Raw genomic sequence first — 288358 nt, 5'->3', positions numbered from 1 at the left:
ATTTCAAGACTTGCACGAATAACAGCCCATTGTATATGGTAGTCAAAAATTAATTACAGCCTTCTTTTCTGTGAAGTATCTGTACAGGCATATTATACAACATGTTTTATTGGCGTTTTCTTCAAAAGATGTCCCAACAAGCATTAAATTAAAGAATAAAAAAATAGATCAAAGTTAACAGTGAAAGGCTAACTGAATATTCTGATGCAACTGCATTGTCTTCCTACTAAAATCTGTCGATAATTTTGAAGGCAAGTAAGGGAAATATTTTCTCTATAATAAGGTAATTAAATAATAATAACAGCAAGAAAATAAAATACATTTTATTCTCCACATGCTACTCTTTATTCCAAGGATAAGACAGTGAGAGCATAACAAAACCATACCAGCAGCAGTGATCTCTCCTTTCTGCTGTAAATATTAGGTTCCTCAAAACAAATATGTGAATATATGAATTTATCAAATTGTATGTGCCATTCAAATTGTGTTCCCAGTGAACTCTATTCCCATCATAAGTATTACAAACATCAAGAAGGAAGTTTTTATAATTTAAAGAGTCAGTAATGTTTCTTAAAATTAATTATTCAATCTTGATTTCTGATATTAGTTTTCATTTACTAAAGCCTAATCCAATCATAATGCAGTAATGCAGGGCTTTCCATTGATATCAAAGGCTGTTGCTTCACAAGATGCTCTCAATGCTTCTATAAAAAATGCACTTAGCTCTTGATTTTAGCATGAATCCAGCCCAGAAATCGAAGTCTGAGTATGACTCAGCCTCAAAGGAGAAGTTAACTCTCTAGTAAAATCTATAGAAGAAATTATGGAAGAGTGCAAAGCATCTCCTGAAATTTAAAGACATGAGTACAACATGACCAGAGAAATCCCAGTAAACAGAGAAAAAAATTTATTTTTTCTCTAAGAAAATAGTCAATTGCAGTGGAGCAAAGACACAGCTGACCAAAAGGATTATCAGCTGGCAAAAAGGGAAATTCCAGTAGATTCTGGACAACCTCTCGCACAGACAGTGTTTTTAATCATAAGGAGGAATATCTAGCCATATCCAAATAAGTCACTATCTACAGGAATTAGACCTATGGCTGATGACCTGAGTCATCACAGCCTTATCTAAGATGTTTTAAACATTCCTAAATGTTTGGTACACTTTATTTTCCAAGAACACGTAATTTTTCAGATTTATGTTTTCTGTAACAGACAAATCTCAGGAGACACCTTTCTTCATAGACTTTTTATTTTGGTCATATTATATCAAAGTATATTTGATTTGAATTGTTCCTTCCTTCTCCTCTGCAGATCTATGACTGTCTTAAACACTGATCACAGGGTAAGGATATAATTGATTAACTTCCCAAAGTAATGTATATTTGACAGATATGACTAATGGGGAGCAGATGAGGGGAAATCTCAGAACCCTGCAAATTAATATAACAACAAGGCAGAAATCAAAAATTAAGCTATAAATTTTTGCATTCCTGCTTGAAACTTGAGTTCCAATTCCATCTGGATATGACGAAATTTGTCCAGGTCTGTGGAACTTTAGCTGACAGATTAATAAAGGAAGCAGATCTTTTCAGATGAAGTTGTTTATTTCATTTGATTATCACAACTTACACTTTATCACTTTATTATCACAAATTAGTAGCACTGTCATTATTTTAAAAAATTAATCCAGCAGAGATTGGCTTTGGGGTAAACACATATCTACTTTCTTAAGTCAGGACTATACTGATTAAATACTGCAGAAAATTCTGCTTAAAACCACTTCAGCACAAGCATAAGAAAAAAGAACACGTGGAAACAAATCTATCTCTGGCTAATATTGCTTAGACATTTACTGCTTTAAAATCAGACTTTCAAGATGGTTGCCATGGATAACATTGCATGTAGTTGAAGGTTGTGCACTTAGTTTTCATCATTCTCTTGGTGCTGAAAAACAGAGTAAAGAAAACAAGCTTTTGAAAAAAATTAAAAGGAGGAGACTGGACAAGATACACATATTAATTCTTATCTTTCTTAATCCCTGTTCCAGTTTACTACAACAGCTGGATGTTCAGAATCTGAGTGACCTCTTAATCTTAAAAATGGGGAAAAAAGAATAATCTTTATGAAGAAAGTGAGCATACAGAAGGATAATGCTCAGGCTCAGATAAGCATGGACTGTGTCGTGCTAACAACAAGAGGAAAGAGAAGTGAGGAGTTAAGGCACTGAGGTGATTTCTGTTCTATTCAATTGGCTTCCTTTCCTCTGTAATGATTTCAGAAAGGCAGCCAACAGCTAAGCTAGTCCTTCACAGAAGTACCATGTTCCATGAAGTGGGCAATAAGAATACAATTGCTCAAACAATACCCCCAGCAGAGAAATGCATCTTGCATTTTCATTCTGCTTCTCACCAACAGAAAAATATAAACGTCAAAGAATAGAAATGTCTCATTTTCTGAACTTTATTTATGTGCAATCTGGACAAAGCAAGGCAGTTTAGGAGAATGAGATGAGACAATAGAAAGCACTCAGAGCAAATCCTGGTATCAAATACTGCTTTACACAGTTTAAGAGACCGTATTAATATTTTGCCTTAATTACATTACACAATAAAATAGGAATAATTCTTACTGGTATATGCTACTGCTACTTACAGAATTAAATTGCCATAACAAGGCTTGGCCATAATTTCTAGAGTGAAGAGTCAGTCTGAGTTGCCTTCAGCTCAACTTACCATGTACCCAAGGAGCCTTTGTACTCTAGGAGTTTCCAGAAACTCCCTGTCCTAGACTCTCTGATCTCAGTTCAAGGTTTCTCTTGAGGTCAAGCCATGCAGGCTATGCTATTCTGAATGCTTTTGAATTTGCTGATCTCCATACAGGACTTCATCACAGGGTCCCAGAAAACCATACTACAGACATTCAAGCCACAGAACAAGAATGCTCCTGGGGTATTCAGCAGCAACTCACTGCCGTCCCAGCTTTAAAATTGAACTCAGTCCCTCAATTTTCTGTTGGACACTTGCACTGCACAATGAGCTCACCCTCAGCTAACAGCTTTTCTGAAGGTAGACTCAATGATTTCAAGCAGGAATTCCCAAGGGAAACCAGACGCTCTGCCTGGGGGAGCAAAAAGTCCAGTCCTAGATAAGTGGTATGCATGGTCCTCAGACTGGGATATTTGTCTTTGGGTGTTTAATGTCAGAGTGCACATCTGTGATTAATGACAAACATGTTATTTATTGTAAAGTGCCAACAATACTATTTGGGATACAGCAGATTTTGTAGGACATTATCTGAAACTGGTTCTAGGTTGCATGTGTTGCAGAAACTTTACATTCTTCTGAAACTATAATGAACTTCACATGTAAATATCTTCAGAATATAATTAAGACCACCTGGTAGAGGGAATTGATTTTGAAAACATTTTTGCTGGAAAGGAAACCAAATTCACTCTTGGGAGCAGGGTCTCTCATAGTGTTTCCTTTTCCTCTGAAATAATAGTATGAAGTAAAACCATTCTGGGAAGTGTCAACAAAAACTTAATTTGATGTCCAAGGGCTGAAAAGCCAAAGCTAGAAGAACCATGGGACAAAAATGTGTTTACACAGATGCTGGATTTTCTCCAAAACCTAAGAAAATAGTGCTAAATCCTCTCAGGGCTGAACAATGGGACTGAAATTAGGCATCAAAGAATAATTAATATATGTTAACTTGCTCCCACCCACTCTCACACTGGGTTTTTTTCCCCTATGATCACAAATAATCAACATAGTGCAAAAGTTTCTAATCCATTCATTGTGTCAGCATATACTTAGGCAGGGAAGAAATCACCAACAAAGGTCTGAGTGGAACTGTTCTGCATTACTGCATTTATTTTTGTTAAACCATTTTATGTAGAATATAAACAATAGGCAGTTCCTTCATAGAAATTAGTTTAAAGCATGAATTTTTGTGTGACATCTGAAGATATATGAGCTGGAGACTGATCCTCTGATAACCAGCTCAGGCACAGACTGACACCCCAGGCTGAGCTGAAATGGGGCTTCTGGGCAGAAACCCAGATCCCTCTTAGTACCCCAGAAATATTTACAGGGCACTTATTTTCAGTTATTTTGTAGAATTAGATAAGGTGGTTTATACAATACTAGATTTTGAAATCTTTACCTAAAAAAATGAGTGCCTATTCAATGATTAATTTGTTTTTCAGCTGTTTGAGTCTCAACGGCAGAGCAAAACTGTCTTCCTACACTTGATCTTCACACCTGAAGAAATAAGCACTCTTTTTTTCTGGACAGCTGACAGCTACCAGTGGAACCATATCCTCAGAAAACTGAGATGTTTCCTACCATTGACTGTTTTTTAAAAAACTTTGATCTGGAGGGCATGTGTCAGGTAGGAAGGGGAGAGGAAGAGGAAAAGCCAGTATTAATTGCAGAGATTGCAGGCAGCGTAGGATAACAATTTTGAAATAAATCATAAAACCAAACCATAACAGGAAAATCCTTAATAGTCTGAGCATTATACAGAGCCAGTACACCCTCCACAAAGCACAGTGCCATTTAATTAGCGTTCCTGGAAAGCTCAAACAAGAGACTTCCCTAATGTGGTGGAATATCAGATCTAAATTACTAAACAACTTCATTTTCTACTCCTTTATCCCACTTCACTACCAAAAAATCTCCACCTACCCACCCACTCACCAACAAACAAACACATGAACAGCAGCTTCTTCCTTGTAAACAGCATAACTGCACCAATTGGGACAGTGAGATTTAAAGATATAGATTGGACACTGCTTGTGACTTTGAATGAATGTGTTTTGGAAATGGAAACTGCTTCTCTTTGAGCAAGTTCTATTTGCAGCTTCATTTGCTAAACATGATTCTTCCATCCCTCCAAAATATTTCAAAAAACATGCACTAAAATGTCACAACAAACTGGTTTCCTTATTTATTTCTTTAGCATTGTAAAGCAGTCCTGGCTGGATAATGCACAACTTTTTTTTCAGTTCTACTTAAAAGTTTTATTTTCTGCTTTCTTATGTGATAGAGTGAACTACAGTTATTCAAATGTCAGGACAATTGGTTATTTTGCACTGATGAGAATATTGTGCATCTAAACTAATGAAAAGTGAAGCTTTTTTCTAGTATAATAAATAATAGGAGGAAATTAGAAACTAAATATATTTTCAAGTCTTGAGCATTATAAATCTTGGTTTGCAGAACTATAAAACAATTGTCATTTTAAGTGTATGGTCTAATCTAACACAAACAGGTTGTATATATGGTAGCTCTGGGTCACAATTACATTGAAGTTACTGGCAACTGAGGCTGGAGCTAACATCAAAATAAAGCAAATAAACACATGAAACTAAGTAGTTCTGGAGAATTAGCTCTAAAGAATTCCAGTTTCCTCTTGATCTGCCTCCTACCATTGGTCAGCTTCCGTGCTTAAGATAACTTCTTAGGTGTGCCAAGAGAGCTTGTTATGTTTTTCTTCCATTTAATGTCAAAGTGTCACTTCCATGTGCAGTCTTTCCATCATCAACGTACTTTAATGGTCCATCTCCTCATCAGGCCACCTCTTTTCATGACATTTGTGGAAGAATAGCTCTCTTTGGGACCTCTAGCCTCTACTTCACATATGGCTGAATTTGGAGAGCACAGATATGCAGACTTCATAAGCCTTGTTTCCAAAGGAAATCACTCTAAAAAAGATACTCTTCTGCCTTTTGTTTTACAAGAAGTGATCTCATTGTAATCAAAACGGATGTCCTAAAAAAGGTTTTGGACTGTTTTTCCATTCTAATGAAAGATAAACAATTAATGCTACCCAGGATCAGGAGTAAACAAGCAGGGGTAAGTGATAGACCAGTGACCCCACAGAAGGCTTAATGTCCAGTTGAAAGCTGTAACACTTGTCTCTTTAGGAAGGGAGGCAGGATTTTCATATCATGCCTGATGCTGTTCAGTGTATTTTTGATCTGAAACTTAGTGGGTCCCTTACCAGATCAGTGTGTTTTTCATATTACTTCTGTGGGTAGATTCCTTCTATTTCTAATGTCTGTATAAGAATACACCCTCTATCTCTAGGGTTCATATTAAAATGAGGAAAAGTACTACTAGAAAATAATGTGGAAAATGACAATTCAAAATGAAGCCATGGAAAGAAACTGCAAGAAATATTCTCCAGCAAGAAATGCTTTCAGATGAGAGAGGTAAAGGAGATGACATCATAAATAGTCATAAAATGATGAAAAAGAGAAATGGTCCAAAATTACAGAAAGAGTCACTTTCCATGGTTAGCAGAATGAACACAAAAAACCAGATTTTTGTGATACATGCACTGAGCACCTGAAATCTCAGAAGTCAAAATCAATTCTGCAATGACAGATGCAGCAAATAGGACCTGTGCAATTGCATGGTCCCCCAGGCCCCTGAATTCACAGAAACCTTCTTGTCACCAAATGGTTTCACTTTTAGGACATGCTTGTCTGGTATCACCAGAAATTCATCTAAACTTTTTTAATTTTTGTCTCATCTGACATCTCTAGTAGCATTATAGGCTGTTTCCCAACCAATATAAAATTAATACTCAAGACACTGATATTTCTTATTATTTATTATGGCACTTCAAAGCATATAAACTCCATTGCTAAGTGTTTCAAACAAGTTAAAAAAAAAAAAAAAAAAGGCTTTAGGTTTCAGGCAGTATTTCAGCAGATTTTGGTTAAGAATTTTTAGAATGTTACCAAATATGGAATAAGAGTTTTGCTAGGAAAAGTCTTCTTAAAATAATGCTTCCTTTCAAGAAAGTGTATATGTGCTTGCTTAGATTTATCATGTTCATTGTCTTATTGGTCTATATATAGAGAGAGAGATTAAGAAAATTGTGGGTTTGAAACAAAAAAAACACTGACCCTGAAAATCCATTCTCCTACTTAAGCACCAATTTAGCTTATCTCATCTTTATACCCACCCAATTATATTCACTTTGTAACATGGAGGTTAGAAAAAGCATTCGAAGTTTGGGCTGTGGGGTTGTTCCAATTTCAACCTTTACTATTATAGAAAGTAGGGATGTTTGCAATATATTGGCTTGTTTTGTGCTGAAGGCAGACTGTAGTTGAACCTAAAACCAAACCAGTTTTTTTTTTGAAACCTCACCTAAAATTCCACTATAGTAACAACATTTTACTTCATATATTCAATAATTTTATTTAATAGCCTAAGTTCAGAATAGTTACATAATAGTTACATCACGGCCTTTAAAAACAATTGCACTCAGCTACTCAGTCCATTGAAATACTAGAAAACAGGGAAAAGGAAAATATGGAGTGAAAAGGAGCTCTGTCCACTGAACTGAGTTGTTTGCAGCAAGTTCCTACTGAACCTGAAGACGTCCTCATGCTTTCTGGTAGACTCTAACACACTTGACACCATTCATGTCACATTCCTAGAAGATAAAGAGATGGGTTTGTTAATTTACCACTCAGTGCAGACCACCAGGGGAAAAAAAGACATGTGAAGAGTTATATTTCAGGCTACCAACCAGCAGCACTTGGGCATCAGAAAATGGGACTGAACTCACCACCACCAACTGTCCATCCACCAGTTTCCTTGTTATTGTGGTCTTCTTGCCATCCCATTCCTGCTCTTGAATCAATGACCCATCATCTTTTAAGCTGACAAGGGTCTGAAAGAAGAACCTGACAGTCAATATTTTCCCCATGACATTTGGGCAGTACTGAGGCTTTTCAGCACCTTATTCCAAATGAAAGACTCCCACCCCAGCTCACTCAACAATAATTTTAATCATTGACAACTACAAAGCTGGAAATTATCTTAAACATTTTATCAATCCTCTTCTTACAGTAACTAACTCACTGCTCTGACACATTTCTGCATCAGAGAGACCTTTGACAGCATCCACAATTCCAATTACCAGGAGCAGATGTTCTCTCTTCATCTTTGTTACATGGGCTTTGAGCTTTTGTGTAGAATTTATCTGACCTTGCAGTAGTAGATGAACTGAATGTGTGTGGCAGGAGGGAGTGGGGTGATAAACAGAGAGCACTCACACGAGAAAATGAGGTATATCTTTTGTGTTTTACCTCCTTTGGGATAAATATTCTCCCCACCAGGTGCAAGGAGAAACTCTGCATTCCTAAACTGGAGTTTAGTGACTGTAATTCACATGGTTGCCTTGCTGTCTGTGATCCCACCCCACACTGAACCAGGCTCTCTTGTTATGCAAATATGAGACAGAGCAGAAAGGTTAACCCTAGGGCGGAATTGCCTCTGATTAAACATCAATGGCATTTTTTCTCACAGGCTTGAAATGAAGTGGCATTTGGCTTTAACAGGGATTTAGAGGTCTGTTAGTTTTACTAAAAAAATGCTTCTGCTACAAAATGAAAACAGCAAAATACACAAGACTATTGATTTCAGCATTCTCCCTCTTCGGAATTTGCTTAATCCATGTTTAAAAAAATATTTCAATGAGACTTACAGAGACAACTGCTCATCAAATAAAGCATTGTTAGTGTGGATGCCAAAACTGATTTTAAAATAGAATCTCCCTCTTCAAAACACCCAAAGAATTGCCTTTTTTTCAACAAAAAGTCCAGTATACTGACCTGAGTTTTCCTGCCATCTAATGTATTTTCTTCAAATTTCTCACCAAGCTTGAAGCTGAACTGTGAAGTTTTGAAGGTGCTTTCTGTTTTTATGGTGATTGTGTCCCCATCCTTAATTATGTAAACGTCTGGTTTGGCCATGCTTCCCATTTTTCTCATAGCCATACCCACACCTGCAAGGAGAGAGGCACAGAGTGTCACAAAGTCAGTTAAACCCTGAGGCTTAGGGCCACACAAGAATTCAAATACCTAATTCCCATTTAATTAGGCACTTAAGTACACTTGAGAATCAAACCTCAAGAGCCACAAAGGAAGGGGATGTTTTAAATTTTCCACAGATGAGGAAGGAAAAAAAGCTTATTTGCAGAGTTACTCTTTTGTTTCCTCAGAGAGCTGAAGTTAAATTTATTTGGCCCTCTAGAGGATTTGTAGATATCTCAAAACTCAACACTGATTTATTTTTCAAACAGAAACAAATAGCAAACAGGAAAACAAATACAAAAGTTTAAGCTAAAATAAATTTATTCTCTTCAAACTCTGAACACTTTAAAAATTCTACAAATTATTTCTATTGACAGATTGATCCACTCTATTGAAACTTAATAAATGCTCTTCCAGTAATTTGTACACCATTGCAAATATGTCATTTTAAATTAAATTTCATATTTTGCATCCTGCGTTTAGGATTATCATATAAAATCATCGTGTTTAGGAAAATCATTATCATAAAAATATTGCTTCCACACGCATGCTAAAGACAAAGAAATGGAGAAATTAGCAAAATGAGGAATTTGCAAATGGCTGAAAATTCATGATGTGGAAACAGCAACCCTCAAAACTCTTCAGATTCACCCTGTTTCAGGCCCTGCATGAACTGTTTTGGGGGGGTTGCTTGAATCTTTTTGATCTGAAGAATGAAAATACAAATAAGAGGGCAGCAAGCAACAAACATGAATCCATCAAACTGATAAGTGCATATCTGAGCCATGAATTGATATGCAACCAAATGGGGCAGAAAGTACCACCAAGTCAGTGAGTGCCTGGGTTCTGCAACTGGTGTAGTTAAAAAATGTCAACTGTCAACACAGCATTCCCCTGGTATGTGGAGGTAAGGGTTGAGTCCTCGAGAGGGAAATAAAAACTTTCCAGACACTGCTTCTCCAGACTCAAATGAGATTCCAGGACTGAGCCTTAAGCTTGAGTTCACAGAGAAAAAAAACAGATATCCTCAGTCCAGCTTTTCTGATCAGAACTGGAAATTATTGCCACAGTGACCTCCACACACATTCTGTTGCTGTAGTCCAGGCCAGAGTAATCAGGGAATTATTTGATCAGCTACAGCTTGGAATCCAACTAAACAGAGATGAGCTGCATGTCTTCCATATGGCAAGAATTGAAATTCCAACTTCTTTGTCTTCAAATGTTCTTTTACACAGAATGAGCAGAATCTGTGTGGTCTCATCAATAGGATCAAAGGCAGAGAGCTTCACAAGTAGCCAGCAAGGGTGAAATCCAGTAAATGACTGGCTCCTGAAATGTGACTTGGTATAAATTTAATTGTCTAAATTGTAAGTGTAGAATGGAAAAGTGACTGGTTTATGATTTCAGTCTAAAACCAAATAACAGTCTGTTGCTGCCTACACATGGGAGGTGCTCTGCAGTTGCAGCACCTAATTTCTACTTTGAAATTGCAACTTGGCACACACCTAGGTCTGGCCATTGGACATAGGCACCAAGGCATCCTAATCCATGGCTCAACCAAGCTGAGCTTAAAATTCTTGAATATCCTCCAAAGTCTCCCAAAGACTTCAGTCCAAAAGACTCTCTCATATCATACCTATGACATACTGACAGGCCTCCCAAAATGTAATTACAACCAGCACTGTCTGCAGAGCCTAAATGCAGGGATGATTTTTGTGTTTTACATGAAGAACACAAGACCTAAATTCCTTCTTCTACTCCCTCTAAAGATAAGGCTACATCTTCCGCCTCTTGAGAAAATATCATTGCTTTCATCTGTGAATGAATTGAAGAAGGTAATAGCTCCTGGGCCACACAGACACTGCCCGGTATCTATCACCTGTCAGCCAGGATGCTCACAAGGAAAGTGGTAAATTGGAGCATGCAGATGAGGCTCCTAATCTGTTAGGTGTGTTCTTCATCCGGTAACTTCGTGTTATAAAATGTAGGGCAACCTGGATGCAGGGATAACAAGCCAGGACCATCCCCCTGAGATAAGGGTGCTACTACCCACAGAAGCAAACAGGCAAATAGCCTCCGGCAGGGCAGCCGGCTATCCACAGGCAGCTGATCCAGTTTGGGTTTGTCGGCAGGAGACACCCAAGGTGACTGCACAGGGAGGCAGCCCCGGCTCAGCAGGTCTGTGTGCAGCCGCCCCAGGCGGGATGAGCCAGCCCGGCCCCGGCACAGCGCATCCACCGCCCTGCGAGCCCCCGCCCGGACAGCCCCGGCTCCCCGCCCCGGGCATTACCGGTGCGGGAGGGACGAACCGGCCTAATCGCAGCCGGCACCGGCACCAGCCGGGGTAATCCCGGGCGCTGCGGAGGGAGGCGGCGGCGGGGAGGGAGCAGCGCTGTGCGGCGGGAAGGTGCTGGCTGGTGCCGGCACCTGCTTCTCAACAATTACGATGCAAAAAGGGTCGCTGACATCTTTAGGACGAGGAGCCAGGGCCGGCAGCTCTCCCGCGAAGAAAGGTCTGCTGCCGGCCAGCGCTCCCTTCCCGGAGCCCCCGGCGCTGCATCCCGGAGAATCCCGGCATTAGCCCCGCAGCCGCCGCCCACCCGTGGCTCACGGCCGGGCTGCAGCCCACCCTCGGGCCCGGCTCCGGGACCGCGTTCCCCGCAGACCTTGGACAGAGCCTCGCCGGCCGGCAGCCACAGCACATCCCCGGGGCGGCATCCCGGCATCCATCCCTCCCTCCCGGGGGCGGGGAGCCGCCGGCTTCTTACCCAGCTCCTTCATGTATTCCTCGAAGCCCTCGCTGGAGACGAGGCACCATTTACCCAAGAGCGCGTCGATGGCCATGGCGGCGGCACTGGAGCTGACAGCGTCCCTGTAGAAACGTGGAGGCAGAAGGACGGGCTGCAGAGAGGCCGGGCCGCCTTTATAGCCGGGCCGGCAACATGTGCTGCTGGGAAGAGCCAATGGGGCTCCCGCCGCGCCCCGGCCCCTTCCCCGCCGAGCCCCCGCCCGGCGAGTCCCGCCCGCGGCGGCGGCGGCGGCGGCGGCGGCGGCAAGAGCGGACACGCCACGGCACTGCCCGCCCTCCGCCCGCATACACGGTCACACACACTCACAGACACACTCACAGACACGCTCACAGACACACTCACAGACACACTCACACTCACAGACACACTCACAGACACACTCACACACGCTCACAGACAGACACATTCACACTCACAGACACACACACAGAGACACACAGACACTCACAGACACACTCACAGACACACACACACTCACAGACACACACGCTGACATGCACACATAGACACACACACACAGAAAACGCACACTCACTCGCACAAGCACACTCGTGCACACACACTCGCAAATCCTCTTTGCACCCCAGCACGGGAATGCCCAGGAACAGTGGGACACTGCCAGAGATGTCCCACCGAGGGATGTTGTGGCCTCAAGGCTCCTTCGAACACAAACTCCATCCGGCGTGGTGAAAGAGTCCAGCTTGCTGAGTATTGGTACCCACGCGCTCCTAGCTAGACTCTGAATGCTAAATTATACTGTTTATTACATGTCATGGTTTTTTTGAAGGCTAATTCAAAAAATCATCGTATGGCACAGAGACAGATCAATAAGGCATCAACATCCCAAAGCAGTTTATTAGGTTTGATTGCCAGGCTTCCCAACAACTCCCCAACTCCCACTGGTACATCACATACTATTGAACTACAGCAAATCCATAGTTACTGTGACCCGGGAACAGATCTTCTACATACACACGGTGGTCAGTGTAGCCAAAAAAATCAATCAAAATACAGAATTAATGTGGGTTCTTCCAGTACTCAGCAAAAATCAAAGCCTGAATGCAACCTCATGCCTTAGCATTGGAAAAATGGAGATATAATATCTTGGTTTTAGTCCATATTGAACTGCAATTCCTAATTCTTAAAGGAAAGTACTGCAGCTGCCACTGTTGTACACTGGCACAGAAGTGGTGTCATAAAAATATACTCTGTCAACAGGCTCTGTGAGGTTTTAACCAATTTTTTGTCAAATTCTGTCAGGTGAGTGGATAGATTTACTGTCATGTTCTGTGACGAAGCTGCTATTTTTAAGTTACAAAAAAAAATCTTGATCCCAACGTATCCCCAAAATTTGTTTCCAACACTAGGGCTATGCCAATCTCTGCCTCTTTCAGCCTTGTATCATATTGGATGAAACCCACTGCTTCTTTCTCCTGTCTGGAAAAAGAGAAACGTGAAGATACATCTGATATCTCGAGGTTTTTTTATGGAATAACAGTTACTACACTTCTCTGCTAGTACTTTCATTAAGGAGTTTGAGATGAAGGTATGAAAACTGGAGAAGACAGCAAGCCAGGTCCTGTGCTGTTCCAGCATTTCACAATATGAGAAGGTGCCATAAAGCCAAATGTTTTGGAACAAGGAGGACTTTTTCCTTTATGCTTTGCCATGATACAACGTCTCACAGCAGCTAGAAGTTTCAAGACTCTGTAGAAAGTCAGATTTTTTGTACACAAAATAAACAGAATGTTTGAACCGATTTTTTTTTAATTCCTCTAACTATCCTTCCCTACAGAGCCGTCCTTAATTACTTTCTGCTTCTCTGACTATATGCTTCCTTTTAATATGCAAATAACATTATAGCGTCTTCTCGTAAGACAGCAAGGCACATTGCTTTTTTTGTGTTATTAAGTAGGTACATTGAAACACAAGACTTTCAACATTCTTCCACTTTTTTTAATTTAATCTTGTGTGTGTGTGTCTTGTGGAAGAGATTTCAGAGTAAATGTTAAATTAGTGTGATGTTTACTGACTAATTCATAATAGTTGAATCAACATGCTGTCCACCTCTGGTTGCTTACAGAAAGGATAAATGAAAAGCCATTAGATTAGGGATCAAACAGAGTCATCCTTTAGGAATTAGGAAGCCTTCAGTCTTGTAAAGCGGGGACAATTTCTAGAAATAGAAATCTTGGCTTTACTCCACAAACACTGGCAAATAATCTTGGATCCACATTTCTGCAGTGTTGCCTGCAGATGGCTTACAATATGCAAATGGTAGTCAGGTATAAGTGTTGATAATGCAGCAGAAGATGTAAAATCCACTATTTCCATCTAGTGGTGAGACAATATTCCTGGATCTGAAGTACCTGAAGACCCACTTACCTACCTGTGCTCAACATCGCTACAATTTTGAATCCTCCCACAAGTCATTTGGTCTGATTTATTCTCCTTACAAAATTTTCTGGTCTAGGCATGTAAATTCATGCATGACATAAGAAGAAAAGAGACTCTTATCTCTTTTCTGAAATGCAGATTGTTAGTATACAGGGGAAAAATCTCACTCAATTCTTACAAAGTTCTAATGTTTTGCCAATTAATCAATCCAGTGATATGGACTACTGGCTGTGATATCATCAGTGTCACATCTCAAAACTTCTTTGAAGCAGAATAGTGCTGAAACTGTCTGTGTAGCAAATAAAGTAACCATAGGGGTTAGAAAGGTATCCTTCTGGGTAAGGTACAAGTGGCCTGGGCTACAAAATATACATTGTTTTTTATCTTGACAGTACAGTAGATATCTGCCAAAGAGGGCTCCAACTTTGTGAGGCAAACTAAAATGTTCAGATATCCAGAGGTGCTTGAGCCACAAGGATTCATTCCTGTAAATCTCAGCTCCTGCCTGGTTTGAGGCTGATATCACAATCAGACCTTTTGTGTTTGTGTAGTCTCCTCTTTAAATACACGAAAAGAGAAGCAGCAAATACATGCATACCTACGGATGGCATTGAATTACTATGCCACATATTACTGTTTCAGTGCAGACAGAGTAAATTCTCTGAAGTGTTGCTCATTTCCACATTGGACTATATATTGTCCAAGCAAAGGAGAAACAAATTTACAACGAGAAGTGTAAATTTTTCTGAGGAAATGAGCTGCACGGCAAGCACGTAGCCACATTTAGGAGCAACCACCACCTTGGCAGCTTGAGCCAAGCCAGGGAAAATGTTTTCCTGAGGTAGTCAAACCTTGCACCTTGTAGGAGGGGAGGATATTACAGTCCCGCATTACCAAGGGCAAGGCAAAAGAGTGCACAGAGACCTTCGTGCTACTCCTTCGGGCAGGTGTGCGTCGTGCAGTGATGCTTCATCTGACGTGGGAGCTGCCCAGCAGTGTTTGAGGTTTCTCTTCACGTAGCCACAGATCGACCTCCTGCATGCAAGCTAAGCCATATTTTGTCTTTTGGAGTCACAACACCTGCTGCTTGGGCAGGGCAGAGCACCGCCTCCTCGTCTGCAACATATCACTAATCAGGTTCCATAGGAGGTGTAACTCTTTCCCTAGACCTTTACTCATTAAACTGCCCATATGTTTAGCTTGGAGGAAACCCAATCTGATAGCACTATGCCCTACTGTGTAAGGGAGGATGTCACTTTCCTTCTAGTATACAGACATATTGTGTATATAGACCACCTTTTCTAAATGGTAGGCTTTTATATAGGATTAACTCTTGAGAAAGCCTTAAAAAATTGTCAGGAAAATTGGATATCACTGCCCAAATTTTACTCTTCAGCCTATCCCTAGCTGCATAAAAAAGCTAAAGCAGTCCATGAATAATAGTTACTCACCTCCAAGGCATGGATGGGAAAAATTGCATAGGTAGCACAGTTTTGTTTCTGTTTCCTTGTTGTACAAGTGTGGTTTTCCCTTCCCAGCCATGTCATCACTGGGCAGGCATGATGAAACACGTGCTAGAGTTGCCTAGCTGGCCTAAGGAAGCTTTGCCACTCAAGAGATGTTTGCTTGTGCAATACTAGACCAGGGATTATGAAGCAATAACGCATAAACCTGCACGTTTTCCTTTATATGTCAATATGCTCAAGATCTCCTGGTGTATCAGCATTTCATTACCTTTGAGCTAGAAGAGCTGGGCATAGTTTGTGTTTTATCAATGAGCTTTGTGCAATACATCTGTTTTTGAGTCAAAACAAAGCCATATTGCTCTCCAGCATGGAGCATGGTTCCAAAAATCCTTGCTGTGGATCTGGAGACTGCTGCATCAGCCCTGGGTAGCCAGCTGTCACAGAGTCAGGCTCACGTGTGCCGGCGCCCCAGTGCTCCTCATGGCACAGAGCATTACTATAATGCAATTAGTGAGCCTGAGCCCAGCTCCTGTACGTTGTCAGCAGCACGTTCAAAGCAAGGTTAAAGGGAAATGCTTCTAGGGTAAAGTTTACTGTGGCAATGGTGTCACCAATTGTAGATTGCCTCAGTGATGAGAAAGAAAGATCCAGAAGCCTGCAGTGACTTGAAAGAGAACTCCAGGCTTCATTTTCCTCAATCCAGACAAAAAATAATCTGAGGTCAGATCCAGCCCAGGTCACAGGGACTGATGTTATATGAGCTTGTGCCTAACTTTGGAAGCTTTGAAAAGCCATTTTTATTTAGCAGTAGTATCTACCCTGAATAGCAAACGTCCGCATATTCGAATAAAAAATTTTATTTATCTTCATAATTTTATAATCAGCATAGTCATTACAATGCTAAAAAAGAGATCGGGCTGATTACAAATCTTCCATACCTATAGTTTTAGCACTGAAAAAGCCTTTGATCCACATAAAACAAAAACACATCAGCAGGGAATACCTGCTCACAGAAGAGACTTTCAAAAAGCAAATACTCTGGCATGGCTTTTAGAAACATCAGATGTACAAAAAAATCATCCCAAATGATGTCTCTGTAAATAAACACAAATAAAACCTGAAGTTTATTCTTTCTGTGTAGTCTAGAACAAAAAAGACATAAGGGCAAGGACAAGGAATGTCAAAATTATTTGGAATAGATAATGATAAAACAAATGTTTCTACCCAAGATGAATAATTGGATTTTGAAATTTGGAATCAATAAAGTACAGAAGTGCCCACTACATTTTAAAAGGGTATATAAAGCTTTAGCTTTTTTCTTTCATTTCTTATAATAAGTAGGGTTCCATTACTAAGGATATTGATCAACTAACCACTGTGAAGGGAACCTCAGGAGAAAAATAAAGTTTCATTTATAGTTATAACCATACCTTTCATTCTCAGGATGTCACAAAGGAGAGCATCATAGTACAGAAATTTGAAGGGCAGAGCCTGACACTCATACTCTACAGAGGAAATGTCTTCTCACTGTGATGTGGATACCAACACCCTTCCCAGGAAAGCTGGAGAGGGGCTCCAACTGCTCCTCCTCCTGTTGGCCAAAATCATGTAGTAGGGTGCTAGGAATATGTGTAGGCTGTCTACCTGACCAGGGCTCCCAAAGGACTTCATCCTGGGGTGGCACGGGCTTAGGTATAAAACACCCGAGGCACTGCTGATGAGGGTTCCTTTTCACCAAACAGCACAAGCCTTCTCACATCTGCACACAGCAGGAAGAGAGAGGCTCTCCAGGCTGCTGCTCAATATACTAGCTTCCAGTTCTGACTCACCTTTCAAGACCTCATTTTTCATGAGGACTGTAAAAGAACGCTGGGGAAAAACCCTTTGGAAGCTAAGCTAGCTTTTACTATTATCCCATTCCCATTGACAACATGCTGTTTGCCAAGAGGGTTGACTACATGACGCGCATTCAAAAAGTCTTCTAAGAAAATTCTTCCCTCTGGCATCTCAAGCTACCATGCAAGACAAGCAGGTATTTTCCAGCTTGGTCTTCTAGACTTGAAGTCTCACAGTATTTGGGTTTACATCCCTGATTTCATCTCAAGATTTTATATTACATATCTAACAACCAGACCTGAAAAAATCTGTAAGGAAGTAGGAAATTACACTGCAGTTCTCTGATTTTTTTCCTATGCTTCTGCCAAAAGTTTTTGGTAATGACTCTGACGCCTTTTCTTTTACATGCAGTTTAACTTGATACTTGATACTTGATAGCTATTTGAAGAAGTAATCATCTGATTCTTAAATTTCTCATTCCCAGTAAATACTCTGAAATTCATTTGAGCAGTGGATTTTGAAGTCAAGTTCTATACATCTTCATCTATAAAAAGATACTTTAAAAACTCCATGAAAATATTTATAGTTTCTTTTATTAATGCAAGTGACTTGAACTACTCAGATTCTCCAACAGTGAAAAGACAAGTCCATGCATCCATGCAAGGACTTTGTTAGAGAGGCTGGCTTTGCATGCCAACCATGTTATTTTTACAGTAAGGTTAGTCTTTGACTCCTTGTTGAAAAAGGGTGGAAGGTTCAAAAGAAAGAGAGTAGTGCCTGAAGGAACCTGCTGCTTTGCCTCCTACCTGTCCTCTGAACTTCCTGCAGGGATTGTCAGTTTGAATTGTGAAAATCTGTCAACTAAGGATGTCTTCCCCAGGCTTTGCTCCTATTGACCAAGTATTCCCTTCACAAACATGTCTGCTGGTCCACTTTTCCAGCTATTTTGCCTTAAAAGAAATATTCATTCATACGGAAACAGGTCAAACTCACCTCTTCCAGTGAAGCACAATGCAAAGACCTCCTCTGATGTGCTATTAACCTCTGCTATTAACACTGCCAGTACGTTGTATGTAGGAGACTGCTTTAAATGAACCAAAATCTCTAGGCTTGCCTTAACTCTCCTTTTCCAGTACCACTTTGGAACTTCAGGAATCATGATTAAAACAGGTCAGCAGCTCCTTTGCCTTCACACCCCTAATATCTGTACATTAAACAATACCAGTAAGGAGAAAGAGTATTCGGCCAGGAGATGGAGAAGGCAGAGAAGTGCATCTGGAAGTCATCACTGATAGGCACATGTCAGTCTCAACGCGACACCAAGCCACTCGATGGAAAGGCAGGGCATGCATCCAGGGAAACTGTTTGCACATGGAGCTGGTGAGATGGTCAGTGAGCCAGCAATTCTTAAAACTGCAAGGAGTATATACGTGTAGGAGATACATTTAAAAGCAAGCATCTTGAGAACTGTTAAATACAGTCCCAGGATATTCAACTTTTGAGGTTTTTTCCTGGTTTCTTCATACCATATAAACTTCTTGGTCATTTAAAATTCAAACAAGCAGAGGTGAAGAACTTGAAATGTTCACTAACACTGCTGCTCCTAGTTGAAATCTTTAATAAAAATACCATTATCTTTTTCAAAAAACAATGCCGCAGATACTTCAAAAGGGAGTACCTCAGCCAGACTGTGTTATCTGAATGGCATATTCATCCATTTCAAGACTATTTTCCCTATGCACTGATAAGAATGTCTAAATAAATATGTATTTGTACAATGAAAAGATCTAAGATGATTCTAATAATTGCTAAATCTCCAGGCATTAGAGATTTAGCCATTTTAATGTCATCACCTGCTATCAGACATCCTATGTCGCCATTGTATTTGCATTTAGGCAATCCCAGTATTTTAGTATATGTTCCAGTTCCTTTTATAGTTGGGCAAGCACCCACATTTTTGGTTGGATATAATAATCAAGATTAGTGGGCTAAAGAATAACAACATGCAAAGTCAATGCTCACCCAGACATGCTTTGTTGTGCATGAGTGACCTTAATACCCTGTACATCCCCAGCGCTGGCCTGTGCATGTCAGGAGCTGTCAGAGCTTTGTTTCAGGCAATCAGCAGCAGGAGCTGGGAGTGCAGGAGCAGCTTGCAGCAAAGCTATCTAAATGCTCAGGGAAGAAAGTCATTACAGATTATCTTTAACGTACTTGAAAAATAAATTCGTACCTTTATCTCCATGGTACAGGGAGAGCAATTTTCTACATATTAGCATAATAATCATCAGAGGAGTGCTTTCTTGCCCATCTTGCTTGTTTATATCACTTCAGTATCTTGTTGTCTCGAGGATGCACATTTTTAGCTTGATTTTTCTGTCCTGTAGGTTTTGCTTTACAAGTTGCATATTAAAAAGTAATTTTTTAATTACTTACAGTCATTACTTCTTTTTCATGCACAAAACGTATCAGAGCTTTATCTCTGCAAACTGCAGCTCCCAGCACCCACAGCAACAGCAGGACCAGCCTACACCTCATACCCTGAATTGTTGGTGATCTCTCAATGGTGACATCGCAGGCCTTTGGCCTAACCTTAGCAGGAAGATTGGGCATGTGTGGATTAAAATGAAAGTATTTAGCAAAAGTGTGTCTTTACAGAGCAGGATGCCTACCCAGGCTAGTAAAGCAAAAAAAAAAATAAACTACCTTTCTTTGACAACAGAAGTGATATATTTTAGTGATAAAAAACTAGGTAGTATCTTTATTTTTCTCCCTTTTCTATACATAAATATAAGCCCCAATCTCAGGCCAAAATAAATACTATTGGAACTTAATTATTAATTACTTCTGTTTAACTCTTTAAACACTTATAGATGGCTAACTATTTAAGATTCATGTAGGCACTTCAAATTAAAACACAAGTTTTGTACACTGATGTACAGACTGTCAAAGAAAAAAAAAAACAAAAACACAAAAACCATTGATATGTTACAGTAAGAGGGCTTTTGAGCATATGAATACACGATTAACCAGGGGAACAATAACTGTGTGTAGGTCTTCCACTTGAACAATTCTCACTCTTCCTGCAAAGCTATTTCAGATGAAATCATCGTATATGATTTTCCTCTAAACTGTGGGGAAAACAAAATAAAATAAAACAAAACAATAAAACAACATGTCCTTTGAATGTTCTTTTCAATTTGGTCCTCTTCTATGGTACTCCTCTAGCTTGGCAGGATTTAAAATCCTCTCCATTTCAGGTGTTCTCATAACCCCTCTGTTATAAAGGAGCTCAGTAGCAGGTTTAGCAGCTCAGCACTCCAAAACCACTCTGAAGAGCTGGTGGCCTAATAAAAAAAAGGGTTCTAGTGCAGAGAAGGTATTTACTCCAGACAAAGTTATTCACATCTCTTGTTCCCACGTCCAAATCTCATTGAATTGTCTTATCTCACACTCTTCTGTTTGTTGCAAACACATGGCAAACACCCAACGTCTTTAACACAGCTCCCCCTCTCCAACATAAGACATCACCTTGACTTCAACATTCTAATGAAGAACTTGCAAAGAATTACCTTGACAGTGCTATTTAAAACCATCTTGCTTTCAGAACGGACAATGTCCATTTAGTAAGCTTGGCAAAAGTAAGGTAAAACTAGTTTCAGATTTGTGTCCTGAATCCACTGCCACTTTGGAAGTGTATGTACTAGTTTTAGAGAAATCAGGCATCTGATTATAAAAAGGTAGAAGCCTCTCAAGAGTTCCACACCTGCAATTTTCAAAACTGGAATTACATTTTTGTTATGAACAAAACTGATGCACATGAAACACATGTGCAGGTGATACCTTCACCTGCACAGCCTGAGGAGAGATCGACCCTTCCAAACCCACAGAGCTTTGCAATACAGATGAGACACCTAAGCAGTTACTGTAATAAATAATAGGGTTGGACATGGGACTATAAACACCAAATAAAGCTCTCCCTTTGATGTTTATAAAATAGTTAATGACATATTCCAAAAGCGAGTGACAAAACCACTACAGAACTGAACTTCAAAGATAGCCCTTTTCTCCAATTACCAAAAAACTAACTTGAGCCATACTTAGTTATTTTTATGCAGGATGAGTAACTCTACTCTGTGTTGACAGTCCCATAACCTTGTTACTTTAATAGCTGAGCTAAATTTACATTTAGCAAATTTCCCACTTCCTTCAAAAAAAAAGAGGAAGAAAGTGGTAGGGACTTAGCAACAGATGTATCATAAACATAGTAGTACAAAAAACACTCCACATTCGCAGCCTGCTGTCCTGCAGCTAAGTAAATGATGAATACTTTTAAAAGTTTTCTTCAGATTTTTAATGACTTCAATAGCTTTCAAATAATAATAATAATAAGCACTCTAAAAACGTTTTACCTTACTCTAATAGAACTTTAGCAGGAAATAATATCCAAAGAGATCTGGCTTCATTGCAGTATTAATTTAATAGCTAATGTGCATTATTCACATTGATATGCAAATACATGTGATATTAGTCCAACATGCAGCTGCTTAGAAAGATGCAATCATGCATCTTATGCCACTCTGACCCACTAATGTTAGAAGATCTGTTGATCTAGCATGCTCTCCTTCAAGGGAAGGCAGGGAACATCTAGTCTTTTGGCCATCTCTCAGATTGTGTTGCATAGGAAATAGCCTTCTGTGCAGCCTGCTGTTTCTAACACATGTAGATGCAAACACAGTTGTTCTTTCCATCCTTCAGGGATTCTTCTTGCTTTTCTGTTCTTCCTTAAGGTCTTTTGCATGACATCTGGACGACAATGCTGACAACATTTCCCCTGTCGTCAAGTGGGCTCCCTTCATTATCAGTCGATCTCCATCAGCTATAAATGAAGAAAACCTTAAAAAGTCACAAAGTGACAGCTACTCTGGTGTGCAGCTGTTTTGAACATATAAATCCAAATACACAATTCACCTTGTCTGACTAGAAAGTACTCCAGCTACCAAGGAACCTGACTATGCACCACCACCAAACAAACACATCAAACTGCACACAATATGCTCCTAATTTTCATTTCTGCATTGCATTATTGAAAAATTTGAAGCATTTGTTGAGGTATTCCTATAAAAAGAACACATTTTATAAGGATGGCTCATACTATGCCCCCAAAGTCATCTCACAAAAGGCAAAGAAGGCATTGGAAAGTACAATTTCCACACATGGCTAAGCATTTTAGTAGCCTGTTGTCTGTGGTTCATTTAATATACTTCTTCAGCCAAAACAATTAATTGGTTCACACAATCCTGTGGTTATAATGTCAAAAAAATAGGAAGCACTAGGATTTCTAGAATATTGAAAGAATTTATTTTAAAACAGGCAGGGAATAGTAAAAGTTGAATATTACCCAAGTTAATTATTTTGCAAGATTTGCAAATACAAAACCGATACCCAAACCCATACACTGAAATATGATGCCTAGCATCCATGTTCCAGCCTCATCTTTGCCAACTAGAAGGGCTACAAACACTTCACTGGAGAAAAATCAGCTCTTAAAAAATGAAGGGTTTAGAGGTGTCTTGGCATTAATGAGATAAACTGGTTTGGGTTTACATTGCAAAAAAACATAGAGCTTTACTGCCTTAGTCTTAATACATCACAAGGATGGGTAGGACAGAGGCATGGGGGAGAGAGAGAGAGAGAAGCAATGTTAACATTGAAATAGGTAAACTTTCCTAAGCAAAACATTCAACACTTTTGACATCTCCACCAATTCACTAAAAATATGGAAGTTTAAAGATAAGAGGGTAGCAGGAATCAATATTAATGAAAACTTTAATGGGCTGCGTGACACATTGGTCCATTACAATACAGCAGGAAAGAAGATGCAGCCAGAGAAAAGGACAAAAGCAGATTAGAGCCATCTGTTCATAGCCTAGAATCTGGGATGCTTCCAGAACTGATGAAATTTCCACCACCAATTCCCTGCCCACTCACTATACCCTCAAAGGAAACCAAGAAATTTGTTGTACGTGGTTGACCTCATTCTGCAGGTCCATCTGCACATGTATAGCCTCACCCACCTGAGCAGTTCCTTCAAAATAGGTTGCATAAGCAACTAAAGGTATTCAACCTTGTGTTCTCAAGACTGAGATGCCTCCACCGCAGGTAACATTAAAAAAATTACAGAAAGTAAACAGATTATTATATAAAAATGAGATCTACATTTTATTTCCTGGAATTGTACCTGAATGCAAGATCATATAAATATATCACTACAAAAGTACAGTCAGCTCCAGTGTTGTCAGCTGTTGGATCTAAGATCCCCTAGATCTAACAATAGTAGAGACATCTATACACATTTATTTAGACATCAGGCTGTTAGTGACACCCTCTTTCTTTTTTCCTCTCAGATGCACAACATCTAGTTATGAACCAGAGAAAAAAAAAAAAAAAAAAATCACAGTTAAAAAAAAAATAAAATACAGAATACAGTAACATTGTAGCAACATAAACCCAGGGGTTTTTTGTCTGTTTAAAAACAAGTTCCTTACCAAACATAACATCTACAACTGGCTCAGATCCATCATGTCTCACATCGGTAGTCACTTCACAGTTTGTATTAGTAGCTTGGACTTTTTTATGATAAATACACTGGAGAAATTTTCTGAAAAGATATTAAAAAATATATTAAATATGTTGTAGTCAGAAATTAAGGTAAGCATATTTCTAAAACTAATTTGCGTATCTCAATATTGCTGGGCCACAGAATATAAACAAAATAGGATTTATACTTAAGTTCAGACAGGTACTTCTTATGAGAGAATCACTCTTAAAAATCAAAATGGATATTTCTCATATAGTAACATGTAAAAAGCATATCAAAGAACTTTGTAAAACTTCAGTGTATACACTTTTTGTGTTTCTCTTAGCTAGACTGGTAACAATAATAAAAAAAATAAACAGCAAAGGCACTTTCATTTTTCTTTATACATCATTTGCTTGCCAATGTTTTCTTATTTGGATTTGAGACAGCATTTATTTATATGACATCTTTGGTCTCCTGTAGATTTCTGAAATGCATGACAGCTACTTTAAGCTGCTATTCTGGCAGTTTAAGGATATTCTAAATTAAGATAAATTAATTTTAAAAGTAGATGTGCCTGTGAAGTCCCTGCAAAACGGCATTTTGTAATTGTTCGGTGCAGAACCTACATCGCTGGAGAAGCACAATCCCTTAAATTTCTCCAACAAGCAATTACGGGGATAGAGGAGCCGCGGTTGCCCCGCTGCCCCGTTACCAGCACCTGGAGGGGTTATACACCCACACTACAGGATCGGCCACTGCGGGGCAACCCACGGAGTACTCGGGTAAAGCTCAGTGCACGCCCACAAAAAGGGTCTGGCTGGGCACAGACGCTCGGACCAGCAGCACGGAACGAGCCTGGGCGCCAAAGCCCGGCCCGAGCGCCCGCAGGGAGACGCGCGGAGCCCGCGCAGAACCACCCGCCGCCCTGGAGGCCACAGGAAAGGCGTACGGAGGGCGCTGGGGCGTCTACAGACAGGGAGCCCGGGCAGAGAGGCCCGGGGCCAGGGCCGCCCTCGCAGCCCCCTTACCTGGTGCTCTCCACGTTGGGCTCGAAGGGGCAGAACCGGACCACGATACTCTTCACCGGCCGCAGCACCAGGCTCACCTTGGCCGCCATCTTCTCCCCGCCCCCTACTACAGCTCCCAGCAGCCCCCGCGCAGGTGCGCTCGGCAGCGGCGGCCGCGCCGGCCCGCCCCGTGGGCACCTGGGAACTGTAGTCCGTGCCGCGGCCGCGGCGGTGGGAGGCCTGCGGGTGCGCTCCCTTGGCTGTGGCGGCTGCCGGCACCACGAGTCTCGTTTCATGACCCGAGGGGCTCGATGCCGGGCTCCTTCCTGGCTGTGGAAGAGAGGGGCCAGCTGACCTGCCTATGTCAGAGAATAATAGACTGGTTTGGGTTGGAAGGGGGTTCAAATTTCATGTCGTTCCAATCGCCCTTCCTGTGCAGGAGCACCTTTCACTAGACCTGTTGCTCAAAGCTCCATTCAGCCTGCACTTGAGCACTTCCAAGGAGGAAGCATCCGCAATTTCTCTGCGCAACCTGTTCCAGTGCTTCACCACCCTCATAGCAAAGAATTTCTTCCTAATAATCTAATCTAAACTGACTCTCTGGTAGTTTGAAGCAATTCCCCCTTGTCCTGTCACTACATGCTCTTGTAAAAAGTCCCTGTTCTGCTTTCTTGTAGTCTCCCTTTGGTACTGGAAGGAAAGAACAAGGTCTCCCCAGAGACTTACCTCCCCCAGCCTGAACAGCCATTACTCTCTCAGCCTTTCCTTGTAGGAGGGGTTCTCCATCCCTCTGATCATATTCGTGGTTCTCCTCTGGACCTGCTCCAACAGGTCGATGTCTTTCGTGTACTGAGGGCCCCAGAGCTGGATGAGCAGTCCAGGTGGGTTTTCACAAGAGTGGAGTAGAGGGGGAAGACAAAGATCAGTGAGGAGCTGCCAATACAGCTAAAGATAAATTAGAGGCAGTATTTTGCAATACATCAAGGAGGAGACAGATTTGCAAGAGGCACTGCTGTTGGACGTGAACACATTTGGTTTTTCTTTCATGACTGGTTATGTCCAGGAGATGCTTCCCAGATTTTGAATTAAGCCTGGGAAAGAGGAGGCTCTGAGACCTCCAACTCCCTGAAAAGAGAGTATAGCCAGGTGAGGATTGGCCTCTTCTCCCAGGCAACTACCGACAGGACAAGAGGACAGTCATAAGCTGCACCAGAGAAGGTTGAGGTTGGGCAATAGGAAGAAATTCTTCAAGAAATGGAATTGGAAAGGGCTGCCCAGAGAGGCGGTGGAGTTACCATCCTGTTCAAGGATAGACGGGACGTGGCACTTGGTGCCATGTTGTAGTTGGCAAGGTGGTGTTTGGCCTCAGGTTGGACTTTACGATCCCCAGGTGTTCTCCAGGCTGATGGGCTCTGCGGCTCTGCTGGGTGCCGGTGTGGCCGCGTGTCCCGGTGCCACTAGATGGCACACAGCGCCCTGCAGGTGGCTCCGAGCGCCCGCACCTCCCCTGGGCACGGCGGCCACGGCGCTCAAACACACCTTGAGAATTTCCGTACGGTATTCGATACAGAGCCGCCATCCCGAGCGACGGGAGCTGCATTAAATATCTGTCATCTCCTGGAATGGGTAGAATAGAAGCTCATCTTTGTTTATTCCAAGTCCTCTTCCTTAAAAAACTCACATAGTCGTTTGGTAAAACCATTGTCTTCAGTGAGATTTTGGACAAGAAATTAGCTAGCAAAACTAAGCACAATGGAGTCAATATGGTTGTAATGTTTAAAGTTTTTATTCTTTCTCTCAAGAGAATAAAAAATTATATTTACATATATTTAGATATGTTCTGTATAGTGGTCTGCCCTCTTGGAAAAGAAAATGAGAAAAATACATAGATATATTCTAAAAGAGTTCACCGTCACCAACAAATAGCTAGTTTAAATAGGGATTTTTCCTGTATAGGTCACTTAGACACAGGGCCAGGTAAATAGAATATTTTGCATTTGGAAGGCAACAGTAACTTATGAAATTTCAACATCTCTGGCTTCATTATAACACAAAGAGCTCAATGTACTCCATTCAAAATCTGTGGCGAAATTTCCCTTGGCTTCTATGGTAACACTGGAGGAATAACACCAGTTAAGGACAGGGGAAGAAAGAGTGATCACTGATATTTCTAAGGGCTCCATTCTTAACACTGTTGGTACTGTAGCACTCACTGACTTAAAAATATGCATGACCAAAACAATTTTGCATTTGCTGTTATTGCATTTTGATGGTAATTTAAGAAGAATGTTTAGCTTACATTTGCACAATTAAATGAAGAGAAAATTTTGTTTACTCCTTTCAACACTCAGATCAGTTAATTTTTTTACTTTTATTGTCAGCAGCAACATTTGTGTCTTTCCCCTTAAGCCATCTGTTCAGAGTAATTGAAAACTAACTCTGATATTTCAAAGCAATTTTTAATTTTTTGAAGTCTGGGAGATTCACAGTTACACCATACAACAGATATCTGTTAACTTTAAGGCTCTGTGTTCTATTTCTCCCTTCAAAGAATAGTTTGTATCTGTGACATGAAATTCCTACTCATCCCTACAAATAGGAATATCTCTTCCTGAAATGCTACCCCTGCTAGTGGACAACCAAGTCTTTCTCAACACTTACTCTAAATGCAATAGTTTTAGATGATGATAAATTCCAGTGAGAGTGTGAATTTTACAGCTACTAAATCAGATAAATAAGCAGCAAAGGGACACAGATATTATAAATAAATAAATAAATAAATAAATAAATAAATAAATAAATAAATAAAACAACCAAACCCAAGCATCTGCCTTTAAAACCAGGTGGTGGTTAAATGCAGTACATTGGACTACCCTCAGTTTATACCAGAGTAACTCCAACTGACCTCTGCCTTTTCAGGAAAACTGATAATTTATCCATGTAAGACCTTGAATCAGTCTCTCCAGCTCCAGCAGGTAATCTGGGAACTCTCAAGTGTCTGCATTTGAGACTGTTCTTCAAGGACATCCTTGGGAGTCTGAATGATACATGATTCTTATACTTAGTGATAATCATGCACATTCCTAAAGCATAATAACATGAAGAAGCATCAAAAGATACATTTTTATAATGGAAACAATTTTAGTATTCCTTTCACTAGGTGGATCTCTTTTATTATCAATACTGCCTCATCCTAAGTCTACAGACTTTCATATCATCAGTTTCACTGAAGCGTAGCCACGAGCCCGTAGATGATTTATATCTAAGTACCATATACAACAAGGAAGAAACTGCAGCCATGCTTTTTACACTGTAGTTATGCAGAAAAAAGTTATGCAGGTAAAGGCCTGTAGTATTAATTATACTAAGTAAATTTTCCTCTTTTCTCATTGATCATTCCAGATCCTTTAGATCCTGGGAAGATTCTTCTGCTTTTCTTTCTGTTTCTTACTTAGCTGCTTTCATTTTCTCTTCTACAGAAATGCCCACAGTTCAGAACTCTTGAATTCAAATCTAATTTCTCCATGGTTTGGACATGCCTGTTTTTAACACCATGGCTCTGGCTTTTGATTGCTCTTCAAATGCTGCATGAGAGAGTCTTCTCAATGCTGCATTTCAGGTTTGGTATAACACTTCTCTGTGTTTATTCAGTTCTGGACACTTGGATAGTTATCTCTGACTGTCCTCAGCTGATTGCCTTCTCTGCATCTTTATCCTTTTTCTGCTGAGTCTTTCTCTGAGCCTTGTCACAAATGTCAATAGGCCTGGAATTTAGCAATCAAAATGTCATGTCTGCACATCTAGTTAAAATGCTGTGTAGTCCAGGAATAGAATTTAATGCTGCCTTCAGGGCAGTAGGCAGTGCTGAGGAGAAGTGAACCAACACAAAGCCAGCAGCCTGCCTGTTCTGCACCAAGGTGATGCTTCCAGATGACCACCCAGAAGAGGCTCTTTGAGAAACACTGTGTGCTGGACCTGACAGGAGAAGCAAATTATTTCTGGAAACAGAAAAACACTCTGACAGGTGCAGTATCATGGAGCATAACTTCGAGCAATGGACAGAGACAGTCAAGATCACAAAGGACTTGCAGCAAGTCATTATAAAATACTAGTGCCACATTGAAGGACATGTTGGAATGAATTCCCTACCATACTGGAAGAACACTGTTATAGTCATAAAAATATAAACCAGTCTGTGTTTTCTGTCTGGCTTTGTTTCTTCCTTTGAACTGAATATTTTACACCATATGTCAGTTACTGAATTTTAAAAATATTTTCCCAAAGAGAAGAGCTGGTAAAGGTCCTTTATTCACTGAAAATTGTGGAAGTCAAGCATAGTTTTCTACTAATAGTACAACAAATTTTGCATTTTATTTATAAACCAAGTAATAATTGTATGCTGTTAATGTGGTTTTCAAAAATAAAAAATAAAATCAACCAGCAAAGGTGCCACTTACAATAAGCCTGCTTTATAATTAATGCTGAAATAATAACTCTGTGTATCAGTTCAGAAAAGCTCTTATGGGAATGAATAAACAGATTCCCTAGTTGCTCTTTACTCCTCTGCAAACATGTATTTCTATTGCCTGAGGTTAACAACTGCCAGCAGAAATGTTTGCTAAAATAATACACAGCATTTAACTGGCTGAGAACATACTGTGCCATTTCCTGACTTGTAACTTAATTTCTTGAGGATAATACAAAAAACTTTTATTTGGGGATAATACCAAAAGCTTTATTTCGTACATTTTCTTCCCTAATAAATACTACATTAAATATCTGCAGTTATCCTTTGGATTTTTATGTTGATTTAAAGTATGCACTTGCTTCCAGCAAAGAAAATTCGTTATCATTATAGCAAAAGGAATAAAGGTGAGCTGAAATGAATGGTAACAACTCAAGGTTAGCACCTAAATCCTTGAGATCTGGAATCTGTTCTTGAAGCTCCAGGTAGATTTAATGTGTGTATTTTTACTTTAAGTGTCCTTGCACTCAGTGGCTCACGGGTCACAGGCACAGTCCCATTTGACAGATCTGACTCAGAGTCATTATCATAGTTTGAGGGGGAAGAGATTTTTCACAAGTGCAGAACTTGATCTATATTTTCAAAGACTTCCTGAAGGTTTGTCTGTGCTTCAAATAACTTGTTAGAGGTTTTGAGGAGCTCAGCAGCATATTGACATTTGTACCACTTTGCTAAGGGCATGCTTCAGTGCTGTGAATACCATAAGCAAAGCAGTTTGTTTTCACTGTGTTCTGCTAAGAATAGCTGTGCCTATAGATTGATGGTTTAAGTTATTAGTATTGTCAGCAAGGCATAACAACACTGCTCAATTGAATGTGGTGACCAGTCAAGATAGTCTCTCTGCTTTCATTTTTAACATGTCAAAAACTTTTACTTTATATTCTACAAGCTTATTTTTGCACCAGTTTTAACTTCTATTTTATAGATTTCAAGAATGTATCTAGGCATGGCCTGCATGAAAGCCATAGAATACCTACTTAACACAGAAAAAAGTTGAAACATAAAGAATCTAGACATTTAGATATAAAGGAACTAGATATCAAATTAGGAGATTTTAATGCAACCATTTGCTGTAAAAAGTTTCATATAATTTAATCTATTTATTAACCTAAGTGAAAGGTATCTCCTCAAGAGAGTCATTGCAAAGAATTCTTTCATCTATAAGAGTAGAAGACCATATTTCTTTAAATTCAAACATGTGTCAATGTCATTGACATGCTACTAAATTTAGTATTGTAATTCCAATATAAAGGTAGTTTGAGTTACTGAGAGGCCATGATAAAAATATTCTTAGTTGTAAATTTAAATAAGCCACAACTTCCTTCATGTGAAGCTCATTCTACATTTGCAGTCCTATGCACAGTTATAAAAAAAACCCCACACCAAACCCCCTAGCAACTGGATCACAAATCTGTTGGTCTTACCTTGTACTAGAATAAAAGAGGTCAGTTTTGTTAAAAGCCTGCACAGGACAGGAAGAGTACGATTCAGGTGGTGTCCCACAAGAATTCCGGGTGCAGTGGGGTCAGTGATAGGCACTGACTTACTGAAGAAATAATAGAATGAAGATCTGAGCCATTTTGAGGTTTTTGTCAGATATCTCCTTATTACAATAGTAGTGTAATAATTACATTATTGTGCACTAATTGAAGCAACATGTCAAAAGATAGATGACAACAAATAAGACATTGCAAGAATTGTTTGTTATACATACAGAAGCTACATTATAGAAACAATAGGCAGCAGATGACAATTGAGGTAGATATTCCCATGAAATTTATGTTACACAGATGAAATTAGGAATATGAAATGCCATATAAATTGCAGAACTGGTGAGTTTTATTCAGGCGTATATTATCAGTTAATCCAGGAATGATCCAAGTATCATTTCTCAAAGCAATGATTTTCAGCTTATTGATGCTTATTTCTTCCATGGCCTATGGGTTCATGTAGGATTGTTAAAAAGAAAATTAAAAAATTTCTTACTCTTTGCAGAGTTCCAGTCAGGGTCAAGGACTCTCATTCTCCCCTCAAACACTGTGAGGATCCACAATGTTACTGATCTTTACAGATCAGTAAAGGTTGATCACCAAGGCGTAAGTGGTCGCTGTTCAGCCCTGATGATAAGAGATAGCAGAGTATTGGTTACTAGGCTGGTTCCAAATGGTCAGATTTTTCCGGACAGAGATTCCTAATGTTTTAAAAATATCCAAGATTCTTTGCTATATCACTCGAACCAGAAGAAATAATCACAGTTTTTGCCCAGTCCTGAATTACTGACAGTATATCTACATTTCATCCCTCTTGAACTACATTAATTAACTTAAACATTTCAGGACCCTTAGGATAACCAATTCAATTCTTACCTTTATCCAATTTCTTGTGTGACATATTAAACAGAGAATGTGCAAATCAGAGATTTCAAACACTTGTGTTTACTTTTGTGCATATAATGCTGTTGTTCACCTATTGAAAGTGCTGGATCAAATTTCCCTAAGGTCAGTCACATTCCTCTCTGTAGTACTGAATAGAATTATTTCCAATACATTTATATTTACTCTGTTTTCGTTTTTTCTTGATGAATGAGCAGTGTATAGAAATAAGAGATCAATTACTATAACATATATCAATATATAAGATATAAAGAATATTTAATATCTGAAATCTAGAAAAATATATAAAATATAATTTATGTTCCAAAAATAATTTCTAGCAGTAAGAAAATTTGTGTCTTATCAATGCCCCATTGAGAAACTTTGTGGAAATCAAACGTTTGTGACTGGTATGACCATATCAAGCTCTGTAGCTCTGTAGAGATACAAACAAATATTTAAGAGATAACCACTTCAAAAGGAAGGAAGAGAAGCTATGAATTTAGATATTTTATTAAATTTCCATCATGCCTGCAATGAGAGAGTACATTCATTTACTGTAGTCCCTCCCAGCAAATCCGTATCATCAAACAAAGCATAAAACGCCAGTTTCCGAGGCAGATTTTTCTGACAAAATACATCAACTCTGTACAGGTACAGTAACAATGTGAAGTTTGGGGAGCACAGGCTTTCCTTTTATATATGTCCCTTGTACAGCAGCAGCTGAATTTATTAGCAGCACTAAAATTCAGGTGATGTCTTTGCCCACTCCCATGCTACAGGCACAGAACTGATTTGTCTCCACAGATGCTCCACTGTCCAAAATGATAAGAGTGTTGATTTTGCCATGACTGCACAGAAAGGAGTGCACCATTTGAGAAAGGCAGCAGCACACAGCAAAGAGGCAACTGCCTGTGGCTTCTCACAGAACACATTTATGCCAGCAGACAGCTCCCATGGAACAGTGGTGATGAGCCAAAGTCTCTGCTGCTGCACCCTGCACTGCCTGCAGTAGCCAACAGCACTGCTCTGCCTTTTGTAGGGCTTCCACCTACATGGCTGTAATCAAGCAGATTTCTTCTCCCAGTCTTAGGCAAATATATACATAATCTATTTCAGTTATTGATTTTTTTATTTGGTAGTGACACATTTAAAGTTTAAATCCTCTGTGCTTCTCACTGTCTGAATAAGCTGCTCCTGTCTCCCCCTCTCTGCAGGCTTTCAGGACATAGTCAATACCTATAAACTCTAAAGATATGAAGGGAAGCTTCATCTCATTAAAGTGTTCCATGAGTGGAGATTTCTTTATTCTTTTTTGTGATTTGTGTCCACAATTTCTGACCTTTACTATTCGTGTTGTCTCACTTATACATTGTGTGCCCCTAGGGAATGTACTCAAGTATGTCACAGGATTTACTAGTGGATTTTTGCTTTATGTTATATACCTTCCTTCTCCCCTATCAGAGTATTCCCATCTGTTTATAGATCTGGCAATAGCTTAATGGGTAAAATCATTCTTCTAGAAGACCAGGGTCTGGGAAAATTACTTATATTGCTTTCAGATATTGCTTCTCTACCAGATTTTTCACTGCACTTATGTCAATAATGCAATTTTTTACTCCTTAATGCTACAATTCCTCAGTAAAAACCAATTATCTTTAGGAATATCATAGCTGTCAGGGGTTTTTTTCCACTATGCTTATCATACCTGAGGTTGTGACTGTGTCATGTTGCTAAGGTTTCTGGAAACTGGGTTATGACTCAATCTCTTTCTCCCTCTTACAGCACCTCCAAGAGGCTTAAAGCGAGTTACAAAATTAAAAAAATACAAATGAAGGAACAGCTCCTCAGCTTCCTATCCCTACAGAGAGTCCACATACTTCAAAATGTCCAGGGATTGTGGGTGTGTGATGACAGTGCTTTCCCAGGGCATCCCATTGCTCCTTTGCAAGCCGGCAGTGCTGGCTTCATTAGTCTCCCAAGGATCCCCTGCTTCTAAATGTTCGAGTTGGCCCCATGGTAGAACAGCCTCCCACTGCTCACGAACGCAGCCCCAGCATAACAAATTACACTTGAACAGCTTGAGAGCTGCAGGTGGCTAAAGAGTCCCCAAACCAGCACCAGCAGCCGGCAGTTTCCAAATTTGTTGTAAATGTTGCAGCTAGTAACTATAAACATTCATCTTTTTCTCCATCTAAAGAAATTAGGCTGCTGCCTTCTCATCTTAGAAATGTGGGGAGGGCAAGTCAGAGAAGGGGACTATGGTAAAAGGAACCTCACAAAGACAAATGGGGCCAGAAGGAAGCTGTACTCAAAGAAATCTAAGTCTAAACCATTGTCCCTTCTCTGTGTTGCTAAAATTTCATTTTACAGAGAGAAGTGTCTGATTAGGATTCTGATCCTCACCAGAAATTTGATGAAGCCACCAACAGCTTTACTAAAATACTAATCTTTGACCGACAGTGCATATTCTTGAATAAAAATGCTCTTTCAATTGACATCCAGTTTGAATATATGCATAACTGGCTCCACATGACTTGGGAATGATCAAGACCTTGGAGCAAAAATCAGGAAACACCATAAAGCAAAGTGCCATGGGAATGACAATGTTGTATGTATTTATGAAAATTTTCCTTCAGGAAAAGTAGTCAAATATGAAGCAGTCTTCATCAGCTTTTCCATAGAATTTGCACAGCACAAGAGTATGCATGAAGATAGATAACATCTAGATGAAATAGAGAAGGGAAATCAAACCCTTTGGTTGGTATCAATCCATAAAGGGGTTGCTCTGCCCCTTTAGGAACTTGGTATGGTCTGAGCAGCACTGGTCAGCCAGTGCTTGAAACCTTGGCTGAAAAGGCTCATGCTTTGGTTTTTTTTTGGCAACCATTCCAGGGAAACAATAGATGCAGCCAGTTGAAAAAGTTATCTTTCAGCTCATTCAATTCAATTCAGCTCACTCAGGTGACATTCAATAAAGAAATGTCTGTTAAATAAGTGCACTTTAAAGCATTTGTGTGTTATATCAATCAAAAAAATCAAAGAAGTTGCTTGAAAACTGCTGATTAATTGTAAAAGTTAATATTGGTGCAGAAAAGAGAAGGAAGGGATATACTAACCTAATTCTTAGCTTGTGATCTGGAAACTATTGAAGTCACATAACCGATAATGATAAAGTAGGGGGGAAAAAGCGGCCCCCAAATAATATTCATGCTATATCATTTTCATCTGTTTGATAAGGAAAGATAAGTAACCACAATATACTTGGAAATACAAGAGGCTGAGGGTGCTTTGGAAATGCATCAGATGGCTACAAGCACCTACCTGTATTTTGCAGCAGGGCTTGTGCAGAAGGATCTGATGCTTTGCACTGCTAATATTCATGGCAACAGAAACCCAGGCTTATGCAAGGATACATCCATTGAAAACACTGGTGTTCTGTGACAAAATGTAGTCCTGTTGGAAGAGGCTCATGGGGATGCTACTCCCTGGACGAGTCTCTGAATCCATAGGAGCAGACTTCATAGGGTCACCATTTTGTTCAGCAAGAGCAATTGGATCCATTCTCCTTCTGCTTTCCAGTGCTCAGAGAGTGACTTTTCTGTGCAAATAAGGGAGAAGGGATAAATCAAAATTCTTCCCCAAAATATTCCCTGCATATTAAACATTTAGGTGCATTAACCTGTCTCTATGCTTGTTTCTGGGGTGGTACTGACCAGCTAATACTGTACTCAGAATCAAAGGTTTGTTGCCATTAAATTTATTCAAGTGACATCGGTTCAAAATTCTTGTTGAAATTTCTGAATATGACTAAACAAACTATCTCTAATGCCAGAATAACCTTCTAACTAATATGAATTTAGTACGAATTCCTTTAAAAAAGATGAGTGACACAGAAATGGTGACTGTGTCTAATTGTGCCAACACTATTGAGCTCAATTGTATGTTACAGCCAGGCAAGTTATATCAGATTTGCTTTAATGGATTTTCCAGACAGCATTTTTTCAAACTGGTGCACAGCTTAACAACCAGAGCTTGTGTAATTCTTCTCTTGGATGTTTCACAATGTCATTTTTTGGTTTTCTAAATGTGAGACTCCAACTAAAGTAACAGAGCAAGTAATGTTGGCAATAGAAGCAGGTAATGTGAAATTCATACCTCACACCTGCTTTTCTATGCTACTTTGTCTGTGCCAAAATGCTACTCTCTTGTTGGAAGCTAAGTAAATATCAGATGCCTTTCATTTCCCAGACGTGTGTGCCACATGCCACAATGTGCTCCAAGTCTTATTTGCATTTGAAGAAGAAAGAATCAGTCTTTTGTGTGCTTTTATTGCAATCATTGCAGTTGTAAGGATATCTTTTTCCTGGCACATCTAGATTGCTTAATTGGTCCTGTCTGTCCAAGCATCTCTGCTTTTTTCTACATTATCATCCTGTTTGTAAGACTTGTGCTACCCTGATTTCTTTTCCTCCTCTCCTAAACATGTGTGACAATGATGAGAAAATGTAAGGTAAAAGGACCCCATATTCTGTTTCTTTGCAATATTTCTTGCTTCTTCTAGTGTGTTCTGGCTGCTTTGCTTTGGGGAACTCTGGCCTGCAGGACTCCAGAAAGTCTTCTATTACTTAAACTACAGCCAGTGTTGTGTGTTATAAAAATGTAGGACTTCCTTGCTTCCCCCTAATTCTCTCTTTCTTATAGACACAGGCAGCCTGGAATCACTCTTGACTAACTGCTGCCTTTGAATTCCTTTATTGAAAGATGAAGAATGATGGCAGGAGAAAATTCACTGATCACAGTGACATCTCTCTCTCTGCCTTCATTTTTATGAATGGATTCATTTCTCTCCTTCATGCTGAACTCATCCAGAGTTTCAAAAGGATTCAAGTAAAAAAAGAACTGATAGATTTCTGCACTCCTGAACAGGATTCAGCTGTCCTTCCATGTGTGCTTACTGTTATTTAAGGGAGTGGGTGCATCCTGCCTGTTCTCCAGCTGCCCACCTTGTGGGAAGGTCCAGCTTTTCTCCTAAGACCAATGGCATATCTGCCAGCCCATGCAAACGACTTAGATATCCTGAAGCAGCTCCAAAGGACATCTTGAGAAGTGCACTTACATCCCTAGATTCTGTGAGCATAGCAAATATTTTAATTTAATTCACTGGATGTGGGAATAAGTTTGGACTGATATCACAAAAATCATTGGCTCTCTTTAGTAAGGTTTTCAATATTCTGGTATTAGTAAACCAAACAGAATCCAGTCTCATTAAATATCTATCAAGATCTGCAAAAGAGGAAATGCAAGAATATTTTACTTTTTTTTGTGAATTTTTCAATTTTTCTTTGGAGTGTGTGGCTTTTTTTTTTTTTTTGTGAGTAGATATCAGCATACTCAATAATAAAGGGAGATAGAACATGTTTTAATGTCATTACTGTTGTGAAAATCAGAAAATAATTGATAGTTTGCTTTTAAAATCTTCTTTTGTATGGTGGAAAGAAAGATCAGCAATAAATAATTTTAAGTGAAGAATGCAACTAGATTTGGTGGGTTTTCTGGCAATATGGTTTCCTTTCTCCTGCTCCAACCTAAGGAGCAGAACGAAAGTAAACAAATGGCATCAGCCCATGAGTCAGCTTTTAGTCAAGTCAGTGGCTGACAAGTCATCCTAGCAGAATTTCTAGAATTTAACTGCTAGGTGATGTCAGAATGGCTGAACTTGCTGTCAAATTACCTCAGTTTACCACTTGCCTGCCATACCTCCCCAGTTAGACACGAAAGGTATTAATTCCTTCTTGCCTGCCTGGGTGAATTTCATACTCTGTTATGAAAATGTAAGATCTCTCCAGCTCCAACAGGACCCCATCCTTAACCTGTTTGGGTTTTTTTCTCCATGAGCTGGCCCAGTTGGCCATTGTGGCTATTGCTATGCACAAATAACTCACTAAGGTAAGAGTTGTGTGAAGCTCTGGAGCAGTGTGGGCTTCACTGCAAGGCAACTCCAAGCCAAAGGCTCTCTTGTGACATGCCCAGAGTTCCTACAGGGCTTTGCTGTGCCAGGTATGGGTTTGTTCTGCTGACTAAAGCTATGAATATTTCAATTCAAGCCAGTTTAAAAATTTTTCAGACGCAAATTTCAACTGCAAGATGTTTCACTATAATGTGGCATAAAAAACCCCATAGTTTGGAGGTACAAAGCAATTACATGGATGTTAGGAAAGAAGAAATCATGATACAGATTCAACCGGAAAAATAATGGAATTGAACTACTCCATCATGAGAAACACACTTCAGACTCCTTTTGCCTTTTCAGATCTAGCTACAAAACAAAACAAAAAGATTCAGTGCAATGGTAGTAGTGAACAGGCTTTAAGGGCACAGAGAGAAACACATCTTTCCTCATTGGTCTACTCCAAAAAGATCTCAGTGTTCTCTCACCATGAGAAATTATCTTGGGGCAAAGGTGCAGAAATGTCCTGATGTGCCTGGGAAGTGCTGCCCTGCCCTGGGATAGCAGTCCTTAACAGAGTGGAGCAGCTCCTGTCCTAAAATGTGTCCATATTTACAGCTTCACAGTTCACAACCTTCTTCATTCAGCTCTTATCCAGCATGTTTTTGTTATTGTTGTAACAAAGGGCTTTTGTACTCTTTGGATTTAGCTAAACAATCAGATAATTTGATGAAGCACTGTAGGTGGAAACAGTATGGGGTTTTTTTTCCACTGCACAACATTTATTACTATTATTATTATTATTATTATTATTATTATTATTATTATCACTATTATTATTATTATTTTCTGATAATTTTTCGTTCTTCCTTTAATTTGCTCAAATGAGTTTTCCTTAGATAATTAGACTCCCAGGCTACTTAAATGTGGATCACTCCAGTGGCTACTTTAGCCATTTGGAAGAAGCACACAGCAGCTTCACACAGAGAGGGAAATAATATCAGCTTTGCTATCCCCCAGGAAACAAACACAGATGTTCTCCACTTGAAACTAGAGCAATTTATCATTTTCTGCACACTACAAGACTGCTAGGTTCAACAAAAAGGTAAAGGTGGAACGCTGAAACAAATCTGGAAGACCTTAGACGATACAAAATAGAAATTTGTGCTGCAAGGGACATACAATACAGCACAGTAGTGTTTATTTGTTCCATGTCAGCATTTAAAACCAGAATGATGGTGGCAATGTACTGATACTGTCTGGAGGGGGAAGTTTCTGTAGACAAAGGTAAAAGCACATAGTTTAAATCTTTTCAGCTCCTGCAAGAAAAACTTAAACAGATTGATCCATATTTGGATAGGCCATATCTAAAGAAACCTGTGTGACTAGCTGAATGTAATTGGCTATTTTCTGTTCATGGATTGTTCACATTTCCTTAAATTTATGTGACAAGTTCTTTAGTGCTGGACTGTTGAAATTTGAGTGATAAGATTTTGTTATAATTGATCAGATTTTTACCAAGGTATTCTCCAGCTGGGTGACGTGGGTATGGATGCAATATTTCAACTACATAGATGCTTGTGAAATAACAGCCTTGAAATACACTCTCCAAATCTCACTGCAGGAAGGTAGAAATGTGTGGGGCTCTTAAGTTTCCCAGGAAGGAGCCATAAAAGTGAGCTCAAAATTATAAACTACTTAAAAATAGGATTAGGGAAAAATATGAAGAATAGTTTATCAGCTGCTGTTAAGTATGGGAGCTTTACTTCAGCTCTACTGCCTTAACCCTTGACACCTGGAATGAACAAGTGCCCAAGAAGGATCCCTCAATATTTGTGGCTTTCTTGTATTTCATAAAATCATAGAATACCATGTTGGACCTCAAGGATCATCTTATCTAGCCTTTCTTGGCAAAAGCATGCTCTAGACAAGATAGCCCAGCACCTTGTCCAGCTGGATCTTAAAAGTGCCTGGTGTTGGGGAATCCACAACTTCCCGTTGGAAATTATGCCAATGGCTGATTGCTCTCATTGTGAAAAAAAAACATTTTCAGTCAAAAGCTCTCTAGCAGTAACACCTACTCATCTTCCCTCATCTTTTGCATGTGATTAATTGTAAAAGAATGGAAACTCTATCTTTTTTGTATCCACCTTTTAATTACTGGATGATAGTGATAAGGTGTGCTGTATGTCATCTTTTCTCAAGGCTGAACAAACCAAATTCTGCTTTTCCTCATATGGAGACTTCCCAGTCCTTTGCCTGATGTGGCTGCCTGGTGGCAGCTGAATTTGGAACTTGCTGAAATCACAGCAGGGATGTACTGGGCAGAACTCACTTGGGATCTGGACAGTAACAAAGCATTAATTGTCAATATTAGTGAAGCAGTAATAAATTCAAGATTATTTTGTAACTCCTCTGTGCAGTCACCACCAGTCTGTTATGCAATTATCTGAAGAAAATGCCCACAACTAAATAAATCACCGTGTCAGGGCACCTGACGATCCCGAGCCTGTATCCTTCTAGTAGCACTACTGTAGATCTAGTTTAATCCCACTGTGCACAAAACACATTCCTCCTGATTTACAGTCATAAAGGTTACAGCAAAATCTGCATCTATTTTTTCCCTCTAGTTATCTATATGCATCTTGATATGAGGTTTTTAGCAAGAGGCTTAATGCTGGAGGAAAGCTCTACCCTTCTCCAAGATGGGACAGAATTGTTCTCAGCCTGAATTGTGAAAATCAGGTCTCACACTGACATTTGGAAGCCATGGGTTTAGAGATAGATTTTTTCCTGGTGTTTTACATCTGTCTGTCTTAGTCACTGCTAGGTGGGGCTGGTGGATCTTTGGTATTAAGCACAACTAAGCAAATAGTTCTTTGAGCAGCAGAGCTAATAGTATTAACTTCCTCATGTTTAAAAAGATATAAAAGTATCTATCCAAGTGTTTTCTGCACTTGAGGCAGACATAACATTTCTTTGTGTGGACTCCCTAAATTAGCAATACTGTTACACTCATGGTCAAGTCATTCCTGTAGTAAAGCTAAGAGCAGCTTGTACCTTCCATCCTGCTGCTCATCTTCGATAAATTCATATGGATTTAAATAATTATCTGTCCCATGTGCTTCCGACTGGGCACTGCATTCAGTGTAAAAAGATGGGGGATTACAGGCAGACAGGCCTCACATGAAGAACAACAGGAACACCAGAACCTCATTCCTCAAGGAAAGTGAGTTTAAAATGTCACATAAGAACTGTGTTTTGACTGTTCTATGTAAGCATCAGAACTGCCCCAAAAATCAGGATCTGACACCCTATTTTGATGTTAACATGAGATAGCACAAATCTCTGTGCCTGCAGAACATTTTCCTTCCTTATCTGCTTTAAACAACTGTGACTTTGTGTGTGGTAATTTATCTCTGAATGAAGATGAAAAGTTGAAGTCAACTCCTTTTAACTAGAAATTTTTAAAGTGTGCAGGAACTAGCACATTCTACATCTCTAATTGGTACTTGAGTTGCAATCGGGGAAATATTCTTTGAATGAAATTTGGATTCTTAAGTACTGGATGTCAACCAGGACTTGAAAATACAGCTCGATGAGCCATTACAGACCTGCTAATTAGGCTCTGGTTACCCCAGAGAACCCTAAAAAACTAATTGACAGCATAATAGGAGTAAAATAAGACTATTGCTAGGAAAGAAAAAAAAAAGGAAATGTGATTTATTTATACACGTAATCAAAACATATTTTGTACGATTTGAGCTTAAACTGATCATTTGCAATCTACATATGGAGTGAGATAAGTAATTTGCATAGTCATCTGTTGTATGGAGCACTGTGTGGCATAGGTCCACACATTAATAAAAAGACTACCACAGAGAGCCCAGGAGCTCCTCTACTTTTCCTTATATATCCTTACAGGGTCTGAATAGCCTCTCTTAACAGCAATTAAAAATATCCAGTGTCACAAACATTTTTTACATCAGCAGTAAAAAGAGACTTCATTTATTTGAAGGAATATATTTCACATTCACAAAGGTCAGATTCCATTTGAATCTCTGGGATGTATCCTGTATCACGGGATCCAGACCAATATTCTGCTGTACCAAGGCAAGTCACTCAACCCGTGTCCTCCCAAACACCCTGAGTAAATTATGCCTTGTACAACAAAAGCCCTCTCACAAGGAAAAGCCATTGGGATCACAAATAGGCCCTTCACAAGGACTCCTTCTGTAGTTTTCCAAAGTCAGGCATAACCCTGCTGTTACCATCTGCTGGGAGGAGTTTTTGGCAGGAGACACCTTACAAACACCAGTCAAGCCCCAGCCACTGACAAAACGGAGCAGCCTTGTTCCCTGGGGCTGAATCCCCTCTGGAGATGTGTGATTTCACTGGCCTGGGGACAGCTGCTAGTGCTGCTTGCTGCTCACCTGTCTCCAGGTGCCTGTCTGATGGTAGGGGGAGACTTTTATGGTCTGAATACATAAAAGTGAAATAGTAATTAGGAAAAGCCATGGATAATTAGGAACAGCTTTCTCAGATTTTAAACACGGATACTGTCATCATTGCAAAAGCAACACCTTTTTGGGACACTTAATTTCCTCTAAGCCACTTTAATAATCATTATGGTTTATTAAATTTCTAACCCTAGTGCTAATTGTTTGCATTGATTTAAAGAATAAATTACAGATTGAAACTTTTTCCATCATAACTTCGTCCCAGTCTCATTTAAATACTGGAAACTGTCAAGCTACCAGCATGAAAAATAGTTAATCTCAGTCTAAAATTAAGCAGTTTAATTTATTTGCATAAATATAAATCGACACCCTTAATCCCATAGAGAAAAATCTCTATTCCCAATACCAGATCCTGTCATTTAAGATTGCATTAGTGTTGAAGTATGGAGATCCTCTTAACATATGATTTATTTTTAATGCTTTCACTGAAATTATAAAACTATCACATTTCTCTTCAATGGATTTAAGATTTTTTTTCCAGCTGCACATAAATGCTACACAAAGACTCAAAAATTTTAATGCATCACACCTGGAGTATTCTTTGAAAGAATAAATGATTGCTCAACTGGCACTCCAGGAATTTGTCTTGGAAACACCCAGATAACCTAAAGTAAAATTCAAGGTAAGAAGAACAAATAGCTGTAAAAGTAAAACATGACATAGTCCAAAGTGAAAAGTTCACCGCATATTAAAATATAGATAGTTTATGCCCCCATAACTAAAATTGCTTTTGATTTGTTTGTTTTAAATTACAGAATTTAAGGTATATGTCAGGTATAATGTCAAGGTATAATGTCAGTTGTAAACTCTGTAACTGAAGTCTTGATTTAAATTGCTTGTCATTTATATATATGTACCCCCTCTTTGCATGACAAGTGTACACACTGCTTTAATAATTATATCTGTTCCAGCCCATTAAACCCAGCTGTTCTGTACCTTTACTCTCTTCCCCTCCTGGTTCAATGGTAGCAAAACCATTCTTTCCAGGCCATAAGTGAAAAGCAGAGAAGGCATTAGCTATAACCAGCCAGAAAAATACTACTATTACCACTTTTCTTGATTTTCAATGCTGAAGTGTAAATTGATCAGGGTAATAGACTCATTGCACAGAAGCAGAGCCAGTTTTACTGAGGAATGCTGAGCCATGCACAGAGCGATGCTGGCACACTTAACAGCATTGCAGTGATACATTCCAGTCAAATGGCAATGAAGAAGTTCTCCTAGACAAACTGAGAAATCCTGGTCATATGCCAGTTTATATCCATTACTGACTGTGCCACTGTACTGCCCATGCAGTGAAAGCCCTGATTGACAAGTCTGAATCTTAAGTTCTCACACGTACTAATGCAATTCTGGTTTTTCTCCCAAAGAACAGCTTCTTCCCTAGGTTTAGGTAGGAAGCAGAGAATCAGACTCATCTCATCCATATGAGCAGTCATGTTCCCCCTCTGCTTTAATGAAGACTCATAAACCCAAGTGGTGTTACTGTGGCATTCCAAGGCTGCCCTTGTCCTAGGGACAAAGTATGCCACATGGGCTATGATCAGATGGATTCTTATGTATCCTACAACAAGTTCCTATCAGTTCAAGTTCCTTAAAATTGTCACTGCTCCCCATGTCCCATTGAGAAAGAGGTCTTTTTTCCTGTGGTCAGTGATTTAATTATATTTGCATGTGACTAAGTCAACATCTTGTTCCCCCCTCCCAGTCATAGAAACAACCTGTTGGACAGGAAGCATTTGTGCACATACATGATGCAAGGAATTCTGAAAGTGTCTTTCACTCTCCACAAAAAAAAGCTTTCCTCAGAGCTCTTGCACCTGAATACACAGGTGTGGTAGGCCTAGAAACGTGGCAAAGCAAAGAGATGATGTGTGGGAAAATAAACCTAAAATCTTGTGAAAGCATTATGACTCAAGCTTCCCTGTCCACATTGGGTTATTTGTAGTGTTAGTACAGGCTTTTGTTTGGCTTTTACCCACACTGCACTATACCACCTGTCTATAAACAGAGACTTTGTTCCAGGTTTCTATTTCAGACTGCCTGCAAGCTAAGATGTCAGGGATAATTTCCCTAACACAAGGTTGCCAAAGGCATGGGCCCCACAGCCATATTTGATGGCTGTTGTAGCCTACCTGCACTTTTAACTGAGGATGACACTTGCAGAAGTCTTAAAGCTCAGACAGCAGAAGGAGAAGGATTGGATCCCAGTCTTCTGGGCCATTTGGGTAAAATTTAAGAAAAAAGCAGAGAAGGCAGGAACATTATCAGCACTGGAGTTGCAGCTGATTCCAAGTTGATGTTCCCCGGAGAAATACTCCATGTAATCCCATGACCAGTGATGGAAATTATTTTGGTAGCTTCTGTTTGCTATGGGATGGCTTTTGTCTCAGTCAGGGGAAGAAGTAATGTCTTCCTCTGCCATCACTAGCAAGAGCAACCCCAGATGGAGAGCTATTATCCAAGCCTGAAGCTAGGGATTTTTTCTACCGGTCTTTAATGAAATACTGCCTTTTCAGTATTTAAAATGGCACACAGCAGAAATGACTATATCTGTATTCTGTCTATACATAGCATTCACTGAGTTTAGGACACTATTACCAGCACCAATATGGGGTCCCGAGTGGTCTCTGTTAAAAACTCTGTTGACTGTGCTGACTGGAAAAGTCACTGGAGGGTTACCTGGTCCCTCCTTTTGTACCCTGAGCATGGGGGTTAAAACAGAAGACAGAACTTTTGTGAACAGGTTTCTGTCCCACTGTTCAGTATCCTGTTTATATTTGCTTTTTTTTTTGGTTCTTGGCTGATGAAGCCCAATGTCACTGCAATTTTTACTCCCTCTTGCAGTAACTTGCAGTCTTTCTTCATCCAGTGATTTGCTACTCCACCACCAAATGACAAAAGGCTTTTTAGCACAGAAACACTTTTATGTGAGAGCTGGAAAAATAGTGCCTTTTCACACTAGCACCTGCTAATAAAATAAAACCTGGATGCACTATGATATGAAGATCATAACTGCTAGAAGAGGTCATAATTGAATTTGCCCAGGCCTTCAGCCAACCTAAAAACTGTTTTCTTGATTTCTATAACTGTAATCTTAAACTATTGCTATTGTTTTTCCTATCAAATAAATTAGATGACAGACACTTCTGATAGACACACATTGAAAGAAGAAATAAAGGCTTAGTGAACTGTCACAGGTATCTAGCTGTGATCTTGCTGTAGGAAAGATTATGAAAAGGTATATTCTTTTATTACTTTTTCAGGACAAAGAAAATACTGTGATTCCTTTGCTGTAAAACAGGACTTGCACTTTTCCTAGACTACAACAGCCACTGAGGGCTTTGGGGAAGAGGACCTCAACCAGGGAAGAGGAGGAAAGCAAAGAAACTACAGGAATGTAGAGGCTGAATCTGAGCTCAACTACCTCCATGAACATGGAGCTAGAGGAGACAGGGCCAGGTTGCTGAAGGCCAGAGAGGGTAAGGGTATCAGAGCACCACATGTGGAACTGAAAGGAGAGGAAGCACGAGCAGCAGATCTCTCCAGCTCTACCACCATTTCTTTACTATTGCACTCCAACCTGAGAAACCCCCTGGAAAATGCTGTGGTGGGCAGGGGTCCATCAGGACACTGGCACTGGCAGGAGCCTCTTCCTATTCTACCCAGTGCAACAGTGAGGGAAAGAGCAGAAATACTGGTAACATGTAACCCCGTCACTGGAGACTGATGCAGGAGCTGGGATTCTCTCCACAGACAGCATCACAGGCACTTTGCTGACATTTCCAAACTTTGCTTGCTGTCTACTCAGTTCTTAACAAAGTTGTTTCATTCTTTTTAAACATCCTTTACTTGTTTTAATGAGGACCATAGTTCCACACTCTGCTGGCAGATAAGGAAACACAAGAAACAGGCAGGCTCACCCTAACTTTTAATAGATTTCAAAACTGCATAAAGCAGTTGCCAATTGGCATGGATTGACAAAGTAATGCAGCATCCCATTTCCTTACCCTATTTCACTGTGCACTTCTGCTTGCCACACAAAGCTCCAGACACACAAAGCCCTTGCAATGCCTACCTCTTCTGGACTGCTCCCAGTGATGACAGATGAGCTGTTTAGTTGCCTGTGCCAGGCCTGCAAACTCATGGTGCTCTAAGCCCATGCCAATGAAAGCTCTTTGCATTATCCTTGTAAATATTGTGCCATTTACCTCCCACTCCACTACTTTGAAGAGCACCAGGCTTCCTGGCACCCCAGCTGGGTTATAGGTAGTGTCCATTTTGCTTTCAGTTTGCCTGAAACTGGTTGTGCATCAATTAAGCAGCAGATCAGTGCACAGCTGAGCCATCTCCTGCCAGGTGCTCTCATAGCAGGGAATGGCCTCATCAGCCAGACTAGTAGAGGGTACACTGACACCTCCCTGGTGTAACAGCAGGTACTCATATTTTTAAAGGCAAAAAGATGCTTTCATGTTTAAATAGATCTGGGCCACATAGTACCCTGCACACTGCCAAGGTATCTCACAGTGGTATTCACAAAGTCTGTGCCTGTAATAATAAATTAGATGTGCCTAGGAATGCTCCCAGTGCTGGGGCCAACTGGCATTGAGTGGCTTACTAATAAATTGCCTCATCCTCCCAAGCAGGGTTGCTACAAGCAAACCACCCACACAGCTCTGACCATGCTCAGGCATTACTCAGAAGTTGCTCACTGCCATGGGCCCAGCACTGGCCAGGGATGGGTCTAAGGGTTTGCTAGGAAAGATACTGGGAGCTGTGTGCACGGTTGAAACTGCTCACACAGGAGCAGCTCATCTTGCCCACCTGGTCAAATAAACCATTCTCAGGGGTGTTACTCTTTCACACTGCTTTGTCCAGAGTCTGTGTAGCACAGCCATTGTCCATATAGGAAGGGAATATTTGTAAATGCCATCACCACCACCTTGGGACTGTCCTCTCCTCAAGCTGGGTCTCACTGCAGGGGTGATAGGAAAACCAAACATTCTGCAGCCACAACACTTTAGTAATCACCTTACAAGCTCACAGTTCACTGGATGCCATCAGAGCAACTTGTAAGATGCTGGCTTGTAATAAAGTCATTGCCTGCAGATCCCAACTGCAATCTGCCTGGGCTGGAGCTGCCTTCTTGCATGGTTCCATGAGACAGTGCTCTCTGTGCACCAGCTCTTCTGTCAGCTCTTGCCATCTAAGGTCTGTGGAGTAAATGGAGGCACTGCAAAACATTATATCAAGGAAAGGTTAGCAATGAGAAATTCCTCAGTCTTAAGAGGAAACTTTAACTTCTTTAATATTTCCATTAGTGATTTCAGCACAATAAATACGAGCAGTGTAGGTGACAATTGTTAAAGTCCTGAACGTGTGTGATAACATGAAAAGAGAGGAGGCTTGGATATCCTATTGGAGAGATAACTTCAGTACTACAGTAGTAGAGACAGGATGAATGTCAACAAAATGAAGGATTATATATTTGAGAATAACATAACCCATGTGACAGCAAGGCCCTTACTGTTGCTATCCAGAGAGGAAGGCATGTGATCACAGATTGAAGCATGAACCACCATGAGACACAATCACGTGAAAAGCAAATGTGGTTGCAGGACATGTCTGCAGCAACGGGGTGTTCCAAACAGTCCTGCCTACTGGCTGGTCCCTGGTTGGGAAAGCATGTTGTAGTAGCAGGAGGGGCAGGGGAAGGGGCAGCCTCTCCTGTGAGAGAAGGCTGGTTGCTGACTCTTAACTTGGCCATCCTAATAATCAGAGAGAGTAGAAGTGTTGCACACTTGTTGTCCATAATTGTACAATGGAGGTGAAGCAGGAACCACTTTGGAAAAGGGACAATCAGTACAAGCCAACGTTTGTGTGCTAGACACAAATACAGATAGCCTGGGAATTAAAAGATGTTCTTTTTCTCCAAACCAGTCTGCTCTGGAGTAGCTGTTCAAGTAAAGCAAGGATGGCATAAAGGATGAGATTTTTACACAGTGCTTCTTGAATTCAAAAGAGCAGCACAACATACCTGTGAGGGCAGAGAACAGGGCCTGGCAATCCACATTCCCACTGCAATCCTGTTGTCCTACAACAAAGCAGCAGCAGTCTGTGCTTAAGTGTGTCCTTGTTCCTGTGACCTGGGGAATGCAGAGGGTGCTGGAGAGGCTGCAGATGGCATCAGCAGTCTCCATGCATTCTCCTGAATGGCCTCTGTGTCATGGCATACCCCACCTTCTGCTGTCCTCTAAGAGTCTTTGCCAAGTTTCATATCCTTCATTTGCATCCATGTTTGCATAATTGAGAAGTTTTTCAGTTTACTGCCGTATATGATTAAATTCATTGGTGGAAAATGAGGAGAGCTCACAGCTGGAGTGCAATAGTTTGCTATGTCAGAAGGCTGAGAAGTAACAGTCAAACTGCACCGTGGGAGTAGGGACATCAGAATATGATCCCCAAAATCTGACATGCCTGCCCTGCATTACAGTAGCAGCAGTTTGGACCTGAGGGCTGGTTATGGTCAGGAATAGGGACTCCTGTAGGCTGTTTGGCTAATTTGGTTGCAGGGGCCAGGGAAGATCCTACATGATAGCTGAAAGGAGACTCTGCTGGCAGTCAGGCTCATACCAGCATCATATGGAATCACTACAAGAAAAGCAAGTGGGAAAATCGCCTGACCCAGTGGTCATATCTCCCCATCAGAAAAGACCAAGTGTGTCTGAAGGCATAATTAAAAACCATCAAGTAACCAGCAAAGCCCTGAGGCTTGTCAGTATGAAGTATCATTAATTGATACAAATTGTTTGTTAAGGAGTGACTCATTTGTCATGGCTTTCACAATGTCTTGGATGAAGAAAATCCTTAAAGACAGAATAAAACCATTTGCTGTAGTTGTGGAGGAGTCTCTGGAACAAGCTGCACATATGCTTTCTAGCTCTGGTTGATGCCTGCCAGAGTAAGGCTTTTATTATTTCTTTTCTGATACTAGAATGAATCTGAAGTGAGTAACCACCACAGTTTGTAACTGGTGCCAGTTCTGGCAGGGAGGGATGAACAGAGTCCTAACTGCAGAATCAGGGGAGCATTGACTGAAACCCTCTTTACTGACCCTGATAGCAAGAAGGTAGCATCCATAGTGGTTCTGCAAGGAAGGAGAGGGAATGGCACCGCCTGGAGCAGAGATACCCCAGCTGGCCAGGCAGTGTTGCACTGTTGGGACTCTGTTCCCCTATGCCCAGCAAGGACAGTGGCCAAGGCCAGTAATGGTGACAGGCTCAGGTGCAGCCCATGGGCCACCAGGTATGTCTGTACTGAGATGGCTGGGGCAAGGAAGGAAGTGACACCAGGCAGGGGGCTGAGCACAGGCTCACCTCAGCTCAGGAGTGAGACTTGCAAGTACATACTAGGTAAGGAAAAGTAACAGAGAGAAACTTCAGAAAATCATTCATTGCAATCCACCTGAAAACACGAAGGTTTTTAACCTGTGAATTGAGCAGGCAGCCAGCCTTAGTCATGGGTATCTGTTTCACAAGGGACAAAATACTGCCGAAGCACCTAATTAATCCTGAGCTTCACTCTGAGAGGAAAGTGTGGTACTGAGGACAGAAAATTTTTTTCATGCACTCCTGCTTCAACTTCCAGGACTGACAATCAGATATGCATCTTGGAGGACTCTACTAACCAGCAATCTTTCATCATTGCAGTAATACACCTGACATTTTTCGCAGGTGACTCTTTCAGATCTGTAACCCTGCTGCTTCACAAGTTTTTCTCTGAGAGGTGATGCCTGTCTCAGATGGTGGCTCTAGTCAGTCACTGCTTTCTGCAGAAAGCAGGCAATTTGACTTTGAAGACTGCTCCAAACACACAAAAAATGTTGAACTATTGTAAAACTGGAAGTTTTAAAATTTCTGTTGGTGGTACACTGGATGGAAGCAAGTAGTAATGTAAGTTTTGTTACTGATTAAGGCAGGTATTTGCATGAGAGTCTGATCTGTTATAACCGTGATGAGCTTGTACACATTTGTCATTAATCTGGAACATGCTGCTGTCCCTCTATAACTGCAAAGATAGTTTCCAGAACAGCTCTCTTGCTGCCTGTGAGGGATTGCTTTCTGTTTCCCAGTAGTGTCAGCTGGGCCTGAAGAAAGAGGATGGGGAAGAGCAGAATAACTGAGGATTTGGGCTCTCAGACTAATTTCTCTGTGGCAAGGTTGGGGTAAGTAGTTCCCTGTTCTCCCTCTCAATCTCAGCCCCACCATTCCCTCAGCAGTGTCACCACAGGTCCCAGTGGACCAGATGGACAGATGGGCCAGGGAAATGGTCAGCATTAAAATATAACCTTTTCCTAGTGAGACTATTTCTGCCACATCAGCCCACAGTGTCCTGCCAGATAGCACGACCAAGGCTGCCCTGCTGTCCCCCCCAGCTGTGCCATCCTCTTCCTGGCCCAGCCCTGCACCCTCACCCCTTCTCTCCCTTCTCTGAGCCCTGCTGCCAGCAATGGAAAGGAGCAGGCAAGGCCCATCCCCTACTTCCCATTCTTACAAAGAAGGATGGGAAGTCCTGCAAAGGTCATGAGTTGAATGAAGGTTATGCTGATGTTTGGTTTAGACCCCTCAAATCAGACAAATATTGCAGTTTTATGGCAATTTAAGGTGAAAGATGGAAGGGAAAAGATTTTATTTTCCCCTTGCTCACTGCCACTCCTGTGCTGTGGATACCCACACATCTGACATAGGAAAAAAATGGCTGTTTGGATGAGACAGGAATTATGCAGAATATGTGTGACTGTGCAATAAATCACAGATTTCTATCACAGATCAGTTCTGGATAACATGCACAGCACAGTGAAATGTTTCTCAGATTTCTACTTTGCTGATTGTAGGAAATCAGAGAAAACATATCAGGGCTCAATATATTCACTTGATCTTGTGTGGGTGAGGTCAAGCTACCATTGCTGGTCAGGAGCAATTACTGCTGCAAAGGGAAAACTCTTTTCCACCTACAGAGCTGCGTGTTGCTGAAAGTTAAGATCAAGGTTTGAACTTAAATTGAACGTACCAGTAAGAAATGTGTTAATATAAATCAGCCCTCATAAGCCAAATACAAATTATAAAAGCAACACAGAGTACAAAAATATTATAGCTATGAAACTGCATGTTGAAATTACTGGTGTTACCTCAGTGTTTTATATTCAAAGTTCTCTGCTCTGAATACTATTAATGAATATTGATTTGGAGAACAGAAAAAGAACTTCTCAATATTAAAAAAAGGTTTAGCTGTATTTAAACTGAGACAGTTTCTTTCTTTTTTTTTCCCTGCCTTGGCTGTATCTTTCAACCCCCATCTAACAGCAGCTGTGATTTATTTTTAGCTTCTTTTTTTGCATATTTAAAAGGGTGTTTCCGTATGGTGTGCAGCATAAGCTAGTGTAGCAATTAGCTGGCAAAGAGACTGAGCTTTACAATTGCAAGTAAGTCAGAAAATAATTTTTGCTGTGAATCAAAGACATCTACACAAAGTGAACAGTATACGCCTCTACTGTACACATACACTTTAGATCTCTTCCTTCTATGGGGCCAGTGGAGTACACAAACTGAATTCAAAGGAAGACATCTAGCAGCAAGTTTAAATGCCTAAAACACCAAAATATTGGCTGTGTTGTAGAGCTGTCTTTTTAATTCATAATATATAAATCAAATATTGCAGAAATCAGCAATATCCTTTTGGAAGCAGTACCCTGTGCATCTAATGGAGCTTGATCCAATGGCTACATTTGCATCTAAACACAATGATCCATGCAGAAAATATCAGGCTTTTATTTATAAATTGCAATGAACATTTCTTTTTTTACACAGAATGGCTCTCTTTAAAGAAAAAGAAGCTCCATCTTCCAAGAGATGATGAACAACAGATTTGGTATTGTTTGGATAAGGTACAGCGATCCTGTCAGTCAAGAGAAGTTACACATAAGGAGTTGTAAGACTGTGACTATATAAACGGCTTTGCCCTGCCATCTTCAGCTAGGGAAGCAGCTTCCAGAAAATAAATGATGTGGGTACAAAGCAAACTCTTTTTACACCGCATCTTAATTAAGAATTAATTAACAAGTTCTCATAAAGAAATTATTAATTTCTGGATCTTATTTGCTTTTCTGTTGTGTTATTCTAAACAAATGTCTGGAGTTTCAGCCCTGAAAAACACAAAAAGCCTTTACAACCAGAGAGCATCCTGATCTCTTATTGGTGCTTATTAGAATTTTAACAATATAAATCAGTGCTTGGAGGGTTTTTTCCATAGATATAAAACCCCTCAGACTTCTCTGTCTGGTAATTCTCTTTCAGGCAGTTAGTTTCTGACTTCAGTGGCCTCATCAGCAGGGATGGGGGGGAAGGGCTTTGTTTCCCTATTCTGTTTTGCTTGTTTATAGTGGTTTATTGGTTTAACCCGGCAGGCAGCCAAATACCTCCCAGCTGCTCCCTCACTCCCCACCAGTGGGATGAGGGAGAGAAAAGGAAATAAAGGTAAAAGTTGTGAGTTGAGATAAACAGTTTAATAGAACAGAAAAGGGAGGAAAAATAGTAATAATGATAAAAGAATATAGAAAAGAAATTATGCATAATGCAATTGCTCACCACTCACTGAAACAATGCCCAGTGAGTCCCCAAGCGGGGGGGACTCCAGCCAAATCCCTCCAGTTTTATCACTCAGCAATATGCTATGGAATGTCCTTCTGGCCAGTTGGGGTCACGTTTCCCAGCTTCTTGTGCCCCCAGTCTCCTTGCTGGTAGGGCAGAATGAGAAGCTGAAAAGTCCTTGGCTTTGGGTAAGCACTGCTCAGCAACAACCAAAACATCAGTGTCCTATCAATTTTATTCTCATCCAAAATCAAAACCACAGCCTTCTATCAGCTACTAAGAAGAAAATTAACTCTATCCCAGCCTAAACCAGGATAACCAGCACTTTAAAGTAGTTGAGCTTCTTCTCAAGGCAGAGCAAGATTACTCAACATCTCCTTCAATCCCTTCCAAATAGGACACTCCTTTACACAGCTAATTAATGAAACAGCAGTGGAGCCTGCAGAGACTCAGCCAGACACAGAAACCTGCCTTCCACTCCAGCTCCCTGAGTCCTCAGCTATCACTTCTGCTTGGCCCCTCTCCAGGCCAGATTAGATGCACCCAGCAGGGACACACTGCACCCTGCCAGAGCCCGTCTACTGCTGTGTGGCTCAGACAGGGACAAAAAACCAGCTGTCTTCAGTGTGTAAAAATGAGGAACATGTTGGGGAAACACCTCAGAAGATACTGGGTTTTAAGCAATAAATTGCCTAGCCTCATAGTAAATCTCTGGTATGTGAGACAGACTAACTCCTTCACTGTTTGCAGCCACTCCTCTTTTGCTGTTCTGTCTGCATTGCAGTCACTGTTCACAGAAACACTGCCAGACTGGGTTAAGCTCACTCAACCCCTGCTAACTGCTGCTGCAGTAGCAAAAACCTCTGTTACAAATTCTGCTTCAGCAGATTTCTGCTTGGCTTTGTGTGTTAAACTATCCACGGTGCAATTAGTCAGAACTTCTAAAAGTGGAGGTCTATAATCCACCAGCTGAGCTGAGAACTCAGGAATTCAGAGGATCAGTCCTTAGATGCAGGTATTTTATTTGGGCATCTAATTAAAAAAACCCAACCAAAACAACCACAAAAACTAAAACGGCACCAGTACAATTTTGTGAATTTCTGTCTCTGAAAAGAAGCAATTACCTTTGCTAATTTCATTCCCACAGTTCTGCTCATCTCTGCTGAAATGAATTTTTCTAAACAAAACAAAGCTCTTTTACATCTCATACTCAGTAGTTTCCAGTCTTGATCTTCAAGGCCAAAGGTAAATTTGTACACAGTGCTCTCCAAGTCTCTATCTCTGTCATTACAACTCTGTTTATCCCAGGCTCTTCAGGAACCTGTTTCCTATTTTACTCCCTGTAGTGCTTTTCTGACAGTGGCAGGAATGGGAGAAACTCAAGAGAAAGAATCGGGATTTTCTACCCCAAGTCTAGGACAAGGCGTGATTAAGTTTAGACAATCCAGGACCGAAGTTTCTGTCCTCAAGCTGCAACACTGGAGACCTCCCTTACTGCAGAGGGAGGACCCCTACACATTTGCCAAAATTCTGGAGAGGATCAGGTTTCTACATACTGCTTTACATCTGTAGCAGATTTACTGCAGGCTGAAATTCCTGCCCCACCACAACACTATGCTGCAGGTGTGCCACAGGACAGGCAGAACAACCTCCATCCACAGTGCACCGGTGTCCTGACTTGTCTGCATTAAACTTTAATGCATTTGCTGTCTTCCTGACATCAGTCCAGATACAAGGCACAAATGTGTTGATCCTGCAAGTATGAACCTTCAACATTCTAGAAGCAGAGACCTGCTCTGCATTTAGATTTCAGTTAGAATAGTTCACCCTGTCTTTCTCACTCTGCATAGTCTTGAGAGAAGTCTTTTTATGGAGCAGCCACTGCACTTAACAGTCAAAAAAGAACCACTGCTTTCTTCATCCTTTTGTGAACATGTGCAGCCTTCAGGGCCAGGTAAGGACACAGAGGAGGAGATTGCTACTACACTGCATGAGGCAGGGGCTGACAGGGGGCAAGTGAAGCCAAGTCAAGGGCACGTGCATCTTCAGACCAAGGCGGATGCTTGGTACATCTGCCTTGACACATCAGCTACTTCTGACATTCATGTCATCAAAGAACAACGGCCTGATGGATTAAAAACTTGTCTGTATGGCTGTCTGGTAGCAACTTGTGCTGCATGATGTAACTCACCACTTTTGCTCCTTGGTTCAGATGGCTGAGCAGAGGAACCTATAGTTGTTTTGAGAAAAAGGGGAGCCATATTCTTCTGATCCTCTCCCAACCAACATCTCCCGTGTGATATCTGTGGCACTGGCACTTACCTACTGTTGTTATGTACTGATGGGCTTGTTAAGGAAATGAAATCTCTGGACTGTTGAGAAAGTCTTCCTCATTCATTCCCAGGTGATTAATTGTTTACATGGTCATCAAATCGCCCTCTGTGTGTTTAACAGGAAAATAAGTCCTGATGATAAAGTAGGTTGTCAAAACTGTCCTCATGTGGTTTTAATTACTTTGGGTGTTACAGCAGACAATTATTCCACATATATTTTACTGTGAGTCAAGACGTACACATAAAATTAATTGATTCAAAATGGAATACACTGCTTTTGTTAGGGATAGTGCTTTTACCATTAAAGGAGGGAATAGAGCTGAGGTCATTTATGATTGACAGCTGGAATACAGTAGTGAATAGCAATGTGTGGAGCATGCTAGACTGGAAAAACATTTTGATCATCTCTTTGCATCTAGGTGGTGGCACTGTCAGGAGATATTCTTCCATCCTTGCATCCACAAACTCAATATGCAAAAACTGAATTAATGTCTTGTTATACAATTTCATCTGTGGGAGAGCCATGCCTATGCTAATATAACAAGAAAAGTATATACTTCATCATTTCTATCTATGACTTAGTCTGGGAAGGTAAAAATGGCACTAGTTCTCTGTGTACTATGCTACCCACAAAAAGGAATTCCTAGCACAGAGACGCCAAAAAAACCCCTACCCTTGTCAGAATAGACATATCATCTTACCAGCCACTACAGCACAGTTTCTCCTCAGTGAGATGTAGGCTGGACCCAAGCCACTTCTGTCTTTGTTGGGTTTTTCATCTTTCAGCCTCAAAAAGAAAATCTGAACGTCTCTCTAGACTCAAGACATAAACTTCTGGTGTCATTACATAATCATATCATAAACTGTGTAAAAATACAGCTTCTTCACATGTTACGGACACAGCATCTCCAGTGCCAGCTGCTTTGCTGTGCAAACCATTCTTACTGGTTGATATGACAGTCTGTAGCACATGAACAAGTCAGCAGCAAAACACTGAAATCTGCTGTGCTTGCATGACTGACAAGAGAAACAGGTATTTATAAGAAAGAGCTCTTATCTTCAGAGTGAGAAAAACCATTATCCACCCTCACCCCATCTGCTACCAAGCCTGCTGAAACTGCCAGCACAGGCTGCTTCTGCTCCCTCACTGGAGGGGTTTGCTGACGGTTATACCCACCTGTGTCTGCTGTGAGAACCACACCAAAAACATCAAAAAGAAGGAAGACAGAAGTGACACTGCTCGAGTAGGGATTCTAGAAACAGAGGCCAGAAAACGGTGCTACAATAAAATTTGACTGAATGTTTCTCAGGATGAGGTGACTAGCCCAGAAAACACAATGCTAAATGCATTTAGCTGTCAATCACTTACATTTACATGATGAAATTATTGGTATAGTCTTTCTAATTGACCTGTTTTTTTATTATTATCACTTTGAATTCTTTTGTACCTAAATTTATAAGAGCAAGTCAGAATATTAGGCCTTTCTTTTACAGTTAAGATATGATCTGCCTCAATTTTAAATCTTTGCAAAATTGCAGCCAACTTAACTGCATTTTGAATTACACAGCAGTGTAATTCAACTATACAACATGTTAGCAAAAAGCACCTTTAAAATAGTTGAGTAAATTTTAAAAGTGTGTGCATCTTCAAGCTTTTCCTATTCCTCTCAAAAGTCCAACACGCCAGAGCCTCAGGAGAAAGAATGCTTAATGGATTAAATAGAACCATTTTGATTTGTACTAGCTGGGTAGCCAGACTGGCAACTGCACCCAGACAACTACTTACTGAACAGGTTTCCTAAAGGTGTTGCAGGTGTTCCATCCCTGGAAGTGTTCAAGACCTGGTTGGATGAATCTCTGAGCAACCTGGTCTAGTGAAAGGTGTCCCTGTCCAAGTCAGGGGGGTTGCAACTAGATGATCTTAAATCCCTTCCAACCCAAACCATTTTATTAATCTACGTAGCCATCTGCTGCCAGAACACATCTGCTGCCATGTGGTGTTTGGTGTGGCAGTACAGCTTCTCTATACTGAATGCATGGTTGCAGCAGTTCCAGAGAGTAAATGCAGGGTAGATGAGGTTTAGCAAAGATGATTTACCAGTGATGCTGTGTAGGGGCTTTCACTTGCAGATAGTGATCTGATGAAACTATTTAAAAACAGGAAGATCCGGTGAGCAGGCAGCTGTTATGGTGTAAAAGACTTTTTAAAACATGCAGACAAGGCAAAGATCACTTAGATCCCCTTCCTGGCAACAAAGCTAAACTCTAGGTGTTTATGGTCACCCCAGAGTTTGTTAATTGGGAAGAATTGTGGAGGAAACCGCATATGTAAAATATGTTTTGCCTCTGAATTGCTGATCTTTGCAAACACACAGGGAACTGGAATTAGATGGACGAATAAAACAACAATGATAATACTTATACACATTTATCCACATGTTCAGGGCTTCATAAGACTCCTATATTCTAACTTAAAGCCACTGATGCTACATAACTGATTGGATGCTTCTCCCAGGTGCTGCATCCACCAGCTGATGTTGTGCCTATTCATGCAAAATCCGTCCCATAACACACAAAACCTCATTGTCTGATGCTACTCATTCTGGTAACCATTCTCAGTCAACCAGACAGGTGTCAATCAAACTAATGCCTCTCAACATAAAGCCAATCTGTCTAGGGTTGCAGGGTTTGAGCCAATTTAATTTAATTTATTAGAGTTGAAAGGAACCTTTGCCTCTGTGACAATGGGTGAGACAGTTTGCAATCATTCTTATTTAATTGATGAATGTAAACTTGGCACTTGACAATTAACCAGACATATTAAGACACTAGGGATGAAATCCCAAGAGGATTTCACAAGCATCTACATGTTTCTAAGGTTTACTTTTCTACAGCAAATTCATCTGCAGGCTTTCTCAGTTGGGAAAAGCTGGAGCCATTCAGCTGTGTCTCACAGAAACCAATATCCTCCACTCAAAGAAAAAGTCTTGCTGTGAAGGAGAAGGACCCAAGTCTCATCTCTGCTTTCAGTGGGTGACTGTGCTGGAAATATACAGCCTACTGGCAATTCTGTAACCCCACATAGGACTACACTCCATGGACTTTTTGCAATTCATGTACCTATGCACAAGTAAGGAACTTTTAAGTACGCATTAGCCACAAAAAGCCTACAGTAAATTAATTACCTTACCTAAGGCTGTTCTGAAGGAGAAATATTACTCTCTGGAAACACTTTCCCACCTATTTTCTAGTGCTGAAACTTAACTTGTTTTTATAGTTTGTCCTTTATGGTTGCCTGATTTACCAACCCACTTTGATTAGATTTTCAGTGTTAATTAATACACATTTTCAACCCTTCTAATCACATATTGCTCAAGGGTGGTTATTCTAAAGTCAAAGATTTTAAGTCCAGGGTGCATCATTGGAGGCTGCAGCACAACTCTCTAGGATTTTGCTCTTTGCCCTGGGTACGCAGTGCTGAACAACTCTCTGCTGACTGAATGTGAGAATTTTTTTAAGGAAGGAAATCTAATCCTGATTTAAAGATTTAATGCAAGAGAGAAGCTAGCCACATCCTGTCATAAGGTGTTTCACTGCTCAAGATCCACATTTTATTTTTAGCTCGAATTTACCCAGCTTCAGCTTCCACCCATAAAGGCTTTGTTAGAACTTTGTTTTCTGAACTGTGTTATTTATAGCCTGTGACAGATCACTTCAGCTATCTCCTCATTTACAAGCTAATTAGATTTTTTATAGATATTTCTAGCTCCCTCACCCAAAGAAAAGCCCTGGAGGGCAGCTGTGTTCCTCTGTCTCATGTCTCTACCTCTCAGTGGTGTCTTCTGCTCTGCACAGAAGCTGCTTGTCACCAGTGCAGTCCCCTCTTCATGGGGACCGAACCTTTCAGGGCCATCAGACTGTCACAGCCTGCTCTGCTGATCATCCCAGCAGCACCAGCAAAGCCTCCGTTGCCATTTTCCCATCACCCTCCTGACATGCAGCCTTTGAAGTCTGGGTGTTATTTGAGCAGTGGGTTGGTTACTGCTGTGTCTCTTCCTGTCATCTCCTGCTTCTTGCAGCCTGCTGTTAGTCTTCTGAAGCCACACATCCCACCAGGAGCTCATATTTATCCATCACCTAAGAGGCCACTGAAATCCTTTCTATGAATCCCTCTTCTCCCCATCAGTCTCCATCTGAGGCAACCTAGAGTTACTTGGATATTTTTATTTTTGAGTTATTGACACATAATTTGCCTTTTTGCATGACATTAGTCCAAGGGTTTATAGCTCAATGGGAACTGTTCTGGGTGGGATTTCCATGCAGTATGTGACTTTAGTGTCCTTACCCGTGCTCTGTTCTCTGGTGTCACTTCAGTCTAAAAAGGCTTTAACATTGTTTTAAAAGTGTTTACATGTTACATTATGCAATGTTTGCATTCATTCTGACGTACTTCAGATCTGCTCTCCCTCCTTCCCTCCTTTTCCCTACCCATTTCTCTGCCTGCAGCCTACGCTTTCTGTCTGCCAGCTATAAAGAGATTTCAGAATTTTAAAAATAGCTATTTAAAAGTAACAAACCAAGGCTGGAATGAAATACAGCAGGGAAGAACTGCTCTAGGGAAACTCACTAAGTCAGAACACACCAGGGCTTTCCTGCAGGGTTTTAATGGTGACTTTGCGTAGCTTCTTAGACCTAAATCTACACATTTAGCTAAACCATCACCAGGAGAGGTTTGTCCTTTATCTAAATATAACTAATTGCAGGTTTACTTTGGGAAGAGAAATTCCAAATATAAATTAATTTAAAGCATGTTTTATTATATATTCTTCTTCTTATCATGAAATTTTATTTTCCCCTCATGAGAGTTTATGGACTAAATATGGGCTAAATATGGGCTAAATTATGGGCTAAATCAAACAAGCTCAACAGATTTGGTCCCATGGTATTTAATGAAAAAGAAAATGTCATGAGGCCCTCCCCTTTGGAAATAACCAGTTGAGAAAAGATTAATGAAGATATATTTATGTCCACACTGTCCCCTGCAGTGAGGTTAGGAGATATATTCATCATATATATCAGGATTAACTCAGTTTCTGCTGTAGCATTGCAGTTCTCTTGAAATTGTATAGCTACTGACCTACTTTTCAGGTGGTTTGGTGAAAGCCACTACAAATCCTTCTGGCATTTCTGCACCAGAAGAGTGTAATGTTTTACAGGGATAGAGCATCTTTTGAAATGGCAAAAAATACAAAACTAAGTCACAAAACAGAATTTGAATCTTCAATGCTGGGAAAAACAAGGATAGTTTTCATAACAAGTACACACAAGGAATGAGTTGACATGGCAATGCCCTACAGGAATTTCTCTCAAAGGGCAGTCTCTGCAACTCCAGATATGTTATAATCTTTGATAACCTTCTGCTGCTCTTCCTCTTTTTGTAAAAAAAGTTACTGGAAGATCCTCCCTTTTTTTTTTTTCTTTCTTCACACAAAGTAGCAACTCTACTAAACCCAGGCTTATGTGTATAAGAAATTACACCAGCTAAATGCTGGACACCACAGTCTATCTCAGTTGAATATACTAAATCTGGAGGTTAAAATAACACCAGCTTTCTCCATAGCCCTTGCTCCCTGCTAAGGCAGCTTCTCAGCAAGGCGGTTTTGGAATATTTACCAGCCCAAGAGGAAGGTGGTAAAAGCCCAGGACAGACATGTTTGGCACCTTCCACCACCGTTTGCCCCTCCAGCTGTGCCCATGGTACATGGATGCTGTCAAACGAGGTGGTGCAGGGCACACAGGCTTCTCACTAAAACGAAGACAAAGCAATACCTGACTCTGATGCCAGCAGACAGAGACATGTGAGCTTATACAAAGCAAATCCTTAATCGCTCTCTTAAACACAAGAAAGATTCCTTATAAATTAAACCCAAACAGATTATCATCTTAAGCTCTTTAAGGATTTGCTTCTGATTTCATAAAATCGGCCTCAAGTGAAAAGTGGAACAACATTTTCTGTAGCTGCATTGGAAAGTCCTGAAGTATGTTATTTTCCAGCAGAATCTTGGGCAGGCATTGTAACTGCTGTAACACTACCACTATGATGGTAAAATGATCTCCTGCATTGCTTTAGTCCTTTGAGGACTTGGTGATTAGAGAGCACGTTTCTGCTTCCTTGCACTGGCTGTACAAGGGCTGCCCCAGAAAAGAGGGCATGAACATAACACCCAGGCAGTTCAAAGCCTGCATTGATTTGTCTTGCCCTGTAATTACATTAACATCTCTGTGCTATGGTTATACAGTGCAGCCAGTGGGAAAGGGGAGGAAAAGGATCTAGTGAAGAAGAAAAGACAGTCAGCAATTCAGGTGTTACACTGTAGTTTGATGGATACATAAAAAATTTGTTTCTTCATGCATGTTTCTTCATCAGCTCCTAAAATCTGGTCACCGCTTCTAGGAATTGAGTAAAATAATCCCATTTTAAAAAATTACGATTTGGGCTCATTGCTCTAAATGCTCTGGTAAGTCAAAAAGTGGTGGCACCACCACAGCACTGAATAAGGGACCAGAGTGTTTCAGCAGTGCTGTGGCTTGCTGCAACAAAAAGGAAATCCTCTGTCACTGTGTCCCTGTTGCTGTGGATAGATAGGACCACGGAGCATGTGGAAGAGGGGAGGTTTTCTCTCCCTCTGCCCCTCTTCCATTGTTTCCAGCTCTGTCCACACTATTGCTGCATGGGAATTCATCTGCTGGCATACAAGAGGTGTTAGGCGGATGAGATGGAAGGGAACAACCACGGTCCATGCCAACTAGATTACAGGGTTATGGGAGTTTCTCCATGTTTTTCTTCTGTTACCCTATCTTGCAGTTAGAGATGGGAAAATCAGATTTTGTTGTAGTTGAAATAACCACACAACACCCCCAAAAAAGTATCCCAGAGGGTGCCCCATGGAGCACGTAAGGTGGCAAAGGCAGGAGCAGGCTATGCAGCCTGTAAGCCCTGGAAGAAAACAGTGTCTGAAGGTGTCAGAGAAAAGGGGTTGCACACCAGGATCGTTCCAGCCAACACAGGACAACTGATTCCCCTCTAACAGGTCCCTTGGAAGATATTAACCAAGAAAATAACTTGGCTTTTTTTTTTTTTTTTTTTTTTTTTTTAATATATTTACCTTGTTACAAAAAGAAAAGAAAAAAAAAAAAAGAAGGTAGCAGACATTTTTGAGAGTGAATGTTGCATACTGATATAGGGTAATATCTGGCAGTAAAGACACTTCAGAAAATTGAGAATTAAACATTTTTCCTAACATTAACACCGTACTAAATTAAAAAAAAAGCTTTACTCCTCCTGAATGTGAAACAGCTTTAGCTATATTACTGACCAGATAAGTCTTTGAAGCAGAAAGACCCTTTTATCAAAAAGGAAATAGCTCTGGATTTTGCCTGAGGCATGTGTCCTTCCATGAGATTTAGAAACGTGGGAAAAGAAAGTAGAAAAATAATTCCTCTAACTTATTTCAAAATAACATATATATTACATTTTTGTATTTCAAATAATGACTTGTTTAAATTTTATTCTGTCTGTAATTTCTGTCTATGGAATGGATTTTGTTTGCTTGTCATGTTAAATACATCCCTGTCTTGAGGCACCTGAGTTATGCATTTAGCTCAAAATTAATTTCTGCAGTTTTAAATTAATTATAATTCCTGAATTTAAAATTAATGTCAAGGTTATTTTTTAAAATTCTTTTTTCTTATTTGTAGAACATCAGCAGAGACAGGAGATATAGATACCCATAAAAATCACTCTTGAGGTTCAAAAAACATTTTTTTTCCAGGTCTTCCAGGCATTACTTCTGATTGCTTGACAATTCAAAGCCATTTGAGAAATCCGAAAGAAAAAACTACTGCAGAATTCAAAGGTAAAAAGTCTGTATGGAGCTGGGCAGTATCGTAGCTGTGCACCACGACTGGCTCAGCTCACTGCCCTGGGGCTGCAGCAGCTTTTTGGGGAGCTGATGGCCCTGTGGCCATTCCCCCACCCGCAGCCCCTGTGGAGGGGCTTCCTCCCAGGCAGACAGCCATGAGACCCAGCCCACACGGGGTGTTTAGTGCCCTGGAACTCAGAACCTTTCGTTTGACCTCCAGCTTCCTGGAAAGGGAGGTGGGAAAGGTCAACTGCTTCAGGCTGTAATCCTTCAAACCTCTTTCTAAATGCAGTCAGCTGTGAAAAGAAGTCACGCTGGTGAAGCGTTTGTCATTCAAATGGAGTATTTGCCTGGACTCCTTTCACTAACCTCCTCTTCCCCTCCAGGACCTGAGCCCTTACTTGCCCAGACCTTGAACCACTTGGACAGACCCTGCCCTTTGCTATTTGGGGTGGGAATGGGTTGCAGGACCTTGTCCACTGATTTCTGGTCTCAGAGCAAGACAGTATTCACCTTAAGAGATGTATATCCCTTCATGCATCACACAGTTCTTGCTCTGGACTAAGACCTCAGCAATCCTTCCTGCTCTCCATATTTTTCTGGTGTTTTGTGAGTAATAATTAATCATTCATAGCCTAAAGACAAGGAATTTTTTCTAGTCTTTACAAGAACCAACCTTTACCTCAGTATGTGAGAGAGTAGCAATGACATTGATTTGTCTTTTAGCATTGTTTCAAGTTCGGTTTGGGGGTTTTTCTGACAAAGGGCATTTTTAGAGCATTAACGATCACAATATGTTCAGGTTTGTTACACTTAGCAGGTGGGCTATTAAGTGAAATGAGTATTAGTGAATTTGAAAAATCTTTTTTTCTACTCAGTTTTGATTTGCTTCCAAATACCTGCCCTGTGGTCAGCCCTGAGGTCAGACCACATATTTGTAACAGGCTCCTTTGTGGTAATGAATTTCTTGGCAGGTTTTTTGGTGTGTTTTTAAAGGTCACTTCAGCCTCTATATAGCAGCATCTCTGTTCATATTTAGCAATGGAAAATCAGTCCTTAATTTCCAAAGGCCAGCAGAATATCCTGAACTTTGCTGCTGCAAACTAAAAATTATAGGTACATATGGAAATACAAAGAGTGGGAACTCAGACAAACTGAATAACTTGCCGATTCAAGCATGATGCTTGTGACTGTCATTAGAAGCCAGTTTGTCATCCTAGTAATTACATTCAGATGGGTTTGGGTCAAACTTACTGTTTCTCCTAGAAAATGAGCTCTATGATCCTACATATTTTTGTCTAGTAGTTTAAAAGTGTTGCTCGAGGACTATATTACAGTAGCCTTAAAGATTTTATTTAAGGTAATTATAAAAAAAACTCCACCAAAACATTAATGAAAATAGTTTGTAACTGTGAATATAGATTGTCATTGTTTTTAACAGTAGCAACAATTTTCTGACTGAATAATTTTTATGCAGATTTCTAATACTTGTGGGAAAAAAAGCATAATTTTGATGGAACTTTCTGAACTAAAATATTTTCTCAGTCTGGTACAGCCATTAGTTTTAATTTCCTATTTTTCTTCTCTTTCCCAACCATCATTATAATCAATACTACAGATGAATCATTAGCACTACTTCTCCAGTTTCCTAGTGAAAGCCTGACAGATGAAAGTCCATTCAAGGGTGTTTCCCTTTGTCTCATCCAGGCCATTCCTGAAGCTAAGAAGAGGTAAAATATTAAGAATAACCATATTTTTCAGCAACAAATCAAGATACAAAGAACAACCAAGTACTCCTGAATAGCAATTCAGCAGCACTGTCAGCTAAAATGCTGCCATGGACACCTGCTCACTCCCTCTAAAAATACACTTCTGGATTGTGTCACCAGAATTAATGAGCCTAAAACATCGACGGTCTCATGACAATAGGATTCCTGGGTGGAAAGCTGTGTGTGGACAAGTGCCAGGCAGATGTAGTGCAGCCCTTGCTCTGCTGCCCTGTAGCTGTGCTGCTGAGGAATCACAGCCAAGGCAAGGCACTCCAAGGCTGGCAGGGTGAGTGGGAAGCCACAGCTGGGTCCCACACTGGGGACACCAGTTATTTGCCAAGGCTGGCCATGGGTCCAGGTGCTGCTCAGCACACACAGCAACTACTCTGGTCTTCTCTCCTTCCTCCTTGGTGGAAAGTATGGAAGTGAGCTACTCCCATGGGTGGAATCACAAGGAATTACTTTGTCCAATTGACACATTTCTCTCCTCTGGAGGAAGCCTCAGCCTCAGTCAGAAGATAGTTTACTTGCCCTCAAGGCCTCAGCATGAACCAGGCAGCAGCACTAATGTCTCACTCAGTCAAATCGGCCACGCCAGGAGCCATTGCTTTGACAGAACTGTTTTACATGCCTCAACCATAATGTGATTTGTCATTGCTTTCAGATATGTGGTGTGCAGCCATCCAGGCTTTCACAGTATTTTTTGGCCTGTAAGAAAGTTCTATTAGATTATTTATTCTCTCTCCTTGACTGTGGTAGCTTCTTACTGATTTGCTCCTTGAATGGAAGCAATGCTTTCCTACAAACCCCTGTGCTCTTCCTGTCTCTAATGCCTTGATTTCCAGAGGTGATGGTATCCTCAGGCCCTTTTGCTCTTTGAAGAGGCAAGACTGCCCAGGCCCACTTAAAAACCAGTCCAACAATATATAGAGGAGTAATTGCTATCTCTGTGGGTAGCTCCAGGCCATGCCATAATAGTCTCTGTTAAGTGAGGACAAAGTCCATGCTAGAGGGATGAGCAGTTAGGAGTGATGAAGGCCTGGCATGAAGAAAGAAACACATCAGTCTGTTCAAACTTTTTTCCAGTGTTCAGTAAGAGGCAGCTTAGCAAGGATGAACATTTTCCCTGTCTTAAGGCAGGCAGGACACACTTCATCCAAGGAGCTGGCAGGGCTGAGGGACACTGAAAAGGCTCATTTAAACCCATGATACTGCTCTGCAATAGGAAATTTACATGGGAAATTTACACGGGAAATTTACACTTGTGTAGTTTCAAGTTGCTTTCTCTTTATAATGAGTTTTGCTTATACTATATACAAATGATAATTAGGGGATGTACCTCAACACATCCTCAAAGGATACTTGTTTCCTCAAAGCACAGAAGCCTGCAGGCTAAGAACTGATTTTTTCACAATTATTTACTAAAACTTCTTTGATGAGTTCCTACATGAATAAGAGATGTGGAACTAGGTGTCATATAAAATAGGAGTGAATTTAGGGATTGCAGCAAACTGCAGCGCTGCCGGCTCCTGCAGAGTTTGTGTATTCCGGGTTTAACACATGCAAATTGACCTCTCAAGCTGCATCTGTGAGCATCTAAGCACATCCAGTGGCTTCATCTTGCCAAAAGGGGGAAATCTTGTTCCTTCTCCTCTTCCTTCTCCTCTAACCCAAACTTCTTCCCAGCCAGAGCCTACCTCCTCATTTGTGGTGGCTCTGGAGCTTATCTGACTTGCCTGTGAGCTGACACAACTCAATGATGCAGCAGAAAACCAAGCAGCTGTTTCTTTCAGGGTCACGTTTCTGCTTGATTAGTGACCAACACTGGTGACTGAAGGGCTTCATTCATTCACAGGTAGCAGGGCTGACAAAGGAGAAATGATGGAATTGCATGTCTGGGAACAGGGCCTCCTCACTCTGGTGGACATGAACTGCTGGCTTAGTGATTGCCATCCTAGGAAAATGAAACCTAAAGTGTCCAGCTTGAGTACCAAAATCCATTTTAGGTGTCTGAAGATGCAGTTTAGTAAAACAACCTGCTTTGCACAAGTGCAGCTGAGGCCAGTGCTGTGCCCCTGGAGCAGAACGTCTCCAGCAGCTTCTACAAGCCCTGCTGTCCCCCTGCCTGCCCCTGACGTTCTTCCCACACTGGCTGGCAGAATATTTGTATGCCTTCCCTAGGAGCTAGGCTGGGAACTGGCCCAGCTGAAAAGTAACTTCTGTACCCAGCTCACTTGCAAAGAGTTGTGACAGTATGATGCAAGAAGAACAAGGGACAGAGATGGGCTATTCTAGGCTGAGTCAGAGCAAAGCTTGAACGTGTCCAGCTGCTCCTTGCTGCTGCTTTCACAGAATGTTCCAAGTCAAAAGCTGTGACATCTAGCAGCACGTATGTGCTTCAGCTGTGCCTGTGTTATTCTTCTGCCCTAACTACCACCAACAACAGGCTCTTGGACAAGAGGTTAAATTGGGTGCGTGGGATTTCCTCATTCTTGAATGGGAAAAAAAAAAACAAACCAACCCAGTGGAAATGCCTGAGATGGAGGGTGTGTTGCTGCTATGTATGTACATTACTTGTATGTTATAACCGTGACATTACATAACATAAAATGCAATGTAGGCTTCCAAGGGTCCAGTTGTCCTTCCTCTCCTGGTCTCGTACAATATTTTGTTACACTCCTTTGTTGCATTTTGGGTCATGCTAAACCGTAGGGTCCTTGTGGCAGAGAGCACGTCACCAGCGTGAGGTACAATGCCTCAGATAATCGCACTCTAGTAGTAGTGGGGGCTTTGGGGAGTGCCTGCCACGGAAATGACAGGAGGGAATAGTTTTACTCTTGTGGAATGCAGAATTAGTCATGTCTGAGATTGCTTGACTTTGCGAGCCTTTTTGAAGGACTTCATCTTCGCCTATTGCCTATGCAGCTCCTATCCCTCCATCTCCACCAGCTACCCATCACTTTTACACCCCTTTTCTACTCCTCTGTTTGGATTCCATGTCTGATCCTTCCCTTTAGTCAAGGGATTGTCCCTCATTCTCTGCACCTCTCCCTTCAGACCTCCCTGACCTTCCCAGCCAGCCTGCTCTGCTGACCAGGGCTGCAAATAAAGGTTGGGTAATGAGAAAACTCCACTTCCCCAAATTTAAAAGAGAAACATCCAATCTCATCTTCTTCCTAAATGCAGAGGCAGATAAATTAAACCAAAAGGCATTTGGAGCTGGAGGGCAAAGGGGAGATAAGAGGTGGCAGAGAAGAAAGGAAGAGGCAAGCAAAAGCCACCCATCTCCTTTGGAACTGTCTTTGGCTTTGTTCCCATTTTAACAGGAGAACAGATTAAGGTGAGAGTCCAGATTGCCATGGTAATACCCTTTTATACTGTATGTAGTGACTCTTTTTCAAAAGCAAGTATATGGACTTGATTAGGCTTATGATTTTTGAAAGGTTTTTTCAACTAATTAAATCCAAATAAAATAACTATCTGGAGGAACCAGGAATGTCTACAGTAGGATTAAAGAGATGGAAAGTTCCTCTGGGTTTCAGTGTACTGGCATGCTTTGTACATCCCTTGTACAAGACTCAACGAAAACTGTATTTTGCTGATGACATCAAACTGTGCCAAAAGATACAGCTGAAGGGGAGTAGCTGCTGGAACATTTGTTTCCAGTCTTTTTGGACCTACAGACTACTGTTAGCCTCCAAAATTTCCTACAAATCACAATTTCACAATTCTTACTTTAAACTGAAAACACTACAGAGGCACCAAATGGCTATGACAGCCTACCATTCTTTATAGGACATCTACAAGGCTTGAGCAGAGCAGGAGAACCACTGGTCAAGGATGAAGGAATGAATGCAGAGGTGGGAAAAAAGTGCTGATTCAAAACTCCACATGTGCTAATCTTCACTGACTACAGCAACCAGAAACCAGTTGGAGGTGAAAGAGTTAAAGTAGTTGGGTTCAATGCAGCATCACAGTGTGGGATGTGGATACAGATGTTAAGGGTTTCACAAAGTCTTCTTGTTTCCAGTGGGGTGATTTGATGGGAACTTTCTGCAAGAACTGAGGGTGAAATAAACCAGAGAAATCAAAGCCTGAGAAAAACATCATTAGGTCAGCTACAGTGTGCCAGTATTATGGAATGTCAGAAACAGAGAAGAAAAGCAACACCAGACTGGTAAAATGGCAACCATCAGCTGGATATGACAAGAACTAGCAGGTTACATGCTAGAATATAGAATAATATGCATTTTGTTGCAGGAGCCATGTGGACAAACTGAGCTGGACTCGACTCTGCTAATCATGGACTATGTCACACTGTGCAGATGGAAGTTGTTGGATAAAGAGCTCAAAGAAGGTTAAAAAAAAAAAAAGTTAACAAATCAACAGAGGAACCCAACAGCTGGCAATAATGAAAGGTGGGATGAAGAAAAGATCGGCTCTGAGGATTCATTGGATGGATACACATGGAGATAATAAACTGAGCTATAATCTTGCCAAAGATTAGGTGAAAATGAAAATGCTGGTGGTACTGATGTATTTGGATTAAAAAAAAAAAAAAACCCAAGCAACCAATCATGCAGTAAACCAGCACTTTCCTGCACAGGCAAATCCTTGCTTGGAAAACACTAAATGCAGATCCAGGCTCAAACCTTGAGCCAGCCATGCGTCTGACAGCACTGTTGCTGCAGAATGGCATATGGGGTTTGAACTTATTCTCAGGAAGTAAGAGCTCACTGGGTGTTAAGTCAGTCCTTACATATGGGTGGAAACTTGTAGTAATTGTGCAATTTCCCTAAAAAAAATGCCCAGAGATCTCAGTTAGGCATTTTGCTTTTGCAGTCTTTCCTGCCTTTGCTCTTACAGTGCTTTTCACTTGCAGTCCTTACGCTTCCCTACACCATGAAAAAATAATTTTTTTTTTTTTTTTTGCTTAAAGACCTTGGTACAACATTAAAAAGCCACCAGTAACTATGCCGAGGTTCCTTTTGCCAAAATACCTGCCTTCTTTAGTCACGCTCACTTAACGAGGAGAAAAAAAATATAACAAGACCAGGATGCTTCAATTCCTCCTTTTTTCCTCCTTTTCAGGCCGGCCACCGGAGCATCCTCCAGCCGCGCATCCCCCTGTGCAGCAATCGGGGCGGCGGCCCCAGCATCCGCAGCGCAGCGCCGGCCCCAGCTGCTCCCCGCTGCTCGGGGGCGGCCAGGAGCCGCCGGGGCCGCGGCGGTGCCGCAAGGTGGGCAGCGGAGCGAGGCGCTGCGGCGGCGGGAGCCGTGCCCCGCAGTCCCCGCGGGGGCCGCGCTGCGCTCGCTGCCGGCCCGCGGCGCCGCCGCCGCATCCATCGCTCCGCCGGCGGCTCCGGCGGGCGCGGGGACATGCGCAGTGCCCGCGCCGAGCTCCGCGGCCGCGCTCCGGCCCCTCCGCCGCCCCCGACCCTCCCGCCGGGCGGAGGAGGGGGAGGGAGGCAGAGAGGGGGAGGAGGAGGAGGAGGCGGAGAGGGAGAGAAAAGGAGAGGAGAGGAGAGGAGGGAGGCGAGAGACGCGCCGCAACTTGCTGCCTCTCCTCGCTGCTGCCCCTGGCCGCGGCGCTGCCCGGCCCCTGCGGGCTGCGCTCCGCGGGAGGCGACATCCAGGGACGCTCCGCTGCGCGGGGCCGGCGCCTCCCGGTGAGTTGGGGGCGGTGCGCGAAGTTGCCGTGTCGGTGTTGTGGGGGGTGCTGGCGCAGGGGCGGCGGGGCTGCCCCTGGCTGGCCGCGGTCCGCGCTGCGGGCTCGGGCAGGCGCTGCTGCGGGCGGTGAGAGCGGCAGGAGCGGTCCCAGGTGCGGGGCCCGGCCCGGCCCGGCGGGGTCAGCTGCGCGCATCTCCGCGGCGCGGAGTTACCGCGCCTCCCCGCTGCCGCCAGCCAGCCCCGTAACCGCATTTCCATTGAAATCCGATTACGTAGTGACAGGCTCCAGTTTGTTTCGCTGTGGCATCTGCTCTTGGGCTTGCGAAGTCTTCAGGAGGAAGGGGTCGCGGGGGCGAGCGGGGGCTGCTCCTCGAGCAGAGCTGCGAGCGCGGATTGTCCCTCACCATCGTGTACCGGGCGTGCTGCGCGGAGCTTTCGGCTCTTAGCGCTCCGGGAGGGAAAGGAGAAACTGGCCCAGGGTCACACCAGAAAGTTGTGCAGCCTGAGATGCTGCGGACGCTAATGGGCCAATTAGCTAAATAAACAAACACAGTGATTTATAGGTGTCTGAACTAGAGTGCTTTGAACGATAGAGCTCTTTAACCTTTCTTTCTAATCTATCCTTCAGAGATTTGGTTTTAAGGAGAGTAGTGTATCTTCTATGATATATACACGAGTTGATTACATTTGTAAAAGGAATGGCCTTTGAAATAATACTAAGCCATTAAGCAATAAATGCAGAAAAAGAGTGAGAAAGAGGAAGAGCAAATATAAAATTTTGGTAGAAAATATTTTCCTCTCTTCTGGCAGCCTAGGAAGCCTAGCAGCTGTGCTTGATTAACATTTATCCAGAGTTCTTATTTTATTAAATTAAACTTCAAAAAAAACAAGCGTGCTGTGTAAAACCAGAGGCAAATCCTCCTTAGTCCTCTCAAAGTCTGTCTGTGTTGCAGATAAGTGATGATTGGAGCACCATCTCTTAAGAGAATTTGTAGAAGCAAACATTGCTAAAGATACCCAGTAGGTAAATGGAAGTACATTGTCATTGTATTTGTTTCTCTTAGGTGATACAGAACAAGACATTTCAAATTCCAGGGAGTTTTATTTTACATCTTTAAAAAATTTTCAGGTGCATAGCTTCATTATAGCGAAAGTGCCTCCCCTATTTGGAAAAGTGATTAATTCAGGTCTTGGCTTATTTAATAAAGGCCAAATTCTGCAGCCTGTGGGGCATCTCCTGGAAGGGGTGAGTGTTTTTTGCATTCCTTGAAAAAGGAAAAAGTACAGCATCTGTAACACCTTGCAGGCCTGAACTACTTGAGCAATTTTATATTTAACCAGCATTTCAACACCGATTTTTATTAACATAAAATCGATATTCAAATCAGCCATGAGGATCTGCAGCTTACAAATGAGAACCTGATCTGGAGGCAACACATTGCTTGTATAAATAAAGGTTATGGGATATGGCAGTCATCAAACTCACCTATCCTTTGTTTGAGATGACATTTAATGAGGAAAAGAAACGAGTAATCCATTGTGTTTTAAGACACAGTGCTGCTCATAAGCCTCATTGGCAGGCATTTGAAAGTGAATGTGGCTTTAGATCATGTATTATGTACAAATGACTACTACTAGATAAGTTCTGAATTTATTCTGCTATTAAAGTTATATTGATCAGAAAATGGCAACTGAATTCCAAGTCCTAAACAAGGAATTATAGATGATCTGAGAGTTAATTTATATTTTAGGGAGCACTGAGGAGTCCACAAGAAAAGTAATCAAGTGGTTTTTTGCTGGATGTGCAGTGGCATTTAGTTAAGGGACCCTCTTTCCCGCGTTCCTAGGCATTGGGAGCTTCATTGACACACAGAGGAGTTAAATGAGTTTATCAGCTCGTTGATGCCCACGGTAAAGTGCTATAGAGGTCAATGGCTGGAACAGGACGGTTATTTTATTTCCAGTACGGATGGGCATAGAGGGGCTTTTTCAAAGTAGTTCCAAAGCCATATAATTTGTAACTGTAAAATACAATGCAAGAATCAGATTAATAGACCAAGAAGACTCAAAACCGTGTGACAAATAAAACAATAAATCATTCAAATAGCATTACCCATGTCCCTACAGCAATGCCTCTGCTGCCAGGTCTTGAGAACGGGGCAAGTTTCAGGCACAGGATGGGAGGGCAGCTCAGCCCTGGAGCAGCAGTGGGGAGGGGCTGGTGTCCTGTAGTCTGGTGGTTGTGCTGTGCCTGGGAGGGAGCCCAGGCAGTGTGAAGGGGTGCAGAGTGCTGCCACTTACCCTTATCCCCAGGCTGCTGCCATGGAGAGTGGCCCCCTCCCATGCTCGAGGGTTTGCTGAATGTATGGCAACTGCTGGCCCAGGCCCTGCATGGAGCCAGCAGGGAGAGGTGCTGGATGAGGGTTGCACAACCTGTAGCTTGCAGGCAGGCTGCCCTGGCTGCTTGCTGCCCATCCTGGGATCCCAAGGATACCATCAGTAGCAGGCCTTATAGTATGTGCAATAATGCCAAAAAAGTTCTGGTGAGGGAAGAAGGTCAAATTTCTGTGGGAAAATGGTCCATCTGTAAATCTTCACGTGATAGGATACTGCTTGCATGGAGTGAAACGTGGGAAGGGCAAGCAGTGCACACTCATTTGTGCAATACTGCTGGAAGTAAACTAAGTTTTGAAATCGCTATGCAATCATGTTGGCTCATAGGGGACCTGTGAAAGCTGCAATACAGATGAGGAAGCTGAATCCTGATCTGGCTGCCAATTTACTGCAGGTAGTTGAGATGTCCTTGGTTGTTGTTCCCCCATCTCCATCCTGGTACCCCTCATGCTCTGAATTGCTGCACAGTGCCAGAGGTTCTCCATCAGTCACTCCTTCCCCCTGGTCCCTCACCTCCCAAAATCCCCATGTGCCATGCCGGCAGTGTGCCCTGCTTGTGAGCTGGGGTGAATGACAGCCTGCAGGTGTTCAGTGACTCACTCAAGGCCCCAAACTGAAAAACCCCTCTGCAGTTTCGTTCTGCGTCTCTTCTGTGGTGAGTCAGGTTTTGTTGGCAACTCTGTGCCCTCAGTTACCTGGGCCAGGGGTGGGCAAGCTGCAGGTGGTGAGACCTCCAAAGCCTGCTCCTGAGAAGGTGCACCAAGCACAGCTGTGGATGACGAGTGACAGGAGGTGTGCCTTTGCTTCATGGATGTGATATAACCCAGTTTTAATTAAAGCAGCCACAGCAGATTATTAGGGTAGATAAATACTGCCTTGTTACAGCCCTCTTGGGTCGTATGTAAGCAGTATTCGTTTTAGAAAGGATGAATGAATAGTCAGTGTGAAGGATAAAGATCAGCATTGTTAATCACTCTGGAACTCTTCCGTGGGAAAGTGTAAACTCATGAGGAAAGATAGAGACCATAAATGTCATTTAAATATTTAAATAACTTGAGGATAAAATTTTGATAATAAAGGCATGCAAGTACCAAGTTATGTTTGGGATCCTGTCAAAGATAACTAGGACTTGTACTGTTGGCTTTGATCATTGGTAGACTGTGCTTCTACTTCATACTTTGCTAGCAGTAAGGAAGAGCTCATCTTCAATACCACCTGTGGGGACAAAAAATCTAATTTTTCTTGTCAAAGTGCAGAGCAAAACTTCAGAAACTTGAGAGGCTAGGAGGCTATGTTTGTTAAAGATCTTGAGCTTCACACTTCCCTTCTGGTGTTTGTGGGTAAGCAGTGTGCCAGGTACCTTTATTGGGGTTTGAGTCGGGGACTCAGCATCCAGCTACAGTTTGTTGCTGTTGATGCATCTGCAGGGTGAGAAGAATGACTCCAGGTGGGAAGGAGTGGGTTTCCACCCCCATTAATGAGCAGAAATTATAGGAATTGTGCCTCTACTGTTCCTTGATTTTGTAATTCTCACTGAAGTTTCTTTTGCCCTTTTGTACCTCTCAGAATGCCTTACAACTGTTGAAAAAAAATAAATCGGTATGCTTTCATGTAAATGCAATGAGGATGAGCCTTTGAAAATATATCTAGCTGATGTTGATGAATAAACAAATTTGGCCAGGGTAAATCTTTTCATCTAACTTCAAGAACCATGCTGTAATGAAGTAAATATAGGTGTGCTTAATGGGCTTCTTTCATCCAAATATATAGCAAATCCTTTAAAGTAATGCAAACACATCTAAAATGGATTTCTAAGTGACTTTGTTTTGTTTCGTTTTGTTTTCTTAATATTGGAGCAGTTTAGTCTACCCAGGGTAGGCCAGGAATGGAGCTTGCTCTTGGAGCTGTGCAGATGCTGTGAGGTGAATGCTGGACTAAAGGGGAGAAAGCAGTGGGAATGTAAGAGACCCGGCTCTTCTCCTGGACTGTTGGGCAGTAAAGGCAGAAAATGCTCATTCCAAGTGTAGTTGAAAATGTATTATTTGATGAGCGTCTCCCCAGACATTTCCCTTTGGAAGACAGCTTGCAGACAAGGCTCCAAGAGGCAGGGGAGCTGCAGGATATGCTGTCTGTTCCCCCTGGGCTGCACTCAGTGCAGGCTGTACCAAGAGAGCCCCCCAAGCTCAGGATGACCGGCTGCCTTCCTCTGGGGCCACCTGTGCGTGGCATGGCACTGCTTGGCCAGGTGCACACCTGACTGCGGGGCTTGCTCTGCAGGACACATCCTGGAGTGCCCCAGGTGGGATCCTGGCTCTGACTACCTGAGCTGGGTGTTAAAGGTGGCCTCAGGGCCAGCGTGACAGCTGCCGTAGACACAGTCATTGAAGTGTGGCTGCAGCATCTTGGTGGTGACTTTGGCAGCATCTTGTCGGTTGGAAGCTGTGAGAAACTGGAGCTCAAAGCACAGTTCTGCAGATCTGGGCATTCACTGCGTGCCAGTGGATTGGGTTTCATTTCAAGTCTTGCAGGATGACTGTTTTCAATGATAGCATTTGTAAACAGATTAATGACTTTTTGTGCAAAGCCTGTCTTGCACGTACAACTGTTTGGTTTCACTGCCGTTGCTTGTAAAGAATGTGTAGTGTTTGTTTTTCCCATGTCATGGAAAGAGTTTTCAGATCTTCTCTTTAAAAAGCACAGTTGTAAAACAATTTTACTTTAAAAGCAAGTCTTAGTTTTAAAAAGGATAAGCCCTCTTCTGGAGGAAAAAAACTTTACTTGGTCTTTTCTTAATAGGAAAAGTTAAGATCTGTTTAATCCCATTGTGGAATAAAATCCCATTCACAGCTCGGCAATATTAGAATATGAGTATTAGACTATTCAGACAACTCTATCAGCATAATTACAGAAACTTTTCAGGATGAGATTTTTCTTTGCTGAGATCTTGATGAATGGGATATACTGTAAAGAACTATTTCTGTGAGCCTTAGAGGCCTTTTGTGGAAGAGATTTAAATCTAGATCATTGTACTCTGAAAAACATGATGGTGATTTACTAATGTCCAGACTGAACTCACTGTTTGACACCTGGAATAATCAGACCAGTCCAGTTTAGCTCGCATCTGGTTGTGTTGTGCTGTGTGTACAGAAGTGAAATATATTAAAAACTGCTCAGCTTCGGATGTGTTCATCTGGGGATTTGCTCATAAATAATTGATAACCCTCTGAAACAAAATCTCTTCATTACTCTGTGGATTGCTCACCTCTTCCCTCCCGCTCTCATTGTTCTCTAAGGCGGGGAAGAAGGAGGTGCTGCTTTAATGAAGGTGCACGTCAGCCTCTGCTGCGCCTTCCAAAGGTCATCCAGCTCAACAGTGCCACTGAAATGCTTGACAAGGATAAACATTTTATGGAGATACGTGGCATTCCAGTGTTTTAGAGGAGCCGCTAAGCTGCTGTATTTAAGACTTCTTTGCGTCCTAGCATAGAAGCAGTGCGCACCATGAATTACTAAAACAATTAAATGTTTGCATCTAGTGTGCTGCAGGACAGGATGTCAAATTAAGGAGTCGTTTGCTGTGCAGTACCAATTACAGCTGTAATATTTGAGCTTGATCTTTCATGATTTTACTGCTAAGGATTGATTAAGTATCCTTGCTCAGACTGCTGCCAATGGGACAAGTCTTGGTGAGCAGTGCTTTCTCATTGGACCAAGAGTTGAGTTTGGTTTTTCAGACATTGATGCATAGTGATGAATTTCCTTTTCTGCAAAAAAAGAACTGTTCTATGTCCACTGACCTAAAGTCTGAGTTGAGGTAACAAAATCTTATTTTAATGGAAAAAGTGTTGTAATGTAAGTTCAGTTCATCTTTTTGATGACTTGATTGCTTCAGAGTTATTAGCCAGATTCTGTAATAGCCTTTATCTTTAAAGGTGCTAATACTTGCTTGCATTTAATAGCCTTAACTACTGCTAATGTACAGGAAATTATCAGATCACATAATTGAGAGAGAACCCTAAGAAATCTTACAGCTATATTAATGTGAAGTTTCAGATGTTACTCTTTTAAATTGAAAGGTGAATGCTATCAAGGCTTTGTCAGACTGCTGTTTCTACATGACAGACAATTTCTGTGGACTAACTGCAAGTCCTAGAGTGCTGATCCCAGCTTTGAGCTTCAGGATTCATAGCTCAAACTCTTTCTTTTTTACTTGGCAGAAGTATGCATTTGTGGTGGTGTCTGGATTTGTGTCTTCCAAAGAAATATTGGATCAATCAAAGAAAATGAGAAAGATTTTCTGAAATGGTAATCACATTCTTGCTGATACTGGAAAGAACAGAGCCTTCTCTCCTTCTCTAAACCACAAGATTAAGCTTGCTTATAAAGGATTAACAGAGCTCTCTTCTATTAATTCGTAGTGGTGTAGTTGAAGTGCCTGATTCTACATCAGTGGAAAATCCATTATCAATCAATGGGAATTTTGCAGCTGAAGCCAAAGGGATTAGAAGCTCATCGTTCAGAAGAGACTGAAGGAGAGAAAGCCCTGGATATGCTTGTTGCCACAGAGCTGTGAGCCACCTCTGGGGTGTGCCCACAAAAAATGGCAAAGGAAAGCACTCAGTTGCCACAGGCAATTTCCAGGTACACAGGTACAGGGAAGGATAACCTGAAGCCTTCTTTTAGGGCTTATGCTGTGGTTGGGGGGAGAGTTAATGAGGAGGTCAGTGAGAGTAGGAGTTAAGAGCCATGGAAGAGGGGTTCAGGTTTGGGGATGAGGGGTGCAGAGGAGCACTGGTGCCTACACCGTTCTCTGACACCTGCCACTGCTCAGGCTGGCTTGGGAGACTGCAGTGGGAGGGAGAGGCAGGAAGATATTGCTGAAGAGGTTGCTGAAGAATTTGCTACTGATGGTGTTGTGGGTGATTTCCTAACAAGCTGCACTGTCTCCAGAAGTTTCTTCCTTCCATGAATAACAGCTACATTTCCTTCTAGAGGAGTGCACAGACCAACATTCAAACTGTTAGAGCCTGCAACCTAGAGTGCCTGTGGTTGCAGACTTACTTGAGTTTGGCATATTCACTGAGTGCATTCCAAAATACAGTTTTACTTTCTTTTGAAATGCTGTCAGAGAGCTTAGCTTAAATATAGCTCTGATCCTGAGCCTAGCTGTGGGGGAAAGCACAGTCTCTGTGGCCTCTACTGCAACATTTGGTAGTTACTTTTCCTCAAATGGAAGCTAATGTTTCAAAGAAAAGCTATTCGGAGTAAAAATTACCGTTTTTACAACAACTTGATAAATGTATGTGTATTGTTTTGATCTGTTGTAAAAGGCAAGGTTGTGTCATTTAATTTGACAATTACAGAGATTAAATTAGTTTTCCTTTACTCTTGTTAAATGCAAAATAATTGAACACACACCATGGAAGGTTGGGGCTCTTGTGTTTGTAGCTTCATCATTTATTAATCTAACACATTAAATGAGAGGCTTTATAGATTTGCTTGCCTAAGGAAAAAAGAAGAAAATACAGAAAGGCCAAACTAGATGTGTATGTATTGTGCCTCACACTTTGATATGCTGTCAAATATTGCCTTATTTTTAGTACACTTTGTAAGAAAGGACACTGCTTTGCCCCCAGAAGGGTAAATTGTGACCTCATGTTCAAATAGTGTGAGTAAGCTCATATTTGTGTAGGCAAAGTCACTTGTGCAGTACCCCTCACACTCTACATATAGGAATGTTGTAATCAGACTGGGAAAATATGCTACAAATGAGAACCCTGTGAAAAGATATTTTGGAAGTATTTTGGCCATCTTAATTGACTCCCCTAGTTATAGGAGGGGCTGTCCCTTCCCCTAGCTCAGCCTTTTCAGGAGATGGTGTTGGCAGTGGTGCAGTAACAGCTCTGTGGGGGCAGACATGCTCTTCTTTCTTACCTTCATATAGCTGGAGGGGATTTGAAAATTGGATATTTCTCTCTGTCTCTGTGGCTCCAAGTAGCCCTGACACTGCCAGCCATGGATTAGTGAAATAAATCCCTCATGTTTGTACTGAAGTGGAAAGCATAAAGAGCATTTCCTGCCTTTTTTCCCCCTTTTTAATGTTTCATTTGCTGGCTGGCACAGTGACCTCCATTTCGTGACTTGTGAAGTGACTTGTCACAGAGCTTTTCTCTGTGAGTTAATTAATCACTCAAGGGAGCAGCAGCATGTGACATTATGCATGTGGACCTGAGGTAAACAGTTACCTATGGACCACCTATACTAAATGTGTACTTCAAATATTATCTGTTGATGCACTTTGACTTGTCTAATATGATTTTCTTTCCCATCCATTTTCTTAACTATGTCCTTGGTAATCAAAAGAGATGCAAACATCTAGTCACCTTTTTGATGACTACAAATATAACTGAATTTTAAAGAAAATATTCCTGGCAATTTAGTACATAAAATTTGCCAGTTCATTGGGAAATGGTTTTATGCTAGTAATGTATAGGTACAACAGTTTGGTTTTCCAGGGTATCTTGGTGGACAATCTGTCAAGTGTTTTAAATTGTTCCAGTCAATTATATTGACTGAAGTGCAAGGAAGAATTAATTCCTTTTTTTTTTTTTTCAATTCTTGAAGATTCAATTTCATACTCTTGATTTACATTTTGGAATCAATTGTGTATTTTAATTTGTGTGAGTGTACCCTGAGGCTCTTACTCACTTGTGACTCCATCTTTAATTTTACTTGGCAAATCCATCTCATTCCTAGAAAGTTAATATACCAAGAATTGATTAGCATTAACAGTCAGGTAATGATAGGGGTGGAGTTGATATCTGGGTCTGGTGTGGGGCCTTACCAGTTATGCTGATTTAATGGATGCTGGTTTCCAGGTGATCCTGTTATTATTCTCCTCAACAGGTTTGGCTAAAACCACCCCTGGAGAAGAACTGGGGAAAGCAAACTAGAAGCAGAGGATTGGTTTCCCACCAAAACCAGAAGCCATTGTTATTATGAGGCATAATTAGCTGTGTTGTTTACTTGGCAAAGCAGGCAGGCAGCAAATAACTCAGCATTTCTAAGTTTCATGTTTACTCAGCACTCAGGCATAGGCTGCACAAGTAACGTGGTCTCAACAGGCACATCTGTAGCTGGTCTAGGAGGAGAAGCCCAGTCTGGAATGAGTGATGGAACCTCCAAATTCCTGTAGGGATGGCCCAAGGAGCTGAGACGTCAAAGCCTTGGAGATTTGGACCTCATGGTTGGCAATCTGGGAACCTGGAAACCCTTGGTTGATTTTTATCACTTTTTGCTACTCCCAGTTGTGGGAATTACTGAAATATCAGTTCTTGGACAGTGGTGAAATTAGCACAAATTGTTAGTTTTAATCAGCAGCAAATATTTTATTCAAGAAACACGTTAAACAAGAAAACTTGTTTTCCCTTGGTTTTCTGAGCTGGGCAGAAACTATATATACATTGCAGTGGTGTGATTCCCTAAGAAGCAGAATTTCAAAGTCTTGGCAGTTTCCATGTTCCAGCCAGTATGATACATGCCTTGCTCCACAGAGCAGCTGTATTTCCTATATTAAGTGTTAGCTTGTATAATTAATTACACTGCTGCTTTAAGAAGCAACCACTTTAAACAGCAAAGGCTTTCTTTTATCGGTTTCTAGAGAAATGAGAAAAAAACCCAACCAACTAAAAAAAAAGAAAATCCAAACCCCCAAAACCAACCAAAAATGTGCACCAGAAAACCCATGGAAATGTCTGGGCTTTAGCTGTCTGTCCAAGGGCAATAGGAAATTGATTTTCTGAGGTATAACTCTCATGTTTTAGTGTTCATCATTTAATAAAAATTATGCTCCCTGCAGCTCATCAGCAGCTGGCACTTAAAAAGACTGAATTCAGAAAAAATAAGTGTGAAGATTGCTGTGGGTAAATGATCAGGACAAGAGCTGTGAGACTGATGCCTTTTAAACACCTAGCTACCTGATTTTTATTAACACTACTGTGCCTGTTGTGTGTGTACCAGCCTGATTGTGTACAGACAGGAGCAAGCTCTTGCAAAAAAAATTAGTGCTGTTAAGTCAGTTATATGGTAAAGAGCAAGGTTTTGGTGTCAGGGAGGAGCACAGTGCTGCTTTCTCTTCCTTCCTGTATCTGATGTTTCAGTTTAGCACTAGAGGAGTTCTGGGGCTGAAACTTAAACTTGCGTTTTCTCACCCTCCTGCTTGATCCTCTCCAAAGGACTTTTGTCCCTCAGCCTCGGGAGTGATGGAGTTTGGTACAGGAAAGGGTTAACTTCCGAAAGCACAGCCTGGCAATTCGGCGCCTCTGGAGCTTTAAATGAGCAGATGCTGACCCAGTGCAGACTGCAAAGTGGGCTCTGCTGGGGCATATAGCCAGCATGGGATCTGGGATCACAGGGCAGTCATTGACATGCTGACCAGAGTCTGGCTTCTTGCTGTGCTGGCCCCAGCTGAGCAATGCTGCCTTCAGGGCATGGCAGCCCTGCTGTGCTGCAGAGAGCAGCTAGGAGTTATCCCACAGCCAGAGCTGAGCTTCTGAGTGCTACATACTGGGAGCAAGGGGAAGTGCCAAGTCCTTCCCATGGGGAGGAACAACCACAGACAACAATATGAGCAGGGGAATGACCATTCTGAAGGCAGAAAAGGTGCAGGAGTTCTGGTGGACATCAAGTTGAACATGAGCCAGCAAATGAGCCCTTGTGGCAAAAAAGATAAACTGTGTCCTGGACTGCATTAGACAAAATACTGACAGCAAGTGGAGGGAAGTGATCCTGCCCCTCCTCTAGGCACTCGTGACACGCCAGTTCTGAGGTCTCCAGTACTGAAGAGAAATGGACATACTGGAGGGAGTCCCACAATGAAGATGATAAAGTGACTGGAGCATCTCTCATATGAGGAGAGACTGTTCAGCCTGGAGAAGAGAAGGCTCAGGAGAGAATGTCATCATTTTATAGAAATACCTGAAGGGTGGGCACTAACAGGACAGAGCCAGGCTGTTTTTCAGTGGTGCCCAGTAAAAAGAAGAGGCAGTGGGCAAAACCAGAAATGCAGGAGGTTCCTTTTGAGCGCCCAGAAACCCTTTTTTTCACTGTGGGCGTGGCTGAGTACAGGCACAGGTTTTCCTGGGAGGCTGTGGGGTCTCCATCCTTGGAGGTATTCAAAACCCACCCGGATATGGTCCTGGGCACCCAGCTCTGGGAGACCCTAGTTGAGCAGGGATGTTGGATCAAGTGACCTCCAAAGGTCCCTTCCCACCTCGCTCTGATTCTGTGACAGCACCAACTGCACTCTTTAACAGCTGTGCTGGATGGGTGGTAGGGACTCCCTCTATACCTCCTTCTTTGCAGACACAGGTTTTTTGAGAGAGCCTGGTCTAAAATAACAGTTTTATAGTTTGTTTTTTAAAATTTTGAAAAAGGTTGTCCATTCTCACTGAAAAAAGGGTATCTCAGTTTGCTCCCATTTATTCACCTTTCGTTTTTAAAATATAAGATCTTTTACATGTTCCCTGATTTGTAAAGCAGAGGTGCAATATCTGCTGTCTCCTGTTCCTGCAGGATGTGTGCAAAATAGCTGTTACTCTATCACTGTTTTGAATATGCAGGTGAAAAATAAGGGAAAAGCTCATTCTTTGCAGAGACTTGAGCCTGTAAATGTTGAACAAATCATGCTTATTGTGTCTTGTTTTTTTTAAGTATATCTTTTCCTTTAAAGCTTGTAGTTTACTAAGTCTATTTTCAAGCAATTTGTAGCTGGCATGATGTCCCGTGTGCCTCCACTGCACAGCAGATGAGGCGCTGAGCTTAGCCTTTAACAGTATCATACCCAAGACTCAAGGCAAGGGACTTTGATCAACACAAGCCTAAAGGCAAGGCTTTTGTAAACCACAGTGGTTAGGTGTGCCACTGCATGTTCCCTCCTCCTAGTGAGTTAACATCCCTGGAAACAAACCCCACCAAATGTGCTGCTTTTGATGCACATGGGAGGAGTGGAGCTGTTATCAGTGACCTCAGCTGCCTCTCCTTGCCTTGCAAGCTGATTTTGTATTAATTACAGGCATGGCTTTAATCTTTGTCAACAGGATGGCAACAGTAGTGTTACCCTTTGACTGCTGTTGTTCAATTTGTCCTTATCTCCTGACTCTCTGTTTGAAAAATTAGGATTGAAGTATTTTGCATATAAATTTATTTTGTATTCATGGTTTTTAAAAGTCAGAGAGAGCCTGATCTTAGACATAACATACGGGTGCTGCCTTCTCAGTGTAAACATTATTGCTCTAGTGCAATCCTTGGAGACTGTGGTATGCTTTCCAGGTCAGGCATAGTTTTTTGAGGCAAAGAGGATCAGTCTTATGATAAATTGTGTGGTTCTCTCAAAGGAGAAGGAGCATTACTATTTTAGGATAGTATGAAATCCAAGCCTTTAGACAGGTCTTTCTCAATTAAAGGTATTCAAAAGAGCTTATGTACCGTTTAGGATTTGAATATACTTGCAATAGCAAAGACTTCAAAAGAGAAACAGCTGCATGTGTGGCAGAGTGACTGAGAACTCAGTGAGCTGCAAAATGAGTGACAACTTCTTTTTATATCTGACCTAGGAAGTGTACGTAGACTTAGGTAGGAACAAGTTTAGCCAAGAGAAACGTCCCTTCCTTCAGAACAGAGATTTTATTCTTTGGCTTTAGTATCTAAAGTGTGTCATATAGGAAGAAAAATGCTTGGAAGGATTGGAGTTCATATGGAATTTAGTGGATTTAAAAATACTTAGGAATGTTCAGAAACAGACTTTTTTGTTAACCACAAGGTTGCAATTGTTGACAGGCATAGGTGTACATGAGCAATAGCTACTGAGAAAATTTCCATGATAACTGAAAAATGTGGATTTCATGTCACCTTTTAATTTGCATTTTATGCCCTATGGTGGCTTTGGAGATATTATACATATGAACCCTGTAGCAGAGAGGTAACTGCCTGGATGAAGTGACACTTGGTGTCACTTTTTTACATTTGCTCTTTATTATACAAAGAGGTACATTTATTTTTAGCTTTGGTCATGTAAAAATGCTGCAATCCTAAAGCTTAGAAGAAATATTTTGGTGTTCTGTCTTTTTATTGCAACCAATTGATATAATTAAGACATGCTAATATCTGCAGCTAGTAAAAAAATTAATTGGGTTTTTTTTCTGTTTATTTTATTTGCTTTATGTGGCTGCACATGTGACACAAGCAGTGAACACTGCTATTGCCTTTGGGCAAACCTATAATACAAAGAAAATGCGCTCTAAGACTTTGAAGAGTTTCAGAAAAATTCTGACTTAGTGTGTAAAAATGTATCTTTTAACACCAAGGGCTTTTTATACACTGAAGTACTTGTCCCACACACAAATAAGAGCAGATCAGTTGAAAACAAGAGAAAGTCAGAAGAGAGAAAATTAGTATCTTCAGGCTCAGCATGGGAAGCTGCTTAAACACATTGTAAAAGTCACTTAAGGCATGTGTATATAAGCAAGCAGAGACAGTGGTCTGCTGAAAGCACAAATGTTAGGAGTTGTTCAGACTACAGAAATATTCTTGAGCAGATGAGTATCTGCCCCTAATGATTCCAACAAAAAAAAAAAACAGCCAGACTGTGTTGAATTGGATGCAAGCTGAGCATGAAGATCTGAAAAATACTTTGAAGAGTAAAGAGTCTGCAATGTAAAAGAAAATTATGTACTCTGTGTATATCTATGAAAAGGTTGATAACTGTAAGAGTACTGGGAAGGCATGCAGGGTCACCAGGCAGGGCATTGGAAAAAATAACTCAGTTGAATTGGTCATTGCAGGAGAATTTGGGCAGGTGTTGTGTTGGGTAACAAAGATGAGAAGGTCTCAAACTGCTGAGGTGTCACAACAGAAATGCTGAAGAAAGCTGGAGAATTGAAAATTGAATACAGAGGTGTGACCATGTGTTGTACAGAGCAAGGCCAATGCTTTGAAGACTCATCACTGCTGACAGAAAACACAGCACACATATGGATGTTGCAGCTGTGATTTGTGAATTGTGATTGTGATTTGTGAATATGAGGAATGGATTTCATATTAAAACCCCTGAAATACTTGATGGAAATTAGGTGGTGATTTTGAACAGGCAGGCAATGACAATCCTGGGAGGCTATGAGTAATAGGTAGACAGTTTCTTTCCTCAGTCTGCTCCAGCTCCCTCCGTTTGACTTCCAATGCTTCCCTTCCAGGTGGATGAGCACAGCAGCCCTGCTGCCTTCTGTTCTTGTTGTCCTGCCTGCAAGCCCCTAACTAACTCCACACTCAAAGTCCTAGCTTATTCTTGATAAGATATTCATCTTCAGTTTCACTGAGATTTGTGGAAGTGGAGAAAAAGAATGTGAAAAATTGGTGCTTGGCCTTCTGGATATTTCATGAGAAGGCTGTATTATTTGTAAATAATTTATGACTTTGAAGCCATGCACTTTCTCCCCAGGTTATATGTCTTGTGGAACTGAGCTGTATGATTTACCTTAAATTGCCTATCTGCTGTGCATCGTCAATCTCCATTCTGAGCTGTTTCTCCTCTCCTGTACAGCCTTCACCCGTGGATGAGAGATTTGCATAAAGTGATTTCTTCATGTAAATGTGATCAGGCTGCACCTCCAGCATCTTCCTGTAATGGATGTACCAATCCCTTTGAATGAGGCTAGTGCCTATCTTGGTAATTGAATCTATTTGTTTGTTGCTATAATTTTGGGAATTAGTGGGGAGTAAGGTGTGTGTACTGGCACATTTTTGCTGCAGCCTTCGTAGCCTTACCTGATCATGAGGCTTCTTTGCAAAAAACACAAGGCAGGCGCTGGGATGGGGGTTGGCCATGCTGCAGCCGTGGCAGGGGCTGGGACAAGAGCAGGGGGGCTCCCTGGGTGCACCCTGGTTATCTGTCCTGGTCCTGAGCCAGGAAGCTGCCCCCTCACCCTGCCCCGTGGGAACAACCCTTCCAGGACCTGGACAATCAGTGTAATTGGAATGGTGCATAAGGCAGAGAGATAAGGAGCTCTGCTGCTTGGGTTGGTGTCATTCAGGCCATGACTTGGGGCTTGATGCAGCCTCTGTCTGAAGCCTCTGCCTGAGAATATAACAACCAAAGCATAGCACAGATTTTTCCTGCACTCCTCTGCTCCCCATGCAGACTGTCCCCCATTTGTTTGGGGCTTTTTACCCCCAGTCACTGGTTTTGGCTGGCTCTCTTAATTCATGATCTCATGGTCTTGTTTCCCTTGCCTCACTTTGTTTGCTCTGATTTCTTTCTGTTCTTCCAGCTCCTTTTGTACCAATCTTGTACAGCTTCTGTACTCTTCCTGGCACCTCCTCTTTCCCCTCTACCTGAAGCATGAATAACTGAGATAATGAGATACAGGCCAATTTCCCCAATTACTTTATATACGTATGCATATGTATGGCCTCACCCTCTGCCTTGTCTCTCATCCTTCTGTCCTTTTCTGCAGCAGTCTCTGGAGGATGGGATTATCTTTGAGTGTGTATTTAGCATATTTTCGCTGCCACAGTGTGAATAGCACTGAGTAATGGTATACATATTTTGAAAACCTAGAGCTGTGTTGTAGTGTTCATTTGGGCTAGTGATGCCTGACAAATGACCAGGTAGGCTTGCTTGTCATCATCTTCAGTAAGATGTTTTCCTGCATTCAGGTTGTCATTGCATAGTTTTATATTTTTGAAGTTGGAAGGGAAGATAAATTAATAGTCTGTATGGCCTCTAATAATTATTTCATGTTTTTCATAGTGATGTTAATGTGTTCTGAATAATGGTTTATGGGAAGTATCTGTTAATTTAGGTAATGGGGGTAGTATTTTGATCAGGTGCGTAGTAAATGTAGAAGTTGGAGGGTATTTTTGAAGGCTTCTCCATCTTTCTATAATTACCAGATAGATAATAGGAACTTGCCAGATTCAACATGCTAATGATTGCCTTCCAGCTTTGAGAGAGACAGAAATTATATGCTAGCAGTGTCTGAACGAGATTCTGCTTTGGTACTGTAATAAAACATACAATACTGTGCTCTCTTGCCATTGCATAAACACCCATGAATATGTCCTCGGCCTTTCAATACAGAAAATAATGTAGATGAAGCTAAATTTACTTTGGGAGTACTCAAATGGCTATTGATGGCTTAGGAATGCTGGGTTATCAATAGCAGATGAACTGCTTTGTTGTTGTCTGTCACTTTGCAGGGCTGCCTCGTGAATCATGTTTAGATAAAAGGTAAATGCTCTTACTGTCCCATTTTGCTGTTTTAAATTGCTACCTTTTCAGCCTTGTCTGCAGATTTCCTGAAGCAAGCTCTCTGTGCCTGAGATGCAGGGTATTTTCTTAGTGGTGTCTTTTTTCAACTCTGGACTGTGCTGCCTGATTAAAGGCAAGTCTCCTAAGATCCCAGCATGTGACAATGATCTGCTGTGCTGTCTGTTCCACAGGCAGCTTAGCACTGCTCTGTGCTGGGCCTTTAGGAGGACAGTAAAGAAAACCGTGTATGGGCACAATTCTTAAATATATCACATACCCTTGATCCCTTGCAGTTGGGTCCAGACTAATGGGGAAGAGAGCACTTTGGATGTTGTGCCACTGGCTGCTCCATTAGTTGCCTCTTGCTGTATCTCACTTTTAAAGTAATAATTTGCAGCACATGAATCCCTCTGGGATGAAGAGAGTTTTGTCCAGTATTTTCTTCTAAAATTCAGTCAGTGTGGTGGATTATTACAGAAGAACATGGAGACCTTTAGTCTTTTCATATTTATTACCATTGCATTGGGGGTGTGCAAGCAAAGGAGCAGTCTGAGGTAGCAGATAACCTTTAGGCAAAGGAAAAAATAACAAAGTGGTATAAGCTACAGCAACAGTATTTCTAAATCTGCAGGAAATCATCTAATCCTCAGTTAATATGAAACATGCCTGAAATTACTGGATCTTTTGAAGGTGGTGTCTTTGTTTCAGAAGTAAGCTGAAGTGCAGCCCCAAGTGGTCTGAATTTACTGGGATATTGCTACAGAAAGGTTTCTGGAGATACAAGGCAGGAACCTTGCCTGTTTGGTTCAGGAGCTGTGAGCCAGATTACATGATGATGTGTGGAGCTGGTTTGTACTCTGCAGGAAAAGGGGGAAATTCTGGGAGAAAGCTTTTGATTTCTGCTGAAAAACACATCAGTTAGATACCACTGTTAGTGGTGTGTTATATTGGTCGGTGTTAGAAGTCAGGGGCTCTTTCAATAAAGAAATAAATGTCACCACCATTTTTTCCAGAGCTCTACACATCAGTTCTATGTATTAAAATGGACAAAGACCACAGCACAAGGAGGTGGTGTGTGCCTACCAGTTACTGTGGTAATAACTAAGGGCACACTTAGATCAGTGGGCTGATGAGTACCAGATCTGGGTATTCAGTGTGTATGACCCATCAGAATGAAACTGAGGCAGGTGTCCCAGCACTTCTTGTCTCTCCATCCATTGCATCGTGGTTTCTGCAGGAATAGTGCCTGGATGTGGTGTTCCAAGGGAGCCCCTACACCCCTGCTTTGCTTCTGGAAATCTGGGAAGAACTGTAGTGACAAGAGCACCTCAGTATTTCTGGCAAGTTTTGGGCATTTGTTTACTTCGATGGGTGTGTTTTCTCCTTCCATCACAAGCACTAAATAGATCTGGCCACCCATCTCATGCAGTTTGCCAGCTGTGTCTCTGTCTTTTCTAGAAGAAGCTAAGGGTCACTTTTTTTTCAACCCTGTGGTGGTACTTGCAAAGCACTAGCTATGCTGGAGGCACTTCAAGGATGGGAGGTATCAGTGCCCTACTGAGCTGTAGCTGGCACTTCACAGCCTCCTGCTGATACTAGGCATGAGAGATCACAGAGCAGGCCAGTCTGGTTTTCTAAGGATGGTCAGGGCCCTATGGCAGACTCTTGAGACATTGGCATATTTAAAGAAGTCAGTTTGAACAAAATCTATAGCTTATGTAGATTATCCTTAACAGGGACAGAGTGTTGCCATTTCACATTTTGAAAGAACTATCCTGTAATGTCTGTTCATTTATTGCTCTACTGCTTTGTGCTATTGGTGCCAGCAGAGATGAGAAATTAGGTAAAGCAAAAATTATGTTCTAGCCTGGTTGTCCCTAAAGTGCATGTGTTACTGTGGCTGTGTGGCTGCACTCAGTCATGGGCCTGGCTCTGGAGAGAAATATTCTTTTGTGATACAGATTCTTTGGTCTAATTCTACCAAAAGATGGTCTCTTCTGACCTCCTGCTTTTGACTTAGACCTGTTTCCTTTCTACTGTTGCATTGCTTGTCTTCTCCTAAGCCTTATTCTTGCATGTTTTCCTCAAAGTTACAGTATATTTCTCCCTGCAGCCACTGTTCCCATCTTAATCTGTTGTATATTTTTGCTTTTTTGTCCCAAAAGACTTGTTACTTTCCTGTCATTCACCTGACACCCCCTTTTGCTGGTCTCCATCCAGCCTTCTAGGTCTGTGCTGCTGCCTCCTTATCTCTGTGTCCTGTCTCTGCCCAGCCAGTGCCAGTCTCCCTTGTACCAGCTGCCTCTTGAATGGGTCTCAGCTCACCCTCTTCTCATCCAAGTAACTCCTGATTTCACTCTCCTTTTTCACCCATTTTTTTCTCCTTGGATTTTGCCTAGATTGACTGACTCTCACCTCTTTCCTCCTTTCTCCCTTGCCCTCTTCCATCCTGTTTTTCTCCCAGACTCCCCAGCCAAACTTCCTTGCCTATTCTTATCCATCATCTTGCCCACACATCTTTCAATTCCAGTTACCCCCTTTTTTCCTTACTTTTCTCTAACTTCCTTACTCTTGTTCCTGTTCTCACAGGAGTACACCTATCTCATTTCAGAAGGCAGTAAAAAGCATCTCTCTGACATAAAGCTTTTTCCTGGGTCTTGTCAAGTCCTTTCTTCAAAGACTAGAGATATTTGAGCTTCTCAAAGAAAAGACCTTTTAACTTGTGCAGTGAAAAGTGTTTTTCTTTGGCTTTATTTTTAGAAACATATGCATTGTTTTAGTGGAGATGCCCAAAATTGCATTTAGCATGAAGCTGCATTTTTTAACAATTGAAAATTGTCAGGAAAGGGGAAAGTGGCCAACAGCTGTAACAGGCAGCACCACTGCTAGCCTCACCTCCTATAGTTATCATCACAAAATGATGTGATTCCAGTTTGAGTTTGAGTGTCTTCAAAGTCCTTTTCCACAACATATTGGCAAATAATAGTCTTGGAAAGAGTTAATATGATGCTGCAGATTTTGCAAGGCTCCCAGCAGAGTGAGTTGCAAGGAGGAGGGAGCACATGAGCAGTGAGCTGCTGCCTGCCTTGCTGCTTTGTAAGAGTTAGTTGAGGAGTGAGAGCCCCTCTTAGGAATTGGGCATGGTTTGTGAGCCCCTTGATGCTAGAATTTTGTGTGTGTATGTGTATCTCCTAATCATCCTTCCTCTAAGACTAGTTCTAGATTTTCAAATCAAAACAAAAAAGACACCTCACAAATTACAGCAGCCTGTATCACCGTAATCTTACCATTTTATAGAAGGGCTAGACTGGGATGTTACTATCAGGAAGAGGATTAGTGATATGACAGAAAATACACAGCTGTTGAAATAGGTATTTGAATTTTTAATGGATAAACTTGTAGAGCAGCTCTACCAGCCTTATATTGTTCAAGGTCTGTCTCTGTCTATCATGTACTTTTTCACAGTAGAGTGAAGACATGATCCCCAGGGAGTTAATAATAATTCTTTCATCCCAGGGAAAAAAGTGAAAGGAAAAATGAGCTACATAAGATTTGCCTGTGACATTTAAAGTCCAAATTGGAGTTTGTCTGAGTAATTTATCTTTGGGTATTTGCAGGAGAGAGTGTAGGAGAATATGAATGAGGGCATCTTAGTTATGTCTGAGCTTTCTGGTAGCTGAAGAGAATTTCTGGGGGCTCTGTGTGGCTGGAAGGTCTATCTGTGTGATTTCTTCTCCAGCAGATGGAAGATAACATTAGGAGGAGTATTTTAATTATCAAAGCATGGGAATTACTCCAGTGCAGAATAACCCTGAGAAGCCACTTTCTTTCAGAGTGACAGGTGATGTTTCTGGGATGTTATAGAGAGCTCATTTCTCCCTGCTGCACTGAACATGTGTACACCACATTTTCTCTGGCAGTATTAAACCTTTCCACAATCTGTATCTGTTGCTGGTGAGGAAAGAAATGAAAATACAGCATATCCTTGTAGAGAACATAACAAGTACCAAAGCACTGAAGGAAGAGGGTGTGTTTTTCAATTTGATTCTTTGAATTCCTGTTAATTACTTTTTGAAACATGTAAAAGATTATTAGACAGACATAAATTGAAAACTTCCTGCATGGAGAGATTCTTTCTCAAAGCATGTAGCAATTTCTGTTTCCCACTGCTGTTAGATTTCTGCTTGTACAGGTGTTTGTGTAACTTCATGATTCCATCAAGACTTCTCTTTGCAACATGCTGTGTTGCATGTGAACCTCCCAACAGTCCTGCATCCAGACCTTCCTTTTAACTTCTGGGAATGATATTCAGCATAGTCTTGTGGGTATCAGCAGTTGACTAAGAGGCACAGACAGCCTTCTGTGAATTACAATTTGGGTGTGTTACTTCTGCGTGCCTCTCAGGAGGCAGCTCTGAGTGTCAGCCCCTGCTTGGAGGGACGATGAGGAAGGATTGTGCAGCCATGGGAGCTGTGGATTAGCAGGGTGTCCTGTGGTACCTGGGAAAATGGGGGCTGGGGAAGGCAGTGCCTGCCCTCTTCTGCACTGGAGCATGCTCTGGGTCATAGGAGGAGCATCCACCTGCTGCTTGGCACTTTTGGGAGATTGCTGTGTTTCCAGAAGGCAAAACTGGAGTACTATGTTTATTCTTCAGCCTCTGCTTGATTCTCAGCTGCTTTTCCCCACAGTTACATATCACAGAGTCACTTGAAATACAGCTTTTTTTTCACCAGCTGTTTGCTGGTGAAAAAGCTGGAAGGAATGTCCAATGAGGAGCAGCTAAGGACTTCGGGTTTGTCTAGATTGGGAGAAAATGAGGCTACCTCACTGCTCCCTACAACTTCCTGAGTGGGGGAAGTGAAAAAGGAGTTTTCTTCTACCTGGTATTCAGTTACAGGATGCATGGGAAATGGCTCAAAGCTATGTCAAGGGAGGAGCAGACTAGGCAATAGGAAGCATTTCTTTACCAAGAGGGTGGTCTTCCAAAGAGTGGAACAGGTTTCCTAGAGAGGTGTTTGATGCCCCAGGCCTGTCAGTGTCTGGGAGACAGACACTTGGACAATGCCCTTAACTTTTAGTCAGCCCTGAACTGATCATTCAGATGGACTTTGTGATTGTTGTATGTCCTTTCAGCTGAAATATTCAATTCTGTTCTAGTCTGGACACTGGCAGTGCAATTCACCTGTGCTAATGATATATGGCAGACCATGAGGTTAGCAAAAACCATGCCTGAGACCATACTTCCCTCAGTCCCCACTCCTTTTGCTCTGAAGGAGGTCATTTGAGCCCTTTCCTGCATGTAAAAAATGCATTTCCTAACCTATCCATGCTTGTCAATGCAGATCAGGGTGGACTGTGTCTGTCACACCTCCATCCAAATTCATAAAGATGTTTAGAGATCTTCTTGATAGGAAATACTCAGGTAGGTTGTCTCCCTGTCCATCCATGTGGATCACTGTGTGTGAACTTGCCCCTTTTCACACATAACCACTGTAGCCTCATTGGTGGCATTAATTTATGTTTGTACAAGCAGTCTGTTCTTTGTTCCTCAGAAGCCTGGGGCAGGTCAGGAACAGTCAGGTTTTGGGTTTCTGAAATGAGATGAAGAACTACTTTCTGTGGAGCCTTCCTGCATAATTAATAGGTACATGTTTATATCCACCCAGTTACAACCTGTATCACTACTACTTGCTTGATCCTGTTTTTTGGGATGAACTTCCTAATCTTAGCTCATGTCATATCTTCAGGAAATGCTGTTATAGTTATAGATGTCTATATATATGCATATATAAATGCTATTATTTATATATATATATGCCACTGCTGGCTTTTTCTGTCTTTTGGTGTTTACCACCAATAGAGGTGGGACACAGTAAACTGTTGAGATTCTGAATGTCAGACCTCAAGATCCTGTTACAAAGAAGTTAAGACAGCAGATGGGTTATTCTGCAAGATATGATTAAGATGAACATGTTTATTACTTCCAAAGTATTTTCTCTGCTTTATTTTTAATATTTATGAAGCTTTGCCTGAATTAAGTAACTTCTGTAAACTTACTTTTCTATTAATACCCAACTGTGGCTGTGTGTAGTTGGCATGTGACTAATACATTTAATGGAGTTTCAGTCTTGAATGTGACTCCTTTGACGTGCTTTCTGGCTTTTTTTCTGTTTGCTATTCATGTTGGCCACCTGAGACACTTGTTGGGGTTGTTGGTTTTTTGGTTTTTTTTGGCATAACATTAATTTTTGTTTCACAGTTGATAGCATTATTATTTTATCAAATAACCTGATAAATTGGTACAGCAAGACTGCAGCAGCAATCAAATCACTGATGCTTTCTAATGGTGCACTTTTCCTCTGCTCTATTATTGCTGCCCATTTCATTATTTGTGAGTTGATTACAGCTGCATTTCTCAGGGGTTATGAAATATTCAGCAGCCTGGGCTAGCCTAGGGAGAATTGCAGTCCTTACAGCTGAACACCTGCCCTCAAAGGCAAAGAAAAACCAAAAAGTTCTCATGTTTACAAGTGATAGGGAAAATCCTTCTTTTCTTTAGCTTTCCCACAACACTGACTCTAGGTACATCCTAATTAAAAATTTCCACTTTACTTATGCTTGTTATTGGATGGGGGGAAGAATAAGAATAAATATACAACTGCTGCATTTCTGCCATATTTGCCTGGCCACAGCAGAGAAGGAAAACAAATGTTGGTATAATTGGTTGCCTGTGTGTGTCAGTGTGAGGTAGTTGACGTTCAGGGTGGGGTTGGGGGAAAAATACCCCTCTCTGTTGAAGGGCAAAAATGAACACTACCAGTTATGTTCTCACACTGTCTCTCTGGGGGACTTGCCAGCAATGATTGACTGAAATGTGCAATATTTTACCAAGTAGGAAACAGATAAGATTTTTATAAACAGGATACTTCATCATTAAAGTAAAGAAACAATTGCTTTGACCTTGTCACTGAATGGGTAAGGCCAGCATTGTGATAATTGAGAATGTAGCTAAGCAACAGTTCTCCAGGAGCGTGCACTGCTTTATTTTTAGTTGAGTACACCAGTACAGTGGGGGGACGTGGGACACACGGGTATGAATGAGCAAAACAACTGGTTAATGATAACTAAAAAGAAAAAAATATGCACAAAGTGTGAGTTGTAATATGTGCTTATACCAATTTTAATTTGGATTTACATCAAAAGAAAGTAATTTAATCACTATATTCTTCTGTGGTCTGAACAAGCAGATAGCCTGACAGTATCTCTGATTTTTTTTAAGCTGCTTTAATAATTTGAGTCTCTTCTGCAAATTAATGGTGTAGAAAAAATGGCATATTCCTTCAGAAATAGTCTATTTTGTATCTGTTTCCCCTTATTTTGATGTTAATTATAGTTCCTAATCTTACAGGTTAGTATTACAGAGACTAATTTATTTATTGCTCTAATTTTGGTTTAAACCAGTCTTAAATGTCCTAGTGAGCTAGTCCCCTGCAAAGTTAACAGTGTAAGACCCTTTAAATCTGAAGTAAATGTCCAGGGAATGGAACATACTTTCTTCTAGCTAAGTCAATTTACAAACCAAGTTAGTTAATTCTTCATGTAAGCAATGGGGAACAAACAGAGTCCAGAGTTAATAATTTTTATTACGTAGGTATTGCAGGACAAATTGCCATCATATGGTCCCTCTGTTATCCCATAAACAAAAGTATGTGTTCCAAGGCAGGTGCCAAGGGAAAATTTGAAGCCTCTTTACCTCTCTCTGTTTCTGGTAAATCTCTCATCACTGACCTGGATGCTCTTTAGATATTAAACCAGTACAACTGCTAAGTAACCATGAGTTGCTACTTATCAAACCCAAGCAGTTACAGAAATCTCTCTGTCACTGTATAAATTACCCTAACTTTACATATAGGAGCCTTTAATTCTTATTTGGTGTGTGAAATTTGTATTATTGGCAACATTGCTTAGGTGAGACAATGAAAACGTCGTAATTCTGAGCCTAATTTTATCAGATCTTTAAAAGCCGAAAGATAGTTCACAGACGAAAATAATAAAAAGGAATTTAAAGACTATTAGTTACTCTTGGGTATTTTTAATATAGTAAGAAAACCTTTTCCTAAGGTGCTTTTCTCCGGATATTATTTTAAATTTGAACCAGAGAATGTAATGTATATTTTCATATTCTTAAAGTGTAGCATAATTGAATTTGGACTTGTGAATTTTATTTTTTTTTTCCTGCCTAGCAGGAATCATTTGTCAATACTGTATCTCACTTGAACATCAAGCCCTACAGAGACTACAAGGTAATTGTTTATACAACTGCTTTCTGTTTCCTGTGGTGGTCAGTTAACTCATTTTCTGAAGATCCCTCTAATTTATGAAGGTACCAGTGCTAAGCAACTAAACTGGTTAGCAGCAATGTTACAAGTAGCTTTTACAGAACTATTGCTTACAGCTTCACCGTCCATGGTGAGCTGTGTGACATTGCCCTGTGTGTGTATAAAACAAAGATGTGATACATTTTGAAAATGCACTTCTTGTGTTTGTGTATTAAGAAGCAGCGGTACCAGTCCCAGCTGAAAGGTAGAATCTGCTGCAATATGGGTTTGTGTGTGGTCATGCAGAAAATTGTTCCTTACCCCTCAGCATCCCAGTCTTTCAGCTGGTTTTCTTCCTGGAGCTGTTTGAGAGGCATCACATGTCCTGCAGCGCTGACACGGGCTTTGGTCAGTGCAAATGTTTTGGTCAAGCAAAGCCATGACCACCTCATTGGGAATCCCAGTCTTAGCTCACTTTGCCAAGTTGATAAAAGCTGTTTCTGCTGTTGCAGTTGTGGCAGGTGCTGCAGATCTATGCAGTGATTTGCTCTTCTCAGAGCCTTTTGGAAGCGTGGCTAGTGAGGTCACCATGGGCGTGGACAGCAAATGAACAAATAGACTGCTGGGGGTTCTTATTTCATGTTCAAGTCACAAAGCTCTCCCACTGTGCTGGGTGCAGAAAATAATATTTATATAGGAAGTTGGTGTGGGTGTGCAGTCTGCAGAGCAGAGCTGGTACCTCTGCTGGAGACCAGCAACATCCAGCTTCAGTAGGCAGGCTGGTGCTGCTCACATTAATTTACTGGAGGAATGAGGAGGTTTGAGCAATACCAAACTTATTCTGGGCTGCCTGTTAAATAATGTTTCCCAACACCTGGAAAAAGTAAATTTCAAGGACTGAAGTTAAGTGTCCCAGCCCTTGCTGGGTGGCTGTTACTGGTAAGTGATATGGTACCAGACTGGACTTGACTTGATTGTATGTAATGCTCACAGTTTGTGCCTGGATTGAGAAATACTGGCAAGATTTCAAGTTTCTTTCTTAATGCAGTAAGAGCCTTGAAACTTTACAAGGAATCAGTGCTTTGCTACTGCATGCCAAGCAGGTGGTCTTCACTTAATGCATAGTGGTAGTATTGAGAAAAAATCCTTCAGGGTAACCCCACAGTGCTAATCACCTGCTGCATGTTCCTAGGTTTTCCTTAAGGAAAGTCAGATTGTTCAGATTAGCTTAATTTTTTAAACCCTAGACGGGTTTCACTTTTCCTTTGCAAAATGGAGTGCACTTCTGCGATAATATACTTGGTTACCACAACTTCTCTGACCTAAGCTACAGTGACTGGTTGTATGAGTTTGTGTGAATACTTTGAGTCTCTCTCTTTTTGTTACCTCTGTATAGGACAGAGATGCTTCAGTTCCAGATTTTGAGCTCATGAGAAAGGCATAAATAAATACAACTTAGCAATGATTCTATGAACCATATTTTCTTGGGAATAGTTGTCTATAAAATGAACATAGAAATCCATGAGCTTGTACAGACACCTTAAAGATAAAATTGCTGTAAAATCAATTTATTACTGTTCATGCTTCTGGTGTCATACCTTGTGGAAGCTAGAGAGAGATCTGTGATAGTTGCCTTTAAATCTGTTGAAGATGAAGCATTTTACTTCAGAACTTTCATTTTCTGTGCAAGATACCCAGATCAGGAAATGAAACACATCTGAAAGCTGAGCGTTTTGTCTCTCTTCTCTGAGTAGCTCATCATTTTGCAAATTCTGTTTGCAATAAAAATGCGTTGATGACTGTGAAGCATGTCTGACGGACCTGCACAATCTGAACCCTTGCAGAGGAAATCACAACTTGTGAACAGATATTATCATGCCAGGTAATCCTCCATCAGCATTAGATAGCAACACAGTGCCATCTGAGGGCAACTGTAGGTCCAGAGCATTATCATTTCAGTTTAAAGCTGGGAACCTTTAGAGCTGGAAAAAAAAAAAAAAGTTTTATTTAGATTCTAGGGTCTTTCAGAAATCTGGGTGTACTTCACTGATTTATAGTACAGCCCAGAAACAGCTGTTTGGCTGTGGGTGAGGCTGGAAGGTGAGAACAGGATCCTTTTTCAACCAGCTGTGTTGGTGGTGAAGTAGTGTCAATCTTTAGTCTGGCAGATTTGGGGCTGTGTAAAAAAACAAATGACTCCTCCATGTGTCATTTGATGGGTATGGTTTGGAGTTCCTTCAAAGACAAGTGTGAAGGTGATAAAGGAAGTTTCTGAAGTGAGGACTTTGTTCAGCCAGTCAGTAACCACATCCCCAGGCACTGCATGCACAGACAGGTCTGGTGTTTCACAGAGGTTCCTCCCTGAGGTTCCCATGGCTTTCAAAAGCAACATCGAGAGGTTACAGCCAGTGTCAGCTTTAGGAAGCTCAGTTATTCATTTAAATAGCATTGAAAGGATAAAAATGAGTGAGTTGAGTGGTCATGAGTCAAGTGCCCAAGGTCAAGTGGTCCTGTCTCCTGGGGGCTGTCAGAAATACATGTTGTGCAGGCAGGAATGGCTTCTAACACAGACTGTGATAGGGGGTGAGGGACATGTGAGGGTTGAAGAGCAGGGTGGGGTCTCTTGGCTAGGTCTGCACAGCAGGACAGCAGAGGTATTGGCAGGTCATCCCCTGTAACTTACATCTTGCAAAGAGCATGCAGAACTGGTTTGTGCCCATTTATGGTGGACACGGCTGGCATCACACTGCTCTGCCCATGTTCCCAGTATCTCTGCTCTGGGCTCTCTGGCCTGGTGTTGGCATGGCAGAGGTGCAAGGCCAGTGACTGAAGGACAGTGTATGAGCCAGGTGCTGGCTGAAGAGGGCTTGCTGGCATGGGAGCACTGCCAGAGCCATGGCCCTTGCCAGAAAGGCAGCGAGAAGGGATGAAGGGGTGCTTCTCTCAGAGTGACTTTGCACAGGATACATGGCTTGGTGCTTACAGCTGAGAGCTTGCCTGTGTTAGAAATTACTGTTCTGCTTTCAGTTTCCTTTCTGGCTGTTTTGCACCAAGCACCCGGGGATTGGGGTTTGTAGCTATTCAGAATCAATAGAAATCCATACAAGCATCAGCTTCAGGCTTTTGCTTTTGCCTGTGTGGGTTTTTAGGAGTGGGTGTAGGGTGTTATTTGTTAATGGGCTTTTTTTAGGTTGAGTTTGTTGGGGCTTTTATTTGCTCCTTTTTTGTTTATTCTTAGAACAAGAACTCTTGCTCCTCTTCTTGTCTTTATCATTCTTTTGGGCTGGCAAAAGCATTTTCTATCAGTGTTGATGTTAATGGGCTCCACCGTGTTGGCTGGTGTGAGCCTCAAGGTACCTTGTACCTCTGCCACTCTCAGTAGTAGCTTCTGCACGTCTGCAGGTTTCTTTGCCTGAGATGTCAGGTTTTCCCTTTGCTTTCTTTAGATTGTCCTTCCAGATGGCCAGCTCTCCTGCAGGAGTAAGCACCCTCAGGCAAGGGCACTCAGCTGCAGCTCCTCAGCCTGAAAGGGTCATAAATGCATGAAGTTTGTGCTTTTCATTATCCTGAACATAACAGGAGGAGCTGTCTTGTCAGCAAGCTCCCACGGGGAGGATCTGCACTGAAAGGTTTGCATAGCAGCAGGGGGGTGAAAAAACCCCCTTTGAGAGCAATGTCCCTGAGCTGAATGTTGGTGACTTGCAGTCAGGGATCTCGTAGGTCATCCATGGGTCTGACTGTAGCTCGCTAGTCTGTCCTTACCTCTTTGTTTTTGCTGTTTGTCTGGCCGTGCTGCTGAACCTGTGGCTTTCATGAGGGCTCTTAGGAGCACTGGCAGCTTGCCCCCTGTCCCAGAATAACCTATCCATCTCCTCATGGTTTTCCAGCATGAGATCTATGTATTCAAGGAACATGGAGGGAAGGCCACATATTTGAGAGGTGAGGATGGGTGACACTTCAGCCCTGCTGGCCATCAGTGAACAGAGAGGGGGAGTGATGTACTGTCTTCAGGGGCTGAGTGCTGCTGCCTGGCACAGCCCAAGCTCTCCTGGGTTTGAAGGACACATGGAAGGGAGGAAGGAGTGTAGGAGTCAAACTTGTCCACCTTCAATAAGCTGTAGGAGAGCAAGTGAGCAGCGGTTCTTACAATGCTGCTTTTTCCAGTATGGTAATTAACATATGGTACAGTTAACATAACCAGCCCTTCTCGGGCATAATGCAAAGGAATTTAAGAACTGCCCCATGGCAGGAGTTAGGGCTGTTTATTTAGGTCCTGTAGAAGTGGGGTGATTTAAATATTCCTGTGTCGGGTTTGCATCTGGGCGTGTTGGGGGACTGAAGCAGGAACTGCGCTGACTGCGAAAATAGGCTTACATTGCAGGAACGACTAAGATGATTATAGAGCTGCATGAATGATTAATTTACTCTGCTTTTGTTTCACTTTTGATCCCGGGTCCTCTGGAAAAAAAAAAAAAAGGGGCGATTTTGGAAGATGGTTTTAAAATAACAAGCAAGTCAGTTGTAATAACAGCTTTACTACACAGATGTGCACCAGCACTACTCCAAGAGGAACAGAATAAAAAAATCACTTGCTACCATTATTTTTCTCTAGCGTGAATATTTGACATTTGTAGACAAATAATCACCAAATACTTTGCAATCAGATCATTTATTCACATTTTAGGAGACCAGTGTTATTAATCTTCAAATAGGATACAGAGTGATATAGTGGTAGTGCTTTCTTAATAACTCTCTTTTAAGCTCGGTGTAGAAAGAATTTGTTTTGTTATTAAAATTACTCCACATATTTGAGACAGACTTCAGCTGAACAACTGCCTAATATGTGCTAGACACATATTGATTTTTTTGTCTTAGCCCAACGTTTCCCCTGGGCATCATATTATTTATTCATAAAGCAGAAATGATGTCTGACAGGCAGTTAGAGGGGTGTAGAGCTGTAGTCCAGAAACAATGTGAAAAGCTTTGCAAGGACCCCAAGAAATCAATGTGCTGATGCTAAAGAGCAGCCTTTTAATTCAGAGCACACATTCTTGCAATCATTTAGTGTGGAACAGGAAATTTAAATAACAAATAGTTACTATTAAAACTGCAGGCCTAAATTTTCATTCATCTGTATTCCAATTATCCGAGCCAAGGTGGAAGTAAGCACTGAAGGCAGCTAGCCAAGCCCAGAGACCTCTTAGCCATAGCACAGGCTTGCTGCTCTAGCCCTGATTTGCACATTTGTATGTAAATTTCTGTTGGAAGTAAGATATTTCTAATCAATAAAGATTTAGAACCCAAACGTTGTTCAGAGAGCCAAGACATTCCTAAAATGTGCATGATTCATCACCACTTACTCTGATTGAGTGTTAGACTGATGTCTGTACAGCAGAGTAAAATAATAAATAGCTGGTATTTTTAGAATGCAATTTTAAATATTTTGATAAGTTAGTCATTGTGATAGACCTATTTGACAAAAACCATCAGGCCAAATGGGATTTGTTCTGGTTTTGTTCATTCAAAACTAGATCACAGCATACTATGGGGCAGTATTTGCTGGTGGAAGACATTTTATTTTCAATAACGTTTCTTCTATTGAAAAAAATATCAAACTATCAGGTAACTTAGGAAAATTTTCATCTGACCTTATACCTTCCTCAACAAGATAAATAACTGCTGAAGTATTATATTTGAAATGCAATGAACATCTAAACATCTGGTCCAATCAGGCCATTATGGAATTTGTTTCTTGTTCTTTAAAACACAGATAATGCAGTCAAAAAATAGCATGTCATCGTGTAATTAAATATTTCATCTTGATGTATGAGCACAAGGGAGCTGAACTAAATTTGTTCTGGCATTTCTTGACTTTCTAGGACTTGACTTTGAATCTTTTTCTTCTTTGATATATATTGAATTGGGAATTTCAACATTTGCTTTGCATTTTTTTGAGGGGGGAGGGGAAATTAAGAAAAGAATTAATTTCTACTCTATAGACATGAAAATTATTGTCTTTCTCGTGGTTAATAGGAAGGTTGTGTTACTTACAGTGAAACCAAGAAACACATTAACCTTGTGAAGCTAAGAAGTTCACATGTACTCCTTAAACTGGTCTGCAGAATACCTTATAGTTGTTTTACATGGGGAAGGCTTTGACCTCTTCAATCATGAAGAATCACAATAAATCCAATTTTAGATCACTCAACTGGGACAGCATAATCTGAGTCCATCCACAGCAAGTAACAGTGTTTGAAACATGCACACATTTGTATTTTTTTCCCTGGGAAATGGTATGGTTTTGAAAAGAAGGGGAAAGTAATATCTTCTAGGAAATCCAGTGTAGGAACTTTCACATGTAGTGTTTAGACATATGATGGCATTGGGAAAGCATTACAGTGTTTGACTATGCCTGCCTTTCATGGATTTGAAAACCTAATTTCAATCTGAAGAAGGTGTAGCAAACCCAGCATTTTTCTGGGCTATTGTACACATTGCAATGTGCATATTTTTAATGCTTGCTATTTGATGAGAACACGAAGTCATAAGAATACCTAATTTCCCCAAAATGGATGCGTTTTTATTTGCTCTTGCCAATACTTCTGAATGCTGCCAATAACTTGCAAGAGTTACTATGTATTTACAAATAGGTTTTAAATAACAAATTTACAGCATAGTATTACAGGTGACAGCGTTATGTAGTGACTTTTAAATGTCACTTTTCCAAACTATTAAACTACAGCTGTAATAATAATAATTTTAATCTATTTGGATAGCTGATAGCCAGTTAGTTAATGAGGTTTGTTCATCAAAAGCTCAACTGCATTTCTCTGCTTCTCTGAACTCATCTTGATTTAGTCCTGTCCTTACTGTTGTCAGGAACATAACTCTTGGCTTTTGACAGGAGAGGAGTACCCACCCCAGATAAAGCATTAAAACATGAATACATGCATTTTCTGCTTCACTGGCCTGGGGTGCTCTTCAGGACACTTAGGCAGAGGATGTGTGCACCAGAGCTGTTCACCCAAGGTCCTGCTCTAGTCACTGCAGGGAAGTGGCTGCTCTTAGGACATGGTTCATTTAATATGTTTTGCAGGCTTATTTTATTGTATGGTGAGTTGTGTCTTATAAAAACCATACAGGATGCTGTAGTCTGAGTTGTGGGGTGGAGTTCAGTTTAAGGCTGACACACACATGCTGAGTTCCTTTCTGAGCAGCTGTGTCTTCCTGTGAGCCCAGCATCTCCCTTGGAGTCAGTGGGAATGTCATCCCTGTGTGTGGCAGAGCCTGGAAAGCACTGCTGGTCTCGCTGAGCCAGGCTCTGCTGGGTAGAATCCCTCACAGTGGGTGAAAGACTGGGGCTGTATTCCTGTTACCAGGATGCTGGGACTCCAACTGGTCTGCTTTTCCAATCTGTAGTGATTTGTGACAGTGATACATAGCTAGCTAGTATGTCACTTCCTGGCTTTCTTTTGGGTGCTGATTACTAGATTTGAAAGGACACAGTGAAGAGCACTAAGCAAAATAATCAAAGATTGTCCACATTTTTAACAGGTATTTTGTTGTTAAGGTTTGCATGAATACAGTGCAGCACAGCAGAAAGGATTTTCTTAACTTTGTGATACTCTTGTGTTCCTAAAATTGCTTTCTTCTCACACTTTGCTGGAGTCTTTGATGAAAAGTGGTTCACTTGTAAACCACTGTTAAAAGGGCCTTTTATGGGGAGATGATGTCTGCTGTCGTTTTCTATTTTTTTACCTTCTTGCTTCAGTAATTTACCTAATGTGATAATGATTTACCTAATGTCAACATATCTTTGGTAAAACACCTAGCCTTACCAAACAAGCAGGTATTTTGAGAGGTGTACTAAGAGCATGGCCAACACCAGTCCATCTCATGGGTAAGTTGGATAAAAAGGCTGCACTGCTGTTGAGACTCCATCTGCTGAGAGGCAAATGTGCTTTAAACCAAAGTTTGCTACTGAGCTCAAATGGGCCCCTTAGCCACTGCTCTTTTAACTTGGTAAATGGCTGAGCTAAGGAGGTGACAGCAAAAATACTAGCTTAAATGTTTTCTAACTGAATTAAATAGCAAGTACATTTGTAAATCACTATAAAAGACCAAATTAGTTATGGAATGCAGAAGTTTCCAGCTGTTATGTACAGATATTTTAGGAGTCGTTAGTCCTTATCACAACCCACATAGTTAATGATGTCCTGATCTTAAAAAATGAACCATGAAAGTTGTTGAATAGGGTGTTCTTTTTCCTCCAGAGATGTCTGTGACTAAGACATGTTTAGGAGCCAGCCCTGGGGATGCCTGGGGCCAATGAAGCAATGCCATCCTTCAGTTCACTGTCAATCATGGTTTACATACAGCTTATGTAACTTCTACCTCGTTCAAACCTGCTGTTAAAAGAAATTTGTTTTCTTGTAAGTCTTTCTGCAATATTCATGTGTTTCTCTCATAATAATGGTAGAAAGAAGCAGTCTGATTTCATATCCAAAGCCCCTCTGGCCCATCCATCCACATAGCCCTCCAGTTCATTTGCAATATCAGCTTCTTTGTCACTGACCTGCTGTGTATTCAAAACAGCATCTGTAGGCTTTATTCATTGCTTCACTGAAGTTGAGGATGAGCTGTGGACAGACATCAACACACTTAACCTCATTTTCTCCTTTTAAATCCCTTCTTAGAGTCTCCTCTGTCATAATCCCTGGAAAAAAAAAAAAAAAAAAAGAGGTTGGTGTACAGCCACTGCCTCTTGTGTTGAATGATGTGGTCTCTATTTCCTCCTACTTCCTTGTCAACAATCCATATCCACTTACTGGACCGGTTTTTTTTAATGTTCAAATGTGGCTTTCTGGGTGAGAATATTTTTTTGTTCTCTCTGAGCACAGCCCCCAGTGTGCTTCTACCCTGCCTGGGACTGCTAGATGAGGTCCCCAGCACAAGGTCCACCAAGTTCATTAGGGAGATGAAGCACCTTTCCTAGGAGAAGAAGCTTCTCAGCTTCTTCTGAGAGAATTGAGATAATTCAGCCTATAAAAGAGAAGGCTTCAGGGTGACTTAATTGTGATCTTCCAGTACCTTAAGGGAGCTTGCAAAAAAGATGCAGAGGGATTTTTTACAAGAGCATGTAGTGGCAGGACAAGGGGGAATGGCTTCAAACTGGAAGAGGGTAGGTTTAGAATAGATATCAGGAAAAAAATTCTTTACTGTGGGGGTGAGACACTGAAATAGGCTGCCCAGAGAAGTTGTGGATGCCCCATCCCTGGAAGTGTCCGAGGCCATGCTGAATGGGGCTCTGAGCAACCTGGTGGAGTGAAAGGTGTTACTGCCCTTGGCAGGAGATTGGAGCTAGATAATCTCCAAGTTTCCTTCCAACCCAGGCCATTCTATCATTTTATGATTCCATGTTACCAAAACACAGTGAAGAGAATATAACTGTGATGATGGCTCAGTGCTTCACAACTGATACAGACTTTTTTACAGCACCATGTGAGGAAAATACATTATCATATGGTAAAGGTGAAAAATGGTGGCATATGTCCTTAATAATGAATGTTCTTAAAATTTTCTAATAATTATGAAATATCTGAAATAGAAATATCTTTTTTATGAAAAGAAGGGCTTGTGGCATTCCTTAGTGTTTCAGATCTCTTGGAGCTTCCATGTGCAGGTGTATGTTCAGCATGGCTGCACATCAGGAGCTTGGGAAGTGGAGGTTTGAGTATGGATGGGACATTTACAGTGGTGTTGAACTATAAATAGAAATACATAAATATATGATTTTTTTTACATAAAACATAATACAGATGTTACTACTCAGTAGTTTTCTTAAAATTTAGTTAAATTTTAGTGTCTTTTTTTATTTCAATAAGGGTTATGTTAACTGAAATAGTATATTTAGTCATCAAATATTTATTGAGGTATAATAGCCTTCCTGTAGGTTGTATACTCCGTAGTGTGCTGTTAAAAGCATTTACTTCCTTTCATTGAAATTTAAGGCCTACACACAATACATGCAATGTAGGGTGAGATATAGTTTTAGCTATTATTTGGGATAGGAATATTGTAATTGCCATCTAATCAATTTTTTTGGCATTGCTGTTAGCAAATCTGGGACTTGTACTCCTGTTATACAGGGCTCCCTTCCTGAAATCATGCTAAATCTCAATGGCTTTTTAATGTATATACAAGCATCATGATTTTAAATGTTACTGTCTGTGACACTTTTGAAACAAGTATACCCAGGAGAAACGAAAGTTCCTTTCCAGTGGTGTAAATCCTCTCAGTGATATCCCTGCATGATTCAGTAAAGCAGGTGCTGTTGGAAGCTTGTGTCTTTGGCATGGAGAGTTTCTCCATTTTGCATGACAGACAAGAGGAATGTATCCAAGGTGAGTTGACTCATTTGATGATGGTGGATTGAGGTTGCTGGCTTATGCTGCCAGGAAAGCTAGTGAATGGGAGGAGTGCATTAACATTATTTTCATGTCTTCTGTATTTATGGGGTGTTTGTCACTCTGTGCACATATACTGCATTTCTAATCGGCGCTTGAACAAGCATGGAAAGGGCTACACTATGAGACTTTGTACTGGTCTGAAAGAGGATGTAGAATGAAAAGTTAAAATACACTAAGCTCAGCCTTTAAAAATAGGTTAAATAATACATTTCTTGCTTATTGAGGAAGTCATATAGTTAGTCTGGAAATGGAAATAATTTAAACCCACAAAATGAGAAGTTTTCCCAAACTGAATTAAAATATATTTGAAAGGAAGATCTCTAAGATGCAACAAATTTCATTTATTTTTGTTTCTCTGGAGAGTCAGAATTGGGTATCCATGTTCAGGGTTGAAGAGGAGTTCAGTTCCTGTGGGCTCCAGCTGCAGGAACTCACTTCCCTGCAGACACTGTCAGCAAGGCTGCCCATCACGATGGCACTGTCTGTAGTGCTCACACTGGGTACTCCCTGCCCTGCTCAGAGCCTCTGCTCAGTTTAAGCAAACATCAAGTCACAGCAGCTTGGGTCAGCAGCGATTTGACCCCCCAGTTATGTTCAGTGCTGTGACTAAAGCCTACTGTATTCTCTTTGAGCTATTTTATACATGGCATAACTGCCACTTGGAATTTGGATTGACTTGTTTATCAGTTTAATCAGTGAAATATCCACATGGTATTTACCTAGTTCTTCTAAATAAAGTATTGAGCACTGTCTCTGCTTTGACATGACCAGGAAGGGGATGTGGGCTTCAGCTTTCAGTCTTACCTCTGCATGTTCTTATGTCTGTACATTAAGAGACTGTGTCTTGTCTGAAGGCATCAAAACTTTTGAACTTTCTCACCATCCATTGAACAGAGAAAGCTGCAAACATCCGTTAAATATAAACTTTCTTCAGAGCTAACAATGGACTTTTTTCAGAGCTACTGAACCTGTAGTCTGCAACTTGCTTTGAGGTAACAGAAAAAGAGAATAGTAAGAATCAGATCTATCAATATGCCATCACTGTATTTCTATTGAGAGGCTTTGTAAGTATGTCATTGCAAATAATTGCCTTAAAGCTTTTAATGTTCTTGCACTGCAAGAGACTAAGCAACATTTTCAGTGCTTATTCACAATATGTGCTCCTGGCATGTATTCCTGCAGTCCACAACAGGCAGAAATCCCCCTCGAATTAAATGGGCTTTTTGCCCAATACAGTCTCTCATTCTAAATGAATTAGCAGTAACAGACTTAACTGTAAATTATTTTTTACTCTGGGCACATTCTCTAATAATTACCCTCCCCTAGTAAATATTTCACAGTACCAGGGAGATGCAAAAGCTTTTAATTTTTTTAACTCATCAACTGTCTTTCATTTGAGGATTGGTTCTGTTGAAAGAGGAGTTAGGTTTATTTTAATGGTAAGAAAGATCACTTTAAAAACAAACCTGAGGATATAATTAGGACATTGCTTTATTAAATTACTACCTTATAATGTGTGTAATTTGAAGTTCTTCCCCATTGAACACCTTCTGCTTTAGAGATTGGGATGGCCAGGTCTAGAAAGACTAGGTTTGTGGTGGTTTTTTAGTGCTTTTCTTTTTTTCCCAGGCATTCTCAATATTAGTATTAAGAGGAGGCTGATTCATGCTAGACTTCATTTTCAGTATGGATTTAATTCCACCTGGAATCAGAGTAGTGAAACGTGCTGCATGACAGCTGGCACAACAACATTTTTAATCAAATAATAGATTCCAGCTGGTGGGGAGTAAACAATTCTGAAGCTGACATGACTTAATGCAGATCTTCCTTATTTCTGTAATAAAATGCATTATCTTTGCATATGGAATAAGTGGAGGAGGAGAAGTGAAGGGAAGCAGGTTTGTAGGTTTATTAGAAACAAAACTAGCCATTATAATCTTGTAAGTTGACTTAAACAAGGGATAGTATGGGGTTCTGAGGTCAGATGGCAAATTAACTTGGACTCTTCTCACATACCATGAAATGATTTCTGGTTTGCAGGTGAGCTTGTGATTGCAAGGGTCATTTTCCAGGCTCTGTCCTTGAATATTGCATTTTGTGCTCTTTAGCTACCTACTATTGTCACTGTCATGAGGAATCATTCTCGTGTTAGTTGTCAGCCTCTTCCCCCTACTTCCCTGGCTAGGTTACAGTGCAGTGGTGTGAACTGTTAACTCCAGCAGCTGAGTGGGGGTCTTGTTAGTGTCACTGAACTGAATATTGTTTCAGACAGACCTTTTTCTCTGCTCTCTCTCGAAGTGTAAAGATTTTGAAAGAATTCAGATAATGAGGATCTTATCGATAAGTAGAGCTGAAACTGTAATTGTGCTGCAAAGCCAAATATAATGGTACTGGAAAGGTCAGTGCATGCTGGAAAATGTCAACAGATGCTGCATTTTCAATGGTTTTTCTTGTTAGTTTCTATCCTACTATCTAAGCTCAGTGCTTAGCCAGGACAAGCAACTCATTCTTCACTTGATGCTTACTGGGTCTTAGTTCATGCTATTGAAAGAAATGTCAAATGCTGCAAAATCCCCATACATTGGCTAAGGCTTTTTCTGCTGGTTTTCTCCCTGTGTGCAAGCTGTGAGTGATCAATGCTGGCTGGCTGCTTGTCTGTTATTCCACTGTGGATGTTCTTCAGAGGACCGAGGGGAGGCAGAGCACCAGACCCAGCAGGTCTCAGGGGGAGCAGGTGCTGCTGACCTGCCCACAGCTGAGATGGGGGAGCCTTGGAGGAGCTGAGGGCTCCCATCCCATTACCTGGAGCTGCAGACATTGGAGACTTCGTGCAGTCCAGCCTGGAAGTAAATAGAGTACGAAGAAGCATGTCTGATGTGAGGAGACTGTTTCTAAGATGAGTGATCCCCATTCCCTCAGTCTCCCCGAGGTCACCTGTTTCAGTCAGGAGCTGCTGCACGATAGCAAGATGAAAGCCTTTGGAAGCAATCAGACGTTTTCATGACATTTACTGAAAATGTGCTACAAAGTAAGTTTTCCCTTTAAAAAAAAATAAAGTAAAAAATTTCTTTTTACTTTGTGTGGTCAGAATTTCATCCTCAGTAAAGGTCCTGTGGAAGAAGAATACTAAGAGGTATTTTTATATAGATGTCTGCAATTAACATAAATCTATGAATCCAGGCTAGCGAGAGAGAGAGAGAATATTGATTGCAGCGTTTTTACACTTCCTTCTGACAAGTTTGAATAGTGATGAGAGAAAAACAAGGCCAAATTGATCTCATAATTTCAGGAATTGTCTTGAAGATAAAAATAAATATTCACATAGCTTCAATTTATTGCCTCTATTATTTCCATGATGTTTCTGTAGTTACTGTCTGTTGATGACAACATTGCAGCATATTTTAGAGACCTTTTGTGTTACATTTTGTTTTTGTCCATCTCATTTCTCATGTAGCTTGTTGATGCCATAAAAAACCTTAAAACCATAAAAATGTTTCTGAATGTGGAATATGCACAGAAAAACTAAAATTAATCTAAGTGTGGCAGATACTAATCCGGGTTTGGAAGAGATATTTAGGTCAGTTTTTTTTATTAAATGCTATGAAAAGTTCATATTAAGTTTCTGTTGTGCAGATAGTTCAGGAGATGCACTGGAAATCTGGTTGTCTGTGACTGTGACCAGTCAAACCCCACACTTTATTTTGGTGCCAAGTGAAAGAGCTGAAACTTGCAGGGTTGTGGTTTTATTTCATACAGAAGCAAAACTGGACCTTTTGGAAACATTAACAAAACAATATGGGGAGAAACTCTTGCCAGAGCAGCCAAGTGTATTTTGGCCAGGCACTTTCCTGTGGCAACAGGACCCCAGGCTCAGGTCTCTTGTGTGACACATCCTGGGCAAAAGCTGTTTAATGCAGACTGTCAGTGGCTTTCGGTCAGGAGCCTGCATCTCCTGCTTTCTCCTCTCTCTGTTCATCTGGAAATCTTAACCCACATCTGGGAAATATTTCTAAGACCAGCTTTCTTAGAAAGTGACATAATAGTGCAAAACATTTCAGTCACCTCCAGTTTCAAACTGTGTTTGATAAATTTAGAACCAGCTTTTAAACGAAGCAGTGTGAGCAGTGGTTGTGTTCACATTTTCAGAAGGACCCTACAAGTTAACAGGCTTTACATTTTCTAAGGTGTATGCTGATGCACATCACACATTTGAGGTTGTGATGACTGAGATAGAAGTATAGTTTGCTCCCAGCCTTTTTGTCAGCAGTAGACTGGTTTTCATTTGGATGCATTGAGTTCCATGTGCAAAGATTTGTGTGACATTTGTTGGTTTTAATGAAGTTGGGTCAGATTCATAGGATTCATTTAAATGAAAACTGGTAAGTGAAGGTTAACAGATTACATATCAGCCTTGTAGTTTAAGAATGCAGCTATTTCAGAAGTAATTAGTCTATTTATGAAATTAATAATATTGAATTACTTGTTTGAGTCTTACAAATAGTGATTTGTGTTTGTAGATGCTAATTGCATGAGCAGACCTCTGTACTTTGCATGGGCAGAGTTATGTTTGTGTTGAAGTGTTTGTTGTATTCATGCCAAAAAAACAACTAAAAAAACCTCATTAAGTTCTGATCCTTAAAACGTGCCTGTGCTTAACTTGACTGCTCAAATCATGTTGCTTTGGCAGTGTTGATTTCAATACTTTGATCATGAAATACCTCATCTAAGGTAGTGGTGGGGGGGGAATTTATACAGCAGTAGTGTTGATCTGAATAAACAGTCATTAATGAGTACAAGTTGCACCCTTCCCTGGAGGCAGAAAACCATGTTTCTGCTGAGTTGATGAGTAAAATTAATTTGCTTACTAAAGATACTTTCTGTCTTGAGATCCAATTTGCTGCTGCTATCTTAAGTCAAACTCAGACTTCAGAGTGAGTGTTTCTGTACTTTGCTGGGCAGAGATTTCTTTGGGTGTTCATGCATTTACTCCTGGCGAGACTAGGGATAGCACAAAGACATTTATAAAGGTAAACAAGGCTATTGTTTGAGTGTCTTTACAAACAACAGAAGATAATTTGTTTGCCCAGTGGAAGGGGAATGTTTACTATTTAGCAAGGAAGGAAAAGTACTATCCCTTCAGGCTTTACAGAATAGAAAAAATTACTGCAGCTTAAAGCTGACTGGAGTCCCCCTGAACCTCTGATGTTAGATACCAGCAATTCCTCAGCTGAGATTCTGGGATACCAAAGAAGAACCCAGGGATCTAGCAGGGAATGGGCTAAGGTAAGACTAAGAGAGAAATATGGGAATAAAACTAAAAAAACACATTAAATGCATAAGTGAAGCATGGGGCAAGGAGATCAGCAAGGAGGTGGTAAAGGTAGATTTCTGTGGTTGCTGCTCTGAAGAGTGGCTGGCAAACATTCCACTTGACAGCCTTTCATTGCTCCAGATGACAGAAATTAAATTTCCTATTGAGAATTGGACAAGTACTTTGGTGGTGAAGAGACTCTTAACCCTTTTAACCTATGAAGTTATGGGGAGATATTTGATTTTATGTTTGATTTGCATTTTGCATGGCCAAAATTTCACTTATAACTAGGTATTTGAATTTCTTTACTACTCCTGTGTGAAGTTGTTCCTGCATTGTTTTTCATGTTTATTTTCTCAAAGGAGAAAAAATTTTGCAGACTCCCCAAATATTCTGAGAAGAAAAGCCAGCCATTTATTTAAGCTGGCTCTCAATACACAGAAAGTTGCCTCCAGAAGAAAATGCTAATATTTGGCTTTGGACTTTCCTGGGAACACAAATAAACTGTTGTTTATTTTTTGTCTTCGGGGGTTTTGTAGGTGTTTTTATTTCTTTCTTGTTCTTTTAAGTCTTTCTACTTATCTAGCATCTTGCATAACTTTGATATTTATCTTTGCAATACAGTAATTTACATGAAGATGTGCAGGATTTTGAGAATTTTTTTTTTACCGGTAGACAGAATAGGAAGTTAAAAATCATCTGTTTTCCATTCAGTATCTATTTTGCACTGCATGTTGAAAGAGACATATGCTGCTGCATGTCTGATGAGGCTAATTCTGTCTTTGCTGTGGTGGAGTTGTTCACACTGCACTTGCATTCTGATGAATTGAATGAGAAATTCGGTGTTTAGGTTCACAGTGGGCTCTCAGGAGGTTGCTTTGTTAGAGCCCTGACTTTGCTCAAAGCTCTGCAAAACTCACCCAGCCTCAGGTCCACCCCAACCTCCTGCTGTCACTTGTGTTCTCTTTCCTGAGGGTCATCCAAGGGAAGCTAGGGGTGGTTGAAGGCTTCAGGAGGCTCCAGCATGGCTTTGGGTATGGCCTTGCTGTGAAATTAAAGTTGAGTCATGGTAAAGTGACAAATTCTCTTGTAAGCCAGACTGTCACAGCACTCAGTAACTGTGCATCAGAGACTTGTGAAAGTAGAACACCTGTAAAGGTGTGAGTTTTTGAGTGGGAAGTTCTTCCTTGCCTCCAGAGCATTTGCAATTTGCATTTGCATTTATCAAAGTCAGAGATATTGCTGAGGGTGGGCTGTGGCCATGACCATATGGTCATTTGACTCCCTGCATCTGAGTCTTCAGTGAATGGCATTGAAGGATTTCCTTTTAATGGGCATGTTAAACATGGGACAAATTCAATTTTAGTATTGTCATTTAAAGTAATTTCTGATACAGATGATTTGCTGGCAAATGAGACGTTAGGTCTGCCATAATTTGGGGCTCATCCAAGTTTCTGTTCTTCTAAATGCAAGTTCAGCTGTGCTCAGTGCTCTTCAGAACTTTAATGCAGATGAGCCATTCTGACCGTGATGATGTGTGCAATAGCTAAAACTCCTAAACAGCAATTACAGAATATGAATGCCATCACCTCCTTAAAAAAACCCTTCAAATCCCAACGTGGTTGGCTGTTACTTTCATCCACTGCAAGTGGAAACTGCTTAAAACAGACATATCTCAAAATTTCCCTTGGGCATTTTTCATGTGGAATGTAACCTTAGTACTGAATATCTGAAAGTATCACCAAAAATTTATTTGAAAGAATAATGAAAAAAAATCTAAGTTGTTATCAAACAAAAGACACTAAGTCTTGAATAAACCCTGCTGTAATGAGACATATATAATATTTTATCCAGTAATCACAGTGTACATTGCAGTTCAGGTAGTTTGCCACACACTGATGTGTTAACAAAGATACTCATCCCAGCTTTACTGAAGTAGGGATAGTAAAGTTCTTGTAGAACCTAAATGTGTTGTGCATGTAGAGTAGAAATGTCCATCACGAGATTACACTGCACTTAGGCTCATGATGACCTGTCTTTTCTCTTTACTTTGATTTTTCCCCTGCCTTGTAGTTCCTGAAGTCCCCAAGGATTACAGGGGCAGAATGCCTAAAAGTGCTCTTTAACGCTTGACAGCGTGGCTGTGACAGTGTTAGACACACATTTTAAGCATGCTAACAATTGAAGGATAATGTTGTACATAGTGTAGAGGGTTTACAGAAGAGGCAAATAGGGATTTTGCAGCTTATGAGGAGAGTCTTTGATATAACAGTTTCAAATATTAGATTAGGGTGTATATAATTTAAAACTCATTTTCAGTTGTGCTGTAAATCTAATGGCAGGATTTGGTTGAAATGAGCTCTTGTGGTCTGCAAGAAAGAAAATCAATCAGGATACACCTTATCATTTTGCTGTATCGTTGGTAGGGATGCAATTAAATTCAGTCTGAAAGGTCACAGTGTGGGATATGCATTAACCTTACACTAACCTAGTGTATGATACTGCCACTGAGAACGAGTTAATAATGATATCAGTTGGAACTGCACATTTGTTCTCCTTTTTTTCAAACATATCTGTGTTCACACACACTTCTAATTACGTCTTTGTGCATAATATTAGCAGAGATCTGGAATATTTGCAGGGGTGTTAATTAGGTTAGAATAGCGTACAGTGGAATGTACAGCAGAGTTCCACAGTTGGTGGCCAAACCCACTTAAACTCACTTGTTAGTGTTCATGTTAATGCAGGAATATGTCAATGAGACAAGGCTTTGTTTCATTTCCAGACTGATGTGTTTAAAGCAGCAGCTGCAAAAAGTGGGTTTAGTTTCAAAGTACAGTATAGTTTCTGAATGCCATTTGCATTATACAGGTTTGCTCCAGATGACAAATTAAATTTCCTATTGAGAATTGGACGAGTACTTTGGTGGCGAAGAGACTCTTAACCCTTTTAACCTATGAAGTTATGGGGAGATATTTGATTTTATGTTTGATTTGGGAGGCTCCTTTAAAAGGAATCACGTTGCCCATATTAGCTGTTGAAGAAAACCAGTGTAGTGCAACATTAAAACAGAAGTGCAGTTTCAGGGACAAGGCAGAGAAATTATATCCATCACTTCTTTTCCAGCGGTTTACAGTGAGAGGTTGTCAGATTTTACTTCTAAAAAGCATTTTTGTTCCTCCCTGGAAAGCCTTTTTTTTTTTTTTTTTTTTTTTTCATGAGATTGCAGACTTTCTAAAGAATATATTGAACACTGGGGCATGAGAATGAGGAAAAAATGTCAACTTCAGATTTTGATATGGTGCCAGGGGAAGTGGATTTGGGAAAATAACAGCCTGTTAGGTCAACCTCTAGAATACATAGTATTTTAGAACAAATGTTGAACAACATAAAGTCAGCGAAGCTAATGGAAAATAGGATAAAATTAAAAATTATTGATAAATATTTTTGTGCCAAGGTTAGCGGTTTCATCTTCTTCAGTTCTGTTGCTAAATAAAAGCAATAGATGAGATTCATCTCAATCTTGATAAAGAATTTGAATGTGGTACCCACATAGAGATCTATCAATATAGCAAGAGAAAAAGAAGATTCACAGAAGAAATTTTAAATATTTAGAGAATTGAATAAAGAGGAGATGTCAGTATTATCTTAAAATGGGAGTGTTGGGCCAAAGAGAATCTGCTAATTAAATCCCTCAAAGGAGATGAAACACGTTTAATATTTTCCTATTATTGTCATAAATAAGCAGCAGTATGCTTATGTATTTGACAGGTGACAGAATTCTTATGAATTTATAGGTGACTCAAAGGTAAGAGTCACTGGCATTTCAGGAGAGGATCATAGCATCATACAAGGATGATGTTTTCTTCTGAGTTGGTGTGATAGATATGGCATGAAGTGTAATGGTGCAAAGTGCAAGGCCATGCTTGTTACTCTGGGTAAAGTGAGGCCAGGCAATAAAAAGCAGTCCCTAATTATCTCTGAGGTTCCTTAACACACTTTTCCAGGTGTAGCAGAGGTAAAAAATAAAGAGCAGCTTTATGATGGAGCATCATGGAATTCATAGAAGGGACTCATGGGTTTCCTTGCAGTCCTGTGCTCCTGTGTTTATTTGAGGTGTTTCTCTTGAGGAATGGGATGTGCATGTGCCTCTCTGTGTGTGGATGTTTTAATTAAATTGCTAGCTACTTCCATGTGTTTGAAGCAGTCCCCAGTGGTGTCAGTGTCTGTGCACTGTGAGCAGCAGGAAGGATGATGTGTTCTTGTGCATGCAGCTGCAGCACAGCAGGAAAGGGAGAGATTTAAGAGGGAGCAAACTCTGCAGCTCTGGGTGGGATGGTTGTCAGTCACACCCGCTTATCCCAGGCCCTTTGCTGCTGTGGGAATGTGCTGAGTTTCTGCTCCTCTTTGGATGATCAGCCAGCACTGCTCATAAGCACAGCCTAAATAATGGCCTGCCTGCAGAGAAATGGAAAAAATCCCTTTTTACAGCACGTGAATTTTGCTCTCGGAAGACGAGAGAGCCGTGTCCTGATGGTAAGTGCCACATCCCATGTTTTTGCAGTTCCCAAAGGCAGCTGGAGCTCTTAAATTGGTTGTTTGGTTGAATTGACTTTCCATGCCAGGCTTTCCATTTCCATACTTATGCTGTGGGTAAGTATGAGCTCTGCTGTGCCACCTTCCAGCAGCACATGGTGCCCAGGGCAGGCATACACAGATACCCTTAGGTACCATCACTGTGCTCTGGCCAAAGCATGGTTTCTCTGCTGCTTGGACACTGCCTTTGAGAGGGGACCTTGGTGCACTGGGGAGGGAGCTTGAGTGTCAGAGGATGTGGTAGGGATTTCTGGGCCCCAGGGTCAGCCTGCAGCTGAGCTTGTGGTGCTTGTGTTGGGTCAGAGCAGGTGCTGCTTCTTCCCTACTCTTGTGGGCTGCTCATCTTCCCTCCTTGCACGTGTTCCTTTGAGGTTTGTTGGGCTCTGTGGGTTTCAGGAGAAGGCATGTGTCACTATTTCTGTTCTCCCTAATCGTGAAAAAACAGAATTTAAGATTTCACAGAAAATCCAGCCATTCGTTTCATTTATTTATATGCTAATGTTCATTTTGCCTTAACTATCATGCAGTGGAGATGACAGTTTACTCCACTTAGAGTATATCACTTTTTAGATTAGCTATGACAATGGTTATTGGTAGTGGGATTGTATCCTGAAGCATCTGCTTCTTTTTTTTTTTTTTTTGTCTCCTCATACTATTCTCACCCAGTTTCCATGCTTGCATTGTTTACCCTTGACATGAATGATTATTTCTTCTAAATATATTAAACACATTAATCAAGTTTTCATGGCTGAAGAAGATTTAATATGCATTTTTAGGAAAGTATTGGACAGATTTCAGTGTTGTCATTCCAAGAATTTTACTTGCTGATTTGCTGTGCTTTGAGAGTAGGATTGTCTTTTGTGTCAGACATGCAGCATGGCAAGCCAACAAACATGAGAATGAAGAGTGACTTGATGCTACAGACAAGAATGTGTGATTTTTCTTTCTGTCATCTAGTTCTGTTTAATACCAACAGAAATGGCACATCTCCCACTTGCCTGTGAGTACAGCTTCTGCATTTCTGCAGTGAATCCAGAAAAGTTTGATCAAGGCTTTCCCCAAGGGGACAGAGGAAGCTGTGGCACGGCCCACTGTTTGTCTGAGAAGAAGCTGCTTCACAGTCCAAATGAGTGAAAGGATTTTATTTTTCATGGCATAAAGACCTATGAATGTGCTCAGGGACCATATGCTTCACTCTGTAATTTTCTATTTGATTATGCCCTAAAATTGCAGAGCAGTTGTATTAGTTTTATATAGCAGTATCATGAGGGTTCAAGAATACTTCTTAACTGGCATTGAACTTTAACCTGAACACGGAGACCTACGGGTTTATTCACTTAATGTCTTTTGATATTCACTGATAATCACTGCCTGCCTTATCACAGTCTCTTCTTGAAGAAGGCAGAAAAAAATACAAACCAGTTTGTTCAAACTCATGAGATGAAGTGATTAAGGTCCTTGTAACCTTATTACATAAAAGGAAGAAAACTGGACCAGAAGTTCACATCCTAATTATTGCTGCAGTTATAATATAGTGTGGGAACTATTCTGTTCTAGGCAATAAGGGAATACTTGCTCTTTCAGTCAGAGGTCTTATTATTTTTGCATTATTACTATCAGCATCACAATTCTGCCAAATGAAAATACATATCCAGACATTACATGATCCTCTTGCTTTTCACAGTTCATTTTTTCTGTCTGTTGATGTGTGCAAGTTCTTTCACTGTGATTTGAAACTTCTTAATGGTGTCGACAAACAATTGTACATTCCCACACTGTTAAACAAGAAATTTGTGGTTCTTCCTACCCTAGGGGTGAAGATTACATTACAGAAGATTGATTTCTGCTCTTCGTGTAAAAAGAAAATCTATTTCTAATCTGGTTTGAGATGAGACTTCATAGTGACCATCTGTGTGAAAATTTTACCCATAGCAATTTAATTTTAAAAAATTTGGCTCAAAATACCAGAGTTTTTTTGCTGGTTTTTGGGGTTTTTTTGTTTTTTTTTTCCTTCTCTCCCTGAGTAAGGTTTTCTAGTCTGGCATCTCAGGGAGGAGCATCTGCTTCAAAGATTTCTTTGGAGGTTCTGAGTTATTACTCCTTACCTTTTAAAACAAATTTTTCCATCATGCTGCCTCATACAGACATAGAGTAAAAAGCCTCCAGCTGTTATGGGCAAGGCCTTATAGTATAAACATTCATCTCACTTCATCAGAGGTACAACCATGCTTCACTCCTTAATATTAATGTCTAGTTAATCTTTTTCCTAAAAAAAAAAAAATTGACATTGTGATTTCCATTAATAATTCACAATTTTGACAGTCTCTTTTTCTAAAAATGATCATGCCTCACATTTCAGCCCATTAAAAACCAAAATTACACTGGATTTAGACAGAAGGCTTAGGAAGTCCAGTCTGCACATGCATTTTTCATTATGATTGACAACCTGTTTAGAAATTCTATGTTTGTAAGTTCCAGCCCAGATTTTCACTAGGTCTCAGTGAATATTTATTGGAATTCACAAATACTTCATAGTTAGGCTGCATTCTATCCCCACAGGAACATTTTTCCACTGGACATTCAAATAGTTACACTTTATTCACATAAATACTTCAACAAATATTCAACATCTAGATTGCATTAAACAGTGTACTTACATTCATGTAATATATTGACATTAATCTCAATACAAATGTAAAATGTTGATTGCTTGTGCCTGGATATTCTCACTGCAGCACTCTATTAGGTTAAGGATGCTACTGGGTATCAGAGGGGAGCACTGTTCCCAAAACCTTTTGACCTGGTTCACTGCAAGAAAGCAGTTTAAAGCCAACATGGATATGAAAATATCTTTCACAGCTGTGACAGCACAACATATGTTACTACTTTGTGTGAAAATGAGCAGAGACAATTTAAACTCTGCATTTGGCCAATTAGTCTTATGGTGTCTTCTCTTTGACAACAAAGATGCCGTTGGCAAAACCTATCCAGAAAGGACAGAGTGGGTATTCCTGCAGAGACTGCCTAGTAGATTGGGATGCTTCTGGCATACTGATAGTTGTAGCAGATGTTTCCAATTAACTGTAATAATTCTGAAAAATAAATGAACTTTCTTCAGGATCTACTTGATGAATATTGATGTGGTGGCAGTCTCCTCAGCCTGGAATTGCTCACAGTAGCAGTGCTTGGGGTGGAGAGGATAAAATGTTGAAAGGTGATGATTTGCCACAAAAGCTGAAGATTCAGATCCTTGCACAGGGTAGAATTAGGAAGGAACTTTAGTTCCTTCTCAGTTTCTCTGTGTGTTCTGGCATTTCCCCTCCCAGGCAGTCAGCCCCACGAGGCAGGTCTGACCATGAGCCACCACGGGTGTCACACCCCAGGGGACATCCACTGCTACAGGACAGAGTGGATGGTTTTGTTAAGGCCCTAGGTGAGCTGAGTGCCTAAAGGATTTGTTCCTTGGGTGCTGGGATTTGGGAGGAGCCCAATGCCGGTGGATACATGTGAGCTCTTCAAGGATCCCACGGCTCTCCACGCTGAGCTGCTTGGTTTGCATGGAAACACTTTCAGTGACATACAGAGAGCTGGACTTGGTGTAGCTGTGCCATGGGATAGCACAGTGAGCATGGAGGTTTCTGGTACAGATTTTTTCAGGGCTTCAGGACTCTTGTTGTGTGCTGTCCACAAACAGATGGTGAGCTCTTCTATTTAATTAAAAAAAAAAAAAGGCAAAGAATCTTCCACAACTTGCACAGAATTTATTTTAGCATAGCTATGTTTCTTGTTAAGTCCATTTTGCTTTATTTTCTTCCTTGTTGGTGTATTTCTTTTCATACCTGTAGCTAAGTAGTTTTAATTTGAACTTGATGATTTATGTAGTTTTTATTTTTTTTTTTAATGTACCAGTATTTTTGCCAGTTCTGTTTGTTACTGTCTTCATAGCTTTGTTGCAGGATGCATTTTTGCTCTGATTTCACTTAGCTCTTTCTGCACTTCTAAACTCTTGTATTTTTAATTTCTCAGCTTATATAGTAGATTCCACTTCTTGACAGTGATGGCTAGTGTCATTTCTTTGGTTTTATTTTTGTCCCTTTTAAAATCTAAAGCCACGAATGAGGTTATTTGAATGAGGCATGCTCTGTGTTTTCCACCTTAGCTCTCTGAAGCCTCCTCATCTGTAGCGTTCACAGAGTGTCCTGCTTGAGATGTCACCTAGTCAAGGTCTGGTTTGGAGTGGTGGCCAAGGTAGCCATTGGGATCCAAACTTCCTGGCTGCTGTTGCTGCCCCAGTAATATGCCTCTTAGTTATAAAACCCACTGGGAATTAATCTTCACTTTAATTCCTTTTTATTGCTCCTGCCCTTTTATAGGAGGGTATTAGTGTGGTTGCAATGCAGACCCATTGTGTGGGGATGCTGCTGCTGTCCTTTGACACAAGCCTTCAGTTACTCCACTGCTTCTTTTGACTTCTAGAAACTCAGCCTCACACACTGTAAAGGGTCTGTGTAGTGTTTCTTTAGAGAAAACCCAACTGACTGTGTATAATCCTAAGCCACTTGATTTTCCAGTACTTTACTTAACATTATCTTCTTTCAGTAGAGAATTGCACGTTTAAGTGACAAGAACTTTAACACTATCAAATAGTTCCTTGCAAGGCTTTTTTAAGGGGAATTGTTTTGCAAAGCAAACCTCCTTGCTCTTTGTCACCATTTGGATGGGGGTGTCTCTAAGTTTACTGCTGAGTCAGGGAAATGCAGGAGACGGGCTCTTAGCAGTGATAGGAATCCTTCCTCTCTCACATGTGCAGCTCTGTTTGATTTTCACACATTTATCCACCCTTCAGACACTATTAGTGAGAAAATAATATATGGAGGGATAGGGCTGTTTCTTTTGTCTTTTTTATGTGAAGGATAGGAGGATGGTGCTGAGTCAAAATTATCATCTCTGTAACTCTTTTAGGGCTAGTGCTAAAATAAGAATGAGATGTGACAAGAGGTTTTGAGCAAATGGAAATTGTAAAGCTGAAAACACAAATGTAAAAGACAAATCGTTCCTGTGAACTCCCATCTGTATTGAAAAAGACTATGTCAAGAGCAGGGTTTAAACTTTTTGGCTGCATGCTAGCGTGGGACAGAATGCATTTAAAACAATTCCTGTAAAAGCATCTTCCTAAGCAGACATGTCTGGAGAAATAAAGGGCTGATGCAGCACTGCAGGCTCACGCTGGGTGAGGTGTTGGTCCTGCACACAGGATCAGATTCTGGCCTTTCCCACCTGCAGAAAGCCAGAGCCTTCCTAATGATTTCAACAGAGCAACTCTACAAAGACTTATATAGGAGAAAATAGGATTGGAAGTGGCAAACATGATGGGAATACAGTCTTTCAGATTATTTGCTGTGCTTTTTTGCTTTTGTTTTAACCACTTCCTGGCTAGAGTGCTGCAAGAACAAAACCATGGTCTTCTAAAACAATTTTCTAGGCATTCAAAAGATGCTCTTGCAGCACAGGTGAAGCGTTAATGTAGCAGTGCTTTGGTGTGCCCGGGGGATTTATGTTGTGTTGATTCAGTGATGAATCAAGTAGGCAATATGCAGTGCTGTGACACACACTGCTAACACTGTGAGAGGAGAGGGGCTGGAGCAGGAGGCAGGGGAAGGACGGGGATGCAGCTGCAGCAAAGGGGTGGCTGAAGAACAGGAGCAAGGAGCAGAATTCAAAGAAGGTAGGTGGCAGGTAACAGCAGACCTTGACTGGTATTGTCTTTGTAGCCACGAACAGTAGTTTTGCACATAGTTTATAGTGGGTGGTAAATATGTTCTTTAGCTGGAAGCATGACTTCAGGCCCTTTTATGCCCTCCCCTCTGTTAAATATTGTTATAAAACCCCCAAATAGCATAGTAAGTGTTTTTTGTTGTGGTTTTTTTTTTTTTAAAGGATCTATTGGCAGTTATATCAGTAAGGAGCAACATAAAAGCCAAAGCATCTGATGCCTCTTGTGCTTGCTTGACAACATTAAATTACTGCAAAGAATGCCTCCTGTTTAAATGAGCAAATATCTAAATGACTGCTTAACTTACTCACATTTTTGCATTAAACTCTTTTTGTACTATATGAGCTTATGATCAAGCAAAATAAATTTTATTTTATTAGGGTTTGGAATTAATCAAAAGACTGAACTTAAAAAAAACCAACTAACCAAGCATAACAGCTGCTTGATGGAGAGAGGCAAGGAGATTTCTCTGTTTGTATAAGACCTGTAACTTTTGAAAGTGTATCTGCCAGCCTCAGCCAGTTATATCTCTGTTCTAATAGGTTCGCTTGGAGAATATCTGTATATGTTTGGTATTTCACGTTCTTAATGTCTGGGGTTTAGTTTTGAAGTGGCTGCATATGTGAAATACCAGACATGCACATGTGAAATACCCTTATTTGAGCGTACTTTCTTTGTGTTCTATAAAATTAGGAAAGCAAAACAGTGAGGAGATCCACTTTAGTTGGGATTATTGGCTGAGATGCTTCCCATGTTAGGAAATACTGATTTGTTTCCCAGGGCATGCTTTCCAAGCTGATGTTCCTAGGAGATTTGTCCAAGCAAAGATATCCAGGCTTTGACTCATGGTGAATTCTGGTATCTAATGCAGAGAGGATGCTAACGGCCCCCAAAAATTGGATTTTAAAAATGATGGAAAAAGAGAATCCATGTTTTGTGTTTTCTTTCCCAAGTTATTAAAAGCAAAGTTGGGGAGGGTACAATTACCGTTTGTTGAACATCATTCCTGAAACACTTCAGAGAGGGTGAGGCTTTCCTCAACATTCTACATGATGAATTTGTTTCTTCTGCCCCACTGAATTCAAATGAAGTGCTTCTCCTTCTTTCAGTGAGTAAGGCCCACTCATCTTGTCCCTGGCTGGAATGTGAGCTGCAATTTGCTGCCAGGATTCCCACGGCAGCAGCAAGGAATCTTGTCTGCAGTTAAGATGCTCTCCAATATCATGGGACTGTCACTGGTGTCTCAGAGGCAGCACTCAGGGTCCCAGTGGGGAGGGTCACAGCTGGCTGCAGCTGCTCCCATGCCTTCCTCGTGGAGGGAGGAATGCACATGAAAAAGGACAAAAACTGTAATGAAATCCATTAACAACTGTTAGGAAGGAAGCAAGCTCGTGCAGATGAATTTTAGTGGAACAAAAGCTATTTATACAAAGCCACAATAACTGATGGCTATGTGACAGTGTGACCCCTTTTCCCAGGGCCTTGCTGGATGGCAGGGCAGTGAAGGTGGGGATCCCCAGACTTTTTCCTCGGATACAGCACAGAGCACCCCAGGTGCCCTTCCTGGCTGTGGTGGAGGTGCTGGCAGGAGTACTGCCCACTGCTGCCCAGGCCACTGCTTTCTCCATGGCCAAAGGAAGGGATCTCTGTGAAAAGAAAACTCACGGTATGGGGGGTTGGGATGTATGGGCTGGACTTGGGAGAAGCACATGAGGGCTTCTTTTCTTGTTCATCTCCCCTCAGGCTTAGCAGAAAATATTTTTCTCACATCCCTGGCTGTCCATCTGGCTGCTTTGGTGTGGGAGAAAACACATGCTGAAGCCCATACAATTTGCATGGATTTAATGCAAATACCAAAGCAGAATTTCAGGAGTTGGTTAAGTGTGGGTTTTTTTCTAAAAGGCTAATGTAATCTTATGTGGTGTGTGATTACATTTTCTGGCAAAGCTTGCTTGATTAAGCAAATCCCATTTCTGGGATTTAGGGTTTTATGCTAGTATCTGTCCCAGTTCAATGAGTTGGCATAGGAAATTCTGTTTACTGTCTTCTCCAGTGCGTTTAGTCCAGCATGGAGTCTGGAGGTGGTGAATATGCACACTAACACTCTGGCTGTCTCAGCCACTCATGTAAATGAAGAAGTCACATTCAAAGATTTTTTGAAAAAATCTTATCCACGAGTTACTGCAGATTTCCTTTAAATATCATATTCTATTCTCGCTGTCAGAGTGATTTAAAAGGTCATTTTCAAAAGAGAGAGGCATACTAATGTTCTGGGGAGTCCTCCTTGTTGGGACCCTGGTCAGAGCAGTGGTGCTCTGCACTCTCCATCCATCAGTCCACTCCACACGTCACCTCCTGTGCACAGGAGGAGGGTGGTAGGTGGTGGCACCCAAAAGACAGCTGTCTGCAAAACTCACCCACTGAAATGGAGAGAAGGCTGGCCAGGGGTGCTCTGCCCCAGCACCTCCCATTTGGCAGCACCTGCTTTATTGAGCCACGCTCCTGTAGAGCTGTGATGTTACAGGGTCAAGTCTCCCTTGCAGGTGGCTTTCCTGTACCAAGGGCTGGTGGACCAGGAGCATGCCAAAAGCTGGGCCTCTGCTTGCTAGCTGGAATGTATTATTCATGCCTAGGATAGCTTTCATTATGTTGATGTTAGTTATTTTAAAAAAACCTAAGCCATTCAGCTTCTGTCACAGCCTTGCTGTGTGACCAGGGCAAAGCCTTTGCTAGCAGATACTTGAGAGCTTTTGTGGAGCTGCCCTGGTGGACAGACACTTCTGACTTATTGGACCACTTCACTCTCAGAAGTGATTGTTTAAAGTATACTTTAAAGTCAGGGCAGGGCCCAGCTTCTTAGCACCCTTGCATGAGACTCCCTTTATCAGACACTTGAAAGATTTGCTCTTTTAAATTCCTTTTTAATTAGTCTCTAAATTCTTTCAGTTCAGTCTTGTGAACCAAGCTTGAGTGAGGCTTTCAGATATGTGTCCATCCATCCATGACAGGTATCTCCAAGGGAGAACAAGCACTGAAGGACAATATTAGATAAAAAAGCCAGGTACTGTGGAGTCCAGGCAAAAAGCATAAAACCCCACAACAATAGCAGAAAGGAGGTGGAAACACCATCTCTTGCTGATCTGTTGTTCACCTGCTTTAAAAGCTGTTTCAATCTGAGGGGTCAGCAGATCCTTTAGGATTTTTTTTCTCTTATACCAGAAGCTTAGGTCAAACTCTGGGCATCACTGATATATTCAGTCTAGTGTCACATGAAGCAGGTGCAGGGGCAGCCAGCTCACTGTTCTGTCCTGTGGGTACTTAGGACAGCACAAAGAGCTTTAGCTGCATTAAGAAATGTTTGATGTAATTAACCAGCTTTTTGTTTGGGTTGAGTCTAAGGTTGTCCATCTTGTTTTTCCTGTTTTTTAAACCAGTTTTCACTCTGAAAGATACAGTGATAATCAAAGAGAGCAAGAACGGTTAGCTGACAGTCTACATCCCATCCTGTTTTTCCTGAAATTAAACGAGTATTAACACTATCTCTATTCACTGTGGTTAAATAAAGGCTCCTAAGAAGGGGGTGTTTTTTTGGTTTTTATGTTTCTTGTTTTATGAATAAATAAGTTCTGTGGACACTTTTATCACTCATGCAATACTTAAATGTGCTTCCACAGTTTCTATGTGGCAGTGGCTGTGGTAAGAGAACTTACATAGTTTGTGCAAATGCTTGTACAGAGAAAATCATATCTTAATAATTACTTTTCATATACTGCAATTTCCTAAGCACAAACAGTTTTATCTGGTGTGCTTTTGCTGAGTAGGATGCCACCAATCATGGCAGAAAAACTGGGATAATTCAGACAGGTCTGACAGGATCAGGACTCAGAAATGCAGGTCAGCCATTGGAGGCGAGATGCAGAGCAGTCCTGGATGGTGATGAAGTAGTGACAAAGCTTCTCTCTATCACAGCTTGTCAACAAATGACAGGAAGATGTCATTTTTTGTCTCTTGCACTTATAATCTCAAAATTAAACCTTCGTAAATAGATTTATGTCTTCTGGTGCCTGTTTTCCTGATTAGAGTGGTGTCACTTCCATTTCCAGAACCTCTGCCCACTAGTATCTTATAGTCTGATCAATTATTTTGAGCATACTATAATCATATTTGGCATTTTTTTAAATTATAATCCCTTCTGCATTAGAGTTTAGCAATTTGATTTAGATAATCAGATCTTGTCCATATATTCAAATAATTCAGGAGAGTTTCTCTTGGTTAGATATGACAGTACAGAATAATGGAGTTGCATAATTTTTAGCCAAATTTGAAAACATTTGGATATCTTGAGTCAGAAAGATCTTTGACCTGAAATTTAATTAAGGAGTGGAGAATAGGAAAAGTAGGTGGATGCAGGAGAGGATTAAACAACAACAAAAATTTCTGTTCCTTCAAGATTTTGGTCCTGTTAAATGGTGTAAAAAAACTCTTGTCATAAAATAGTTGGGCCTTATAAATGGCAGACATTTGAAAATTAGGAAGAGTGGAAAATGAAAACTTAGTAATTGATTCCTTTCTTCATTTTTAACAAAAATGAGCAAGCTGCAGGGAAGAATAAAAGACAGCACATTTGTAGCCATCTATGTCCTAATGAGTAACATTAGGAAGCCATATGTAAGTATTTAGTCTTGACTGTAACAGATTGAATACATTTGGTCTTGTCTGGAGGAAACAAGCCCAAATCTATCAAGTACATGGGTGAAAAACAGTTGGAAATTCTGGTTACTACAAAGGGAAACCAAAGAGCTATACTCAAATGCTTTCACTTCAGATGAGGTGAAAGTTTCAGTTCCACTATCAGTGCTCATCAGACAGGTGAGAAATAGATTTGTAAATTACATCAGTTATTCTTAAATACTTTGCTGGATGTGTAGTAGTTCATAAGTGGTGTAATGTTGCAAACCAGCTTCCATAAGAAAAATTATTTAAGAAAATTATTTTCATTCTTGTAGTTACAGAATATTAGACTTAGATTTTATTGGTAGACATCAGATCTTTGTAAGGCTTTGACTTGACTGCTCTGAGAAGGGGCTTTGGACACATGCAAGTTATGCCAAGCTAAAAATCCACATGACCTGAGTTAGTCAAGAGTTAAAGAGCTTTTAGCTGAGAACAAAGCTTAGACCCAAATGATCTGTGCCCAAGAAAAACACTTCAATTTGATCAATAACTCAAAATGAAATACAGACCTCTTAGCAGTGGAGGCAGTCTGGTGTGTATTTGCCTTCAGCATGTGTAGGAGATCTGCACTCCTCAGCTCTGACAGGCTCCCAGCCAGAGCCAGAGGTGATGCTTGAATAAGTGTAATTTTGTGTTTAGTCTCCCATAGAGGGAGAGGACCTGGTGTGATCCAGCATTTGTCTCAGGCAAGTAGAAAGACTTGATGAGGTGCATATACCAATGCCACATAACACTACAAATAAAAGTCACTGAAAGTAAAGGAATAGCAATGACAAGTTTGACAGGAAAAACTGTAATTGAGGGAAGTCTAGAATAAGCAGTGTTATCAAATTGTTTTTCATCAACAGCTAATCCAAATTTAACTAAGATCTCTTGGGTTCAGGCTTCATTATCACCTGGTGCAGGCTGAACACATCTATCCTGGACTCATTGGAGATTTGATATAACACCTATTTAGAGAAGTAATTTACAAGTGTAAGTCTTATCTCTATGGGCAGAGATGTTCATAATTTGTTTAAAGATGTTTGCTTTCTATTTGTAAAGATTGAATTTGCTATCAGGGTATTAAAGAGGCAGTGACTAAGTCTTGGCATGCATCTTTGGAGAAAGAATCTCTTGGCCTCATGTTTTCAGAAAACTGAATTTTGAGTCCCTCTTTCTCTTAGTTGTAGCTATAAAGTGGGAGTCTGAACACGTGTGTATTTTAAAATCCTGTAAGCAAACCAGATTTTTCAGAACAGCATCATACTAAGAAATCTAATATTTTTCTACACCTCCAGAGACACGTATGGCACTTTCCTGTCCCTGCCAGAGGATGTGTGCTGTCCTCCTTCCTCTTGCATGATTTTATGAAAACTTTTTAGGAAAACTCTGAAACTTTTATTGTGTGGTTCCTTAATCCATCCCTCCATAGAATGACAGAATTCTTCTGCCACCTAAGTTGCCCTGAGTAATATCCTTGTGGTTTTGATACACTTGGAGAGCTAAGGATGTACAAGGTAGAGGTGAGGGCTATCCCAGACTGATGGTGTACATCCAAAGATACTGCAAGTTAATGGAATTGCTGGGAAATTACACCAGTGAAAGGGAGGTTTTTTCTGTACTTCTGAAGTATTTGTTAGAATAGTCTGAAAGTATTCATTTTTCATGGGGCCCTGACAAATAATATCTGGATCTTTACTTGCCATAGATGGGGAGAAAAAAAAGACAGTAAGGTCTTTAAAAAATGAAAATCAGGTAGGATCACAAAGATTCAGAAAGAGAATTATCTCCAAAGAAAAAAAAATCAATAAACCATATAAAATAAACGACTTACATGTAAGTGATAAATTTCTCTACATCTGTTGACCAGTGTAAAGACTGAGTTTTGGCTTTCACATTTGAGTTTATGGACACTAAGTACATGATCCCTTACGTAAAATCTAAAGGTACAACTTGTTAGAGATGAAGTGAGATGGCACAAGCAGGCTCCTCCACTCCAGACTCAAGATTTCCAAGAGAAATAATCATCTTTAGGGTTCATAACTACCTCCAAGCCAAAATATACCATTTTTAGGCATCTGTTTATGTCATGTTGTGGTTTCTAAATGTTGTACAGTAAAAGACAAAAGTGATACAAGAAGAGTAACCCCAAGGACCACTGATTTATGTGGACTGGAAACGTAGGAGAAGGAATAAAGCTGGCCTGTTGGACATTGCTCTTGATTCTACTTGGCCTTTTTAGTTGAAGTAGTTCTGCTTGCTTCTGGCCACAAGCATTTCCTAATGTATTTTACCATTAGATGTTGCATCCTTTACTAGATCTTGAGTGGTGTGTGTAGGCTGACCCCTGCACTGTTCTCTTTTCAGGTATCCTTTTGACTCTGAATAACCACCTCAGCACCGGTTTTTAAAGTTTTGAGATTACTTATATAAGTCTGCAAAAAGAGGTTCACACTGTGAAAATGACTCTGGAAGCTACTCTATGTTCTGGATGTTTACAATGTTCAGTTAAAGAACATCTGATTTTATTTATTGCCATGAGTTGTGGCAACTGCCCTCAGAGTTGTGGGGCTCTGCTTATATAAAGCACTCTTGAACCTGCTTAAGTCCATTTAACAAGATGCTTAAGACAAATTTTATCTTATTAATAGATAAAAGGAAATCCTTAATTGTTATTGAGTAAAAAAATTAGATGATTGCTCATTTACAGCTGTCCTGTGTCAGCTTAATTTTGAGTACAAGATGCAGAGTTTTACCGGTCTCTTGCTATCCAGACAGTGAACTGAGCACTGCTTCTCAGTTCTCCTGAAAATTATTTTGAAGTTTAGCTTCAGTGAAATGCTTCCAAACAACATATTTTTTGAAAATGCTTATAAATTCCGTCTAGAAGTCACTCTCTTACTTTGTTGTCTCATGTGACAAACTCAAATATATTAATTTTGGAAGAGACATATCTTTGATTGTTTGTTACTCAAGATAACCCTTGCCAAAGTCCCCAAACATATAAGAGCAAGAAAGAGTCCTGAGAGGTGGGGCAGCAGGATGGCTGCCTAGCCCTGATGATCATCTCCAGGCTGATCTGGTAGGACTGGCTAAAAGGGTGAGATGGGACCCTCGGGAGATTGCCACCAATTAATACTAATTGCATGGGAAAATAGTATAAGGCTGTGGTGCTTCATCAGGGACTGGAATGTGTTCACAGCTGAGCTGCACCCAAGGGCTGTGTGTTCTTGGTATTTACTTCAAGAAGAAAACACAATGTTGCTTCTGCTCCATTCACTTGCAGTGTTTTAAGATCTGATCTATAATTAACGTGGAGGAACGTGAAACATCTCACATCTATCACAGAGCTTGGCTTGGGAATATTTGAGTTAAACTGTAATATTCTCCGGTTTCAGCAGGAATCATCACTGTGTCATCTTGAGCCAGACATTGCTTCTCATTTTCTCATAGGAAGGAAACAAAGTTTGAAGTTGAATGAAATATATGCACATGATAATCCTTTCAAAACAAGAGAACTATGGACATCTTATTTTAAAAGGGCTTTTGGCTTTGCCTCTCTGATTTCCAAGGAAAGCTTTGCAGTAAACTGACATTTAAGCCCCTCTGCCTAGTGACAGCTGGAAACATCTGCTGAGGATGTCGCTTACTGTTTCATCCCGTAGCTGCTCATGAAGATCATGAAGCATGTGCCTCGTTGAAAATTAAACTGGTTGTGCTGTGGGGCAGGGGCGAGCAGCCAGCGTGCTCAGAGGCTCCTGAGTGTGGTTAGCAGGGTTCGAGAGCTGTGTCTGTGCTGTGTCCCAGGGATCCCGGCCGGGCAGGGACAGGCGCTTTGCCGGGAAGTTGGAGAGGCAGGTGCAGCGGGCGGGGTGGGAAGGGCACGGTGCTCTCTTGGTGCGCTGCCATTTCGCCTCTTCGTCCTCCTCTCGAAAAGGCGGGCAAGGCTTCCAAATCCTAAACTGCATTTTGTCTAACTCCTCCCCTATTCCGGCTGCTTGCTCATGCAACCACCCACGGATCCGAAACAAAAATGTGTGAAGCGAGGCAGGGAGTGCTCTTGCCAGTGCAGATTCCATCTCCTCTCCAGGCGCCCGGGTGCCCGTCGTGCCCTGATGCTGCTGTCTCACTCCCGGACACAGCGCAGCTTCGGCTCGCCATAAACACATAAGCATTTCTCTCCCATTCGTTCTCACCACCCTGCCCTCCAAGAAGGAGAAGAGGAAGAAGAGCGAGGTCTGGGGCTGCGGATGAGCGTGTCTTTGTGGCACTGCTGGCTGTTGGGGCTGACAGAGGCGGCATTGTTCGCAGGCTGTGCCCGCTTGGCAGCCGGAATCCCGCTTGGCAGCGGGATCTGCGCCCTGCATACGGAATCGGTGCGAGCCCAGGGACGGGGCTCGGCAGCTCTGCATGAACGCCCGGAGGGAGCTGGAGAGCGCTGCTGAAACAGCTGCTCCTGGTGGCTTCTGCACAAGGCAAAGAGGGTCTAGCATGAGGAGTCCTTGTTAATCAAAGGTAATATTTTTATCTTTAGAGTAGCATGAGATAGTGGCCATTGCTGCTGTTTGGTTGTTTATTAAAATGAGAGTGATACAACAGGGAGGAAAGTTAAGAAGTCCTGTGTACTCTGCGGGAGAATAAAGCTTCATGGTGGCATCATGCTGAGGGTTATTGGAGTTTGTCTGTTCTCCTTTATGTGGGCTTAGTTTGCATTACCAGGAATAAGAAAATCTGTATGTGTTCCCATCAGAGGAAGAAAAGACTGTTTAGTTTCCTTCTCCATCTTACTTTTTAAGCCAAAATTTACTATATGCAATATTAAATTAATTCTCCTAGTAGAAATACATTGACATATAACCATTAGGCAAGGGAAATACTTCTTATTACCAGAAGCAGTTCCTCACCCTTCGAGGTACTCCTTGGAGTACAATGCATCCTGTACAGTGGTAAAAGAAATAACATTAGCAGAAAGTAAAATCATTGTTGCATTTATTTTTCCAGCCACTTTGCAATAACTGTGATTACACAGACTGTGCCAAACAGATTTTTCATTGTTGTGCCAGTATTTCTCATGTGCTCTTACTGCTTCAATTGTATTTTAGTGGTTTTAAATTACTGTATTTTTTTTAGTTTCTAGGTAAAGCTTTGTTTGGTCTGAGTGTTTGCTGTTCATATTGCTGTCTGTTCTTTGTGGTTGTTAAAGTCTGTTTTTGAGAGTGTGTACTGGTATTTGGTGATGATAACAAACACGATCTTAAAAGCACAAGCCTTGTGGCTGTTGTTCATTTTTTGTGCCCAGGCTGACATGCTTTTGGGATGAACAGGCTGAGCTGCGTTGAAGACCCCCCACAACTCTAAATCTGGAGCTATTAATACTGCAAGTGATGTTTGAAAGGTTTTTTTCTAAGAAGAGGTTAAAATGAGGAGAGTGCAGTTTGTGTACTGAGGAACTTTACTCAGTTCTGCCAGTGCAGCACGGTCTGTTCTGTGTAATTTGGGAGAACGCAGCTTGTACCTCCTGTTTGCCCAATGGCACGTAGCAGCCCCAGAGGACACACACTGCTTTTGTGCTTCTGTTCAGTTTTAATCTTTTGGGAGCAACTGTTTCAAGGAATAAACACATTGCCTTGTAGGAGAAACTCCAGAAAACATCCTGCTAGTGACAGCGGCAGCCGCTGCCCATCATCCTGGATGTTCCTCTGCCAAAACCGGCGGGGCTTTGTGAGCTGGCCAGCCAGAGGCTGGGAGCTGCAAACTCTGTATTCCCGAGGATGGCCAAAGGAAATCACGTTTCAAAGTGCTGAATTAAAACTGTGAGGCTGCTAGCTGCTGGCTCAAAATGCAGAATGTGTTTATCCTGTCCCCCTCAGCGTAGGGATTGCTGGCATCCCCTTTCTGCAGGAGTGTCTTGCCCACTAATCCCTACACACCCCTGGGCTGCCTGGCATTGGGGCTGGTTGGGCACCAGGAGGGCAGGTAGTGAGCCTGCTCACTCCCTTCACACAGGCTTTTAGGTTAAATCAAAACTGGTTGTTTTTATTTTGAATACACTCCCTTATGCTGTTGTAAAGCTTGTTACTTTTCTTCTACTGTTTGGTTTTAGCTGGTAAACAAAGTTGCATTTGCTGTTAGTTTAAAAAAGCGGAGTAAATACGTGTCCCACACAAAATAATGCTGCATAATATTTGTTTGCTAGATGTTGTGTGTCTCACTTATACAGAGACTTTTATAACCCATTTCCTTCAGAGTATATCACACTAAGTGGGCAGGGTCAGTTTAAAATAAATACCTTTGCTTACAAAGTCGACTTCAGTCTATTGTATATGTTTCTGTAAACAAAAAGATGCAGCAGAGTTTGGGATGGATATAAGCACAGGGAGGGGTTTTGAGATAACATCTTAACTGCTGCTTCATCGTTTTTCCAGCCTAGAAGCTTCTGCTTCCTCACTGGGAGAGCCTGTATGAAGACCTGTGTGGATTACGTTGTAAAGTAAGGAATACACCTTAAATATGTTCTTTAAGTTCTTAATTTTGCATTGCTACAGAGTTTCTGTGTGAGAAGTTGCTACGCTCTATCTAATTTCTTCTCAGAGAGACTTGCACGTGGTTCTCCATTGTTTGGTAGTAACAAATAAATGAGCCAAACTGAGGGTTTGCAGCGTAGATGATGGTACGTCTTAAATTATGTTGAATTTCAGTTTCTCTCCTACAAGCCTCAGACTGTCCCTTTGGGGAGAGGCCCATTCTGTGTGTCTGGAGGAACTCTTGGTGCAGCATCATTTGCAATGTTTCATTCAACTTGGTTATGTTACATTAAAACAGGAGTGTGCAGTGTGTTTTCTGATTCCCAGAAATACCATCACTTCGTGGCCTTCCCCTGCCAGCTTTACTGCCACCTTCCCTTCTACACTCTTCTCTCTCTGGGTAGCAGTCCCCATCATCTCTATTCCCCTGCAGACACAGGGCACAGAGGCTTTTATGATGATCAGGCAGGAAGACTGATGATCAATAAACATCACCATTCTCACTTCCTCTCCCAGGGCCTGTTTTATTCTACCTCATGCACTGAGTGACCAAATGATTTGTCAATAAATGAAGAATCTATTTGAAATAAATCGATGAGGAAATGTGGAACTCTTCTGATGTGGGGTACTAAAAGACAGGCTTTCATGCCAGGCTGTTCACACAGCCTGCATGCATATTAGAAAGTCTAGCAGTGTTAGTATAGTACAGCTGTGCTGCATGTTTCCTTAATCTGCTTGTTTAGAGACACCCAGAATGTTCATCTTAATCATTTCCGCTGCATATTAGGTACAGGAGGAAATACCAGGGAGAGCCCTGTCACTGGGAAAATGCATCATTTGAATGTGTAATGTAAATATTTTAACTAAGCAAATGTAAACACTGTTTTGCCTTTAGGATGGGAAAAGACTGTCACAGTCAGAAACGAGCTGACATAAGAGTGACCCTGTATAGATGAGATACAAAATTGTGTTCACACATTTTGGTAATCAAAACAGAGCCCTTAATGAATTGCCTAGTGTGAAAGGAATTACAAACACAAATGTGCCTGACACTAGGCATTTGGAAGTTGCTGCTGTATTAATGCTAGAATGAAGGACTTTTCAGGATTCATGGGGACCCAAGATCTATGGGGAGGATGATGGGACATGAGAAAGATAAGATGGTGAGAGATGTCCGATGGTGAGGGCTAAACAAAGGCTGGACACTCTCTGGAGGGAAACCTAAACTTGTAAGTATGTTCTGAATGTCCTCCATTCAGAAGTTTTCAAGGGTTAGAAGATGGTAGAAATAACAAATACACTTGATTCAGCAAGAAGCACCTTATTGCCTTCACAGCTGTGCTGTGGTTTTTCAGCCAGTGGGTTCAGAGGAAAGCAGAGTTCTTAGGGAGCTCAGAGTAGTTGCTTCATGAGTGTGTGAAGACTTATGTTCAAGTGGTGCTTGATAGGAACCAAACACATGTTTTAACTTTTGGTATTGAATGTGGTCCTGAAAAACAGCACAGGATCCAGAATCCTCCCAGGTTCCACTTGACTGCATTGTGCAGTAAATGGTCTTAGGGCATTCATCAGATTGCTAAGCAGAAGAAACATCTGGAGATGATTTCACTGGCTGTATGTTCTATCCCTTGAATTGTTAACATCAGAAGAGGAAGAAACGACACAGAGGATTTCTCTAGACTCCATGGATTGCAAGAAACTAGTTAGATCTTATTTCTGAAGGCACAGGTACATGTAAATGCCCAAACAAGTAAACTTTCATTCCTGGAATAGCTGGGGAATTTTTCAAGGTTGATTTTTGCTTGTATTACCAACAACAGATAATATATTAACATCTGCCTCACATTTGCTATTTCTTTGTTCTAACAGCTGGAAATTTACATTTGCACATAGGCCTCACAGCTAAAAATGTCATTCCTTAGGTTAAAAACCCATAATGATTTTTGTTGTTCTCCTTTATAGGAAAGGAGAACTGAAAACACGAGGAAAAGACAAACAGGAAGGGTAGCCCCCAGATAATAAATGCTCTCAGTTGGAGCAAAGATTAATCATGTATAGTGTAGCCTTAAAAGTGTCATTGTCTGCCACTGCTACAGCAATTTAGCTATAGCCAAATGAGCAAATCTGTCTATTAAATTATCTAAAGAAAGTAGAAGAAATCAAATATTAAACATCATCAGTGAAGAGAAAATACAATGGCTTTTTTCAGTACAGAGGAAATTAAGAGCCCCTCTTGTGTGGATGAGAAGTGTTCTGCAAAGATGGGAATGACTTTAACATTATCACAGAATCAAACTTGTGTTGCTAGAAAATCTAATCATTTTGTGCAATAACTTCTTTTAATTATTCTCTTGAATACAGATAATCCAAATCTCCTTTATCTCCCAGACAGATGTATTAATTTTCATGGGAAAGCATTAATACAGTCAAAAGTAAGAACTTAATTTTTTTCTTTATGACCAAGAAGTTCATATACTTTTGCTAAAGGGCTGTATTGTGCCTTTTTATATTAAAAAAAATAAAATTAGGTTCTGTGTTTTAACACAGGGAAAAAGGTAGGAACAGATTGCTCTGTAGTGCTGAATTCACAGCATCATTTTTTCTACAGTAAAGTCACATTATTTGAAAGCTGATGAGAGAGGGAATTTAAGAGAACGGAAGTACAGTTGAAAAATTTTTGGAAGGAGATTGTAAACTTCAGGGCAGAAGGGAGTTAGATAAAAGAATCTGTGAGAGTGGGAATAATAATGTGAAGAGGAACAGACTGTACTGGTGATATCTCTTGGCCAAGGTTTTGAAAAGAATTTAGAATATGATCTGCAATCTCTGTCTTGGAGGGGGGAATGGGAATTTTTCTATTTACGGTAAAGTCAAGTAAGAATGTAATTGCTCCAGCTGTTAAAATATTTTGAAATCTACTTCAAACTGATTATTTATTGCAGTGTTGAAGTATAGACTGCTGTGGACAGAAGAAAAAGAGAAATTGGAATCAATCCCAAAAAGTGGGCTGAAAGTATAATTAATTTATGTTTCCCTGAGCGGGAATGGGACTGCTAGTCCAGTTCAGCTCATTCCAACCCAGTTCTCTGAGAGACTGTTTTTTTTAAGAAGCCTCTCTGGATAGGTACAGCTGGAGGTGAACAAATCTCAAGGCTCAAATATGCAAGGAAGGGAAACTTGGAAGACTCCATCAAAGCCAGGGGTAAACAGGATGCATATTTTGAGGCTGAAAGTGCCATCTGAATGTGACTTTACAGAGCCCTTGAGGACCACGGCATCCCAGGCATCTCTGGCATACACTTGAGAACAGACTTGTGTAAGGCAGAGTTTCTGCAGAAGGTGGATGGGCTACATGGGCTGCTCCTGTGACTCCAGCTTTGTCAGGAGCTCCTTTTTCATCATGGTACAGAACAGTCCACAATCTGAACACATGCTGAACGCTATCTGCTGTAGAAATTATCTGTAATTTCTATGTAAGACAGTCTTCACGTTCGTATCTACATATAACCAGTTCCAGATGAATAGCAGTAACTTTTCAGCATTAGGTAAATATGTCTGTGAAATGAATTTATTCTTGTGCTGTTTGGGCTGTCAGTAGCCTTGGACAATCTGCTGTCATCAGACTGACTTGGCTTCTTAGTTTTGCTCTTGTGGCACAGTCAATTCCATTTCAGTGTATGTGAATTAAAGAGAATATGCGCTGATAATATTTTATATTTACACGGCACATCTCATCCCAGAGGACTTTATAAATCATGTATATTCAACACCTCTGACCTTTTGCAGTCCCTTCAGAGCTGGAGAACAAGCATTTTACAAAAGCAATAAAACCACAGGATTTTTTTTCTCTGTAATACTGGGGGAAACTCATTAATTACAGAATGAATCTTATGTTCCCTAAGCTACAGCTTCAGTTTGTAAAGACTTTTATTGAAAATGTTTTCAAGATAAGATGCATGATCCTATTTTTTATGTACACCACAAACAAAGAGCTAATCCATCCTTTTAAAACTGGACCCTTTGAAATATTTCACTCTTATATCTGAACAAACATAAAAGTGTGACTACCTCTATACCTTGGCTGTGATTTTATCAGTGAATTGTCACCTCTGCCTGAAGGATCTGCCCAAAATGGTATAGTCTGCATTCCCCTCAGCTGCTACACATCCTCCCATCACAGTGTGAGAAATACAGCAAAATAGATGCATCAGAAAACCCATTTACTTCCTTTTGAGGAATTCAAATGCAACTGATCCTCTGAGGTATCAAGCTGGAGAAATTCAGCGTGTCTGTGCATTTGGTCAGCCTATGCAGGGAAGGGATGAGCAAGACCAAAGGAACAAGACAGAGGAGGATGGCAATGAATTCATCTTCCTGGCATTCGCTGGCTCTTCCTGCAAACATTAGGAGGATGACCCAAAGCCTGTGGGTGTCAGTGTGTGTCCCTGCAGCACTGGGTCAGTGAGGGAGAGTGTGGGGACCTTTGTCGTCCCAGGGCATCCTTCTTGTGGTGCTCAGTTTATGTGCAGGACTGCCTCTAGCTTAGTGGGGTCAGATTTCCTATACTTTGAGAAAAAAACTCCAGAGAAGCTGCTTTCCTGAATTTTAAAGAAGAAAATAGACATGCAACCTGTACTAGTACAGTCTTTTCCAGGCCATTTTGTGGATTGATTTGGGCCTTATTTAGTCTGTTGTTTTAAACAGAAGGACAACAACATTTCTATTTTAGTTGTACAATTCAGTAAATGGATTACAAAACCACAGTTAAGTGTGAATGTCATGGATGGTAACTCAGTTAATAATAGATTAAAAGAATCTTTAAGTTTTCAGTGTATTGTTTTGCCATTTGTCTCTCTTTGTAGCTTGTCTGGATTTAATATAGTTTATTCCATTTAGGAGCATTACTGAGGCAAACCCCATTAAAGCAGGCATTATAGTCCTTGTTTTGATTAGCACTCAATGCCACTACATAATGATGTTTAAAAAAAAATCTCATATTTCTCTCATGGTCATTAGCACTGTGATCATTGCCAACCTTCATACAACAGCGTAAGTTGTATTTTTTTTCCTAAATCTCAGAGCCGATTGTGAATGTCTTTAATAGAGTCAGTGACATTTGAACTGTAACATTTATCTGAAAAATAACAGTTCTTGCTCTTTCAGCGCTCATACTTGCAAGAAATTAGATCTTCATATGTAAGACAGTTAAAAACTGTCATTAACTAGCTAATATTTTTCAAAGCTATTTTATTGGGATGATTTTTTGTTTTTTAGTTTCATGTTGTGGTGAGGCTTTCTAGAGATTCAGGTAGGTACATATTCTTCTCAAGCAACACCCTGACCAGAGAAAGACATTAGTACCACTCCTAACAATACCAGACCATTCCAGCCCCGGACTAATATGGGCAATTTAAATAATTTCCACACATCATGTTTAAACCAGTGACATGTAATTCTAGGACAAAGCCTCTCAGCACCTCTTTCCAATATTCATCTGCACTCAGAGGATAAGCAGCTGCTATTACATGCTAATGTCTTTTGAGGGTGAATGGCCATTTTAGGGCATGTTATTAACTCTGTGCAAATCAGTGCATTTTCCATCCTGGTGTACAGAGTTGACTTCACATGCTGTTCCCTTTGCAGGTTTTAGTTCTGTTAACCAAAAAGAAAAATGAGGAAAATTATGCATTTGATGAGTCTGGGTTGGCATCTTGAAGGATGGGGCATGTCCATCTGTAATTACATGCTCAGTCTGTGGGGACCAGACCTCTCACCTTACAGGCTTGTGAAGTTGCAGGTCTTTGAGGGTTAAAGGCCAGCCAGGACAATTAACATTTCTAATAACACAGCTGACTTATTTTACTTTATTGCTGTGGTTTTTCCTACTGCAGATATACACTGGAGTACCTGGAAAGAGGCACTCACTCTGGTGTTTTGTCTTTTCTTCTTACAGACCCAAGTCACCCTGTGTTCCCACTAACTTGCCAGGTCCAGGTGCAGGAGCCCAGCAGACTCCTGAGATCCTTTGAGCTGCTCACTGAATCCTCAGAGCAAGCGGAATGCTTCTTTGCATGAACACACTTCTTTATTGAGATAAAAATTCTTGCTTTCCCCCCACTTCTCTTCCTGCTGAAAAGGAAAAAAGGAGTGCACATACACACACACACACACAAAATGATACAGCACACAGAGCTTTAGCATAGACTTGCTTTGGCTTAAGACTGGCTTGTTACTGCTGAGAGTGTGTTTCTTGCTGTGGCCATGATCTCCCAGCTCCTGTTCCAGCATTTAGGGGACTCATGTGGGATGACTGGCTAGGAGTCCCAAATGTATAAAATATTAATTTTTGTTGAACTGTTTCACAATTCTCCAAACCGTCTGAGCACAGAAGACTTTTATCATATAGCAGCCCAAGCGACCTAATCTGTACTCTTCTAGTTTGGGCATTTTTAAATGAATTTTGCTCACTAAGGCATCCAGTTGTTTTCTGTTCCTAGTATCTGTTTTGTCTAGCCTTGCTCAGAGTTGATAATTAGTACAGTAGTTAAAATACCATCATCTTAATGCTCTTTACCATGGATGAAAACCTGCTTGTCTCAGAAGCTGTTATACATGAACCATGAAGAAGAATTTGCTTCAGAATAACCCTGCATTTATTATTCAACCAGTCACCACACTAACCTGGTTTTTCCTGTTATTGTTCTAAGCAGCTGCAGTTGAAAGACATCTTCCAATTTCTAAAACAGAGGAGAGAATCAGTTCTCTGGAAGATCTTTAAAAAAATCCATTTAAAAAATATGTAAATCCTCGCTTGTGAATTCCTGATAAATGCAGAATAAATTCCCACAGTTCATAATTTCTCGTTACTTATTTAATTTATACACTATTATAACTGTGAATGAGGCTTTACAAAACCACAGGGACACAATCTTTGCCCTAAAGAGATTGTAGCTGAAATTAGACACAACATATGACCAATTATTTTAATAGACAAAGCAGGATTACACCAAATAAAAATGGCTCTTGTTGCACATCTTGTGTATGTTGTAAGCTTGCAATAATACAGTTATTTGGAAAAGACCTGTTTGTGCCCCTGAATGTGGTGATTTGTAACAAAGCTCTAGAATAAAGCCATCATTAGTGTTTGCTGGTTTAAACCAGAAAATCTGAGACACTAATGACTAATCATTGCTTTCCTACAGGCAATTTAATTAAAGAGCTGGATTTAATGGAGGATGTATTCAGTATTCATTTCTAGCTGCTGTGACCTCCAAGGATCTTCAGTCCATTTTTAGAGCCATCTTGAAGATATTGTTTGTCTGGTGCATTTTATTGCATGGTGAAGGCAGAGCCTTCTAGAGGCTCTAACAGGATACCACACTTTCTTCAGCCTAATCTTGGGCACACAGTGAATAATAAGATTTCCCTGAATTTTAAGTAAAGAGGTGTCTTACTCCATACATATAGAGCTTTTTTCCTCTGTTTAGTTTTAAGTACCATTGGAATATTTTATTTCCAGGAATAAGCCATAATTGTGCAGTACATCATTGTTTAAATGTTCCTCACCAGAAGAGGCTACCATCCTCATATAAATACTGCATGTACTTGTGTCAAATCCTCAGGCTTTATTTTGACATTTGAATATCTAGACCTTTTGCTTGACAGGACTTTAGCTAAGGAACTGAGGTTTGTCCACTATTTTCAGAGCTCTGCTAGTATAGAGCTCATCTCTATACTATACATAGTATAGTATATACTCTCTATACATCTCCCTTTTCTAGATGAGAAAGAATTTCAGTGGTGGGGGAGCAGTGTGGGCTGGCTGAAGGGAATGGGGCTGGAAACCTCCCCACCTTCTCATCCCCTGCAGCAGGTGAGGGTTGGGGTTTTATTCCCCAGCAATTCACTCAGATAAAAAGAGGATTAGGGTACCTGCTTGCCTACCCCACAGGGTTCTGGTGTGGCTAATTAGTCAATATTTGCACAGCTCTGAGAAAACGCTTTAAAGTGCCAATTATGAATTATAATTATATTCTGAAGATGATTGGGAGTCCACGTTTGCATGTTGATTCAGGCCACGGGAGTGAGTCTTTCAAATAACAGCTCTTATTTAAATGCCTTGCTGATTCCTTATCTCATGTTGCGTGTTGTTTTTTTAAGGATGATGAGAAACACCAGTTTACCCTCAGGAAAGACCAGGTCTGACTGTTTTTAATAATGAGTTATGTACTTAGGCACAGTAGGTAAATTTACAAACCAAGCAGGACACGCTCGGAGATCGATTCTGTCTGTTCGGCAGATGGTTTTACACAAAACGTTCAGCAGGACAAGCCTGCTGAGACTTTAAAACAAATACTGCTAAGTAACATTGCCATAAGCCTCTTAATATGGTGGCAGTGCCTGATTTACCCTCCACAGAGCTCCTACTTTATTTATATCTTATCTATTTACTGACATGTAATAGATTTACTCTGGGAAGAGACTCGATCTCGGCGGATTTACTTTGAAGGCTGACATTTTCACTTGTAACTTCCTTCCAGAAAATACTAACTAGTCCTCAGCACTAACTGCAGGGCACTTTGCTATTTCATTAGTAACAGCACACCAGTATTAAAGACAAAGCAAGAATAGCCTACAAAAGAAGTCCATGACTGGACTTGAAATTATTGAGATTCTTGGAAAATTTCTGTTGCAGCAGATTTTTATTTTTTTTAATCTTAACATCTCTGCATTTTTCTGTATCTTTAGAAATGTTGCTGGTCTCTTTAACTGGAGAGTAAGAGGCTTAATTATACATTCTACTTTTATATGAGCTAATTGGAGAAGTGTTGCCTGTAATTTAGTTTTAATATTTGAGTCTGTGTATCTGTATGTTAATGTTGTATTAAATAAAAGGAAATCTACAGTTGTACATAATTCTACAGAGAGAACAAAATTCTGCCTCCAGTTACTATACAAGAGCAATTGGGAACCAAATTGGGCCAGAAGTTTCCTGCCTTCTATCTCTTTGCAGTAACATAAAATTTTAATGGGGAAAAATTACAGGAAAAAAACCCACTTTGTTTAAAAATGTTCATAAAGGGAAAAGAAGTTCTTTTTTGCCTGAATAGAAGTCTTTTGATAGTTGTTTGCTAATTTTATGCTTACACATGTGTTCAGTAGCTGTATAGGGACATTAAATACAATGTTGATATGAGCCCACATATTGATGCTTCAGCAAAGGGGTCTTAAATATTCATATGATGACTAGATTTGTGTTGTTTTATTTTCTTCTTTTCTACCCAAAGTTCTAAGCACCATCAGATAATTAAACATTACAGGGTCTGTGATAGTGAATGTTTCTGAAAGTCTGGACATTAATTTTGTGTCCTGCCAGCTGGAAGGATTGTGATGCTCTGGCATTGTTTAACTTGGAGGGAAGTGTTTTTCTAATCTTAGACTAAAACATTTCATCCCTGAATAAATCCTTATGGCTTTTTGAGAAGAATTTAGTGCTAAGAGCACTCAGCTTTGTGTAGGAAATTATTTTAGAGGAAGATGTTTGTGCCTGTGTAATAGTAAAGCATGGCGTTACCGGTGTGAGATTCAAGTGCAACTTGAATTTAGGCAATATCTGCAAGGCATCTTCAGGCCCCTTCATAGTCAGTGGCAATCAGAGCCCCCTTCAGCTGCTCATGAAGAAGCAGCTTTTGCCATTTGATACATTTTTCATAGTTCCTTAACATCTGAGAAGCGCGAGAGTTTGTCCTGTGCCATGTCTGCTGACCTCATCCAGGTGCAGGTTTCATCTGCCTAAAGAGAGGGAAATGAATGGTGTTTGAAATGCCATAAACTGTGTCCTTTGGCCTCCATCTGTCCACTCCAGAGGGACACAAATCTCCTGCAGTTCATGCATTAAGCTGTTCATCTCTGTGGACATACCTGTGTAAACATCCAGACATCGTGGATGCCTTTAGGCAGCTCAGGTGGTTCTAGCTGCCAGTGTTTAGGCAACTAAATGGCATCCCCTGCGTTGGTTATCTGCATCCTTTGTGAGGCTCCATTGCCTGGTACCCCTGGAAACACAGGAGCTGAGACATGTCAGTCACACGTAGACACACAGATGCTTGTGCATGTCACACAGCTCACGATGGGTGCCTGGCTCCCACCCATCCTGCCACAAGGGTGACACCTCACTGAGCCTGCAGAGCTACCCGGGACTTTGTTGGGAGAAAATAAAAAACCGTGGAAGGGCTGAGGAAGGAAGAAAACTGCAGTCCTGCACTGTTACTGCTGTGCTGTGCTCTGTAGCTCAGTTGGTGAGACACAGTGTGGATTTGATCTATGGTCTCCCAGTCCTTCTTCCTTAATCTGCATAGCCAAAACCAGCCACTGGGTCAGAAAGCTGCACTAGAGGGATGTCAGTGGCCCTGAGGCTTGATCACTGGCAGCACCAGCCCTGTGGAATAAATTGTGTATCCTGAAATGGCTGGAATGACTGTCCTTCTGAGACAGCAGTAGGCACCCTATGGTGCACCCTGTGCCTTGTTTTTTCCATCTCTTTGGGCCGACATCATTTCCCAACGTCATTTTGCCTTTTCCTTTCCTTCGCTTCACCTGCATTTGCCAGCAGTGCTGTCTTTGCCTATTAGCAGTTGTGTACCAGCTGCTGTGCTTTTTCTTTTTTTGGCAGTTTCCGTGCAGATTGTGCTTGCTTTTTTTTTGCCCCAAACCTTTTTGGTGCATGTCAGCATTTTATCTGTTCACACGCACTAGGGAATGATAGGAGCCATGATCTATTTGGGTCAGTGCATTCCTGTAACAATTCCAAAAGGAGGGGTTTTCTAAGAATAAATTATCCAACACCAATCTAGTTCTCATTCTTACTCACATAATATCTGTTAGCACCTTCTGCTATTTTTATACTTGTGAAACTGGGGTAGCGTGATGAGTCTCTGTTGTTTTTGGTTTCTTTCAGATGAACTAAGTCTTGCAATTCTCCTGTTGGTTGAATAACTCATGGAAATACATAGCAAAGCATGTAGCTTAGCAGCTGCCCCAAACTAATATCTGCAATCATATGTTTCAAGTCAGCTGAAAATTCAAAAAGGACCCTCTAAAAGGATGACATGGTTGTTTTTCTGAAAGTAGCACATAAATTTGATATTGAATCTAAGTAAATGCAGAGCTAGATGACCTCTGTTCCTCAGGTAGTTTTCCAGGCGTTCATTGCAGTCAAGAAAAATTTTCAACAAAAGGAATAGTTAATTTACTGTCACTGTCATCAAATCAACCTGTAAATGTTTCAGCTTTCAATAACTAATGGTCACTCTCTTGACTTATAAATGTCTTCTTTGAAAACTGTTTCCTTCTGCAGAATCTGATTGCTTTGCAATAAAACTGTGTCCTGAAGTGATAAAAAAACTATTTTCACCATATAGCATTAGGTTATCCTTTAAAATTAACCATATTCAGGAGGTATTATAAGAGGCCTGAGCATGGCATATTTCTCGAAGAATAAAGCAGATGAAATAGGAAAATGGAATTTGTACAGAGTGTTAGAACAGTGGTATAATGGTAAATTGTTGAAATTACTGGGTGGGATGTGGTGTATTGTAGCTGTATACATTCTTTAGCTCATTATCATGTATATTTGTGTCTGGTATAGTGCTTAAGGCTATTTAACACCTTTTAGGTGAGCTCTTCTATTGCTTAACTCCTATCATTCCATTCTCTCTCTGAGAGAATTTTTTTCATATATTTCTTGGCATTTGCTCTTTATGTTTCTGACATGCCCTTTTTTCACCACTTGGGAATCCTGATACTAGTAAGCCATAACCACAGTAATCAATATATGTTGTTATCAGTATTGGTAGTTTTATATAGCGTTTGTGTGGGTGTTTGATGGGTACATTATTCCAGAAAAATAATTCAAAGGAGAAGTGATAAACCAAAAAGGCTTCTCAGGTTGGAAAATACTCAGTAAATAGTCAGGGTGACTGTGCTCTCTGCTGGGAGCCCCGAGCCTCAAGGTGGGTGCAGAGATGGTGGCAGCTCATGGAGCTGTGGCACTGTGGCAATACTGGTGTGGCCTTTGGGAAGGAGGAGGAGGCAGCTGTGGAAGGGAGAACAAGGTTCAGTGGGTTCCAGAGGGTGGGTGAAGGTGCCAAGAGGAGGCAGGATAACAGAGGTGGAGGCAGGATAACAGAGGTGGAGGCTTCCTGGCCATGCAGGAGTGGAGGCAGCAGCTGCTTTTGTGGTGAATGTGCACGTGGATGTGGGCCCAGGCCTCCAGTGCATGTTCATGTGCCAGCTGTGGTCACATCTGCACAGCTGGAAGACTCTTCTCAGCTGCTGTGGGAATGGCACGTGCTTACTGCTGATCAGTCGTACAGAGGTTTTGAGCTTGCTGTCTGCTCTTCCCTCATACATCACTGGTGAAAGACTGTTCTTACCTGGTCTGTCTTCACTGTCTCTCCTGTCCCTGGAGAGCAGCTATCCTGTGTCCTGGCAGGCTTTCATCAAATCTCAGTCTTCTCTTTCAAAACCTTAACAAGACTATGTTGTATGGGGCAAAAGTTATGTTTTGGGTCAGCACAGCAGAGAAACCTGGAAGAAGCAAAGCCCAGCTGATTATTGATTGCATGAAGTGATGCAATGCTCTGCTTATCCTGCCTACCAGCCATTGCTTCTCTGTCATCCTTCTCGTATCTCAAGGTAGTAGCAAAACTTTTTGCAGGAGGCATGATGTATTTATCTTTCTCTCTGCAGTGCTGCCCATATTGTAGAGCTTCCTGTGAAAATAATGCTAATGATAACACAGGAAAGCACAGAGGCAGGGAAAGTCTCGAAGCATTAGTGATGCTTAAACTGCAGAAAAACTGATGCCAACAGGCAACAAGAAGAACACACTGGAGGAAGAGGGGAAAAAAAGGATTTTCTTTAGTCATTTGTTATTCAACAGATTTGAGTTTACAAGCTATAGGCCAAATTCTGTGTTCTGATTCTTGTTTTAATGCAAGAGGAGGGTATTTTTACTAGGGGTCATGATTTATTCATGTTAAGGAAATGCTTTTTTTATGCCAAGCTCAGACTACAAAGTGGTAGTTAGTAGATGACATTCAGACTGGAGATTTCCCTTGAAACAAAGGGAGAAAGTATTTATTTTCTGAAGTCCATTTCCCTTCACAGATAGTTTCCTACCATGTAATATCCAACAGTCAGGAAAAAGATCAGTACTGTGACAGGCTGGATATGTAAATGCAATATTCATACACAGCTTTATGGAGGGTTTCTTTTCCACGGTGTGTGAACCAAACAACTCAATTAAATTGAGAAGGGAAAGACCTGTTTTTCATTAGCTGTGAAGACTTTCAGAATTACATTAGTTGCAGTTGATTAGATCTTATAATTGTATTTGCTGTGTGTCAGGATGAGGTAGTAAGAGGTTTGGGTGTATTGAGGGGGGTGGTACCCAGCTCATAGATCACTCCTGCAGGATTCATGATTAATTTCTGCTGCCTAGGTCTGTTAGGATCAAGCTCAGGGTTTTATATTTCCTTTCTCCAGGAAAGAAGATGGATGAAATGCACCACGTGTCACAATGTTGGTGTGGGGGACAGGACAGAGTTGGGTTTATTTTGCCCCCCTGCTCCACGCTGCTGCAGGTGCCAAGCAGGACACTGCCTGTGGCTCAGTGGGAAGGTGAATCCACAGGATATTCTGAACTGTCAAAAGCAAGTGATGTTTTCATTTACCCCCAGCTCTGCTTCCAACTGAAAGGGCATAATGATGTAATTATGCTGGTCTCAGGGAGAAATTGCAATGAAATTGTGCTGCAGTGTGAGGCTGTGAAAAGGTGTGGTGTGTTCTGTCAGGGCTGCTCCTGCTGCCCAAAGGCTGAGTTATCCACATTGTCTGCTCTGATGGGTCAGCCAAGGAGGGCAGCTCAGAGGAGTGCACCTGAGGCTCTTCCCAGTGGGTCAGCACACATTAACCTCCCCTGGTTTTGTCTGTGATTTATAGATATCTCCTCTCCTAATTCTAGGTGTCTGAAAGTTCACTGGTCCGTCAGAGGAGATGAGGAATGACCTTCACAGCTAACTTTGAAGGTACCCCTCTCTCCACAGGAGGAAGTGAGTCTTTACTGATCATGCAGAGCATACAGGCAGCCAGTTTAGATTATTTTTACAAGGTTGAAGTTAAGGTGGCACCCTCCCTCAAGGAACACATGGCTGTGTTTCCAAATCACAGAAAACAAAGATCATGGAGAGGTGGCACTGATGGGGACACCAGGTATCTAGATAAGATAAGCAAGAACTCTTCAAAACTCACCAAATCCTTCTTTTTATTGGACATTTTTTAATGAAAAAGAAGTTATTTAGACAGGAGTTCTCTCATGTGCTATCTTGGACTTATCTTGACAAAAAGTAAACTCTTCAAGACAGGGACCATCTCCAGCAATGAAGAAGGCTTTGCATATATGCACCAAATATTTATGAAAAGCTGGCATTCCTAATGAGATACAAATGCTAAGAAGTTAAAAATTATTTTATTGAATCAATTAAAGTGAAATAAAATTTGGCCTTGAAGTAGCTCTACACCTATACAAAACACATTGTAAGGTGAACACTGTTTTCTTGAAATTGATCTGTCACCAAGTTCAATCACTGCTGCCTCTCTTGCTGTGGGATATCACACCTCAATCCTCACTAATTCCTTTTGTTTCAAAATTACTTGTGTTAAATGTAACAGGCCCTTCTGATTTGTGTTCTACCTTCAAGGATTATCACTTAGCTTCCTTGGAATACTCCTATCTTGCACACATTTATATCCATAGATTTTATGATAACATTGGCACTCAGTAATCTGAGCTGTTTAGATTTAAAATTATTTTGATTAATTTTTTTAAAAATTGCGATGATATTCATGTGCTTCATTTTGGGGGTGCACCTCACTCAAGGCACATTAAAAGGCTGTAGCGTCCTGACACTTGGATATAAGACATTTTTTAAATTTCTCATTGTAGGTAAAGTTATTTTCACTAAAAGTAGTAAAATTTGAGCAATCTGAAAGTTTAGTATTAGTAGAAGTCATTTAGTCTTCTCCTGTGATAGGTACAGAGGTGAGAACTCACAGGTGGGATCCTGTAGATAGCATCTGAGTAAATCAAACCTTGATTTTAGAAATGTAAACATACAGAAGTGGAATCTCGTTCTAAGTAGGATTTTCTCTTTTTTTTAAAAAAAAGAGCCATATTTCATTTGGAACATCAAAGCATTGTGTTTTGCTGCTGCATATTTTGCAATCTTCTGTAATTTTATATGGTTGAGGTCCTTTGGAAATTGGAAGTAGCCTCTGGAAAAGTACCATTTATTTGTTGTGTTTCATGGGCATGATTCAAACACTAGTTTGAGAACAATTGCCATGGATTTTAGAGGTCTTTTAGGTCAGATGACTGAGGCAAACTGTATGTGCCTACTTCCCAAGCTAGGGGGAATTTCTCCGTTTCCATTTTTATTACCTGAGTTCGCAAAAGAGTTGCTCGAAATGTGGTTGCACTGCAAAATCTGAAAGGGGATTTGGCATAGTAGAATTACATAAACAGCAAAGTGCAATTATAAACAGGCCTTGTTTAATATGAAAGAGCATCTAGTTCCAGGAAAAGCAAAGCTATCAGGAGTAGTTGTGTCAGAGCTGGAAAACACAAAGACAGCTTTCATTTCTATATTCTCTAAAGTATGCAGTAATCGTGGTCTAATTACCTCACTGCAGCCAGAAAGCAATATGGGATATTGTGGGGGTGTGGGAAAGAACATAATAATGCAGCAATTAAGCTGTAATCTTTGGCATGGTCACTCAGCAGATAAAGCTTTTCTGCTGTCGCATTTGAGACAGTCATTATTTGGCTGCTAAAGCCTGGGGAAAATATGTGATGCTGTTCCTAGGAGCTGTTGCACAGAGGCTTCATTATGGGTTTCTTCCTCAGCAGCTGGCCAAGCCCAGCCAGTGCTCTCTGCCTTTCAGAGCTGTGGCCTCGGCACTCCCCTTGTCCCTGTTTGTGCTTGGGGAGGTTTGTACTGCTGGCAGTGTAATGGGGGAACCTTATTAGGCACTGTGGAATGAATTTGTGAGCTTTGCAAACCTCTTTGCTCAGAGCCTGATTTGTAATGGAAGCTGCATTTGGCAGAGATTTGTGAGTGTATGGTTTATACACAGAAAGACCTCGTGAATGTGGGAAATGAATGTGATAGCTCTGTGACAGGTTAGGTGTATAATTATGCACTTGTATTAACCCCAGGATGCAGACTGCGTTTCACGGGGACATAATCACAATCACATGAAATTATGCTCACCTTCCTTTGAAAATCTAGTTTTACAGCCTGCTATGAAACCTTGCTGGTGACATCTCTTTTTTTCTGACATTCTCCACCATTTTAAGAAAACTATTCCACTGTCTTGAAGCAAGCTCTTGAATTCACATGCTTATTGTTCATACAACTTTCCTCTTTCCACTTCCCCAAATTTCCTTCTTTCCGAAGAGAGGCTGCCTGCACTGCAGGCACTTGTGTGGACTTACTAGAATTTTAGTAGGAACAGAAAGGAAAGAGTGGCAGGAGAAGTCAGGTCAACTTTGAATACATTAACCTTGAGGTGACGTGGTCTGACAAGGCATGAATGAGTTGCTTGGACTATGAATGCAGATCGAGGCATAGATCAGCCTTTACTGCTGCAAGAGGCTTTTTAATTTTTCTGCAGTGCCACAGATAGATGGGTTCAGAGAGACTTGGTTTCTCTCTAGATGTTAAGGCTTAAAAGTGACCAGTGGTTTGGTTTTGTCTTAGATCTGTTTCTGAATTGTAGAGCACACACATCCTTTGATTAACCAGCCATGATTTCCGAACAAGTAGGTACAGGTACTTTAGATCAGAACCTCATTATTCTGCTGCTTCACAAAGCAGAAACATGAACTATTGTGAAGGCTTATAGCATGCACAGTCTCTACAAGGCTCTTCTGACATCCTGCAAGAGCAGCTCAGTCCATGTCAGTAATTTCTTCCAGCATCAGGATTTCAGGACCAGGCCTTAATTATGTGCACATCTGGTCTTCACTGCTTGGAATAAGATGTGTCTATCTTGAACTGTGCTCATAAATGGGTGCTGCCAAGCCAAGCAGCTCAAAACATAACTGCACCAGAAGAGCTTTAACCTGTTGTAGGAAAGGATTTGTCTTGATTTAGTGCATAGGAACCTTAAAAACAAAATGCACTAGGTACTGCATAAGAAAGGCAGTCTTGGTCTTAATGTTTAGTTTAAGTGTAGTTGAAGATGTAGTTCAGTATTGGATCTACATTTAGACATGTAGAAGCCAAAAGAAGCCATTGCAGATGCAGAAACAGCAATTTGACCAATTACAAATACATTTTACAACTTTCTGAAGTGCCTTTGAAGAAACTTCACAGTCTTAACTCCAGTAACACTGTGGTGTTTGGAGACATTCTGCCAGGCAGCACCTCAGTTCAAACAGCAGTCCTGTCCCCAGAAGCATTTAATTGCAATTGCTCTTATTCACTTAATACTAATGTAAAGCAAGGATCGTGTTTGTGTATTCAGGCTGTTCCATAGTTATCATCTGTTTTAATGTGGCAATGCCTGAAAATTATCTGAAATGTCTCATTTTGATAAAATTTTGACATCTTTCTGTTTATTTTATTAGGTTCTCATGCACACTTACTCCTATTTTTGTATCTTAATGTAGTCTTTGTCACCTGTAGCAGAGGTGGTTGCCTCAGGCAGGAAACAGGACTGGGAACTGAGAGGGAAAGAGGAGCTGGAGTAGATGGAAAGCTGGGCATGGTCTGTTGAGAAGGGAGAGGAGAGGAGAGGAGAGGAGAGGAGAGGAGAGGAGAGGAGAGGAGAGGAGAGGAGAGGAGAGGAGAGGAGAGGAGAGGAGAGGAGAGGAGAGGAGAGGAGAGGAGAGGAGAGGAGAGGAGAGGAGAGGAGAGGAGAGGAGAGGAGAGGAGAGGAGAGGAGAGGAGAGGAGAGGAGAGGAGAGGAGAGGAGAGGAGAGGAGAGGAGAGGAGAGGAGAGGAGAGGAGGATCCCTAGTACAGGGGCATTAAGGTCCAAAGCACCCACTGTTATCAGATGCCCAATCTGAACCACAAAAGGTGGGGTTTTACCAAGTTAGAACAGTCTGAAGCATAATTTTGGCTGCAGTCAAAAGGCTCTTTCCCAAAACCAATCCCATGTAATTCTCAGGAGTTAGCTCTGGTCAGAGACCACTCCTGGAAGATAATACAACCACCATTCTGTGGAGAAGAAGAAAGTATAAGATTGTGGGCTTGGGCTGTACAAGACAATTCTCTTGAAAATGTTTCATTTACTGCAATGGACCCAACCTTCATGTTCAAAGCACAACTCCCACCAGCTTCTGCAGACAGGCTCCAAAGCAGGACTTGCAGTAGGAGATACCTATGAAAAGTTTGACCCAAGTACTTTGCCCACACAAAAACAAATGCAGCCTTGATTGTGTCATAAAATATGTGTGTAATGCCTCATTGGGTTATGCTGTCAGGAATCCACCAACTGGGGCAAGTTACAGAAAGGAGACACTCAGGAGCCACCTCCAGCTACTCTGCCTGGTTAGGCCACATAGTGGGAAAGGTCAGAAAACACATTCAATTTAAAATCAAGAGGTTTAAAGGAAGGTTGTTTGGGTGCAGGAAGGGTACTTTGATTTCATTTTAACACAGGTCAGTGCTACACTTAAGGGTTGTTTCAGGAGCACAAACAGCATTTTCCTGCCAGCACCATGCTATTTGCATGAAGAGAACAGTCCTGACATGGAAATGGTTATGGATTGAGCAAAGTGCATCTGCCATGTCCTCCTCCTTCTCTAAATGAGGTGTGTAGTTGGTGTGAGCTGTTGTGGGTACAGGATTTGTGGATTGCCTGCCTTCAGATGCTTTCTTTAGGATGTCCTTGAACGTGTCACATACAAGAGGTGTGCTCAGTCTTTGGGCCCTTGGAGATACACTCTGCGTCCTGGTGCCTAAGCTTGGTCTGAGTTGCAGAGGGAATTTCAGTTGCAGAGGGAGCAGGAGTAAAGTTAGTGCTCAGGTCTCCTGTAGGGTGCTGTTTTCATAGAGAAAGTGTATTTTCAGGATTTGGAGGACAGAAGATGAAAGGCTCTTACACTGAGAGGTGTTAGTCACATGTGCAGGACAATTTCTGCTGCTGCCTGTTTGTTGCAGCCCAGGTCTGGTCTGGTTTTGTGGCTGAATGACAGAATTGGCAGCTGGATGTCGACAAGAGGACATTTACTTCATACTTCTCAGCTCCTGTCTCAGTTTGTGGGTCTACATATCTTGTACTTCCTCATTTTCTGGTTTGATACAGCTCTCTAGGGGATTGCTACCAGAGTAATAAAAATCTCATATAAAAATTCCAACTTTCTTTCCCACTCTCCCTGCTCCTTGCCAGGCCTGTTCCGGGGGTGGAGGGGATCTTCTGAGCCATCCCATGTCGCTGATGTGGTTTGCAGTTTAACAGTGGATGAGCACTGGGAGCAGGAGAGGTGACAGGGGGAGAGAGCAGCAGGAGACTGAGCAGTTCACACGGGAGTCCTGTAACAGAGCTCGGGGTGAGCACATGCAGCACCTGGGCAGTGCAGTGTCCCTGTTAGCCCAGCACAGCCTGACAGCCCCGGACAGGAGCCACAGTCCCCACAGCCTCCCTGAGCCTCTCCTGTCCTGTCGCGTTTGGCTTCTCACATTCAAAGTCGCTCAGTTGTCAGAACAATTTCGTCTCTTGCCTACGCTGCATCTATAATTCATTAAGAAACCCAGAGAGGTGAAGCTGTTGACATTTCCCACTCTTTTCCCTCTGGAAGGCGTGGGCTGAGCGTTGTTTGCAGCAGGACATGAATGAAACTGCTCTAAGCCCAGAAGCCAAGGGAAGGTGGTGGGAGAGGGACACGCTGCCATCTCCTGCTGGGACATTGGAGCATGGCATCTGCCTGTCACAAGCGCATCCTTTACACGTGCCACCATAAACTCAGGCAGGACCTTGCTCAGAAAATCCTGGCCAGATCCTGGACTTGAAGTGTGCTGGGTCTTTTGGATGCTAGTCATCAAAGGTGTTCAGGTCTCACTCCAGACTTTTGCAGCAGATTCCCCACCACTTAAAAATCTGTGCTTCATGTGCTCCCCAGAGTTGCAGCCTGTGTATCTGCTTCACTTCAGATACAGGTTTTTTTGGAACCAAAATTGAATTCTCCTCATCATCATGTCAGGCTGAACTGCCTCAGCTCTGTTTTATCCCGGCAACAGCCACAAGCAAAAATAACACATTATTCACCATAAAAGTGTGGGTTATGCAACAAAATATCTGTCATTCTGAAACCACAAATATAATTGGGCATTTAAGTGCAATTTTGAGGAATGGTTACAGGCATCATTTATCATACGGATTTCAATAATGGCAAATATTGATGTCTAAAAAGCAAGAAGTTCCCACAAGAAGAAGAAATTTTATCCAATACAATGTAAAGATTAATTTTCTGAACTGGTATTGACTTTGAAATGTTAATGCAGATTATTGTTTAAATTTTGCCATAGATGAAATAACCAGGTTTCTTACCCATGAGTTCCAGGCCTTTCCCTGTTGTTCTCTTATAGAGTTCAGCATCCCCAACAACCTGTGTGGAGATTTCTGTGGAAAGGGTTTAGTGGAAGAAATCTTCATTTTCAAAGGGTTTTCACACAGGAAAATAATTTTTAAAACTCCATAAAGTTCCATTGACCACTATTCTGTCTCAGCAGTGTCTGTCTACAAGGTTGAACTGTTTGAGTCTGACAGACTCCAAGGGTGCAGGTAGGACTGTTTTGAGCCTGGCAGATGAAAGGTTCCATGTGAACTCATCTGCAGCAGCAGAGTTTGCACCGAGCTCTGAAGTACACTTGTAAGAGCCACAGACCCCAGTCCCCGAATGGAGAGATTCACCAGAGGGCAGCACAATATCACTTTCTATTGTAAAAGCAGGAGTTAATCAGCTGTCAGAGAGCTCTTAGAAATTACCTGCTTGTTGTTCCATCGTTATGATTTCAAAATATTTCTCTTTAGTCTCTGGGGAATCTCCTAAATCCAATGTATTAGGCATTGGTGTTTTAATGTCCAGGCATTCACAGAGGGAAGCCGAGGGAGTTCAGGCAGTTGTGTTTTCAATGTATGTCTTTGCCAGGTTTCTGTCCAGGGCTGATTGGGGCAGCTGATGGGTTCTGGCCCAGCTTCAAGCATTCCAGAAACGCTCCTGTGTTAAGGGCACCAGCCTGGGTGAATATTATTTCAGCCTCATTTTTTTTACAGAAGGAGTAAGCCCTGTGATGTCACTACATGATAAAGGTTCACAGAGGATGAATCTAGAACCACAGAATCATAGAATGGCCTAGGAAGGGACATGAAGGGTCATCCAGTTCCAACCCACCTGCCAGGGCAGGGACACTTTTCACTGGACAAGGTTGCTCAGAGCTCCATCCAATCTGGTGTTGAACACTTCCAGGGATGAGGCATCCACAGCTTTTCTGGGCAACCTGTTCTAGTGCCTCACCACCCTCACTGTAAAAAAATTTCCTTCTGAGATCTAATCTAAACTACTCTTAGTTTAAACCCACTTCCCCTTGTTCAATCACTACATGGCCTTTAAAAAAGTCCCTCACCAGTTTTCTTGTAGGTCCCCTTAAGGTACTGCAAGGCTGAGATGTTTTTGTGTTATAATTGTATTTAGTTTTGGCTGTCATGTGTGCTGAGCAGATTCTAGGTCCTTTAGCACTAAACTCCTGCCATTCAAAGAGCTAAGAGGAATCACTGATCACATTTTGCCTGCTCAGCTTCCTTCATTCAGGGCTTCACCTGTCATCAGTCTGTTCCTAGTTATTTCTGTTCTGCATGCACAGGTGTCTGCAGCAGTCACCTCCCCTGGTTCAAGTGCCACTGTGCTTTTCTGTCCTTTTCTGACCTCTTTCTCTCAGCATATAGTCAAAGCGTTTTGTGCTGTTTCCCTGCAAATTAACTACATCTTCTGGCCTTGGTCATTCCCTTTGCTATTTTGCCTTCTGCCTGGTGGGCTGCCTCATGTGTAGCATCAGTCTTGTGCTTCCCTCCTGACATCACACATAGAGGTGTTCCTTGACTGACTGGTTCTGATCTCACTCCTTTTGCAGTTCAGCCTGAACTCCATCTGCTCTGGCTCATCCCAACACTTCCCAGCTCTGTACTGGAGCCTTCAAAGACGCAGCTTTTCCATGGGGCTGCTCCCCATGTATCACTAGCTTTCCTTAGCTCAAACATTATCTTGATTTCAAGTCCTTAAGTATATGTATTTAGAAGAAGAAAAAAAAAACACACACCTTTTTTTACAGTATTAGCTTGTTACATTACTTAGTCTTCTGAGAGTATAGTATCCTTCTCAAAATTATGAACTTAGTAATAGAAATAATTTAAATATCTTTAAGACAGGTCTGTGTCTGCTCTAAGAGAAAATAAAAATGTGTGTCTGTTTTAAGAAAAAAGATTTTAAAGCCCTATTCTCTTTCTTATATCTTTCTTTCTTTCTTTCTTTCTTTCTTTCTTTCTTTCTTTCTTTCTTTCTTTCTTTCTTTCTTTCTTTCTTTCTTTCTTTCTCTCTTTCTCTCTCTCCTTCTCTCTCTCTTTCTCTCTTTCTCTCTCTCTCTCTCTCTCGTTCTCTCTCTCTTTCTTCTGTATTTCAATATTTGAAAAAAGAAGTTTCTTTTTTTCATTTGCATTCTTTTTATTTTTTGGGAAAACCAAGGAAGAAAAGACAACAGAAATGCTGGAAAAAAAGATTTTGTTCAGTTTCCTTTGTTTTTACATTCCATGTTCGTTTCATCATTTTTTTTCTGAAGAAAAAAGAAAATTAGGGGGTTTTGAAGGCAAAAGGATTGGGCAAAAGAAACTAAAAGATTTTTTAAAGATTTTAAAGATTTTTTTTTAAGTTTTATTGGGGCAGAAAATGTTTTTGAAAATTCACAAAAAAGAAAAGGAAAGTTTAAAAGTTCAACCATCTTAACAAGGGTTTGGAGCTAGTTAAGGCAGCCAGCACAGTGTGCTTTGTAATGTTTTCTAGATGAGGACAGTCCATCACCTTTACAGGAATCCATACCAATGCACAGTGCCCTTGCATGAGATCACAGAGGTCTTTGTGGGCATTACATCAGGTTTGCTCCTGACTAAATCTGATTCAGTTTCCCTTAAGGTCTCTCCATGTCACAGTCAGTGCTATGACTATAACTCCGTGTAGGAATAACCCAACCTGGGCCTTAAAATAGGGATGAGGCAGGGCTGTATCATCTGCTGTATACATAATTTTTAGAGTGACGTGCCACTGCTTTTAAATGTTTAATTTTTCAGGCTCTGCCAAGGTAACCAGAGAGGCACACTTCTTGGCAGTGGTCATTGCTGAAGAGTGGTGGCTCTTGGGTGTCAGTGCTCAAGACTTACCAGTAAGATGTATGTGCTTTGCCAAGGTGTGTGGCACCTGTTTTTCCTGTGTATTTAGGGGTTTGGAAAAGTTACACAATGTCTGGCTTTCTTCTTTCTTGCCCAAACTAAAAATATTTAACTACACCTTGAAACTGGTCTTTTCAGTATCAGCAACTTTTTCCATCTTTTGTTTGTTTATTCCCATTTCGATTTATATCCATGCCATTATTATGTAAAGGAAAAAGTGTTTTAAAAAAGCTTTTATCCACTGTGGATAAATAAGTAAGGTTCTTCTTGGAAGGTGTTCAGAAGTTCAGAAGTCTGATCCTGCATGGTTGAAATTAATGAGTCCATTTGATGCAGGAACAGAAATGTTGCTTTGTAAGAGCTACCCAGTCACATAACGTAGTTGTTATATGTAACTGAGTATCTTCTCTGATTCACCAGATTTCCTTTGATCTGAAGGGCTTTTTCTGGAAATAAATCTTCTTTTCTCGTAAGATTTTAATAACAAAATGGTGATAGATTTTTGTATACAAGTATGACATTGGCACTCAATTGAATTTGTTTTAACAAAGGGTGCTTCTGCTGTAAAGAAATAAATATATGTACATACATATTTCTTATACAAAAAAATTCTATGAATATATATGCATTAAAGTAAGTCATTAGTGGCTTTAGACACTGTCAATCTTATATTTGTGCTACTTTTTCATTCCCAAAATATATCTGCTCATTTCTTAGCCATTGTATTCTATTTCAATTTTTGTCAACTAAGTCAGGCTGAAAGTGTGTAAATAGTCTTTGCATAACCTGTTACCAAATTATGGAGGAATTGATACTTTCAGGAATGAAGAATTAATAAATTATTTTTAATTTTGCCATGTCAACAATGTATTGCATTAAATATATGTAGAACTTTAGAATATATTTTATACCAAAACTTATATGTCACAAATAGGGTTTACCCAGGAGTCTTCCCTATGGGCTGCTCTGCTGTAACAAAAGTTGTGTTTATTCAAGCTCTTAAAAAAACACCCTGTTTACTTTGCTCTGCTGTTTTCTCAGACTCGGGGAGAGGCTAAAAAACAAAGTTCAGTATTGTTACTCTCCAGACATACTATTAAGAAAATAAGCATGTAACACAGAAATAAGGCTGGATCTTATCTGCTGTGAGAAAGGTTGTTGTGGTATTCCTTTCAAAGACTTACCTCGCTTATTTGTCACTGCACTTTAAGCCTTGAATCACGTGCAGGCAGGAGAGACTGAGAGAGAAGGAGGTGAATGCTTGCTGCAGCTCCCTTTTTCACTTGTTAACTTTGCAGAAGTTGTAGCTGGTTTCAAAAGCTCACTTTTCAATGAAATTTACAAATATAACCACAAAATAGATTACTGTGTCCCTCAAAGTGGGTTTATACATCTTTTCCTGAAAATACAAGAGATGCTGTACTACCTTTTATTCACATTGAGATTGTAGATAGGTAACAGCTTGTGTTAATATTTGACAAATCTGTTCTGTTATGTCAGAAATGTAGCTGAAAATCTCTTTGGCTGGCTGGCTTGTACTTGAAACTGGTTTTCATAAGATCTGGATTTGAAAATCTCTCCTGCCAGACTTGTAGCTGTCAGATTCATTATCTTCAAAATTTCTCTTAACCTCTGATGGTGTTTTTTCCTTCTGCAGAAATAGAAGGTGCCTGCAGCACAGATGTCGCTCTTCTCCAAGGAGTAGCTTCGTCCACCCCAAGTGATACCAGCTCCTGCTAGGACCATGGGGCTAGAGGGGGTTTTTTTAGGCAGTGGACAGATCCATGTAGTCCTCTGGGGAAGTTTGGCAGCCATGACAACGCTCTTGTTCCTCACCTTCCTCATCTTCCTCTGCTCCAGCTGCAATGGGTAAGGCTCCAAGGCTTAATGGTTCTTGATTCACTTTGGACATAGCTTCCTGTATAAATAGTTAGTAGGAAATACTGAGGACTGAGGTACAGAAATAAATTTAAAAGGTACTGTTTTCAGAGCAAACTTCAGTTTGAACAGTTCTATTCATTCTGAAATCTAATTATATTTTTCTTTTGCTGTGAAGGAAGTACACAATTGTGCTTGTTCAGTGGTTTCCCCTGGAGCACAGGTAGACACTGAGTGTTAGCAGATCACACCTCTAAGCTGAAACTGAGAATATTAGGTGGGCTAAACAGGACAAAAAAAGATACAAGTAAAAAGGAAAGGGAAGTGATTATGTACATCAGCTTTGCTGTGGTCATTCCTGAAGTATAGGGAATATAATATTGATCTGCCTTTCAAGCAAAAATGAGTAAGGATCAAATAGTGATACTAATTACATACTAATTAATGCCTTATACCTTATCCTTATTTTATTCCCTATAAGAGGATTCAATTTCACCAATACAGGCACTTTTACTGCCTTAGTTTATAAATGTTTCAAGGCTCCTTCATGGCACATGAGCTGAGCCCTGCTGTGGGCAGCCTGCAGTCTGTCCATGGTGCCCTTGCACAGGCCAGACCAGTCCATCCTTTGCTATGAGCAGTGGGGCTGCTGTGGTCCATGTGGTCCATACTGCTATTGCTATATTTTGCAAGCACAGCTGAATCAGCCAAGTCTGTAGGGGAAAAATCCAGTACAGCAGCCAAGTCTGCAGTTTGGATGCATGTGTCTATAAGGAGCATGTGCTTTCACCTCTTCAGCTTTGAGAGCACTGAGGGAATTGTGCAGCCATAAAATGCACTGTATTGGCACAAGAAGTGTCTATGGTGGAAGGCCCTGTTTTCCAGCAGGATTTATCTAATGCCCACCATGCAAAACAGAGTTGTGGGCAAAAACAGGTCCCAGAATTGGTTGAAACCCTAAAAGGCCTAAGTTAGAACATGCAATTTCATGTGATTCAGGAAAAACACTTTTGTAAACTGTAAGTTGACACTTCAGTATCTTCTTCTTGTCACAGTTTCCTGTGATATCTGTGTAAAAAAAGTAGAATTTTTTAAAAATTTATTTTAAAGTAGAAAGCCTATTTTAAATATTCTTTAGCCCACAAACATTGCGTGTAGGTACTATATCGTGTATCATCTTTGAGGCCTTTTCCAACCCAAATGATTCTATAATTCTATGTTTTGTTTTGTAACACACCAGTCCTTGAAACATTTCTAGAAAGATGGATCAAACCACTGAGTAATCTTTGCAGTTACAGAGATACACTGCCTGAAATATTCTAGTGATTTTTTAAATAAGTTCTTGTGTTGCTAGTTTAGACATAGTATCTTTTTGTTTCAGGTCATTCTGTAGGGCAGGTTGGTTGTGCATAAATGCAATTATGCAGAATTTCTTCCTGGCTTACTCTTCAAAAATGGATGAGGACATAGAAAACGGACCAAAGTTTGCTCTTTCTAAAATATCAGAGTCAGAAAAACTTCCAGAGAGGAAATTCAGCTTTTAACTTTCTCTGCTCTGCATTGGTGCATGCTCACTTGCTGTTTTCTTATTTCCCAATTAGACAGAATTTTAACAGTTGCTAATGTGGAAGTACTGCAGACTTTAGAAGAAGCCAAAATTCCATATTGTCAATATTTTCTCTTCTTTTTATTTGACTTTTCATCTAAGGGAAGGAGTAACATTATTTTAAGCTTATACTTTATTGCAGTATTTTTGAATAAGAGCTGTATTTCCCAAATGGTAAAAATTGGAAATGTCATCCATGCTTAGACTCCTATGAAGGACCCAGGGAAGTGGGATTCCTTTAAAAATGTAGGCCCCTGCTGCTGTGAAATTTGTACACCTTTTTGAACTGCTCATGCTTATTATTATTTTGACTGGCATTTTTAGTGAAAGTTATCTGGATTTTGTTGGCCTTTTTAAGTTCCTCATAGGATACACACTTTTTACTGACACAGTTTAAGGGACTTCCTAAGTAGTCTGTCACCAGAATGTATATCTGAGAATTTCAGATACAATTAAATTGAAAAATAATATTTTTATTATCATAGAATTATAGAATGGCCTGGGTTGGAAGGGACTTTAAAGATCATCTAGTTCCATGTCATGGGCAGAGACACATTTCACTAGACCAGGTTGCTCAGAGCCCCATCCAGCCTGGCCTTGAACACTGCCAGGGATGGGGCATCCACAAGTAGTTGCTTCTTGGAGCAACTTGTTCCAGTGTCTCATCACCCTCACAGTAAAGAATTTCTTCCTAATATTTAATCTAAACCTGTTCCCTTTCAGTTTGAAGCCATTCCCCTATGTCCTGTCTCTACATAATTATTTACATTATATAATAATTATCATCAGTCACTTCTCACTGTGGTCTTACACTGAGTGAGAAGAAGGGGTTTGTGTGTTTGTTGTACCTTTTCAGTTATGTTTATCACCATTCTGCCTCAATGGTGTTTTTACACAGAGGTCATAGCAATTCCTGTAATAATTTTCAGTTATTCCATTTTCAATATTATTTTGGATCATAATTCTGTTCCCTGCAGGAGTATTAGGTCTATGAATTATTGGCATTTGTATATTAGCATAATTTGTAGTAAAAATTCATATGCCTTTTTCATTAAGGGAAAAGAAGGCCAAAAATCAGAATGGAGATCATGAAAATCTGATGAATGTGGTAAGTATTTATTTCTGGCAGTTTGTGTCTGTCTTGTGGTTGGTTTGTACCAAGCTCCAGGCAAAATACAACAGATTAGAAAATAGCTCAGGAATTTCAAGGTGGTTGAGCATGGGAAATTTTAAAAGTTGCACAACAGGAAAAGGAGGAAAGTGTAGATCCTGATAATCTGCACTTTCTCAGTGCCCTTTCTGGCACCACTGTACTCCAGCCTTTCCTTCACTCCGTCTGCAGCCCAGGGGCAGTGCACCCTTTGTCAGCTGCTGTCTTCTCACAGGTTAAAGCCTATGTCTAATGTCTATTACCATAAAGCTTGAAGAGAACATCACTCTGGACATCTTTGCATTTATTTCTTTTTCACAACTTAAACACAGGCACTTAAACCTTTGAATCTAGTCAGCATGGTTTGGTTCTCCTGCCAGTAATAGCCGTGGGCCAGAGCTCTGGAGATGAGAATGAAATTCGTTGCATGTGTATTCATGTGAACATTTATTCTGATCCAATGGTCATCAATTTGTGTTGCAGCCTTCTGAGAAGGAAGTTTTCAGCCATTCCATCACGAGTTCAGCTACGGAGCCTCCCCCAAACAGTGAACAGAACGGGGCCCTCAGCAATGGTGATGGTGAGTGGTGGCAGCCCCTCCCTGCAGGTGGGATGAGCCAGCAGCACTGTCCCGGTGTCACAGCTCCCACCTTAGCTGGGATCCCTCCGGTGATCCTGGGCGTCCTGGGCTGGTGATCCCTCAGGTGTCAGGTTTCCAGCCAACAGCTTTCCAAGCACACAGGCAAGCCATTTGTCAGAATACTCTGCACACCTCTGCAGGTCTGACACCAGATCACACAGAACTTACAACCAAGTCAAAAAATGCCACAAAGTCGTTTGCCTTGCTGGGAAGTCAGTGGAGATGATAATCTCATGGAGATTCAGGTAGTTTCAGCTGCATCTCCACTTCACTGCTGGATGTGCTCTGGCACAGCCCTACACCCCTGCTCCCAGTCCTCCACGCCAGACAACACTGGAAGGTGCTGAGGTCCCCTCCTGGGCCACCAGATCTGGGTCACCAAGCTATACCTGCAGATTGGCCAGGTCATCAGGCAGAGAATGGCACCTTCCCTAATATTGGTAAGCTATGGAACTGGGATAAAACCAGAAAATGAAATTGCACCTCAGAGTTTCAAAAGTGCTCCAGGAGCCTGTGGAAGTATTTCAGGTCCTCCTCCAGGGATTACAGCTTTGGATCACGGTCCTGTGCTGTGCTGTCACTTACATTTTTATATTTTAGAAAACAGGCAACATAAACAGGCTTCCTTTTTTTCCTTTAGTCTTTGCTTTGCTGAACACTCAAAATGATCCACCCTGAAGCATCGCTGGAAAATATTTTACTCAGCTTCACTAAAAATAAACTCACTCTCAGCTCAGAGCCACTGAGAGCCAACTGTTGTCTTCACACTAACAGCAACACCAGGGGCTCCACTCCAACTTACAGCTTTCTTCTCATCTCCTGCAACCAGAGGCTAAGCTATTCAGACTTTACCCCTTGCAGACAAGTATCCAAAGTAATTTTTAAACTTTGTTTTTGCAGCTAATTGCTATTCCCATCCATTGGCTTGTTGTGTATGTAGGTATGTGGTTCCCTGAGGGATTTGATGTGCAGAGCAAAGCCCTGCAGAATGGAAGTATTTCTCTCTGCCATGAGTCACCACATGTGCAGCTGTCAGAGCTGCTGCTAAAAGGTGTGCTGTCAACCAGCAGACAGTTTTCAGACTGTCTGATATTATACTCAGCTTACACTGCATAACAGCCCTTCTGAATAACAGGAACCCCTGTGCTTTAATTTCTTACTTATACTTTATGCACTTTTTGTTAATAGTTCTTTTTATTCCTGCTTCTGCTAGCTTTTTGAGCAGAGGCAGGGCTATGGAAGCAGAACTATCAAATGCTGTGGTTTTTTCCTTTACCCAACCTGCCAGCACTGTCTTCTCTATGCCAACCCTTCAGCTACACCGACCCCTTCTGTGCTACCACCCATAACTACAGAAGCACAGAAAGTTGAACTCTCATTGTTTTTTATTATCCCCTCCAGCCTGAATGGCATGTGTGCATACTGGGTTCTGTAAGGGTACTCAGCACAGCACAGAAATCCCTAGAATCAAGGACCAGAAAGGCATCTCCTGTTCAGATAGTGATTACCATCTTACACCTCCAGTTCTGTCCTAAGTTTTGCAGTCAGGGTATGCAGGTGCTCACATGTGTCTGCATGCCCTGAACACAAGAGAAAGCAATGTCCATGGCAACCACCAAATCAAGGGCATTGACTGCTTTGGCTTCTCTCACCATGTCACACACACTGAAGGACACAGAAGAATGGGTTGGTTTTGTTGAGATAGTGCCTTTGGAACTGTACTAGGAAAAGCGAAGCTGTTCAGAAGTGATTTTTAAAAGAAATAGTGTGAGGTAAAGTTACCTACCATGCTTGAAACATGCTTGTATATGCCCATGAATACATGCAAATGTCACACGAGTGGTGTAAGATGAGAAGCCCCATACATTCCAGTCCCTAATACGCTCCAGTGACAATGACATGTGGCCCACTTCTGGGACCTAAAACAACATGTTCTGCCTAACACTATCTTCTGAAGTCTAGTCTTCTCTCTTGTGCATATGGCCAGCTTGTTAGTAGGTTGTCAACCTACATTATGTGCTGCGAGACTAAGGGAAGTATGGCTCAGCCTTCGGTGAGGAGCTTCTGGTGTAGCGTGCAGGGAGGGCTGAGAGAAGTGCAATTCCAAGGAGAATCTGGCCAGCATGTTAAACAAGCTGAGGGATGGTAGTGAAGAAGGAACGCTTTCCTTTAGGTTCCAAAGAATGGGGAATTGCAAAGAGGGAAATCTAACAAGGATTTTTTTAAGGCGCTTGGTTTGTGGCCTCCCACCTGTTTCCCTCCTGAGACTACTGAGCACTCTGTAATCATTCAGTGAAATGAGTACAAGGCAGCTGAATATCCATGCACAACTAACTTCCCACCCCCTGTTCTGACAGTGAATGCTGTTGCCATATAATGTGACTTGGGGGTGTACAGACTATTTTAGATGCTGTGAGAAAGATATTTTACCAGTAGAGTGCAGAAATGTCTGTAACTGAAACCTTTTGCTAAGCAAAAAGCATGCTAATCTCTGGCATTTCCAGGCATTAATATCATTTATCATTTCCAGCATGTCACAAAAACAAAGTGATGTAGAGAGTACCAAATCACACCTTTTAGTTATTAGTTAGCCTTTGTTTGTAATACTTCTCTGTCATTTTCTTTAGTTCTTTCTGAGGACAGTACAGCTGCCTGTATCCAGCCTTATGAAGAAGTACAGACATCTACTGACCTACTAGATCAACAGGATAGTCTTGGAAAGTCTATAAAATGTCACCAGAGCCGGGAACTACCCAGTATTCCTCCTAACAACCCCATGGAAACTATAATCTCATCTAGAAATGCAGAAAATGATCAAGGTCTTGGAATGGAAGGGCCTTATGAAGTCTTGAAAGACAGCTCCTCTCAGGAGAACATAGTTGAAGACTGCTTGTATGAAACTGTGAAGGAAATTAAAGATGTTGGAGCAGTAGTCATTTTAGAAGGGAACTCTAACAGCAAATCAAAGGCTTCACTGACAGTTTCTGAAGGTCAGAATCAGATTCCTGAGTGCAGAATTGAGTCAGCAGAATATGCATCTGTTGACCGAAATAAGAAGAGTCGCCAAAGTGCAAATTCAGAAAGTCCTCTAGACAACATACCAGATGTAGAGGATGAGCTTCCCCCTCCAGTACCCATGAAGCTTCTTGATGAAAATGAGAATGTGCAAGAAAAAGAAGTGGAAGAAGAAGTGACAGAAGGAGCAAGTAAACCAGAAAAGGTAAAGACTGCAAATATTTATCCTCATCAAACAGCCAGATAATGATAAAGAACATATGGGTGACAGAGATAACAGTAACAAAAAATAACAAGAAAAAACCCCACCTAAGATGAAGCAAGACTGTAAATGGAAATATGATAATGTATAGTATAGTCTTTGCATTAGAGGCATATGCTCATTCTGTTGCCACCTGTAGTTTTGATTGTTGCAGCTATGCACTACCAAAGGCTTTTCCCAAATATTATCCAGGAATTGCATGGGAGGCCTCTGCTTCTTTGTTTGAAGGTATTATACTTGTGGAAGCTGTTCCACAGAGATACTTCCAGTATCTCTGCCAGCACGTATAGCTTGTTCTGAAGCCACTTTCTTTTTTTTCTAATGAAACTGCAACTAACAAAAAGGAGAGGAAGGGATCCATCCTTGGTGGATGTCCTTACTTTAGATGTGCTTCTTTCCTTGGATCACCTTAGCTGAGCAAGTGCTAGGCACCTGCTCAAAGTGACTCAGTTTGTCCTTTGCTGTAGGAGAGAGGGATAGAAAGAGAGAGAGACTGCAGCTGTACACTTTCATATTTTGTCAAATTCTGTATGTCATATATAAACAGAGTGTAAGGAATTTCTAAGTTCTGAAATCACAGCCAAAAGTTAAATTTTCTCAGCAGCTTATTCTTCCTTCTTAGGGATGAGTTGTGATGAATTCCTTGATAAATAGAATTAAGACATTTTCAACAGATTATTTTCCCATTTGTAGTTTTTTATTAGAAGTATTTTAAGGATGCTTTCAGATCATAGAGACACTTTTCATAAACTCCTGAGTTGGCATTTTTTCATAATGTTTAGGTATCTTCTTATTAATTGTGAACGAAAGAACTGTAGCTTTAGCAAATTTGTGGTGTACGAGTCATCAAATAATATTAGGTAGGTATTGATGCAAATTTCAAAAAAATTCTTAAGTTGCAATGTGACTTTTTAATATAAACATTCACATAAAAAGTCACTCAACAGAGCTGAGTTGTTGTTATTGTTTCTGGTTGTTCTCTTATTTGAAGAATTTCAGTAATCCAGGAAGAAGGTAGAAGAATATCTTGTTAAATAAATAACTAATCATGGAACGTGTAAAGAAAAATATAGTCCAACTGAATAAACTTCTTGCAGTATACAAATTATTTAGCTAGACTGTTCAGTGCACACTTTGACAAATAATGAGCTCGTTAAGTAAAAAATTAGAATGTGATTGTCAAAAATAATCCAGCAACATTCCCCCCTCCCACATTCCAGCCATAAGTAATTTCTTTTAGATAAACAACTTTGTGTAACAGTGACATTTTTCCTACCAGGTGTGAAAAGACTAGCAGAAAGTAATTGTATTTCCCAGGCACCGATACAAAGGAAAAGCCTTTGCTGCTCCGTAGCTTCCCAGCACACCATGTATGCAGTGTCAGTAACTGCAAGGAGTGGGAATTGATTAAAATGGTTCAGGTTTTGAAGGATTAATCAAGAGATGACACATGCAGTCCCCTAAGTGCCAGAAAAAAGGTGTTTGTCTAATTAAAATGTATTCAGAGCTGAAGCCACCCCGAGTTAAATCTTGGGCAGCATCAGATGATTCCCAGGCTTGCTGCTGGGTACATGCATTATGCATCGAGGTGTGTGCCTGTCCTGTCCTTGAGAGCTACAGCTGCAGCAGAGCTGGAGATGGTAATTGATGGAATATATAAATGTCATTATTGTTGGCATTGTGTGGGGAGGTGGCTGTGGGATTGTTTTTCTGTTGTGATGATGATAATTTTTCCCTTTATTTTGCTGCTTCAAGCAAAACAGAGCAGTGCCTGTTTTTTTCATTATGGCAACTGAAACCAAGATGTTCATGGAAATGTATGTTACATTGATAACTCTTTTAGTTAGACCCTACAGGTGTTTCTGGTTTTGCTTCCTCTTCTCTGAATCTACTTAGCTGCTTTGTTTAGCATGACATCTGTATCCCAAACTCTTCAACCTTCTGCCCTGGCCCTGATGAAGACAGAGGTTGTGTGTACTTCATGCAAGTCTCCCTCACTACAATGAGAGCACAAAGAAGGGACAGGCAGGGAGGCACCTGTGTAACCAAGGCTTGTACCTGCCAAAAGGTACAGACTGTCTCCAAGCTGTTTCAGTTTCACTGTCTAAAAGAGGGCAGCCAGGGAGATCCCCAGCCCATGACAGTTCCTGAAGCACTCCAGTCTGGGAGAGAACTAGGTGGACCAAGCCAGAGACCATTCCCATATATAACAGCATGAAAACAATGAAGCATCCTTTTAAGAGCCAGGTGTGCAATAATGGATGAAAATTTACCTAAACTGGTTTTTGGCTGTGAACCAGCCAAATCCTTTGGAAAGACTTGCTGAAGAAAGACACCTTTAGTAGCACAAGGCCTCTTTCAGGCCTCTATCATCTGCAAAACCTTGAGCATAGTTTTTCTAATAATACTGGAAAAACAGAATAGATTTAATTCTTTCTTTTATTTAAAAAGAAAGCATGTATGTCCTTTTTCACCCAGACCTTTTGAGGGTGAGCACTGGTAGAAATGCTCTCTGTGTGTCTGTCTGGCTGCTGCCATCTGATTTCAGCCTAGTACAGCCTGAGGATGGGCAAAGCATCTCTTTCAAATGCACCAGAGGAGAATGTTCTTCTTGTTCTTGTGCCCAAGTGAGGAGCAGCAGCTGAGCCAAAGAGCAAAAAATCAAGTGCTGTCGAGGAAGGAAAGGAAAGTGGAAGGCAAATAAGGATACATGTTTATTTTGCTACTGTTGAGGTTTCAGGATAGTTTAAAATGTTCTTAGGTACAAAATGTTTAGAGGCAAGTGGAATTTTTTAAGTTTCCACAATAACAATATCCTCCAAAACTGATGCACCACAAGCTTCACATTTAGAAGAAAGAATGCTGTATCCAGGGGAACAGCACAGGATAGCAAACACCCTGGGGTATTTATCAGTACTTGAGTGGGAAACTGTAGAAGGGGTCCTGACACATGGTGCTTATATACACACTGATGACAGAAAAATCACTGAAGAATTTTATGACTACATGCTTGTTTTAATGTGTGAGGATGAAATTAGTAGCTTACTCTCCAGCACAAAAAATAATGCTGCAGAGAGGAAAGACTAAACTAAGTTGCTGGAATGAAGCAGATCTAACAAAGCCAAAACATATTTGAACTTTTCCTTTTTCTTTCTTTTCTTTTTTTTCTTTTTTTTAAGTAAACAAACCACAGGTTAAATAGCACTGTACTCCAGTCTGTGAGAAAGAAGTGAGAGAGTCTGTCAGTGGGAGGGAAGCTCTTCAGGAGCAACAGGCAGAACTTTAGTGTGCTTTGGGCCAGGGTCTGTCAGCAGTGCCCAGGAACCTGAAGTTTGGTATTTACCAGAAGTAAAAACAACAAGAAAATGGAAGGAGGAAAGAATCTATCACAATGAGCCTCTGAGAAAAAAAAATAGAAAACAAGTTCTGTGTGCCTGGAAGTGGTATTTTATTGACTGTGCTACAAATAGCTCTAGTCCTCCATGTTGGCTTGCACTGGAGGTGGTATGAAGTATTTTTACTTGGAGAAGTGTGAAAGTCCAAAATACAGCCTTTTACAGTGCTAGAAGGCTCCCTCTGAATCCCTGTGGAGCAGGAGTCCAGCAAAGCCTTCTTGCCACAGGGAGGAGGCATCCCACAGCTGCTGTGTAGCAGCAGGATCTTTGTTGTTGTAAAGGTCCACAGGCATTTTCATAAGAGCAAAATGCTTTTCCCCTGATGTTTCATGACGTGTTTTACACTTTAGGTGCTTGAAATTAGACTTGATACCAAACCAAGCCCTCCATCCTTCAATGACTCAGCTGTGTCACCTGGCTGCAGCTCAGGGTGGGCTGCAGCAGGTCTGAGTGGTTGTGAGGCCAGGCTGCTGAGCCCCTCTGCACAGGGACTGCATTCCAGGGGTGGAGGACACAGCTCTCCCATGCAGCATGTCCAGGATCTACAGAATGAAAGATAACAATCATCCAGAAGGTGTCAGCTGAGTATTGTTCTAAAAGCGTATCTGAAAATCCTGTGGAAGTGCAACTGGTGAATCACAACAGCTGACTTCTAATTGTTCAGAAGCTTCTGCAGGCACTTCATAAGTGTAAAGGCAGGGATACAGTGGTGCAGAGTTTGTTCTAACCATTACATTATTTTTACCCTTTTCAGGTCAGGACAAGAGCAGATATATTAAAAAGCTTTACTAACCTCAAGGCTGTTATCTCCAGAGAAGTACTCTGAATAGGGGGGATATTAGCTATGTATAATGGAACTTGAGAGCAAATGACCATAAAATGTAATGTATTGATTATAATGGGAGGGTTTTGTTACAGATTTCACGCTGTTGATGGGTAATGAGCCTTTTATTTTCTTTCTTTCTTCCTGTTTTACAGAGGCTTAGTTCAGTGTCTTACAAATCTCGAGAGGAAGATCCATCTCTTACAGAAGATGAGGTAGGTTTCTTGCATGAAATTCAGCAACTAACTGGAGACCAGTTTTTAGGCAGAAATTAGCATAAGCTCTGTGTGATTAAGCAGAATCTGAGAAAGGTGAAACTTGTGTGAAGGGAAAATGAAAGCCCAAGATTCTCTGCACAGAGTTTCTATTGCTATGCTCCTAAAATCAGAAGTATTCTAACATATGGCTGTATCAGGCCCATAGGTTAAAAATTGTGTCAGAAAATAATAAGAGGCCACAATTAGTTGATTGTTAGGGTAATTTCTTGATTTGGATGACAAAACCTTCTCAATAAGAATAACCAGCAGCCTTTTGAAGGTATGCTCCACCTTCCCCATGCAAAGTGTTTGGGGCTCTGGGAAGTAAACTGAAGCACAATAAAAGTACTGGAACATAAAGTTTTTTTTTAAATGTCTGTTGGTCAGATAAATGGAGAAGAGTTAAACAAAGAGAAAAGTTAAAGATAAATAAGGCTATTTGTGATCATCTCCATACACCCATGCCATTTATAAATATGTTCTCTGGATCTAAAAGTAAACACAAACTTGGCACTGAGCTAATGCCTTCTGCTGGGAGAAGCATTCCCAGACATTAATGAATAACCTGATCTTGAACTGGGTTAATGTAATCTAATATGGAGAAGAGTTGAAGTATAGATGAGCAGAAAAGACATTTTTTTCTTTGGTTAGCTAAAATCAGTAAAAAGTAAGAATTATTGATATCTCCAAGTCGATGTCCCTCTAAAACAAACAAATAAACAAAACCAACCAGCCCCAAAAAAACCTAAACCAAACCAAAACAAAAAAACCCCCAAACCAAACCAAAACAAAAAAACCCCAACCAACCAACTAACCAACCAAACAAACCCACCCCCACACACACACCCACCCAAAAAATCCCAAAATTATCAGAAGTGATTTGGTTCATGGGCTTCAGTCTGTGTTGCCTAATGATAATGGACATTTTCATGTCAATATACTCTTTTAACTGGATTTATACAAACCCAGAGTGGCCTTGCATGCTTGGAAAAGACATTAAATGTAATAGAAGAGCAATGTTGGACTGTGATACTGGGTACCAGAGGAGCCCTGCAGGGAAATTCAGCCATCTGTCATGTGCAAGGGCTAGTATCCATTTGGCCTGGGAGAATGAATTAAGACTGATTCCTGTGCTTGGCATCAGCCCAGGTAATCCCTGAGCAGAGGGACATGTGTGGATTTGGGCTTCTCCTCACTTTTTCATGAAGGGCCATTTTCATGCACTTGTTGAAGTGTACCACCTCACCAGAGGGAATTCTTAGTTAGGAATGAAATGCTGGCTCCCTTTCTGCTGTTTACAGCTGAGAGGTTTCGGTCTCCAGTCTAAAGTTCACATACTCAGTGCCTGAGAAGCAGCTCTTCTTTGTAGGCAGAGTGTAGTCAACAGAGCATATCAATATTGGCACTATTTGCTATTATCTGTGAGTAATTTATCCTCAGATTTTTAATGTTGTCTTCACATGTGTTGGTGCCTATTTAGTCCTGTCTATAAAAACGATTAACTATTCTTCTATTGCAGTGTCTCTAAAAGCAGAAAAGTAGCCACTATCATTAAAAATAGTAACAATTATAATTTTAAATGCCCTAAGGATCAGACAGCATCCTTCTACTACATTAGAAGCAGTTCAATCTGATCCTCCCTTTGATTCCTCTCTCCCTGTTGAGTCCAAATTGACTCCAGGACCACAGCAAAACTTGCAAGAGCTCCTGCTCACAAAGCCATTCTCTTTTGCTCAGTTCTAATTTTCTCGCCAGGGTTTTATATTCAAGGAAGTTTTACATTTATAAACTTATTTTATAAAGCATTCTTTTTTTGAAAGAAAACTGATTTATAAATGCATGCCAGAAAAGGAAGGATTTGTAAGAAATAATTTTTATACTTTTTTCAAGGAAGAAATCATATCCTTTTAAGAAAGGATATCTTTATATCAGAAGATCCTGTCTTTTCTTAAATAACCAACATCCTAGTAGTACAAAGGTACAGACTGGTGCACAAGCTTTATGCCATGCTTCATACTCAGCAGGTGTCTCCTTTTCCTAGATCTCAGCAATGTACTCATCGGTGAGTAAGCCGGGACAGGCCATCAAGGCACTGGATTCTCCTTACACCTGCATCCAAGAAATTGCATCTCAGAGGTCCCCGTCTATTTGCAGTGGCCTCTATGCAAGTGTGAAGGACTTTGAAAACACCCTAAATTCTACCACTGTGCCTCAGCCAGCAGACAGACCAAACGGGGAGCTGGAGCCGGACTATGAAGCTATCCAGTCAGTGAGCCAGGAAGAAGACAGGACCTCGTCCATGCCTAGCACAAACCACTCTGCTCTTTCAGGAGAGAATGACTATGAGAGCATAGGGGACTTGCAGCACCACAGGGAATTCACCAGACTTTAACCACTTTGGCAGCAGATTTCCCCTGGTGTTATTTTCAAAGGACAAGTGAAACACGGAGAGGGAAGTGCTTTTCCTTTTGAGGAACAAAGCTAAGTATGGAACATAAGTTGTGAAGAAGCAACGTACATTTCAGCCAGGGTGTGACACCCGCTGGTTTTTCTGGGTGGTGGATCAAGGCTCGTGGGAAAGGGTACGTCAGGTCAGAAAGATGACCAGGACAACACAATTATTATTATTAGCTCCAAGGCAAACATAATTTGGGAAGGAGCTCCATGCTTGTCATCCTGATAGGATTATGTACCAAAAAGACTACCTTTACACAAAACTAGCTTCTTATTTTAAGAGATTATTTTATGTAATTTTCTTCAAAGTGTTTTTCAAGCATAATTTTTCATTCAAGTTTTTGCATCCACGATGTTGAGCAAACCATGGATAATTGTACCTCAACTCAGACATACTTTGCAGGGCTGGGGAAGATGCACTCTCTTCTGCATTTTTTGAGGAGCTTGGGGAGCTCTGTCCACATTCACTGCAACTAAAGTGCAAACAACAGTAGTTCACAAGGGACCGACTCCAAATGTACTTGAATTAATTCTGCTGGCTTTTTCGTTTTTCTTTTTTTTTTAATGTCAAGGGCTGTAAAATGTGACTTGCAGTATTTCAGATGTGTACTGGTATTTGTAGGGGTTTTGTTTGATTATTTGTGAAATATCCCTTTAAAATGGCAATGGTCACCTTCAGCATTCTTGCACTGTTTCCCTCAAATGGACATAAACACCTACATACACACACCCCAGACCATTGTCATGTTGCAAAAAGCTGTGCAAATGAATGCATTGGCATAATGTGTAGTCTAACCTTAGTAGTGTTGAGTAATTTTTTTGCAGAATTTTCCCTTTTTAAAGACTTAAATATTTTAATATGTTTGTCTAGTTTCTTATATCGGAAAAATTATGTACTGTGTTGAGTGGATAATATTTTTATTTTTTACAACATATTTTTCATCTTCAAAGTTTTTGTAGATTAACTTACTGGGGTTTGTAACAGGAGGAATCCCATTCTTTATTTGGGCTCTATTTGGTTTTGGTTTTTAAATTTTTTTTCTAATTTCAAAAGTAGATAAATGAAAATTTTTTGGGGTTGTTTTCTTTGCTTTTTCTGTCTCCTTGAGCAGGGATATGGAACATGCCTTGCTGTTTCTAAGCTAAAATCATGGAGTCTATGTAAAAGAAAACTGCCAAAGGGCAAAAAAGAGACAAAAGAGACAGGGATTTAGTCAGGCATAGCCACTGGTCCTCCTTGTTCTTCTGCTAAAAGTAGCAGGAGAGCAACCAAGACCTTCTTGGGCCTCTGACAAGCAGTTTGAAAGCCACTGGCTTTTCAAAAATGCTGAGTTATTCTCTTACTGTGAAAAACAAAGTACTGTGCTTGGATGAAATAAGCAGGTACTGGACTGGTACTTTGTTTCTTCAAGAATAATACAATAAATAGTACAATGGTACAAGAATAATCCAACAGTAAAGAACTAGCATTGTGTGACATGCATGTGCACATAGCCCCATGTATATAAGCATACAGTTGTAATTGGGACACAAGCGTGAGTTATAGTTCAAGCTTGGCAACGTTCACGTACATAATATCTGGCATGTGCTTGAAGAGCAGTTTATTTTTAATTTGAAATAAACAGTACATAAACTGAGGTTGGCTTATTCTGTAGTAAACAAAACAGGTTTACTTTCAGCTCAAGTGGTACTGGGTTTTGATGGTTGAGCCCTTCTCGGATCCTTGGTCAGTGCTCCACATGACTTGGTATGAAGAGCAAACATAGATCTGGCTACACACATGTATTAGAAATAGCTTCAGAACTGAAAGAAGCGTGCTGATTTACAGGTTTTGCCTGTGAGTAGTACAGCTCTGAGGAGCAGTGCAATTGTGCAGCCTCTGCCCACAGGGTGGGTCAAACCTTATGGATCCTGACCTTGTGCAACAGTGCAGCACGCTCGATCTACGACTCTTTTCCTTGGAGGAGAAGCAGTTCAGACCACTCCACATCCATCCTGGTCTTGACCATGCTGCCATGTTTTGACAGCTGCAGCAAACCCTTTGCTTCCACTTCACGCTTTTTAAGGATGACTGTGGTTTTGCTTTCTGGAGTTTTTCCTTTATAAGTTTTTGTTTCCGTTTCCTCAAATGTGAATTCTTGAAGTTCACCTTTCAATGTTCTCTCCTTCTACTTCACACTGCTTAAGGCCAAAGATAAGATACACCATGTTTCAGAAGATTTGTTGTGCTAAGTCTGGAGAATTTTTTTAGTCTTTAACTATGTGTTTGCTGTCTGTTCCTTGCTCAGGGGTACCAGTTTATATATGTAGTCCTCAGTCTGACTCCTGCAGCTTAGTGGCAGGCATACCTCAACTCCTGAAATTCCCAAATACATCTCAAGATGCAGTTGTCTCTTTATGTGGATGACTGCTTTTGGAGAAATAGTAGGAACATGAGGTTTGCCAGGTTCACTAGGTTAAATTTCAAAACAAATTCAAAGACATCTTGAGATAATGTCAGTTGACAGCAAAGAATAGCACTGTATTCTTGACTGATTTTAAGGTGCAAAAGAAGAAAAGCAAACGTCACTCTAGAAATACACCCATTGAGACCAGTAGGTCAAAGGATGGTGGAGGACTGTCCAGTCATTCTGTTTTCTTTCATAGCCAGATCAGAAATGTTGCTTTGTAGGAAGGGACACAAGTCCTTCTGTCCTTTCTTTCCTCTGTTCTGACAACTGCTCCTGAGACTCCTAGTCTTCCCTTTTTCACAGTGAAAGAAAAATTCTCCTCCCCCTCTCTTCTTTCTATGGTTTCTGTTTTTAACCTGTCTCATACAGCCTTGCACTGGGAGCTGGTACCATGTCTGCAGTCCTGTGGCAGTGGCACATTCCTTCCTGTTTAAATGACTTTCAGGCTGATCACAACCTTTTAATGGTCCATCAGACCTCAGTCTCATGGACAAGCAGTTCACGTTTTGGATTGCTGCTTTTGGGATGTGTACCTGCCCTCAGCCTTGAGACCCACACACACTGGACTTAAGAGCTGCAAAAAAAAGAATTACCCTCGTGAACAAGGATGTACTCCCTAACTCCCCTGAAATCTCTATTATGTAGTCTAATGCTAAAGGAAAATATTTTAGAATTCAGCCCGAGGTTGGTGAGTATTTACATTTCTTGACAAAGAATCAAGGTTCTGGTTTAGTTCCTTCTTCCCAGAAGTAACACTTGTTCCTTTATGGCTGTTGTCAATGCTTCCTTTTCACTAAGGAATTATATAAGGAATTCATATATTTGATAGAAAGATTTTTCCAGCATTAATCCCCACAGAGATTAATCTAACTGTAAAGAAAAGGGAGTCTCTTCTACTTGTCTCTTTACTGCTCTTTTTAATGCTTTCACCATATCCCTAAATTAAATGTCAACATCTAAAATAAAGTATTTGTTACCTGGTGATGTTTTCTGGGGAAGCTTCACAGTCTATTTCTTTGCCTCCTTTTTTTGGCACAACTGTACAATAAGATCTCACATCCAATTGCCACAGAAAGACCAAGAGAAGCTGTAATGTGTATATAACTGCACTAGTGAAAAGGTCTTTTTTATTTCCCTCTGGGAACTGGTAGAAAATAGGAAATGCAGTTCAGGCATCTCTTCCATGAATCTGTGTCTCCCATGAGAGTTGTTCTTACCACATACCTAAACCAATGCTAATCCAATATGTAAACCAGTCATCCATCGTCCTTTTCTACCATGAGTGTAGAATAACATTCTCAGTCACAGAGAAAAATAAATTCTTTGCAGATACCTGTAGCACAGGCATGTACCTAATTACCACAGTTATATCAGTTATAGTGCCTTTTCTACAAAGTAGCTAGTACTTCCATTCTCTTTTCTGTGTTTAACTCAAAAGTACAAAGGGACAACCCTAACGTTTACTAGTCTCAAGTTGGAAACATCTTTATAGATACACATTTAATGTACTGGACCTCAGTTAACCCTACAATAGCAATAGTCACTCACAAACATCCACTAAAAAGCCCAGTAATGTAGCTATGATGACTAAGCTTTGCAATAAGAATTATCAGTCTTCTTTTGAAGAACCTAGGTTTTACAATAGTGAGCATTCAGGGAGGTGGTGTTCATGTCACCATATGAACTATTTGTTGCTTCAGTCTTTCTATTAATATAAATTGCAGGCTTGCTTACATGTAGCAGGATCCATGGAGTGAGAGATGAGTAAGTGTGGGGATTCATATTCATGAGTAACCCAGTGTTGGGTCATCCCCATAGTTTCAACTGGCTGATGACCAACTGCCTTTTTCTCCAAACCCTCATCTATCGTGCCTTCAAGGAATCCATCCTGCAGGGATGCTTCTGGGCTGCATGCTCCTCCATGAACAGCTCCCTGAACAGCTCCTGTCTGCTGTTTTGAACACAATTCTGTATACGCGGTGCTCTCTGTTCAACCTTCCAATGGTGCTTTTATAAGATGCTGGATAAATGGTTTGCATGTGCTTTCTGAAAGCTGACATGTAAAGCTGTGACACAGAGTGCTCTCTCTGGTATTGTCTGCATCCCAGAACTTAGCATTAACTGTGCTACTCTTGACTGCTACTGACAGTGCTGCCCTGTCTCTTGTTCATCTCGCCACAGCCAGAGTGGAGTCACCACGTGTGACAGGCCTGCCTAGGCTGGACACGGGTGTTTAAAAGCAGCCATTCAGGCCAGGCAGCTTGGCTTGGAAGCAGCTAGAGACATGACTCTCATCTGTGCACTGTGGGACTTGAAACATCATAGCCCAGCTCAAGGACTTTTTTTCTGTCTCCTATTGTGCAAATACATTTGTTTACCATGTGACTGTAAGAAATCTGTTTCTGCAACAAACATTTTAATTTGGACCACACTCCAGTGAGGGACTTTTGCTCTTAGGCAAATAACCATTTATGTCAAATGAGTTTTATTTTTTGAGGTTGGAGTATGCCTGAGTAAGGCTTTTACGTACCTCACAAGTAATTTGGTGTAGTAGTTTGCTGCAAAACAGAAGAATGCAGAAAGATGCTTAGCCTGACAGATGCTCTTTTGGTGGAGACTGGAGTCTGCTGAAGACTTTCAAGGGCAGGTCTCTTCCTGGGAGCAGGGAACATCATTACTGTTAATATGATTTCATACCCTGGTGCTGAAGTTGATTTGTAGCATCTCTTCTGGGATGGTGGTAGCTGGTCATTACCAGAGCAGATCTCCGCCTCAGAAAAGAAAATATATTTGTATAATATATATCCCTTGCTGGCAAGCAACATGTGTTCAGGATTATGTTAAAGATAAATGCTGTGAATGGAACATCACAGAGCTAAAAGTACAGGGTTCTCTTTCTTCAAGGAGAGAGAACCCCCTTGGTTGGTCAGCATAAAATATCCCAGGCTTTCAAAATGTATTAAACAAATTCATTGTCTATGTGGTGATTTTCCAGAAGTGCATTAGGATATCACATACAGTAGGCACTATTCTTTTCGCCTGAAAGCAGAAAGATGACAACTTATTTGTAATACAAGGTTCCCATTGATTAATTGCTAAAACTTAATTTACGTATAATCCAAAGGTCAGCAAGAGTGTCTACACAATGTAGATATACTTTAGCTCCATCCCCCCAATTTCCATAGAAACACACAGATTATCTTTGCATTATATACCCATTGGTCTGTGCCCAGTCTATGGGTAATATCTTACAGTTCTGTTTTTACAAGCTGCGAGGTTTTGTTTCTTCAGTTTTAAACTGGCCAGAAGGACAGTCACTACAAATATGACAACAAAGTGCCTAAAAATATGGATGTTTCTGTAAAGATGCTCACTGGTACTGCACAGCCACTTGACTACTGTATGTGGTGCTCCCTTGCCATACACATCCCTAAATACTGTCTTTCATTTGTGGTGTTTGTTTATTGTTATAATAGCACAGTCCTACAAGGGTTTTTGTCTTTGCAAATTCTTTGGCTAATTTTAACTAGCATGTATTTGTACAGAAAATACAAAATTATTTTTTTTTGTTTAGAAAGCAGTTGTTTCTTATAGTTTATGATAATGCAACAATCGGCTTAGATTATTTATAAAGTATGTAAGTATTGCTTGACTACAGAATGCTTCATTTGAGATTTCAGAATGCCTCCTGTTCACTACAAAACAATATAACCAACTCTTACCCCTTTAAACTTGTTATATTGGGGAGGGGGCTTAAACCTTACAAATCTTATTACTTAAAAAAAGAGACAGTGCTGATGGTTTCAATTCCTAGTGTCTAAAAGGAGAACAATTTTAACTCATATTTTTAACTTTCAGCATAGGTGAGATTTAGACTACCCTCTTATTTATGGAACTGCTCTTCCCCACTTTGTTCAGCTGTCACCATCTGAGCATCTCTTTAGTCCTTAGTGAAATATGACAGTTGTACAGAGGGCACATAAAGTGCATCACATGAACACTTCTGAATGGGACCTTTTCAATGTGCCTGTGAGATTCGGGAGCCTGGACTTCAGTTGTTCAGATGTTTTGAGGTAATTGCATCCTGTCTGGAGGGTATCTGTGAAGGTCTTCACTTTATTTCAAGGCAAGAAATTCTGTAGCTTGCGAGCACTCACATGACATTCAAAGATACATATAAGATGTGAATTGTCACAATGTTTGTATATATTATTAAAGAGACATCTAAGAGCACAAAAAGCTGCTTTCTCACATGTCTGAGGATACTGGAATTTGCTCTTTGTATTTGAGACTGAGAAGTGTCACATAACCAGTCTCCTCATAACATCCTACCAGCAGACAGTCTTTGAAATGAGCCACTGTGGTGGTTCCTGAGTTTCTGCATTATTTCCAGCAGGGCCTATGTCATCTCTGTGGTGATGACTACTTAGGAATGGCTCTTTGCTTCACAGTCCCAACCCCTTTAACTTAAGGAAGGGGATGTGAGCTGCTTCTCCTCAGTCTGACTGGTCTTTCTAGATGAAAGTGTGCTAAGAGTCCACCTTCAGACCCACAAAAGAGCATTCACTGTCAGGGTAAGACAGGTACAGCCCACTGCAGCAGCTAGGAAGAAAGAGGTAAATTAACAATAGCCAAGTTTCATTTGCACATCCCCCATCTCACAGACAACCTGTTTCAAAAGATTTTTAAAGTAGAAAAGGTTACAGTAAAGGGAGGAGTTGCTTAGAGTCTCACAAGAGATAGATAAAATTGCTTATTCTTCTCAGTATTCCCTATGTACTTCCTATATGGAGAGGCAGGAGCAAGTCATCACCACCCAACCATGATGCAGTTGGATTATCTTTTATCACGCCTCTGTATCAACAGAACTGAAATAAATGAATTCTAAATAATGTTTTTGTTATATTAGAAACCCAACATGGACAAATGTAAATGCACTAAAGTAAGTGTAGATGTGGACTTGCATCATAAGGGGTTTTTAGCAAAAAACAAAAACAAAACCCAAATGAACAAAAACCCCAACTCTAACTGGAATACTTTATTTAAATAGAATTCTTTGCATGAGCCAAGGCTGCAGGATTGGGCCGTAAACGTTTAGAAGTCTGGTTTAGTGATAGGTACTTTCGTTTGTATTTTCAGTGAAATGTATTTTCTTTCTACTAGTGGATGGATATGACTTCCATAAGAACAACAAAAATTTTCAGTTATATGGATAATTAGGTCTAATAGCTAATTATTAAAATCATGCCTCAGTAAGAGTCACTTAAAATTGGGTGTTATATGAGCTTTAGCATAAAATTGCTTTACACATGGAACATTGCATACTAAGAACATAGTGGATAAGAATTTGTAAATACAGACACTTTTGTTTATTTTATCCATTGTTTTATAATGGAAAAAATATGTGTTACTGGAATAATATCTCTGAGCAAAGTTCTCTTGCATAGTGTTCTAGCAACAAAAAAGTGTTTTCTGAACAACTATTTGTGTCTCTCATCACTGACACAGAACTGCAAAACATCCTCAAAACACTATGAGCTTGTGAAAAGAGAGGCTTGGAACTGTCCTGGATATCTTAGAGTGGATATAGTTGAATATACTGCAAAGTTCAGCTCTGTAGGCAGTGAGAGCAGCTCAGTGATTCAACACCTGTGCCATTACACACCTGGAGTCAATGCATGCAGACTTCTGAGATGACATTAGCTAAGGCTTGCTTGCAACATGAAAGATTATTTGGCTTGCTACCTGTTTGAAATCAAAATATTTTTATCAACTCCACTGCAAACACTGAAATACTGTAATTTTGGAGAAAGTATGTACCATAAATTGTAGTTTCATTGTAATTGCAGGGCTTATCCTAGTGTTAGAGCAGTTCAGATCCAACACTAAATTGCATTTGTAAATTAACAAATGCCATTAAATTCCTCTCAATATTTTGTAATAGAATACTCAAGTTGATGTCATTTAGTCATACCTTTGTTCCAAGAATCTTCATCAGATATTTCTATAGCCAATTCAGCTTTTGGCTGCTGAAAGCACAGTAGGCAATTATGGTTATTTACTGTAAATGTAGACAAGTTTTATGTAAATATTTCTGGGGGGAAAATGCTACATGAACATATGAAGCAGTTATCTAAAAGTAAGAACATAGGTCAATAATAAAAAATGCAAGTTTTATTTATGTACAGTAGTATCCTAATATTTACTTGTTTATATGCAGAAAAAAATCATATGATTCTGTACTTATTCTCTGAAAGCATTTAAAAGAGGCTATGCCATTTTCTCTGGTTATTATATTTGCAAATAACTCTTGAATTTATTGGAAATCCATGTAAATTATGTCAAATGGGAAACATGTTACATTGCAATTAATTTAATTTAAAAATCCTGGCAAAATTCACTGGATTAAAATCTATATATAAATTCAATAGCCAGACAGAATAAACCACAATAATAAGCTCTGTCTTTTGTTTTAGTGGGTGGGTGGGTGGGTGGGTTGGTTGGTTGGTTGGTTGGTTGGTTGGTTGGTTGGTTGGTTGGTTGGTTGGTTGGTTGGTTGGTTGGTTTTTTTACCTGTGCCTCTTTTTGTTGTTCTCTTAACAAATATATTATTCAGTCCTTGCAGTCACTTCACCCTGCAGGTCTTAAAACCTGCATTATTTTATAGAATTCTGTTTGTTCTGGGAATTTTGTGCTGATTTTATTATCTGACAAGAACTACTAAGACTTCTTTGTGATATATAGCACCTTACTCCTCCCAAAGCCACAGTCCTGTCAAGATTCAAGCATGCACACAACAGCACCAATTTAAAGTTGTCTCTGACTAAAGCAGGGGCTGGCATGAATGTAGTGGCACTGTGCTCTTTAATGCAGGTAAGAACATTGGGTTTGAGCCTTTCAAAGTTGTGCAGCTTTCAGCATTTTTAAAGTTGCAATTACCAGCCCCATGGATTATCCTCTGAAACTGCTCTGGCATTTGATTCCTTTTCCTTTGTTATAGATGCTCTCTAGGTAATGTTCCCCATCCATTTGCTGCACTGCTCTGTCAGTAGCAAGACTCATTTGTGTAGAAATACTTTTAAGAGCATCCTGAAGCATTTCAGAGGCAGATGAGTTAGGACCACTGCTGAATATGTAACGCAGATTCTGCATGGAAGTCTAACACAAAGAAATGTCATCTTTTAAGCATGTCACTGGAACAAGGCTCCTTTGTACACTAGAGCATGAGGCTAAAATAGTACCTAACCTTTTGGAGCTTGCAGTCTCCATGACTTGCACCTTCCTTCTCATTATCTTTAATGACAGATAGGAAAAGAGCAGCTTTGCCCACTTAATACTAAGTAGTTACTGATGAACAGGTTCCTGGAAAATTCACAGTGCAGACAGGTATTAGTTACGCCAGGCTGGGAGGCTGAAGAAATGAGACAGAAATAGACAAGCAGTATCTGTTCACTGTCAAACTGATGGCTTTTTAATGTTTAATCTGAGTAAGTATATTTTAATACTCAAAAGATACAGGGTTATAGGTCAAATAGAGAATTTGTAAAAAAAAGGAATACTTCATATGCAAAATCATTCAGGATCTGATAAGTGTAAAAGAAGATTGCTTTTTACTGAACATTTGTTCATGGCCAAGAAGCTTCAAAATATGCAATTTGATATAATTTTTTTATTAAGTAACTGCTGAATATTATCCAATACAGGCTATTCTTCTGGAAAAAAAATTATGCATGCAGCATTATTTTCAAGAGAATCGTTTCACAGATTTTTTTTTTATTCTTCATTCTGAACAGTTGCTATCAGCCATGAAATAGCTCTATTACTATGGTTAACTTCAGGTTTGAGGCCAACCACACAGAATTATAAATGTGGCTGGTTGAAATATTGAACAATTTGCCCATATTCTGGCTAATCGTGTAGCTGCATGCACACACTTGGGAACAGAAAGTACAAGCATCTTTGTTCTCCATGAGCTTTGACATCACTTGAAAGTAAAGCTTTAACGTAATGGAGGCTCGGTGTGGAATCAGGAGTATACTGCAGTGACACCTGGTGTTTAAAACAGTATTAGTCCCTGTGAAGTGTGGCTGACAATTTACTTTTAATTGGGTATGTATTCACTCAAAGACTCACAGTTCATCCTGTGTTCATGGAGCATAGCATTATGTTGAACTAGAAAGCATTGGAGCTAAAGAGTGGCTTGACATTGCTTCGTAGAAAATGTGTCTGACAGATTTGTTTCAAAAACCCAAAACTGCAGTGCCATGATCTTCCTAGCACTGTAGCTGGCAAGATACTGTAGCACTACTTCTCAGTTGGCTATTACATAAATGAGATTGACCTTTCGTGTAACTCACACGACTGGAATTTCTGTGCAGCCTTTGTGGAAGGACTGATAGGCAAGAATAGAGAACTGTCAGTTCAGGCAGAAAACAGGGATCCTATGTGTGTCATGGTGCTAGAAAGTATATTAGAGATACAATAGATTCTTCTGAAACAGCTTCTGCTAAAGAGCTTATTGACCAAAGTAGTCAAGATCTGCATATTTACAGATGTGACTGAAATGGCATGTAAATCCCATTATCAGTTAATGTAATTAAGGATTATTAGGATAATGTAAGATAATAATGAGGATCATTATTATTAAGGATTTCAGTTTGCCACAAGATGAAATAAAAATAAGATCTGGTAGCAATCTCTAATTTGGATTGATGAACTATTTCTATTATGCAAAAGGTTTGTGTCACCTATTTTGAAAACCACATACATGCTCCACATTTATGTAGTTAACCCTTAAAATCTGGCAAGGGCAAAACTCTAAGGCTAGCATTCTGGTTTTCCTTTATGCCACAAAATTCTGTTAAGGGGTTGGCTGAGCTACAAAAGTCAGATTATCCTAAAAGTCACTGTTTTTTTTCTTTCCTTGATTTTTCTGGAAAATTATGTGAGCCTGTGAAAACAAACAAATAAACATGAACCTGAACTTTCTAAGGCTGCACTTAGGTTGCATGTCAACCAGCAGAGAGCCAAGCCTTGTCCAGCAGATACTTGAAGTTTGGCACTCAAACTAGCATTCAGAGGGCTTTCTGATTTCTCACCTGCAGCTTATTTTCAGCAGCAAAGTACAAAGGAAAAAAAGGATCAGGGCAAAATGAAGTCTGGATGGGTTCTGAAGGAAGCAAACAGCTGCTGCTCCAAGTAATATGAGTCTTGCAATCCAGCAGCATCCAGCACTGTGCTGTTTCTAGATGAGGGGGCTGATGCTGTCACGGACTGGAGAAGAGAGTTATCAGTAGCTTGTCCATGAAACACGTAATTCCTTGAGTAGTCCTTCAGGTTATTTTGGAAGATAGGAGTGACATTTGCTTTCCCCCAGTTTTCATGCACCTCTCCAAGTCATCATGATCATCCAAAGATAATCAAAATGCAATGACATGAGCCAGCTCCCTCAGAATTTCTGGGTGCATCTCACTAGGGCCCATGTCCAGTTTAAGTATTCGGTAACCTGATCCTCTTCCACCTCATGTATGTGTTCCTTGCTTCAAACTTTCCCTCTGTCTCCAGGTCTTTGGATTGCTGAAGGCAGGTTTCCCTAGAAGAGACAGGTGAAGAAAACATTCAGTACCTCAGCCTTTTCTATGTCCTGTGTCATCAGGGCCCCTGCCACCTTCAGCAGCAGCAGGCTCATATTTTCCCTAGTCCTCTTTTTGTGACTGGTAACATTACAGAAAGCCTTCTTGTTGCCTTTGACACCCCTAACCAGATTTAATTCTGGTTTTTCTTTGGATTTCTTGTGTCTTATCTGTTTGGACAGCATCTCTATATCCTTCACAGGTCTCCTGTCCCTACTTTCACCTTCTATATACTTAATTTTTGTGTTTCAATTTTGCAAGAAGCTCCTTGTTCATACATGCAGGTCTCCTGGCATGTTTTGCCTGACTTCCTGCTCCTTAGGGTGGACCCCTGTTGACCTTGGAGGAGGTGAAGTTTGAATATCAATCAGCTTTCTTGGATCCCTCCAAAGCCTTATCCCTTTGGACTCTTTCAAGCAGATCCCATCCAGCCACCTCGTTCACCAAATAGAGGATATTTGTGGAAAAGTAGTATTGTGACCTTATTTGCAACAACTTTAATTGCTTGATCAGGTGTGGGGAATTTTGCCCACAGAAACTGTCTCAGTAGCTGTATGCATAGAAAATGGCACAAACCTGTATGAATAATGTGAAGGTATTTGTAAATCTGAGGTTTCTTTCCCTCCAGATTTTGCAGCTTAGGTAACACTTGAAGGTTTGGTAAGTGATTAAAAGGAGTTGATTGCCACTTGTCTGTGACATGTCTGCAGTTGACACTATAAAGACTGATAGTGGAAAGATAAGATGACAAGGATCCTGTCCCTTATAATTTGCAGCTAAAATACTCATTGGGCAGATGAGTGCAAAGAGATGAGTGGGAGTACAGTCTATTCTCTGTTGCTCATTGTAATAGGTTTTTTATGACAATCTAAACAGTGAGATTACTTTTTTCCATGGCTCCCAAATTCCCACTAGGTGCTCCTGGGTTCCTCTACAATATTCTCCAATACACGTGGTGTCTGGCAAGCCTCTAGCCCAGGCACAGCCTGCTTCTGCAGCCTCTGTTACCAGAATATAGTCAGCTCTGGCATATGGGGTGACATCCCCAAAGCTGCCTCAGCACAGCTCCAGCCTTGGTCCTGGCAGGTCCAGCTCCAAGCCTCAGCTAAGGAGCCTGCACAGAACCAAGCAAGCCTGTGGAGACACAACTCATATGTCTCTGCACCAGCACTGCAGTTTGACCAAACCTAGGAAATTACCCCACATAGGGGAGATAAATAGGGGGGTGCATTCCTTTAACTATGTGTTCTTGAACTATGCATGGGTGTCAAGGGGAGAGGAGAAGACAGAGGATCACAGGTTTGAGATCACGTAACTTCCTTTGTCAAAGCTCTCCTTATGCACCTTTCCTCTTGGAATTGTCTGAGCAATGGCCTATAATGAAAATTGACCAGAAACTCAATACAGAAAGATTTCAGGTTGTTTGTGGTCAGTTGTGTGGTTCACAGAACAAGAGAGTTTGGAAGAGAAAACTCTCCCCCTGGAAATGTGTGAGCTGGAAGCAGCTCCACCATGAGGTGCTACAGCAAGAGGAACCACTTCATGAAGAGAACATGGCCTAGGGGCTATCCTGTGCCTTTCAGCTACATGTATGACAAAATTAAAACCAAAATTACTATCTTGGAGTAGCTGTACAGGCATGTTCTTAATAAATTAAGTAATTTTAGGTTAATCTAAAAAGACCCCTTCAAAATACAAATTATTCCTTTTTGGACCCAAGCCGAGCAACTTTCTGTTTGCTTTCAAAAAAACCCCAAAACACTTTAACATGTATGGAGGATAGCTGTGAGGCTATGATAGCCCTAGATGGTTGCCACAAAATAAGATCTGAGTGTTTGGGTCCCCTGGACAACTAAGAGACTTAGGTGACTTCAAAGGACTCTCCAACAGGCAATGTACTAAGAGCAAAATGCTTGAGGTAGTCACTGAGGAACACAGAGGATGATATTAAGGGTTTGCTCACCCAGTGTAGGATAGGCAACTACTTCCTGACGGTCATCTTTCACAGAACAAACCATTCCAGTATGTTCTGACAGCTTGTGTCTTGAAACCTGTGTGTTGGGTGAGATGATGACAACTATTATTTGTAGCATGAAAAAATTAGCCCGAAGAAATACTTAGCACATGTTCTCTTCTGGAGAAGTGTAATATGAACTCATTCAGAGACTAAGCAACCATGACCGCATCCGTATGGGGAGCACATGTCCTTTCAGTTAAACACATCTCTATTTGTGCACCATTGCCCTCTTGGCAAATCTGCATTAATCCAATGCTTTAAAGCATGTGTCATCTCCATTATAGTATGGTGGGAAATGTAAAGTGCTGGGTACACTTTAGGCTGCATTCAGAACTGATTTAGAGGAGTGATTGAACTCAATAGAGATTAATATATGGTCAGGCCAGGACATTTCTCATGAATAACACTGAAGTCCAGATTCCCTTCTGGTATTTCGGAAATAACAGAAACTGCATCTTGAGGGATTTGTCTCCAGTGATGCACATGAAATTTTCATACTGCAGGAAGAAGGAAGTTGCAGCACTGACAGCCACACAGTGCCGTTTGAAGTGTAGTTAATTCATGATTAAGCTAATTCATTTGTTCCTCTATAAAGTACATTTGCAACAAAGGAAAAGAATGAGAGTGTTATCACATCACAAAGGGCTCTTGCTACTTATTCTTCACAGATAGAGAGATAGTTTCAGGTAGGCAAAAAAAATTACAGGAATTTTCATCAGACAGACTTTGCCAACATCTGCCATGTTAGTACATCCAGCTTGTGTATCTGACACCAAAGGCCTATCAAGTAAGTGCTGTTGCATGTTTGCCTTTCCTCACCACACAGAAAAAATGTTCTCTTTTTCCTAGAAAGCCCTTGGCATGATTGGCTCTGAATCCATCAGTGGTCTCCACAGGGTCCAGAACTTCAAATGTTCTTCTTCCTTTTATGTAGCTTTTGGGGCCCCTTCATAGCTTTTCTCAGGGCTGTTTAATTTACAAATCGTACTCCCTGTTGAGGCAGAAATTAAAAACTTGCCAGAAATAAAAAAGTTACCTAATTCCCTAACTCATTTCTGTCTCTGATGAACAGATTCATACTTTCTCTATATACAACATGCATCCACTTGTAGGAACAGCCACTAGTGAACAACTTCGGTTCTTGTTCATTTTACTGAGTAATATTTGTTCTGCAAGGGATATATCCCTCACTCCAGTGACCACAAAAGAAGGCATGTGTCCCAGAGACAATTTTTGACTAGCATGGGCATCCAGGAAGATTGCAAAGTGTTCTGTTCCTAATGGAAGAAGGTGGGTTCTGCAGGGTACAAGGAAATTCTATTGTTTGTGCCTGATGGGGTGGAAGAGCCAGAAGGGGAAGAGGAACAATGGGAGACAGAATGCAGTCAGGATAATTTTCATTTCCAAGATTGCAAAGCAGAATTTCAGTCTTGGGCTCTGGCAGATACGTGCAGGGCAGCAAGCACCCTCCATACAGATGTCTCAGAGTTCCAGGAGGTTTTAAGTTCAAAACAGTGACTTCAGCATTCAATAGCCCTGGCAAGCCTTGAGAGGAAAAATTTGGCATGTGTTAAGGATCTCAAAGAGAGGGGGAGGGAGACTGCTGCCAAAAGCTTTCTGTTTTGAACTTAGTTTTTCTCAGAAACTCAGTTTCTATTGCTGTTCATTAAAGCTGCCATTTCTATACCTGAGGGGAAAAAAGAGGCAAAGGATAGGGAGAGGAAGAGGCTCTTAATTTTGAACAACTGTTCACTTCTTGCATTCCCACCCTTAGGTATTTAATTTCTTAATTGAAATAATTATTGACTATGCTTCTCAACTTGAGTTTGGTTTAGGCAGTAACAAAGGCATTTTTGGCAATTAGGCTTAATCTAGAAACTGAAAACAAAGCTCAGTGTTTCTTAAAAACAAACAATGTTTTTACTGTTTGTTAAGGGAGGTTGTTTTTTTTCCCTCTGGTGCTATTTTGAGTTCTAGCATGTCTATTGTACACAGGCTGGAGCGTTCACTCTGGTTGTTTACAACAATTTCCCTTGTGTTGCCAGGCTTTTCTTCTATGAAGCATAATTTTGTAGGCAATGTACAAAACAAGCTGCAGTGTAAATAAATGGAATATGTGTGAAAAGTGTTGGCTTAACATCCCTCAAATTTGTCTCTAGCCCTAAAACTGTCATGAGAGCATTAAACGCTCATGACAAGTCAAAAGCACAGTAGGTACCTCCTTGGATTAAATTTTAAAGGATTGTTTCATTTGTGCAAATTTGGAACTGAAAATATTTCTCTAATTTCCGTATCTTTAGGGTAGGCTTTGGTGGCTGCCCAGATTTATTTTGGGTCTGCTGAGCTCACTTGCAGTCACAGCTGTTGTTACTACCAACATGCCTGAGACCAGATTTTAGCACTGGAAGGAGACTTCTATGGTGCAGTATCTGGTAACTGTTTTTTTCTGGGGCAACCACGTGTGGCTGGCCACATCTGGGAGCTAGCAGGGGAGAGAAGCACTTTGTACCATCACATCTCCATGTTCTCCACAAAAAGTCCATCCCCCACACTTGATGCACACCTGAGAGAGCCACATGGTCAGAGGACAAAACCAATAGTTTTTTGACTATTATTACAATTTTGTGGGAGTGGGTTAAGCAATACAACATCTTACTGTGATGCTGCTACTGTGGAGAAACAAGCAAAAAGTGAAGCAATGGGGAGTGCTCTTATTGTCAGTACCCTCACCCTCAAAGATGGCTTTGTACATGGCTACAGCACAGCATCCCCCCAGCCATGTAATCCATCACACACACATCAGACAATCTGGGATGGGCATGCAAGTTTATATGCATAACACAAGGGAGACTCAAGAGAAAAGCTTTGCACAAAATAATATTGAAAAAAAATACTTAAACCACTGAATCATACATTTATATTGAAAATTCTCCCTACTAGCTTCATGATCAAAATCAGAGCCCAACAGACAAGAGCTTGTGTCACTTTGTGCTGTGCCCTTTTTCATAGTTGCCACATGCTCATTCCTGCAAGCCTGGGGATAGCCACTGAAATCCTCTCTGATAGCTAGTGCACAGACACATTTTCATTTCTTGTCATAACCAGACTGGTGTAAAAGTTAGCCAAGAAACACAGCTCTTGTGAATGGGTGTCTCATCTCCTCCACATGCTAACAAACACCTTCCCAGCATCAATGAAAAATCTGACTCAAATGTGCCACCACAAGTGGACAAGAACTCCGTCACATATTTAAGATCTAGGAAACTGGTTACAAATCATTCTTAAAACAGAAAGAAAAAAGAAGATTTTAACAAGGCTTATAAATTTCTTATTAGTATGGATGTCACTGGTAAGGACTGCCCCAACCTGAGCAGAGACTCACACTTCTCTGTGAGCAGTTTCTGAACGCCCAAAAGTAATCATTGCTGGAATTAGCTTCCTTTGGATCTGAAACAATTAGGCTGGCCCCCAATAGGGTTCAGTAATTTAGAAATGGTGTTTTGTTAGACTGTATCATCAAAAAAGCCATCACAGAATAGAAGATCCCTTTCTATTTATCAGTTCCTTAAGAGATGGTTAATAACACTATCCAGTTTTCTGATGAGCTGCTGAAAAACTGTGTTCAGGACCTCTGAGAAGTGGCAGTTACAGAGCATCTTAGAGTGCCCTAAGAAAGAGGTCAGCTGCACTATGACACCTAACATTAGAAAGAATCAGAGCTGCTGCCTGTGGGATTTCCGAAATAGAACATGTACATATGCTATGTGGAACACAGGCAAGATAGATCCAAAACTTCATGGATAACACAAATTTTCTGAAAGGCTGCAACGGATCCTGTGGTTCCTAGAGGTGGCAGAGGCATTGTGTGTGCTGCATGGCTGATCTGCCCATGTGCTGGATATAGATGAGTTTGACTAAAAGAAGAGTTGTTTTGTTTAGCTCAAATTGACATGGACTTTTTGGTGCATGTTTTCTCATGTTAATGCAGTTTCCTAACCAGAATTCTACTCATGCCCCACATGAATGTTCTAATTTATTTTCAATATGCACTTTTCATCTTCTGTGGAAAGCTAAGAGGGGTGCTTTGCTTCTGGAGAGGAGGAAGCTTTCCAGGAAGGAATTGCAATTAATTGCTTGAGGAAGCCAGTGGCCTGCCAAACTGGGGATTTCAAAAGCGAAAGAGAAATGGATTCCTCCTCCTTCTCCTCCTCCTTTTCCTTACTACTAAGTCTAAAAAACAAAGTTCAAACCATAGTGAGACATATTTTAAGACTTAAGTCTATCACTGAATCATTCTATTATTTTTCAGTTGTAAGAGCTATTCAATTAGCAGTGACCGGGTAAAACAACTTTTTTTCTCTAGGTACCACTTGGTGTGGTTAAGGAATACAGTAAAACTGAGACTAATTTGCAGTGAATGCTGGTGCACTAGACCATGAGGCTCCATGTCAGTAGAAAGCTGCATGTGACACGCAGATTACAGGCTATTTTTTATTGTCAAACTCAATCCTTCATTCAAACAAATACATTGTCAGAACCCTAATTATTTCTGTTAGAAGCATTGCAGCTTGTTATAAAGTCCTTCTCTGCAAATTCTTGATCATCGCATTACAATTCCAAACCATTTGTGCAATACACCATTTAATTTACAGTCTGTTTCTCTCTATGTGGGCTCTGATTACAGAATCATCAATCATTAGCCCTATGATGAACCATGCACTGGTTGTTTTGTTTTTTTTTTTTCACTCTGGTCTGAAATTAATGCCATTAATTTTTTCCTCATTATCTCCTGTTCCTCATAATTGCTGACAGGCAAACTGTAAAATCTTGCCTTTCATTCAATCATCTTGCTCTTTTCAGCAGTGGGAATTTTGGGTAGATACAGCAACAACCCTTCTGGCTTCATCTAGTGCTACAAAGTTTCATGGACAGGTTTTAAAAGTCTTCATTATCAAGCAAATGTTCTGTGCATGCATTGGAAGCTGCTTCCCTGACTTTAACTGTGAATGGAATTCAAGTTTGATCAATGGAAACACTTCTACATGCCTAGCACTTGCTGGTACACGTCTATGTGCAAAACTTGTGGCTTATAATTATGCTTTGAGGGAAGAAACACAGCAAAACAGTAATATCTCTTTCCATTGCTGGCATCTTCAGGCCAGGTCAGAACACCAGAATCAAAGTGGCTGGAACATGATTAGAACTCAAGAATTAGAGGTGTTTTTTTACCCAGAATGGAAATGCTGACAGCTGGAAGATGTTTTAGCTAAATCTGTAAAGGGGATAGGATCCCTGTGGAGCACAGCTGCAAACATGTATGTGGAAACCTGGGTCTGGTAAGAAGAGCTGGAGGTGGCTACCCGAAAAGAAAAAACCCGGGTCACACTACAGCAAAATGTCTATTTGAGTACAAAAACAAAAGCCAGTTTTTTAAGACTTTAAAATAATACAAATCCCACCAAGCAAGATTTACTACATGTCTGGGAAAGTGATGCAGGGTGACCTCACATTGCTGGGTGGTGGACACCACCTTTAATGAAGCCTTGCCCTACATTTAATAGCCTAAGGCCAGGTATCTTTCCTGACCAACATCATGAACAGCAGGTGGAAGTGATCCATGGCTCATGGCTCAGGCTGATCTGGCACTGGGAGCAAGAGAAGTGACAGCAATTCTTTCAGGCAGGCTGCTCCCCTAAACACAGTCTTTGTGAGTGTAGCACAGCACTGACACAGCTTTCTTGAAAGGTTTTTATGCCACCCACTTTGGTTTTGTGTTGCTGATGTCAGAGTGTGTTATGTACAGAAGCAAAGGGCCTAGCTGATCCACTGGATTCATCAGTGTGAATTTGTACTTCAGAGGACAGTACAAGCCTTTGGAATACAGGTAAAGATATGAGCAGAAATCTTCAAAGATTCACATAGAAAAAGTTTCTGAAATACTATGAATAAATTATATCCTTTGGTGTACACAGATTGAGAGTACAACAGCCAAATCCTGCACTAGGAGCAACTTCATTGTAGAGAAACTACCACCAAGATCTATTTGGGTTTTTTCAGCCTTTCTTAATACTTCTCTTACCTATTTTATGTCTGTGTTGGTTGATCTGAATTTTCTGTAAACTGAGCTCTGAACACTTTTGCTTTTAGTCTTTTAAGGAAGTTATCTTAGTAAATTTCTTTAGTTTAATAAGGAATTCACCATGCTCATCCATTTTCTGAAACCAAACCCAGCTTTGGAGATTAATTGCTGTTTTCCTGGAACAACTAGAAGAGAAGTCTACCGCTTGATCTGGCAGCAACACAAGGCTTTTGGAATCTGTCCACTTTTGGAAAATTTAACCCAGTGTTTTTTAAGGGTTTATCAGTTTCTGTCTTGTATATCAAGATAAAGTAATACTCCTTAAGAAATTTTCAGGAAAGAGAAAAAGGCTGACCAGCAGTCTTTGAGAAAATTTTAAATTTGTAATCTCAGGATCCTGCTTTATTATATAATGTTTTGTCCAATGCATTGACAAAAGCAATATCTTAAACGTCAATATAAGACATTGTTTAACCACAAAATATTTCTTAGTAACATGAATGTCAATAAACCCCAAACTGCAAAAAAAAGCAAAGAGGTGAAGGAGAGTTGTATTCAAGGATTAAAACCACAAACAAATGTGTTTATGTATCTCAAAGCAACAACACATGAGTAAAGAGAAGTTTTCAATTTAAACCCTTTTGAACGAAATGGAGAATCTAACAGCAATGGGAAGCCGAACTACTAAGGTATTATTCATTCAAAGGCAAGAACATGCATGAAAATGACTACTAAATCCATTGTCACAAATGTCTTTGAGATCAGTGAAGCGGAGATATTTAGTGACTTGGCATTGCTCAAAACCCACTAATCTCCATGAGCAGACTGAGATTCAAAGCAGACCAGAGAGCAACTCTTTGTTCATCATAATAAAGAATTTGCTGTATTCAAATGAAGTCACAGTAAAGTGGATGCGTGCCAGTGCAGCACCAGTGTTCCAAGAGAAAGGCAAGCTAGGAAATTATAGACCCTTCATCTCAATGTCTGCAATTTGCAAAATAAAGGATACAACGAGGAGAACATTTGCAAAATGCATGTGCAAAGGAGTATCATCCTCTGTAATCTACTTGTAGGTAACCAGCAAGGTTAGGTGGTGTCAGTTAATTAATCTTTTTGAAATAACTATGATACACTTTTAAAATTAAAACATTCAAAATAATTCATGTAGCAGGCTGTTCACCTAATGCACTGTGGCAGAAGAGGTTAATTCTCCTCTAAAATCAGTGCTGTTATTCTATAAGAACTTGAGCACAATGGTAATCTTGGTCCTAAGTCTCCCAAGTTTGGGTTTTGCAGACAGCTGAACTGAGCAGTACAAAGAGCAATGAAATAGAGACACAAAAGGAAAACGATCCAAAATTTAACAACAGCTGTATCAGGTATCTTCAGTACACTTACTTGTGTCACGTGTAATTATCCCAAACCTCTTTTACAAGGGTGTCTAGTCCTCTTCTTCTCTGTCCCAGTAAGCTCCCATGAAGAAGAGCTGTGTTCAAGGGGAAATTGTGAGGAAATAAGTTTTAGAAACAAAATTCTTGGCTTCATACACGTCTGCTATTATTCACTGTCTTGGGGCTAGTCTCCCATTCCTACTACTTGATCCTCCTGCCCTTCCACTCTTCTGCTGTTCTTCCTCTGTGACTAGAACCATCCTCTGCCATTCCTGTTCCTTTTTTTCTTTGTTGTGCTTCCCTGAGTTTCTTCACTCTGCCTTCGTTTTCCACTTTTGTAACATGCTCCAAATTAGTAATTCAGACAAGGCAGTAGATGCTTCATTAGTTCTAGCTCAAGTGAAACTCTTTATCTTGCCAACTACACCAAACTTGTGAATTTGTGGTTTTGGCCAAATATCTTCAACACCAATAGGACAAAAAGCCTCCAGGAAGATTTGTGCTGGCTTCTCCCTCTGCTCTGCTCCTTCCTGCTGCTCCATTCCTCCCACAATAAAGCCTGACTTGACAGTTAATTCAAATGAAAAAAAATTATACACAAAGAAGTTTGTTCTATAAACATCTGAACCCTTTGTATTTAGTAACATGTTAGTACCCGCAAGGTTTTCTTTTTGCTTACATAAATCATAGATTAAAATACAACACACCTCTACCAAAGGAAGCCAGCAGAACAGAAATGCTGAAGTGTTTCTAAACAAAACCAAACCATTTAGAAACCAAAAAATTAATTTAAAGGACTTAGAAATTCAAGCCAAAACATTACAGTTGAAAAGATAATCACAAAAAAAATACTTAAAACACCATCACTTTAAAATTAAGTTTTTGTTTTACAACATCTTCCCTCTGAAAAAAAAAAACCAAAGCCCTAATCTCCCGGAAGACAAATGCGTGAAATGTTGTACATGGAACTTAAGACCTTTTCCCGATTCCCAGGGGGATTGCAGCAGTTGAATTGAACTTGCAACAGCCATCAGCTGCGACCTTGACTGCATTTCACATTATGTGCATTGTACCCAAACCCCACTTTAAATTTGTATGGTGCCTGTAAAGCAGGACTGCTCGAGTACGAGTTGTCCCAACGACGTTCACGTCAGAGGGTCCCCGGTTATCAATTTTAGATCAACAATCATGAAGTGTGACAGACCCAAGTTTGTGTCATTTAACACATTCGCCGATTTCTGAGCTCTTGTATCAAAGTTTCTAAACTTTTTCCCCCTTCACAAAGGAGGATTACAATGGCTTTATGTGCGTATTTTTTTTTAAGGAAGCCGAAAGTCTTACACAACCCTCCGACGTGTAAGCAGCGGAGGCTTTACGGTGTTTATTTATAACCCGCTGTGGCACCGATCATTGCAGAGCCCGAACCGCACGGGGCCACGGAGAGGGGCAGAGCGGAGGCGGCTGCTGGCGGCGCTGCCCTGAGCCAGGACCAGCGCCCGCCTCCGCCACCGCGTAGGAAACACGCAGGGCCCACCGGGGCCGGGACACGGCCCTCCTTCCCTCCCGGGGCCCAGCCCTCGGGCCGCCCCTTCCGAGGGCCCGGGCGGGGCCGGGGCCGGGCCGGCGCCGGGGCCGCTCTGCCCGCTCTGCCCGCGCCCCTCCCGCGCAGCGCAGGGCGGCCCCGCGGCCCCGCCGCGCGTGTTTACGCGCCGCGCTCCGCCGGCGGCGGCAGCGGGAATCCGAGGCAAAAGCCGAACAGGATCGCGGGCGGGAGCATGGAGCGGGGCCGCCGCTGCTCGGCCGGCCCTCAGAGCGGGCCGGGACCGGCGGCGGGACAGCGAGGGGCACGGAGCTGGCGCGGACAGCCCGCTTCTATGCCGGTCCGCTTCTCTTGAGCCTATCCAGCTCCGAGCGTGTGTGGCTTGTTTGTTTACTCGGGATTTTGCTTCATGGAGGAGAGCAGGGTGGGAGAGGCAGGAAGAGGGCAGCCGCTTTTCCACATAGGGAACGGGACATCTTGATCCCGAAGGAGGACGGACGAGTAAAGCGGAACAAACAGCCTGGTGTGGTCTCGTTCAGCCTTCTGTGGAAAACCGGGCCATCCAAACTGTCCATTTTTCTGGACACTCCCAAGGAGTTCACTGGAAGGAGAACCTCCAGAGTAACGTCCATTTTTTCAGGGAGCTTCCCTGAAAGTACACCAAAATAACCAAACCCAACCAAACAAAAAGCTCCACCGGCACCAAAAATGAGCTTTTATGAACAACTGAACTCACTAGAAAACGGGGACGTGTACAGCACAGAAACTGTCTCCTACCTTTCCAGTTAGTGAACTGGCTTGCAGCTGATTGATGAAGGAATCTTTGGGGTGCAGGTGATCCTCAAGGTATTTGGCTATCTGATGTTTCCCTTAAATTTTGGTTAGTGGTGTTTGCTTGGAGCCTTGCCAGCGTGGTATGCAAGCAAAAAAAATGTGGAGTGCCTTTCTTCGAAGGAAAGTATTCATCTCCAAGAGAAATTATTAATGCAAATAAAACTATATTGTCTTATGATAGGTAGCAAGATGATCAAAATAAAATGGTACCCACTGCTTAATTTATTGGTGTAAATATTTTTATTGCTGGTGTTGACTGGCAACTATGTAGGGGTTTTTTTCTTGCTTTTACAAGATTTAGTAAGGAGTTTCCATGTAAAAAGTGAGTCTGAAAGAAGTTTTATGGGTCTCCTGTAACATTTATGTTTTTCTGAGTGCCTGATCTAATTTGTTCATTTTGAAAGGAAGAGCTAGTTGTTTTCTTTGTAATTGCTACCTCTGCAAATTCAGCTTTGACTTAGAGAATCAGAGTTCTTTGACCCTTCACTGAGAAAGAGGAAGTTGTCATGCCAATCTTGCAGTTTTCTTAGTACATATTTAATCTAATTTGCAGGGGAAGTTCCACCTGAATTAAGACAATTAATGAATACACTTACTTAAAATAGCATTTTAATTATCATCTTTCATTTCCTATATCCTTCCTTTAATTCTGGTGTCATTTCAGGGATTGTTATTCACACACATTGCTGTTACTCCACATGAATGAGCACAAACAACATAGAAACTCCCTCAAATACCTTTCTCTGTGTGTGTGTGTGTATAAGAAAACTATGTATATATGGTTATTTCTATTTTGTGCTCCAACATTTGCATTTCAGAGGCCTACGTATCCTGTGTGTCTGCCCTCAGTGTAAACTCTGGGTTTTTTTGCCCTGCACTGCTTTTGTTTAGAAAAAAAAGTGTTTTCTTTCTCTGGTTTCTTTTTTTCATGTTCAATCAGCTAATTAAGTAGGAAAATATTAGTCTTACTTTTTCCAAGTTCATCCCTTTGTTTTTCTCAGCCTAGTTAATTTGCAAAAAGGGGAACCGCAGTCATTGTATTAGCACTAGCATGAAACTCCAATGAACAGACCTCTTTTTTCAATGGGGGAACAAAACCTTTTAAGAGACATAAACATGTAAATCGTGTTTAAGTACTAATGGCAACAGGAAGACCTCTGGGAAGGAGTTTTTAAAAAGCCATGCAGGTCTGGTTGATGTTTATTCTCTCATAGTCCAAGGATGGACTGTCTGGAATTCTTTTCGTTTCTGTACCAGTAAGGTTATTCAGACCTAGTCAGTATTTCAGTGGTAACTGAAAAGTAATGTGTAATGTCTGGTGAATTTTTCCACTTCATTCCAACGCATGGCTGGCACTAGGACCTCCTTCATGCAGAAGGCACAGCCTTGTCTGCAGGGTGGCATTTTACTGCTCAACAGCAAGATGCAGAAATGACCCTGTGCTCCCCACTTAGCTGACAAGTGGGGCAGAGAGGTGTCACAGAAGCGATGATTTCGCGTACTGAGAAAGGGGTCGGAAGGTTGCCACCTCTTCTTTTGAGCAGCATCTGGTAGACAATTTTCTGCCTAATATTGTCAATCATTCTCTTGTTCTTGAAGGTGCCTGGCTGTCCTCCCAGCTGGAGTGAGAACTTCAATGATCACTAGAAAGCAAAACAAATGCAAAGTTTACAAAGGGAGTGTGGAGAAGGCAGGTCCCCGAATAAAGAAGTTGGCAGGGGCTCAAATGCCTGGGATTATGTGGAGAGTGGAACACACACACAGTTAGTGCACATGCTGGTTTGAATACCAAAGCTCAAACAAATACATTTGTTGCACACTAAAAAGTGAAAAGTGAATGACTAGTTGATTAGGTTATATTTGAAAAAAAAATGTGATTAAATGTGCAGTAAGATGAGGGTTTCTTTGTTTTTGTATTGCTGCTAGGTATTTTAAAGGCAAGAACTGAAGCATAGCATCAGTCTGGGCGGAGGCAGGAGCAGGGTGGATCTTGCCTCTAGTGATAAAAAGCTGGCATTCATGGACATGGGAAAAAAATATTCAGATATTAAAGAAAAAAACAAAAATGTATTCTTTCCTTGAAGGCATATTAAAATAAAAAGGGGGGAAAAAAGAGTAAAAGGAAAAAAAAGAGAGCTAGCTGAGGCAGGATTCAAGGTGGTCCAATAAAATGCCTGCTGTTGATGTAGCCACCTTCTTCTATGAGGCAAACTAAAGCACACCAGTACTACTGCTTGTTAGCTGTGGCTAGTGCTCGTCCCTGCTGGAAGCTGCATTGCTGAGTGATGGTCCCTGCTCGAAACAGTTCTGGGACCAGCGAGCAGGGAGGTTACAGAGTAGTGCCTCCTTCAGCATTACAGAAAAATCTGTGCTTTTTGAAGTAAAAGGAACTTGTTCCCTTGATGTGATGTCAGGCAAGCTTTGCCTGCAGTCTTGATCACAGTAGCAGCTGCTGAATAGAACAGAATGTCAAACAGATCAGTAAATAATTATATTAAAAATTTGAGGAATACTTAAGGATGGACTAAATTAAATGTTTGGGGAAAATATGTACGGTAAGACAACTCCACCTCATGTTAATTAGCTCAGAGTAGTTAAGGCAGTGCTAGGGAAAGCCAGATTTTTTTTTTCTGTGGCTAGTGCAGTGGGTATACTGAAAGAAGTTAGGCAATAGTTATTCAAGATGAACTGAAAAGCTGTCAGTGTAATTCACCTTCACAGATTGCTCGAGAAGAACTTCTAGAAGGAGATATATATGCTGATATGTACTTATCATTTGAATTGTGTCATATGTCTTTAGATAGAAATTTCATTCTTGGAAGTATGAACTGATTGTTACAGTTAAAGGCAAAGAAGCATCTGAAACATTTCTGCTGTGTTGGAGAGCTGTGTACACAAAGGGAGTGTGGATGTGCACATTAACTTTTAATAAGGTTGGAAATCACTGACATGTAAACAACTCCTATTCCAGCCAGAGCCTGTACTTATGTTAGAGGCATATTATGCTGGGGTACAATCATGAGATACTTCTGTCGAGCTAAGTGATACCATATTACCCCATATATCACAAGAATTTACTTGGCCACGGCTATGGGCCAGAATGTTCAACAGATCACCCCAAGAGTGCTAAGACTGAGTCTCGGGCAAAAAATATTGATGTGTGATAGTGGATTATGACCTGTGTTTCACTTTTAACTGTTTGTGAATGTAAAGATATAGAAGAAGACTGTATCTAGGACTCCCTGACTTCCTCCACAATGTAGCTCCCCTGGGAAGCACTGGAAGGACAGCAAGGGTTCAGCTTCAGTTCCATTCATACTGCAAATCAGACAGACTGGAAGAAAGGGAGCAAACAGTATTTTCTATCTTTTGTTTGTATCAAATATTGTGAGAGAAGTTATTCCTACTACAAGTCCAATCTGGCTCGCCTGAGAAGTGCTAGAAATCTTTAACCAATCTGTTGTAGAGTTGTCAACACTGGCTTCTCATTGTATTTGATAACCCAACAGGAGTAAAAAACATTAGCAGCTCAGATTACTAATGGAAAGTCAGTCTTCTCCAAACCCCTTCCTGGGACTGCCTTGGCCATCAGCCTAATGACCTCTGGATTTTCATTCCCTCTGGACCCCAAAACTATTTTGGCACCTCTCCCTCCACCAGAATTTGGTTACACTTTTCCTCTGTCCCCCTGACCAACTCTTGTAGGGCTCACATGCTGTTCTGCTCTGCTTTGAGATCTGATGGGCCATGATCTGGTGGAGTCCTGTGGAGAAGAGGCTGTATTTTGGGGGATGGAGCATCCTCCTGCAGGCAGGCAGGCAGGCAGGCAGGCAGGCCTGGGATGCTTTGTATGTTCCTGAGAACCTGAGCCTCTCTGCCTCCTGCCACCATGCTCCCAAACCAGAGAACCCAGCTAAGTAATTCTTGAAACAATATTGAACTGACAACTAAAAGCCTAGTAATTGGTTAACAGTCTCTGCTTTTATGTTCACCCACCAAACCTCAAGGCAAGAGATGTCAAGTTAGCTATACCTTACAGCAGGTCCCAGAACAAACCTGGCAAAAAGTATGAATAGGGAGTTCAAAGAGAGGCTGAAGTGTGAGCTGTCATGGCATTTAAACAGATGTGCCTGTACAAGCCCAGCTATCCTTTATCACCACTGTTTTCTGCCAGAGATCCTTCCGTTTCCATTCTGTTATTTGTGGTGTTCATGTTAGCACATAAAATCTAATTCAGTGATAACACACTTGCTGCATATAGTTTCTAAATTTGTTTCTTGTTTTGCTGCAATTAAAACATATAGGAGTTTGAAAAAGTTAAGGAAGTCTCTCAGTATATATCCCAGTATGTAGCAGATAGGAATGGGACCCTTAGTGACAATTACAGTTCAGATAACTGTGAACACAGGCCACTAGAGAAGATCACAATAAGATTCAGATAGTATTCAAATGATATAAAACATTTCAAATAATTGGAATGATTCTATTTATATGCCTTTAAGGTACAAGGACTAGGAGTATAATTGAAATTCATGTTGAAATTCATGTTTAAGGTAAAACCTAAGCATAACTTAATTATGTCAAATATAAGCTCTAAATCTGAACATTCAGCACAGGAATAAAACAAAAAAAGCATTTGTCTTGTTTTACTTTTCCCTTCCACAGATCTGTCCTTTATGCAACATCAGCTTCAAAAAGCTATGAATGATCCACTCAGCCAGGTGTCAAGAAGCTAAGTATACATGTGGTGGCAGGAAAAAAAGACAGAATATCTAGCGGCAGCATGTACCAGGAGTTTTGGCTGCTGTTCTGCTGAGATGGGCTGAGCCAACATTGCAGTGCAGCTGGTCAAAGCACTGGGAAAACATCTGGAAAAGACACTTTTGGAGGGGTGGGGAAATGCTGCTGGAAGCTCTGATATGCCAGAAATTGCCAGCAATTTTGTTGCAGGTCTCTGAGAACCTTGAAATAATGAATGCAAACAACTGGTTTGTGGGTTGGGTTGAGAGAATTCAAACAACTTGACATGAACAGTAACTTCAGTATTTCTTTAAGAATGGGTAGTGTATTATGTATAATTTATTGCCTAAAAGATGCTGTATGCTATATTCCAGAATAAAAAACAGCATTACTTTTGGAAAGGGATGAATTAACCCAGGGTGAAGCTTGGCCCCATGCTGACAATATGTGTACATTGAGCCTGTTGGCAGGTTGCTAGAACAGAATGTACAGGGAGAAAAACTACTGAACACTGAGAAGGGAATGACTGTAATTCATTTGTAGATGGAAAAGAATATACATATGTTTCAAAAATAACATGTAAATGCAGACTTAAGACTTATAGAGGAGGAGTTTAGGAAAAGCATGTGACAACTTTAAGTATAATTCAATCTCAGGAGGCATTAATGAATGGCACAGAAGCCTGTAGCAAATTTAAATGCTGGCCACAGTAACTTCAAACTTTTTGGAAACTATTTTAATTTTTTTAAAGCTTTTCAGAAAGGCATTTTAAAGCTTAAAGCATAGAATTTGAACCAGAAATTATTTCCCTAATTGTTCCAGAAAATTTTCTTCTCAACAGGATATAGATACCACTGCTTCAATTATTGATCTTGAAAAAACCCAAACAATTTCTTCATTTCGGGTTTTTTTTTTTCCCTCCAAAAGTTCCATTCCCCCCCACCCCCATTTATCTTTATCAAGACGGAGAAGTGAAATAATTGTATTTTACTGAGGCTGGAGAAGTCTGGCAGCCTGTCCTGCAGGTGGAAGTTGTCACAGGAATCCAGTTTCCAATTAGGTTGGAAAAGACCTCTGAGGTCATCGAATCCAACGTATGATTGAACACCACCGTGTCAACTAAATTACAGTACCAAGTGCCATCTCCAGTCCTTCCTTAAGCACCTCCAGGGACCACGACTGCCGCCACCACCTCCCCTGGGCAGCTCAGTCCCATGTCCAAACACCCTTTTCTATCAAGAAATTCCTCCTCATGTCCAACCCAAACGTGCCCTGGCGCAGCTTAAGACTTTATCCTCTGGTCCTGTCACTGCTTACTGAGAGAAAAAGCCACCCTCTGCCTGGCTACAACCGTTTTTCAGGGACTTGCCGAGAACACTAAGGTCCTCCTGAGCCTTCTTTTCTCCAGGCTAAACAACTCCAGCTCCCTCACAGGGCTTGTGCTCCACACCCTTCCCCGGCTCCACTGCCCTTCTCTGGACACGCTGCAATGTCCTGTCGCGCACCCCCGGCCCGCCTGCCGTGTGAGCACAGCTCAGAACCGCGGGCAGGCCCGGCCCGGCGCGCCGCTCCCCGGCAGGGCGCTCTCGGGGCGAGGCGGGTGGGCGGCGGGGCCGGCCTGCCCGGCAGCGAGACCCGCCCGCGCCTCCGGGCGAAGGCAGCGCGGCCCCGGCGCCCCGCGCCTGGCGGAGCCGCGGCCGGCGGGAATCCAGTCCGGGTTTTGGCGCCGGGGACCGGCGGCGGCGAGGAAGGGCGAGCGGGAGGGGATCGCGCGCTGCGCCCGACAGCCGGGCCGGGCCGGGCCGGGCGGGCAGCCGGCAGAGTAGGAGGGCGCCGGGAGCAGGTGGGGAGCGGCGGGGCGGCCACGCCGGCTCCGGGCCCGCCTGGCCGCGGTCGCGGGCCCCCATGGCCGCGGCGCGCCCGCCGCACACACCCACCGCCGCCCCCCGGTGAGCGCCGCCGCCACCCCTTGGGCACCTCGGCGGGGCCGCTGCCCGTGGCCGGGGCTGAGCGCGGCAGGAGGCGGCCGGGCCGGGCCGGCCGGGCGGAGGCACCATGCAGGCGCGGCGCTTGGCCAAGCGCTCCAGCATGGGCAGCCGGCGGCTGAGCGCCGCGGCGCCGCAGGTGGACGCGGTCCGGCCCCCCAAGCCCGAGAGCGCCTGGAGGCCGCCCCGGCGGGAGGGCTCCGCTGCGGCGCTGGAGGAAGAGGACGAAGACGAGGACGTGGTGGTTGAGGTGGAGGAGGAAGAGGAGGAGGAGGAGGGCGGCCTGGGGAGCGCCCCCCCGGCGCTGGCCGGCCACGGCAAGGGCCCCCTCCGGGGGAGCCTTAAGGTGCGTCCCGGGAGGGCGCGGCTCAGGGGCCCGGGCGGGGGTGCGGGGCGTGAGGCGGGCCGGGCCGGCCGGTGTCCCGGGCCGGCGAGAGCTGGGGGCGGCCTGGGGTTGGCGGCGGGGCTGGGAGCGGCTGGCGCCGGGAGGCTGCGGGGGACTTCGACGGCGGGCGGGCCGGCCGGCCCTCAGCAAGTCCCAGGCGAAGCGGGCTGCGGGGGCGGCCGGCTAAAAACGGACGGGGGGCGTAAGGAGTCTCCGGGGTCTGAAGGAGTTTGAGCATTGAGAGTGGAGACTTGGCTGGGTGAAGCTCGCGGCTGGCGGAGTTGGAAGGATGTTCAGCCCGGCTGTGTGCGGTGAGGTGCTCGGAGAACGGTGCCTGCGGGGCGTGCGAGCTGCCGGGGCCGGGCAGGGCTTCTGCGAGCGCGGGTTGCCGTGGTCAGCAGGCCTGGGTAGGCGACCTGTGGAAAGTTTAGCAATGCAGCCCTTCTCTGCAGAGGCCCGATTCATATCCCATCCAAGCGTGCGCCGGCAGTGCGCTGAAATCGGTGCGGTTTGGAACAACCTGATGAACACACCCACTGGCTGAGATCCCGCAGATTTAGGCTTAATGATTTTATTATGAAGGGTTTTCTGTAATTATTTTTCTCTTGGGATAACCAGGGTAGTAGGATTAAGTCTGTGTATAGTACTACAGAGGATTCGTGTGATAGATGTCCACTGGTTATGGAAAATAAATGTGTATGAAAATTTAAAGGGCACCCATTTTAATTGATTTTTTTTTTCAACCTAGGTAATAATTCTTACTTAATAAGAGTTCAGGGTTGGATAATTAGGAGTGCTGTATTACCACTGGAGTCTTTCCTGTATCCACTGATGGGGGGAAAAAGAAGGAAGCAAATCCAAAACAAACAACACACAAAGGAAAGTAGCAGCAGAAATGCAGGTTATCCCCATATTACTTCAAATCAGTTTTGTTACAGCACTGAGAGAATCAGTCTGACGCAGTTGGGTCATCAGACTGTAGCTCTTCACTGAGTTTGTCAAATGGCAATGGTTGTGGTTTTGGTGTCTGTGTCAGACCATCCATGGTACTGAGGCTGGGACAACTTTGTTGCTCCTGAACCAGCACTTGACACTTGAGTGGTAACCTTAGGATGAAGAGCACCATAATGGGCTTCTGGTCCCATCATTCTCCCCGTAGTAATGAAAGTCTTAAGTGGTAGAGGAGGTTTAGAGGGACTTCCTATGTGTATCTAATAGGAAAAAAGAGTTAAATTCTCAAGTGGGGCACAGTAAACTGGAATATAACTAGATTACATAGGTATAATCTGCATATAATGTTGGAGTATACTGTCCTCTTTGTCAACCCTCTTTCAATATGCTTTCAAGTAGTAGGACTGTTAGAGGTTGGTGGTATTCACGCCTTACACTTAGGAGTATGTGTACATACAGAAATACTGTGCTTGCATGTATTTACTTCCTTGAATAGTAAACGTACCTAATAGGTGAGATGAGTATAGTAATGCCTATTAGCCTGCTTTTAGTGCACATAATAAACTGTCAAATCACCGTTGTGAACCAGGTGCACATATTTACCTCCTTTGGAGGAATGTTTCTGTCGTTACCTGCTCGGCTTTTGCTTTCTCTGTTTATACTTTTGAGTACTATAAACTACAAGGGCTTAAAATTTAACATTGTAAATAAATTATCTTTGGTTTCTGTGTATTTCTTTAGAGATTGTTAGTGTGGGAGTTCTCAAAACTTAATGGGAGGGTTCTTCCAATTAATTTTAAAGCAACAGATTAAACTTCTCTGCCTTTGGCATTGTGTATCTGAGTGCTTTTGAGCCTGAAGCGACTGAACTGCAAAGGTGCTTCCCAAGAGTAGCTCCTGGCTATGTGGCCCTGAGTGTGTTGGAAAGTGGGTTTTCCAAGTGGGTTCTATTAGTGAGAGAAGCACGCATAAAATGAGTACTGAGGTCCAGCTGCAAAGCACTGGGAAGGTAATAGGACTGGCATGATCTGGTTGTGCTTTGTCAGCTGGAATGCCTTCCAAATGGAGAAGTGGCATGGAGTCAGCAGCATTTGACTGTCGGCTTTTGACATGGGCTTCTGAATTGGGCACTGGGATCAAAATATATTGAAGGAGTGTCCACTCCTGAGAGATGGCATAAATGGTTGCATTGACTAATATCCTTCATAATAAGAGAAATCCTAAAGAGCTTCAAAATTTATTTGGACATGAAAGCAAAGTGGTCTGGGTTTGGCAGCATATGCTGTCTGGATAATGCAATTAAGGAGCATCACACGGTGTTCTGGTGTGTATTCGCATGTACACTTGATGTCTATGCCCTTGGGTGGAATGGCATTTTAAAGCTAGAGGTTTCAGGGGCTTGTGACAAAGTCACATCTATGGACTGCCTGTGATAGGTGGATGAAAACATCATAGGGTAAGCAGTGGAATTAATATTGTTAAAAGCTGCCTGAGAATTTGGTCCACTAGTCAAAATCAGCTAAGTACTTGCACTGTTAGATCTTACAGCCATATTCTTTGCTCCAGAAAGAAGTCCACTGTGTGGCTGTGCCTTTGGTAATCTAGTTTTGACTCTTAAGCATGGGGATAGAGAGGAAGAAGTACTTTATAAAGATAAATATTTTCTCCAGTTTCTGAAGTCGTGGAAAGAGAGAACATATATGACCAAAAAGAGAGACTGGTGGTCATGGGGAATATACAAAAATTGTGTCTGTATGTTGCTGTAGCTGTCTAGCTGTCCAGGAGGAAAACACAGGAGAGCATTTATGTTGCTTTTTCTCCCCTGCCATGTGGCCATGCTAGAATAGGCATGAGTGTGCTGTGTGTGGCTGGTGGATAATGGCAGAATAGCCAGAATCTTGGAGAGCCTGTAAAGCCTTGTTGAGAAGTGCTGTATTTTCTGACTTTGTCAGAACTAGTTCATTAATCTCTGTATGGAAATTAATTACACCAAGGTGCTGATTATGCAGACTCATTTTGCATGTGAAACTCTTTTTGTGCAGCCCGTATTTGCTTTGGCTGCATTTGGATTTTCAGCCATTTGAAATGAGATGAAAAAGTATAAATAGTGCAATTGCTAGTACTTTGTCTTGAAGCGTGGGTTAATTTGCAGTCCTGTTTAATTCATCCTTCGTATGCAGCTTAGTTCAGATATCACAAACAGTCACATTAGTGCCATGCTGGGGTTAATGCAGTCTGTGGAAACTGATGAGTTTGATGATAGGGAAAGGAATTTGGAAGTAGGGTCCATCAGCAGTCTCCAATGCTGACTTTATCAGATATTCAAAAGAAAACCCCACTGCAAGTAGCAGAGTTACACTAATTTGTCTGTGAACTATGTTCAGAGTGCTATGATTGAGAATATGGGCTAGTAGTGAACATGGGCTTGTGATAACATGCCAGCATGTTGCAATGTTCTCTCTACTGTTATGAATAGTAAAGGGGTTAGTGCTTTCTTCTGTTCAGCCCAGTTGAGTTGCCAGATTATCTCCAGCCCAATTTCTGTCCCCAGGCTAAGAGTATGAACACAGGACATTCCTAATCCAGCTGACTATGGGTGCTGCACCTATTCCTCAGCCATGGAACTGCGGGTTCCAGATACTGCCTTGTTTCTGAGCACCTCTTCATAGTTCAGAAGGATGAATTCCCCACAGGTGGATTTCATCCTGCAAACACATAGCACCCAACATGATAGAAAATGATCAAATGAAGAATCTGAAAACTAAAGGCCCAGAGAGCTGTGTGGTGATGGCAGAGGAATACAAAAGCCCAAGCAGTGTAAGCAAGACTTTAACTTCATGCTTACACTTTAACATTGGGCGCAGTTTTACCCACCTTGTGAAGTGAAATTTATGACAGGTGCAAAGTAAGGAGATGTACAAGTTCGTTCCAGAGGTTTCAGAGTGGGGATGGCAGACATTGGTAGGAGTTCATGAAAAATTATCCTTTTGGACAGTTTTTGTGGTTTGTTATGTTTTGGGTTGATTTTGTCAGCCTTTTTTTGTTTTTTAAAGATAAAGACATTTGTGTGATATATGGGATGCAGAAGAATCCTTAGAGCTCGTGTGGAAGAAATCAGTTATGTGTCATTCAGCTGTGTTGAATTCACTCTCGTCTCTTTTGCTCCTTCTTTCTAAAGCCAAGTATGAATTCATTGCTGTCCTTTAAATCAGACTTTCACCTTTGGTGTTTGAATGGACTGTATACTCATTGTGGACAAAAAAGTGGGTTTTCCTGCTTGATTAGCAAAGTGCTATTTAATTTAGCTTTTGTGTGTGTGTGTAAATGTATTTTCAGGGGCAACTTGCAAAATACAAGCTTCAAATACCAGATTTGCTTAGTGGAGGAGAGACCTTGCAAGACACATTAGGTAGGAACTTAGGAGGAAAATTGAATGTTCCCTTTCAGACTAATAATGATAATGTTATTTTTATAAATACTGCTAGTTATTAGAACACCAGAACTCATGGCCTGAACTTGGAGCCTGTTAGGCTAGGCTTTGTACAAACTCAGAGCGAGCATGATCCTGGTCTGCCCACTTCTGCAAAGAATAACATGAGATATGAATGGACAATGATGAACTGTTAGGAACAACTAAAGGGTGAGATGAGAGAGGCAGATAAACACCAGCAGCTTAGCCATATTTTTGTAAGTAAATAAAGGTAATTAATTTTTAAATTTCAAACTTTGTTCAGTTTCTTGTTGTTCTTGAGTGAAAACCTGTCTAGTGAAGTTGGTGTGAAAAATTCATGGCTAGATTTGGGATTTTCTTCTTCCTTTTGAAAAATTTAAAAGTTTATATATAATACAGATTACTGGAGGCAGAGCTGGGGGTGGTAAGAAAATAAGATAGTGATTTTTTTTCTCCACTCTTCCCTAATAAAGAATGAATGGGACTAATTTGCTGAGGATTTTTTCTTGTAGTTTTGTTATTGTCGTTTGGACACAGACCAAATGAAATCACTTTGCCTCTAAAAGTAATTGTATTAGAAAACTGTAACTAGGTAAAAGTCAAGCCACTAACAGTACTGATCTTTATTTGCTATATCATTTTTGGTCTAGAATGAGGTCAGTTGAGAGTAATCAGTTGACAGCCTTCAGGTATTCAGTACGTACCAGTGGCTAGAGATGTGCTGTGCAGTCTCTGCCACAGAATGTTTGAGTTGGGAAGAGACCCTGGGAGATCACCTGGCCCACCCACCCCAGCTCCAGTAGGAATCAATAGCGTCATGTAGAGCTGATTGCCCAGGAACATGTCCAAATGGGTTTTGAATGTCTTCAAGGAGAGAGACTCCACAGCCTGTTTGGGCAATCTGTGCCAGTGCTGGGTCACCCTCACAATGAAGAAGTGTTTCCTGATGTTCAGAGGGAACCTCCTGTATTTCAGTGTGTGACCGTTGCCTCTGGTCCTGGCACTGGGCACCACTGAGAAGAGCCTGGCCCTGTGCTCCCTCCATTCAGGTGTTTCTAGACGTTTTTAAGATTCCCCTAAACCCTCTCTTCTCCCAGCTGAACAGTCCCAGCTCTCCTCACAGGAGAGATAATCCAGTTTCTTAATCATAGAATCATGGAACAGTTTGAAATGGAAAGCACCTTAAAGATCATTTAGTTCTAAGCGTCTTGCCATGGGCAGGGATGTCACTCGCTGACTAGACCAGGTTGCTCAGAGCTCCATCCGACCTGGCCTTGAACACTTCAGGGCTGGGGCATCCACCACTTCCCTGTGCACCTGTTCCAGTGCTTCACCGCCCTCTGAGTAAAGAATTTCTTCCTAACAGCTACTCGTAACATGCCTTCTTTTCATTTTAAAACTGCCACTCTGTCCTGTCACTGTCTGCCCATATAAAAAGTCCCACTTCCTCCTTTGTACCTTTGAGGTACTGGAAGGCTATAACGAGGTTTCTCTAAAGCCTTCTCTTCTCCATGTCGAAATTATTCTGGTGGCCTTTTGCTGCACTTTCTCTGGTGTGTCCATGTCTTTCCTGTATTTGGGATACTAGAACTGAACCTGTCATTCCAGGTGTGGCCTCTTCAGTGCCTCAGTAGAGGGGGCAGGATCACTTCCCTTCATCTGCTGTCAATACTTTGTCTAATGCAGCCCAGGACATGGTTCAGCTTTTTGCCACAAGGGCTCACTGCTGGCTCATGTTCAACTTGTTGTCCACGGGGAACCCATGACCTTTTCTACAAAGCTGTTTTCCAATTGGACGGCCTCCAGCACAAACTAGTGCCTGGAGTTGTCCCTCCCCAGGTCCAGGACTTCACATTTCCCCTGCTTGGGTTTCTTGAGGTTCCTGTTGGCTCATTTCTCTAACTTGTAAAGGTTTCTCTGGGTGGCAGCATGCATGTTGGGTGTATCACCCACTCCTCCCTGTCTTGTGATCCCTTCCCAGGGATCAAGGTAAGGCTGACCAGCCAGCCTGTAGTTCTCTGGGTCTTCCTTGGAGATAGAAGTGACTTTTTTTTCATCTGAAAACTGAGTATTGAGAAAGTGCTTTTCATGGGCTGATAATTAACATTTGTAATGTGTCCTGTGACAAGTGCAGATGCACAGACCATCTGTGCCTTTGTTGATCCTGTACTCTTCCAAGCTTTCTTCAGACCCAAGGTTACAGAGAAGTCTAAGAATCCTGTAAATCAGCTTTGAACCCTCAAGTCCTACTCTGTTTTTCCAGCTGCTAGATTAGAAATTCCAGTGTTACAAGAGCACCAGAGAGCTCTTAGTGGACTGTGGGATAGATCAGTGCCTCAAAGATGAGAGCTAGGCTGCTTGGCCAGCCAGGGGCATGCTGATCCTTGCTGGTGTCTGCTCTGTAAATACTGCTGTGGATTGAGCAATGATGCTTTTCTTTTTTTTTTATTCCCTCACAATGAGTCCCCATTGGCTTTATAATACTTTCAAGTGATTTATTGAATTGCTTATTTCTAAAAATAGTGAGCAGCTTGACTAATACTGCAGCTTAAGGCCAGCCCAAAGACTACAGAAGGGCAATAGGTTAAAAGAGAAACTCTTAAGTGTTTTTCTTTATTTACAAAAATTGAACATGAAATATAAGGTGAATAAAAAGAACGTTCATTATCTCCTCTGGGAATCAGCTTTAGTTTCATGAGCTTGTGTTCATGTTTTTCACTGTAGCATGTTGCTGAGCAGAGCACATAGGAATTTAATGTTACCACTGCTGCTGCTGAACAATCTGTGATGGGATCACTTTCACTACTCTGGCACCTTGCCAAACTTTCTAATCTCAAATGATTATTGCAGTGACATTTGTCTTATTGTATTAAAAAGTAAATGTGTGGGTGGTATTTGTTGTTTGACAACGAAACTAATGAAGACAGGAAACCGAACAACTTCTGTTACTTGAACTTCGAATAAAAATACAGATCTTTTTATCTGTGTTTTTGCAAAACATACAGAGTCTAATATCCATAAAATCCTGACCCAGCTGAAGTTGATGGAAAAATCCTGCTAGTTTAAGCAGATTTAGGATTTCAGCCCAATTAATTGAGCCAGAAGTATGAATCTGCTAGTAACCTAAAACCTTTTCATAGTGGTCCTAATAATTGTAAAAGACTGTTACGATCACTAAACACAGAGTCAGAGGGAAGGTAAAATGCCTCAGTGATCAGATACTGATGTGTGAAATTGTATAGCTCAGTGTTTTACCATCTTTAATGTATTTTTTTTACATGATGGATAAAAGATTATTTGAACTTTAGATGGGCAGTGCTGTTAAAACAAGCAGTCAAGATTGGGTGGTAACTTAAATTTTATTTTCTGCTTCAGCAGGTAAGGTGGCTGATGTCTACATCATACTGACATAGAAAGAAAATTGTACAGTCACCTTCTATAAACTGGAGTTTGTAAAGCTGGCAAGATAAACATTTGAGCCAGCCTGATCTTTTATGTATGTATATCCCTTTTAAATTGTATAAAAAAACTCTCATTGGATCCAAAATGCTTTTTACCTCATGCTTCTCAACAGTTTTCTTTCTATAATGCAGTGATGAGAAATGTGAGTACTTCCAGAGGAAAAAATCTTATTTTTCTACTTTAAAATACTTTAAAGAGAACACTGTGACGCATTTCCTTGCTGCCTTTAGGTCTAGGTCAGTGGTGATCCATAAGGCCACGGAAAGCCATTCACATCTGGTTTACAGAGCTGTACAGAAATAGCAGTGAAATGATTAAGGGTGAATTGGTGCTAAGGATTTACAGTGATATTTTGCTTCAACATGTTTGACCAACACTGTTTCAGACAATTGTCCCTACTTTCTCAGAGAAGGAGAGAGGTGGTTGGTCTTGTAGATGTTTCTTTTTCCATGCTGGTAGGTCCATCTGCTGGAGCAGCAGCATCCATAGCATAGAGTGCTTTGTGCCTGGGCACTGGATGAAACAGACAGAGTTTGTGGAGTTTGTTTCATCAGTTCCAAAAAGGATAAAGTATTCCTTGACCTTCTGTCTTTCCTCCAACTCCCAGTTACTCACAGCCTTGTGCTTGTGCCGGAATTTATTGTGTGCTTTTGTGGGTTACTGAGACAGTGGAAAACACATGCAGCAGCATCTGTAGGCTCTGTGGTATACTTCAGTTGTAGTGGAACAAGGAAGGGTTTGCCAAGTATCTTGATAGTACAGAGGAAAAGATGGGATAGGTTAGAAAGGGAGCAAGCCTTCATCCTTTAGAAGACAGAAGCCATGTGGGAGTTGGGTTGTGCTTAACTTTGGGCCTGATGGTCCTTCAGGTTCTTTGTGAAGGCTTTTCTGCCATGAGATGTTATTGCATCCCTGTAGTGGTTTGACACAGAGCTGTTTTCTGGAGCAGCTGCAGAAGGTCACGTTTGGCCTCTGCATATTTTTATTGATGTTATTCTGTTACTTCCAGGGGTAATGAGTTGTAGCTCTGTGATACTGTTTATTGTATAGTCAGACACAAAAATAAACTCTTTTTTTGGCACCTCTCCTAAACTGAACAGAAAAACTGCTACATGTTTTTGTCTCGAGCTGAAGCCCGACTTGGGAGAATCTTCTACTGGAGGCAGTGCTTCTTGCTTGTTCTATTCTGCTGAGGGATCGTGCTTTCTACTTCCAGGATCAAGATCTGTTAGAGGAGATAAGGACTTGTGCTGAATTTTTGTCTTATATTTTCTCCAGGCTTTCAGCACCAGGGATCAGCATTGGCCCTTTCATTTACAGCACCTATTTCTTTCAGAAGTTAAAACAGTTGCATACGTGTGAACTACCTTGGTTTAATTTCACTGAGATGCCATAATTTAAACAAATAAATTTTAAAAAGCATGTAAAGACAAATGGATTGCATTTCCATACCTTTTTAAGTGATCTAAGATCTGCAGTATCTCGTCTCAGCTGGCTGCTTTCAAAGTCAAACAATAAATTTTGACCTCAGAAATCTCACACCTCTATATCTTAATTGCAAGAGATCTTGAAAATAAAGCCAACCTGGTTTTATTTTCAGTAAAAATATCCTGCTATATATCTCTATCCAGTCACGAGGAGGAGGGCTTTCAAATGCAGATGAACCGATCAAGGTTTTTTTACTGAGGAGCAGTGAGGCAGCATTTCCGAAACCTGCTAAATGCGGGGAGTTCCCCACTGCCTCTAGAGTTTGATTTTTGTGAGCTCTTACTTGCTTGATCCTGAATGAGATTATAGAAGTGGTAGTACTTCTTTGAGCTGCTGCTGTCCTTACTGCTCCCAAACTACCAGCAGATGAAGAGAGAAACAAGTGGAGTGTCTCATACATCTTCAGCAATGGTCTTGAAATAGTTAAAAGGTATTTTATTTGCACGTGAAATTCAACTAGTGAAGGCCATATTGCTATATCAGTAAGACAGTCCATACACAAGGCTGTATTAAACTACATAAGCTGTTGTGTACTACTTTTTAATCTAGACAGAATGAAAATTAGAGGCAGCAAAGACAGTAGGTACTTTACCACTGGGTTCTAGGTCCCTTTTTGCATGTCTTAAAAGTAAAATCACCATTTCATAGAAAATAGATGTTCATAGGCATACCATAGAAAATACCCTGACATGATATTTCAGAACTTCAGCCAGTGCAGTGTGAGCACCTGGTTTGATGTTGCTCACTACTTGCAGCTTGTAAGTGCGTCTAGTAACGCAACAGACATAAGAACAGAAAAGTTTTATTTGAACTTTCGTGCTATTCCACATTAGCATGCATGGTTTTGTTTCCAATACTGGGTTTTTTAAGCTTCCCCAGAAGTGACCAACAGGACTCAAGTGTATCCTCCTGTTTTCTCCTGTTTGCTTTGGTCAGCCCAGGGCGCACATTTCCAGGCCTTCATCTGTTCTCTGTGTGGCCGCAAGTTGCTCTGGTGGCATTGGGCATTGCTTCCACTGCTTCCACTGCAGGAGAGGTGAGGGAGACCTGCTGCCTGGCAGACACCCTTCCTTCCCACTTGCAGGGCCAGGCACGTAGGTCTGTGTGAGAAAAAAAAAAGTGTGATAATTGGTTTAGTTAATTTTAAATTCACTTTTTGTGCAACCAGTAATTGGGAAGGCAATTATGACTGCCCATTCCTGGCCTGCAAGACCTGCTGAAAGTGTGGTGGAGTACGAAGCACTCAGTGGTGAGCGGGCTTGGCAAAGATTGAAGCAACAGAATTCCTAAATAAAAAATGAGCCTGTATTTTGCAACTATGGTCCTCCACTTTCCTCCTGTTTAAGGCTTTCCAAGGTAGCATCTATATTTTTAGATGTTTAGAGGCAGCGTGTGTCTCAGACACTTGTTTTATTTAAGAAAAGGAAAACAGGGCTGGAATAGCTCTGTTGAGATCCTGCCAGCAGTGCCAAGCCTGGGGGCTAATGTCCAGTTGGAACCCAGGTAGCCAGCCAGGTTTGCAGGGCAGTGGCTGCAGGTCACACCCCTGTGTGCACAGCACGGCCAGGACACAGAACAATTATTTCTTTGAGACTTAAACATTGCAAGCAGATTTTGAAGATGTACACTTTCAGTAGTAAGTATTAAAATTTGGTAACTGTTACTGTATTGGTGTCTAATAAGGTTAGAAGTTATGTCATGTACTTTTCTGTGAGGATCTTACTATGCCTGCATATGGGATGGGAAAGAAAGCTACCATACTTCCACATTCATTTGTTGATGTGGTGGAGAGAGAAAGGCACAAACATTTCTGAGTAATTTTTGTTCAGATCTGAATATGGTGGATGGGAAAGACCATGAATTCCCAGTGTTCCTTGCTGTCTCCCCATGTAATCTTAGTAAGACCTTTCTGTCCAGTTTTAACAACATTTATGCTTCCTGTGCCAGTTAGTGCAGTATTTCAGATGTCAGAAATTGGTGGTGGTATTATTTGGGGTACAACAGGTACCTGGTTGGGTAGTGGATTTCAAATATGGGAGTGCAAGTTTCTGTCATTCATCTGAGTAGATTCTCTATCACTCAGAAACGCCTTAAATTGATGCTGGGATACATAGGTTTTGTAGATGAGTTAGGTTTTGCCACGTAAGTGCTGACATACATGTGAGGGTAGAAAGTTCTTTCTGATTCCAGTTCTTGCTGCATAACACTGTATTGTGAATCCAGGCAACTTAAAATGCTTAGAACTGTGTTTTAATATATAGAAAACATATTCTATGGATGGTTTTTTATATTCAGTTAAATGAAGATAGGGACTTTGTCCTAGCCTAGTTGAAGATGAATAGTACATTACTGTACATTAATGTGTACTATATATTGTAAAGAACACTTACAGTGACCTTAAAATGCATTATCTTCTATATTGTTAGAGACCAACAATTTATAAATGCTTAGAGTGATTAGATTAACGCAACTTATGTGTAATGAACAACCGCTGGTGAAATGAGTAATTAAATGCAAAGTATGCTCGAAAACGTAATAATACATTGAAATTCAGGGCAGATTATTTCCAAGCATCATTACGAGAATCTGTCTTATCTCTTTGTGTTCCAGTATGAATAGAAATTTCTGGCAAAATGGAAATGTGATGCATTCTTTCCTTCCAGTGAGGACACTGTTACAGAATGTCAAAAATTATAGGCTTTTTATGTAAAAAAACCCTCTGTTACAGGAACCTGAACTGGAAATATTGTACGAAGCAATATGAGTGAATCAAAATCTTTGTCATTCCAGAGATTTAACTTAAGTATTTTTTACTTGCATTTAATTTTGGTAGCAGGTTTGGTGCTTCTCATTTTTCCTTGTTGTGAACTTTATTCCTGATTTCTTTCTTGTTGAGAAAAGTGGCTTATCCCTGTCCCAAGAGCATTGCCTGGCTGTTCAGACTAGCCTGAAAAGGGCCTTGCAGTTATTGAGCTCTTGTTTTGGTTGAACATTTTAAATGTATGTCATGTTACATATACACATTTCATTCTTGTTTCCCATTAACATGCTAGACTGAAATATATTGATTCCTTCTTTCGCTTCCCCATTGAGCTGCCTGTTTGTTCTGTAATGGATCAAAAATGTTGCTAAAGCCTTGTTTAATTAAAAAAAAATCCTGTGACTCTTGTTTGCTTACCAATTGGGAGTTTTATTGGCAGTCCCAAACACTTAGGATGATTACATCTATTTCAGAAAACAGAAAGAAATGTTCACAAAGCCAGAATCAAAAAAATGTTTATGAAAAGCCGCAGAGTTGTACAGCAGGTTGGCTGGTGCTAAACCATCTCGTAGCTAATCTGTCTAATCTGGTGGTTTTTTAATTGGTGTTTAATCTAAAGAGTTTTTTGATGGAATTAGATCAACTGACTACATAGTAAATCTGATGAAAATCAAAAATCCACATCGAAAACTGTGTCTTCTTTATCAACTATGTAATGTTAATATTGTGCATAGGCCTAGGACTCACTGTTAAATTAAAATTATTTATCTATTGACAATGCAAATAGCCCGAATTGGAGCAGTGAGTTGGGTGATTGGTGGTGGAGTGGGGTTTTTTGACATGTGTTTTTTAATTAGCGTGTTACACCTTATATACATACCACCACCCCCCAACTCTGCCTCCCCCACTCTGGAAAACAGCCTAGTGTGGCTTGTTGTTTTTGGCATGAAATGACACTTGAGTTGAGTTTAGTTATAGTGATCTGTGAGTGAAGTAAAGGAAATACAGCTTTATGGGTTGAGGGAGGAAAAGAAGTTTGTACAAAAATGGAAATGTGACAATGGCATCAGGATTATTAAAATAAAGTCGGATTACTCTAAGCTAGTTTCCCAAAATGTATTTCCACTAGTATTTGTTTATAGAGAGCTTGGATGCAGTCACCTTTCTATAGATATTTTCCTCACCCTTGTAAAATAGTTTTATTGGTTTTTAGAGGTACTTCTTCGCTTTTATTGTAAACTTAGCTTTGTTATCTGTATGAACAAAACATTGGCACAAAAATGCCACAGTTGGAAGATTATTTACTTACACAGTCCTCTAAGATTCAAAGTGTGCATGGAAGGGACATGCTCAACACTCTCATATGTCTTCATGCTTCCAGGTCCTAGCACACTTTTTGAGGAGAAACAGAAGTTAGCCAGTGTTCCCCCAGAAGGTGAAGGGGGCCTGCTGGGCTCTTACAGCTCTGCTGCCTGGCAGTGAGCTGCAAGCCTCCCTCTGCCGAGGCTGTGATTGTGGGCCAGTTTCTTGGCAGGCAGATGCAGTCACACTTGTGGTAAGATCTAGTGTAAATCGGCATAGCTTCATGGAAGGTGCTGCATCGAGGCACAGGGGGTGGGAGGCAGTGCTGTGTTGTGCTGGGCACCTGCCATCTGGAAATCAGCCCTTGAGCTGTTTATAAAACTGTCAGCAAAGTAGGCATGGTATGTGATGTGGCAATTCTTTCAATAGATTGTTGTATTTCCATCTGTCTATGTAGTCTATTACAAAACTTGGTAAAAATTATGTTTCTATTCCTGCTGTGCCCACCTGAATCCACAGGTTCTGCACCAAAAAAAAGGACATTTGAAAGAACATGGGTTAGTTTTCACATTTCAAGATATATTTCCATACAGTTGGGTCACATAGAGGCAAATAATGCCTGTTAAATGCTAGCTATTTGAAAATAAATCCAGTTTTTAAGTAGCAGTGTACCATAAGCAAGAGAAGATGAGAAAGTCCAGTCAGGTTGTACTCAAGGGGTGACATACATAATCTGTAAAATCTGAGTGTCTGTGTTTCCATATAAATGTGATAGGTCTACTTATCCTAGTGTTCACTGATCCTTTGAATAGGCAATTCAGTGCCTGACTTGTCTTTTTGATCAATAATTTTTTTGCTGTTCAGGGTAAAATGCAAGCTGAAATTTAACGGAAATTGGAGGAGACTGAGGTTTGACTGCAATGTCAGCGTCCTATCAGGATGTGCTCTTGGGTAGGGCAAAAATTGACTGCACATAAATTAAGGCCTAAACTACTGGAAAATTGTAAGCTGCACATCATTTGTAAGGAATAGCAAATAACTTCTTTAAATTCCTCAGTGTCAGTATCAGTGTCAGGCACGCTCATTTTGGACAGGACTTACGTTGCAACACGTGGTCTTGATGTGGAGTTCAGGACCAGCAATTCGGTTATGACAAAATACCACGACATAAAAGTTTCTATAGGCAGGTTAAGGTAGGTTTTGCAATGAAAAGTTATTAATATACTGCTGAAAATAGTAACTGTGCTAATCGTTTAGCTGTCACATGGATTATTAAACTTTGTCATTTAATAATAATGAATCAAGCTTTAAAGTAAAACCCTTAACTTAAAAGTAAAACCCTCAATCTAAATATATACTATTGTCTTGACAGCTTCGAAACAGAAATTGAAAGGCCTTCTTAATAAAGTTTTTACTTAGAAACCAAAGCAAGAAATGGTTTTCAGTTTTTGCAGGATGATTACTGAAGGAGTAATGCCACGTCAGACCTCAGCTCTGGCACTGCCCCATGCTTGAGCTCCAGTGGGGAAGGCTTAGGTAATACCATTGTTTCCAAGAAGCAGAGTATCAAAAGTTTCCCTTGCCCAATAGTGATGGGGGGAGATTGACAAAGGCAGATGGAGGTAACTGCAGAGAGAAGCAAAGCTAGTTTTTTTAATTTACAGGTGGTTTATAGCTCCTGCTTCTCTGGCTGAACTTCCAAGTGATGTTGGTTGCCTGAGGCTAGGTTGTAAAGGACTCTGAAAGTAAGCTGAAGGTTGCTAATGGCTTAAGGGTGAAAATACACAGCGAATTGCATAGAAAAAAAGCCTATTATCAAGTGGCTTGTATGAATGATAATTCATCAAGTGCATGAAAAATACTGAAGTTTTACCAGCAATTGATACTCGAGGCAATAAGATGGCAAATTTGGAGGTATGATGACAAGAAAAGCTGAACCATTAGGGAATAATGTAATCGTGGAATTTGAGAACAGCAAAGGATGAAGAAATGTGAAGTGCTGGAAGTAAGCTGAAGTAAAATGGTGTCGAAGTCTTACCTTCTGTCTGTCTGTGAGACAGACCTAGGTGGGTTGGACTAGATCTTCCACAGAATTTTTGCTGAAACATTCTGGACTTGAAGGACCAGCACAAAACTCAAGTGGACAAAACAATATGAAGGATGTATGAAAAAAAATAAAGTTGCTGATAAAATATGACAGAACAATTAACTGTCTGGAAAGATATATTGGAAATTGTCTGTGTTATCTGTGAACTATGAGTGCTGGTGAAGCAGAGCTTGAAATCAAAGGCATCCTGGTCATTAATCAATGTGTTTGCCAGGAAGGGAGGAACCTGATCATTCAAATGACTGGCGCTCAGCACTCCTCACATCAGTGGCTGCTTGTGTAGGTGGTTGGATTTCCAGCAAAAGACACCATGCAGTTCCAGACAGGGGACGTATCTCAAATGGAAATGGCTTCCACAGACATGGATGAATTAAAATGGAAAAACTGCATGTGGAGTAGGAGAAAGCTAGTGGAGAAAGCCCACCGAGGAAAACTCTTGGCTTTCTCTTATGATCACCTTCTTCTAAAGCAGAAAAGATTCTTCATATGCAGTCACTCTCAAGGGAAAGTTTAGAAAGAAATTAGTATTTCCAAGCACCTGTTGAAAACTGAAGGAGAGGAAGAGACTTAGTCTAAGCGTTGGATTTGGTTTTCTGCTTTTCCTGGCCATTGGCTGAAGAACCTGAGCTGCATCTGCAACCTGAGTGTTTTCTCTGTGATTTTTGTCTTTCCTCACTTCCATATGCGTGCATGGGGCTGACTATTAATTGCGGCATATTGACATATGAAATGTGTTTGAACTGGATGTGGATAAATTTGATATATAAGAATAGATTATCTGGTATCACAGTACAAGTATTCTGGTGTTTGTGGTTTCGGCTTTATCTTACAGCTGTAGTCTGAGCCTACAACCTTCTGTTGACACTACTTACGTCTATAAAGAAAACTCAGCAATGTTTGGCACAATATATTTGCTGAAACTGATTAAAATCCTGCAGTTTTGTAAACAGAAGACAAAAATACCTTTTTTTCTTTGGTACAGTCATGCACTTCGTCCATTACAAGAATAATTAAAACCATTCTGATGAAAACTGCGTTCAGTCTGGCATTGTAGAGTAGGAGATGAGGGAGGTTGTCCCTCTCTATGCTCTCAGCACTTTCTACAGGGAGGGTTGTAGGGGCTAAGGAGGCAGCTGCTGGTGCTGCCTCGTGGTTGTGCTCATCAGCACCCCTGCCATGCACAGCGGGTGCAGCTGCTCCTGTCCCGCACAGAAGCCTCCTCCGCACCGGATGAGGTGGAAATCCTGGGCAGGGAGGAAGGGAGGTGTGGTCATGCAAGGGAAGACCATGAGGCAGTGGAGAGGATGGAATTCAAGTCTTACATAAACCCTGGTTTGATGTTACGTAATTTCTAGGGGCTGGATATTTGGTATTTTCAAGCTTTTTTATTACTTAAGTGCATTACTTTTAAGTCAGTTTTAATGAAAATTGAAGGCAGCTCAGCATTTCAGTTTCTCAGAGATTCTCAGGCACTCAAAAAAGGCTTATTGTAAATCTAAGAAGCTTTTTTAAAAATCATTAAATCAGAATTCAATTTGTGTTGTTTATATGTCTTCTCCTAATTCTGTGTGATCACATGCTGACTGTTTTGTCTTCCAGGCAGATTTTCTTGGTAATGTGTCATCTGTTTGTGTGTGAAGAAGTGTAAAGTGTCTAATTCTTTCTACTGTTTACATTCATAGAGTAATAATTCTTGTTTTGTTCTTGAAACAACTGCTAAAAGCCCCTCAGTGGAAGCACTAGAAACAATTAAATCATCAGTCCTAAATAGTTATGCATTAATGATGTGATACACTTCACAGAATACAGCAAAATTACTTTGGCAGGTACATCTGTCCTGTGAACTTAAAATTGTTTGCACCATTTTTATAACTGTCAAGGTTTGAAAACTACAAACAGAGATATGTGGAGAGAGGAATGTATTTTAATGCATAAATATATATACAATTATACTGATTAATGTTTTGGATGATGAAAATAAGGAATAAGTTGGAAGAGTTGACATAGGAATTTCAGTTTATTGGCAGCTACTATCTGAGGACAATACAATTTGTATATCTCCACTGTAAAGATCAGCAATAATTTACAAATACTTTAAAATCCAGTCTTCCAGCTCTAGAAGGCACTTGAATTTCTCCAAGCAAGTGCATGTGGTGTGGAAGTACCTCTGCTCAAGGCAGGAGAAGCTCCCACTTTGTTGGGTCGTATTTTGCTTGGCTGTTTGGGTTGGTTGGAGGGGTCACCTCACAGATAGGTCTGCCCCTGTGAAGCTGGGGAACAACAGCTGGACAGGGAATGGATTTCACAGGAAAATCTAGGTCCTGTGCTTTGTTTTGCTTGCTGGGAAGATGGATGAAAACTCTGAGTTTCATTGTCTTCCTTGCAACCCTGCAATAGTTTGCTTTCTAAACACCAGCACGTTGTATTCCAGAGTGGTAGTGTATTTGTAAAGACACCTATTTGCTTGGGAAGTCTTTGCTTATGGGAAGCGGCAGACCTGAAGATCTGGGAAGTGCTGGCAGGCAGAGACAACCTGACCTTACCCCTGGGTGTGTGTCCCTGCTCACTATTGCTGGATGGGCTCCTCACGGAGATCCTGCCACCATCACTTGCTCCCCTTTGCTTTCTGGCAGATGAGTTGGATCATAGCAAATTATTTTTCTGCTCCTGGAAAAACCCTCATTTACAGATACAGCTTTTAAAGAATCCAGTATGTGGCTGTAGGAAACGCTTTAAATTTTGCTTATGTTTAGTCTGGAAAAATTCTGACTTTTTTTTCCTGGAATTTTAGGAGAAAGGCAGCTAGGATTTCTTTTGCACAGCTATGCAGCACAGGTGTGTGTGCATTAAAGATATGTTGTTTATAATCTGGTTTCTGACATTCTAATTCAAATACTTTTTTGATTTAACATAAAAAGGTTGATAGCTTTATCAAATGGACAAAAATTGCTTATTTTCCTGGATGGTCTTCAACATTTATGAGAAATTAATGTCAGTTTCAGAATTTATGAAGGACAAAGAAATGGTATTCACTAATTCAAATAATTAATTAGAAGTAAATGCCTCTGGGTAGTGGGTTGTTTCCCATTTTAGGAGAATTAGAGGAAAATTTAATAAGTGCTTTCAATTTTTCAGGCAGCCAACATCAAGCGTGAAATGACCTTCCATGCATTTCAACAGGAGGATGTAAAAAGTGACATCAGTCGAAAACTGCCAGACCAACAGTTTCTCCTGTTCACCACAAAGGAGGAAGATTTAAAAACAGCAGAGACCAAAAAACTAAACAGAGCTCATGAGTATGAAAAGGAAAACACTCGTTCAGTTTGTCTTCTGGAACAGAAGCGCAAGGTTGTTTCTTCAAATATTGACGTGCCTCCAGCAAGGTAAGGAGAGTTGGATTTTTTTGTTGTGGTTTTTTTTAAGCTTTGTTCCTTTTTCTTCCCTGCCATTTTTTAAAATGGGATATTAGGTACAAGTTTGGCAAACAGCACTATGAACTGCTAAGACTAGTGTTTGTGCCCAGGCAGTGCAAAGTCAGTCACAACCTTCCTATTTGAGAGATCTGCTGGGAAATTAAAAACACCAGTAGCAGAAAATGAGAGCATCTGCAGAGTAGGACATGGTATTGCTTTTGTATTGTTTCTGCTTCTAGAATGTGCTGCAGCTGAGGTACTTGGAGAAGAGGATGTGTCTTAGGAGGAAGAGATTGTTGACTCAGCTTCACCCTGAGAAGTAATCTTCTAAATTAGACACAGAATCGTCTTACCTGCTAGCAATTTATTTTTCAAATTTTTTTGCTGTCATACTTGCAGACACTTTATACTCATTGGGTATACGGTGTTGTAAGATGACAAGAGCTTTTTCTTATTCATGTTAGCATCAGTCTGAATCTGCCTGGTAAATTTACTTGCATATAATTCAGAAAAAAGCCTTTCAAGTTTATGATGCCACTTAAAAAATTTGTAGTCAAAACAGATGTTTAGTTTTCAGTTTGTTGGCTTTCTAAAAACCAACATAACCAGCAGGTTCTACCACATCATCCAGAACAGGATGACTTGATGTTTTTCTCTGGCTGTCATAGATGTCACTTGCACTGAGACCATGAGCATTTTTACAGAATTTTCCCCCTATGTATATGTAGTAAAAAGCTATATATTAAAACCTTGAAAATGTTAGGACACTTATTTGAGATTCTCACTAGTAATCAACTTTATAATGTCTGAGTACCCTTCTCATTCATCCTGTGTGTCTCAAAGCAAATAGGATCACAAGAAAATATAGGTCAGGAGGGACCTCAGGAAGTCACCTAGGCTAACCTTCTGCTCAAACCATATGCTAGTATTTCCATTTAACAACTCAGGCCACTAAGGTACAGGATTTAAGTGCATTTTTGTGTGACTTCATGCAGATAATCCACTTGAAGTAGTAGTCAAGCTCCCATTTTCTATAGCTATGAGATCATCCTTCCTTGGAGGGATGGATATTTTTTCCCTAATGAACTGGAAAAGAGGATGAATAAACATCTTTAATGCCTTCTTAAGGCTAATTGTGACACCAGTTGTGAGCACAGGATACTTAGGATGATAGGAAATAAGTTCACCTACAAAGGTATCTCCTAAAGTTGTACTTTCCCTCTGCATAGATTTTGTTGGAAACATAAAAATTACTGTGTTATGATGTTGTGTGTTTTCAGACATGCAGGTTGAGCATTAGCAGAATTAATGAAGTAGGGAAGAAACCTGGAGTTTATGTTCAATAGCATAATAAATGTTTTGGTCATTCTTGCATCGTATTTTCAGTCAAGCTCAAATTTTGCTTTGAAGCTGAGGTGAATTGCTGGGTCATTTGTCCACAGCTGATGGGAAGAACACTTAAACCTTTAGATCTTCCTAAATGTTTGCTGTTGTAATGGAGGGGAGCACCCAGTCTCTCTTCCTTGGCAGCACAGTTTGATCTCTAAGTTCTCCAAGAAGACTCCATGCATTTAAACTTTCCTGCCTCTTCCTAGGCCCCTTTCAGTCTTCTGTCTAGGACTGTGCTGAGAGAATTGCATGTCCCCCAGAGGTGAATTCCTCATTCCTTTCCCTCCTGGCAGGACTTGTTGAGTCAACTGTCCTGTCCTCTGATGAGAAAATCCACCCACCTTCACAGATTTGTTATACCCAGTTGTGGAAGGTCACTTTCAATTAATCAGATAATGTTTACAATTATGTGGGACAAAGAAGGGGTTTAATGTGGTCTTAATTTCTTATTGATACATACACCGTCTTTACAAAAAAACCATAAAATTTTTTATTTTGTAAAGAGGGTGTATGTAGTAATAAGTGAAAGTGAAGCTTGCTATTTATTTTGTGTTAAAACCTTAGTGGAACTGGGTGGAACCCATTACTTCAGATGATGAAATGAAAGATAACATTAAATTTTGCATTATCCAACTAAACCCATTACAATATTTAAGTGATTTTGAGGCAGAAGTTTATCATAGCTTCACATTCATTATTAGCAGGGGCATATGAATATATCCAAAAGAGCCCTGAAAAAGTGTTTGCAAACGAGCTGTTAAGAGATGGATAAATATACTTCACTTTGGCACAAAATGAAATAAAGGCCATCCCTTCTTAGCTGTTTTTAAGGATCTCAATGAATAAGAATGGAAATCTCTGTGAGGCACTGTATCTAAAATACCTAACAGTTCAGCAAAACACCAGCATAATGTTTCTTGGAGGCATTCAGCTTCAGGGCTTTTATTATTGCTTATAGGCTGTGAAATTTTAGAAATGCAAAAATATCTTAACTGAGTCCTAGTGTTCTGTGTGATTGATAGTCAGGTGCATGGAAATTATAGTAAAATAAATATTTTATTTGATGCAGAATTTTTAAGTTTATTGTTTACATTTTTATTTCATATTGTGAAAATACTACAGATGTTTCTCTAGATCTCTGTTATGTCCTGTACTAGAAGTGTCTTTTGGATTAAGACGGGAGGAGATCATGACTTTTTCATAATGATTTTTATTTTTGGAATGCAAGAAATTAAATTACAGTTAACATCATTAATTCTTTCCCTTTTCAGGTTTCTTCATTTGGTCATTTTGAACAAAACTTATCTGAGCTAAATCATATCACTTCTTCTGAAATGCAGATAAACATAAATGAAACTGTTCAGCTTGAGCAAATGAATTAGTTCATATAATGAGGAAACTTGAATTCTTTATTTTCCTTCAAATATTGAATTTATTGTCAGTTTTGATGCATAAAGGACTGCAGTCCTTCTAAGACTGCAGTCTTGGAAATAGGAGTGTGGCTTTGAACTGTAGTTACCTCTGAGAATTGAGATGTTCTCTGTAGAAGAGAGAAAAATACACTTTCGGTTGATCTTGAGTTCAAACAGCAGCAATCAAACACAGCCAGGCCCATGGATCTGAGTAGTGAAAGGCCATTTTGTAAAAAGAGAGTGAATCACTGTGGGACTAATCACCTTGTCTGGGCAGAAGCAAGTCCACTTGCCAGGTGTGCCAGTGTTTCAGGTAGCTGCGTCTTAGGGGTCAGATGTACTCAGAGATGTTGTCTCCAGTAGGCAGAGGTGTGGAAGTTAACAGGACCTTCTTGCTCATTTGTATTTTCTTCAGTTACTTACCATCATGGACGTACAGTTCCAAAGCATGTCAGTAAGAAAGACATAAAGGAGCCTGGACTGTTGATACAGTGGGTGTGAGGATGTGAGGAGGGACCCAGTGCAGGCCAGGTACACAAGGGAATGGCTTTTACCTCTTGGAAGAATGAGGATAGATGGATGAGTGGTGGAGAGCAGGGGATGAAGTTTCCTTTCTTTGAGTAAAATGTGAGAATAAATGTCTGAAAATGGTGGTGGTGTTAAAGGCCTTTTAAGACTGAAGTGTTTTGACCAATGGTAGCTGGAAACACTTCAGACCTTAAATGCATTAGTGTCAGAGGAGGTCCTTTCAGGTGTTCCAGAAGGCACGAAGCAGGCATCACTTCTACCCCTCTGATGGGTGATGGTATGGTTTGAATAAATAAACAGATTTTCTTTTGTTAGTTTCTGCTAGATGACCTCAAAATATTGTGAAATTTATATTATCTTCTTGATGCATCATCCTCCTTTTCCCCAGCCTTCCTGTACTCTGTTGTCTCTGAAGAAAAGAACAAAAGTTAAATTTTCTAACTGCCTAACTTTTTCTACATAGTTTGTGCTGCTAAAAGACAAGCCACAGCTAAACATCAGCTGCTTAAAACACTTCCTTACCGTGTTAAAATAGTTATTGTGCAATAAACCGTAGCTGCTGTGCTCTTCTGTTTCACTGCTGTTAAGCAGTCACATTTGCCATGACAATAATATATTAGATTTTGCTATCTTCTGATGCTTTTATATTAAAAAAAGCTGCTCTATTACTGTGAAATTAATTTTTATTCCTGTACCTATATTTTATCTACTAATTAATTTATAATTTAATGGAAAAATACATTAAATAATTGAAATAAAGTAAATGAAAAATGTCTCTAGGAATTCTCTCTGACATTGTGTTTTTCAGTCTTTGTAGAATAGCTGCAGAAGGCTGGGGCAAAAAGAATTTTCAGCCATGTTTCCTGACCATCATTCATTATAAAGAAATAGTACAGATGGTGATGTATTTTCATCCCTAAATGATTTTCTTGCCTGGTCTCTCCAGGAACATAGCTCTGGGCAGCCTTCTGATTAGAATGTGTTGTTGATCTGTAAGGCCTGCTGGGCATGATTGATTATGCACCATGCATTCCAATGGAAACATTTACATATTTTCATAGCCAAAACTCTCCAGGAGCCTGACTCCAAGATCAAAAGCAGTATCTGCTTAACTATGATAACCTCACTGGAAGGACTTCCCAATCTGCTTGTAGAGGGAAGAACCTGACAATCAAGTTGTGCTTTTCTTTTTATCCAGAGGTGGTGTTTATTCAGAGATTGTTTTTTATTAATTTTCTCCATCTGTTTTGGACTTGTCCTCAGTTTTCTTGGGGAAGCTTCTTTCTTGTATCTCTCACAGTTTTCGCTGAGAGGATTTCAGAGGGCATCAACTGTTTGTTGGCTGCTGAGCATTTTCAGCCTCATTGGGTGAAAACCAAAGGCCAAGAAACCAGGCTGTGCTTTGGAGTTACTGACTGTAGCTCTGTGAGCTTCTGAGCCCTCTAAGTTTCTGCTAGCCCAACAGCTTTTTATAGAGGTGTGATGTTTTCTCCCATTTTTTCACAGTCCTGTAGGTTGAATGCTCATGTTTCTTACGTTTCATTTTCTGTACATTTATGCTACCACTGACCACTGGGATGGTTAAGCTTGCTATAAATAAGCTTGTATTTCCTAGCTGGTAGTATGGACTCGGGTATTACTGTTCTGAAGTCCCCACTGCCAGAGAGCCACAGCAATATGCTGGATAGGATTGTTTTTTGAAAGAGGTGTAGCATTCCCAGCTGTAGAAAAATTTGCTCTGAAATTGTGCATAATGTGTCTTTATTTTTCAGTGGACCTTTGTCAGTTCCCCCATTTCTCTCCTTTGTGCTGCGCTGTGTGCAGATTTGACATTTGCAAGGTATTTCATACTTGACTGTGTTACTGACATCCCCACGACCATCATGTTCAATCTCTTGCAGCTTCTAGAGGAATCAGTTATCTGACTAGTACAATTTATTTTCATCACTTGTCTTGGATATGCTGGATGGCCTATCCAGCAGGATTTTGCCAGCGTAATCTTGTTAAAGCACAAATTTTGGATAAGTTAACGTTTCTCTTGAGGTGTTTTTTTTCCAGTAATGTTTAAAGTGGAAGGAATATTAATCTCCTGAATAAAGAAGCATGCTCTTGCTGTTCTTTAGTTGTAATGTTTCATATTTGATAATGATTCTCACACAATGGGGTGTAATAGCAACTATGTGTGACTGTGGGCTTTGAGCCTGGTTTACTGTAATTGATTCTGTGAGAGCAGAATGTGATTTAACAGTGATAGCCCTGACAAGGATACAGTTGAAGCTTAGTTCTCATGAAAAAGTGATTCTCTTTGATGGGACCTTTTGTAGCACTGATCATCACTTCTTAGTTCATTGTTCCCAGGTTTCCATAGTATTAATGTTAGAAAAGGGACCTTTAACACCAGCTGGTGACTTTGGCTGTCTGGATTTTTGGCCAGTGTTAGTTTCCATTTTTTTAACTTTGGACTTGCTACCCAGTGAAAAATAAAATGTGTGAAAATTTGATGGTACGATTAAGTTTGGTAAAGCTAAGTTGTTCTACTGCCTGACATTGCAGTCCGTATTATTTTAGGTAATTATTATTTTCAGATGGAGTCTTTGCTTGTGCATGTATGTGTGTATATATATATATATATATATATATATATATATATATATATGTATTTATATAGATACATATAAATAAGTTTCCCATTTCTCCCGGAAATCCTGTATTCTAAGCACTGCTTTGAAGATTTGTCTTAATCTGTCAAAGTATTCGTACTTTTCTTAAAAACTGTTAAGCCAGTACAAAAGGCTACATAATTTTATCTGTGTGATGCATTTGCCAACAGACAGTGATCTCATTAAGAAGCAAATATCAATGAATTCCTCAAAAGTGGCATGGAGGAAAAATGTGTCCCTAATCTGCAGCGACCATTAGGCACTGGTTTGTGAAGAGCTGCATTCAGTCAGCACTGCTGCTCTCTGTGTTAGCCATTGATGTGAATGCACGGCTTGTTCTCAGCTCTTCAGTTCCCTTAAAAAATGGAGTGTAATTTCAAAACACTCTTCAACAGCAGGCAATATTCAATAAGAGTAATTTCTTTGTGGTTTGTGTTAGCCATGGCACAAAAAATTTCCACTTGAAATGCCATCTGTGCTGAGAAAAAGAAAAAAGTCAATGGGTACTTGGTTTGTAACTTGTGTATCTGAAAAACGTGCAAGAATGGGCTAGTGTATATATGGTTACACAGATTAAACTATGTTCATAGCTACAATTTTATTTAAATGCTGTAAAATTAAAATATTCCAGTTTCTTCAGTGATATTTGATGTTGTATCATTGAGGTCATCAAAGACAAAGCCTCCCTTTCTGAGAGAAGTTGTATCACTGACAGTTATTTGCAAAATATTTTTAGAAGTTTTTGTCTTAACTGGTTCAGCATCGTATGCATGAATATGTTCATTTTAAACATTTTGAAAAAAGGAGACAGATAGAAAGTGTTGCTTTTCTCCATTTACAGTAATATGCTTGCATTGTGTGTACACGATATTACAAGTTTTGTTTGTATCCCTAAGAAAACTACACTACAGTGAAATCCTATGACTCTTATTCATGTGGTATGTAAGCTATATAAGTAGTTTTTATAAAAGAAAATATTTTAAGATGTTTTTTATTAATAACTATGAAATATTTATATGATTATGCACATCAGATACTTGTTTTGCCTATTACTGCTTCAGGTTTTGTGACAATAAGGGTGTTGTGAAAGGAGGAGCACTTAATCACTTTAAAATATCAGTATCTAGATTAGGAGATGTGTGCAAATTAGATTTTTCTAAAGGGCTGTTTTTATTTGAAGCAGAACCCCATCTTTTTGTGGTTTTACTAATCTGCATAGTTTAATATAGTCTATAACTCCTTCCTCTCAAATCCCTGATCATTTTGAGAACATGGTGGAACAGAAGTGAAGCTAGAGACACAAGGTCTGTGTGAAGCCTGTACAAGTTTTGATCAGCTATTAGTCTTTCAAAAAAGATTCCATCTGATCTTGTTACTGAAGCAGCACTTGGTAACACGGTATTTCACCACACCTGTCCTACATGCAGAAAGCCTAGCTCCTTACCTGGATGAACAGCTCTTTGGAAGCTTGCAAAAGTCTAACCTGATCACAGTTTTCTCGAGCCTACAATAAATAATAGTTTTTGTTCTTCAAGTATGATGGTCAAGCTTTGCAATTTTGCATGGGTCTCTATTTTAAATTCTGACATAAGAATTCCTGCAGGTGATCTGACACTGTGACCTCAATCTGTGCTTGCTACTCAGTGACCAGAACAGAGGTAGTAGCATCTTCAGAGGACTGGGGGAAACTGCTTAGAATATGAACTGCTACTAGTTGTCCCAGCAGAGAAGGTTCATCCCAAAGTACTTTGCTTCTTTGCTCTTTCATCAAAAGAGTAAAATGAAAATAGATGAGAAATTTTGCTAAAAATATTTAACGTTCCCAATCAAATGTATGTTTACACTCCATATAAAATCAATGTTTAGAAACATTTGTTTGTTCTCATTTTGGGATAAAATATTCTCTCTTAGTGGCTGTGTATGTGATAGCCTCCTTGGGGAACTGAGGGAAAAGTATAGAATAAAATTTCCAAAATACAGTAGCAGAGCGTTTCCTTAATTATACATTATACTAAATTCTAGATATCTGAGTGTTGTCCTTCCTTCCTTCCAGGGGCCTACCACAAATGACTGGACAACTGAGCTGTGTTATCCTATGGAAATAGTTGTCCTCTGCAGCATCAACACCAGCATGCTAAACTGAGGCTGCTGCTCTGTTGACACATGTATTTTTTGATAGTAATGGCAGTATTCCAGATGGTAAATGGAGTCAACACCCAATTGATGCTTTTAGTAAATGATTCTTATATTGTAAGTTGTTGTAACTGTTGCTTCTAATTTGATTTGGTTTGTTACCCAAAACTTAATGTCATGGCTGTTTGTTTGAGGAAGAGCAGAGGGTGATATTTCCACAAGTTGCAGATGTACTGTCACTATCATCAGCTTTATAATGGAGTGCAAAGCATGTGTTTAGGTAATGCTTTCCCCAGGAAAGCCTCTGTTAAATACTTCATAGTCTTAATTTTGTATGTGAAGGACATTCTTCATCCCATCCTGTGTTCCCAAGCTTATGCTCCCTGCTGTATAGTAATTATATATGTTAATTTGGATCATGTCTTTCGTTTTCATTGTGTATGTGCAATTGGTTCCTCCCTTGAAGGCAGTCAGTGACATAAGGTGTTAAAAAAGGCACGTAGTACTTTCCTGTACACACACAGTGCCACATGCTGCACTGTCACCTGATGGCTTGGTGTGAGGAGATTCCTCACTTGGCTAGTGAGGAGGGAGAAGATGATGAAGAGGGTGTGCTGCACCTATTTTGATATTTCTTTCTAATGAAAAGTGTCTGTGAAAAAAAGGTTTGATGTCACTTCCTTACAAGCCTGTGCTGGCGCTTTAGAAAGAATATTTTGGCTGCTCTTTCTTAGCTTAACTGCTCACAACTGTATGCTGAAGTCGTGGACTGTCAGTGTCCTCTTGGACTAAATGATTTGTTCTTTTCTCTTTAATAGAAGGGCTGTTTAGTATGGGGAATGTTTATGTTATCTCTTGCTTCTCAGTGTTGCTTAATTTATTTCATATAATGGTGATTGCTTTTATGGGGTTCACGGGGCCCTTAGCTCCAAAATTACAGATGAGTAGTTCTCATAGTAAATGCAGAGTAGCTATTAAATAATATGTTTATGGGTGTGTATACACACAAACACAAATATATATATTTTAAATTGGAGTTAAGCATTTGTTTGGTGACAGATTGTGTGCTCATCTCTAGTATCTAGAGAAATATCTTCTTGATATTTAATCTTTCTAAATTAATGTTTCTACTTCAAGTACCTATCTAGAGTACTTTTAGATCACAGGAATAATAACAGCAGTAGTAAAGATCTAATCAATGTTGAAAGTCCTCTAAAATATGTCACATAAAAAAGCTTGTGATTACACTTACTGTATTTTGAGGTATATATTTTATGATGATGTTGACAGAAATTCAGGGTATTACAAAGGAAGATACATTACTCTCTTGATAATCTCTGAAGAAATTATTTGCAGAGGAATGCACCATTTTGTCATTTTATTGTGTTCTGATCTCAGTAAGAAGCTTGAAGAGAAAAGCTGTGTTGAATGTATAATAGGGGTCTTACCAAACTAGATATGTATTGCTTGTATAATAAATCATTAACATTAAAGCAGTTCAAAACCAATCTTTCACATCTTAAGACATAATAAACATATATTGGTCCTATAGATAGAAGCTTTGAATTACATTATCCAACAAATGTTCTTTCTTTTGGTTGTGTTTTTTTCCCCTTGAAATTTTTTTTGGCAACCTTTTGTGTAGGCATCCAAACTGCTCACAGTGTTAATTGAGTTTGCCTGTCATTATTATGGCAGAGGAATATGAGAGACAGCATTTCTGCAGTGAGGAGTTGAATTTGAGAGCAAGGGAAAAATACAGTTGCTGTGATAGAAACCATGAGGGCTCAGTAGATGTGCCACCTACCAGTGCTACCCGTCTGTTTGTGGCTTCCTTCTATGGGACAAGCATTGAGGTCTCAGCAGCTGCTGCCCCTCAGTCATGGTTGCAGCTAAGCCTCCAGAGCAGTTGGAGATGTTGGCCTCATTTCGCCATTGAAGTCCCTCCCACAATGGAGGGTCTGCCTGGCTACAGCTGAGGAGACTCTGTCTCCTGGGTGGTTTTTAGTGTATATGCCTGATAAAATATAACCCTTCTAACAGGGCTGCAATTCATCACGGTATTTCAGTGTCATTAGTACCTTTTAAAGTACTGTTGACTGTTTTTACTTTTCTCTCAGTGGTCTTAGAAGAGTTGCTTGCTTACTTGCTACAAATGTATCGGAAACAGGAAATATGGAAGATAAAAATCTTCAGTTGGACTTAAAAACTGAAAACAAGCTGTACTGTTCATTGCTATATTGGGAGTAAATGCTTAGCCATGGGGGCTGTGTTCATTCCTATATTGGGGGTAAATACACGCCTTTCTTACCTACTTTTTAAAATTAAATCTTGTCTGAGCTAAATGTATTGATATCATTGGAATTTAGAAAGCATCTAGCCTGGAGTGCTCTCCTGCTTTGTAAGACCTGGCTCTGTGCTCTGCAGCCTCCTACTTTTCACTGTGTGAATTCCTCTTCCCACTTGTTCTGCCGAGGTTCCTTCTGTGGGTATCTTCTCAAGCAATCCCTTAAGACCACCGGTGACTCTCTGAACCTAACCTTCTTTGAAATACTTGACATTTTTCACAGTCACTCTTCTGAAGCATTCTGTTTAGTTCCAGTGAGGAAAAAATTTTTCTTCCACTGCAAAAGATACACCTCAGATCATCTTATGCTTCTGTGATGCATTCTATAAACCGTGTATGGAATACATTGTGTTATGCTTAATTAAGAAATTACATAGTTGCCATATTATGCACTAAGTGTATTTGTGTGCCTGGAAAATATCCAAGCAGCCTTTCCCTGCCCCACTGCATTGTGAAGGAAGGCTTCTGAGAGCTGTGTAAGCTCGTGGAGGGAAGGAATTAGCTGGGAAAAAGCAAATCTGGCTAACTGCATACATGAACCCAGTCGTATTTTTTTTGCTACTATTTTAATGAAATTATCAACATTTGGTATATGATTATACCAAATTTTTATTTGGGAGAGAGCAGTGAACAACAGACAAAAGTTCAAAATCTGCTTTGGTTGGTGGGAAGTGTCTTCATGTCTGTGAGCAAGCCAAAACTAACAGATTTTAATAAGCAAGGGCAGATGTGTATACATGCTAGGATATGTTTTTACACAACACTAAATCACCAACAGGATAATTAAAATTTGCTGAGTAATGCCTGTGGTGAGGCCACAAACAATATGCACATTATTTTCTTTATATAAGCAGTGAGGGACAAATTGTTTCCCATTTCTGTAAGCAGTACAACCTAAAGAAAACACTAGACTTTGAAGTAGCTTATCTTTCTAACTACAAACAAACAGAACAAGTTTAAAAAAAAAACCAAACTAAAAAATGCCAAACCGAGCCCCACAAGCCAAGTGAAGGATAGACAGCCAAAAGCCTGGAGAACAACCATTATGAACACATGGCTAATTTCCTCTCTTCCCATACCAGTTTTGTTACTATGTATTTCTAAGTCTAATGAGTTGGGTTTGTTCACGCTGTACTTGAGACAAAACACACGCAGTTATCTCTAGACAATGACAGGAGCCTGCCAGTCTGCCAGTTCTGCACAAACGTGAGTGGGTATATCTGTTATGGAAATTATGATTTATGGGCTTGAAGGTACCTCTCTTCCTCCCAGCACACAAAACTGGGCCTTTTTTAGGCTATTGGGAAGTGTTGTTCATTGTAACTCAGTAGGGCAGCTACCTGTGCCAGACAGGGACTGGAGATGGGAGTGAGCAGTGCCAGGGTGTACACGCAGTGTACACTGCTCTTGCTGTGCTGAAGCAAAAGGACTCTGCTGCTGTGCAGCCTCCCTAGTCTATTTCAGTGAAAGGAAGGTGTGACCATCATCTGCAGTACCCAACTTGCAGAGAAAGGTTATGGAATTGATAAAAGACTTCTAGAAGAAAGAAATCTAGGAGGTCATTGATACAGATTTTCCTTGGAGCCCATCTGTGTATATGTACATAGAGTAAACTCTTTGTTAGAGTTTATCTTGATGGTAAAATGGATATGTTGTCGTTACTGCAGAGCCTTGCCTTGTTGGTAGAGAGAATTGATGTTGTTTTAATGGAAAATATTTGAACATATTTTAACAACCTTAAACTTGTACCATGTTCTGTTTAAAAAATATGCCCAAACTCTTATCGCTTAGGATATGCATGACTGCATATTTTATTTCTGGTGTATTGCCATATTTCCTGTATCATCATCTATGCCAAATAATTGCTCACTTACTACACTGGTAGCTCAATACTGTTGCTTCAAAGATGTGTTTAGAAGATATGATAGATACTGGCATAATATGATTTATAGCACTGGAATAGAATAACCATAGGTTAAAAATCCATCATGGGGAATAGAGATCATGCAAGATCAGTAGTATTTATCCCTTTTGGTAACTGTTTGTCTAATCTGTTCTTCAAGGTCTGTACCTGGTAGCAGGTCATCATTTAGAAGGGCTCTAGGATTTAAATTTTTTTTCTGCTATAATTTTTTCAAATTATAGCTAAAACCTTCATTGTTTTTGCATGTATTGCCTCTTCTCCATACCCCAGTGGGCATGGATAACAATATAGCCTCTTCTTCATATTTATTTATTTTCTCTGCCATTGTTTTACATAGTGGAAGGGACACCTTATATCCAATTGCTATTTAATACAGGTTGCAGGAATAAAGTTGAAAATGAGCATCCCATGGGCAATCATCCCATTTCATTGTGTCATAGATGTTCAGGCTCTGGCCTTCTGCCAAGGGCAAGGGGTTGAAGCACCCTCTGGAAAGCTGGGGTTTCACGTTTGGGATGGGTTGGGATGGGGATGGGACTGACACCAGTCAGCAGAGACGCACAGTGGCAGAAATCCTTAGGCACATCACAAGCAGGAACCAAAGATGCCTGTGGTTTCTGTGTTGCTCATGAGGAATTCTGTTGGTCATGCCTTTTAAGCCTCTGTATTTTCTGTGGTTTTATTATTATTTTTCTCCCTCTGTCTTATTTCTCCAGTTTTAACACAGAAGGTAAAATAGTGGTGGAGAGGATTAGAGGAGCTCCACAGCTGGTTCAGTACCTGTGTGAGGTTAGTGAGTAGAATAACCAGGTGAGATCGATGGCATTTGAGTGTGCTGGTTGAAGTAACCTGTTCTTAAAACTGAATCTAGCACTTGTTTTTCCACATCGATGCGTTGTATGGGCACAACTTGGACCTGACCCAATCTGCTGTAGTTCATGTGTGGTTGGAAGGCAGGAAAAGCACTTTTATCCGCCAAAAAATGGCATGAAAAGTAGTTTAGAGAAGGCATATTTGCTGTTCCCTTGCAAAGCAATAGTCGCCACAGATAGCTCTACAGTTTAAACTGAGCAGTCTCTTTTTTTATAATGCTGAATATGCTTCAGCTGCACTTCCTGCCCCCACCTCCTTGTTTCTGTGTTCCCCAAAATGTATATAGGATTCTAACAGCAGAGTGCTGGAGTGAGGGAGGCTTGCCTTGAGGATTCAGTGCTTTTGAAACAGTTTGTTTACAGCAGGTATAAAGCAGAGGAGCATTGTTTTACAGTTTGAAGGAATGGGGAAGTTGGCAACTGTGCAGCTTTGAAACTTGATTACTATTTGTTTGAATAGTGATACACTAGATAGGTTTTGACAAACTCCAGATTGCAAAACAGTGTTGGTGAAGAGGATATGTTTATGTAATATGTATATGTGTGTATAGTATAGATAAATATATATGCATATCTTTAAAGCCATGTGAACATTAATTCAAAAAGTCTGATTTAGATGATTCTCAAGGATCACTTCTATTTTCCCTTCCCCCATCCAAAAATACTTCGTCTTCTGTGGGAATTGGGTTGAAGTTAGACCTGGGAATGGTTGAACAGATGACCCACTGTTAAAAGTGAAGGACCATTACCCAGATGTTTTCAAGTGCATCACGCAGTTGAAACTCACATTCTCCAGGAATTAATCACTCTGGACTGCTTTACTAACTACATTTGCTGTGAATTGTTTCCCATTTATTTTCCCTTGTCCATGTCTGCACACAGTTATGTACTGCAGCACAGCTAATTAATGTGCTGTGTAATTTAGGAGAGATGATTTTTTGCATTTTAACTGAACTTCAGACATGGAAAGAGATGACTTTTAGGGAAAAAGGTCTGCTTCAGTATGTATAGGATAGCAGCTGTGCTGACAGTAAAATAACAGCTCTTTGTACAGCATTTTTATGATTCAGTGCTGTACAGACACTAATGTGCTCAAAACTATGAACACTAAGCAAAACCACTTTAAAGATGTTCAAGAAGCAATACAGCAGGAGGAAGTGGCTGCCCAGCAAGGCACGGGCTGTACTAGGATTAGAAGTGGAGACTTCTGACGGCTAGCCCTGCTCTCCTCCTTCTTTTAATTCCCAACAGGCAGCTTCTCTTTCTGTCTTTTATGCCCCATTTACACTTCCCATCTAAAGTCCATTATTCAAAATTCTACCTCAAAGTTGACTTAAAAAATAGGGAAAAATCTCTGATCCAAAGACAAAGCAAAATACCTTCTACTCCATAGGAGGTCTTCCATTCTTATTAAAAAAATCTGTGTAATTCCTGCCTGTTTGCCAAATGACCTTGGAAAAGTCCTTAGTTTCTCTTAGATGCTAAATTACTTTTTATTTTCTCATATTTGGATTTAAATGATGGTGCAAAGCATGTATTCTGAAAGTGTCATTTATTTATTTAAAACCTTTTATCTTTGTGTGTTTAACAGAAATTACGTAAAGTGTGGTTTTAAAGCAGCTGAGCATCCAGACTTGCAGTTGTCACAGGCATTTTATGGTGAGACTTGTACATGAGTTTATCAAACTGAATCATCCACTTTCTGAAAAGGATGGGCTAAGTGAATTGTCTAGATTGACACAAGGGAGCTGCTAGCCTTGGCAGTACATTCTGACTCTCTGTCTTGTTGCACCATAGCAATTTTAGGTTATTGCCAGTCTCTCAGATCAGTCCAGAGAAGGTGTTAAATAGCAAATTTTAACAGTGGTCTGGCAGTGAAGAACTGAGATTTTTATGTTTTTGTCTGGTTTAAAGCCCATTTTGCAGTCATATTGGTCTTCAAACAGAAGAGTGTGATTCATAGCAGTTGAGATTTAAAAGAAGAATAAAAGCATCATTCAGTCTTTCATTATAGCTTACTTTATGAAGAGCTTAGCATCTGTGATACCAACCCTTGCACCTCACCCGAATGTAAAAGTAAATAGCAGAATGTACATTTTTGGAGAAGAAAATACATGCCTCATGCATTTGATATTCTCCACAGCTCAAGCCACAGGAATGAGCTGGATGATTTCTCTGCCACTATGAGTTGGGGGGGGTTCAAAGCATGTGTACTGTTCTCAACAGTTACACACTTACCAACCTAAGCTACGTGAAGAATTACTAGAAGTGGGAAAGTTAAAATGGGGTGCAGAGCATGTGTGCATATTTTATAAGCATATATAAATATATACTTTCTATATAAATAAACAGTACTACAGAAGAATACATGACAGTCACAGTGGTAGAAGTGGCTCAGTTACAGCATCAGTGCTTCCTACCCCATATGTTACTGGTCTCTTGCAGTGCTTTGCTTTTGTTCAGCAAGACTCTCCAAACTAAGTGTCCCATCATAAGGATTGACTAACATGAAAATGCTTAAAGGACTAATCTCATTAGAAAAACTCATCATTTTTTGTACACATAATGGAAGCTTCTGAGCCAAAGAAAACAAAATTGTGTTTGAAATATGACTGTCTGCTGTTAGACAAAAGAAGCAGGGATAAATCAGCCGAAGAAAACGTTGTGGTAACTGACTGATGTGATGGTCTGAAGTAGTGTGTTAGTGTCCTGCAGTTGTTTATCTAGCAGCAGATAATATATTAAGTTTGGAGTAATGGTGATCCCCCAAATAGAGTATTGCCTTATCTTATTGAAACTGGAAAAGCTGCATTTAACCAATATGAACCTTCTCTTACAGCAGATGTTAGGGACATGCAGAGCTTAGAAGAGCAGAGAAAGCTTTCTCCTGATTATTCTGGTGCTATTTAACTGGAGAGTAAGCATATTTAGAACCAACAGTAACTTGATTCTGTTTTACATTGATAGAGCTGTGCTTTGGTGAACTGGTGATTTTCCCTGTTTAACCAGGCCAGCACTAGAACTGAGCTGATTTTCTCTTTGCTCTTTTATTGGTAATATTTAATAGTGCTTCACTAGCTCATTGAAGAGAAACTATAAAGGCAGAAAAATGAAATGTCTGATGAAAAGGTGCAATTTTGTCTTTTCTGATGGTTTCTGAAATCCTGCACTAGCCAGGGAGCCCTTCTGCTCTGCCCATTGGCATTTCAGCACCTCTGCTGGAGCCTCTGTGTCTCTTAGAGCTTTGCCCTACAGATTCCGTGTTTATTTCCTGGGGATCCGTTCCTTCCCATTTTCACATCTGGGACCTACACTGGGGTGAAAATTCTGTTCTCAGACATGATTTTACTTCTACCTGGCACATAGCTCTTGAAGTCTTTCTGGTTATTTCATCCAAAAGTCCTTTTCTTGCATATTCTATGTGTGTTTCCCTTGTACCCAGCTATATGTTTTTCATGGCTTGCACAACCAGATCTTTCCAGAGATCTTTAGATATTCCTTAAAGTGCCACTTCTGCCTGATGTTACACCACAGTTTTCCCTCTTCTGGGTTTGGGCGTGCCTCTTTCTGTAGATGTGTTTGGTGCACCTGCCCATCTTGCATCTTACGGATTAGATCCCTGCCTGTGAGAAACTGGCAGCAGTCCTTGGTTCTGAGCTTGTGTTATGCAGATCAAAGAAATGTAAATTAACACATCCCAATATTAAAGTTTTGCATGCAGTTATGGTACTTCTGGAAGGTTTTTTTTAAAACCATCCTTTAAACCATTGTAAGTTGCATTTGCTTGTACACGGTCCCCAGAAAAGACATTTTATATTCCATAGATTTTCAGAATAACATTTACAGAATTAGATTATTTTAGAAAGATGAATAATAGGTAATGAAAGCGCACCTATCATTTGGACTGTCCAAGTGGATGTCATTCTGTATGTCCTTTGAAAGCCACAGAAATAAAGTCTTCTATGTCAACAGAATTTTTCCATATTGTAAGTCTTCATGTATATATTTTCTGCTTGAAGAGGCTTGTCAAACATTAAGGGCTACAGCTTTTTGCCATTAGTCAATAAATCGCATTAAATATTTGTTTTGTGCAGATGGAAACAAAATACAGAAGAGCTTAGGTTAAATGTTTTTTTTCTGAATTACAAAGCTAAAATTTCTGGTTTTTAAGCAGAGGACTTACTGGCATGTTTTGTTACCATCTTCTGGGGCGAAGTAGTAGCATAGAGAGATCAAACAATCTGTTGTTTCATCTAAACTTTCTAAAGTTTCTAGTTAGACTTTGTCCAGGTTAACTCCAAGAATCCAGTTGGGGGCTGCGGGCAGTGGGGGAGCATGGAGAAGGGAGAGGTTCAAGCTGTTTGACATTATGAGTAAATACTGAAGGATAAGTATGTTTCCTCAAACTGAGGTAGAATGAAGCTACAGAATTTGGATCTGGGGGCTAATTGCCAAAGACTGATGCCACCGTGGGAGATTTCCAATTCTTCAAAATACAGAGTCTATTTACAAGATTCAAAATCTGCATTTGGATCAGAAGGGATGTTTTGGCTTTTTTTCCTCTGCTGATATCTTATTTTCTGAAATCTTGAGCATAATAGTGTGCAGCTATTTACATGGGAAGGCTTGGCAGGATTCCTTGGAATAAGAGATTGAAGGAAGAGCCTAAGCATTTGTGCAGACTGTTTTATGGCATCCTGTGTTTGTACGTGTCCCAAAGTCTATAGCTAAAGTATGGGTTCGTTAATGCATTTATTATCTTCTGGATGTATGTATTTTAGGTTTCTTAATCTCATATCTGAAAATGTAATTGGGTCTTGTATTAGTTTGGAATAACAAGGTGTCCTGCTTGTTAATAGGAGAATCAGTTCACAGTTTATTGAGCAAAGAACCTCTTCAGTTTTGTTTTTCTTCTGGTATCTGAAAAATGTCCTAGTCCAGAATGACATGACTGTATTTGATATTAAAAATGCTTTGCAAAGTTGTAGTACTGAAGTTCTCTAAGTTAAAAATGTCCTCTAACCTTAGAGTTGGACCTTTTTCCTCTGCTTTCACACCAGGCAGGTTGTGTCAGGCTGTAATGGTCCTTTGCCCCTCTGCAACTCCTCTCCATGTGACCTCTAACCAATTCCTTCTGGTTTTTTTAAGTGCTTCTCAAGCATTTCTATCACTTTGAAAATACCCCACTTGTGTTCCCCAGGGAGCAGCCATGATTCCTGCATGGCTGGGAGGCCTCTCGTGTTGTGGCACATCTTTTATCTTGGCTTAGGCCATATGGTAATGACTTCTGGGTACATTCTGCTGCCCTGTATCCTTCATCACTGTCAAGTGTGCTGCTTCTGTAGCTTGTCTGTGTTTGATTTCTTCTCATTTTCTATTTTTCCTGTGCATTTAAGAAGCTATACTCTTTTCCTTCAGAGACCTGTTTCAATTCTCTGCTGTATTGCTGTCTGCAAAGCTCTTCAGACAACGAGAATCACTGTGTGCCTGGTTTCTTTCTCCAAACTATGGATATTAGAGAGCATACAGTTCAACAGGCAGCATGAAGCACAGAAAATGCATGAGTTTGGAAATAAAACTAGCAAACCTATAAACCTCCTACAGCCACATTCTGTCATTCTCACAGGAAGCAGAAACTTGGTTTTGATCTGGACTAAAAGATGATACTGCTTGTTAAAATTACATTACATAGCTTTAGGTATGTTGACTTCATTTGTTTGTCATAAAGACTTTTATAAAGGAGAAAAAAAAGTAAGATTTCAAAATTGTGGAAAGCATAATTTTTATGTGTTTTCTGAGGAATACATAGTGATGGGGTTTAAAAATTTCCCTAGATTATATTTCTTCCCCATTATGTTCTCGTATGGGAGTTTATGTAGTATGTTCTTACTCAGTGAGAAGAAAGAAACCTGATCTTTGCGTGGGCTGTTTACCAGACTAGTGGATGCTATGAGGCTGAGAGGTGTTTCCAAATTAGTTTCATTGAGTGGTATGCTGGCTGCATCAGACAGCTGAGCTGGGCTTTCTACTGCAATCAGTAATTTTGTAAACCTCTCCAGTAAATAATAACTTTAATTATTGAAGAGTATGAAATAGACCTAAATGAGCTTGTTAATATTAATGCTTACTGTACTTTCTGAAGCTGCTATGCTTGTTATGGACTTCGGCTAACATATTCATAAAAGTAAACAAATGCAGCTGTCCCTTCTGTTCATGGACAGATAGGAAAACACCTTGGATTTCTGCAGGTTTGTATGACAATTGTTCCTGGAGCATTTCTTTCCCGTGCATTATTTCTGTGGTCTTTTTATTAACTGTTTAGTTTATCTGTTAACCATTATTATTAGGTTCTGATTTATTCATTTGTGTTGCATATTTTTATATCCATGCCTTTAGTGTATGATGACTAATTGAAACAGGGTTAGAGAAATGAGAGATTCCAACAGCATGGCTGTATGAGCATTTTCTTTTACAAATATATCTCTTTGAGACCTGTTTTTAAGAGTGATTTTGTGATGCAAAGGTCATCTAATTGTATGCTCTATGAGAAAGCAAGTAGAAGTGATACTTTGTAAAGTACTTGTAGATCTTATTCAAAGGCATGTCTCTAATGTTTTTTAAGTGTTTTTTCAGCTGGACTGATAAATGCGCACTTTCATTCTTCTCAAAATAGAAAGATGTATCTTTCTTGTCTGTGATGGACCTGTGACAGATATATGAGGACAAACACCATGATTTTAATGCAGGTCCTCCAGCTTTTGTTCCTTCTACCTACATATATCACTGTAGTGATCTTTCGGGGGGAAAAAAGCTGCGTGAAAAAGTAGGGGAAATCCTGTGTGAAGAGGAGCCAGGGAGCAGTGTGAGTGCACCCGCGGTTTGCAAGCATGATGTCATTCTAATTTGCACTGCTAGGGGATGAGCTCATCGGGGAGGGGCCTTGCAGATTTACAGCTGTGCCAATTCATCTCTGGTTTGATTAACATTCTCCAGGCTCCCTCCTTGAACTGAACAACAGGCACTGCGTTATGAATTATTTAAAGACCTATGAGAGCTTCTACTAAATAAAAACAAGCATCAGTGCAAAACAAAAGAGTGAACTCTCTATTTTGCTTCCACAATGTTGTTAGAGAATGGCATGTCTGCCATTCCCAAAAGGGTAAGCAGGTATTTTTTTTTTCTCCCCATTCCTTAACATTTTTGTACTACTAGTTTTCATCAGCAATCTGAGTTGCCTTTTTGTGGAAGATGGGTATGTAGACCTAATGTGTGTATATATATGTTTCTTGTTTCGATGCAGTGTAGTTCTGGCAAAGCGGTATTATTCCCCTCAGTAACTGGGTTTTAATTTCTAATAGGAGTTTAAATCTAAAATTTGGGCTGTTAGAAAAAAACAAGCATGTTCTATTTCTAGAGTCCATGTTGAGACTAATTATTCATTTAACTTTTTTTAAAAAATAACCTGCAAGAAAGTACCTGAGAACAAAATAGATTTGCCTTTCACTATTTTAAATAATTTGGCAGTTTTTAATAAAAGATAGGGTAAGCTTTTCTGTAGACAAATTTAAAAAAAAATTCAAATTTCTGCTTCCACTGTGAAGGAAGTTGGCTTCCTAAAGTGTCTCATGATCCAGTCTGTGTGTTCACCAGAAACCATGCCATTTTGCAAATGGGTCAGAACAGCTATTTGAAAATCAGTTGAAGTACGTGGAAACTTCATCAGCTGTACTCTGCCTCCTGCCTGGCTGCAGACTAGAGGTATTAACTGCATTTGTATACTTAGAGTCAGTGAAATTCTCCTCAGAAAGTGTTTTAACAGATATTTCTAAAGATTGAGATGGTAGGTTTAGATGACATGTTCAAAGCGTGAATTGTGCCTAGCATCTGGAAATACTTCATGACCCCTCTAAGAAGCAAGATAAATCTTCAGCATTCTTTTGGTTTCTTCTAGTATCTTGTATCTTCTCCCTTAGTGCAGCACCTGCCTTCTGAGATGAGGATAGGGTGAACTGCTGTAATTCTAAGCTCTAATTACTGCTGCTGTCTGTAACAACTTCACAGGATTATTCATTCCTGATGTAAGGTGCTTTAGCCACTTCTTGTAGATTCATCTGTCTTGGTAGCTGTAGGACAGTAAGCTAATATAAATGCAGGGAAATCTGAAATAAAATAGAGGTTGGGTTTAAGTTTGAGGAAGCAGTGGATTTGCTCTAAAAGCACTGTGTCCCCCTTTCAGATTTGCTGTCACGTTCTGGGGAGAGTCTGAATATCCTGGAAGTGAAGAAAAAGATGAATGATTTGCTGGGCCATAATACTCAAAAAGCTTGTTGCTTGGAGAAATAATTCAGTCCAAAGGCCAAGCTGGTTTGTCAGTAAGTTCACCAAAAATTAGCCCAGTAAGAAAATCATTGTTTTCTAAAAATTACTGCAGCCTGTTAGAACATGGCAATTCTGCACTAGCTATCCTCTTCTCTGAAGGGAAAAGAATATTTTTGTATATAGTACTACAGCTGGATCTTTAAAAAACTTTTGCTACTGAAGGTATGGAAGGACTTAGTGTAATTCTTGTGGATTCTGTAACTTGAACAGATGAAGATGCAGGATACATTTCAACTTCATGAAAATATCTTAGAAGCATGGGTAGCAGGTAACAGCTCTTCAGAACCTATAAAATATTTCAGCTGAGAACTTCCTGTCTTCTCCCACTCCAGGAGCATTAGGAAAGTCTGGAGAAAAGCAAATAGACTTGCAGTTTAAGTGCTGACTTCCTTATAGTCAGCTTTATCTGCCCCAGACAAATTGTATACTATGCCAGCTTGTGTGTTTTCGAAATAGTAATCTTTTAATTTCACACCATGAATGGGAGCAGTGCCAAAATACATTTACTCAGAGGTGAACTCAAAAAGACTTCAGCATTAACAACCCAGCATGTCCCTCTATAAAAAAAACCATAATCTTCAATAAACACTTCTTAGTTTCCACTATTTTACAGCATGTCTTGTACAGCTGTGCTCAAGGATGAACTTAATCTTTGCATTCATAGGCAAAAGCAAAAATAAGGCTGCTAGCCAGATTTAGAAGTTTTGAGACAAGCCCACACCTTGATTTTGTGGAAGTAAATTTGAATTAACTGTTTTGTAAATTTTGCTATGAAATGCTGTTGGGGATGCTGTTGGGGATGCTGTTGGTTCCAGGAGTAATGAAGGAGGGGGATCTGCTCTGGGTTTCACTACTGAATTGGTAGCACCTGCTGATTGTGGTGGTGTAGCTGATGCTGAGCAAACTCCTTTGCTCTTTTGTCTTTCCATAAGTAAAGTTGGGACTGTTTTGCTACATCTGGAGCAGCATTGGGTGCTTCACCAACAAGCCCACAGTTCTAGGCACCGAGAATAAAATGTGGAGCTTTCAGCAGGGGGGTGCAGAGGGAGAGGTGGTGCTGCTTTCCTGCTAGCCTTGATAAAAGATACAAATTGTCGTCAGAACTGTGACTAAAAAGCATCCTTCAATTATAGTAGTTAAGCATACGGAAACTACAAATCAAGTGTGATTGCATGTGGCTTGCAGGAGAGGGAGAATAATCAGTGCTCTCAACTATACCCTTTTTGTACCCAGGAAGCAAAATAATCGAGCTGGAGGCAATATTTTACTACATTTAAAAGCTTAAACACAGGCATGGATGTCCTAGATTTGTTACCAAAGCCATCTGAATATTTTTCCTGAGTTTTGCTGTATTTTTTAAGATACTGCTGCCTATAGGTGTAATGGGAGAAGATGGGTTTGAAGGTGGAAGAAGGGAAACTACCACTTGGTTTCATCTATTAACAAACTCAGCAGGGTGCAGTTTTTAAATTCAGGGCTGGGTTTTGATTTCCTGAGATGCATCTGAGATTTCCAGATTCCTGCAGTTGTAAGAGCTTTGTCTGAAGATAAGGGACACAAGTTTGAACTTCATCTGCTGGCATCATACCCAGTGGCCCTTGCCTGGGCCTAATCCTGAGCTGTCATGTTAATGGAAAGCAATGGTGTTGTTGTACTGCCTTCTCTCAGCACCAAACATCTTAATTGGGAACCTTGGCTTGCTAACTTGGAGCTGACTTCTGTGTTTGTGAGTGTATACAAAATAAAAAAAAAAAAAATGTTATTGTACAGTTGTATTTGAATTTGTGCTCCTGTTTAGTTATTCTTTCAGGAGCTCCCATATTGAAAATGACTGTTTCAGAGTGACCTGACGTGCACATTTGCATATGACCATTTCTAGTACTCGGTTTGCAGAATGGTGTTTTAAATTAATGGGAGCATTTTCTCCTGGTTTAGAAATGCATGGCAATTTATCCACTCAGCTGTTGCTTAATTCCACATTTAATTTACCTAAATAGATAAATAAATAAATAAATTTGAAGTAATTCATCAAACTCCCTTTTATAGGGCTTAAGTCGTAATACCAATACATTTTAATCCTATAATAAATGCCAAACAGGCGTTTTCTGGGTTGATGGAGGTTCTGTTTTAGAGGGGAAAAAAGAAGATTAATTTTGGTAGAATTCCTGGTGTAAACTAAATTTTACAGGATTAGATCCTTGATATTTATGACAACTTGAAGAAAATACATAGTTTTCATTAGCTGACCTTTTTTTTAATTTTAATTTGGGGACTTCTTGGAGCATTTCATGCAGTACGCTGCTGGTACCTTGTGTGTTAGTTGTTTCTGCGAGGTTTGGAATAGCCAGTCATGTGCAGAAACATTGATTTTAGCATATTTAACTTAAAAACAGCACAGGAAAAAGAATTGCTTGGGTAAAGAAGCCAAATATTTGTAGGAACTTCTTATTGAATCTTTTGTGTTCCCTGCTGGGAGTTTCTCCAGTGGAAAATTAATGGAAATTAAATCAAGCAGCAGGTCACCAGGGCTGTCAGCTGATTTCTGAGTGGAGCAGGTATTTATTTACACTTTCCACCAATAACTATATTCTTGTTCCCGCTATAAATGAATTCTAAAAAGCATTATGCAATCAATTACCATTCCATATTAGCAAGCTGAGGTTCATCTTGTTAAACTTCTCTTGTCAAACTACATTCTAACTAAGAGAAGAAAAAGGCAACATATAACTTAATGAAATATTTATTAAGTGCAAGTATGGGGGCCAAAAAGAATACCCCTTTTATCATGTCTGTTTTTTCTTTCATATGGAGGACTATGGGCTACTGAAACAAAATTTCACCTACTGATTTCTCCCCCCAGGCTAATGTGAAGAATGCAATCAGTAAATGTTCTGAAATCCTCTGGACTGTACGTGTGGCTATGCAGTGTCATCGTCTAAGATGCATGATTTTCATCTCACAAAAACTTGACAAAAAAAAAAAAAAAGTTGGGAAAATGGATACTCCAGAGTTGAAATTTAAAGTACAGTTAAAATTTTGGCTGCAAAAAAGCTTCTCTAAATGTTTGTTTTTTACAGATTTCTGTTCATACAAGTTGAAGCTCAAGTGAGGCTTAAGTTAACAAAAATAAATACTGACCCCACAGATTTTGTCTCTGTGATTTAGCTTTGGGAACAGACGTTATGCAGATCCTTGCCAGAAATCATTAGATAAAGTCTCTCTCTTAATAGCAGTTTCTTTTCTACCAGTTTTTGAAGCAAATGCTGTTTTTTCTTGACTGATATTGTAATAACCTCCAGCCCACACATAACAACGCAGAAATACTGGATATTACTTTTGCAAACATTTTGCAGTGTTAGAGAACGTTTTACACACATTAAAGAAGTATAGTTCCATGTTATATTTAGTGAGAATACAGCCTTTACTTGCTGTATTTTACTCTAAACTTAAGTTACTTCTGAAAGTTTATGTGAAGGCAACTTCTGAAGTTGCATATTCTCTGATTCTAGTGAATCTTCTTTGATTCTTTCAAAAATGGTATTTTTTTTAAAAAAAATCAACTGAGAAAGAAACTGCTTATTCTTGAGGAATAAAAAATTGGGAGATTAGTCAAAAACGAAGGCTGTGATTGCTTTTTTGATTACTGCATTCAATCGATCTGGAATCTTGGCTGTTCACCACGACAATAAGGCCACAGCAGAATTGTGCAAGACATTTGGGTTTCCCTGAATAACTCAAATTCAGCCCTCTAGGCTGAAATGTGAAGCCAGCTTTACTTCTGCCTTCTGTGATTTAAGAGTGATGCGTGAAGCAGCTGTATTCATCCCATTGTCTGATTGCAACAACTGATTGCAATGACGTTTTGGTTTTGTTTTTTTAACGTTTTTTTGGGGAAGTTTTCACCTTAAGACTTTACTGAAAAACTGGCCCTTACAAAGTTGTGCTCAGTTGTATGTCCCAAATCACTGGTTATTTTAGAAGAAGAATGAGTGTGTACACACATGCAGCAATTAAGTTCTATTTTGCTTTAGATTTTCATTAAGTATTTTGAAAATATAATATTTTTGATAGTACATCCACCATCAAGTGATTAAGATGGTTCAGACATGGTCCTTTTGAGTCTGGATACCAAAATAACGTCTATCTGCTGTAGTTTTATGGTACAGTTGTCTCTTCTCTCATTAATAGGTAGATACTTAAATTTCTCTTGGGTGTGTTGTTTGGGAATGCGGTATGCTGAAGGAAGGTGTGAATTATGGAAGTTGGCTAAAGCTTTTTCTTTCTTATTTTGATTTGACTGTGTTTGCACCCAGCACTATCCAGTTGAAAATCTTTGGGTTTTAATTATTCACCTTTGACTAAAGTGTAGGTGTAACTTAGGAGTGTGTTTTATCTACACACCACTAAACTGGGGACAAATCTTTGCAGTTACCAGCAGTTCCATTATCTGGGCAGAAATACAGAAACCAGACCAGTTCAAACCAGTGGGAGTCTTACACATTCCAATGCTGCCATGCTTGGGCCACTGACAGAGCAGTGGGAGCAGGAGCGAGCAGCTTTCTCTTGTTCTTTCTCCTCCTGAGCTGGGTCTGAGCTCAGCCAGAAATATGCTTGGTCATCAGATATCTGCCTGCATGAAGAGTCAGGTAAGATAAAATGCTCAAGGATGAAGCTGTTGCATTTTCACCTCCTGTTCTGTTGAATGTTGTGGGTTTTTTGCTGGGTTTCTGTTTTGGAAAGTCAGGATTTTCCCAGTTCCCAGTACTGCAGTCCCAGGGGCAATGCAATCGGTGTTGTACTGCCAGGACTTCCTGCACTGCTCTTCATGAGCCAGGTATGGCAGCGAGGAGTCACACAAACGTCATCCTTGGAGTTATTTAAAGAACAAGGAGAGTCTTTACAAAGCAAGGCTGCTGACACTCTTGGCTTTCCTGAGGCGAGCAGTCAATGCCAGCAGAGGAACCACAGATGGACACGTTGCATAACAGCCTTGCTGGTCAGCTGGTTGATGTATCCCTTGTGACAGAGCATCCCTTCAGCACAGCAGTGAGCAGGGAGGGCAGGCAGGAGAGCAGGCGGACAGAAACCGTCACAAGCTGAATCTGCCCTTGAGTTTATCTTCACATCTTCAAAACAAGTCCCTGGTTGCAAACTGAGACCAAGAGAAATCAGTCTGAAAGCATGTGTTATTGTTTTAATAATACTTTTTCTTGTGAAATGTTCTTTGGAGGCTATGTTATTACAGATGCTTGCTTCAAAGTAATTTATCATGCTCTGCATATTGCTGTTTATATCTGAATATCTTTTGTTAGGAAATCCATTTCTGGATCATGTACAGACATAAACACATGACTATGATTTTTTTTCTGGCTTTATAAGTTAGTGCTTATATTTTTAAGGTTTTCCTTTAAAGTGAAGGGCAAATATACATCGGGTGTATGATTCTTTATCTTATTTTATATGTAATCAGAGAACAAAAAAATTCGACTATAAGGTTTTACACAGGAGGATGGCATATGAAATGCAGAACAGCAACAACAAAAAATTTGAGTCATAACATTGTACTTTCTTAGTTTTTTGTGCACATGCACATGTGCTCTTTTTTTTGTTCCCATTTTGCCCCAGTTTGATCGTGTGTGTTGTCACAACATGAGTAAAAATGTCCGGTTGTTGTAGTCAATGGCTCTGCTTTGTATTTCTTCATGGTTAGCAGTCATCCCTGAAGCACAGAAATGCCAATTTTTTTTTTTTTGCCAAACTGTCACAGCTATGGTTTTAATCTGTTTTAGTTGGCTAAGTTTCAAGACTCGTGGTTCTCAAAGTTCCAAGTCAAGCAGCTTTAATTGTTTTGTCTCTATGGAGTAATGCCTGAAGCATACAGATATTTTAGGAAGGGCTCTGTGTGTGCTGTCTGAGATCAGTACCTTTGTGACAATGCAGAACAAGGGATGAGTTGGACCTATTACTGAAGCTGCAGCCACAATGATCAGGGCTGTAAGAGTATCATCATCTTTATTTGAAAAAAGGAAACACCCTACTAAGATACACTTGGTATCGCTTGGGCTTCCTTACTCCCAGCATGCTCTAAAGAAAGATGCTGGCCTGAATTTCCTCATCTGCTTAGGTCTGCAGTGCAAATAGCAAAATCCTACTAAATCCACATAAAGGATAGAAAGCAATTCCCACTGCCCAGGGGAGGAGCCCTTTGCTGGGCAAGTTGTCAGACACTTCTCCATAGTGACTCGAGTCGGGTAGATCATACTGGGCATTCAGGAGTAGTTTTCTTTTTACATCCTTTCCTTGATGGCAAGTTATATGAGGACTTTGTGCTGGAAATTAAATAAGGCAAAAATTACCTTAGGCTAGCCAGGGGAGTTAGTGACCTGCCGAGTTGTGCTTGGTTGGGGAAGAGTCAAGACTGTGTGTGTGTAAGAAAAGATTGTTGAAGGGAAGTAAGAGAGAAATAATATGGTTTATCTATTTTTAAAAGCCAAAGGGTGATGGTAGAGATGAGGCTGCTATCAGCTCCACCGGAGAGTTGCAGTTGCTTTGCAGTTTTTACATCTCTATTGAGATTGCGGTGAAGAAAGTACAAATTCAATCACCTTCATTTTCTGTGGGGAAAAACAATCAGAAATGATGGATGTTCTCAAGATCGTTTATTCTTTTAGTAAAACTGGTAAATTTTCAGAATGCTGTAGTGTTCTGCAAAGGCAGTGTATAGCTGCAGTGCTCCAGCTTGCACAAAATACAGTGTATCTACAGGGGGGTAATGTAATCCCCTTTGGAAGTGCTCATGTTTGTATTGTGTTAAAATCTGCTGTCAGGTGAATGCTGCTTTCAGTGACTCCTGAAGAAGTAACTCATTCTCCATGAAGGCCATGTCTCTTTTGTCCAAAGTAGCTAACACACTAACTGGGGGCTCCTCAGAGAGCAGCGAGGAGAAGGCTATGGCTGTCCAGGACTGCAGAGAGGACTTGATGAAAGCAGATGTTAAGCAGGCACCAAAACCTGACTGCCAGCTGCTTACAGGCTAGCTTCTCATTTTATCTTTAAATCTCTAGGAAAAGATTTATTCGTTTGTTAATGTCTTTATATACCTTAACTATAGAATTTTCATTAAATCTTAGGAGTTTTTTTCTCTCTAAAATTCTTTGATGGTTGTTGGAATAGACAGACATACTAGGGGAAGTCTGGTGTCAGGAAGAAAATGTAGTGCAGAAAGACTGGAACAGAGCATCACAGAGGGACTGAGATGAGAGACGAGCATGTTTGAGTTTGTGGTATCTGTGGACAGTCTGACAGTGTGCAGAGCGGGATGTGGCTGCATTTGCTGTTCTCCCAGCTTTCCAAGCCTGTGTTTCTCGCAGGTATAATTTTAAGAGTAAACTAATAACAGTGATCCTCTGAGACTCTGTTATGAAGAAAGAGGTGCTGTTGTTGTTTGCAGAGAGACTTCCTTAAATAATTTTAGCTAAAAGTTTAAATGTCAATGCCTCTCTGACTATAAATACTCTAATTCATTAGTGTGGAACATTCCACATGCTTAGCTACTTCTACATTTGTGATCTGAAGACAAAGAAACTAGACCGTTAGACCATTGCAAATTGTATAAAAATAGAAAAAAAGATGGAAAATATTGTACTTTGACTCATACTGGGAAAGTATCTACTTGTTCTGAGAGCAAGAGGAGAATTTAATTCTATAATGGAAAATGATGCCTTCTTGTCAATAAAGTCTGTAATATATTTGATAGATGGGAACAGAAATAAGGTTTGTAGTATGAACTGTAACATGGAGATTTAAGTAAGGCTTTGGTAGATTTTTACAACATGCATCTGTAGATTAATAGAGAATACTGCTTGCACAGAGCAGAATGGAAAGTGATGAAGATGCTAACGAAGATAATTTTTTGTGTGATTTCTTTTGGTGATTGTTACAATTATTGTTGTGCTTCTCTCAGCAGCAAGAGTAACTTTTTGGAAGTCTGAGAATGGATGACATGAGCATAATACCAGACCCCAATAAATGACTGACTGTTTTATGTCATGTAATTATTGCTTGTAATATTTGTAGGAGCAGTTTTTTCCTAGACAAAAACAATAATGAAAAAAAGCAGTGGTGAGCAGATTTTGCTACCTGATTTGAAAACTACAGGAACGTGTTCAGCAACTGAGTCTGCACAGCATTGCTGTATTGTGGCTTTATAAACAGCTTCTAACACAAATACATACGTTGCCAAGGAAGTGTTTCTGTCTAGCAGAACAAACTGGGGAACAAGCCAGAGGCTGGGTGGTGTATTCTCAATTTCCCTTTGATATCTGCAGGCCACAGTTTTTGGTAGTTTCTTATAATGAAAAAAAGGTTGAATTCAGAACAAGAACACTAAAGATGACGGCAGAGTTAAGCCAGATGCATTCTTCAGATACCACATATTATGTCAGTGGTTTCATTATTTTCAATACAAAGCATTCAAGTAATTAAAAAGCAAACAAAAACACAACAGAAAACCCTGGACTCATAAAGCAAACATATTTTATAGCACAATGAATGTTTAATGTTAAAAGCGTCTTTGAAAAACATTTAGATCTGGAGTACTTATAAATATTCCTGATACCTCCCTTCAGTTTCATTCCATCTAAATTGACCATCTTGTATACTTACAATGCTTTATCAAAATAAAGTTTCATAGGACTTCTTAATCCATATTTATTTTTGTATCTCCAGATTGTTTATGAAGCTCTGCCTTTATTTCACTCTAAATGCAAATATGTATTTTGGTTATTTCCTATAACGGTATTAAAGATCATAGGTAAACTGCTTGGAAACAAATGACAGGGAAGGCAATAATTTACAGACTAGTTTCGCCCTAATGTCCTACTATCCCAGTAGAACCATATATGGTAATTGCTGCCTCCAGCTTTTTCTGCATCCTCTACCACTTTGGAAGGTGTTTTGTGTATTGAAGGTTTATTGAATATCAACCTTCCTCTGCTCTCAAATTATGTATTTTCCACTCTCTGCTTGACTATGCAACCTTTATTTTTTAATGATTTGGTATTGTTACAGGGTCTCAGATTCTAACTTCAGGTCCAATTTGTTCCACCAGGATCGTTACATGTGTTTTAAAAACATAACCAACATAGCTCTGAGCAGCCTGGTCTAGTGAAAGATGCCCCATGGCAAAGGCACTGGAACTAGATGATCTTTAGGGTTCCTTCCTAGTCCATTCTATGATAAACTTTTGGTTGGTTGGTTTGTTGGTTGGTTTGGTTTATTTTGTCATTGACATCTCTGTCTAGAAAGGGCAATGTTTTCACTTTCCTCAAAGAAGGGAATCAAAGATGAGAAACCAGAGATAAGAAATTTCATGAAGGACTAAGTGACTTCCAGTAGCTTTAAAGAGAGACCAGTGTGTGTCCATAATTGTCATGAAACAGCACTCATACTACTGGTTTTTGGGTGCTAGAACTGTTTATGTGAATAAATCTACTTTAAATGGTGGTGGGGTAAAAAGTGAAATGCTTATTTAATTTAAGGTAGGTCTGAAGGTCTGATGTAGATAGTATAATGTCACATAGTTTAAGTGAACTGTGACATCTTGCTTGATGGCCTTAGTGCAGTGTAATGCAAAGTAGTGGTTTGTGTGGTACTGTTTTTCCTGCCATGACAAACGTTTTCAGTTCATGCTATTGCAGCAAGAATGTTCATTCCCAGCTGCAACATCCATCACCAGATGTATGTGTGAGATAGCCTTTTTCACACTGGAACTCGTTCCCATGGTATTGTTTAAAAGCAAAGCTCTAGGTCTAGTGTTGGGGTTTTTAACTCTCATTATTTGGGATGCTGGACACTTAACAATACTACATGAATGAAAAAAATAGTGACTAAATCTGCCACCACTGCTACTTTCAAACATCCATCAGTTAGAAAATTGTACCCTAAGAGAACATCCTGAGCTGGAAAATACAGAAATGATTTTAATTTTTTACAGATTAAGGAGGGGCTTTCTCCATGAGATTATTTTAAACTCATCTTCAGTGGGGTTGTTAAGGAGGAGCATCTTCAGTGCAGTAATTAGTGTTGAGTGGTGAAAAAATATATATGGTCATGGACTCTAATACTTGCTATCAGTGAACACTGGCTGCTGTCTAGAATAGGTAGTCTAGATGGTCCATACTGTCTCATTTTCTTGTTGATATTACTCTGCTGTATGTAAATACATAAATTTTGGTGCAGTTATTCCTGCCTGGGATTTCTTTGGCAGTCACATGCACGTGCTGTACACTGTACATGCAGGGGACTGCACTTCAAGAGCCCCGACTCCTCCACACACCAGCTGTGCAGGTGGCTTGCTCAGCCACAGAAAGCTGGCAACCTTAGTGATGCTTTAACATGGATGTGTAGTGTCAGGCACCTTTAGTTCGTGTCTGATAGGTCCTACTCTGCCCAGAAGCTTCAGTGGCATTTCCTTACTCTCCATTCATGTACTTAAATCTTGTTGTTTTGTAGTGTCTGTTTTCATATCCATATTTTTTAACGTATCTTTAGTTCTTAATCGGTTCAGCAAAAGTTTAAGTCATGGGATGAGGAGATGGCTATCTACGAGGTTGTATTTGGCTCCTTTAGGAGAAATCAAATTGTTTTGGACCTTTGAAAGGTTTGAAAAGTTGCTTAAAAATCAAGAAGAAAGATGGATGTTTGATTTGATGTATTTCTTCTTTATAAGAGATGGTTCAGTGAAGAGATGGTGCACTAATTGTTTCAAAGTCAAATGCCCTTGTTAAAAACACTGTTGGTTAGGCCTGAAGATTATCTGGTGGCAATACTTCACAGTTCAGAATGTCCTGTTGAAATTTCAGGTGCTAAGGAAACAACAGAAACCTCTGATCTGTAATTGTAAGATTTTTTTTTTTTTAAAAAGCAACCTCTCTGAAAAATCTGAAAGACCTAGTGGTAAGGTATGTGTCACCCAAAACAAGTTTATGTGGTATAGAGTGTGTTCAAGATGGTGATGCTTACTGCACAGTGGATTTTTAATGTGGTGATATCTATTTCAGTTTGTAATCTAACACTTTCTTTCCTAAAACAGAAGGACTCAGGCCTTCTTTAGCTCTTCAACACATTGCCAGTGTGTTGTTAGAACATCAGCTTGTCCTTTGAGTCATCATGGCATAAAATTGATGAAGGCAGTTTCTTGACACTGGAATAGCCTGGGGGGCTTCACCTTGTATTTCTCATGTGTAATTCGGAGGAGCTGTGGGTTGCTATAAAGTACATCAATCAGATCTCTGGCTGACTGAGACATTTGCATTCTGAAACACCTTCACATCTCAGCTTTGGGGTGCATCCTGAACTGTGGCTTGATAACCATGGAAGGAGCTTGATGTAAAGAAATGAAGTTCCTGGATATGCTCATATCAAAAAGTAAGTTGATAGGAGGTGATGTCATAGCAAATAAAGTAATGATGAGCTTGGAGCTTCTTCTCTCCATGTCTGGTAGCTTGAAAACAACAGAACAGTCGCAGAAGTAACTAAATCAAACCGACTACAAGGTAGTATCTGTCTCTTTGAATAATGTAACTAGATTTCTCTGATCCCTGCCCTGGAACCTGACTGAAGCCCAGACATGAGGACAATGTACAGAGGAGGGAGAAAATGAGGAAGAGAAGAGTATAGCTGATAAAAGAAGAGCCATAGCTGATAGCAGACATATTGAAGTATCTAGAATGGGTTTTTTTGTGCTTTTTTAATCTGGTCACAGAGTGTAAGGAAATTTGTAGATTATGGGATAGGATGATCCATCAGTTGTGGGAATGTCCCTATTGCATCTTCCTTTGACACAGTCTCTGCTGGCTGCAGATTACTGGACCAAGTGGTCTGTAGAGTCCTACATATAAAGTATGAGAGTTTGTGTGTTACTGGTATTTGTACCGTACATCCTACTGCTTTATCTGTAAAGTATCTGGAAGTGCTACTATGACAATAATGATCTTTCCTGGGAAAATTAAAACCACGAAAGGAAAAGCATTAAAATCTGGCCTGTAATTATTCTGGATGTAAAGATAAATGTCAGTTGTGTATGTTACTGTATTTAGAAGGAAATATTTTCATCACCTGTTCAAAACAAAAAAGTTCATTAGCACCAAATAATTCTAACTTCATTAGTTGTAAGCAAGCAATGAAGAGAACAGCAGTGGGGTTCTACTGTTCCTTACTGTGCTATCCTTTTGAGTCAAATCATAGATATCAACAGGAACAGAGAGATAAATATCAGTGTTCTTGTAGAAGATGTTTACACAACCGTCTTAACAACACTTGGAGCAGCTTTGCTCGTGATGGATGTACTCTTTATTACAAGAGATGAGCACAGACTTGTAGGATGATCAGGGAAATGGAAAGAGAACCCATCTGAGAGGTTCTCTGAGAGGTACCTGGATGCTCTCTTTGAATATGTGCATAGACAAAATAGCTTTGAATTAGCTATCACAGGTACTGTAGTCTGTATAGCCCTGCAGAACTGGTCCAGGGACAGGAGATGAAGGGAAGTCAGGACTGGAGAGGGCAAGATGAGCTAACTCAGCCTTCCCTGTTCTGAAGCAGGTTTCTAATGGATGGAGAAGGACAGAAATCCAGCCAGTTGTGAGGTGAACTCTAGCACATGTCTCCTGAATGGCTGCAATAGCAAAGAAACCCCTGGAAGACAGTTTACAGCGCCATGACCTTTTGGCTTGTGCATGCCATAGAAACAACAGCTTAATGGTTCCACTTTTTGGGATATACAATCTCACTTTGGCAGGAAGCAGAGGATCCTCTCAGAGGTGTTTCTTCCCTGGAGTCTTCAGATCTCTTTCAGCAGTGCTGGCAGCTCTGGCCAACATTGTCCAGAGTCAGTGGCTTTTTATTTACAATCCTCTTTGCTTCTTGCTTGAAAAAAAATAATAATTTCCAAATAATTGGAAAGTGTAGAAAGAATGACATGTAACTATTAAAAATAAAGAGAAACTGACCCTTGGGTCATATTTGAGACTGACTTATTTCAGCAAAGTGCTTTGCCATCTTGTTCACATTAGTAGATGTATGTAGCAACAGAACAAACATGCCTGTGGTGCTTTGATTTGGTGAGATGAGGACTTGCAGATTTTTTCAAATGTTTCATCAATGTATATTTTATTAGGAAAAATTAATGTGTGGCAGAAAAAAAGTTAAATATTACTTTAAACTTGACTTACCGCAACTTCTTAGTGACAAATTGTGCTAAACAAATTACCATGTATGTGCATTAGGACTGTATATATGCAGTAATATTATAAAACATATTTTGGGAATATTAGACATTCATACAGTGTGGAAATCATGCTGTTTGCAATTGGTATGGGGGAAAGAAGGAAAAGCAAAACATTTTTGACCTTGCATTTTCTCTTACTTTGGAAAGACATCCTGTAGCATCTGCTCTAAGGATATCTTCAGCTAATCGTTCTTCTCAAAAATTAAGGAAGATTTATGGACTTTCTTTTTTGTTACTTCTCCATCTTTTTTCATGTTCAGCGTGGTAATTTGTATTGCATTGAGCAAGTGGTCCAGCCCCTTTCCCTAAGGAAAGCATCAGAAGTGTGAAGTTTTCTTTCTGTAAACAGTACCCTGTCAAAGTGATCTCATTTATGAGTGGGGATGTACCTGTGAACAAGCTAGAACAGTAGCATAAGGCAAAGGCGGGAAAGGGATGGAACATGAATATTTTGGATAAAATTTGGAATAACTGGTCTATTGCTTCAGGGCACTATTGAGAGTTGGTGTGCAGACAGAATTATTTGTTGCATCAGTAAGTGGCCTTTAAAGTAGAAAAAATGGAACAGAAAATCTTCCCCAAAAATCCTCAAGATTTGTGGATGACCATAAGGGATAACCATTTTCTGCAGGGTTCTGTTATTCCTTTCTTAATTTAATTTTTGCTTTGCACTCATAATCTGTCAAGAGATTACCCTTTATTTGATTGCTCTGTTTTGAAGCAGACAATTTCTCTGTCATACTCCTACTTCAGCTTTAGTCATTGCCCCAAGGGCTCTTCACCAGATAAGCCTTCCTGATAGGTTGCAGCTGTTCTGAAAAGTAAAAATTATTCATTGGATCAATTTTTCCAATATATAGAATAAATTGTTCCTGTAAACTGCAGCTTATCTCCCAGTGTGGAATTTGGCTTGCCTCACTGTTCCCGTTTATACAGAGCATTTAAAACTGGAGATGTTATCACCAGCCAATAATGAGAGCAGTGTTTTACTACCCATCCTCTCCTGCCCCACTCACAGCACGCGGTATCCCATATTTTGTAAATCAGATAGCAAGATCTAGAGTTCAATCCTGTTTCCATATGGATAGGTTTGAAATTTCAGTTATCTTTAAGGAAGTCAGACAAGTTCCTCAAAAAGCAGTAATAAAAAGGTTTCTATGAAAAAGGCATTTTCCATCTGTTCTGCAAAACTTAAGCGAATTTTTCTGGGGAGCCTTAGGGGGCAAAACAGCTATTCCTGCCACTAGGGGAGCAGGAGGGTGGCAGGGGGGGCAGCAGGGGCAGAGTGTGTCCATGGGATGTGTTTACATCAGACAACAGAAATCACAGTAAATTTGACATCCTTTTTATTGCTGGCGCAGCTTTGCCAGCACTCCTGGAGGGGCCTGGTGTGGTGGTAGCCTCCATAGCCCCCAGGGTATCATCACTGGATTGAACCTCCACAGGGAAGAGAGGGCACTGGGAAAGGGTGCTTCAGGTGCTCCTGGGGACACACCTGGCTTGGGAAGCCATCTAGCTTGAGGACGTGGCTGGAGCAGCAGAGGAGAGACAAGGGAGAGCCCTGTGTGTGGGAGAGTACATCAGCCAACCTTTGGAACCAAATACTGCAATTTCTTGGATATCTGCATATACAGAATGATGGTAAAAATGAATAGATTCTCTTCTGTCAACTTTTAGTGGTTTTAGAGAAAATAGAGATAATAGAGAAATATGTGTTTGTAAAAACAGGTCCATTCTTTGTGGAGCAGTGCTAGATACAGGTTGAAATAAAAAGACTTTTAGAAATCTGCCTGTGTTACACACCACTTTCTCTTCAGCTCTGTAAAACTGTATTTTCTATTCCAGGATGTTGAAAACCACTCTGTGAATGCCTCCCATCTCTTAGGACTGATGTGCAGACTTTTTATTGTCTTTAAGCCATTACAGTGCAAACAGAAAGTCAGTGTCTCAGTTACTGAGGACTCTGTCAAGTGCTCTCAGGCTCTAAAACACCAGCCAGACTTCTAAAGACCCTTTGAATAACTGAACCACAAAATCCGTTAGTTTGGTCAGGAGGAGATGGAGAACTTTGATGCATTTTTCTTTTTTCCTTTGAGAAGTTCAGGTGTATATGTTTTTTTAGAAGAAAAAGTTCCTATATTTGTATTTTCATCTTAATTAATTCTAGTCACTGTCAGTATAAAAAAAATTGCTTGTGTATAACAAGGACAGCAAAAGCAAAGAAAGACCCTTCATTTTGCATGTGAATTAGTCTGCAAATATAAAGTTAGCATGGAAAACGTTGATTTTATGTTTGACCACAATGAGCAAAGGCAGAAATTCCTAACTTCTAATTACTGCATTATTATTGTATCTCTCTTTTAAATATCAAACACCAGTTCTCTTTTTAAATGTGTAAATAGCAGTGTTCTCAACGTTCTGAGATATATCATTCTAGTACTATGCTGATTTAATGCAATATTTGGAAAGATTTCACTTTGCTTTTTGCTTTATTGTGAAAGTTACGGCTTTTACTTTTTTTTTAAAGAATGCTGAAGACCTTGGACTATTTGTATGGGTCATTCTCCCTGTAATTTTTGGTTTTGTGTTTGCCAAGTGAGTGATTTTTAATCTCTATAATTAGCAACCACACACAAGAACAAGACGCAAGATAATTTTTCTGTACTCTCAGTATTTTGAGTTTGTAGATGGTAATCAAGTATTATGGCAAATGCAAAGTATTGTATGGACTAAGAATATTTTGTAGCATGATGTAGATCTTTACTTATTATAGAAGAGTGGTTGTAGTGCTTTAGATACATGGAGTCACAGCCATGTACATGGATTTTCTTTCTAGTTCTTTGTTAGGATGTTGTTTTTGCCTTTAATGGTGAATTGAATAAAACTAAAATATTTTTATTTTACCTGCAAAATATAATTCAGGATTTTTACTTCAGAAGTCCTTCTGTTACTACTAGTACACTGATTACAATGATTCATTTTATGATTAATCTTTTTTTTGGTGTTGAAAGCTTCTAACAACATGTTTATCAGTGTTGATGCAGTGCTCAGTGTGACATTATCAATGTGATGTGGCTGTAGTCAAATGATCAGCCTCAGGTTTCAGAGGTCTCTTTATGAGAATTTAGCACATGTCAGTATGGGAGGGAGAGAGCAATTTAAATGTAGTGTCATTTTGTCCCAGTTATAGCTTATTAATGCACACATATTTATATGGTACTTCTTACAAAAGGTCCAGATGTTTTGTGAGCCACTATCATAAGCTGAATTTTGTGTGGAGGACAGTAGACAGTTAACATGGAATAACAGCATTTTTGTGCGTGACTGCTTCTCTTCTTATCAATCCTAGTTAATTCATTTTTTTTATTGTGTCCCTCTGGTGAGGATGGCAGTAAGAAACAGATAAGCACATGACTCCTCTAAAACAAAGGAAAATGTAAGCCTTTTAGTAAATCTGAATGTTTAGGGCCTATAGGCTTCAGGTGGTTATTGTTTATAAAGTAGGATAAGGAAAGGCAGGCTCAACAATGCTGGAAAGCAGGGATATGTGATTCTGGAGAAGAAGCTTGGTTCTGTGACCATCAACTTTTGTAGCCAATATCCACTTGAAGTAATTGCACTTACCAATCCGTTTCCCCTTCCCGGGGCTCTTCTCCTGGTGCTGCAGTTTCTTCCCCTTGCAGCCTGGTCCTGCCAGCTGCAGGATGCTGCTGTTCCTCTCGTCTTTCAATGGGAGTAGAGCCCTGGTGAGGAAGCTCTACCTGGCCCACACTCAGGCTGTGCTGGGGCAGCTCTGGAGTGTGTGAGAGCCCTTGCAGCACAGCGAAGCAGTGCCATGGGTTCAGCATTGCTGGACTGGGGTCAGAGGTTTCTGCTCTGGGAACTAACTGAAAGCTTTGCAGTTGTGTCAAGGGAAAATGATTTTTTTTTTTTCCTTCAAGTAAACTTGGTTGTGCTCTTCAATAAGGTCAATTTTATCAACAGCACTTGCTACCACTACCACTTTCTCTGCTCTAAGAATATTCTCCAATACCCTTAAAATATGCCTGGGTAAAGTACTGACTTAAAATGCAGTCTTTCCAAGAGGAAGGACTGCATCCTTTTTAATCTAAGCCAGTCAAGTAATAAAGAGTAGTCTAAAGACTTAAAAACTATAATAAAATTTGTATTTTTAAAGATTTATTTGAGAGCAAGTCCTAAAAAATAGAAGAAGAATAGAACAGTCGTATAGATGTGTCCAGATGGGAATAATACTTGGTAGAGAGTTTGAAGGTAACAGTGGCCAGGAGCTTGCAGAAGAAATGGGACAGTAGGAGATTGGTCATTGCATTGATTTGGAACATTTGCCTGGCCTTGGACTTGTCTTGGACCCTCTTTTTCTCATTTATTGGAGCTTAAACCCTGCCTTTCCTTCTATAGGGCTTTGACTGGTTGGTTAACACTGATAAATTATTATCAAAAAAGCAATAAATTCATCTGCAAAATCAAGGAAATGATTGATCAGAAGTAAATGTAGTAACCAAGTCTGATGAGCCTTGACTGGTAAAGAAAAGGACACTTTTAATTGCCAGGCTGGCTGGCTGTTTCATGTCTTTGGATTTACAAACACTTGGAAAGAGAGGATCCAAAACTTCTTGGTTCTCATATGCAGCCTGGGCTGACACAAATACGTCCATCCAGAAGTTGGGAGGTGGCATTTGTAGACTGGGATGTGAGGTTAGAGAAAAAAGAAATCTTCATAGTTGATGTAGTAGATGATCTTACAACTGGTTTAAATTTCATTACACCTGGTAACAGTAACATCAGGGCTTATGATTTCAGTCCACAGAAAATCGCCTTAGCAATGGTGGGATAAATTTTTGGGAACAATTGATGCATAACAAACAAGTTATTCTCCTCTCTGAGTCCAAATAGTGTTGAACAGCTGTGTGCAGGTTCAGCTTTCCAGCAGAGAAAGCTGGAAAGTACTGAGGCACTCAGTCTTAAGGCATCAACTCACATGTGATGCTGACTAAATGCAGATGGCTTAAGTGGTTGCTGTCTTCAGTTTTATGCCTTGCCTGTATCTCAAAGGCTGCTGCTGCTGCTTCTGCAGTACTGGCTGAGTGATATATGAAATATGTGTGTTTACATTTATGAGCCAAACTGTAAAAATGGAACAGAGTCACATAAGCCAGCACTTGTAGCTGGTTAAATTCCTCTGGGAAGTATGAGCAGAGTGTTCTTGTTTGCTGGATGCAGTTGAGGAGCAGTAGATAGTAAAAATTACTGTCACTCAAAATGGGCAGAGAAAAAGTCCAAACTTTGTTTTATTTGGGCTGTTAGCCTGTTGAATTATATCAGGAAGAAAAAACGGTTCCAGTAATTGCAAGAGTGTGGTTTAGCATGGCTGGAAATGGCAAGGATTCTCATGATTATTCCTATTCTTTGCCTGCTTTTGAAAGCTTTCACCTTCGGCACAGATGCCAATGCTGACAAATTTGGGACATTGTAAAATTATTTGGAGCAAGGGTTAGATTTTTAGAACAGTAGTGCTTATCATTGTAGAGGGGAGAGAAAAATCAGAACTAGAAGAAACTGCTTAGGGAAACTTTGGGAGTAGCTCTGAGTCTGTACTCTGACATCTTGACACCAAATTGGCAAACACTTGAAACAGCTCATGTAGTGTGATTTTGCAGTTCTGCAGGGGCTGGATGGCAATGTGTTAATCCTGTTGCCACACACAGAAGAAGGCTGGTTATTGGAAGGCTGGTTGCAAACACTAGAGATCAGCTTCTCCATCTTATCAGGAATTTTTGCTCATTTTGTCCTCATATGTTGCAGAAATGCAGATAATAGTGGTTTATTCACAACTGGATAGTCACAAGGACCGTTGGTGTAGTCTGGCAAGAGCGGGCTACAGAGCAGGTGAAGCCTTCTCAGAAACTATTTTCATTAACAGATTTTCATACCGGGATATTAGGTAATTGGAAAATCATCTGGCAGTGTTGGTCTTAAGAAAGTCTAGCATCTCCATGTTAACTCCGAGGAAGGATCTTCTGAGCCCAGAGGAATTTGGTATTCTGAGTGAAACACACTTCTGCAGGCATGAGGAGCTAATGGGTGACAGATTCAGGATTCATCTGATTATAGCAGATATCCAAGACCTTTCCAGTGCTTGATGATGACCATATGGCTGCTGTGCTCTTTGCAGAAGCCTTGGCTGGAGGAAAGAAGTATTTCTACTGGTATAATCAGAACACAGCAGGAACCATCATCAGTGTTTCAGTTCCAGGCACTGACGTGTTGCAAAAAGTTGTGAGAGTTAAGCTGCTGTGTGGTGTGGGAAAGTGTTCATCAGCATGTGTGGGTCCTTGCATCAGCCAGAAAGCAGCTGTGAACCATTCCATGGGCAAGTTCAAGGTTTGCTCACTAAAATACCAAGAGCCTTTGACTGTAGTATACTTTCCAGTTAATGAACCTTCCACCTGATGGGTGAGATAGGATTCCAGAAAAGGGAGTGCACGCAGCACATCCTGTTCCTCTTGGTGACTTACTGAACAACAGCTGATGGGAAACAGCAGGTATCTGACCACTTCTTATCTTGGGCTTTAAATTAGACTCAACCTGATCTGTTCAGTAGAGCTCCTGGCAAGGCAGAGAGATACATCCAAGAAAGACCAGAAAGCAGAATACAGGAAAAGGGGACTGGGGAGAGGAAGTGTCCTTTTGTAAGAATTAAATTAACTTGATCTCTAGGAATTGAGAAGATGATTTTTGGATGATCAGTCATATGTTTGAAAAGCAAACGTTTTCAAAAAATGATCTGCTTTGATTCCACCCACAAGGTGGAAATCCCACAAGGATTTCCAACCCACAAGAATGGAAAGCTGAAGTCTGCTGAATATAGTGGGTTTGGTAGTTTTATTTTGGTGCATTGACTTCTCAAAAATTTCACATTGTGAAAGAGTTACTGTTGAGTTAAAAAGACAGAGTATAATTTTTACTGACAAAAAAAAATTTCCTCCATGGCCTAAATAAAACTCCATGACTCCCTGAACAAGAGATCACTGAATCCTGGTTCCTTGTGGCATTTGCCATTGTCCAAATCTTCTCTTCCTTTCCCTGGAAAGCTGGCCTCTCTCCTTTCCATTATTACCCCTTCTCCATGTCCTCTCCTCTGAATTACACAGGTTCCCAGCAAGACCAGGCTGAGGCAGCAGTGGGCCCCTGTGCCATCATGCTAGTTCAGGCACCCATCACACCTGCAAAACAACCTCCCTCTCCCTTTCCCTCTCCCTCTCTCCCTTTCTCTCCCCTTCCCTCCTACTCCTCCTGCACCATTTTTATGCCAGTTTCCTAGTTAATTTAAATATTTGGTTTTTAATCTGACCAAGAAAAATTTAGGATCAGACTTTTGGAGAGAGTATAGGAATGTTAATAGTGTTAAGCAGAAGCAACAAACACACATCCCTTAGTTCCAGTTCGTGGTTTTTCTTTTCCCTACAGAGAGTAATGTACGGTGTTATTGTTGCTAGTAATCTCACCCAATTTTGCATCTGCATGTGTTAGTCCAAGAAAACCAGCTTAAGAGCACACTTAGCTCTAAGAATATGAATAGCTGAAATCCTGAAAAATTAAAAAGGAACAAAGTTAAAGTTATAGAGAGTCACAGCATGCTGAAAATTTTATACAAAGATGTAGTCTCTTTTCCCACTTCTTTTCTTATTTACACGGAGTTAGTTTGCTTATAGAAGCCTCTTGATGTGCTCAGGTTGCCAGAAGACCAATGCTTGGAGAACTCTGTGCAGCAGCTTGCTTTTGTTACTGTGCTGAGCTGGCTTAGGATTTGTACTGGTATTAGAAAAAAACAAAAAACAAATCCACACTAAAAAACGTTAAATATTTGTTGATGTGTTTCCTGCCTCCCACTCACTGTGTTTCAGGAAATCTTCAGAAGAACTGGACATGGATAAAGTAACAGCAGCCATGGTACTCACCAGTTTATCCACCAGCCCTTTGGTCCGCAGCCCTCCTGTCCGACCCAATGGTAAGCCTTTGGAGCCAGGGGCTGTGGGAAGGGGTGCCAGGGCCCTTTATTGGGCAGCTTATTTCCAGGAGTGTGGCCGTGGTGGAGTACAAATGCTGAGTGGCTGTCTTCTGGTATGTTGGGGATCATACTGTGTCCTTGGTGCAGCATGGGCAGATATGAAAAGAAATGTTTTCTTTAACTATAGAGCAGCTCTCGTTTATGAAATGGGAGATGGTCATTCCATAAATGGGATATGAGCACTTCAAAAAGTCTCTTGACCTCACTGAAACAATTTTTCAAAGAGTTTGTTTGCATTTGCAAAGTCCTAGAATTGTAGAATGGTTAGGATTGGGAAAGACCTCTAAGATCACAAAGTTCAACTATCAGCCTGGCACCACCACCATGTTCACCTCTAAACCATGTCCTGAGTGCCACATCCAGGAAACATGATAGCAGTTGTTCTTGTCATCCACTCCATGGAAATGAGATCAGATTTTACCTAAAGCCACAATAAGGCTTTAGTTGGAATTCTGGCCATGAACACCCATGGCCTTTGTTCATGTGCTTTCCAGCGTTGAAAGGCAAAAGTGTTTATTGGAGTGCCAGTGCTCTGAGGAGCCCTGGGAAACCTCAGGCATTGACATCCCTGGTGACTCAGCCTCAGGACAGGATGTTGCCAGCCCCTGGGAAAGGTCAGCAGAAGGGTAAAAGCACACCTGCTCTCCAGCTGCTCAGCTCATAGACAAAACCACAGCTGAAGATGGATCTGTGCTTGATGTGGCAGGCAGGGATTTGGTGTGGCCAAGGCACAGACGTGTCCCCTGCTGCATCCTGTCTTGGGGAGCTGCTCTACTGCAGGTGAAGCAATATCTGCCACCTTAGACTGGTCAGGAGCAGCAGTGCACATTAGCTGCAGCTGTTTGGAAAGATCTTCCAAACAAGCCCTTTTGAATTGCTAATAGGCAAATGATGGCTGTTTAGCTGCCTTTGATATTTCTTACCATAGTCTGAGTGCTCTTTGATATTTCTTCATATAGCTTGTCTGCTTGTTTCCCAAAATCTGGGAAGACTAGCCTGAAAAAGTAATTCACGTGTTTTCAGTAGTCACAAGTTTTTGAAGCTAGTTTTGGGCACCTTCTCCCTGAATATCTTAGTTTTGCCTTAGTTAAGTTTTACTAAAGACTTGAATGGAAGTGTAAAGTCTTGATAATTTAAAACTTATTTAGTGTTGCAAGGCTAGGCTCTGATCCTAGTAATACAAGCAACAAATATATTAGTGATTAGTTTTTTCTACACGCTTTTCCAAAAAAGGGAAATAAGTAGCAGTATAATTAAAGGACCATTTGTTAAAACAAATGGAATTTTGCTTAGAAGTAAAAAAAAAATAACAATAGCAATAATATTAAAGTCAGATCCATGCTGGAATTCCTGGAAATGATCACCCATGTAAACTGGATCAGAGTTTGGCCCTTGTCTCTCTGCAGCTGAATAATATTTGGTCTGGTTCTCTTTCACGCAACTCCAGCAATGTGAAAAGAGCCCCAAAATAAGAGTAAGTTGCATTTATTTATATATTAAATTTCTTTACATTGACAGATTTGTTAGTATGAATGAGAACCAATGTTTGGCTTTTTCCTGTTGTCAACCTCATTCAGTCTTTTCCATGCTACTTTAAAAATGTTCTAGATTTGCATCTTTTTCTCAACAAGGTGCAAAGAAGCTGTAAACACTGAGAATACAAGGTGCCGCGATAACTGTGTCAGAAGGTAGTAGTTGAAAGAGTGTTTGTTTTTCTGAAGATATGAGCTATGCTAAGGTCACAGGTTGATACCAGATGTATTTTTTGGCTTTGACACAAGACTGAAATACCAAATATTTAAAAGAAACAAAACCCACCTTCATTACAGTCACATGAAGGTTGTAATCATGAGACAAAACATGAGATTTTCATATGTTAACTTACGAGCTACCAGAAATGTGTATGTATGTCATTTCCAAAGAGGAACTGGGCAGGGTGGAGGGGGAGGATCAATTCCATTTATGCTGTGTGGTCCTGATCAGTAAATCAGTACTGCTGCCTACTCAAGGGGGCAGTGCGTTCTGGTTTTTTGAGCAGCTGATGTTAGTCATTGAGGATTTTCTCCAAAACCAACTGAATTAGGAGAAAAAAAAGCAAAAATTCATTGGTTTGGGAATAAGCTTTTGATAGCTCACTTTCTTGCCAATATCGTTAGTTAAATTTATCTGTAAGAAATTGAGAAGGAATGCAGGAGTGACTTCTGCAGATCTTTTAAAGAAAGGCACTGGCTTGAAAGGACTTGTCTCACACTTAAATATTGTTTCATGAACAGATAAGATGTTATTTGCTTGCTGCTCCACAAAGTCAAGTATTGCACAATACTCAGGCACCTCCAGTGTCATTGGGAAAAGCTTCCAATGCCTGAGCTAAGGAGAAGCCACACCTAAACGTGCCTGCGCATTTGCCCGAGCCCTGTGAGAACTTGAGGTTCTGGCAGAGCCGCCTGTGGCTGCACCCTGGATGTGCTCAGGCCATGCCTTCTCTGGGCTGATGACCTATATACTCCTCTGCTGCCAGGAGCCCTTCAAGAACTGGTGAGAGTGACATGCTGGCATCGAATGCCTGAGGAACCCTGCATGTGAAGCCTGGTTCAAGCTGTGCCTCAGGCTGCACAGGCAGTGCTGTTACTCGCACCCATGGTGCTGCAGAGTGTAAGCTGTTAGTTCGGGTGCCTTCTTACCATGTAATGTCAGGGGAACTGCGGCTCTGAGGAGGCAGTTGCTCCAGTGAGTAGGTGTGGAGGTGATCCAGTGTCTGTGTGTTCTGCTTCTGAAACCAGATGCCTGTACACCTGTATGTCCCAAGGGATACATACCATCTCATGTGGAGATTCTGATTACGCAGAGGCGTGTGTATTGAGAGATTATAAGAACACAGAATGTAACTATGGTTTTCTTTGGTGTTTTACTGCTGGGAAGATGGACATGTTTTTGTGGATATGCTTAGTGTTCTGAGGCTCAAAGTGTATGTCCCCTTCCCAGGGGATCTCCTGTTAGCCATACGGTGGCTTGGAGCTTGCTTTGGTGCCGCATCAGTCACGTGCTCCTATTGGACGTTGAGGATATATTTAGAACCATAGAATAGTTTGGGTTTGCAGGGACCTTTAAAGGTCAATTTAAGTGTTGTCCTTAAATCATGCGTGCAATATATGACGGTTTATTGCTGTTTATGCTTCAGAACAGGTTATCTTTTCAAATGCAACATTCTTTTTAGAAAAATACTTTGCTGCTTTTGTTTGTTTGTTTGTATGTTTGTTTTAAATAAAATAAAAATCAGGTGTGGAATATGTGATTTGTGTGCAGTGAGTTAGATATGGTTGTCCTTGCTACATCCAGTGCTTTCACCTTCCTTTATTGAATGTGCAGTTAATTACCAACATGGCATCTAAACCTTAGAAAAAAGAGCTCCTTAGCCCTGTCATGATGATACTGTTGTAATAATAGCTTGTGTTGTTCTTGACAGAATCCCTGAATGGGTCTTGGAAAGAAGGAGGATTTGTGCCTTCTAGTACCAGCAGCAGTGGATACTGGAGCTGGAATGCTCCCAGTGACCAATCCAACCCATCCACCCCATCTCCACCTCTGTCAGCTGATAGCTTCAAAGCTTTTCGGACACCTTCCCAGCCAGATGATGGTATTGATGAAGGTGAAACAAGCAACCTTCTCTTCGATGAACCCATTCCTAGGAAGAGAAAGGTTAGCCTCGTGTTAAATTCCATACCCACGGGTAGATAGAATGTTGGTAAGCTTATTTTGTTGTGAGAAAGGAGCAGGTCACCCAAATACCAATGCTTATGTATCTTTCCTTGGCATCAGTTTAACATAGGGACTTCTCCTAGTCACTGTGTCATATTCAACGTGGTCACCTCCTGCACACACATGCTGCCATCAGCACCACATATTTCCTGCCAGATGGTGAGGTGCTACAGAGCCTCCTGCTCAGAAAACACTAGAGTGATTTCCAGAAGGTGTTGCCTCTGGCCATTCAAGGGATCTCTGTCCTACTTTGACAAATTCTCTGTGTGCAACAGGCAGCCTTTACATGTCATCACAAAAACTGAGTATGGCCTTAATACTCCTTGTTCCCTGAAAGTACTGTTTGTCTGACAGCATGTCAGATACCTTAATACTGTGGAGGTTTCTCTGCACAAACATACGGAGTGGAAAAAGGAGAGAGCGCTCTCTCCGATGGCTTTTGATATAGTATTAGCATTAGCCAAATTTATCCTCAGTTGGAGGGCAAAAGCAGGCTAAATAAAACATGGCATTAAAAAAAAAGGTCCAAAACTAACCCCAAAAAAGCACCGTTGCTAGCCAGCAAGCTTTTCTGGAAGAAAAAGAAAACAAAGAGATGGCACTAGTCCAAGTTTCCTTCCCTCCCAACACAACAGGACAGATTTTACATAGCAAGATGTAAAAGGGCTTTTTGTAAGGAGAAAAAACAGAGAATTTATTCCCTTAGTGAATTTGTTTCTGGCTCAGTCTGTGACAGTTAATTGCTTCATCACCAGCAGGAAGAAGTTTTAATGATTGTTTAAACCTGTTCAGATTTATCCTCTTGCTCCAGAAGCTGCTTATTTGCTGACCCATGCTGTTCGTCCCTTGTTCATGGGAAAGGGGTGAAAATGTCTGTGCATCTTGCTAAGACGGAAAAACGTATTTTGGAGGACACCTTTGCTATAATAAATTAGAAGTTGGAGCTGAGCTGTGCACTAAACAGAGAGACCATTTGGAGGTGTGGGGGACAGGAGGAGTAGGACTGCAGAAGTGTCCTGGTTTGCCTTTTACTTCTCAGTTAACCTTCGTCTTATTAGCACCACTCTTACTGCTCAGCTGTGATGAGACAGATGGTTTGCAGGTGCCATCTTCATTGTTTTCTAAGTTGTTTCAAATACTTCTATTTATGTACCCACCATAGGTCTATTACATTATCTGTTCTAGTTCACGGGGATTTTGCTTTGTATAGTAAATGTTTTATTTAGATAAGTAGTAACAAGGGATGTTAGACTGCAGGGAACTATGAGAACACTCTACTACAATCAATTTTTGCTTTAAAAAGCCTATCTGCTGAGATTTTTTTTCAAGTTATATTCTAATCATATCTTTTTAGCAAATGCTGGAACCATCTACTGGCATGCAGTTCCAAAGGGTCCAAATTGAAGAAAGCACCAGCTCAGCTTTTGTTCAAGGCACAGTGAAATGTACTTAACCCTAAGGGGATGTGTTTGTTCCCCCCTCCTTTTTTTTAAAATTGAGTTTTATATGAATATATTAATTTAATCTTGTATGTAACTAAAATTATAGAATAATACAGTATTTTGATGCTCTTCCTCGTGTTAATAATGTGCTCTGTAATCATAGAGAAAATTATTTTGGGGAATTACAAGCTATTTAGAATTCTTTTTGTATTTAAACTGTACAAAATCAGTTTCATTTTGGGGTAAAATTAGCTTTTAAATATCTCTAGAGTTCGTAACATCTGTGTTATTTTAAGACTACTTTTCTCCAGAGTCTTCAAAATGTTGAAGATTAGCCTAGTGATAGCCTTGTTGGCTGTGCTCTAAATCAGTGATCACTCAGTGGGGATCAATGAAGTTATATTAAAGAATATAAAAAGAATATTTAAATGGAATTATACCTGTATTTTTTTTTTTTAATATTGAACACAGACTGATAACTTCTCGTTCTCTTGTCTGAATAAGGTCACAGCAGCTTCTGAGTGAAACAAAAGCAGGTTGTGCCAGCTCCTGGAAAATATTGACATAACAGAAGATGTGTTTTTCTGGCACACATTTTTTTAGTGCTGCAGATATCATGAGCAGAAACTTTCATAAGAGCTTGCTTTGGAAAGACCTTAATTTAAGAAGGTACCTTGGATTAAGTGAGAAGTCCTCATCAGGCTTTTTGAAAGAAGTGTAGAAAGCTTTTATATCATCTACTTCCATTAGTGGAGGAGCTGAAACTTAAAAATGGAAAAGTGTTGCCAGCGAACAGAGAGAGGTAAAGTTTTGTCACAAGCTGCTCCTGCAGCTTTTCACTAGATTCTCTTGAATTTAGTAGGTTGACACACTTGACAGGAGACTGTTAGATCATTACAAATTTAGAGTCAAAGGCTCTGAACCTTCACAGTGTTTTCTAACTGTTTATCTGGTTTGGGTAGTTGGGGGTTTTTTCTACCTTCACAGAATAACAGTCACAGAAATTTTCAGCCCTTAACCCAGACAAGTCCTTAACTGCCAAGTCCAGCAGAAACTATGTCCCCAGGCAACACATCTACAAGTCTTTTAAATACCTCCAGAGTTGGTGACTCAGCCATTTCCCTGGAGAACCTGTTCCAATGCTTGATAACCCTTTCAGGGAAGAGATTTTTCCTAATATGCTTACAACTTCCATACAACTAATGTTGCTTTACTGATAATTTTCAGAACTCCATGAAGGTGATGTTCAAATGCCTGTGGAAGAACTGTGGGAAGGTACTGAGCACAGCTGCAGGGATTCAGAAACACATACGGACCATTCACCTTGGGTAAGAGAGCAGTCTTTTTGAGAGTCTGGATTTGGTATAGAAGAGGAGCAATTGCCCTTGGCTGGAGAGATGAACTGGATTGTCCTTGGCTTCTCTGTCTCATATCCCTGTGTTTCTGAGGAAATTGCAGAATAGTGCATCAAGGTGAATGAGCACTTATTCCAACAGCGAGGCACTTTCTTTCCTGAAATTTTGTCAACTTTGCAAGAAGGTCAAAGAGAGCTCAAGGTCACACTGCACTTCCCTGTCAGCTGCACAGCTCAGTGCCATTCCATCATATGTGCTGTCTGCACATCACGTCCGGGATGACACTGCCATAAACAGGCTCCGGGTCTTGCATGAATACTTTTCAGCTTTGTTTCACATCAGGTCAGGTGCTTGTGCCAAATGCAAAATAAATATATTAATGCCAAAAAACCCACCAAAACCACAAACCACGTAAGAAACCTGAAAGTAAAAGGAAACTGAGCTGCATGTTGTCATGGTTTAATCCAGTCAGCAGCTAAGTACCACAGAGCTGTTCACTCACTATCCCCTTCCTTCCCTGGAAGAATCAAGGGAATAAAGAGTAAACCTTATGGGTTGAGACAAGAACAGTTTAATGGCTTAAACAAAATAAAACACTGATGATAATAATAACAGTAATACTAATGACTAATACTTGTAATGAAAGAGGGGAGAGAGAGAAACAAAACTAAAGAGAAATGAGTGATGCACATTACAATTTCTCACCACCTGCTGACCAATGCCCAGCCTATCCCCAAGTAGAGATCAGCACCTCCCAGCTAATTCCCTCCTGTGTATTTACTGAACAGGATATCCTGTGGTATGGAATATCTCTTTGTCCTGGTCATGCTTCCTTCCAGCTTCTGGTGCCCCTGCTCACTGACAGAGCAGGGGAAACTGAAAAGTTCTTGATTTAGAGTAAGCAGTGCTCAGCACCAACTAAAACATCAGTGTGTTATCAATGCTCTTCTCATCCTAAATCCAAAAGACATCTCTGTGCCAGCTACTTGGAAGAAAATTAACTCCAGCCCAGGCAAAACCAGGACACACATGCATGTTACTTGTACTAGAAGCAAAAGCAAATGAATCTTTTAGGACACAAGTTTGTTTCAGAGCTTCAATTTGCAACTGATATCTCCTATGCAGTTCACTGAGTGATGCACCTGTCTCATTTATAATTACAGTGGGGACTCGCGGTTTTCACCTGTTAGGTGAAAATACATCTCTGTTCTGTAGGTCTGTGTTACCCACAGCTTAAAAATTAAAACCACCACAGGAAAGATCTGGAGCTGAGGATGGTCTTGAAGAGGTCAGCAATTACCATTGGGCTTAAGAGTAAGGCTGTGGGAAACAGAGAAAATGTCTCTCCAAATGCGGTTAGGAATGTTGATTTGTGCTTGTATTAAGGGGACATCCTCTTAGTGGTATGGGAGAGGGAGAAGTAAATAGCAAAACCTTTCTGTAGTTTGCTGGAGTTAGAAACTTTTTGGAAATGATAGTTTTGGTGAGTGACTGGCTGCATTCTGATGGATGGTACTTCTGGTAGAGCCTTTCAAACCTGCTGCACCTAAGTTCTCTCAACAAGTTGTGGTTTGAACTTCAAGGTAACATGTAATGTGCTGGAGCTACTGCTTTGACTGGGTTGCTTCACTGTTAGCACTTGCACTCAAATGCGCATCACATGAAACTTTAAGTCAATTAAACCTCCTACATACCCTCATTCAATAAGTGTGCTTCTGGAGAGCAGGACCAGAAAGTCCTGGCCATGGCAAGCCAGCCCATATGAGTGCTTTCTCTGTGCCTGAGTGAATTTCAGAGTGAGACTGTTTTCTGGCAAATTCTTATGTTATGTTACAGAAAGTTATGGTGAATGGCAGCCATAACTATATTTGGTATAATTAAGTAACTTCTGATAAGATTGCATATTGTTTGCTGTAACCTGAGTGAAGTATATCTTGCCTGTGTGTATTATCTTTGCTGTGACTTTCACAGACAGAGTGTGTTGGGATTCTTGTTAACTTTTCAATAGTTACAAATGAGAAGCTGATAGTTGATATGAAGGAGTCAAGCATCTACTCCAAAGTGAAACAATTTGTCAAGAAAAACACAGAGAGGGGGAAAAAAGCAATTCCTACTTCTTTTCCCTTCAGATTAGATGATTTTCCTCTTCTCCTTACCTACAGTCAAAATGCAGATAAATTAGGAAGGGTTGAAACTGCAAATACTAATTTATTGACAATATGAATATATTCACTCACGCATCTAAAACTTAGAATTTACCTCGGAGTTCTTGCTTCAATCAGTTCTTCTTTCTCTTGATACAGACGTGTAGGAGAGTCTGACTACAGTGATGGAGAGGAGGATTTTTACTATACAGAAATCAGGCTCAACACGGACTCAGTAGCTGATGGCTTAAGCAGTCTTTCCCCAGTCTCTCCATCTTTAGCATCTCCTCCTTCCTTTCCCACCCAAGACGCAATCCGTCCTGAAACTTCCTGTGCCAAAACCGAGACTAAAGTGATGACACCTCTGAGCCGCTCAGCTCCTACCAACCTCTACCTCGTACACACGGACCACGCTTACCAGGTAACACCAGTGGTATGAGCTCCAGTGATTACACTAATGTCACTAATGTATGAAGAAATGTCCCATCATAGTGTTTGGGTTTTAATGGGCTGAAAGGTTTTCAGAGCAGTCAAAGGCATTTTTTTTCAAAACTGAGATGTATTCTTCTGAGCTCACTGTTTGTTTGTTTGTTTATGTGCCTGCCACAGCTGGTCGATTTTGGGATGCTATTTATCCAGCCACACACAGGTGCATACTTCAGGTTGAGAAGAGTTGATCTGTGTATCCCACTGCCTACATCAGTTCAATTTTCACCGACCATAAGGAGAACCCAAGGTGACATGCTCAGATGGGGTTTCCTGCATTGTAAAAATACCCATCCAGTCAGCTAAATCTCTCTCAGTCTTCATTTCAGCTCTGTTTTTATTGAACAAGTACAAGCTCTGCTTGAAGTGCCAATAAGTGCCCAAAGGATGCTAGGAACAATTTATTTCCTCTTTTTGTACAGTGTGAAACGTCAGTTTGCAGTTGTGAAGTAGAGCAGGAAGAATGAAAAAGCAGATATGTTATATTCCTATTTTTGAAGGTGATGCTTTTCAAATGGCAAAAACTGCTGTCCTAAAAACATTCCAGCTAAATTTCGACAGAAAGCATTAATTATAAAACTGCACTAAAACTTGACATGTTTTGGTCTGGATACCGTAAGATAAAAGAGGAATAGAGGCTTTGAAGTAGTGTGGTCCATGACCTGCATATGCACTGGAGAACTGAGCTCTGTTAAATTTATCAGATGCAATAACTATCATATATAGTGTTACGCAGATAAAACTTTTGTGGTGTGTTTGAAGCACACTCACTAAAAGGTCAGAGGGAGCTATAGAAAATTCACAGGCTTGTTTTAGACTTTTGTGCATGTTGAAAAGCATGGGTGGAAGCCTTGGTATCGCAGATGGAAGCTGCATTACATAGCATGCTAACCTGGAGACTGATTAAACCAGCCAGGAGAAAGCTTTGCTTCTCAGTGTAGCTTAAGCCCTGCCTCAGAGAGTGAGGCAACAAGTCTAGGCTGATGACAAGTTTTGGTTCATTTGGGATTTGCAGTCATGACAGTCTGCTGTGCTGTTTGGAGACCCACTCAACCCTTTTTTTATAAGCAGCCTCTGAGCAAAGCACTTGCCTAATTCAAGTGTTTAAAGTCTTTGAATGGGATTTGAATTGATGTATTCCATGACACAAGACTACAAGTGCCTGAGCCCCATGGGCTTTTCAGGCTGCTCTGGTTTCAATGCTTAAGTTCATCAGTGAGTAGTTACACAGTCCACACTGTTCACAGTTTGCTAGTGGAAGCAGGAGGCGGGGTCCCTGCTCAGGCATTCAGGCTGTCCTGGCAAAGGAAGCAGCTTCGATAGAGAAGGTCAGTGGCATCCTCTGCCAAGATCCCTTCAGCCCTGAAAGAAGGACCAGGAGGCAGGGTGGAGATTCAGATCTCACCAACTAGAGGAGAAAGTGGAGATTACTTCATTGGGAGCAGCTCAAGGAACTTGGGTAATGGAGGCTGAATATTGTTCATCACAGGATTCCCGTTAAAGAAAACGGGGAAAAAATACAGTCCCCAAAACTTGGTCGCAAAAGTCCTAAAGAGATCTGTTTGTTGCCATTTCCTTTATGACTGGAAAACATCAAATAGACTACTTGTAGTGAGAAAGATGTGAGGAAAATGAGGAAAGTCCTGATTCTCTTCCCTGATCCAGTCCTATGGGTGGGGAATGATTTAGAAGAATAATTGAAGAAATTCTGGGAAGTACAGCAGTTGAGGCAAACTGTACTGGGGGAACTGCAGGGAAAGATGATGCTAGAACAATATAGGATGCAAAAGAGCAAATCCCTCTGGATTCAAGGAGGGCATTTGATCTTGAAACATATAAGCAGTATTTGTTAAGCCAGAGATTAAATTTAGTGTAGGAGAAGGAGCTGGAAAGTCACAGAGAACAGCAGTGAGTTGTTTTGAAAGGGCCTTTGAGTGTCACTAGTGGAGTTAAATGAAAAGCTGTTCTTGGCCCTGATCTTGCTTTCATTAAATCATTTTGGTAATACACAAATACTATAATAAACTTCACAGATAACAAACTTGGTAGACATCAGCAGTAAGAGAGTTATAGATCTGGCTTACGTGACTGGGTGATCTTAAGAATAATAGATTTTGGATGCAGTTTACTGTCAGAACATGCAAAGTCCTGAATCTAAGAAACTAATGAGATTTTTCTGCTGTAAAGTAGAGTTGTTAAAAAATTATGTAAGAAGGAAACCTATGTTCATTAATCAAGCACAGAATGACTGTGAGCCAACAACAACAGAGCTGTGAAGGGGGAAAAATAGTTGTCAGCTCTCTTGGATAAGAAATATCTAGGAGAGACAGGGGTTTTTAATGCCATTATACCCCCATATAACTTCAGCTGAAATCCTGAGTTAGAGTTCTGGTCAGCCAAATTCGATGTGATGGGCTCCAACCAGAAGTAGAAAGAGGGCAGAGAGGACATGGGCAGCTTCTCCAGCCCTGGGACTGATACCTCAGGCAAAGCAAGCATGAGAAGAGGATGGAATTGCTGCCTGGGAAGAAAGTGAAATGACAAGCATGAGAGGGGAAGAAGGATGAGCACAGGTTATTTCAGATATAAGGGTAGTGTTGGCAAAAATAAATAAATACAAATTAGTCATTAATATATTTTGATTGGCAGTTAGATGGAGGTCTCTAAGCAAATTGAGGCTGGGGTATAGAGATTCTTCAGTTGGTTGTAATGTTATAGTTCTTATCTTATGGAAGAGATTGACTAAAATGTTAGCCTAACAAAGCTGACTGTGCTTGGTGAGCAAAAATGCACACCTCGGAAACAAGTAAACAAGGTGATTGACTAAGTCTGATCATGTCTGAGGTAGGTATTTAGGCACTGAGCAAAAGGAATTGAGCAATGTGGTATTTTAAGCAACTGCAAATTGCATCAGTTTTAAACTTGATGTTTCTTTACAAAACTATTGTCTGTACCTACTAATTTTAACTACAGGGTAGCTACAGGCAGCTGTTTCAGTTGTACTGTTGCTGTACTGTTTCAGCACCTAGGATTTCCCTTCCAGGTCCTATTAAAATACCTGAGGAAGTTGCTGTGCTGACCCTGGGTTTGAGCTGCCATCCTTGTGGGATGCTGAGCAGAGGCAGTGCTGCCTCACTGCTCATCCAGCTCTCTCCAGTTTTTTCTGTCTGGAGCTCTGTGGTCATTCACTCCTTTCCATTTAAATAGGGTTATGATGCAGAACTGCTGGTACCATCTGAAGTTGCCAGATTGTTCTTGACAACTTTCAAAGAGGTTTTTATATTTTCTGGAGCTCAGTGGATGTTTGACTGAATGTCTGTGTGGATTCTCTTGGAGCTGTCAGCAGCTTGGCAGCCCACAGAGCGTTGCTGCCATACACGGAGGCATCTGATGGTCTCACCTTCCTTTTCCTAGAAAGGCTCTAGGGAATTGCTTCAGCCCTTGTTTACTTGGAAGATTATCTTTAATGGGGACTATCAGGTTGTAGTTTGTCATCACTCCTCTCTGCCTGGTGGCTCAAGGAAGCACTTTCTTTCTGAAGCAGTGAGACAATTTCAGCAGCCCCAAACACAAACAATGCTTAAATGAGTGTATTATATTGTTGTCATGTACAGTTACCTGAAAGGCAGAAGTGAAAATGAAAACTCATTTTAGCAAATTCTTTGTAAAGAGAAACCAAGGAGGGGTTTTTTTAGTGGTGACAGCTTGAAATTCAAGGGTCAAAGTGAGCCTTTGTTCATGCTGGCTGCTCACACTCCTGCTAGGCAAGGTAGCTACACAACTATGAATTTCATGATTCTGAAAATTAAATGGGATTCAAAAAGAGGCAGGGAAAAATTCATGGAAACTCATAACCCAGTGAGAAAACCAAAGAAAAGGCACAAGATGAAAAAATGCCAGGCAGTCTAAGCTCAGGTTATCACACTTGCATGCCAGGGCAGCACTGGGTGTTACAGCCTGGATGGGAAGAACATAGGAGTTCAAGGAGCCCAGAAGTAATTAAAATACTTGCTTTAGTTAGTATTTCAAGAGCAGTTTTTTGAATCCAAAGGATGATTTACAGCTCCTTGTTTTTAATAGGAAAAACCGTTTTAATTGGGATGACTCTTAACATTTGTCTGATAAATGAGAAATGGGCAGCACTTACTGCTAATCACTACCATCCAAGAAGCTTTGCTATCCACACTAAAATTGTGTAAAACAACTGCCATGAGTTTAAGTATGGCCTTGTTTATCACTGTGGAACAGGTGATCATTTGTGAAGTAGTTTTTGCTCCTTCCTGGCATTATTTTAGAAGTTACTTGTATGTGACATTTGATTTTGTCTGTTTTTTTAACAGACCTAGCTCATAAACGTTTTCTATGGATTCTTTTGAGAGCATTCATCTTTCTCTAAACAAGGTTTAGGAACAGTGGTGTATATATAACTCTTACCCTTCCTTACTATCTTATCCATGATTATCCCTCTCACAAGGGTAAAATGCTTGTCACCATGGAGTTCTTTTATACCTTGGAAAATCTCTCAGAGATTTACCATTTCAAGGAATGAAAGATCCTTTGAAATGCTTCAGAAGAGGAATAGTTCTTCTTGCTGGAATAATACTTTCTTTTCACACAGGCCACTCCTCCGGTGAACATTCCAGGGTCAGCAAAATTCACTCCCAATGGCAGTAGCTTTAGCATCTCTTGGCAGTCACCTCCTGTTACCTTCACCGGCATTCCAGTAAGTGTGCATCAAAAAAGGAGAGAAGGGGAGAAAAAAGGTTTTTTACATCTTTTTGCTTTATTTTCACAGTTTGTAGCCATGGAAGTAAATGGAAAGTAAATGTAAAAACATAACAGATACCAAAAAGAAACAAACATGTGCCTGAGTTTGCCAGCATGGATGTTAGTAACACCTTTGTAACTCTCTATCAGTGCAGTTAGGTTATTTTTGCATCAGTGTCTACAAGCAGACAATTGAATCTGTAGTATCTATAGCATATATTTTTTAAACTATATACTTACAAAAGAACATTCTGGTAGGTGCAGAGCCTGGCACTATGTGCTTCTTTTTTGTACCATTAAGAGATTTCTTAAAAACTAGATGGAAAATCAGCCTGTTGATAGTTGGGCTAACAGGGCAGTTGGAGTCAGGCAGTGGGGCTGTTAGCTAAATAAAGTCTGAAGATGAAGCATTTTTGAAAGGCAACTGAAGGAAACAATAAAATGAAATGCAAAGTCCCATTTTAGGAGACTACAAATATGTAGCCTCTACTGATAGCAGGAAAATGTTGTTTTGTACGGGAAATATGTTCAGTATTTATTACATTTTTTTATTAATACATATTGCAGTTTCACAGCTTTCTAATGAGAATGTATTAGATGGAAATTCAACCTTGCTTTCAAAAAACTGGCATCAACAGGACTGCAGAAATGTGATATTTGCTTAAACACAGAATTACAGTGATTCTAAACGTACCACAGTGTAGGTGTGGTACTGTGGAGGGAGTGAAAAACCTTTATGGAAGAGTTGCAAGGGATGCAGATTGTAGTGTCTGGTGTGGGGACTGCTGAAAGTAAATGCAAATCACTGTTTATGAGTAATGGGAAATTTTCTCTATGAAGACTATAAATAAATATTAATGTAAAGTATCCTCATTTTATTGGAAAGCACTGTTTTCATGATAAATTGATATTCTCTAATCATAAACCTTTTTTATATCATACCATCTCATTTAATATTGCACTATATGAATTTATGAATTTTTACAGTGCATTATATAAGGCACATTGCTCATCCGAAGAACCACATAGCTTTTTTTTTCTCCTGACAGTGAATATTAGACAAGGTGATAAGAGATGCTATTTCCCTCCCTTCTCTTCTCCAAGTGAGTCTCCAAAGCTTCTTACTGTCAACCTTTAGCAAATCTTGGAGATTTTCTGCAGAGGCTGTGGCATCCTGCAGAGCTGATAAAAATGAAAGTGACTGAATCAATTACATTGCACTCTGCCAATGAATATTTATTAAATTCCATCAAGGAGCAACTAACAGTGAAAGACATCATGCTGGCAGCAATTTCAACAAGAGTGCCTTGACAGAGTGTGCTATCCACAGAGTTCCCTGAGAATTTGATTTCCCAACAATGGGGTTGATACGGAGTAATTATGAAACTGGCTCCTTTTGTGAAGTAGCAGAAACTGGTGCCAGGAGTGTTGGGAATCTAAAAATGCAATTAGTCACATTGTAAATCAGACACTTAAGAGGACAGGATTAGACACGTATGCGTCAAGTTTACTGGTTCAGGCAACAACACTGATCTGTGGCTATAGAGTGGAGAGTTCTCAATAGAATTTAAGAAATGCTAAATCAATTTCTGAGAATTCAGTGGAGATGGCAATGATTTAAGTACAATTTGAAAGTAATCCCAATACAAAACCTGGGGAAGCAGTGATGCAGAATTATAAACTGCTCAGGGAACCGTGTGAACTGCCATTATAGCTCTAACAACATTTATAAGGTTGTTTAACAAAGCAAAAAATAACAGTAAGAAAAAAATCTTCCAGGTTTGTACACATTTGACTACTTTGTCATCAGTGTGATCATTAATGAGTTACAAAGGCTTGCCTGCAGTGAAAAGTTACGTGCAGTAAGTGAGGGTGCAAATACAAATTTATGTTAAATACCTATATATTAAATTAAAGTTTTATTTCTGTTTCAAAGTAAATTAGATATTGCTTTACAAAATCAGGGGTCTGGCAATTCCCACCCTTACACTGAGTGTAGGTACTTCACCTGCATTTAGACTTTCTCCTTCTCCAGTGGGGTTTATTTAAGGCCAGACTATGTGACACAGCCAGCATAACAAAGTCACACACTTGTGACATACGCGGTGCAGTCCCTGAGATGAGACACAAATCTACAGCACCCAAGGGAACCTCGGAGAATAAGTCCAAACCACTACTTTTTGCCTGACCCTTCATATTTAAGCAAGCAGTTTTCTAAAATGGCTTTGGAATACTTTTCTGGCCTGGACAAACCACTGAGCAGGAAAAGATTAGGTACTGATTTGAAAAAGTGCATAGGTCTACACATTTTCAATATAGTCTCCTTTCATGTTTATTTTTTGACACATACTGTAGTGTTTCCCCTTTTCATTCCTGTGGACACTGAATTTCAGTGACATTGAGCACTTCCTGCTTTCTGTCCTGGGAACTGGGGTGTTCAAACACCATGAGTTGCATTAAGTCCTTGTTTTCAGAAAGTCTAGCAGAACAGTGCTGAAAAGCCTTTGTGAATATGGGTGTACTTATCAGCAAGTAACTGAGCACCTCAAAACAACACATACATGCTGCTGGATCAGTTGGGCTCGGTATGTGGCTGGTTTAGGCTCAGGAGTATTTTCAACATCTAAACACAGGCATTTATTTAGACTTCTTGTAGTCATAAGAGAGGAGAAGTGGCCAAGGTCACTTGGTCTGTTCAGCCTGGAGAAAAGAAGACTGAGGGGAGACCTCATTGCAGTCTGCAACTTCCTCATGAAGGGAAGTGAAGGAGCAGGTACTGATCTCTGCTCTGTTATTACCAGGGACAGGACCTGAGGGAATGGCCTGGAGCTCTGTCAAAGTAGACTTAGTTCAAATATTAGAAAAAGGTTCTTCTCCCAGAGGATGGTTGGGCACTGAAAGAGGCTCCCCAGGGAAGTGGTCACAACACCAGCCTGGCAGAGTTCAAGAAGTGTTTGGACAATGCTCTCGGGCATATAGTGTGACTCTTGGGGATGTTCTCTGCGGGGCTGGGAGTTGGAGTTGATGATCCTTACGGGTCCCTTCCAGCTCAGGTTATCCTGTGGTTCTGTAAATAGGAGAGCCTCCAAACCCCTTTGTGCTCTGAATCATGCATAGGTTTGATTCCAAGGCAGATGGCAAATAGACTTTTGCATACTATTTTTCTAAGATAACTTTGCAGGTGAAGGGTTGAACACTGGAACAGTTATAATCCATTGTGAGGTGTGGTTCCCTGCATGAAGCAAAAAGGACAGACTGATTGTTCTACCAGTTGAGGCTGAATTAGAAGAATAAATAAGCCACACTCTAGGGATGCACGAGGGGAATGAATTAAGCGATGCAAAAGGGATGAGCCATGGTGAAGTCCATATGTCTTGGAACTGGAGGACTTAACATAGTGACCATGTACTTCCACTTCAGTGTAATGTAGGGTAAAAGTCTTCTTGAATGTCGGTATGGTCTCTGCCGTCTGATACTGACTTATATCTGCCTGCTCATAAGACCCAAAAAGGTTGAACAGGCAAGATCTTTGATAATCTGATGCTTACAGATCACAAATCTTCTCTGTAACCACAGTTCCTCACCCCCAGGATTTGTAACTGGAAACTCCAGGTCCTTGCTTCAAACAAACAGCATTATTTTACCCTGCATTAGACAGCGCTTCAGACATTAAAAGCCTCCAAGGGCAAGGATTGCCTTCTCAGAGCTTACTCTTAATCTGCTCTTAGTGTTCCCTACAGAGAGCAGCTGACTGGTATTGTTTAGACCTGCTGCAAAGCCTATCAAAATACACTGAAGCTCAGCTTCAATGGTGTGTAGCTGCCTTGGTGTGCCAGTCTGTGGAACCATCATGCAGAGACCCTCTCAGGAGAATGTGAGGGAGGAGTTTGTACGCTACAATTACTGCTCCAGCCTCATCTCTGTTTGGAAGTAAGCAAGATAATTGCTTATAACATTGGAGGCCTCCTCTGTTCAATGACAAGCAGCTAATATATTGAGTGTCAGTTACTAGTGGTAGACATATAATAATTTCTGGTTTTTAAAATGTTTCTGAAACTTAGCACAACGACTGGAGATCTCTGGTTACTGGTAATGACTGGAAGACTGTACATTGTCTGGTGAATGCCAAATACTACAGAAGTGCTATTGCTTTGCATTTTATCTTCAGTGTTTCAGTCATTCTTAGGTGAAACAAAGAAAATGGTTGATAAACATTTGGAAAAAAGTAGCAAAGAGGAAGCTACGCTTAGTATTCTGGAGGGAATGGAACAAAAGGAGCTAGTGTGGTCTTTGGATATACAAAACATGTTAAACTAGCAGAGAGAAGAAATTTCTTCCAAGTTTTGCAGGTATCTTTTGTATATCAGTAATGGTCTAAGTTTGTTCAGAGTGTGAGCCACATACATAGTTAAATCAAAAATTTCTCTTGCCACTAGTCAGGAGTAAAAGTTGAAAGAGTCTGCACTCAATTACAAGGATCAGTCTTTTGCTACTGTAGAGTAGCTTTAAAATAGACTTTGTATCAAAAATCAAAGCGCATAAAGTAATTCTCTTCAAGTAAGGTCAGTCAGTTCACTCTCTTCCAGATATTGTAAAGCTTCAAAAGGGCAGGAGGGAAAAGTCATAGCAGTGCAGAGAACTATGACCATATCTGCAGTTCCTGGCAGCAGGAGGCTGACTGTGCACTACATGCCCAAATGAAGCTTGCTACATTCAATATACAGCAAAAAAAAAGTGTTCAGAATTTTTTTCTGGTATTTTAGATGTAAAGTGGTTGTGGCCTTCACACAGGGGCAAAATAAGACCATGGTAAAATAATTTAGGTATTATTTAAGGCCAAGCTTTATGCCATGCGATTGCTTGAATGATGTTGCCAAGCCCCATACTCACGTAGGAGACTTCTTTGAAAGTCTCAGAAGACCAAACTACACCCTTCCCTTGGAAGCATTCACAAAGAGGACACCTGCTGAGAAGGTTTACTGTACAGAGTAAGGAGATACCTCTTGTTAGCAACTTTGATCAGAAGGGCTGCATTGCACTCCCTGTCTGTTACACCTTGAGGGGTCCTGCTGTAAGTGCTCTTCAACAAACCCACTTCTCCAAGGCTCTCTCCACAAAGTGCCAAGTGACAGGAGCAACAGGTAAAATCCCTTTATTTCATAGGAGATTATTGGTATTGATCTCAGCACAGGACAGAGTTTATTTTTCCAGTTATTTTCTTTGCTTAAATTGGAGAAGGTTTTCCTAAGAGCTAGTTAGAGATTTTAAATAAGAATGAATGTGTTTCTTGTCTTTTCCAAAACATGCAGTGTTGCTGTTCTGTATTTTGGATTGCTCTAGGAGGATGACTGGTAATACAAGACAAGCGAGACAAGAAGCTAAAGCAATGTACCTAATGCTAAATAAACTTACAGCTTAATTACGTTTGTATGTTATATAGTCATCTTTCCTGGGAGTCCTTAACACCAAGCAGCATAATTTGTGTTTTCTGGGAAAAAGTATTTATTCTGCATTCATATGTGTATGTTCTTCATAAGCAGCTTTTTTGTCTGTATTAACAGGTCTCACCAACCCATAATCGTCCTGCAGGGAGTGGAGAGCAGAAACAGTCCCACACAGTTCTTTCATCACCGCCTAGAGTAGCATTTGGCTTGAGGTATGGGACCACTAGCTCCTGCTGACACTACAGCCTCACAACCTGAAGGGCATTCAGTAAATAAGCTGTCAGTGGCCAGAGAAACAGCAAAAGCCCACCTCCAACCCTGATTGCACTTGTCAGGCAGGTTCTTGCTAGAGCTCTTCAAGGCTGGACTGTCTTACGTGTTTATCACCATTTAGTCAGAACAGTGTTTGGCTTTGATTGAACTATAAGAAACCCTGTGTTACAATAAATCAGATCAAGGCAAAGCTTTTTATGCCTTGTTTTCCTAGACATAAGCTGCATTAATTACCATTAAATCTAACTGATATTTGACCAGAATCTACTTTTAAAGTGTTTAAAAAGAGTAAAAAATCAGACCATAATACTAAATTTCTTACAGTAAAGAAACTCCTTATTTCCTATAGTCCTAAAGGTGGCTGTACCCTAAAAATGAGACAAAAAGAAGATTTAATGCCATTAATTTTCTTCATGACTCTCAGATCAGTGCATATGCTGCAAACCAAACTTGAGATCTGCCCAATTCATGGATTGTGCCCATTAATTAATGTTCACTTATCAGAAAATGTGTGGGTGTGGAAGAGAGGAATCCCATGTGTGCCATGCAACATGTAAAACAGGTGTTAAACAGTTCTGTTGGTAAAGTTACCTTATATGAAGATGCCAGGACAGATGGCATTGCAGTAGTGAATGTTGGATTGCTTGGTGAAGCATTACTCCTCAGGTTTGCTGTCTTGCTGTGTACTGAATTTTTTTAAAAATCCATTTTAACAGTTACTTGGATCATTTTCTAAACTTGTCATCTTTTGAGTGTGGTTGTAAGATGGTAAACAGGACAAGCTTTAAAAGCAGATGCTGCCCACCTTGCTGGCCTTGGGGACCACAGAGAAGGTACACACAAGAATGTGCTGCAAGTGAGAGCAAGGGTTAAAACTTGCCACTCAATTGTTTTCAGTCAATGAGCTCAGAGCAAACTGGAAGAAGGACCAGCAAGATTAGGAGCTAGTACTTTTTCTCTGCTTTGGCATAGCTGATGCTGCTGGTGGTCAAGGTCTGCTGCTCTGAGCTATTCCAAATATTTTTACCACAGCTCTGCAGCACTTTACCCTGACATGGCCTAGCCTGTATTGTGGAACAGCTATGACTGTGCATTACAGCTTGGCACTTCATGTGGCTAAAGTATAATTTACTAAGTCCAGATTTAGGTGCTGGCTAAAATCAAGGCTGTGTGTTCCTGGGATCATCCCAGGAGCAGAGGAGCAGGCTCAGCAGCTGCTGCAGAAGCTGTGGAAGCCAGGCGAGTAGAAGACTGGTCCCTGAGAGTGATGGACTGACTCATGGCCATATGTGTCTGTCACTTCATCAGCCGCCAGCTGGAATGAAAACAGCTCAAACCCCGGGAAAGGCCATGGGTTCTCTGCACTCCTTTGGGTTTGTTGTCTTGGTCTTAGGGTGAAAAGCAAAACTGCAAAAGCATCTTGTTAACGAGCTTCCCTTTCTCTCTGACAGGAAGCCTAGAGGGGAGGGGAAAAAGTGTCGGAAGGTCTATGGGATGGAGAACAGAGATATGTGGTGCACTGCCTGCCGATGGAAGAAGGCCTGCCAAAGGTTCATCGACTAACGATTGAAATTATGCAGAGGATTTGGGGAGAGGGAGGACAACAGCAGAAGCAGATTGCTGCAGCTGCACTGTATCACTTCCCATTTTCCCCTCCAGTGATGTGGTGTTGGGCGTTTTGGTTTTTTGGGGTGGGTTTTTTTGTCTGTTTTTTTGTTTTTTAAGAGCTTTGTATTTCAAAATGAAGCACTTGTAGCCAAGGAGAAGCACTAATTAAAACCTGTGTGGAGCAATAGAGAAAAAAAAAAAAAAAAGCAAAACCAAGACCACACAACAAAATCTGTCTCAGTAAGTGTGGAGACCAGAGCAGCTATTAGTGTTCTTCTGTAAAAGAAAGGAAAAGTTAATTATTTTGCTAACTCTGTGAGCTGCTTGCTCCCTAGGATCATTTTTAACCATTTCAGTCTTTCTGCTGTGAACATCTGTATTTGCTAAACTGAACAATTTTTCTTTTCCTGAAATGAAGATCTCTTTTTGAAAGCTTTCTAATAAACACTTCAGAGTCATATAAGCTACAGTTTTCTCAACAAAAGCTGTCCTAAGCCTGGAGACTGCTAAATAATTCTCCCGATACAAATGATCATGATTATATTTTTGAAAAGGGCATGTGGGGAAGAGTTGGGATTTTCATTTGTTTATTTATAGGAGAAAAGTAAAGCTTATTTTGCAAGAAGGCCAAGCAGCACTCCTGGAAGATTTTTTAAAGAGGCACAGATCAGTGGAGTGGAACAAAGTAATTTAAGTACCAAATTGGATTTTGATCCTCTAGAGGAAGAAAAGCAGCAATGGCAAGTCACCAGCAGATACTGTCATGAGAAGTCTGAGGAAAGAAATACGGTGATGCTTGATTGAAACCTCCAGAATATAAGGGGGCTCCAGTAGCTTTTCTTATTACTCTCCCCTTTCTGAGGGGAGATGAACAGTTGGACCAGCACAGCTGTTGCTGCAGGAGGCCTATGAAGAACTGGTTAATGCAGCCACTAGGATTATATGTAACACCTAATTCAGGGACACAATCTAGCCCAGCAGTTCTGCTTTTACTTCCTTTTCTTATTTCAGAGATCATTGTTAAGATAATGGTTCATTCAGCTTTTTCTTTTGAAGCTACTAAGATTTAGTTGATGCAAAAAATCGGTAGAGAAAAGAAAATACCCTCTTTCCACAACATCATCTCAGAAAAAGAAGTACAACAGCCAAGGAGCAACATACTTGTGGTAAAAGACCATTTCTTAACTCATTTTGATACATGAATTAACGAGTTTCTCTGTTTGCAGTACTTGGATTGATTTGGGTATTTCAGTTTCTCTGTCCATTAGGAAGTATACACTGGAATGGGGCAGCCTGGTGTTCTGTGTCCACTTGTATCAAATTACTGTTAATTAATGATTATTTCAATGCAAAAATAAAGGAAGGATTTACTAGGAATTGAATGTATATGGCGAAATAATACTTGCCTGTTAAAGAAAACAAGACACTTTAAAAAAATCAAAGACACAGAAGCAAAACTTTGCCTATTAATAGAGGCATGAAGGGCCACAAATGCTTGGGGTTTTTTTTTTTTCATAAGATTTGAACCAATTGAAATTAGACCAAATCTTTTTCTACCTTTTTTTTTTTTTTAAATTGTCTAAGCTCACTCATTCTTGTAAGAGCACTTTTAAGTATCTAAACAAATTTCTGAAATCTGGTCCAAAGTTCACTTGATAGCTTTATTAAGTATGTAGTGCTGCTTGTGTCTATGCAAAAGCACAAAATAACAGTGCAGTTGTTTGGAATATACACTGTGGATTCCATAAGGTAGCAGTGAAAAGAAGAATCCATAACAGAAGCTACTGAAGGTTATCATCAGATTTTCTATGAACAAGTTAATTGGGCAATCAGGTGCCTAATTTGAGCGTGCTATTTCTGCAGTTATTTACAGATTGTGTAATTTACATGCACAAGTGGAAAGATACCCTTGCATGCATGAAATTACTTGATTGTTTGCCCAGTTGTGTTCTTTAAGTCACAAAAAAAGAGAAACAGACTCTGAAATCCAGTAAGACCCTGAGATATATACACGAGTGTGTATGAGTATTTTT

At 40.6% G+C, this 288358-nt stretch overlaps 4 protein-coding genes and 1 long non-coding RNA gene across 8 annotated transcripts; 2 read left to right on the top strand and 3 right to left on the bottom strand.

Annotated features, from left to right (window-relative positions):
• Nucleotides 1-6606: 6606 nt before the first annotated feature.
• On the bottom strand, nt 6607-11770 carry LOC106849844 (fatty acid-binding protein 5). Its single transcript, XM_014870727.2, has 4 exons — nt 11611-11770; nt 8642-8814; nt 7594-7698; nt 6607-7458 (listed from the first exon to the last, which is right to left on the bottom strand). Exons 1-4 carry the CDS (start codon nt 11684-11686, stop codon nt 7408-7410), a joined length of 405 nt encoding a protein of 134 aa, XP_014726213.1. The 5' UTR covers nt 11687-11770; the 3' UTR covers nt 6607-7407.
• A 10042-nt stretch (nt 11771-21812) lies between these two features.
• On the bottom strand, nt 21813-25097 carry MRPL53 (mitochondrial ribosomal protein L53). Its single transcript, XM_014870726.2, has 3 exons — nt 24963-25097; nt 23900-24012; nt 21813-22230 (listed from the first exon to the last, which is right to left on the bottom strand). The coding sequence occupies exons 1-3, from the start codon at nt 25049-25051 to the stop codon at nt 22106-22108; spliced, it is 327 nt and encodes a 108-aa protein (XP_014726212.1). The 5' UTR covers nt 25052-25097; the 3' UTR covers nt 21813-22105.
• Nucleotides 25098-70511: 45414 nt separating this feature from the next.
• Nucleotides 70512-173678, top strand: PAG1 (phosphoprotein membrane anchor with glycosphingolipid microdomains 1). Of its 3 annotated transcripts, none has more exons than XM_014870721.2 (8): nt 70512-70647; nt 132956-133020; nt 158219-158430; nt 161102-161153; nt 161679-161775; nt 164463-165055; nt 169486-169545; nt 171629-173678. In XM_014870721.2, exons 3-8 carry the CDS (start codon nt 158306-158308, stop codon nt 171977-171979), a joined length of 1278 nt encoding a protein of 425 aa, XP_014726207.2. In that variant the 5' UTR covers nt 70512-70647; nt 132956-133020; nt 158219-158305; the 3' UTR covers nt 171980-173678. The 3 variants fall into 3 exon arrangements, with proteins under 3 accessions (XP_014726207.2, XP_088032832.1, XP_014726205.2); XM_088176706.1 differs by lacking the exon at nt 70512-70647 and adding an exon at nt 115929-115981; XM_014870719.2 differs by lacking the exon at nt 70512-70647 and adding an exon at nt 130587-131045.
• A 7443-nt stretch (nt 173679-181121) lies between these two features.
• Nucleotides 181122-195063, bottom strand: LOC148225518 (uncharacterized). Its single transcript, XR_015807842.1, has 4 exons — nt 194952-195063; nt 193618-193705; nt 186087-186174; nt 181122-184083 (listed from the first exon to the last, which is right to left on the bottom strand). It is a non-coding gene; the product is annotated as an uncharacterized LOC148225518 (long non-coding RNA).
• A 7716-nt stretch (nt 195064-202779) lies between these two features.
• Nucleotides 202780-287702, top strand: ZNF704 (zinc finger protein 704). 2 transcript variants are annotated; one of them, XM_014870725.2, is made up of 9 exons: nt 202780-203055; nt 221752-221999; nt 264887-264990; nt 268514-268746; nt 271476-271576; nt 273907-274168; nt 278852-278956; nt 284562-284656; nt 286169-287702. In XM_014870725.2, the coding sequence occupies exons 1-9, from the start codon at nt 202780-202782 to the stop codon at nt 286278-286280; spliced, it is 1536 nt and encodes a 511-aa protein (XP_014726211.2). In that variant the 3' UTR covers nt 286281-287702. The 2 variants fall into 2 exon arrangements, with proteins under 2 accessions (XP_014726211.2, XP_088032812.1); XM_088176686.1 differs by lacking the exon at nt 202780-203055 and adding an exon at nt 203267-203405.
• The last annotated feature ends 656 nt before the right edge of the window (nt 287703-288358 follow it).

The sequence above is a fragment of the Sturnus vulgaris genome, chromosome 1, assembly GCF_052056855.1.
Source record: "Sturnus vulgaris isolate bStuVul1 chromosome 1, bStuVul1.hap1, whole genome shotgun sequence".
Lineage (NCBI taxonomy): Eukaryota > Metazoa > Chordata > Aves > Passeriformes > Sturnidae > Sturnus > Sturnus vulgaris.
Note: the sequence above shows the minus strand (reverse complement) of the source record. Positions and strands in the feature narration are given on the sequence as shown.

Bases quoted from the DNA above. Each gene is read 5' to 3' on its own strand.
- LOC106849844 (XM_014870727.2), bottom strand. From the start codon at position 11,686: ATGGCCATCGACGCGCTCTTGGGTAAATGGTGCCTCGTCTCCAGCGAG. The intron at 8,815-11,610 runs GTAAGAAGCCGG...CTCTCCTTGCAG, and splicing joins GGAATACATGAAGGAGCTGG to GTGTGGGTATGGCTATGAGA. The intron at 7,459-7,593 runs GTGAGTTCAGTC...TTTATCTTCTAG, and splicing joins TGGATGGACAGTTGGTGGTG to GAATGTGACATGAATGGTGT.
- MRPL53 (XM_014870726.2), bottom strand. From the start codon at position 25,051: ATGGCGGCCAAGGTGAGCCTGGTGCTGCGGCCGGTGAAGAGTATCGTG. The intron at 24,013-24,962 runs GTAAGGGGGCTG...ATATCTTTTCAG, and splicing joins CCCAACGTGGAGAGCACCAG to AAAATTTCTCCAGTGTATTT. The intron at 22,231-23,899 runs GTAAGGAACTTG...CTTCATTTATAG, and splicing joins AGTTGTAGATGTTATGTTTG to CTGATGGAGATCGACTGATA.
- PAG1 (XM_014870721.2), top strand. From the start codon at position 158,306: ATGGGGCTAGAGGGGGTTTTTTTAGGCAGTGGACAGATCCATGTAGTC. The intron at 158,431-161,101 runs GTAAGGCTCCAA...TTTTTCATTAAG, and splicing joins CTCTGCTCCAGCTGCAATGG to GGAAAAGAAGGCCAAAAATC. The intron at 161,154-161,678 runs GTAAGTATTTAT...TTTGTGTTGCAG, and splicing joins ATGAAAATCTGATGAATGTG to CCTTCTGAGAAGGAAGTTTT.
- ZNF704 (XM_014870725.2), top strand. From the start codon at position 202,780: ATGCAGGCGCGGCGCTTGGCCAAGCGCTCCAGCATGGGCAGCCGGCGG. The intron at 264,991-268,513 runs GTAAGCCTTTGG...TGTTCTTGACAG, and splicing joins CCCTCCTGTCCGACCCAATG to AATCCCTGAATGGGTCTTGG. The intron at 274,169-278,851 runs GTAACACCAGTG...CTTTTCACACAG, and splicing joins ACACGGACCACGCTTACCAG to GCCACTCCTCCGGTGAACAT.